General features: G+C 36.0%; 14 protein-coding genes across 26 annotated transcripts; 6 read left to right on the top strand and 8 right to left on the bottom strand.

The window, feature by feature from the left end:
* The first annotated feature begins 12645 nt into the window (after positions 1-12645).
* On the top strand, positions 12646-16762 carry LOC131936013 (transcription factor 15). The gene is made up of 2 exons (XM_059292804.1): positions 12646-13223; positions 15036-16762. The coding sequence occupies exon 2, from the start codon at positions 15154-15156 to the stop codon at positions 15970-15972; it is 819 nt and encodes a 272-aa protein (XP_059148787.1). The 5' UTR covers positions 12646-13223; positions 15036-15153; the 3' UTR covers positions 15973-16762.
* A 33971-nt stretch (positions 16763-50733) lies between these two features.
* Positions 50734-52427, top strand: LOC131935976 (neurogenic differentiation factor 6-A-like). Its single transcript, XM_059292755.1, has one exon. The coding sequence runs from the start codon at positions 51339-51341 to the stop codon at positions 52128-52130; it is 792 nt and encodes a 263-aa protein (XP_059148738.1). The 5' UTR covers positions 50734-51338; the 3' UTR covers positions 52131-52427.
* Positions 52428-74559: 22132 nt separating this feature from the next.
* Positions 74560-81408, bottom strand: LOC131935974 (EP300-interacting inhibitor of differentiation 3). The gene is made up of 11 exons (XM_059292753.1): positions 81172-81408; positions 79207-79293; positions 78801-78931; positions 78519-78631; positions 78122-78227; positions 77713-77809; positions 77534-77622; positions 76670-76718; positions 76322-76410; positions 76063-76189; positions 74560-74656 (listed from the first exon to the last, which is right to left on the bottom strand). The coding sequence occupies exons 1-11, from the start codon at positions 81329-81331 to the stop codon at positions 74622-74624; spliced, it is 1083 nt and encodes a 360-aa protein (XP_059148736.1). The 5' UTR covers positions 81332-81408; the 3' UTR covers positions 74560-74621.
* Positions 81409-86401: 4993 nt separating this feature from the next.
* LOC131935975 (uncharacterized) lies at positions 86402-117799 on the bottom strand. The gene is made up of 3 exons (XM_059292754.1): positions 117570-117799; positions 98186-98286; positions 86402-86917 (listed from the first exon to the last, which is right to left on the bottom strand). Exons 1-3 carry the CDS (start codon positions 117591-117593, stop codon positions 86545-86547), a joined length of 498 nt encoding a protein of 165 aa, XP_059148737.1. The 5' UTR covers positions 117594-117799; the 3' UTR covers positions 86402-86544.
* Positions 117800-123473: 5674 nt separating this feature from the next.
* LOC131935981 (uncharacterized) lies at positions 123474-128985 on the top strand. The gene is made up of 5 exons (XM_059292761.1): positions 123474-123551; positions 125334-125362; positions 125664-125741; positions 126139-126268; positions 126768-128985. The coding sequence occupies exons 1-5, from the start codon at positions 123486-123488 to the stop codon at positions 126936-126938; spliced, it is 474 nt and encodes a 157-aa protein (XP_059148744.1). The 5' UTR covers positions 123474-123485; the 3' UTR covers positions 126939-128985.
* A 2673-nt stretch (positions 128986-131658) lies between these two features.
* On the bottom strand, positions 131659-134111 carry LOC131935970 (uncharacterized). The gene is made up of 5 exons (XM_059292742.1): positions 133851-134111; positions 133471-133573; positions 132684-132800; positions 132260-132338; positions 131659-131906 (listed from the first exon to the last, which is right to left on the bottom strand). The coding sequence occupies exons 1-5, from the start codon at positions 133961-133963 to the stop codon at positions 131815-131817; spliced, it is 504 nt and encodes a 167-aa protein (XP_059148725.1). The 5' UTR covers positions 133964-134111; the 3' UTR covers positions 131659-131814.
* A 76-nt stretch (positions 134112-134187) lies between these two features.
* LOC131935969 (solute carrier family 2, facilitated glucose transporter member 8-like) lies at positions 134188-138381 on the top strand. Its single transcript, XM_059292741.1, has one exon. The coding sequence runs from the start codon at positions 134235-134237 to the stop codon at positions 135636-135638; it is 1404 nt and encodes a 467-aa protein (XP_059148724.1). The 5' UTR covers positions 134188-134234; the 3' UTR covers positions 135639-138381.
* A 421-nt stretch (positions 138382-138802) lies between these two features.
* LOC131935996 (cilia- and flagella-associated protein 206) lies at positions 138803-146918 on the bottom strand. Its single transcript, XM_059292779.1, has 16 exons — positions 146810-146918; positions 145615-145759; positions 145259-145342; positions 144913-145003; positions 144573-144761; positions 144277-144435; positions 143537-143742; positions 143091-143210; positions 142682-142786; positions 142372-142458; positions 141683-141787; positions 141449-141591; positions 141244-141343; positions 140814-140957; positions 139601-139689; positions 138803-139409 (listed from the first exon to the last, which is right to left on the bottom strand). Exons 2-16 carry the CDS (start codon positions 145720-145722, stop codon positions 139229-139231), a joined length of 1911 nt encoding a protein of 636 aa, XP_059148762.1. The 5' UTR covers positions 145723-145759; positions 146810-146918; the 3' UTR covers positions 138803-139228.
* Positions 146919-146966: 48 nt separating this feature from the next.
* Positions 146967-184408, top strand: LOC131935936 (dedicator of cytokinesis protein 1). Of its 7 annotated transcripts, none has more exons than XM_059292690.1 (56): positions 146967-147124; positions 152554-152637; positions 152874-152970; positions 153078-153174; positions 153353-153442; positions 153714-153857; positions 154002-154037; positions 154173-154324; positions 154729-154810; positions 154995-155058; positions 155202-155273; positions 155380-155455; positions 155607-155724; positions 156093-156174; positions 156545-156556; positions 157833-157960; positions 158129-158227; positions 158366-158441; positions 158716-158819; positions 159039-159216; positions 159826-159932; positions 160244-160333; positions 160852-160952; positions 161050-161187; positions 161339-161447; positions 161656-161726; positions 161994-162100; positions 162715-162839; positions 162943-163038; positions 163487-163519; positions 166805-166861; positions 167872-168065; positions 168410-168482; positions 168653-168753; positions 168922-168980; positions 169112-169183; positions 169287-169387; positions 169604-169689; positions 170297-170453; positions 170610-170741; positions 171073-171195; positions 171315-171404; positions 171911-172015; positions 172159-172245; positions 172383-172437; positions 172687-172841; positions 173224-173310; positions 173440-173613; positions 174376-174444; positions 174697-174828; positions 175364-175476; positions 176375-176398; positions 178159-178279; positions 180829-180976; positions 181278-181429; positions 181716-184408. In XM_059292690.1, exons 1-56 carry the CDS (start codon positions 147079-147081, stop codon positions 181785-181787), a joined length of 5553 nt encoding a protein of 1850 aa, XP_059148673.1. In that variant the 5' UTR covers positions 146967-147078; the 3' UTR covers positions 181788-184408. The 7 variants fall into 7 exon arrangements, with proteins under 7 accessions (XP_059148673.1, XP_059148668.1, XP_059148666.1 ...); XM_059292685.1 differs by having other exon boundaries at positions 178159-178387; positions 181293-181429; XM_059292683.1 differs by having other exon boundaries at positions 178159-178387.
* Positions 184409-187114: 2706 nt separating this feature from the next.
* Positions 187115-230879, bottom strand: LOC131935965 (dematin). Of its 6 annotated transcripts, none has more exons than XM_059292732.1 (17): positions 230765-230879; positions 209911-210327; positions 198162-198220; positions 197083-197148; positions 194511-194570; positions 192835-192988; positions 192599-192646; positions 192317-192337; positions 191201-191386; positions 190614-190877; positions 190355-190447; positions 189391-189479; positions 189242-189287; positions 188869-188909; positions 188158-188250; positions 187921-187992; positions 187115-187716 (listed from the first exon to the last, which is right to left on the bottom strand). In XM_059292732.1, the coding sequence occupies exons 2-17, from the start codon at positions 210134-210136 to the stop codon at positions 187603-187605; spliced, it is 1632 nt and encodes a 543-aa protein (XP_059148715.1). In that variant the 5' UTR covers positions 210137-210327; positions 230765-230879; the 3' UTR covers positions 187115-187602. The 6 variants fall into 6 exon arrangements, with proteins under 6 accessions (XP_059148715.1, XP_059148711.1, XP_059148713.1 ...); XM_059292728.1 differs by lacking the exon at positions 230765-230879 and adding an exon at positions 214490-214566; XM_059292730.1 differs by lacking the exons at positions 194511-194570; positions 230765-230879 and adding an exon at positions 214490-214566.
* On the bottom strand, positions 216509-218621 carry LOC131935966 (uncharacterized). The gene is made up of 2 exons (XM_059292735.1): positions 218169-218621; positions 216509-217043 (listed from the first exon to the last, which is right to left on the bottom strand). The coding sequence occupies exons 1-2, from the start codon at positions 218442-218444 to the stop codon at positions 216609-216611; spliced, it is 711 nt and encodes a 236-aa protein (XP_059148718.1). The 5' UTR covers positions 218445-218621; the 3' UTR covers positions 216509-216608.
* On the top strand, positions 218686-244303 carry LOC131935925 (uncharacterized). Its single transcript, XM_059292668.1, has 19 exons — positions 218686-218765; positions 219926-220113; positions 223000-223132; positions 223789-223985; positions 224316-224524; positions 225762-225878; positions 226819-226988; positions 228729-228805; positions 228963-229106; positions 232618-232750; positions 233363-233559; positions 233885-234096; positions 234671-234787; positions 235384-235558; positions 240948-241080; positions 241848-242044; positions 242644-242816; positions 243751-243867; positions 244134-244303. Exons 2-19 carry the CDS (start codon positions 220028-220030, stop codon positions 244301-244303), a joined length of 2757 nt encoding a protein of 918 aa, XP_059148651.1. The 5' UTR covers positions 218686-218765; positions 219926-220027.
* A 10697-nt stretch (positions 244304-255000) lies between these two features.
* On the bottom strand, positions 255001-257078 carry LOC131936008 (uncharacterized). Of its 2 annotated transcripts, XM_059292800.1 has the most exons (5): positions 256991-257078; positions 256719-256798; positions 256444-256614; positions 255414-255829; positions 255001-255077 (listed from the first exon to the last, which is right to left on the bottom strand). In XM_059292800.1, exons 1-5 carry the CDS (start codon positions 257013-257015, stop codon positions 255071-255073), a joined length of 699 nt encoding a protein of 232 aa, XP_059148783.1. In that variant the 5' UTR covers positions 257016-257078; the 3' UTR covers positions 255001-255070. The 2 variants fall into 2 exon arrangements, with proteins under 2 accessions (XP_059148783.1, XP_059148782.1); XM_059292799.1 differs by lacking the exon at positions 255001-255077 and having other exon boundaries at positions 255318-255829.
* Positions 257079-257415: 337 nt separating this feature from the next.
* LOC131935923 (sodium- and chloride-dependent neutral and basic amino acid transporter B(0+)-like) lies at positions 257416-271986 on the bottom strand. Its single transcript, XM_059292667.1, has 8 exons — positions 271983-271986; positions 269394-269781; positions 265963-266095; positions 260184-260375; positions 259643-259749; positions 258766-258890; positions 258135-258247; positions 257416-257604 (listed from the first exon to the last, which is right to left on the bottom strand). Exons 1-8 carry the CDS (start codon positions 271984-271986, stop codon positions 257416-257418), a joined length of 1251 nt encoding a protein of 416 aa, XP_059148650.1.
* Between the last annotated feature and the right edge of the window lie 3363 nt (positions 271987-275349).

The raw sequence follows: 275349 nt of genomic DNA, 5'->3' as shown, positions 1-275349 counted from the left end.
TGCCACCCCTCCTATACCCCAGTATAACACCATGACACCCCTCCTATACCCCAATATAACACCATGCAACCCCTCCTATACCCTGATATAACACCATGCAATCCCTCCTATACCCCAGTATAATACTATTCCACCCCTTCTATACACCGAAAAAACACCATGACACCCCTCCTATACCCCAGTATAACACTATTCCACCCCTCCTATACCCTGATATAACACCATGCCACCCCTCATATACCCCAGTATAATACTATTCCACCCCTTCTATACACCGAAAAAACACCATGACACCCCTCCTATACCCCAGTATAACACTATTCCACCCCTCCTATACCCTGATATAACACCACGCCACCCCTCCTATAACCCCCTATAACACCTGGCCACCCCTCCTATACCCCACTATAACACCATGGCACCCCTCCTATACCCTGATATAACACCATGACACCCCTCCTATACCCCAGTATTACACCACGACACCCCTCCTATACCCCAGTATAACACCATTCCACCCCTCCTATACCCCAGTATAACACCATGGCACCCCTCCTATACCCTGATATAACACTACGCCACCCCTGCTATACCCCAGTATAACACCATTCCACCCCTCCTATAGCCCAGTATAACACCATGACACCCTCCTATACACCGATACAACACAATGCCACCCCTCCTATACCCCAGTATAACACTATTCCACCCCTTCTATACACCGATAACTATGCCACCCCTCCTATACCCTGATATAACACAATTCCATCCCCCCTGTACCCCAGTATGACACAATGACACCCCTCCTATACCCCAGTATAATACTACGCCACCCCTCCTATACCCCAGTATAACACCACGCCACCCTTACACCACACGTATCTGTAACACCTAAACTCACACCAGCCGTAATTAACTTTTTGCAGAGATCATTACAAAATTCTTCCCACATCTGCCTATGTTTATTCTTAAACAGATTAATATCGACATAGTCACGTGATAGGGTAGATGGATAGACATAGTCACGTGATACGATTGATTGCTATCTGGCATAAAAACGTACCAGGCAAAGAGCCTCATTACAACAGAACGAAGGTCTGTCGAATTGGTTGCCGTTCATTTGGAGCTCCAATCTCGAAGGATTTGAGCCAGATTAGGCGGAATTTAGGTATTACATGGAGTAGTTCAACAAGCTAACGAGGACTTAACATTAGAAACGTAGCCTGCTTTCATAAAGCCAATCAATAATTTAATCAAATTTTTTAGATTCATTATTTTTTTGCTTAAAATAAAACAAAGCTCTTTATGGTTGAAATTAGAAATGGGTGAACATTTTAAATAAAATAATTGTAGGATATACTGCTGATAACATTGATTTAAAGAATAACGGCTATGTAATTAAGGTACAATTGTAACACCTGACGGACTGTTGAAATTAGTGGCGTCACTAGGTCGGGTGTCACCCGGTGCGGTTAGTGAGAGTGTCACCCCCACCCCTACTAAAATTTTGCATTTTCGGTTCGGTATCACCCAACTTCTATTATTTTGTTATATGAACTGGGTAAAGCATTGTTTTGAAAATTAATTTAAATATTTTAACTATAATGTGACTCGGGGCGTACCCCCCTCCTCAATCACCCCCTTGTGACGCCCTGAGTAAAATGGAGTTTGTTTATTTAAAAAGATAGGATGGCTGACGTATCTAACTTCTTCACATTTCCTGAACTCAGGTCCGGCTTTAATCAGAGCTGAATGGACACAAACATCCTACTGGGTCTAACCCTGGAACTGGAAATCAAGCCATTTGGTTTAGTTTTCATTAGCACCATCAATATACCACACATTCACTCTATAATGTTAAGAATCGGTTATTTAATAGGAGTCGCAGGAAGTAATTGAACCAGACGTGTTTACTTGTAGTAATACAACCCCCCCCCCCCCCCCCAGCCGTGGTAGTTATCTCAACGAGGCGACATCATTTTAGGGAGAGAATAAAAAAGGTGAAGTTAAAAAAAATCTGCGAATTTCGCGCCAAAAATACAAAACGCTAACCCTCTCACGTCTGTAAGTTAATTGTACTTCAACACAAAAGGAAAAAAGACTCTTGACGGAGAGAAACGTATATTTTAGTAATTGCTTTCAACAGCGTTTAGGAGGGGGAGGGGGAACAACACCAGTGCTCAATGTCTATTGTGTATTCAATATCACACGGTGACAGAAAAAAGCGCAGGATAAAGTGCGCAATAGGGTAGATCGACTTACTGGTGCAAGAACACAAGGCGTCCTTCTTGAACTAATTGTTCCGTGCACTCCAATAAATTACATCAGTCAGCTTGTCCTTGTCGTATTAGACAATCTATTGCTATCGAAGTACAAAGGGCATTGAACATAGAAAGACTGGGGGCAAACAGACCCGAGTTCAATTTCACGTTAGGAAATGCAGGCCGAACCCGCGACTTATCACAGCCGTGTCGTGCGGTGTACGACCTTAACAATCGCTGGCGTTTAGGGATTACGTGGATTTCAGGCGAGGTGGGAGTGGGGGCGGTGTGCCAATAGTTGTAATTAATCCCGGCGCTTTGTCGATGGTGTGATAGCCGGCGTACAGCGACACCCATGCCCTGTGTAAATTTACCTGCCGACTTATTGCATTCACTGCACCCTCCTCCCCTATACACTACACCCACCTCACCGTATTGTTTTTACTAAACACCTCAAACTTTTAAAGAAGTTTACCAGGTGAGAGAAGAACCATTTTACTTTTAATGGGGGATCGGGGCAGGGGGACAATGAAGTTCAAATGGCAGTGACTTCACTGGGGGATATGTAAATCTTCGAGAAATTTTATCCCCCCATAATGTGGAAAGCGTCGTAATGTTATCCCTCATAACGTTTAAAGCGTCGTATAAAGGGCTCACTGTGAATGTGAGAGAAAGCAATGCGTTTCTTTTCAGCTCATTGTTGATTTTATTTTATTTCATTCGTTTTGAATATCGCGATGTTTGTCAATTAAATCTCTAGGCCCACGGCACTTGGACTAGTCTATTCGAATATTTTTATATTCAATATCGCGATGTTTGACAATTAAACCAGCATTTCCGGGGCATTTGAAATAGCCTATTCGATTACTTTCATACCCGTTATTAAGACATGACTCCCTTTTAATGATCTATGAAGTTATCGAAGTCTGCTCCATTCAAATGATAATTTCCTTTTTTAAATAAAGCGGGAGTGATCTCCCCTAAACTTTCTCGAATATTCTTATATAAAACAACAGGGGATGGGAACTCGGGCTATAGACATGATTTTTAATCCATTTTAAATACTTAAAGTTTTAAAAATAGAATAAAATCTCGTAGACAAAAGAATTGCACACCAAGTGAACGCCAAATAAACATGTTAATAAAAAGTCTAGTGACAATTTAAGCGCAATTTCCTTAATTAATTTTTTGTGACCGAACGAAAGGATATTTTTGAAAACTTTCTTCGGCAATATTGTTCTAAATTATGGCAGGAATCGATTGGTAAATGTTTCAAGTCGCTAAGTGGTCTGGTTGCCGAGATATTTGCCAAAAACTGCATTTTTTTTTCGAGTTTTTTTTGGCTTTTCCGGGAAATCCAGGAAGGAATTCCGGGAATTGTTTTGGCCCACAATCATCCTCGGAACTTGCTTAACATATTTGCTTTGGAACTAGTCCTCGATATTGCTTCGTTGAGGAGGAGATACGACTTAAAGCTGTGGACACACATCCATCCAGAAATAACGAATTAATAATCGCAATTGTCAGTATGGAAATTGCGCTAAAAAGTGCATAATAGTGCGCAATATTATTAGTACTTTAAAAATTTACATTAGTTTTTTGAGAAATCGGAAGTAGCGTAAATTACTACTTCCGGTCAACGGAAATTACTCAAAATGTAACAGAAGGTAGAAAATTAGATCTTTTACTCACATGTGAAATTTCATTTATCTATCTGAAATAGTACTCAAGTTATAGGCTTTTGAAAAATTCAAAGTAGAAAAAGTACCACTTCCGGTTATTGGAAATCGCTCAAAAGTTGATACGGATCTACGATTTTGATAAAATACTTATATATGAAATTTCATCAACCTAGCTGTAACGGTACTCAAGTAATCGTGTTTACACACACAGACAGACACACAGACATACGGACAGGATTGCAAAGCCCAGTTTTTCAGAATGGATTACGCATAAAACCTCTTAATTTTGATAAATCTGGATTGATAATTTTTGCCGGATTAAAATAAGTCCTCTATACTTCGGATGTGATGAAGGACTGAGGTGTAATACGGTGAAAATTGTTAAAATTTCAAGAGATTTTTTTGCACGATTACAATACTTTCTCTATACTTCGTATATACGAGAAAGTAAAAAGATCTAACAAAAAGAGGATTACATATACTTTTACTTTCTCGTATACGCAGTACAGAGGAAGTATTGTAATCGTGCAAAAAATCTTTTTACAAGTCCCTGAGTAGGAAAAACACAATTTGCACTTTTATCCGTATGTCTGTGTGTATGAATGTATGTATGTGTATGTGTTTGTCTGTCAACACGATAACTTGAGTACCGGTACAGCTAGGTAGACGAAATTTCAAATATATTATATCAAATTTGTAGTTCTGTATAATTTTTTTTTAGATATTAAGTGGAATTCAATCTACTTTCAGTTTTTCAAAAGCCTATAACTTAAGTACTGTTTCAAATAAATAAAATAAATTTCACAAATTAGTAAAAGATCTAGTTTTCTGCCTTCTGTCAAATTTTGAGTAATTTCTGTTCACCGGAAGTAGTAATATGAATTTATAAAGTACTAATTATATTCCGCACTATTATACACGTATTGTTTGGCACTCACTTGGTTAATTAAATAACGTATTTTTAAACATTAAGGTAAATAAAAGTAAAAGCTATCGAATTAGGAGAAAATATAAATTTACTTTGAACATGTAACATCATTGATGGAATTGATTTAGATTCCACCCCTCACATTTCACATGGACTGAACTAATGGCGCCCCCCCCCCATTCCACGCCCCTATTTAACATCCACGGACACTAAAGAGGACTCCTCCCTTCCTCAAAGCTATTGAATGTCTCAGTCATCTCGGGTTCCTGTCTAGGATTATACTATCTCTAGCACTCGCCCAGACTCGTGCGCACAGCTAAATTTCATTACGGCGTTAAACTGCTACACACCACCCCCCTACTTTTCAATTAGTGAAACCGCTTTCCTCCAGAATTACCATATTAAACCGGTAGATAAAGCCCAGTTTAGTTAATCTAGATCCGATCATCCGGCGCTCTATGAGTTCATAACCTAGAGGAGCCTGCAGACCAACCTTACCAGTTCAACTTTTTACGCTTTCGCACATAACCACAAAATGTCAGCGTCGCGACCTATTCTTTTCACCTTATCTCCAAATATTATTTTAAAACATACAATACGGATCGTCGCGAAGGTCAGCCGCGCGACCTGGACCATCTAATCTTCCAATTTAATTAAACCGGACTGCGAGGCGTGATATGATCACAGGTAGGGTATTAGCTTACCCGGGGTTAATACCCCTCGAATACGTGCAAACTCTCTGGGTTAACCAAACTGTTGGGCAGGCTATCTGGCTAACCGGTAAGCTGAACCGGACCGGTGAAACGTCGGGCTAGTCGTATGATAATCTGGTAGTTGACTGGGATTTTTTATTTCCAAGTTTTTATCCCATTTAGTGTTGATGGTATAAGCCATGGGTAGGCCGGAGTTGCTTGGTTGCGATTTTAAATAAAAAAAACATTTTAGACACAAAAGCACTTTAAATGTGGTTTACGGGTAGGTTAAGATGTATGCTTTAAAGCATGGTGGAGATAGTGGCGTCATAAGGTCGGATGTCACTCGTTGCAGGAACTCTGGTGGTTAATTATAATTAGTATTATTTACATTTTCCTCGATGTTGTCATCTTTCCCTCGCCAGATTGTTTACTGGTGTAATTAACTCTAACTAATTATCAATTTAACTTGATACATCACATTTTTAAAGTACACTTTACGATTTTTCTACATAGTGTCTATCCCCCCCCCCCCCCCCCCCGCCCACATCCTTAGTGTCACATGATGCGGTCCGTACCCTCCGCCTTCATTTTGTGATGCTTCTGCGAGGATGTTGTGTGTGTGCGTGTATGTGTGAGTGTATGTGTGCGTATATTTATGTTGGTCTGTGTAGTATTCTTTGATGTGCGTGTGTGTGTGTTTGTTTGCGCGTGTGTAACTGCCCGAAAATCTAAAGAAATTTAAAAAAAATGACATTATTCTAATGTTTACATGTTCCAAAGTTATGCTGCAGCTACTGTTTTTTTTTTAAACTGGTACACGACCTACCAGCATCTACTTTCTCTCCCATAACGTCGAATGGCAGAAAACGTGTCTATTGCCATACAAAAAATTGATCCATTGCCGAAAAATAAAAGAAGCGCCAATCGTCGAAAAAGAATTTTAAAAAAGGCGTTAATCGCCGAAATAGAATTTTTAAAAAAAAAGCATCAATCGCTGAAACAGAAGTTAAAAAAAAAAAGGCGTCGATCGCCGAAACGAAATCCTCTTACCCCGGGTCAGCAGTGAGTAACATTAGACCCCCCCACCCCTCACCCCCTCCCTCCCCTAGGTCTGTCCGAGACCATAAACATAATCTAGCTTGTTCCCTCTATTGTAGCGGGCCCACCCCAGCCCCTATCGCTGCCGACTGCTCACCTTACACGTAGCATACGACAACCGTATTAGCATAACAAGCACCTGTCTCCCGTCCTGGCTGATCTTCTGGGACTAGAGATGGTCCGGGCACTGATACCACCCGTAATTAAATGTATTTTGTCTCCGGGTTGATGGAGGCCAGATTGTTTTTTCTGTTCAAGATGAATCGGGGTGGATCTCCTTTTGTTGATTCAGCTCATTAAGACGGTGACAGTCGCGAAGGTAATCCGTGGAAGACATTTTTTTTCTCGGGGTACCTGGGCTGCTCAGCTTGAGGAAACTACCCGACTGTCGTTGTGTAATAGGGAGCTCCCGTGTAGGATGAGTCTGAAATACGAATCGAATGCGATGGTAAAGTACAGGATTACGTGACAAGGGGAGTTGTTTCACACTTTGATTGCTTTGTACGGGTTTAATGTTTGTTAGAAGGTCGGACTCATTTTGGTTGCCGGTCTGTTATATCGGACACATTTTGGTTGCCGGTCTGTTATACCGAAGTCATTTTGGTTGCCGGTCTGTTATACCGGACACATTTTGGTTGCCGGTCTGTTATACCGAAGACATTTTGGTTGCCGGTCCTTTATACCGGACACATTTTGGTTGCCGGTCTGTTATACCGAAGACATTTTGGTTGCCGGTCTGTTATATGGAGACATTTTGGTTGTCGACCTGTTATACCGGACACATTTTGGTTGCCGGTCTGTTATACCGGACACATTTTGGTTGCCGGTCTGTTATACCGGACACATTTTGGTTGCCGGTCTGTTATACCGGACAGATTTTGGTTGCCGGTCTGTTATACCGGACACATTTTGGTTGCCGGTCTGTTATACCGGACACATTTTGGTTGCCGGTCTGTTATACCGGACACATTTTGGTTGCCGGTCTGTTATATCGGACAGATTTTGGTTGCCGGCCTGTTATACCGGACACATTTTGGTTGCCGGTCTGTTATACCGGACACATTTTGGTTGCCGGTCTGTTATATCGGACAGATTTTGGTTGCCGGTCTGTTATACCGGACAGATTTTGGTTGCCGGTCTGTTATACCGGACACATTTTGGTTGCCGATCTGTTATACCGGACACATTTTGGTTGCCGGTCTGTTATATCGGACAGATTTTGGTTGCCGGCCTGTTATACCGGACACATTTTGGTTGCCGGTCTGTTATACCGGACACATTTTGGTTGCCGGTCTGTTATACCGGACACATTTTGGTTGCCGGTCTGTTATACCGGACAGATTTTGGTTGCCTGCCTGTTATACCGGACACATTTTGGTTGCCGGCCTGTTATACCGGACACATTTTGGTTGCCGGTCTGTTATATCGGACAGATTTTGGTTGCCGGTCTGTTATACCGGACACATTTTGGTTGCCGACCTGTTATACCGGACACATTTTGGTTGCCGGCCTGTTATACCTGACACATTTTGGTTGCCGGCCTGTTATACCGGACACATTTTGGTTGCCGGCCTGTTATACCGGACACCTTTTCGTTGCCGGCCTGTTATATGGAGACATTTTGGTTGTCGACCTGTTATACCGGACAGATTTTGGTTGCCGGTCTGTTATACCGGACACATTTTGGTTGCCGGTCTGTTATACCGGACACATTTTCGTTGCCGGTCTGTTATACCGGACACATTTTGGTTGCCGGTCTGTTATATCGGACAGATTTTGGTTGCCGGCCTGTTATACCGGACACATTTTGGTTGCCGGTCTGTTATATCGGACAGATTTTGGTTGCCGACCTGTTATACCGGACACATTTTGGTTGCCGGCCTGTTATACCGGACACATTTTGGTTGCCGGCCTGTTATACCTGACACATTTTGGTTGCCGGCCTGTTATACCGGACACATTTTGGTTGCCGGCCTGTTATACCGGACACCTTTTCGTTGCCGGCCTGTTATATGGAGACATTTTCGTTGCCGGCCTGTTATATGGAGACATTTTCGTTGCCGACCTGTTATGAACCGGAAGTGGTACGTACTGTACTTCAGGTCTCTTAAAAGCGGTGCCCTGTCAAAACGGCCCGGGACAAATCGGCCCCGTCAAAACGGCCCCGTTAATACGACCCCGTCAAATCGACTCCCGACAAACCGACCCCGTAAAAATAGCCCCGTCAAAAGGGCCCCGACTTATTGGCTCCCGTCAAATGGGCTCCCGTCATATTGACTTGCGACATATAGGCTCCCGGCAAATGGGCTCACGACATTTTGGCTACTGACAAATGGGCTCCCGACATATTGGCTCCCGACATAAGGGCTCAAGACAAATGGGCTCCCGGCAAATGGGCTCACGACATTTTGGCTACTGACAAATGGGCTCCCGACATATTGGCTCCCGGCAATTGGGCTCCCGACATATTGGCTTTTGACAAAATGACTCCCGACATATTGGCTCCAGAAAAATGAATGATATGACCACTATTGGCATAAAAGTAACCATTGTGTCCTACCTCCAATACCACCATAACCTCTTTTTAATGCCCGAATGAAATTATTTTTTCATGAACCAACATTAATTCACAAAAAATCGAGCCCTTAACAGCTAAATTCCACCAATTCTAAAGTTTTGATAATGTTTAATTTACAACAGAAAAGATCTGTTGCTAAAAAGCGAGCACAGAAGTGTAAATGTATGATATACATGATGTTAACATGATAACAGCATTTTGTTTTGATAACCTACAAGCACAGTGGCGTCGCTAGGTCGGGTCTCACCCGGTGCGCTCTTCGTATTGTCACCCCCTCCCAGGAAACAAAGCATATATATATATATATATATATATATATATATATATATATATATATATATATATATATATATGTGTGTGTGTGTGTGTGTGTTTCGGCCTACATAGGCCTAAAATTTATATATATGCCACATACTGGTACACGTACGTGTTTAAGCTTTAATCACTGCTGACTTAATAATAACGACGTTTATCTACAGTCTGTTTATAATACAGTTGGAGGTAGCATTGTTTTCTTTATAGTTTACGTTTACGTCGTGGTGTCACACCCCCCCCCCTCTTGATATAATTTTCGATTTGTACTTAGAAGACTATTTAACTTTAACTAATGGATCTGGAAAACGGCATTTCATTCTATAAATTTTACAATTTTTTGCCTTTGGTGTCACCCCCCCCCCCCCCCTAAATGGTGTCACCCGTTGCGGTCCGCACCCCTCGCCTCGCCTTCGCTACGCCTCTGCGTTAGGCTACAGAGGAGTTAAACGAAGAGATCAACTTCTACTTACGATGGATGTTTTTTAATATATAAATATTCTGAAGGCAACATTTTGTATTTTATATGTCCTGATTATGTATTTATACTATATTATTATGCTTGCCTACTACTGCTAAAAAGTTTATTTATAGGCTGATTCTCTCAATGTCTTGCACGACAAAGTGATATAGCCTGTAGTGTTATTATAACGATTGGGCTCTGTTTGACCCACAAACACTGAATCCCACTGCCGAAACGGTGGGGGGGGGGGGGCTTTTTGGAACTTTTAACCTTTTTCTTTTTTTAAATTATTTATATGTAACAAATATTAAAATTCCATTGTAAAAGTTTTAATTTTTTATGAGGGAAAAGGGCCCCCATGCCTTGCTTACGCTAGCTTTACGGTAGCTACGCCACTGTGTCAGTGGTCCTTTTGTCTGGAGCCAAATTGACAGGAGCCTTTTTGTCGGGAGCCAAAATGACGCTAGCCTATTTGTCGGGAGTCGTAATGACGGGGGCCGTTTTGTGGAGAAACTAAATGGCAGGAGCCTATTTGTCGGGAGTCGTAATGACGGGGGCTGTTTTGTGGAAAAAACTAAACGACGGGAGACTATATGTCGGGAGCCAAAATGACGGGAGCCTATTTGTCAGGAGCCTTATTGACTGGAGCCCTTTTGTCGGGAGCCTATATAACGGGAGCCTATTTGTCGGTAGCCTAAATGACGGGAGCCTATTTGTCGGGAGCCTATATGACGGGGTCCATATGTCGCTGGCCCTTTTGACGGGGCCGATTTGACGGGGTCGTTTTGACGGGGTCGTTTTGTCGGGGTCGTTTTGACGGGGCCGTTTCGTCATTGGCCGAATTGACGCCGCACGCTTAAAAGCCGATAGCTTAAGTGCCATTAAAGTTAGGTAGACAAAATTTCACACACAAGTATTAATTAGATTGTATGCGCAGGTTTCTTTCAACTTGTGAACGAATTCCGGTAATCGGAAGTGGTACTGTTCTATATTTCCGCAGTGAAACGATACATTGAGAACTGTATCAGTTACGTAGATGAAATTTCATTAAAAAATCTTTTACTTTGATCATTTCAATTTTTGAGTGACTTCCGATATCCGGAAGTGTTACTTTATTTCTATAAATACTGAAAAATGCCAAATAATTTGAGTACTGATTCAGGTAGGTAGACGAAATGTCACACATGGGTATATAATCTTATTCAGTCATTTTTCTGTCAAATTTTGATTGGAATCACTCCCGCTTTTTTTTTTCGCTCATGAGTAATACCAATGACTTGTTTGTGAAATTTCTTTATCCTACCACACCCAAAAGTTGCATTCTCAAAAGTCGTCCCCTCCCCCACTCTGGGTCCCCTGTCGAAACATATTGTACAATAAAGTAGAATAATCAATACACGTATCAGAAAGGTAGGCTTATATATCAGTAATACAATACGAGTTGGTGACAATCACCCATGTATAACGCCCGCACGGAGGAAGGGGGGAGGGAAGGACCAAATTTATGGACGCACGTGGGTGGGTGGTGTCTGGATCACGTTACTGTAAGTCCAAACGGTAACTGTAGCAACAGATACTGAAGAGTTGCAGCAAAGAAACAGATAATCAACCTACGAACAAACAAACAAACAAACAAACAAACAAACAAACAAACAAACAAACAAACAAACAAACAAACAAACAAACAAACAAACAAACAAACAAACAAACAAACAAACAAACAAACAAACAAACAAACAAACAAATAAGCTCTTTTTTAATTTCTATGCCCGTGTTAAAAAAACAACAACAAACAAACACAATCTCAAATGACAATAAAAATTAGTACCTTTGCTTCAAGCGAGTGATCAATAACACAGAAATATTGACCTCGGTGTAATTCTAGGTTATGAACTCAGTGTGAACGTCCGCTTTCTAGTAATGCTGCGTACGACAGGAGAAAATAGATTTAGTGCTTTACACGTTTTTCTGTATGCATAAACATACATTGGATGCGTGTAGGGGAGAGTTGGGGAAGGGGGTGGTTTGAAATTATAAATGTGTGTGTACTTTATTCTTGGATGAGGTGAGTTTTAAAGATTTGAGGGTAGGGGAGAAAGGGGGTAGCAGGGTTGCCCGTTACTAACATGTCCAATAACTACATGCACTCGGTGATACTAACAACTAATAAACACCCAGTACCATCATAAACTACCAATATCATGTTGCCAACAACAACTACCACCCAGCACCAACAACAACTACCACCCAGCACCACCAACAACTACCACCCACCACCACCAACTGTCACCACCCTGCACCACCACCAACTACCACCCAGTACCACCACCAACAACCACCAACTCCTAACAGTTACCAGCCAGCACCCCCCCCCCCACCCCGCCCCCCAACAACCGCTGTCAACAGCACAAGCTGACCCCCGTACCCCCCGCCGTACCCAGACACCCCCGACCATCCCCACCTAACTGGCTCGCTGTCCCAGTCGCAAGTCTCACCTCAAAAAACGTGTGCCACGTGACGTCGCCAAGCCCCGCCTACCCACGTGGTCGGCAGCCGCCCGTGACGTTTGATCTCTCCCCGCTCGTGGCCAATGACAGGGCGCGTGCCTGTTGCATTTCAAACATCGATTTTTCCCGTCCTCAGCTCGCGACCATTTTTACCTGCCTGGCGACGAAAGGTATAAAAGTCCCCTGGGCGGGGACCTGAATGTTTACCTGTGAGCGGCTCGAAGTGACCTCTACGAAACCAGAGTTGCAGAAGTCAATTGAAGCAGTTCCAGACTTTCGCATTTGACCGATATTAAAACTTGCTGTAAGAATCGTCAGGCTTAGGGCTCGAACCATCTGCATCCAAGTCGTCACCACAAGCTGGGACAGGCACCAGGTGTCACTGTGACATCACCCTGTGCTATTAGTTATCCCTGCAACATCCTGTGCTATTAGTTATCGTTGTAACATCCTGTGCTAGTAGTTATCGGTGTAACACCCGCGGTAACATTCGCGAGTACTAAGCAACAGCTTGGCCGGTGATATATCAAATTGACCAGCTGTAACATTGAACAGCCAGCCATCAAAGTTTGAAGTGACCAGCTGTAACATTGAACATCCAGCTATCAAATTTTGTATTGACAGCTTGACCAAACATCGAACAGCTATTTTTAAAGTGACTAACTTTAATCTGAACGAGTTCACAATAAACATTTCAAGGTAAGAATTTTTCTCCAATCTTCGATTTTAATTATAAATTTTAATTATAAATTACACTAAAAGCTTCATACTCTATTTCTTAATGTCAATTTTAATTTAATTAATTAAATTTAAACCCCACTAAGCTATATAGACATGTATTTTCTATTTTACTGTGTACCATTCTCTGATTTTTCAAAGTAAAGAAAACTTTTAAAAATAAATCAAGGTAATTAAAAATATGGATTAAAAAATAAAAAATATCCAGCCTTAATGAGCTCTAAATGTCAACAATTAGACCTTCAGCTCCGTGATCTTTAGTCAGGTGCCTTGGTGTTTAATGACAGCAGTAATGACAACATTAATGACAGCACTAAAACGTCGAGGGGAGTTGAACGAGCGTTCATTTAAAATCCAGCCAAATTAAATTTTACACTAATGATTCGAGGACAGATAAGATTTTGTGAACTGATTATATGAGGGAGTAGGGCAGAGGGGTGGTGTGAGGAGTGACTTGATTTGTTATATATATAACAGTGATGGTCTATGGAAATGTTATATAACGTTATATGGGTAATGGGTGCGTACAATTATAAATTTTCGCATTATACATGTACAGATTATTTTATAGTAAGATTTAAATATCGGTTACAATATAGTGTATCTTATATATTATCTGCATGGTATTTTATAATTAGATTTAAATATATATGTGCATTTTATTTTATAATTAGACTTAAATATCATTACAAAATAGCGGATTTTTCTTCTTGTATTTTGTTTACAAATAAGAGAAAAAAATACCTAAAGACCTACTGCTATATTTTTGACCTGATTTTAGCTGAACACACTGTTTTGACAATATATGTTAATACAACAATATGTTGTTTAAACCATATTAAAGGTTTGTATATTTAAAACCCGAAAAAAAGTTGAATCATTTCACATATTTAAGAACCCCAAATAAACACGAACTCGTGAAATGACTTAGGACGTCTTGTCGACAGTTACTTTCAAAAGCTGTTTTTTTTTTTTTACCTCACCTGGTTAGCTTCGCTACTTTCGCTATGAAAACATTTCCTTTAGTAGTCTTGAACTAAAGTCAAACGTGAGAAACAGATCTGATTGGTACTAGATGCTGACAAAATTGTAATTAGGTGTATAGCCATATAGCCGCAACAATAAACACGTTCAACGACTTTGTCGACACTTAGACCTATAGACTGAATAATATTTTAATTAAGTGTTTAAGCTAATTTTTGTGCAAGAATATAATTTGATATGACTAGAGACTCAATAAAATTATAATTATATATTTTGACCTAAAATAAAATTGTAATTAGACTCAATAAAATTATAATTATATATTTTGACCTAAAATAAAATTGTAATTAAAGACTCGATAAAATTTTAATTAGCGACTTTGGCTAAGAGACACGATAATATTATACTTAAGGCAGTAGCGTAGCGAGGGGGGGGGGGGGGCGGGGGGGGGGGGACATATGTCCCCGGGCGCCGACCTTAGGGGGGGCGCCAAATTGAAAGTTTGAGGGGGGGGGGTGCAAATGAAAAGTTCGACGGGGGGTGCAAATCGAAAGTTTGAGGGGGGGGGGTGCAAATGAAAAGTTCGAGGGGGGGGGGGTGCAAATCGAAAATTTGCTCTCGAGGGGGCGCCAAATTGGAAGTATGTCCCCGGGCGCCGGGAAGGGTCGCTACGCCTCTGACTTAAGGACATTGGCGTATAGACTTAACACGATTGTAATTAAAGACTTAGTCTCACGACGGGGTTTATTGACTGCCCGTAACATTATCAATTTTTTCATTGTTCCACAGCACCCCGAGAATACAAAATATTTGTTATGCGTTTGCACTAAATAAAAGTCATCAGTCCATTTTGGATCTGGGCCTGAACTAACACTAGTTAGAGAATCTGAGACTGCAAGTAGCAAGCATGGCGCTAGAAGACAGGGGCATCACCTCTGCCGACCAGTACGTGGACATGAAGTGCGGTATTGAGAACCTCTCGCCCTACTCCAGCCCCAGCGGGTACGCCGACCCCCCGACCTACTACCAGGCAGAGTACGAGTGGCACCAGCAGCACGCGACCCAGCTCCCACAGCTCCCCCACCACCCGCAGCAGGTCCTGGAGCCGGAGAGACACTACTACCCAGCTTACCCCGAAACCATAGACGCCAGCGGTTACCCTGACTACGGTCATCAACCCGTAGCGCACGCAGACTTCTATTCCCAGTCCCACGCTTTATGGTCAGCCTCGACCTTAGCTGACCCTTCATCAGCGGGGTCAATCAACCACAGGTACTTCTCTGGAATCGACCTGAGCCAGCAGGCAGGAAGTCAACAATCCAGCCCATCCAGCAGCTCTAGCGGAAAACCCAAGAGAAAGCGCGTCCAGTCCCACTCGCAAAGAAAAGCCGCCAACGTCCGCGAAAGGAAAAGAATGTTTCACCTCAACGAGGCCTTCGACGAGCTACGAAAAAGACTCCCAGCTTTCAACTACGAGAAACGTCTATCTCGCATCGAAACCTTGCGACTGGCTATGACCTACATTTCATTTATGAAAGAAGTCAGCGTTGGCCATGACCCCAAGTGTATAAAACTGAAACCCCACGGGTCAGAGCTTTCGCCGCTGGGTCGTGGCAGCAGTTCCCACGCCTCATTCAGCGGCAGCGAGCATAACGAAGATAGCAACGTACACGATGTTAGTGACTGTAGCAATGATGAACTGAGTAACCACAGTGGGGGAAATTGAGCCCCTTTCTTATCTTACGATGAACATTTAACCACAACATGGGCATCTAGCATTGGCCCTGACAATAATGTCATGAGATGAATAAACATTTTAAAGTAAACATTGATTCAGGTCAGTACAGGTGACGTGTTTTAATGTTCATGCTGACGTAATTAATGAAATGTGTTCTTTTTACATTCTGAACATTTTAATTTATGCAATTATTTCACTTCAAATTTGCAATTGTAGAGGTTATGATCTAGTCAACTGCAGCATTTAACATTTTTTGTTGTTGTACTTTTTGTTATTTTTTTATGGTCTCAGCCAAAGTCTCTGGTCAAGTTTTATAATTATGCCTTCCCTCGGCTGATTGGTCAATTTAAAAAAAAAAATCCTATGTCTTCCCTTCACTGATTGGTCCATTTGTTAAAAATCCCCTGTCTTCCCTCCACTGATTGGTCAATTTTTTAAAAATCCTCTGTCTTCCCTTCACTGATTGGTCAACATTTATAAGCCTCGGTCTTCCCTTGGATGCTATTTGAAATAGACCTGCTCTTAAATTTTGCTTTTAGAGTTCAAATTTATCAAATTTCGTATCATGCATATTAGAACGCAATACTAGCAAATATTTCAGTTTAAGTACACAGTCTAGTTTTATCTTTGATTTATTTGTAATGAATTAGTTACTATTAATCAATAGTAATCACCAGTAATATCAAGAAATATATTTCTAGTCTGTATTTCTTCTGCCAGTTTTTTAAAAAAAATATTTGAATTGACTTAAATACTAAAATTTTACTAATTATAAATTTATCAGAAAAAAAACAATATATATATATATATATATATATATATATATATATATATATATATATATATATATATATATATATATATATATATATATATATATATATATATATATATATATATGGGTCAAAGGTTTAAGTGGAAAATGAAATTTGATTCTGTTGGTCTTTTACTGTAAATACACGCCTATAACAGATCTGAACAATAAAATCCAAGGTGTTAGTTGACCTTTGGTTGTTATCACGTTTTCCCCACAAGAAGGAGGAGGGTTAGTCTGACCTATGTAAAGGGGCTAACAATACCTAGGGCTAGGCCGACGCCTTGCCGGGACGGCTGAAAAAAACCTACGAGTGTCAATAAGATCAGCTTTATTTGGAGCAGTGAAGTTGGGGGCTAATATTTCAAAGATCTGAAACGCTATCTCACTTGGTAATCTAATCAGATACCCCTGCCTCTTCTATGCCCGGACAAACTCACAACCTCGCCTGTAAATGAGCGAAATGATTCGGCTGTCTCAAATACGTAAAATGAAGACAATTTAATACGATTTAAAGCGAGGTTTGAACGCGTCTAGTTTCTCGCTACACGGATAATCAGCAGTTTTCTTTCAGTTCTAATACCAACGTCTCCCCTCCACCCCTTCCCCCCTGCGTGTTCACCGTCTATGCGGATTGTTTTTTTTATGCGATATTTAAAATTCGCATATTCACAAGGTGCAGGGGCAGGTGCTTTTACACGTCGGGCGGACAGGTGAAATGGACGCACACGGCGGGCACACACCCGGGGTAGGCAGATTTATTGAGCTCGTTAGATCTCGAGTTACCGTCCCTAGCAGGAGTAGCCTTGGCTTTTGTCGCATGGTGGCGCGGCGCCTTTAGCTAGCGCAAGACGACGCACAGCCCGCTTCCCTCCCCTTGCCGGCTCGGTTCATTTCTTAATTCTTCACAAATTCACCTCGTATGCGACACTATTTTATGATTGATCACCACAGCCTACATTCTTGCAGTCTTATTATGTGTACAGTTATACTTTTTGTGTAAATAATATATATATATATATATATATATATATATATATATATATATATAATTATACATATATATATATATATATAATTATATATAATTATATATATATATATATATATATATATATAATTATATATATTTAATTTTATATATATATATATATATATATATATATATATATATATATATATATAATTATATATATTTAATTTTATATATATATATATATATATATATATATATATATATATATATATATATATATATATATATATGCATACATATTGTAAAAAAAAATCTGTTCTCTTCAGCCTCATTGTTCTACAACTTTCTAGTGCCTAAAAAATTCTGACATGTGTTGAATATACATTCGTATTGTACATTCTACAAAACCTTACGCTCAAAATATATTTATACGTTCCAATATTTGCTTTACCGCTTTAATGTGCATCAAGTCTATGATGTGTTACTACGGGATAGATTTTTAACTTTTTGTGAAATCCATTCTGTCTGTGTAAACTTGCTTTTCTTTATGATATCTGTAGAGTTTTGTTTTAAACTTATTAATTAGTGTTTATTATTAATTATATGTAATGAATTTTTTTCTATCTAATAAGGAACTACAGCATATATTTAAAAAATTACGACTTAGAAAATTGTTCTTTGAAAATATTTTTGATATTTTTTCGAATATATGTTTATACATTTTCTCTACATAAAACATAATTGAGTGAAATGGCAAGCTTTTGTTTACTAACTAACTTTACAATTGTTTAAACAAACCTTTTATCTCCCTTGTTCTACCGTGACCCTCTTTATCTCTGCTTGTTACCGCTGGAAGAGTTCCTGTTTGTGTCATTTACACTTGATGTCATTTGTGTCATTTACACTTGATGTCATTTGTGTCATTTACACTCGATGTCAGCAAGCAGACTTGTCATTTTGCTGTTTACTGGGTCAGAATGATCTTGTATATTTGTTTGGAAACTGGGTCAGAATGATCTTGTATATTTGTTTTGAAACTGGGTTAGAATGATCTTGTATATTTGATTGGAAACTGGGTCAGAATGATCTTTTATATTTGTTTTGAAACTGGGTCAGAATGATCTTGTATATTTGGTTGGAAACTGGGTCAGAATGATCTTGCATATTTGATTGGAAACTGGGTCAGAATGATCTTGTATATTTGTTTTGAAACTGGATCAGAATGATCTTGTATATTTGTTTTGAAACTGGACCAGAATGATCTTATATATTTGTTTTGAAACTGGATCAGAATGATCTTGTATATTTGTTTTGAAACTGGACCAGAATGATCTTGTATATTTGTTTTGAAACTGGATCAGAATGATCTTATATATTTGTTTTGAAACTGGATCAGCATGATCTTGTATATTTGTTTTGAAACTGGGCCAGAATGATCTTGTATATTTGTTTTGAAACTGGGTCAGAATGATCTTGTATATTTGATTGGAAACTGGGTCAGAATGATCTTGTATATTTGTTTTGAAACTGGGTCAGAATGATCTTGTATATTTGATTGGAAACTGGGTCAGAATGATCTTGTATATTTGTTTTGAAACTGGATCAGAATGATCTTGTATATTTGGTTGGAAACTGGGTCAGAATGATCTTGTATATTTGTTTTGAAACTGGGTCAGAATGATCTTGTATATTTGGTTGGAAACTGGGTCTGAAGGATCAATGTGTATTTGCTGTTTGGAACTGTTAGAATGGTCGTGTACATTGTATGTCTTCAACTGTTTCATAACGAACTTGTAAATTCGATGTTTTGTAACTGTATCAGAACGATCTTGTACATTTGATATTTGCATAAGTGTCAGAAAAATCCTGAAAGGACAAAATGACCCGATATTTCTGTGGACACGCGCCTGTTTACAAATCAACTGTGTCTTTGTTTACAACTCGATTGTGTCTTTGTTGTTGATAAAAAAAATTCTTCCATTATGTTCACGTTCATGTGTTGATCTAGGCATGCCTTATTATACAAGTGAACGTTGGCATTACATTGTGCCTTATGCTAATCATCCGATTTTGATATCTATTTTTATACATGTGTTTGTGCGTGTGGGCAGGTGCAGCAGAGGTGAAGGTTTAGCATGTTAATTAATTGTGACGTTAAATAATGTGAGAGAAATGTGAATGGAGGAGATTGAGGAGGAGGGGGGAGAAGGAAGAATGGAGGAGATTGTGTTGATGATGTTACTTATGTGTTCTGATATGAAAAGTGCAATTAAATTTTCCTATGATTTAGGTAAATTATTTGATAAATGCCAGATTTATATTTCATTTCTTCTGTTTTTACTTGATGAGAAATGCAATAAAATTAAAATTATTGTTAGATCTTGTTTTTGAAGTTTTTAGTTTGTTTTGTTTGTTATAAAATTGTAAGAACTGCTGTCAATTACGGCGTGGTCGTATGGTAGGGCGTTTGAGTTCGGATCCAGGGCTCGAGTCTATAAGACGTCACTGAGTCCACCCAGCTCTAATGGGTACCTGACATACATTCGGGGCAGTAAAAGCGGCTGGGCATAGCTCAGACCACACTGTCCCTTTATATGCCGAGGTCACTGAAACAGGTGAGCTCTACTTCACCTGCCACAATACCGAGGTCACTGAAACAGGTGAACTCTACTTCACCTGCCACAAGGGCCGTAAGGTTCGAAAGATTCCTTTCAGTACCCACCTACATTTTCCCTTGACCAGAAAATAGAGTGCCGAAGACTTGTCTTCATAAACCAATGTCTAGAACAGATTTCTCCGTGTTTTATTTACTAGCCTAAGCCAGACACGTTGTCAAGTCGGTCTATAGCTATCACATCACAGTAGAAGCAGCTTAAATCTGAACTTAATTAGTGGATCACTGTTGTACAAAGGTCATGGACAGGCTATACAACCTGATTCTGGTTAAACAGTCAGTCACTGATTTCTTCTGGTTTAACATCAAATGAATGTTGTACTTATCAGCTATACTATAAGTTGATTGGAAGGGGGGGGGGCGAAATGCATCGTGTTAGTGATGTATAAAAAAATGAGTACAGAAAACGTAAGTCAAGATTAGAAGTATTTTAACGCTTTTGGTTTACAAGGAGGGGATTTAATGTTCCAGACTTTGATTAAATACAGAAGTGACATTGATGTGATTGTGAGTGTGTACTAAACACACACTCACACACACTTACACACACTCACACACAAACCTGGATTGGTTCAACGTCTGATGACCTTGATATTGCCTGATGACCTCGATATTGTCTAATAGGCGCAAACAAGAGCAACGCTCAAATTTCAACCATTTGATTATATCGCCCGGCCATTATGGGAACAAGGGTACCGGGGAAGGATTTCAACAGCAAGTTCTCGATTAACAAGAATGCATAGTTAGCAAAACAAGTGGACACATTGACAAGCGCACAATACGATTTAGGAAGCATGTGAAATTTACGTACAATAGTTTTAACAAACGTATGTTTGTTTTTTTTTTTTTTTTGTTTTTTTTTAAAGATAGATCCAGGACGCAAAGGGGAGATCCGCGGTTAAGCAGGTACCCGGGTTAAAAGATTACCTGAGTCTAGCTTGTGGGGTAGGCTAGTGCGGGTATAGAATTGCCCCCCCCCCCTCTACCCCCACGGGTACATATGGTGGGGTGAGACAAATCAGCTGGAACTCGCTGGGCGACAGTTCTTGCTCGTGTAATACGAACTTAATAGAGTAAGCTCCTTATGTTTTACTTAAGCTCTTGATTCTGTACGATAATTCTTCACGCTGTACCTTAAGCTCCTTATGGTCTACTTAAGCTCTTTAAGCTGAATAGATTCAGATTTTGTGTCGCCACTTGACTTGTTGAGAGCTACGTCACTGCTTTTGTCACACCTCGACGTGGCGCCAGGGGTCAAAGGCCATGGGTCAGGGGCCATGGATCAGGGGCCATAAGTCAAGCGCCGATGGTTCAATGCAAACGCGAATACAAGTTCAAATAGACTAAGTGTATTCGCGCAATAGCCCTTTGTTGCAGTAGCGTAGCGAGGGGGGGGGGGGGGACATATGTCCCCGGGCGCCGACTTTAGGGGGCGCCAAAATGGGTTGGAAAAATTAATTGAAAGGTTGAGGGGGGTGCAAATCGAAAGTTTGAGGGGGGGGGTGCAAATCGAAAGTTTGAGGGGGGTGCAAATCGAAATCTCGAGGGGGGGGGGGTGCAAATCGAAATCTCGAGGGGGGGGGGGGTGCAATTCGAAAAGTTTGTCCCCGGGCGCCGGGAAGGGTCGCTACGCCTCTGCTTTGTTATAATGATTTGCAGTGAGTTCTATCGCACTGTGAAATGAAAAGAATCTTTTAGAATAGATCTATCTACAGTGCCTACTAAATGTGAATAATATAAGGATGGGTTTTTTAAATTGAGAACCACATAAACAAAATAAATAAATACAAATAAATGAATGAATGAATGAATGAATGAATGAATGAATGAATGAATGAATGAATGAATGAATGAATGAATGAATGAATGAATGAATGAATGAATGAATGAATGAATGAATGAATGAATGAATGAATGAATGAATGAATGAATGAATGAATGAATGAATGAATGAATGAATGAATGAATGAATGAATGAATGAATGAATGAATGAATGAATGAATGAATGAATGAATGAATGAATGAATGAATGAATGAATGAATGAATGAATGAATGAATGAATGAATGAATGAATGAATGAATGAATGAATGAATGAATGAATGAATGAATGAATGAATGAATGAATGAATGAATGAATGAATGAATGAATGAATGAATGAATGAAATGAATGAATACTTATGAATAAATAATAAATAAATAAATAAAATAAATAAATTGTATATATATATATATATATATATATTTATTTATTTATTTATTTATTTATTTAAATATATATATATTTATTTAAATATATATATATATATATATATATATATATATATATATATATATATATATATATATATATATATATATATTTAAATATATATATATATATATATATATATATATATATATATATATATATATATATATATATATATATATATATATATATATATATATTTATTTATTTAAATATATATATATTTATTTAAATATATATATATATAAATATATATATATATATTTATTTAAATATATATATAGGCCTATATATATATATATATATATATATATATATATATATATATATATATATATATATATATATATATACCTATATATTTTAAAAAAAGATGAAAAAACACAAAATGGTTGAATACAAAGTTGTCGTATCATTAACAGTGCTATAGTTAAACTCTACTAAACTGAATATTGAGTCTCTGCAGCTAAACATGAAATCACGGTATCATCAGACCAACATACAAACAAAATTCTACAACTGACAATTGTTCTTTTTTAGGTTAAAGTACACTTTATCAAGGTAATTGAATACAAACAGATCCGTACACAAAGTCTCGTCTTATTGGATAAAAAAACAGACTGAAGATTCGGTACACTTAGATGACTACAACCAAACGGATTAAACACAATATGCTATCCATGTCTGCTTGACGTCTGAAGATTTTTTATGAAGACGTAGCTAACGATAAGAGAGATAATAGCTTAAATACCCAGATATAGGAGGCAACCCAGATGTTGAATAAGAATGAAAGAGATAACAATTGAGTCAACAAAGCTGCTTCCTATTTTTTCTGGTTAGGCAACATGTTTCTCTAGGTTAAACAATCGTAAGACACCGGGTTAAACAATCGTAAGACACCAGGTTAAACAATCGTAAGACACCAGGTTAAACAATCGTAAGACACCAGGTCCCTTCAGGTTAAACAATCATAAGACAACAGGTTAAACAATCGTAAGACAACAGGTTAAACAAACGTGAGACACCAAGTTAAACAATCGTAAGACACCAGGTTAAACAATCATAAGACACCAGTTTAAACAATCGTAAGACACCATGTCCCTTCAGGTTAAACAATCATAAGACACAAGGTTAAACAATCGTAAGACACCAGGGACAACAATCATAAGACACCTGGTTAAACAATCGTAAGACACCAGGCTAAACAATCGTAAGACACCAGGTTAAACAATCATAAGACACCAGTTTAAACAATCGTAAGACACCTGGTTAAACAATCGTAAGACACCAGGTTAAACAATCATAAGACACCAGTTTAAACAATCGCAAGACAACAGGTTAAACAAACGTGAGACACCAAGTTAAACAATCATAAGACACCTGGTTAAACAATCGTAAGACACCAGGCTAAACAATCGTAAGACACCAGGTTAAACAATCATAAGACACCAGTTTAAACAATCGTAAGACACCTGGTTAAACACTCGTAAGACACCTGGTTAAACAATCGTAAGACACCACGTTAAACAATCGTAAGACACCAGTTTAAACAATCGTAAGACAACAGGTTAAACAAACGTGAGACACCAAGTTAAACAATCATAAGACACCTGGTTAAACAATCGTAAGACACCAGGCTAAACAATCATAAGACACCAGTTTAAACAATCGTAAGACACCTGGTTAAACACTCGTAAGACACCAGGCTAAACAATCGTAAGACACCAGGCTAAACAATCGTAAGACACCATGTGAAACAATCGTAAGACACTTTTTGTATTTAGATCAGGTTTTAAACGGTACATCTATTGTTGTATAATACTGACCACCCTGACACTCATTATTGTACATTAATTGTTGTGTTGTAAAATATTGACCACTCGGACACTCATTATGGTACATATGTTGTAAAATACTGACTCATCAGCAATTTTGTTAAACATCTATGTTGTCTACTGTCATATAAAACCTCCACATATATCTGTAAGCAACAAGTAAACAACACTAGATGAACCCAACTATTTGCCAAGAAAAAAGCTACAGTGACGCTAGTAAATAAAAACTCTATAGAGTCCTTTCATATGACGTCACGTCCGTTCGTGATACCTACGCCCGCCGCCACAGTGGTGTACATCAGACGTAAACACAATCAGCTGTTCGCCAGCGCTGGACATGTTCACCAACGCTGGACGCGTTCACTGTATGTAAAGAACCGCACCCGCGGAAAAGGAAAAATACGTTAAAAAACTTGAACTCTTAGGAATTGAAGATCCTTATACTGTTATTGACAGTTTCGTATAAATAAATATGTGGACAAAATTTCTAAATAAAAATACTGTTAGTAATACTGTTTGCGTTTAGAGTTAAAGTAGCCGAATCTGATCAAATGCAGTTCTCGATACTTTGTTTCAGGTAAGGACAGTAAAATAATAAACTTCATTTTAATTATAAAAGATAACTATTAATAATTAATAAAACAAATATGCTCGACCTTCACAAATACTAATATATAGTAAAAGACAGTCAAAAGTAATAGGCTAATAAGAATAATAAGATCTAATAGTAGGCCTAATACCTGGCTCCGCTGGGTAGACATAGAATCTAGAATCTACTTCTTTACTTAAATTTAATTACTTTAGATCTACATTCGATTCAAAATACACCCATAATAAATCAAAAGTAGTCATAATAGGCCTAATAAAGCATTTAATTGTCTCTAAGATCTAAAATCTCGCTCTATTAGTATTATCTAATCATTTTTTTAGCAAACGAAATTTTCTGAAATTGAAATAGATTATATGACTAGACTTAGATCTAGAATCTGCTACTTAAATTAAATTGTAAAAACTTTATACAAGCATGTAGTTGATATTATTGTAGTAGAAGGCTTTAATAAATTACTAAGGCCTAACTACTTTGTTGTCTTTTTACAGCAATATGTATCTGATACTGGACTGAGTTTAATTAAATTCAAATTCATATCTAGTAATTGGTCTACTAAGTTTTTGTAGCCTAGTAGTACAATCTAGATCATACCAGCCAACAACAAATAACCACATTATTATTATTTGGTTAATGATTAGGCTAATTTTTTTTTTTAAATCCACTGTTTATAAAAGAAACAAATCAAGCTAGAAACATTATAAGTGAGATGGTTTAGAATAATAACAATGGACCCAGTCTACAATTGATACAATTGCAGGTCTACATAGGGCCTACAGTCTAGTAGTTTACAGTAGGCACCTAGTGTGTAGCTAGTATACTAGTGTGTAGCTGTCCAGAGTTAAGATTCTTAATGCCTTAATGCTTTCCCCTGATAAGCCGTGTGTGCTATAAATGACATAACATGACACCGAGGTGAGAAGCGTTGAGGGGAGAGCAGTGGGACTTTCCCTTTTGTTCTCCCTGCTGGGCCCTGAGGGTCAAAATTATATAAGAAATACTATCTCTGTGGGGCTGGGTATCACGGAGGTGAGACATTTTCAGGGGAGGGCAGGGCAGACTCCTCTTTGGTTTTATTGTGGGCTAGATACAGGTGGGGGCAGCCATCGTGAGGGTTGAACGTCAGTATTAATGTGTCTGATCACTTCCCTGCTGGATTATAAGGGTCTTAAATTGTATAACATGCTACCCAGATTGGTTATTCCATGGATTATATTAGCCGTTGTAGTGTGGGTTTTGTAGGAGTTAAGTGGTCTCACGTTTGCTACAGTAGATAACCTCTAATATATTACTGCATTTGATCAGCTTCGTCTACTTAAACTCTAAACGCAAACGGTATTACTAACAGTATTTTTATTTAGAAATTTCGGCCACATATTTATATTATCCACGAAACTGTCAATAACTGTATAAGGATCTTCAATTCCTAAGAGTTCAAGTTTTTTAACATATTTTTCCTTTTCCGCGGGCGCGATTCTTTACATACGGTGAACACGTCCAGCGCTAGCGAACAGCTGATTGTGTTTACGTCTGATGTACACCACTGTGGCGGCGGGCGTAGGTATCACGTGATTTAGGTCACGTGTTTGCAAGGACTCTATTCGTATTGATTGCTACAGGCATGGATGAACAGGATGTATTGAGTCGGACATATCCAAGCCTTATTTGTGTGTCTACACGTCATATTTTATGTTAAGATGGCCGCAAGAAAAGGTTATCTGTTCACCCTATCAGAGTAAGCACAATCTTTGATGACGTGGATGTATTCTAATAATACCTAAGACAAAATGGTGTATGCGAGCTTATCATAGATTTTCAATAACTCATCAACATAGAGGCATTCTTTCATATAAACTAAACCTCATTTCATCATCTTTTCCAGTTCGTGTCCAAGACACATGCACATAGGGGCAGATGAAGTGGAGTTCAGCTGTTTCAATGACCTCGGCACATCAAGGGATAGGGTGGTCAGATCTGTACTTTCCCTAACGTGAGTCAGGAACCCATTAGAGCTGGATGAGCTCAAGGACGTCCTGCAATCACAAGTCCGAACCGATTTCCGAACTCTAGACCTTCGTGCTAGCAGTCAAACGCTTTACAATTCGACCACACCGTCCCCGAACCTAACTTATCACCGTAATATTCAGCTTTTTCCAAAGTCATTTCGAAATGTGCACAGAACGTTGTTAAAAGATGTGTACTCTCTACTCTTACACAAGTAAGTAGTTACATATTCATAAGAATTATATCGGTATCTTAATATACGAGAAGCAGGCATATAGATGGATAATGTGCACATAAGTATGCAGGGATGGGAGCCTGTTATTTACAATGCGTTGGAAAGGAGTGAGGACGTCCTAGGAAGACACTATTCAAGATGGTGTCACCAATCAAGATGGTGTCACCAATCGAAAAAAAAAATATAGCAAATTCTACAAAACATACAAATCTGATCGAAGTTAAATACGTAATCTGGCTCAGATAACACCCCACACCCTGGCGGGGAGGGGAGCGGGGGGGGGGGGGGGGGTGTCCCGCACCGGGTGTCACCCTACCTGGTGACGCCAGCAGACACGAACGACGTAACACGAACGCTTTTAACAGATTAGAGCTGAGGCCGAAAGCTGTCGCATCTGAAAGTAAACACAGTCGTGAGTTCAAATGGAAGCTGGTGGAAGTTGAGGCGTGAAATCGTGAAAACTTCAGCCTCGCTGATTGGCTGAAGGGCGAGATCGATCATAGGCGAGGAATGAAAGCATGGGGGGATTCAATTAAACAACCAGGTTTGGACACTGATGTATTTACGTCATAAGCTCACAGTTGGTGTCATGAACATGATAAGCTCAGCGAGATTAACACTATGAGCCCACATACATTAACATCATTAGCGCACAGACTTAACATCAGAAGCTCACAAGCACTGACTTCATGAGCTCCGAGAGCTTAACATTATGAGTGCACTTACATCAACAACAGTAGCTCACACACAGACCTATTAAAATAATGAAATCACAGACATTAACATCATAAGCTCAAAGACGTGTTAGTACCTTAAGCCCAAATACGTGTTTGTACCATAAGCTCAAAGACGTGTTATTACAATAAGCTCATAGACGTATTTGTACCATAAGCTCAAAGACGTGTAAGTACCATAAGCTCAAATACGTGTTTGTACCATAAGCTCAAAGACGTGTTTGTACCATAAGCTCAAAGACGTGTTTGTACCATAAGCTCAAAGACGTATTTGTACCATAAGCTCAAAGACGTTTTGTTACCATAAGCTCAAAGACGTATTTGTACCATAAGCTCAAAGACGTGTTATTACCATAAGCTCAAACACGTGTTTGTACCATAAGCTCGAAGAAGTGTTTGTACCATAAGCTCAAAGACGTATTTGTACCATAAGCTCAAAGACGTATTTGTACCATAAGCTCAAAGACGTGTTTGTACCATAAGCTCAAAGACGTGTTTGTACCATAAGCTCAAAGACGTTTTGCTACCATAAGCTTCCATATATGAACATTCATAATCTCACAGCCATAAACACCTAAGCTCACATATGGCCACGTCATGAGCTTAGAAGATGAGCTCACGCTGGGTGCTCATCTGACCCTCCGTGTTGTGTTAGCAAACAAGAGCCCCATCTCGTGTTGTCATAAGCCAACTCTGTATCACAGTATCATCCCGGGCAGGGGCTTAAATCCACACCCTAGGGCTCGCTCGTAATGAGATTCAAAAATATTGAAAGCACGGCCGGGGTGAAATATCACCCTAGCAATGCGGGGCGTCTAGAGTTAGCAGTGGGAAATTTGTATTGATCAGAAACAACAGCAATATGTAGGGATGTGTTCAAGTTACTTGAAATCATGATACACACGACTACATAAACATACGCCAAGCTGGGTCGCTGCCTAGCCAGGATTATGATCAACTCAATAACATAACGATAGCAACTACCAAAAAATATAATGTTAAAACGACATTTTAAAACAAATAAACGACTATCTAAAATATAAGAAGGGATAAAAATGCGAAATCTAATTTAAATTCGCATTTTAAATCGTTTTAAATCGTTTGAAATATGATTTGTTTATTAAAGAAACCGAGTTACGTTTTAATGTAGGCCCTATATTATAAATATTCAGTTTTTATTAGCATTATTGTATTCGGCATATTTTTCAGGTCAAATGGGAGATAAAGCTTGTCCAGATCCTTATATATACATATATACATATATATATATATATATATATATATATATATATATATATATATATATATATATATATATATATACGTATATATATATGTATATACATATATATATATATATACATACATATATATATATATATATATATATATATATATATATATATATATATGTATATATATATATATATATATATATATATATATATATATATATATATGTATATATATATATATATATATGTATATATATATATATATATGTATATATATATATATATATATATATATATATATATATATATATATATATATATATATATATATGAATTTTTACCGCACTTACTAGTTTAGTTTTCAGATACTCGAGGTATTTATTATTTCAAGGAATTCGAGATATCACTGTACTGGTTTAAAGATACTGTATCTCCACCCAATAGTGTGCAATGCCTATAAGAGTAAGAAAATCGCTAGATGCATGTGGATATTTTGTTGTTGGCACACGCTGGAATTAAAAATTATTTATGTCCTAGGGCCAATTACCAAGTACTAAACAAATGAGCACTTTGGTCAAATAAATTGTGAGCTGGTCTATTAAAGCCTAGAGAGTAAATCTGAGTTAGCGATTTGATCCAGAGCTTTTAAAATAAATTTAAATAAACAACTTTGCCCAACGACATCCCGCAGCTTTTGAAATAGGTCGTTTAATTAAGCAGCTCAATATGTTTATGGTTTAACAACTTGGCATAATGCACGGGTGACACATCCTATGCGGGATTGGGAGGATTTAACACTGTTTGTATCGTGACACAGCTGATGCCAAGTTGTGTAGGTAACGCCTCTCATTCGGACCAATCAGCTGTGTGGAGAGATGGGGGGGGGGGGGGGGGCTGATACATGGGCAACATCTGGCTCTTAATTTGCTGCCCAGGCTTTGATTTCCAAGGTGCGATCATCCAATCAACCATCAGGACTATTGAACCGTATTTTTAAACTTATTTTTTGCAATACTATAGGGGTTAGATATAGAATAGAACAATGTTATATAACATTGCCTTTGATTTTTGTTTTTAGCGAAATATTTCCCAATAGTTGACACATCTGATTGACTCAGAGTAATTTCAACACAAGGCCTAAGCTTTGTTCTAAATAAAGATTTAAACGGTTTTTTTCTACAGTGTAATTACAATCTTGGTACTTTTAAATCCCATCATTTTGTAGTACTCAATAGTATCGTGGCTTATGTGTGTGTAGTGGCCTAAAATCTTATATCATATATAGGCTGTGGTCTATGGGAATGTGATATAACATTTTTGTAGGGGGGGGGGGGTCAATGGACATTTTTTTGTGCTACGTGATTTATTTAAGAAATAGTTGAATAATAAAAGACATACATATTTTAAAAAAGTAGTTTCTGTAGTTTTAAAGTATAAAAACTAAACTCTAATTTCCCATGCAGTAATTTAAGTTTTTTGTCTATTGCAATTTAGTAATTATTTCTTTCAAATATAGTGGTGAGCCAAGCTCTGCTTACAATATATACAGGTTGCGTCTTTTAAACTCGTGATGTTTCAGTTTTTATTTCCAAAAGGTGTGATGATTGAAATACATTAACATTAGAAACACAAAAAAATAATTTTAACAAATCTGTTAGGATAATGTGCAACATCCATTAAAGTGAGTCTTTGTATAAAAAAGTAGCCATAAAGTACTTGCAAGTCATTTAGAGTATCTTGAGCGTGACTAGTTTTTACAAGCTTTTATTTAACTCACTTCCTCTGTCTGTCGTAAGTCTGTCTTGACGGAAACGCAGGAGTGAAAATTCGGACAGTTCTACTTGACCGACACGATTCACAGTTGGCACGTGGGTCAAGACATGAAGACAATGCAATCTGAAACTAAATTTGACTTAATTGGATGCCTAATTGATTTTTTATGAATTAATAAAAATTTGGACCGAATTAGTAGGCATGTCTAGCCAACCACACCACACGCGTCATCAATAGCTGCGCCATCACGACCACGTAATGGCTGCGTTCAAAAACCATTGCGCGCCTACTGAACGTGATATTCAGTAGGCGCGCAATGGTTTTTAGTCATGTAACTCTATTGTAGATAAAACATGTAAAGTACTGAAAAAAAAATTCATAAAAAACGTTTTAATAACAAGCTTTTATGTAATGATGCACTAAAAAGTAGAAAATAAATTATAGACTACTATTTAAATAACTATAAAGAAAAGCGTGGGTGTCTTCCTTAACATTAGTAAAGGTATCCAATAGATACTAAAGTGACCCACGCTTTTCTTTATAGTTATTTAAATAGTAGTCTATAATTTATTTTCTACTTTTTAGTGCATCATTACATAAAAGCTTGTTATTAAAACGTTTTTTATGAATTTTTTTTACAAGCTTTTATTTAACTCACTTCCTCTGTCGACAGTCTGTCGACAGTCTGTCTAGATGGAAACGCAGGAGTGAAAATTCGGAAACTTCTACTTGACCGATACGATTCACACTTGGCACGTGGGTCAAGACATGAAGACAATGCAATCTGAAACTAAATTTGACTTAATTGGATGCCTAATTAATTTTTTATTAATTAATTAAAATTTGGACCGAATTAGTAGGCATGTCTAGCCAACCACACCACACGCGTCATCACCTTCAATAGCAGCGCCATCACGTAATGGCTGCGTTCAAAAACCATTGCGCGCCTACTGAACGTGATGTTCAGTGGGCGCGCAATGGTTTTTAGTCATGTAACTCTATTGTAAATAAAACATGTAAAGTACTGAAAAAAAATTCATAAAAAACGTTTTAATAACAAGCTTTTATGTAATGATGCACTAAAAAGTAGAAAATAAATTATAGACTACTATTTAAATAACTATAAAGAAAAGCGTGGGTGTCTTCCTTAACATTAGTAAAGGTATCCAATAGATACTAAAGTAACCCACGCTTTTCTTTATAGTTATTTAAATAGTAGTCTATAATTTATTTTCTACTTTTTAGTGCATCATTACATAAAAGCTTGTTATTAAAACGTTTTTTATGAATTTTTTTACAAGCTTTTATTTAACTCACTTCCTCTGTCTGTCTGTCTAGACGGAAACGCAGGAGTGAAAATTCGGACAGTTCTACTTGACCGATACGATTCACAGTTGGCACGTGGGTCAAGACATGAAGACAATGCAATCTGAAACTAAATTTGACTTAATTGGATGACTAATTAATTTTTTATGAATTAATAAAAATTTGGACCGAATTAGTAGGCATGTCTAGCCAACCACACCACACGCGTCATCACCTTCAATAGCTGCGCCATCACGTAATGGCTGCGTTCAAAAACCATTGCGCGCCTACTGAACGTGATGTTCAGTAGGCGCGCAATGGTTTTTAGTCATGTAACTCTATTGTAAATAAAACATGTAAAGTACTGAAAAAAAAATTCATAAAAAAACGTTTTAATAACAAGCTTTTATGTAATGATGCACTAAAAAGTAGAAAATAAATTATAGACTACTATTTAAATAACTATAAAGAAAAGCGTGGGTGTCTTCCTTAACATTAGTAAAGGTATCCAATAGATACTAAAGTGACCCACGCTTTTCTTTATAGTTATTTAAATAGTAGTCTATAATTTATTTTCTACTTTTTTAGTGCATCATTACATAAAAGCTTGTTATTAAAACGTTTTTTATGAATTTTTTTTTACATATTAATTGGCTACTTTAAAAATGACTAATGGAAATTTAGCTTTTAGTTTATTTTAAATTCAACTCTACTTACCATTCATAGTTGACTAAAATCAACTCTCCAAACCATTCATAGTTGCCTAAAATCAACTCTCCATACCATGCAATGTTGCCTAGTTTGTATTGCGGTGTAGACGGTTGGTTCTCGAATTGTTTTCTACCATTTTACTTTTATTAGTATGGCGCTGCTTTTTTAATGCTGTACATTGTAACCCCTGAAAATTTGAGTTATCTTTTAGCTAGTCACTCTTTCAAAGCATATGTTTAATCGAACTGCCTATCATCCACGGTTATGTCTTGGCACTGACACCATGTTGATTTTTTTTTCTTTAAATAGTCACCAGGCAAAAGATTTATTTTAAAGTCAGAAATAAACGTATAATTATTTTAGGGAGTGCTGGCCTTTAAGTAATCAATGTAAGTAGAAAGCAATGACAGATGATGTTCAACAAGGCCTGATACATATAATTTCATGGGCCACTACTAGTATTGATACGACTTGTATTTGGTAATTTAAAGACAAAACATACGTCTAGATAAAATAAAAATGTTGATTAATGTTTTGAAAAACAAGTAAGATATCTGTAAGGAAGTTAAACATTCGAGATTTAAAAATTTTGGGGCCCTGGGTTGCTGCCCTATCAGCTCTCCTCCATTGATTTGCCATTAATTGCCGTCTGTCTCGTATAGGCAAATGCGGATAGGTTTCTGTTTATAGCTTGTGTTGGGGTTTTACGGTTGTGTCGTTATCTGTCCTTATCAAATTATTTTCCTGATAACTGTGCTGATTTTTTTCTTGCCTCCTATTGTAGATCATTGAGTGGTTTGAACTCAATCAACGCTAAATCAAATGAGGTTTTATTGCTCGAACAAATACTGTATAATGTCGATAACCTCATCTCGTCGCTTTCTTGGTTGTTTACTAACAACCTGTCTTTTCATGTTCCCCACTGTTTGCTAACAGCCTAACTTTTTATGTTCTCTACTGTTTACTAACAGCCTAACTTTTCATGTTCCCCACTGTTTGTTTGCTAACAACCTGACTTTTCATGTTCCCTACAGTTTGTTTGCTAACAGCCTGACATTTCATGTTCTCTACTGTTTACTAACAGCCTAAATTTCCATGTTCTCTACTGTTTGCTAACAACCTAACTTTTCATGTTCCCCACACATAATTTGCTAACAAACTGACTTCTCGTGTTCCCTACAGTTTGTTTGCTAACAACCTGACTTTTCATGTTCCCCACTGTTTGCTAACAGAATAACTTTTCATGTTCCTCACTGTTTGTTTGCTAACAGCTTGACTTTTCATGTTCCCCACACATAATTTGCTAACAACCTGACTTTTCATGTTCCCTACTGTTTACTAACAGCCTAATTTTTCATGTTCCCCACTGTTTGTTTGCTAACAACCTGACTTTTCATGTTCCCCACTGTTTGTTAACAACCTGTCTTTTCATGTTCCCCACACATAATTGGCTAACAACCTGACTTTTCATGTTCCCTACTGTTTGAGTGAACTGTTGACTCAATGTGCGGACTGCACTAAAAACTTATGACTGAAATGATGACTCAATGTGCGGACTGCACTAAAAACTTATGACTGAACTGATGACTCAATGCGCGGACTGCACTAAAAACTTATGACGCCCCAACCTTGACGCCCCATCTGTCTCATCTCCACGTCATGTCATGATACTTCACACCCCTACCCCACCGCCCCCCTTGACCCTGACCGCGAAGAACAATTCGACGCCGCGTCAACCGCGGTCTATTAAGATGGCAAATGACGCCGTGGGCACCCAAAGACAGCCTTTGAGTCAGTCTGTCAGCCACTAGGCATTGTACCTGTGCTCACTTTTAGCAGGCGGTGGCTCCACCGGTATTGTACCTGTGCTCACCTTTAACAGGCGGCGGTTCCACCGGTATTGTACCAAGTTCACGTCCTCCCACTGAATGCCAGAGGCGGCTCCACGCACTGATGCCTGTGTCTAAACGAGTGTCTCTTCTCCTCAGTGCCACCAAATGCCGAGTAAATAAACTGCCGTACGCCTCTTTTACTCTAGGAGGAGAATAAAAAATTCCAGGCGTATGCTGTTCAATAGATGGATGGGAATACCCTGAGCAAATACTGCGGGAGTTAAACAGTGCGCTTAAGTTCTTTTTTTTAAATTTTCTTTCATTTTGTCTAGACATACATTTGTTATAATCAATTTACCTTTTCTATTTTTAGCCACAATATACGAAGCCGAATACAAAAATATTAATTATTAGCAAAGCTATGTTTTATATGTGGGCAATAATATATTATAATATAGGCCAACTTGTAATCTGTTTAGTAATGTTTACATTTTTCGGCAAAAAAAAAATCTAAACTTAAACAAAACGATTTTAAAGTAACAAATTCCTAAGTACAGGGGAGATAATTCCGCCAACCTCTTCTCCATTTTAAACCACTCGTCTGGAACATTCAGCACAGAGCGAGGCTAAGTGTGGAGTGAATGCCACGCGCCGTATGATTCGAGAAGTTTCTGAGCTTTGAGGTATCAACCAGGTTAGTAGCATACAATACAAACACCTGACGTCGATTGTACTGAGGCTGGAGGTGGTAAAACACAGGTACAAGAACATTTCACCTTTAAACCTATGATGGTGGTTTTTATTTTTTTTGGTTTTTATATACAAAATGGGATAGAAAATTTTTCAAGACTTAAGACGGGCTATATTTATTTTTTTAAAAGGAAAAATTGGCTAGATTACTTTAAACACGAAAAAAATGCGCTTTATTTATTTTCTTGAAACCAAGTCTCGGTGTATATTGTATTGCATAAAATATTGATGAAACTGAGGCAATTTAAATAAAAGCCAGTGTTAATACCATTTTTTAATGATAGGGAAAAATATTTCCCAAATTCAAAACGTTAGCCCGAAGTTAATTGAAAGCTTCTTTAAACTTTTCACGTGAAGTTAAGTTAAATGTCCTTCAAATACATCTTGTAAGTTATGTTAACTTAAATGTTTTGTGTACTAAAGTTTTAAATAAATTTAACATAAAGCTGCTTTAAAAAAAACTTTACCATAAGTTTACTTAAAGCTGCTTCAAAGAACTTTATGGGAAGTTACCTTAAATGTAACGTACTGTGCAGTATGTATAGATTTTATAAAACACATCTAGTTATTAAATAAGTAAAAACTTATAGCTCCAAATAATAAATCAGAATATATACATCTCCTGACTATAGTTTTTACAGTTCTTTTTTCTTAAGCCCTGAGGGTTCAAATACTATGGAGGGGAGGGGGTATGGGGGAAAAAATGTCATTCAGCAAATTAAAAAAATGGGTTGAAATATTTTCAAGTAGTCAGCAATACTTAAAAAATAATTGCTATTCTTAAGCAAGTAATGGGATTTATTTTCTTTAGTTCACAAAGAACAGCAATCTTTGTGTCGTCATTAGACTAAGCCAATCACCTATATATGAGGAAGAAATTGGCCCCTGCAAAAGTTGTGCAATCCGAACCCTACAATTAATCCCATTTTCCCCGCACGTTGTGTTTTGTAACCTCAGCGTGAGCCGGGTCCCGCTAGAATGGAGTCACCGTCGACATGGCTTAACGCACGTGCGTCTAAACGGACATGCCGCACTGCTCATGATCTGCCGGCAGGTCTGACACGTGACTCGGTAATATCGCACTTCCAGATGTCGAGGCTTCTGGGACTGCCGGTGAGCAGTTCATGGATACCCTTACCTGATAGAAGAACACTCTCACCGGAAACAGGCATCAAAATGGAAGCGCGGACGTACGAGAAGAGCGTGCGCTATTGTTCAAACCCTGTGGTCTCCCTCGTCTCTCGTCAGCGGTAAATCTGCAAGCACCAACGCCATCTCACGTCTATACATCCCGGTGCATTGTCATCCGGGTCTTTTGGAGAGAAGTCCCTCCCCACGGCCGGGACAATGTCTTTGATTACCGTCCACACGTCGAGCCCCGTAGGGTCCTATAGGAAACGTATTGATCTCCTGGATAAAATAAACCATTTTGTTGCCTGTTTTTGTTCCGATTGTGCTTAGGCCGTCATCCGTATTATAGTCCACGTTCTTTCGTTCGTTGACATTACCCAGTAACAAAATAGCCGATCACGTGACGTATTTAGACCACGCTGACAGGTAACCAGTATCAAAATAGTCCAGAAAATGTCACATTGAGCTAATATTAAAATATACCAGTATCAAAATAGTCCAGAAAATGTCACATTTAGCTAATATTAAAATATACCAGTATCAAAATAGTTCAGAAAATGTCACATTTAGCTAATATTAAAATATACCAGTATCAAAATAGTCCAGAAAATGTCACATTTAGCTAATATTAAAATATACCAGTATCAAAATAGTCCAGAAAATGTCACATTGAGCTAATATTAAAATATACCAGTATCAAAATAGTCCAGAAAATGTCACATAGAGCTAATATTAAAATATACCAGTATCAAAATAGTCTAGAAAATGACACATTTAGCTAATATTAAAATATACCAGTATCAAAATAGTCCAAAAAATGACACATTTAGCTAATATTAAAATATACCAGTATCAAAAAAGTCCAGAAAATGTCACATTTAGCTAATATTAAAATATACCAGTATCAAAATAGTCCAGAAAATGTCACATTGAGCTAATATTAAATTTTACCAGAATCAAAATATTCTAGCACATGGCATTTATAGATCACGTTATCATTTAGCAATAACAAATAAGAAATAGTCTAACAAATGAAACATTTTCCTAGTGTTAAAATTAATCAGAAGTGAACTTATAAAGTGCGGGAAATTTTTAAATTTTTTTTGCATTTCTTTTTTTTTAACTTAACGGCTAATAGGAAATATGAGTAAAGTGCAACTGTTTTATAACCTCGGCGTTTGAATGAATACTGTGGTCAGTACAATGACCTTTACTTTCACGTTCAGTGTGAATTTTTTTTTTTATTAGTGCTAGTAACTCTGCTAATCAATTTAAAAAAAAATAATTTATTGTGGTTATCTCAATAAAAATTTTGCGTTGTCAAAAGTGGTACCCCTTTAAACGGTATCAACCGCTTGTTTCTTTTTCTCAAATCGATCTTGCTGTTTCAGACAGTGTTAAAAGAAATATTACAAATCATGTTTAACTTCTTTCAAGGTGTTGAGTTCGAATCTCGGTTCGGACTCGAGTCCACCCAGCACTAATGGGTACCTGACTTACATTATGGGAAGTAAATACGGCTGAGCATAGTGCTAACTACACGATCCCGTTATATGCTGAGGTCACAGAAACAGGTGAACTCTACTTCACTTGCCCCATGGACATGGACCCTCACGTTCGAAGGGTACTTTTTAAAATAAGTCAATAGGCTTTTGGCTATATATATATATATATATATATATATATATATATATATATATATATATATATATATATATATATATATATATATATATATATATATAATATATAATTTTTTTTTAAATTTTTTATTTTTAACCGCGTTGCTGCGATCTAATAAGGAAAACATTCTTAAGTGTTGTTTGAATTGAGTGTTCAACTACAAAACAATGTATCCCCCCACGTTTACTAGTAATTCAATAAGACCGGCGTTGCTGCACGCCACTTCTGTGTGAGGTGCGTCCAAATATCGGGTATATCGTTTTGCGTTATCAGTTATTTCCAGACGCCAACTGTATAATTTTATGTCAATTAGAACTCTAAAACGGAAACAAAGTCGACACTTCATTTTTAGGATCTTGGTTGCTGTGGGGCCGGGTTGTCCTTGTATGAAAACCATAAATGTATCTCGCTTCGTCCTTTTGACTGTAGGTCGTCTCTGAGTCCACTCAGCTCTGATGGGTACCTAAGGAATCTAAATGCGGTTTGGCATTACGCTGATCATACCATCCCTTCATATGCAGAGGTCAAAAAAACATAAACTCTACTTTATCTGCTCTGCACAATGAATCGCTAGGTCTAAAGAGTAATCTTTTACTATATATATATATATATATATATATATATATATATATATATATATATATATATATATATATATATATATATATATATATATATATAGTGTGTGTGTGTGTGTGTGTGTGCGGTGACGTGGGGTGACTCCATGTGTTACTCTACCGGGTGACACCCGACCTAGTATCTCCACTGCATCTTCGTGACATCACCAGCGCATGCGCAGAACACAAGCTCTCAGCGGGTCTGCTCAACCAGAAGCAACAAACTGGCCAAATGTATGAATGGAGAAAAGTTGTTTAAAAAACAGGAATTAATAACCAGTCGGAACAAAAAATTGGGTGCGAGGGCTGTCGTCAACAGTGAGTTGGCTATTGTTTACGGACAACAAAAGAGAGGGTTCGAAGATAAATTGGGATCACGTGAAGAAAGACCTGTAAAAAAGACAGAATTTGAAAGTAAAAAAAGGTAACCTGAATGCGAATAGTTGCATATAGGGTAAAGGTGTCAGTTGGGTGGATTAAATTTCCTATATAAGTGTAGATATGTAGATTTCTTTTAACTGTTGAGGGATTTACGGTATCCGGAAGTGGTGCTTTACTGTATTTCCAATTTCTCAAAAACCATACAATTTCGATAGTTTTATATTCGATTCTCACAAATGCAATATATTTCACGAACTTTTCTCCTCTATGTCTGTTTTTAGTTGTTTTTTTTCACAAACGTGTCGTCATTTCTTAAGCCCATTTCCACATCCCAACTCTTACTGTTATTATATACAAATATACGAGAAAGTTTAAGTAAGCTCATGTTTTAATAAGTTAGAAGTTATTAACTTTGAATGTCACGATAAGTAACCTGTTAGACCTTAAATTGGTGAGGTCCCGGGATGAGGTAGAATAGACGTCATACGTTATACTGGGGTCACTGAGGGGGGGGGGGGTGTAAGAGTTTAAAAAAAGAAATATTTTTATTAGAAATAAATAAAAAAAAAAACTCCTGAAATAGAATCGATTATTCTTTAGTTTACGGGAAAAAAAAGAAATAGAAAAAAAAATTGTGAATGCTATAAAATAAACTAAAATGTCAACATTTTATTCAACTTAGTTTTGTATCAGTTGTAATGCCGTTCGCGTGTCCCTTATTGTCAAACTTCTAAACAATACATTTTGTTTTCTGGTAAAAAAAACAAACGAGTCAGAATTTATAATTAGGATGATAATATTCTGACACAAGATGACATGCGACCGACATGGAATTGGGTCAGAGATGATCCCCGCCTCGACAAAAGATGAGCGCTATTTCGCGAGGCGATGAATGGCCGTGCTAAATGGACCGTGACTCCCAACACTCGTCGGCAATGGGCCGGCAATTATGACGTTTGTTGTTTACTGCAAACACAGTCCTGGTACGGGTCAGCGCCTGACGCGGCTCAGCCACTTGAGAAATGGCTCCCTCCACGGCCCATTGAGAAAGTTGAATAGTCCGTCGTTCTTGAGGACGCGGGCCGTGCGCGGGGGTCACACTCGCATTGAGCCATCAGGTCATCGTTGTCCGGATATTTCCAGCAGGACACACACGGACCACCCATTGGCCAGGTGATTTGTTACCTTTGTGCGGCGCGGCGTCGTGGACGCTTGTCACTTTAGTCATTTAACATTTTCGGTTTCTGCCCCGTCGTCGACCTCGGGTGTCAAGCGATAGCTGGACTCCACACAAAGGGCACGCCGGGACGGAAATAAAAGCAACATTTGAAACAATAGACAACAGCAAATAAACCATGTTCTAGACAGCCTAGATTTGTCACCTCTACCCCCACCCCTCCCCCCACACCCAGGGATAGCTGGTGCAACAGCGGGGTTGCACCAGACGACCAGCAATCACCAGGGACACGTGTGGGGGTGAATTAGAACCCACACGGAATTAGAACCGACCAGATAAAGTTAATTAGATGCGCGCGGACTAATGCGTGTAATAGAATCTATTATCACCTGATAATAGAAATTCAATTAATCTTTAATTTATAGTTACCACTCCCCTCCCCCCTTATTGTCCTGTTCTCTTTATCCCCCCCCCCCTCCTCCCCAACACCTCTTTCCTTAATATTTTTGTAATGTAATTATTTTTCTATAGATTACACAAAACACAAAGTAGTTAACAGATACCGTGTAACTGAAAGCTGTAAACAGTTATTTTTCCCCGTATATAATATGTTTTTCTGTCCTGTATTTAGTCAAACTATGCTTGTCTGTCCGGTAAACTACACTTGACCGTCATTTAACTGTACAATATAAATAATGGTGAACTATGATACATTCAGACAGTTTTTGTTACATATATCTACTAACATCGTGTTTTCAAAATCCTGCTCGAGACACATTGACAGATGAAGTAGAGTTCATCTGTTTCAAAGATCTCAGCACTATATCCAGCCGCCTTGGTTTCCCTAACGTGAGTCAGGTACTCATTAGAGCTGTGTGGACTCAGAGAAGTTCTACATATTTCTGAAACAACAACAACAGTATTTGCCGGATACCTTCGTATAATTTGTGTTTGTAGAAATACAACATTGACATATATAATATAAACCTTCATTGACCAGTACAGCTATCTAATTCTAAACAATGCACAAAGGATATTTTAAACTAAACGCTTGAAGATCGTATGAGAATAGTCGCGGAGAGTTACAGAACACACACACACAATGTAAATAAACGCAAATCACCTACTGAAGACTTAGTATATTTGAACTAAGCCGAGAAATCTCCTATTATACGCAGACAATTTAAGTCAAATTTTATGAATATTGAAGTCCTAATAAGATGAAGTACTTCTACATTGACACACCCTGTTTGTCTTGATTCTAGAACTGAGCCTGGGTGTAGTTCTAGCAAAGATTTGTATAGTACGTGCCGTAGAGAGTATTTATAGCCACGACGGTTCTCGTATTACTTTGTCAGATTCTATAAGTCAGTCAAACCAAACTGTGTTAGGATTACCCCTGCCTGTCTAGTTTACATGCGCTTGTCAATTTTCTTAACCAAACTTGTTAACAGATAAATTAGTCCAAAGTCTGTGCCCACACCTGAAAAGAATAATTATTAAAATGTAAAAATGACAAATTACAAGCTCAAGTCCTACGCCAACGTTGAGTGAGTAATGACACAAGGTATAAATTGTTATCCAACAAAATATCCTCTTCAAACAGCGTCAAGGAAAAACAAATTTATCTGGGCAATGTGAAGTACACCACTTACGACATGGAACAAGGGGCGACCACGCTGTTAAAACACCCCTCTAAAGGGGAGTTAGAAAAAAAAAAGTCATTTTATTTTTTAATCTTTCATGTGTTAGCTTTAAAAGCATGTATTGATTGGAGTCTGCTTTTAACGTTGTAGGGCAAGAAAACTTCTCTCCCTGCCTTTTGTGGAAATTGTTTTCGTTTTACAAAAAATTAAATAATATGAAACTCTTCATATTAAAAACTCACAGCAGTTGTATCAGCAGTTTCTATCGGAGGTTCTATCTTGTTAAAAATAGTTTTAACTGGATGAAAACGCACATTTTTACTAGCTACGCCTTTAGGGGTTATAAAAAAAAACGTACAATAGCAGGCAATTTTCAATTGAAAGAATAACATTGCCCCCCGTCATCAGCTTCTCATATGTCAGTGCTGGATATCAAATTCAGAATTGAGAATCAAGAAACTTGGCTCACTGCTAACTCTTCCCTCAAATACACGGCATTTGTTCAATCGTGGTTTTCAGTACTCAACTTGAATTTTATTTACAAAATTGGTTTTCAACATTCACATTTTACAAAAAAGGTTTTCAACATTCCCCTTTTACAAAGGTGATTTTCAACATTCATATTTTACAAAAGTGGTTTTGAATATTCACATTTTCGATAGTTTTTTTCTTTTCGAAATTTCTATTTACAAAAGTGGTTTTCAACTTTCTGCTGTCTACAAAAGTTGCTTTCAACATTCATGTGTCTAGAACATAAACTCGCATGTGTCACTGCGGCTGGTAAAGACATTAAGAGATTGGGAATATAGTCTTGGGCCAAACTTTGTGGGTTTCTTGCGTTCAATTCATTCCCACTGGCGTTATACTCTACCAGCAACCAGCACACCCAGACTTACACCATACAAAAGTAGGTTTAGCCACTATACACCAATCACTCCCAGTGGTGTTGTACTGTGCCAGCAACCTTCACTAAAACATTAAGATATACACCATACAAAAGTAGATATAGCCACTATACACCAATCACCCTCAGGTAATACTGTACCAGCAACCTTCAATAAAACGTTCAGATATACATCTTAGGTTTGGCCACAGTTTGTCTCATGCTTACTTTAATTTAAAATATTGTCCAAAATTTTGAAAATTAATTTTGTAAATTTCAGTAACAGAGGGTGGGAATCATAGTTCAAGATCTAAATTAAATGAGTTTAAGCCTCTCCACCTGTTGTCCAACATTAGCTATTACATTTGCTAATTAACTTTATAATTAAAAATAAATAAAATTCAAGACTTTATAGCAGACCAGTTGATGTTTACTTGAGGATAGCTTTTTTTTAAAAATTTTGTTTGTTTATCCATTGGACATGCGGGTCGGGGGTTTCGGGGCGCAATATATATATATACATATATATATATATATATATATATATATATATCTTCTATAATATAAGCGGGCTGAGCGTGTGTCAGTCCTTCCTTCCTTCCTTCTGTCATCGCTATAGCTTTTGGAACCATAAAAGTAAACATTCGCACCATGCTGTGCTTTTCAGTGCACCGCAGTGTCTTATTATAATTATTAGAGTAGGGTTTATTTATATAGCGGCATAGAGCTATTTTATAATTGCCACGGTTTTTACTCTTTCGCATAACGTCAAGAAAATATTAAATACACGCAAACTGCTAAAACGTATTAAAAAGATTAATGTCAAATATCATTTTCGTTTAGGTTCCCAGAAAAAATGGATACATTTCCATAAAAGTAGGTCGAAAAAACTAATTAATTCAACTTTTTTTGTGTGGTAATTTTTTCAAGGGAGGTAATTTGAAAATATATTTAACTCAACAATAATTTAAGTTAATCTTTTTTTTATTACTACCGCATTGATTAGTCTATGTTAAGGTTCATAATTAAAAGAGAAAAATGTTAAGATTATTTATATTATTTTCTAATTAGTCTATGATTTCTCAAAATCACTATTTTTTGTTTTTGTTTTTTGGTGTTAACAGATGGTGAAATTTTATAATTATAGTATAGAGAATGCTGGAAAGACTCTCTAGGCGCGGACGCCTGGGAAAAGCGTGTTTTTCGGTGGTAATTCTAATTACATTGCCAATGTGTTTTCTTAGAACCATAAAAGTAAACACCACTTGCCGTACATTCATTTGCATCGCATTGTTTTATTATAAGTTATTGAGTAGGATCTATTTATGTGACTTAAATTTTTAATGTCGGAAAGGCTCTCTTTGGGCGCGGACGCCTAAAAAAGCGTGTTGTTTGGTGGTGATTCTAATGTTGTGGTTGTGTTGTTTTTTTTTTTTGGTTGTGTTGTGGTTGTTTTTTGGTTGTGTTGTGGTTGTTTTTTGGTTGTGTTGTGGTTGATTTTTGGTTGATTTTTGGTTGTGTTGTGGTTGTGTTGTGGTTGTGTTTTTGTTGTGGTTGTGTTGTGGTTGTGGTTGTGTTGTAGTTGTGGTTGTGTTGTGGTTGTGTTTTGTTTGTGGTTGTGGTTGTGTTGTGGTTATGTTGTGGTTTTGTTGTGGTTGTGTTGTGGTTGTTTTTTGGTTGTGTTGTGGTTGTGTTGTGGTTGTGTTGTGGCTGTGTTAAAGTTGTGGTTGTGTTGTGGTTGTGTTGTGGTTGTGGTTGTGTTTTTTGTGTTTGTGTTGTTTTTGTTTGTTTTGTTCTGTTCCAAAGTTGGTACATTTAAAAAAGATTTACCGTGGCGGAGCACGGGATGCAGCTAGTATATATATATATATATATATATATATATATATATATATATATATATATAATATGTATATAATATATGTATAAGTTTTATACACAAAAAAATGTCTATGAAATTGAGAATTTGAAGGCTAAAATTATTTCACTTATAAAATGTTTGAAATCAAGAAAATACATTATTTGAGTTGGAGATATCAAAACATATGTGGCTATTGTGAAATATGAGCGGGGAAAAAGTCAGTTTGAAAAATGGGGCTGCCAAGGAACGAATTAGCACGGTAATGGAACCAGCGGGCACCCTGCCTGGGGGTGGGGAGAGGGGTTGGATGGCAGCGGAAGTAGAGGTGATACCAACACAGTCGAGCGAAACTTGATCGCATTTAATTAAACACCCACGCGAACGTTTTGTGTGTGTTCCATTACTACGATGTTATTTATCCCCCTCACATCTGAAGGCTGAATGTATTTAATGACTTGTATGATTAGGTTTCAATATTAGTATAAGTTCAGATTCGTTGCAAGTAAAAAAAAAATATATCAAAAAGATAATTAATTATAGATTTTTATCACCAAAAAAATTGTGTAATTTTTTTTTCTGAAAAATCAAACAAGGATACAATTAATACTTTATCCCGACATTCAAATATTTTAAAAAAATGTAGTTACTATTTTCATATTTATTAATGGTTTGTCCTACTTTTAAGTGTTTTCATATCACACTGCTCCTAGGATTTAAAAAAAAAAAACTAAAAAAATCTGTGATAAAAATCTTGACAACACACTGACAACAAGTTTTTCATCTTGTTTCACACAGCCCTGTCGCATCTGAACGAGAGCAGGAACCTTTGCCTGGACGACCTAATGAGACAGGGCGTCAACAAGAAAACCCTCTACCCCTCCTGTTTCACACCCTAGTGCCGCATCTTCAAGCGCCATTTTTGCCGTGCCGTGTAATGAGACTAGGTATCAAACATCACTGGAACAACCACCAAGCTGAAACCTGACGTCCAGAGGTGTCGCCCAGCAAGAGATTCCGGAACAGAATCCAATTTTTTAAACGTCAGATTGGAATCAAAGATATTGCAGCGTCTTTTAACTCCCTCCCCGAATTAAATCTTCCCATTGTTTGTTTCGTTGCCCTGCTGTTCAACATAAGCATTTCTAATAGCCAACTTTTTGTTCCCGAGAACGTCACTTCCGTGATGTGACACTTTCTTTTCATACCGGATGTCAACAACGGATGAGGTAGACAAAAAGAAGCGACCCGGGAGGAACTCTGGGGTTGGTTTCTCAGACAAAGGGTCAGACCTTCAGGAGGAAGCACCCGATGACGTCACCCACACCTTTATTGAGACCGCACGCGACCTCGCGCGCAGCTTGGGATCAGAAACGTGGAGCCGATAACCCGGCCCGCTGGGCCCACAGCTGAGGGATGCTTGCGTGGGGTGGGCGTAGGGACGGGGGGTGGTGACATGGGGTGGGCGGAGGGTGCAGACACGTGATCGACGGACGGATTAACTTTCAGAAAGAACCGCTGACCGGATGGAGAAATGATAAAAAATGTTACGAGATGTTATCGTTAACGGAGGTCGGCGCCGCCAATCATTCGTTTCAATGTAGACAGCCGTGGTCCGCAGATACACAATACTTTTCAAATGTAAGAAAATCTTGTACGAAAACATTACACCAGTGTGTCGAACAAAAACAGAGTTTAAAAAATGTTTATCTCAACGTATGGACGCTGCGCTTAAAATGGTATTTGATATACGCGTTTTTGCATCCCATGTTTGATGTTTTTAATTAAAATTGAAATCACTGGCGCGGCGGTTTGAGGGCGAAGTGTGACGTTTGATAACACATTCCTACTATAAATTAAAATTTCGCATTTTAATTGAAATAAACTGGACAAAGCAATAAGCACGCTTACTCTTCTACCCCATCCCCCACCCCATTGCCAGTGTGAATACGTGCACAATTTCAACTGTGTATTAAGCAGTTGGAAATAAAAAAAAAATTTTTTTTCAATTCAAGCAATTGATTTTTCTAAAAGATTATCGTATTTTAGAAATAAATTGATGATACAAGACAGTACGTCTTGAAGACATAACGTAAGGGTGGGGAAAAAAACGTAAAGTTGGCTATTTAATAAAGTAGTTAGGTTAGGTTAGCCTGTCTGGAATATTAGGCCGCTGACAAGAGGTTTTTCTAGAATAGTCTCTCAAACTGTCTCTAGGTGTATCAAATCATCTGGATGTCTGCACGGATAGGGATCAGACGAGAAATGGCACCCTGGCCATCTAGATTGTGGGTTGAGCGTACGGCCAGCAACCTTACATAATGAAAAAGTAACCCGCTACAGGAACGCAGATAGAAAGTAAATTGTTAGCAAACTTTTTAATTGTGTGTTATCATCTCTTTCAAAGAGCGAGAAACCGTTTTACACATTAACACAATTATGCGAGCATTATAACGTACTGTCGCGTTATAATGGATGAAATTCACATAAAACTTGTGAATTTCTAAATTCACATAAAAATGTGTGATTATTTCAATTATAACTCGAATGTCTAGTCATTCTTTAATCGACTTTTCATCCTCAATGATTCATTATTGTTGTATCTGTATATTAAAGACAGTTTAACATTTTTTGTTTTTATATCTCCTTATATATTTACCGTTTTCTTTAAGTATTGTTAGTCTTTAGTCTTTAATTTTCTCCATAAATGAGATATCTCACGATGTATTAACACACGTATACACACACACGCATATATATATATATATATATATATATATATATATATATATATATATATATATATATATATATATATATATACTCTCATTAGCAAACGCAGTGAGGTCACGTGCTTTAATTGAATGACATCACGACAAGACCATTAAAAAAAATCTAACAAACAAAAAGCTAGGTCGTATAGACTGCGCACGATAAAAAGGCGAATCGGCTAGCACACGTCGGTGGAAATCTATAAATTAACATTAAATTAGAATTTCGGCTTTATATTTCTAAGTGATTCAATACAGGTAACGGCTGGCCCGGGAGATCGTTAGTGAGTGGCTCAGGGGTAGCGGGCTCACACATGTTGCACGAAAATCGATGCCCGAACCAGAGTCTAAACGGCTGGAGCAACAACGTCCTATCTGAAAGGAAATTCCTAACAAATATTCTACTATTAAAAAAAAAAAAAAAAAAAAAATTAACCCATATAATCCGTTAAAAGCTAACGAAGCAGGGATAATCATTTTTTTAAAAAATATAATAGAGGAATTAAAATACTACGTAAATTAAAGCTATCACTTTGCATTTGCGTTTATTTTTCTTGAGCAAGCCATTGAAATCTATTGTTTGTAGTCGTTTTTTTTTCCACCCACGTGAAATAACATGGCGTGGAGTTAGACGGGTTTGGCAGGCAAGAACCGAGCAGTGAATAGATTTGGTCCGGCTGTTCCCCAGGATCACATCCCTGCTTATAATTCATGCTGATAGGGGCGACATCTGGGAGCCTATTCAAAGGGCATTAAAATAAGGGTCGATGGGGATGTGTAGTTCGGGCGTTTTGTTTTAGTACGCTGGTTATATATATATGTATATATATATATATATATATATATATATATATATATATATATATATATATATATATATATATATATATATATATATATATATATATATATATATGCATCTTTATTTATGTTCTGTTCTATTTTCTTTTGTATTGTTTTATTCGCTGTCGTGTTTTGTTCGTACTAAGTATTTCTTTTTAGTTTTAATCTGTTTTCTTGTAACTTTTCCTTCTGTTCTGTACATTTTTTTACAGTTTTGCTCTGTTCTATTCTGTTTTTCTGGTCTAATCCGCCCTGCTCTTTTCTCTAACCAACAAAATTTTACCAATGAGATTCACGTGCCAATCTGTGGACTTCATCTCTTACTTTCTTTACAGTTCATGCACAAAATTTAGCTTTGTTCTGTTATTTCCTCAAACATGTCCTGGCTATATGTTTTGTTATGCACTATTTTGTTGTTTTTGTTCTGTTTTCGAAAAAAATACTTTTTAAATCAGTACACAATAGCGAAGCACATGTATTATGCTAGTTTTTATAATTTGGCCCTAATATTTGTAGGAAGTTAAATTTGATGAATAAATGGGTCTGTAATAGTTCCTGTAACTTATAATGGACTGTCGATAAAATAAAATAAAAACGATATTTTTAAACTGATCTGGGTAAAAGAAGCTTGTTTTACTAACATAACTACAAATAGGAAAGATGAGCTGTTTTATAACCTCGGCATATGAAAGAATACTGGGGTCAGTACAATGTCCAGACCACTTTACTTTCTCTCACCAAAGTCCGGCAATCATCAAAGATGGGTGGACTCAGAGACCAACTACAGACGCCAATCCAGAAACCGAACCTGAGACTTTCAGTATAGCACTCGTGCGCTCTACTACCCCAACACATTCTCCATTACCAAACAAAGCAACTATGAATTTTACAATTATATTTTCATTGAATGTTGGACAATTGAAGTACAATACGTTTCTTAAGTAATGAACTAAGCGACCATGTTGAGTTGAAGTTGATGGGTTTGTCCATATCGACGTATTGGCTTTGTGTGTAAGTCTACTAGATTAAAACACACCAGCTGTTCAAAGATTAAAGCCCAGATAAAGCGATTTCCACAATTGAAGTTGGTTAGCAAGTACCTATCGATTTGAGATAATCTTTTGGTAGTGTAGTAGATGTGTAGAGACTTGGTCAATGTGTACGGCACGCAAAGATAATGGCGTTGAAATACAATTATAATGTTAGTTTTTTATAACTTAAAACATCCAACCCACTGGCGGCCAACCAGCTGGCGTCCAACCCCAACCCCATTAGAGCGCTACAAGTTTTTATAATTGTGTGGCCTTAATTTGGCCATGTACAACACAGCAACTTTAAGTGGGAGGAGTGACTGGTAGCATTGTGCTGTAATATATGTAAGGACACATGGCCATGTAAATATGTAATCTATGTAAGGACATATGGCCATGTAATATATGTAAGGATTGTAGAGTCAGTAAAGTCAAACCATAATATTAGAATCAGTAAAGTCAACCCATAATATTAGAATCAGTAAAGTCAACCCATAATATTAGATTCAGTAAAGTCAACCCATAATATTAGAATCGGTAAAGTCAACTCATAATATTAGAATCAGTAGAGTCAACCCATAATATTAGAATCAGTAAAAATCCATAATATTAGAATCAGTAAAGTCAACCAATAATATTAGATTCAGTAAAGTCAACCCATAATATTAGAATCAGTAAAGTCAACTCATACTATTAGAATCAGTAAAGTCAACCCATAATATAAGAATCAGTAAAGTCAATCAATGATTGTGCAGTCAATAAAGCCAATTAATGATTGTAGAGACAGTAAATGCAATCAATGACTGTAGCAAAGTATCATGTTTGTCGTGTCGATCTAAGTGCGACCAACCCACAAAGAAAATAAAATAGCCAATGTTTATTAAATAGAGGCTGGGTAGGGCATCAAGTATTGGACCAGTAACAGCTTCAGCTGGTAATGGGATGGCCTTTGTCTCATCTGACCACTGGTTGTCCTGTGGTAGATAGAAACTAGACATTTCTCTGTCACAGCACAAAGCAGCCTCGGCGTGCAACAGCAAGCACGCACACAGCTGGCGTCAACATTGGGCACAGGGCAACAGCTTTCTGTAGCTACCATCTAGCGCTGGTAAATATAAGTGGCAAAAAAACAACTGGTTCGTCACTTTAATTTGAGTTTTGTCATACCCACCTTTGTTTAATAAGAAGAACAGTGCGCGGACGTCCGAGGAGAATTCTGGCGTGCAGTGCGAGTGAACGGAATTAGATGTAGTTTTAATTAAGTCTGTTCCCGTCAACCATGTCTGGGGCTTTGAGTGAAGGCACGGAGACAAAAACATAGCAGGATTTAATTATCTCCGGGTCCGTATTGAAAAAAATCGACCCCGAGTCATTTTCCTCGAGAAAAGTCAATTTTGATGAAACTCATTTGCATAAAGAGGGCGCCCATATCGACCAGTTGTCAATACTACGACGGCAAGTTTCGAATATCTTAACGACAAATAAGGAAGGAAGAAAAAAAAGACATTTAGACTAAATAAGGGAGTGTTTCTTTAAATAGTTCAATTTAAAGTGTCCAGAGTTCCAGACCGGATGTGGTGCTGTGTGTGATGTGACATGGTCCTGGACAACATTTACTCAATGCCTTCACTACAGATCTTGGATGTCTACTCGCTTGCGTCTCGAGACCCCCCGCCTAACAACAGTTATAATCTTCAACCAAATCTACAGCCACCGGAAATATCCATCGCTCCGGCATTTCCGTACTTGCAGCCGCCTTCTGATAATGTGAACTGCTACCAACACGGTAGCACGGGTAGCTACTACCATCAAGGCTACCACGAAAACCCGTATGTTTGGGTCGGTGGTAGCGCCGGATACGCCGCCTACGACCAAAGACCGACGAACTACGTCACCCAACGTCCTTGCCAGCGTAGACTTGCCGGAGAAAAGACCGACAGATCTAGTCGCAAACGTCGGGCCCCGACTACAGCTCAGCGTCGGGCAGCCAACATCAGAGAAAGACGTCGGATGTACAACTTGAATGAAGCCTTCGACTCTCTGCGCCAACGGATACCAACGTTCGCCTATGAGAAACGCCTTTCTCGTATAGAAACGCTTCGACTGGCTATCTCGTATATTTCTTTCATGGCGAGTATTCTCAACGGCGAAGATCCAAGCGCTATCCGTGTCAGTAACTACGATACGAACATTTGCAAGCAGACTTCTCTGAGAGGAGTTCAAAACTTGCAGGACGGCGATTCAATGACGTCGTTACAAGGCTATGAACCGGATATGGACGACGGCAAGATCGACCAGGATTCGGAGAGTCCGGCTGACGATGCTAGTGATGATGATGAGGAAGAATCTCTGGAAGGACAGTGTGACCGTAGTGTGGACAGTGCCTAGAGATGATGTCGTCTGCTGAACTCGTCGTTTCTACTGTGGGGTGGTTGTTTCTTTGTGGTGTAGCGTGGTGCGAGAGGGATTGTTTTCACATTTTAATATCAAAATTTCTCATAAAGATTTTTCCCGTACACCAGATAAGTATTTTATAATTGTATATATTATGTCCGCATATTTCTTCACACACATACAAGTAAGCAGAACATATTAGCACTGGAAAATATTTCCTACAAGGAAGTTTTGTTCTTTTGAAATTCATTAAATTGACAACAAAAAAAATGCATCTCAGCAAAAATGTTATTTAATCAAAATATAAACATGCATATTGTTTGACTTGCTTGCTATCATAAGACAGATTTAAAAAAAAAAAACAATTTACTCGCAAAGCATGGCATAACCTGGAATTAATAGGAGGGACGACTTAACTATTTCAAACTTCATTTTAAAAATATTCCATAATCTTAATATGGCTAACCTTCTTCTTCTCTGTGTTAAAATTTTTTTTAACATACAATGTATCAACTGTTACTGTAAATGTTTATTGTATAACTATATATATATATATATATATATATATATATATATATATATATATATATATATATATATATATATATATATATATATATATATATATATATATATATATATATATATATATATATATATATATACATACTGTTATTTTGTTTGACAATCTTGTCTAGTCTTCCATAGTTGAGAAGTTGATATCAATAAGCAGTATTAAAAAACATGACCAATTTGGATTTTTAAATTGTTTATTATCAAAGAACAGTTTCTAAATATAACCCTTTTATTTTTATAAATACCCATCTCGAGTTATCTTAGAACCAACGGCTTCAAAGAAATTCAACTTTTCAACTTCAAGAAATTTGGGGAGAAAAAAAAAACCGAGTTAAAGAAATTTATTTTAACAAAACTTTCAGGCAGATGTAAAAAAAAATTATATAATTAAAATTTAATTTATAATGAATGCTAGCATAAGAAATTATTTTAAAAAAAATAATGTATACAAAGAGCTAGTCCATGACGTCGTGCAACCATGCCTTATACTGCACAGTCGGTGACAACCCATTTGAAAGCGTGTAATCGGGTAGTCATTTTTCTCGTTCAAACTTCTTTACCCCCCAAACTAAGGTCCATTTACCGAAAAAAAAAAGAAAAAAAAACACGTCGACAGTTCTAGATTTAATTAACGTTACGGCTGAGGGCCTTCTACCGAAGGTGAATGCCAAATGGAGGCAAAACAAGTTAGCTGTTACAGGGGCATTTTTTTTTTTGTGTTGGGGGAGGTTGCTAAACAAACAGCGGGACCCGAGAGAAGAGAGAAAAGAAACAAATAATCTTCTGCTCCGAGGTCTTGTTTATCGAAAATCTGGAATAATGGTGCGCAATTCGACAATTTAGTTGCGCACCGGGTTGGTTATCTTTCAATTAAGTTTTGTATTGTAGATGTTAGGGGAAGCCGCGTATTGAAAGCTGAACTTGGATTTTGTCAGGGTGACATTCTCACAATGGGAAACAGAAATACACCGGGATTTTTTTTTTGGCTTTCTGTCTTGCATCTTGCAGCTAAAAATAAACTTGTTTTCAGAATGCTCTTTACAAGAAATGAAAGAGAACGCATCCTATTGTAGAGGTGGTGCGATTTTATTTGTACAGTTTTTAGGGGACATAAAAAGGTGTACATTTTATTTTCACTTAGACCCTGAATATTGTTTTTTAAAGAGTTTGTTAATTTATAAATAATTTTGGTTTATAAAATAAAACAATATTTAAAACTGAAGGTTTTTGTGTATTAGCTATTTCAATTTCATATTGCAATTCGTATTTAAAACTTTGGAATTTTAAAGTATTTACTTCTTTAAAACGTACGACATTTTAAGCATGTACACATTACGATATTTATTTAAAACAAGACATTTTAAGCGTTCACACATATCAATACTAATTTAAAACGAACGACATATTAACCATGTATATATTAAAATACGTATTTAAAGCGAACAACATTTGAAATATCTACACATAATACTTATGTAAAACGAACGACAATTGGATCATGTTAGCATTAAAACCTTGAAGTATTGGCGACTTTTAAATAACTTTTGAATAATATTTTTTCTAGGAATAGAATACAGAAATATTTTGTTTCAATTGTGAATATGTCATTTTTTAAAATCGAAGTTTTAGTTAAATAATATGTTTAAGCGAGAAAAAAACCCACACAAATTCTACGCTAAATATATGACAATATTCTTGGGGAATTTAGTAAGTTTTGTTGAGCTGAACGCCAATAAAAAAAAAAACCAGCCCGATCAAATTAGGCGTTAAGTTGTCGTTCTTTTATAGAGCGGGGTCAAAAGTCACCGGGCATGTTCCTATTGTGTCCTGATGGGCTAGCATGTGAAGAGTTATTGCTTCTGGTGAGATGGGCATGAAAGGCAGACACAGGGCATTACCATATCGGGCATTACCATATCATAGACTCGTGGCGATAAACCAGCGGCTAGTGAACATCTCACCCATGGTCGAGCCATTATTAGGAGATAATCAATTGAATTTGGAAGCCGTTTTGACGCCTGGTTATTCTTACTACTGTAATGGAAGATGAGTATAAAAAGTCAATTTGCTTTGAAGATTTAGCAAAAAGCAATAAATGATAGTTAAAAGATAGTTTGATTCAACGGTTATTTTAACATGTCGCTTTTTCTATTATACTGGGGGGAAGAAAAGAAAAAAAAATAATTCAGCGACGTGGCAAAATGCTAATTAAAATCGTATACACTGGAGAGGTCTCGGTGTGGAAATAGAGCAAAAATTTTACTACTTTGGAGGCTGGCGGCGTCTATACGTAGATCTCCTGGTGCTGGTCACATTTGCAGGAAGTCTTTTGTCGGGGGCACGTGCACTTCCCCGCCCGTCCCCGTGGCTAGTCAGCGGGACCCATGCCCTATTGTTCCCGCGCTGGGTACCGGAATCAACAGCTTACAAAACGACACACGCCTCTCCCCCCGCGTGTGTTGCGTTACCCTCAAAGGCAGGGGCAGCAGAAGACGGCTCTTGTTTGTGGTTAACTGGCCCTACCTTTGTCTATTGGTACCTACAAAAAAAAGGTGCTCTCGCGAGCTCGCCGATCGCACGCACGCATGTTTCACAATTCATTGGCCAGGCGATTCTTCTGACTCGTCTACAGTTAGACAGGTAGCCGGGCGGTGAGAGTGTCGCGCGACCAGCAGAGGCATGACACCCGCGCTCCGCACACATTCATGCCTCCTCCACCCCCTGCCCCATTGTTATGGAAATTAAAGAAATTATTTTCTAATACCGATAACCTAGCTACGGAGACTTAATAGGGATTTTATAAGGCGCTACGCCAGGTGAATGCTTGCTTTCTGCTCGTGGACTCCAGAAAAAAAAATTATTCCATGTTAAATTCTATTCCGGCTCCAACTTAAAAAAAGATCTCAATGCCCGAATACAATCGTTATTCTGTCACAGAAAGAATATGCAAATAAGCTACTGTTAGACGCTAATAACGACTTCATAAAAGAGTTTTGTCTGGGGGCGGGTTTTTTCTGTAGAGACTAAGTTAAAACATGACTCAAGAGACAAGGAACACCCCGTCTTGCTCCTTCAGATCATTATTTTAATGCAGCTCCCCATGCAGGCTGTGTCATCATTCAATGCACGGACTACCAAGAGGACAGTTCAAAGCGTACAGTCTATTGTTTATAGGAGAGATAGAAGGACGGAAGCTGCAGTGCAAAGAGGAAACAGAAATAACAAAAGAAAGTAGTCCATAGAGGAAATAGAAGGAGGAAGAGAAAACAGAAGGAAGTAGAGGAAACAGAAGGAAGTAGTTAATAGAGGAAATAGAAGGAAGAAGAGGAAATAGCAGGGCGGAAGAAAGTAGTCCATAGAACATTTAGAAGAAAGTAGTAGTAGAGGAAACAGTAGGGTGGAAGAAAGTAGTCCATAGAACATTTAGAAGAAAGTAGTAGTAGAGGAAACAGTAGGGTGGAAGAAAGTAGTCCATAGAACATTTAGAAGAAAGTAGTAGTAGAGGAAACAGTAGGGTGGAAGAAAGTAGTCTATAGAACATTTAGAAGAAAGTAGTAGTAGAAGAAACAGTAGGGTGGAAGAAAGTAGTCCATAGAACATTTAGAAGAAAGTAGTAGTAGAGGAAACAGTAGGGTGGAAGAAAGTAGTCCATAGAACATTTAGAAGAAAGTAGTAGTAGAGGAAGCAGTAGGGTGGAGAAAGTAGTCCATAGAGAAAAAAGAACTGTAAGTTTAAGAGAAGTACAATTTTAACTGAAGTAAAATATTAAGAGAAGCACAGTTTTAAGGTAAGTACAATTTTAATATAGTTTCAAATTTAACATAAATACAATTGTTAACAGAAGTTCAATTTTTATAGAAGTACAATTTAAAATAAAAATGTATTTAACAACAACCGAACTCAACTGACACCGATTTTCAAATATTTTTTAAGCAACGAAGTAAATGTTTTACAATTTAAAAAAAATAACAGTCCATAATAAAAAAAAAGAAAGGACATTTATTTCTAATTGACCATACGCCACACAGTCCCCTAAACTATCTGATAATGGACGAGATACGCATGTGTAGACACGCATGTGTAGACACGCATGTGTAGACATGCGTATCCCGTCCACAAATGGTACGACTCGGACCCAGTCACCGGCGACATTATTGCTACATCATTAGGCCGGCGTCCAGCATGCGGCCCTAATGGACGGACGCGCGGCAACAGGACGTAAAGCGTCCACGGCCAGATGAACAGCAGGTTTACAATGCCACCAGTGGGTGTGGCGGGGGGGGGGGGATGCTCCAGGATTAGATCGCCGGAGTCAAGTGGATGGTCATAGTACTGTGTCGTGTTTTAATGGGCCATTAATTGTTGAACACGGGGGGAGGGTGTGAGGTGGTCACAGGTAGACATCAAGCAGTAGGGAGGAGGGGGCGGGTATAGGGCTGTCAGACCTGGGGTTTTTGTACACTAAATCATATTTAAATATGTTAAATCGTTCAGTTCACTAAATCATGTTCATTTATGTGTAAAACATTTTGAATAGTAAATAATATTCAAATATGTGTACATCATGTGTACAATAAATCATATTCAAATATGTTAAATCGTTCAGTTCAGTAAATCATGTTAAAAAATCTGTACAATGTTTTAAACAATAAATCATATTCAAATATGTTAAATCGTTTTGAACAATAAATCATATTGAAATATGTTAAATCGTTTTGCACAGTAAATCATATTCAAATATGTTAATAAAATAATTTAGTGGGCCCCTACACTAAATAATATTCAAATATATGTGCATCGTTTTGTACACTAAATCATATTCATTTTGTGTAAAACGTTTTGAGCAGTAAATCATATTCATATATGTGTACATCATTTTGTACAATAAATCATATTCAGACATGTTTTTATAGTTGTTTTTTTACAAAATCGTTTTCAAATATTATGTTTAAATCGGTTGTTTTTTTTTTTAATTTTTTTTTTACACTTAATCATATTCATATGTTTTTATCGCACTCCTACACGATTGAGTGAAATAAAATAACAATTTATGTATGTTCAAAATGTTCTATTTTACAAGGTAGGAACATAAAATACAAATCTCTCCCAAAAATCTCGATTTTTTTTTTTTGCACGATTACAAGACTTTCTCTATACTTCGTATATACGAGAAAGTAAAAAAAAAATCGAGATTTTTACAAATCTCGACGTTTTACACCTCACTGATACGGAAAAACATAATTTTGCAATCTTGTCCGTATGTCTGTCTGTGTGTCTGTCTGTCTGTCTGTGTGTCCGTGTGTAAACACGATAACTTGAGTACCGTTACAGCTAGGTTGATGAAATTTCATATATAAGTATTTTATCAAAATCGTAGATACGTATCAACTTTTAAGCGATTTCCGATAACCGGAAGTGGTACTTTTCCTACTTTGAGTTTTTCAAAAGCCTATAACTTGAGTACTATTTCAGATAGATAAATGAAATTTCACATGTAAGTAAAAGATCTAATTTTCTACCTTCTGTTAAATTTTGAGTAATTTCCGTTGACTGGAAGTAGTAATTTACGCTACTTCCGATTTCTCAAAAAACTAATGTAAATTTTTAAAGTACTAATAATATTGCGCACTATTATACGCGTTTTTATTTGGCGTTCACTCGGTGTGCAATTAATCTGTCTGCGAGATTTTATTCTATTTTTAAAACTTTAAGTATTTAAAATGAATTAAAAATCATGTCTATAGCCCGAGTTCCCATCCCCTGTTATTTTATATAAGAATATTCGAGAAAGTTTAGGGGAGATCACTCCCGGTTTATTTACGAAAATAATTGTAAAAAGTATTACTTTAATTAAATACTTAAATTGTCAATAAAAGAACAAAAGTTAAGCAAAAATTAAATTTAATCTTGTTTTTTTAATTTGTTGACCGTTCAATGTTTGAAGTGAGTAAATTATAGTTTAGGTGCGCTGAGGTTTAATCCCCACCCCACCCCATACAACCTGTGATGAGCGTACATAACTCAGTAATGGATATAATCAAGATAAACTACTGTCCCCATCTTCTAAATAGAAAATTTAAAATTATTTCAATTAGAGGCACGTCAAATATTTAAACTTAGAATTTCAAAGATTTAATTAGTGAGTGTAAAACAGGTATGTCGGTAAAGAGAGAGAAATATTTTTATTTTAAGTTAAATATATGGGCACGGTAATTTTTATTGTGCGAACGCTGCATCCACATATGATGGTCAAACTAACTCAAATCCTAACCAAACTTTTAAGTATATATGGTATTGATTAGCTTCATGTATAATAATACTAATTCAGCGTATAACTTACATTTACTAAACTTATGAAATAAAGTAAAATATAATTAGTAATAGTGCGTTTGTTTTAACGCCTAATCTTTATGGGCTTTTGTAATTTATAAAATATTAAAATATGATTTGTGTGTGTGTGTGGACAGCACGTCCATATTTCCACGTCTCTCCCTTCCCCTGCGTGACCATATATCCACATATAACCTTACACCAATACAAACATTATATCCACATATAACCTTACACCAACACAAACATATATCCACATAACACCATATTTCTGTATCCACCCCTACTCTAACACGACGGTATATCCACATATAACCCTACCTCCAACTCGACCATATACCCACATACACCCATACACCAAGACAGCCATATACCCACATACACCCCTACTCTAACACGACCACATGTCCCCCAACCCCACCCCGCCCGACCCCTTCCCCCCCCCCCAGCTAACCCTACCCCTACCACTATTAAACTAGAATATAAAACAGGCAACAGCTTGACATTGATTACCCATGATTCACTGCTTATAGCGACCTGTTGACCGATCGATCATAAGCACGTGTAGACGACTGCTCACCTAGACAAAGTTCTACACACCTAAACCACGCCCACAACACACATTCTATTTTTAGAAACTTTATACTGACGAATGATTATGACAACAGCTTGGACTCTAGAGCGGTCACATAGTTCTTTACACATGATATCATTGATTGTATTTTACCTAGCTAACGTGTGCTCACATTCACAAAGAACGTATCACATAAATTTAACCTAAATACGCCCGTCTAGTTTTATAAGCTTTCAAATAACTTTGTGATTATCATGAAGCACATTTAGAGTATAATGAGGTCCCAAAATACATCTTCTCGCCAAAAACTGGTTTTGCAAATTACAAAAAATAAGATTTAACTATTTTGTGTGTAAAGAATAAAACCTTTTTTTATGTCTAAAACCTAACCATGTGTAAGTAAAGAGTCTAAAGCCTAACAATATGTGCGTAGAGTCTATAATTTAACCTTGTATAGCATGTCTAAAAGCTAACTAACTCAATGTGCGTTTTTAATGGCAAAACATAACAAATTGTGTGGGTGTGTGCAATGTATAAAACATAAAAATGTGTAATGTCTATAACGGAACGGCGTGGCATAGCAGTAGGGGCCGAAAGTCTCGAGTTCGAATCCCGGTTCAAGTCAGTAGAACGTCCCTGAGTCCACCCAGCTATGATGTTAACTTACGCTAGGGAAAGCAAAGGCGGCTGGGCATAGTGATGACTACACTATCCCATCACGTGCCGAGGTCACAGAAACAGATGAACTCTACTTCATCTGCCCCATTCGTCTTGGCACGAGCGGGAAAAGATGATGAAAAAATAAAAATTATCAAACAGTATTGTAAGGTCGAAACTTATCAAACAGTATAGTAAGGTATATACTTATCAATGTGTAAGGTCTAAACTTATCAATCTGTATTGTAAGGTCTAAACTTATCAAACAGTATTATAAGGTCTAAACTTATCAGTCTGTATTGTAAGGTCTAAACTTATCAAACAGTATTGTAAGGTCTAAACTTATCAATGTGTAAGGTCTAAAACTTATCAATGTGTGTGTAAGGTCTAAAACGTATCAATGTGTGTGTAAGTTCTAAAACTTATCAATGTGTGTGTAAGTTCTAAAATGTATCGATGTGTGTATAAGGTCTAAAACGTAACACTATTGTGTGAAACATAAAACGTAACAAAGTATGTAAAGTTTGTAACGTATCACAGTGTGTGTAACGTTTTTAATGTAACAATGTATGTGTAACATCTAAAGGCATGGCCTACTCGACCGCTCCTGGTCCCACAAAACAGAACTCACCAGCTCTGTGCAACAGCTGGTCTCAGACGATGTGTGACTATACTGGTAACAGTGGCGTCACTAGGTCGGGTATCACCAGGTGGTGAAACTAAGGGTGTTACCCCCCCCCCCCATCCAATAAAATGAATTTTCGGTTAGGTGTTACCCCCCTCCCCCAACTATTTTGTTATAGAATATTCTAGATAAAACATTGTTTTGATCGTAAATTTTCAGATTTTTTTGCGTGGTGTCACCCCGTAAATGGTGTCACACGGTGCATCCCCCCCCCCCCCCCCTTAGCGCTTGTTATGTCATTGGCAGACAAGTAGAGTAGTCTGTTTAGAATTCAATTCTATAGTTTGAGGATAACGACAAAAAAATAAGAAAAATAAAGTGTATCATATTTAAATTAGCAGATAATGTCTGGAAATAAAATTAACTTTGCCATAGCTAATTATATAATAGTTTTGAACACTATAAAATGGGTTCAAGAGAAAGCGCTATTTAAAAAAAAAAATTGTAAATAAAATTGTAACCTTTTGATCCTGGAGATTAACGAGGCAGACCCAGTATAGTTTACCTGTTTCTTTGATCTTGGCATATAAAGACATAGTGTAGTCATCACTACGCTAACCACCTTTACTTTCCCTAACGTGAATCAGGTATCCATTAGAGCTGGGTGGATTCAGAAACGCCCTATAAACCCGGTGTTCGAACTCGAGACTTTCGGGTTAGTAATCGTACGCTCTACTATCCAACCATGACATCGCTTTATTTTTTCAACATAATTCACATAGTAATTAATTTTCAATTTTATTTTTAAAATCAAATCGAACCCTGATATGCGTTTATCAACTATGATTTCCGGTACTATTTATAAAAGTTGCTGAAAAGAAAGACGAAGCCATAACTTTAACTGATTGATAAAGTTAAAGATAATCTAAGAAACCGGTTGCCGGCGAGTTAATGTTGTATGAATGAGTGTAAACTAAACCCCGGCTGGCTATCGGAGGATGCCCCTGACAACGGTGTTTGTTGACACAGCGTGCTTCTTGATAGCGGGTTACCAAGGGGCATAACCGAGGGTTAATCTAAGTCAATAATTTTATCTCACTGAAGGAACTTAAAGTTGAAGAAAATAGTCAGCGAGGGCTGGTTTGACTAGCAACCTCTGAATAGCACTATTGGGTTGTAAATAGCACAGTCAACCTGTGACTAGAACAATTAACCTCTGGCTAGAACAATTAACCTGTGACTAGAGCCTGTGACTAGAACAATTAACCTTTGAATAGAACAATTAACCTCTGATCAGAACAATTAACCTGTAAATAGCAGGGTTAAACTGTGACTAGAAGAATTAACCTCTGACTAGTGGCCTGTAAATAGCACAATTAAACCGTGCCTAGCACTATATTAACCGCTGACTAACGCTATTAATACGTGACTGCCTAGCTAGCACCATTGGCGTGTAAGTAGCACAATTAAGATGTTATCTTTAGCAGAAAATCACAAAAATCCTGATTTCTTCGCCATATTGGTTCATGAACTTTTGAATACTTTGTCCATTTTTATTAAGAAAATAATAACTTTATTGAGAACAGAAAAATATGTAATGTGTTTAAAATATAATTTGTATGACCATGTTAATTAAAAAAAAATGTTTTCAAATCATACACGCTGTTAATACTACAGTTCCTTGTAAATTTTCACTATTTGTTCTTCATAAAATAAGCAAATTTGTTAAATTTTGCAATCTAAGAATAGAGCAATTTTTTGCAATTTGTAGAATTCTGACCAGTAATTCTATCAAGAAGTTCCCAAGAAAAAAGTTTTACTATAATATTGAAATATAAGCAGAGTAAATATGATTGCTATAAGTGCTTAAATTTAAAACAAAAAAGCCTTAGCGTTTTTAAATGTTCGGAAAAATTCAAAATATAGGAGGTTTTTTCTGGTTTCCATAACAAACGATATAGTTTTCAAAGCCCTTTTTACTGTTTAATACTTACTTATATGGTAATAGTACTTAAAGGGCTTCAGAGCATATCCCATTAACCTACTATTGTATAACTGACCAGCTAGCACCATTATTTGGCCTGTAAAAACACAATTAACTGTGACTAGCAGATGCGACTGACTAGCACTTAGCACCATTCACCTGTGACTAGCATTCTAAACCCCTGACCTCCAGTACTGTGACTAGCACTGTTAACCTATGACTAACTCCATTATCCTGTTACTAGCACCGTATCATTTCACCGTTCTCTTCAGAAAAAAAAACCATTTTGTCCCCTAAATCCCAAGCTGGTACCACCAATCCAACATAAAAAGACTGCCCTCGCTAAAACTATTGTCATATCTAATACGACGTTAAGGCCCCTGGAAAAAAAAATGTCCGTAACACATTCAGGACCTGTTCTATTAGGACGCTAGCAACGGGGGGATGGCCCATAATGGACCCGCTTGCCCGTATGAAATTATGTAAGACATGATAAAAATCGCCCATTTTCACGAACTGGCCCTTTTCCCGGTAGTCGGTGCGAGAAAAAAGAGCAGCGAAGCGAGGGGGTTGATATCATATTGCATCACGACCCCCGGGTTTTTATTCTTTTGTAGGCCAAACAAAGGAACCCCCGCCCAGGTTATATTTGATACTTTACGTTAGTCGTATCACCGTTACATGAAGTTCTACAACAGAAGATATACGTAGACGTTTTAACCGTGAAATTACCTAGTTAAACTTATGAGATTAGGTATTTGATCGTTCGGAGTGAGAATGTGAACAGGTTATATTACTAATTGGTACATACAAAGATTATATGAACACGTTAGTACAAAGGTGATACGCACTATAAAGGTGATACGCATTATAAAAGTGATATGCACAATAAAGGTGATACGCACTATAAAGGTAATATGCACTATAAAGGTGATACGCACATGTTAGTACAAAGATGATACGCACACGTTAGTACAAAGGTGATACGCACTACAAGGGTGATACGCGCTATAAAGGGGATACGCACTATAAAGGTGATACGCACTATAAAGGTCATACGCACTACAAAGATGATACGAACTATAAGGTGATAGGCACTATAAAGGTAGTACGCACACGTTAGTACAAAGGTGATACGCACTATAAGGGTGATACGCGCTATAAAGGTGATACGCACTATAAAGGTGATACGCACTATAAAGGTGATACGCACTATAAAGGTCATACGCACTATAAAGATGATACGAACTATAAGGTGATAGGCACTATAAAGGTAGTACGCACTCGTTAGTACAAAGGTGATACGCACAAAAAAAGGCGTCTCACAAAGTGTAATGTGGAACTGTCGGTTCTTACAAAGGATGTAAAAGTCACCAAATACCAAGACGACGACATTGACGCCCCTTGCGATAGTGACTTGTCAGTGTTTGAATAAGTTCATTTATGGTACGGCTAATCAGACTGACATTGCACACGATGCGTTAACTGGAACCCGGCCTAGTCGACCAACTACCACAATGTCGAGTGTTTCCACGATTTATTTTCAAATACCTCAACAAATAAAAGCCAGGGTTAAGTACGTAAAATGTGTGTCATATCCGTTAAGGGGGCCTGTCAATTAGTGTCGGGGAACCAGGTCAGGTAGGATCAGACCCGGTGGTGCCGTGTGCCTTCAGGTGTGGAGGACGTATCGTGACCCGTGATGCGTTCACCACCATGTCTTGCAGACGACTAAAACACATGCACTTCAGAGTCAAACACAACAAAGACGACTGGTATTACGTCCGCTTACGTTGCATCCACACATGTCCCAGCTAATTCAAAGTCGAGCATCAGCAACTAAAAACAGTGGTACAAGCAACCGATGCATGGGTGGGTTGAAACACTGGGTCAGAACACGGGGAGCCCCATGCTTGGCCAGTCCCCGGGACGGGGAGACCCGCATTGAATCCATCAAAACCCTAAACCCGAGTCTTAACTCACACCCAACTGGGTTTTAACGCCAGCTGGGTCTAAATCTATTGCTTGATTCCTGGTCCCCATAGCAGGTTGTATAAAAAGCGCAACGTAAAATTTGTTCATCTTTTGACCACCGCCCCCTGCGAGAAGTAGGCCAGGGCTTGTTTAAATAATAGAGGCGAGCATTCCTAACAATATTTTCTTAAAATTTTATGGATGAATAGGTTTTAACCTGAGGGCACATTAATTTAAACCAAAAAAAAAAGTCCATTATCTCTTTTTTTTTGTATTCGGCATATTTTTTCTACAAGGTTGACATCCGTAATCGAGGCTATCGTACAATTTCGTTGTAGTAGAATGCTGATTTAATGTTCATAATATTTACCAGTAATGTAGGTTCCTTTTATATATATACCTATATATATATGTATGTATGTATATATATATATATATATATATATATATATATATATATATATATATATATATATATATATATATACACTTTTTGTCCATCATTCGTATTAAAATGTAGGCCTATGTAAACAATATAGCCTTCTGTATGAATGGATTTGCTATAAGCAGAAAAAAAAGGAAAAATGCTATTTTTATATAAAGTATAGATTTCATTGTTGGTGAGCACTTTTTTCAAATTATTGTTTCTCACGAAGCACGGAACAAAAGGCCAGCGGAGCGAGGAGAAATAGAAATAGTTTCCACCACGTGTAGGCTGCCCACGTGGCCAACAATGCTATATGTGGTGTCGGCGTGGCTGTACCTGGCCCCGCTTAAGACAAACACCGTTTGAAACGGGGAAGAAAGTTAAAGTCAATCAACGATAAAGGACCAGGCTGCTCGCATCTAGAATGCACCCGCGGCTTCTTAAGACGGTTTAGCGAGCAGTCACGTGGCAAGCTGGCAAGTCACCAATAAAAATATAGTTTACGAGGATTAACTTGAAATGTACGTCTTTTGATGACGAGGTACGCACGTACCCCGCGCATGCGCGGCCTCGTGTCGTGGAATGGCGGCCCTAGACACAGCTGGCCAATACTGTAAATAAACGCTGGACTTAAGTACAATAACACAACTTCTCAACAAGTCAGATTTCCTCTTCAGCTTTCCTAAACAACGGGTGAACTGCCTTTGGTCGGACGACCAAGCAAAAGAGCAGTCCTCTTAAGAAGCAGATGTAAACATATAAAGCACCGACAATCTCTAAACTCTTATGCCCGGTAAAAAAAATAACAACAACCCTTTCGAGTCCCCCCTGACGTTGGTCCTTTCTGACACAGCTTGGTTGTTGTAGGGTAGATAGAACAGAATAGCGGGTGCCTAGCGTACCGTGTTTATGGCGAGAAGCGCGCGAGATAGCCCCAATCTTAGCGTGGCCGTGTGTCGCCGCCACTTCGTACTGACAGCCATGCACATCAGGCAACGACAACTTTGTTTTTATACGGCGGGCATCGGCGAGATTTGAGACGAGATTTCAAGTACCGAGGCGCGCACGTTCCGTCTTAAGAGAGATTTAGGTCAACAGTAGATTGATCCATCGTCACGTGATGGGCCGCGGTGAAGGAGAAGCAGACGATAGGCATCTGCCTGAGATTTGCAACAGGAGCCATTCACAAGGAGGTACTCCGTGTTGAGAAGTGATAAATTAGTTCCGTGTCATTCAAGGGGGTAAAAAAATTGTGCACTGAAGCCCACGCCGACAACAAAAGCCCATTACGTAGACACGATTTGTGTAGAGATTAACCGCAAACACGGAGGGGCTTAACCTATGTTGTTGAACTGCATGCGCGAGCTAAAGTTAAATATGTTCGTGACATGAACTCGCTAGAACCACACACAAAACCACACATAGACCATACACCACACATAGAAGCGCACATAAAACACGAATAGACCACACATAGAACCAAACATAGACCACATATAGAACCACATATAAACAACGTATAGAATCACACATAGAACATACGCATACAACCACAAATAAAACCACACATACACCACAAATGCAATTACACATAGAACAACACATTACAATCACACACAGAACCACACAGAACAATTACACATAGTACAACACATTGAACTATACACAAGACTATACATAGACCTACACTTAGAACTACACATAGACCAATTACACATAGGTCATACATAAAACACACGCCCACAACCACACATACAATCACAAATAGAACAAAACAGAACCATCACACATAGAACTACATATAGAACCTCACACAGAACTGCACATAAAGAAATTACACATATAACAACACATTGACCTACACACAGAACTACACATACAACTACATATAGAACTATACGTAGAACAACACATAGTGTATACACAAAACCCACACATGTAACACAAATAGAAAGTGTATTTTTAACTTAGCACGTCTACTCTACAGCACTAGTGCAAGCTCTCGAGATATCTTATTTTATGGATACACGTCTACAACCCTGGTGGAAGTTGTCTATAACACTGTGCAGGTTCTCGAGATAACTTATTTTAACCGGACACGTCTATAGTACGGGTGTTGGATAAGCGCACGATCATAACAACATCTCAAAACACTCAAGAGCAACTATGATGACTATTGTCAAATAAACATTGGGTACCTCTCCTTACACTGAAACGCTGCTTACCACATTAACTATATGACCTATGTTGGCTAACAATAACATATCAAACTACTCCATGAACTATGAGCGTTTCTTTAGAGAACACTATTGTTTAGTTGACCTTATCGGGTCAAGAGCTTTAGACAGGCGGAAAAGAGAAAATAAACTTAGATGAGGTAAATTTATGGGCAATTCGGTAACACCGAACATTTTATTCTTACAAAAAACTATCCATCTAAATACTACAAAAATATATAATATAGATGATTCAAAAACAATAAAATCAATAATGCTGTTTGTAAAATTTAATGAACGCGGAATATATTTTCGCATTAGTCCTTTAATCCATAAAATTTAGTTACGTCAAACTTGTCCAAGTTGGGATTTTGTAGCCAATTACTCATGTTTTGTCGTATGGCATACAACACGTTTTTTTAGGAGAATTTTATGAACGGAAGTAAGTCAACTTCCGTTGACCTTTTATAGAAAACATACATCCGCTTCCCTTTACATGTCTACTGGAGCAAGTCATGCGTTGTTACGTTCATTGAGTTGTGGTGGAGTGGTGATGCGGATGGGGTGGGTAGGAGGGTGATGTGTGACGAAGCGTGACTTTAAAAGCCCGCTGAATGGTACGATAGATCAACAGCTGAAGAGTCGACTTACACAAATACTTGTGCGTAGGAGTGAACGACAGGCACCCAAATGATGAAGTGTGCCGTATGTCATGCTACACTGCTCGCACACCCCCACAGACAGTCTTCGCTGTAACGCGTTTCGTAGATAAGGGAAAAGTCTCAATTAGGGCTCGAGTTCGACAATAGATCACAGCACCTAACCGCCAACACATATCCTGGTGTTATTAGTGCCCAGTGTAATGAAACCTTTTACTCGACTTTGTTTCAAATTGTATTATTTTAAACTTCAATTAGCTAATTTAATTAAAAATAGCTTTTGTGTTGCAAATCATATTTAAACGATGACTTAACCGATTATTTTTAATGGATTGCTAAATAAATTGAGAAGATGGGTCTTAAATTAACCTTTATTCGAGTGATAGACACAATATAATTCAACCAAGCATTACAGTAACAGCAGTACTTTAACGTAAGACACGTTTTATTTTGTCGGTTAAACTCCCCCCCCCCCTTTTTTTTCCCCTTCCAACACCCTTTGCCTATGCCAGTGAGGTAGATTTCTATACCGGAAGTAAACAGAAAAACTTCAATGGCCCAGAAAGGTAACTAAGCAGTTTATTGCACCCCCCCCCCACTCCAAAAAAATCCAACCGAGTGTTCTAGGCCTATATTTGAATGTCAATATTTTTATTCGTAACTGCTAAATCTATTTCACCTCCAATTTTTCAAGTAGTTTGGTAGCTAGCGAGGTGAGGAAAACCTGGGTGAGGGTAGGCTATCTTTTTTAACATGGGTAATAAAAGTTACGAGCGAGTAATGTCCCCATAGAGACTAAAGAAAGTTGGACTAGAAAAGAAAGAAAGGGGTGACTAGATGCTTGAGCAGACCTGTAGGAAAATGCTGCACGCGTCACGAAGCCCGGCTAGTTGAGTGTGCTAAATCGAATCAACATTTCTTCTGGCCAGATTTTCATAACTTGAAAGGGATAAAAAAAATAATATCAAGCCGTTCTGATAGAAAACTGCAGCCATTTTAGGTTGGTTCATTGCATCTATAACTAGGTCAAGTTTAATCTCTAAAAGGCTGAACTTTTTTAACTTGAGAAAAACAATTGGGATTTGAAGACAGTGGAGCCGATTCTAGAGTCAACATAGGGTACGGGAGAGGCTACAGACAACTAGTATTGAAAGTGGAGCCAATCTAGGAGTCACTATGGGGTACAGAGGAGGCTATAGATAGTGTTGAAAGTGGAGCCAATCTAGGAGTCAACATGGGGTACAGAAGAGGCTACAGATAGCTAGTGTTGAAAGTGGAGCCAATCTAGGAGTCACTATGGTGTAAGAGAGAGGCTACAGATAGTGTTGAAAGTGGAGCCAATCTAGGAGTCACTATGGTGTAAGAGAGAGGCTACAGATAGTGTTGAAAGTGGAGCCAATCTAGGAGTCACTATGGTGTAAGAGAGAGGCTACAGATAGTGTTGAAAGTGGAGTCAATCTAGGAGTCACCATGGTGTAAGAGAGAGGCTACAGATAGTGTTGAAAGTGGAGTCAATCTAGGAGTCACCATGGTGTAAGAGAGAGGCTACAGATAGTGTTGAAAGTGGAGTCAATCTAGGAGTCACCATGGGGTACGGGAGAGGCTATAGATAGTGTTGAAAGTGGAGTCAATCTAGGAGTCAACATAGGGTAAGGGAGAGACAGGGAGAGACCGCAGATAGCTAGTGCTGAAAGTGGAGCCCTCAGATAAATCTAATTCAAAGTTTTGGTACAGTCTAGCCACTGGTGATGAGAATAGTGAGCAATACCATACTTATAAGAACAGAAAATTTATAACTGTATGACGATTACAAAAGCTGAATTGTGAAAAAGTTTAGTTTTACCAACCTATGATTGACAGGTTTATGAAGACTACAGAAGTAGCTAAAGTTAGTTCTATCATTTGTGGAAAAGTTTCGAGAACTGATAAAAGGACGGGGTAGTTACAAAACAGTTTATCAGAGTACATTGGCTAAATATTTGATACGTTTAGCCTATATCTATAGAAGAATGTATCCTAGTAAGTAGCAAACAATCTAATATACCCTCTGTTAACACGGAGCCAATGTTAAAATTTGAACAGTAGTTACGATAAGGATGTTGTAGAGCTATTACAAAAACGATAGATTATAACGTCATACATAAATTGTTCAGTTTTAGATAAGAAAGAACGTGTTTCTTGCATAGGTTACTACACAGTATAGTTTATGATATAAAACAACAAACACGTTCATAGTAATGGTTTGACTATGGAAACAGCTGACGGTCCTATACTATTTGGTTAGGTAGAAAGGAAAAGTCACTTAAAAACGGTTTACTACACAGTATAGTTTATGATATAAAACAACAAACACGTTCATAGTAATGGTTTGACTAAGGAAACAGCTGACGGTCCTATACTAATTATTTGGTTAGGTAGAAAGGAAAAGTAACTTTAAAAAACGGTTTACTAAGACAATGGACTTAGGAGCTCATAAAAAAATGGGAAGCAAAGAGAAACAAAGAACAATACGGTTTTTTTGGGGGCCGTTAGATCCTGCCTAAGACGTATAGGGCAGGGCAGCCCCTGAGTCAATATACACACAGGCAAATGAGAAACTGATCAAAGAGTTCTCCCATGTATTTTATCAGCTCTTGCCCTGGCGCACACGCTTTCAGTGGAGGCGAGCCCGTGTTCTCTACCCTCAATTACACAATGACAATTTTTAATATTGAAACCTTTTGATTCGTATTGTTTATCTTTTCGTCAAATGAACAACAGCTGAGACGGACGAGGTTACGGCGACTATTAGGAGAAAAGGGAAGCCAGGCCAGGCTGCCCCGCCCACCAGAAATCACAGAGGTAATGGTTAAATGCATCAGTCGGCTTTTAATAAAGTTTTAATCAATGAATGGGAACAGCTGTAAATCTCAGATTAAAAAGAAATAATTATTTAACAATGAAACTTTACCGGCAGGGTCATGTAGCTTTTTAAGTCCCTTGTCTGCGGCGTGGAAGAGAGCAATGGAGCAAGAAAAGCGTTTCTCTTCAACTTGAAAGTTTACAAACATCTGAAACACATAGAGCAAAACATCTGAAACACATAGAGCAAGAAAAGCGTTTCTCTTCAACTTGAAAGTTTACAAACATCTGAAACACATAGAGCAAGAAAAGAGTTTCTCTTCAACTTGGAAGTTTACAAACATCTGAAACACATAGAGCAAGAAAAGCGTTTCTCTTCAACTTGAAAGTTTACAAACATCTGAAACACATAGAGCAAGAAAAGCGTTTCTCTTCAACTTGAAAGTTTACAAACATCTGAAACACATAGAGCAAGAAAAGAGTTTCTCCTCAACTTGAAAGTTTACAAACATCTGAAACACATAGAGAAAGAAAATAGTTTCTCTTCAACTTGAAAGTTTACAAACATCTGAAACACATAGAGAAAGAAAATAGTTTCTCTTCAACTTGAAATTTTACAAACATCTGAACCACATAGAGCATGGAAAGCGTTTCTCTTCAACTTGAAAGTTTACAAACATCTGAAACACATAGAGAAAGAAAATAGTTTCTCTTCAACTTGGAAGTTTACAAACATCTGAAACACATAGAGCAAGAAAAGCGTTTCTCTTCAACTTGAACGTTTACAAACATCTGAAACACATAGAGCAAGAAAATAGTTTCTCTTCAACTTGAAAGTTTACAAACATCTGAAACACATAGAGCAAGAAAAGCGTTTCTCTTCAACTTGAAAGTTTACAAACAACTGAAACACATAGAGCAAGAAAAGCGTTTCTCTTCAACTTGAAAATCTACAAACATCTGAAACACATAGAGCAAGAAAAGCTTTTCTCTTCAACTTGGAAGTTTACAAACAACTGAAACACACAGAGCAAGAAAAAAGATTCTCTGCAACTTGAAAGTTTACAAACATCTGAAACACATAGAGCAAGAAAAGAGTTTCTCCTCAACTTGAAAGTTTACAAACATCTGAAACACATAGAGAAAGAAAATAGTTTCTCTTCAACTTGGAAGTTTACAAACATCTGAAACACATAGAGAAAGAAAATAGTTTCTCTTCAACTTGAAATTTTACAAACATCTGAAACACATAGAGCAAGGAAAGCGTTTCTCTTCAACTTGAAAGTTTACAAACATCTGAAACACATAGAGAAAGAAAATAGTTTCTCTTCAACTTGGAAGTTTACAAACATCTGAAACACATAGAGAAAGAAAATAGTTTCTCTTCAACTTGAAAGTTTACAAACATCTAAAACATAGAGAAAGAAAATAGTTTCTCTTCAACTTGGAAGTTTACAAACATCTGAAACACATAGAGAAAGAAAATAGTTTCTCTTCGACTTGAAAGTTTACAAATATCTGAAACACATAGAGCAAGAAAAGAGTTTCTCTTCAACTTGAACGTTTACAAACATCTGAAACACATAGAGCATTGGCGTCGATAGGTCGGGTGTTACTCGGTGCGGCACCTAAAAAAAAAATTAAATTAAATAATTGTAGGCTATATATTAGTGCGCACTTTAATTGACTCCGCCTATTAATTTGCAGTTGGAGTCACCCCCCCCCCCCCCCCTGGTAATAGCTTTAAAGTGATCACAGTTTATACCAACGATGCTTATCTATAGTCGATTGTTAAAACAGCTAGATGCAGCATTGTTTTCTGTATAATTTGCATGTTTACGTCAACTCTCCCCCCCCCCCCCCTGTTGGGATCGTCAATGTGTACTTAAATTCTAATTAGCCATTCATTAAACTGGCAAAAAGTATAATTATTCTATATATTTCTATAGGTTTTGTTTTGGAGTCACCCCCTTAAATGGTGTCACCCGGTGTGGTCAGCACCCCCCGCCCCTGCTTCACGACGCCTCTGAGATAGAGCAAGAATAGAGTTAACTTAAAAGTATAAAAACATCTGTTTACAAACATCTGAAACAGACAGAGCAAGAAAAAATGTTTCTCTTCAACTTGAATGTTTGCAAATATTCGAAACTACGACTAGCAACTTAAGCTGGATGTATTGTAGACAAATTGGGCTAGAGAAATCACACATGTAGACCAAATAGAAAAGCAATAAAATGGAACCATAAAAGGCTGCTGAAGACTAGACAAGATTTAGTATGTGGAGAGTAGCCTACCCTTGGCAGGCAACATTTTTGTTTTGGTTATGTATTTTTTAGTCTAAGCCCTTCTAGTAATTTCTTGGGTATGCAGCTGAAAAATGTACATCCATTAATGTATAGAAGAATATCTGGTACAATCCAAGACACTCAAGAAAGATACCAAAAGAAATAAAGTCTTAATTTATACAGCCCAGGTACGACGTGGCCTAGCTGTAGAGAGCCTGATTGCAAACCTAATAGCCTCGAGTTTGAGTCAAGGTTCAAGTCAGTCAAACTTCCATGAGTTCACCCAATTCTGATGGGTACCTTAATCATGTTAGGGAAAGTAAAGGCGGCTGGGTATAGTGTTAACCACACTATTCCTTTCATAATCCGAGATCACAGAGACTGGTGAATAATTTACTTGCCCCATAGACCATCACGTTTGAAAAGGGAACTTTACTTTTTACTTTAATACAGGCTGATTCAATGATCTGAATCTTTCACTTGATTATCAAGAGATTATGAAGCAGTCAGTACCTCTTGAAGATCCACCATATATAACTGTCTTTAGTGTGTACACAAAACACATATACGTAACATATTTCATGAATTTTAATAAGAACTTCAACATATAAAACATCATATTGTAACATTTTTACCGCCTACTTAATTATTTACATGTTAGGTAAAGCCAACAATAAAAACATTAATCAACATTCCATAACAAAGTGGATTTCAACACTGCTGTTTTGTTTCTGCATGAAAACATCAGCACTTGTTTTATGCGGCATAAAAATGACTTCAGAACAATGTCATTTAGTTAAGGAAGGAAATTTTATGCCTTATAGAAAAAATTATCAAATAGAACAGTGTGAAACAAACAGCAGCATAAAATGTAAGAATTTAAATTGTTATGGTTATTAGGAAGAGATTAAGTAATAAAAAAGATTTATTATGTATGTATATATATACACATATATATATAAACACACACACACAAATTATTTGTATGCAAATCATACAAAAGTAAAAATTAATTTCAAATTAATGGATATTTGTTACTAAGAATTCAAATACTAGTAAAAAAACACGTTAACTTGGGCCTACAAAGAAATGTATTGGGGTTTGTGTATATTAGGCAAGTTGTTGGAATAAAGAGAGATAATCATTAGAACATGCAGACCAAAATTTTTACGTGGTAGTCGTTCTTAATTAAATTGATAGAAATAGAATAACCCCGTGAGTTTGACACTTTAGAGAAAATAGAATGTGGAATAATTAGAAAATTTTTTAAAAACTTCCCAAACTGTTAAATTATTTTAAAAAAAAGTAAACGATTAATTAAAAGTGACTTGCATACACTAAAAATGATTTTCATCTTTTACTTCTATTTTACCTGAAATATATAAAGTTTCCAGAGTTACTTAAAAAAAGAATCAAACTGTTCAACAGTTCTGCCTAATTTTTAAAAAAATTTAAAAACATTTGAATAATAAGATTGTACAAAGATTGACTAAGATTTTGTTAAAACATGGTTTATAACACAGTACAAAAATATAAATTCATGGTTCCGTTCATAATATAAACACACAAGGCACTTATGACATTGACTTTTGAACATGATAATAAAAAGAACCAATTTTAAAAGCATAAGAACTTTTTGGTCATATAAAATGGAATTTTGTGTTTTAGTTTACTTATGATATTGACAAGTATTTTGGGACATTACTGAACACTAAAATAAATTTTTAAAATATTTGTTTTTAAAAAAAGACAAAAATATATCCCGTACAGTGATCCTCAAAAAAGTCTATGTGTATTTTTTGTTATTTCTCTAGAAAGCATACCTTAAACATTGGATGAATATAGCCATCGCTGAATAGTTTTTTTTTAGTTATGAATAATTTAAAAAAAAAAAACAGAATCAATACAGTTAAGTGTTTTTTTAAACAGAAGAAACATAATTTGTTCAAACAGTAAACGATTCTTTAAAAATTATAACAAGTAGAAATTATATTTATAAAATATTAATACAGACAAATTTTTCTCTTTTTTAAATCTTTACATATACTATGACAACTAATGACAAACTCAAAAGTCTGAATAACTGTTCTGAAAGACTAACTATATTGCATACATATATTTTTGCATATAACTGATACACATTGTAAAAATCATGGATTTTTACAAAATACCCATGTTAAAAATTGAACTTGAGATGGGTCAAGCTCAATAATGAAAACAAATAAATAATGTTACGATGTTTAGAAAATGCTCATTTCTCAGAAGGTAAAACAACAGCATGTAATAGAATAAACCGGTATATTAATTTACAGCATTGAAATAATGTGATTTTAATACAACATTTGGAAAATGAATGAACTGATAAAACAATCATCATATTAAGATATTTTTAAAAAAGTATTAGCAACTAGTTATCAAAATTTATATAAATTTAAGTCATAAGTTAACAGCATACCTCTGACTTAAGTATGAGATTCATGGTCAGAACTTGTACTTTTTTTGTGTACAAATATTATTTACACACTTTAAAAATTATAATTATCAATATCAGAGTTTACTTGATAATAAATTATCACACTTTACAAGGTGACAATATCCCTGATGTGTTATTAAGTCTATTAAAATAAAGATTTAAAAACAGTATTTTGTATAGTATTGAAAAACAATGTACACATATATTTCAATGTCAGAATGTTGCATTAAAACTAATTAGTATTTTTAAAAGTTATATGCAAATTATAGTACATGAGTATTATGTATTATTTTTTTTCCCCTTACCCTTGCCTTTCCCGTGATAAACTGGAATTTCAGGAGAGTTAGTTACTGTACTTGGTCTTGATGATGCTTCAGTTCTCTTTAAACTCTCAATCATGGGAGTATGAATCTCAAAAGTTTTCACAATTTCCTAAAAAATAAAACATTACTTCCTGAAAACCATAAACTTAAAAATTCTAATTTATTGAATAGCTGTTATTAATGAAAAGATATATGAAAGATAAATGTGAAAAAGCTAACTGAGTTGAACAAAATATACAACCTCCCACTCAGAAGGTGTGATCGATATTATAATCTGCTGCTTGTGAGTTTGCTCTTGATTAGCTCCCCCATCAGCTTTCTGAATTGGCTCTGAAAGTATAAGCAATCATTCACTATTAATATACAGCATAATAATGCAATCCCCTCCCTTTAATTTGGAGAACCATCCTATTCTTAAAAGGCTGTTCAAATAACTAATCCTGCATTAACAATATATTTCACTACATTATAACAACTCAACACATGATAATTTTTCTTAGTTTGAATCACCCACTAATAACTAATTAGAATTTTAGGATAACAGCTTCATATGTTAATGTTTCATAATAAAATAATGTATTCAGCCTACCTATAACAGGTAAATCATCTGTATCAAGTGTAACACTAGCATGTCCATCCTTAAAATAAATATATGTATATTCAGTGAAGAAGTATTATGATAAAAGCTTTTGTTTACATCAATTGATTTTATCCTGCAAACTTTAACTTAGGTCACAACGTCTGCCAATCTGGTTAAATCTTATAACCTTATTTTGACAATTGTATTGCTTCAGTTTCATTCACACTTTCCAGATAAATTCATTTCTGATGTTGACACAAGAATATCAAATTTTCAAATCTGATTAAATATCAAATTAGACATAAAATGTATTTTAAAATATTTTTTAATAACAAAAGTGGAAATAAAAACTATACTAACAATCACTGGATTAATAAGCTGACACTCATTTTTGCTATAAAGAGTTGATCAATTGCAAATTTTGGATTAAGATTGTAAATTTAATAAGTGAATCTGTGTTTTTTTGGACCATTTTTAGTAATTTGGTGGATTGAATAAATTAAAAATGATCAGGAAGATTTTACAATTTTTAAAAATTTCCAAATCAACATATATCAGAAAATTAAACAAAAAATCTTTACAATAGCATTCTTTTAAATGCACTAAAAAGTAACAGTAAAACAAACATTTTTCTTTAATAAAAGTGTTGATTACACATATAATCTCTGACCATCAATTTCACTATTTAAAAAAACAATTGTTTTAATTCTTTTAATTGCAAATGCCTATTTTTAGTGCATTTAAAAACCTGGTAAAATAAATAAAACAAATCTTTTCATTATTAATTGATAAAACAACAATTAAATATTTTGTTTTATAAAGACTGACATTTTTTAGCAGCAGACCCATAAGCCTTAATTAGCTCAAACTTACCCTGACTAAAAATGAAGTATAAAATATATTTTCAACAGTCTGGCCAAACGAGTGGGGATTGGTCACAAACTCAAAATAGCATAAGGGAGCTGTGAAGGATAAATATGTATAAGTTATTTCTTTTTCAATCAAAATTAAACATAAAAAGACATTCAATTAGAAGCCAACATGTCACTTACCCTTAATTTCATCATAATACCTCCATAATGTGCTGAGAATATGCTCAACATGGGCTGTGGTTAATTCTCCTCGATCTGTGTCTTCAAATGATGACAGCTAAAAATAATGTATAACAGAACTTTATAAAGCATGCTTTATGACCGGTTCTATCAGCTTTATAGGACAGTGTTGTCGCATTCTAGAGAATGAAAGTTTAGAGTTTGGATCATGTCCCAAGTCTACTAGTTATCACTGACTCATGCTAGGAAAAGTAAAGGTGGTTGGCATAATGCAGACCACACTAACCCTTTCTATGCTGAGGTCACGGAAACAAGTGAACTCTACCTAATACTGAACAAATTTATATTAAAAAGCTAATTTCACGAAGAAAAGTAAACACTTTAGAAAATTACTATTTAAAATTCTCACTTGAGTTGGTTTGGAAGCCTTTTGACTTAAAACATTTTCTTTTTCCTTTTCCCGTGTTGGCTTAGCTCTCTTTAAATTCACATCCCCTCGCTCAAAAGTACCGCACCTGAAAACACCTTTGAAATTAATACACGTTACACATACAATAAAGACTGAATTGACAATTTATATACATGATTGAAATTTGCTTATTACTTATATTTTTATATTTGATTTATAATGCTTGCTGAAGTTACAGATAACATTTCAATTTTTTGTAGCAGCTTTATAATGAAAAAGTACAGCCTAACAGAAATGAATAGTTAAACAAGGTCATAAGAAACAGAGCACAGCAGGGGTATATTAACAATACAAATTATATTACTTAAGTACATAAGAGGTTATTTACTGAATTTACATGTATTTTAGAACTGGTGTCCTTTTGAAAAATGGAAAAACAGCTTTTCCAAGTGTTTTCCAATTTTCATATGATAGTCCTTGTTGGTCAACATCTCCAGCAATGATTACTTTCTAAAATACAAGAATTTTGCTATTATTCAATTTAAAAAAACTTTATTTAAATACAGAAGATAATATATGCTGAACAGATAATATCTACAATAAAAATAATGCTAAATAAACTATAAGCCTATTTAATATTAAGCTATTACTTTCTATATTGAAAAAAAAACTAACTTACAACTTTTTCACAAAAATCTACTGGATTAAACTGAATAAAATCTGTTTTCAAAGCTTGAGCTTTAGCCTTTCCTAATTCAGATATGTTTGCAAGACTTGCTGAATCTAAAGCTCCCTCTCTGGTCATCTGAACTGAAAAATTATGTAATACCAGTGTAATGTCAAAATTACAATGACATGAATCAAGTAAACTATTTTATCAATGAATGTAACATAATTGGTAATTCTATAATGTTACCAATTTCACTTTGATTACAGATGTCTTGACAGAATTGGAATAAATGTTTATTAAATGGGTGATATACAATCTTTATCTATCACTTATATTAAAATTCTGCTTCATTTTCTAACTTTCAAATAAAGTTACACATTCTTCCATCAAAATGAAATAACTAACAATATTTTACCTTCTTTAAACATTTGGTCAACTTTAAAGACATTCTCTTTTAACAGGTTCTGCTCATCAGATGGATCTATCATTTCCCGTCTGCGTTCTGAAAGAAAGTTTAAATGCATTACTATTTTTAAATATCGCTAAAGGCTTAAGCCTAAAGGCTACATACAACTTTTTTCTGATTTATTATGTGACAGCCACTTTTGTTAAATGTTTTTATGATTTGAAAGTAGCCCTTTGCTACCTTACCCAAACAGGCCCTTGCCTGAATAGTATTCACTTACCAAGACCATACCTTAATCCTCTGAATGTAATCCATCACAGCTCAATAGTAAAGTTAAGTAAACTAAAACACTAATTTATTGCAAACCCAAGATCTCATGCTCAGTTCCTGAGTTTAAAGCTATATAGGGGAAACAGATGTGATGTCTACTTCAAACAGAAGACGATATCATCTTCTCAAAATGTGGACTACTGGGAAAGCGCTACTTTCAAAATTATTTTTTTCATCGTAGGCCTATGTCTATGTGTATGTAGAAGATTCTAGGTACTAGATATAGTAGTATTGCATTACCAACTTCAGAAACTCATAGATCTAAGCCTTAAAATTAAATAAATGGATCTTGGTTTTTAGATACTTATGCCTATAGGCTTTTTTTTTTACTTTTACTTATAGACATAGTTTACTACTATTACCTAATACTTGGTAGGTCTAGTGCTACTAGATCAACAAAAACAATTGCAAACAATCCTTGGTCCTAACACCCCCCATCCCCCCCCCCAAGTAGGCAATTACTTATGATTATGTATTACTTAGGGGTGTTGGTAAATTGTGAGACATGAAACGCAAAATGGCGAGGGGTGAATTTCAAGACAAAAATGCGAGATATAACTGCAGAATCAAGGGTAAATAGTGAGACACAATTTGCGTAACTTTATTTTTGTTTCATGCTTTTGTTGGTTTGTTTTTCCACCAGATGTAACAGAAAAAAAGATATAAACTCTACAAGTAAGAATATCATGAGTGTTGCATGCCTTTTTAAAAAAAAATTCTTGATCTAGATTAGATTTTTTTTTAATAATAAAAAATCTTTACATTGTTGCTCCTATGATCATCAGTTTGTTTTCTTGTCAGCGGAAGAAAAATTCTGTCTCAGTCGATGGGTCAATGTGAGTTCATGAAGAGAATATTAATTAATCTAGGGCCTATATCTAGATCTATATTTAAAATTCTTGACATTGTTGCCTGCTTCTACTTTCTTGTCTGCACCAAAAAAAATACCTCTGTTTGAGGGGTCACATTCAGTGCATATAAAAACGTAAGTCTTAGCCTGACTAACAGCAATATGATACACGTGCTTGGGGTCATTTTGAGTTCATACAATAATATAGTGTTAAAGCTCGGAAGGCCAATATCTTCCGGTCTTCTTTAACACTGAACTGCTATACTTGTAGAAAACATAGAATTATAAATAAATTATAGGCCTAAAGCCTTATTTAAAGCGTTATTTATTTTTTATACGATGAATAAATAAATTGTAGGCAGCGGCAATAACACAAACTTTCTTTGAAACAATACAGAACATGTTTGTTGTGTTAGGGGCTTCGAGATTAAAGGCGCTTTATTGGGCAGCTTCAATGTTCCACATAAAAGAAAGAAAAATCGGAAGTTATAACAATATTATAAATAAAAAAAACATCTTTGAAGTCTGCATCAAAGTTGTCAATTGGGTGCTGTATAATTTTTGCAGACATCTTCTATTTTAACCACACCCAGCATAAGTATCAGGTAGGGGAAAGATGCAAGACAAAATGTCCTGTGACCGCCGGTTCCTTCCCCCCCCCCCCTCCCCCCATTCTCGCAATATACTATTACTGCCATTACTGCATTCTGGCATCTCACAATTTGATTTACCAAGCAAGACCCATCAGTGGAAAATTCAGTGTCAGTCAGTTGTAATTAATTAAAATAAACTACCTAACAAATCATCTTGGAGCTTTCTATAATTTTCCCTTATTCTTCTTCTATCGTCTTCGTCTTGTGGGTTGCGAATGGAACTTATAACTTCTGTTGCTTCTTCCTTCGAATCGAAAAATCCTTGCGGAATATTAACGATTTGATTTCCGTTTGCAGCCATTTTTATATGAAAGAATAGTGTTGATCTAAAATTTAGTCTTCACTTAACTATACAGACTAGAATCTTGCTGTTAGAATCTAGAATTTATAGATCTAGATCTAGAATCTAGAAGTCTAGTTCTTGTCTGGAGCGAGCCGATTATCAATCGTTTATCCAACAGCAGACCATTTTAAATTTCAGAACAAAATAATCGATTAGGAAGTAGTTTAGAACTGGCAACTAATTCGATACTGTTAAAAGGCCAAACAGATCTTTGGACGATATTTCGAGCCAACCCTTTGTATCCCTAGAAGAACGAATACTCGGCTTCAGCCAAAATTTGTAAGGTTGTCTCCAACAACCAAAAACTGGATTGTTTTGTCAAAAACTAAAATTCAGATTATCTACGTGTTAAGGCGGACAAAAAAAGTCATCGTGGCACACAGACCAGTTGTATTTAATTCTTGATCGCTTACTATTCCTTATAGATATATGGATATTTTGCAGTTAATTATAATGTTAGACAATAAACATAACGTCTAACACATTAATAAATTAGCCCCTGATTCGTTTACTGTCTTAACGTACTGTAAGTCAAACGTTTGATATGAATAAAAAAAGCATATCAAATCAGATCAAATTTATATTATTGTCTTACTAGTGGCAATCCTCCCCTGCCCCCTCCCATACACACACAAACACACACACACAGAGAGACTTACACACAGGAATTTAGCATTGTTACGTTACTTAGCAGTGACGCGCAAGCATCGAATGAGTTGTTGATTTGCAATTTCCTAATGTGGTGTCATCCCAATCCGCTCCGGTAGACGGTGTATTTTTTGCGTCAATCACCCCACCTGGTCGTTGCTTGACGCATTAGTTATTGAAAAAATTCAACAAGGTTTTTTTTCCCTCTGTAAATTTTGTAGTTGGTGTCACTCCACCCCCTCCCCCGGGGAGATGATTATCTATAGTCGGTTATTAATACAGCTGGATATAGCATTGTTTTCTCTATAGTTGGCAAGTTTGTCCCCAATCCCCGTCTTTTTCTACTAGATGAAACTTTAATTAATCGTTAATTCAACAGACCAAAAGCATTTCTTTTTTCCTGTGTGTCACCCCTAAATGGTGTATTCCGCTACCCCCCCCCCCCCCCCCCCCCATCTCCGTTCGACGCCTCTGCCCGCACAACGTGTTATTTCCCTCTCACAACAGCATTTCCGCCCACCATCTTGAAGAACAGGGATGGTAGAGAGCTAGACTGTTAACCTGTAAGTCTCAAGTTCAAATCAGTAGACCGTCCCTGAGACCACCCAGCTCTGATGGGTATCTAACTCACGTTAGGGAAAGTAAGGGCGGCGTTGCATAGTGCTGACCACAATATCCTTTCATATGCCAAGGTAGCAGAAACGGGTGAACTCTACCGTCAAGTTTGGAAGGGGAACTTTACTTTTACTTTTAGCTTGAAGGACACAAAGCACATAACCCCTAAGACACGACTCTAAAAAAAAATCCAACCCCCCCCCCCCCCCCCTATAAAATTAAGTCACGCTTTAACCTACTCCCACCACCGAGCGTCAATTTCTTTTAAACCAGCTATTTATTTGTACATTATTAATTAATCATGTCACAATTAGAGCTGTTGACAAAATAATAATGTAAAAATTGCTAAAATTAAGCAGGCCCACATTTTTAAATCAAATTATTTTCCACGCATAATCAGTTACAGACAAAATAGTGTGTAGTATAGTTATTGTACACGTTTTGAGAAGCTGGGTAGGTTGGGTTTGAAAGTGGGTGGCTGCTGGTCAGAAGGGGGTGGGGGAGGATCATATAGAACCGATGGCGAATAAAGCTGGTGGGGGACGAAATGCCTGCGTGGGTAATGAGAGATGGAATTGGAACTGGTCAAGACGCGGGGTGGAGAGACAGACAAAAGAGGTGGGAGGGAGATGATGTACATGACATATTTGACAGCTGGGCGCACATGGGCACAGATTAAGGGAGCAGCCCAAAACCGAGTCCGCTGGAAATGTGTAGTTGCAGCCCTTTGCTCCCAAGGGGCCACAAAGGAATGATGATGATGATTTCATGAGACAACTGTACGTAAAACAATTGTAGTTGTGTAATAATATACGAAATATTCGTGTTATTTGACACGTGGATGGATAAATCAGTGAAGCCAACAAACGATCTCTGTAAATGTGTTACCGTAGCATGTTCCAATCTACGTTATTTTGACAAGCTGTCCGTCCTTGATTTCAGCCTAGCTACATGTTTCGCGATAAGAAAATCTCTCCGTTCCACCATTCTTTCAGCTTCTACAGCTTTTAGAAGATGCGGGTATTATCTGGTATTTCACAAGGCAAGAACTCAAGGCCACGATTTACACATTGTTTTAGTGACCGGATCGACAAGTAAGCGGCCTGGATCTTGCGCTTAATATTCCATGAAAATCTATTTAAAAGTGGAAATCTGAACTGAAACGAAAGAATACTTATTTTTAAATGTGGCCATAAACTCACTACATTTACGAAATACAGACCGTGTTTACATGTCTTTCTAGCCTAAATTTAGCTATTCATTAGATCTGCATCTTATTTCAACCTCGCCGCGAACATTAATTTCTCACCATACAATTATCTTACAGCTGCATTCAGTTTCCAAAGAAATTTGTTATTCCCATAAAATTTATGTTGTTTCTGTTATTTAACTTTGAATTCCCGTCACATACTAAGCTTTACCCGCACATTTAACTATTGCAGTGCATTAAACCCCAGCTAATGTTGCACACGTATGCACTTGTATTACGAGATATAATTTTTTATGAACTATATTGTCGGAAAAAGGGATGGCGTGGTCGGATGGTAGAGTTTAAGACTGTTAATGCATATGTCCCAAGTACGAATCAAGGACTCGAGTCCGAAGAATGTCCCTGAGTCCACCCAGCTCTAATGGGTACCCTACTCAGGTAAGGTAACCAAAGTCGGCTGGGCATAATGCTAACCACGATATTCCTTTATGACAAGGTCATCAAAACAGATTAGCTCTACTTCATCTGCTATGTGTATCTTGGACATTAATGGGAAAATATGAGGATGCTTTTGCCGGAAGCCAATACGTATTGGTCAAATGTATGTGCCCTGTTGTTGTAGCTATGTTAGATTTGACCGTTTACCTGGCAACAAACATGGTAAAATGTCTCCCGGCTGTTGGGTGGATAACTCATCTCATAGTAAATTGTTTCCCTTTTATTAATTTGTAGGGGTGGGTATTTTAGGGTAACATCACTGTCACAGTTTACGGTATTCAGGGCATAGTGGCCATGAGAAATCCCATCAATGTTATTGTCAATGGGAAATCTGTAATATAATACTACAGGTTAATGGGATGTACAAGCAAGAGTCAACTTGTCGGAGGACAAATGTAGTGATTAATACTCTTTTTCTGGAGCTCTGACTTGCAGTTACTGACTGTAGTTTAGAGTTACCATAGGTCAATGAAATGTAGGCGTAAGATAGAAGAGTAATCATTAGAGTAGGATTACAACTGTGCCTCAAAACAATAGTCTCTTTCTAAAGTTTCGAAAGCAAAACAAAATGTACGCGCAATGTTTGTAGAAACTAGAGCAGGGGTCTCCAAACTTTTCAGTCCGAGGGCCGCATTAACTATCAAATTTCAGTTCAGGGGCCAGTTTCTTCCAGGTATGTCTTTGATTTTTCTGGGCAAAGTTCCTCAGCCATCACCAACAAACGTTTTTTCCGTGGACAAAAAGATCGCCGCGGGCCGGATGAGAGGACATCGCGGGCCTCGTCCGGCCCGCGGGCCGTAGTTTGGAGACCCCTGAACTAGAGGAAAGTGCCATGCTTCAAAGTATAAGTAAAATTAGACTGTTGTTTACCATACTGTATCGTGTTTATTAGTCATATAGAAACAACAATGCATAGATAGTCTTTGTTACTGTTTGAAGTATACGAGTAATAAATATTTTCTCCATTGTTGTGAACTATAACATCCACGACGGTCCAAATACCGGCACTCACAATTAATATTTTGGTTGACATTTTTGTCGTTTTTTAAAATTTCGAGTTCCCACAAATCGTTAGCATTTTAAATTATTTTATCGGGGCTTTTTTTCTCGATGCTGCTTGTTAAGGATCCGTTTTCTAAAGTCTAGGCTAAGTCTGTTATGCACTCAGCGGCGTCTTTAGGTCGTGTGTCACCGGGTAAGGAAATATTGGGTATTATCCCCCCCCCCCTTTTTCAATAATTCTACATTTCTTGTTTTGTGTCACCCCTTTCTCCCCATCTATTTTGTTATGTAAATGAATACAACATTGTTTTGGCAGTAAATTCGTTGGTTTTTCGTTGTGTTGACACCCCCTAAATGCTGTTGCCCCCGCCCCACGCCTTGTGACGTCACTGAACCCATTTCAAAGCTTAGACTGCAGTCTTTGTTCAATTCCTGTTGGAAAAAGAACCGATGCTTCTAACAATTAAAAAATAATTCATTGTTAGTAATAACCACAGAGGCGTAGCGACCCCTCCCGGCGCCCGGGAACAAACTTTCAATTTAGCGCGCCCTCCCATATGAGCTTTTAATATTTTTTCAACCCATTTTGGCGCCCCTAGGGTCGGTGCCCGGGGACATATGTTCCCACTTCGCTGCGCCTCTGAATAACCATCTAAAAATTATGAATTTAAAAAAAACGATTTACTGTTACTAATAGGTTAAATCTATTGTACAGAACAATATATATTCGACTAATTATTTGAATTATTTTTCAAACAGTTTTGGGTCATAATATTCGGCTTTAATTAAGCTCATCAGTGGCTTTTTACCCACAAAAAAAATGACAATCAAGGCAAATAGTACGAAATTGGAACCTAATTCTATATTTCGGTCGAATTCTGAATCTCATAAGCAGCCCCGGTATTTTCATTGCTCTAAATATTTCACGATATTAAATTTTTATGTCTGCCTTTTCAAAAGCTAGTCAACATCACGAAATTATCGCATCAACGACAAGTACAACAGCCAAATAAACAGACCCCAAACCAAAACCCGTTTTTGTTCAGTGGCTTTATTTACAGCCATTGAGTAATGGCAAAGTTTAACTCTTGTTTCATGTATTCAAGGAAAATAACAACACGCTCAGCAACACAAAATTAATTATTTGGTAACAAACAAACAAACAAATAATAGTATCTGCTAGTCCAATAGACATGGCTCATTCTTCTAGAACCGTGACCTCTAGCTCGCACGAGCAGCCAGACTTGACCCGGATGTAGTCCAACCGGAAACTCTCCGACACGTTGAAGTCTCTGACCATAGCGTAGACGTAGCTATACCTCTGTACGCACCGTGAAGCATCGTGGTAACTGCGTTTGATGAAGCGGCATGGTTGGTTTAGAGTTTCCTGTTTGCAGGAGGTTTGGTAGAATTTCTGCACGGTACGGTGGTCGCGGTAAAGTTCCAGAAGCCTCCCGTCACGCGCGATACCGCCGCGCGGGTGGATGAGGTGGGTCTCAGATGGACAGCAGTCTATGCGGTAAGGAACACCCACAACGGTCTCAGATCTTTTGGAGGTTTTTCGAGATTCTCTGGAAAAAATAAATAAATTTAAAGCAGTTTTTATTACAGTTGTCACTTTCATAAGAATTTAAAAAAGAAATAAATTTAAATGTAAGAACAAACTTTAAAAATAAATAGCAAGTTAAGACCAAACAGTTTAATATAGGGCATAGGCCAATATTAATTATTTTTTTAATAGGTAGATTCAAAGCTTCAGTAACAATGGAACTGTGTAGCTTTGCAAAAAACGGTAACTCTCGGTTACAAAAGAATTTTGATTATATTAGCCTCCCTTTAGTTTCAAGATGTATTTTTAGTTGTGGTTTTTTTTTTTCGTGTACCAAGCAGTGACGTAACTAGAGGGAGTACTTAGATTGTCGAAGAAAGATAACCCACTAAGCCAAGAATAGACCCATTTTGTGTGTGTGTGTGTGTGTGTGTGTGTGTGGAAGCATGGAGTGTGTTGTATGGAGTGCAACACTACCGAACTTTCTCGAGCCTCTTTTTCATTCACGAAATAATCATTACTCAACTCACCAAAAATTGATTTCATTAAGTGCTCAATATGTAATGTTTTATAAAAAAAAATGTGTGAATGGTGAATTATTTTGTCATCTTCAGCGGCAATTTTTTTTTCGTCATCTGATATACAACACTGACAGCAGGCCTTGTCAGTGAGACAAGAGGCATAGCAGCGAATAAAAGGTGTCGATGTTGCTGTCTCCATTACCAGGCGGTCGCTGACACGAGAAGAACAAAGAGACTGACGTGTTTTAGCTATAGCTGTCTACCCAGTTGTTACCACAGTCAGGAGGCTTGTATTACGGTTAACTTTCATTCTTTTAATGACAGATTGTCTATTGTGTATTACTGTCAGAAATCACACACTGGCAAACACACTCTGCAAGCAGAATATTGGCGCACACATATATTGTATGTGTACGTGTTCGTGTACGTGTATGTATTCACGTGCGTGTATGTATGTGTATGTGAGAGCTGCTTCAGAAGGTTCACTTGAATGGTGTATGATCAAATGCTTTATCACCGGGTCATGTGATTACATTATTGGAGAAGTGGATCTCAAGCTGTTTTCTAGCACACATCTCTTGTTTTAAGGACAGTAACCCTGCTGTCTGCTGTCATCGATTGCCGATGCTGTTTACCGTATTTAGATCCGCTCGATCGTCTCCAGATTTGTTTCGTTGCCTGCAGGTCATGTTTTTTTAAAATCTTATTAATATTTGTCTCAACTCAATAAACTTGAATAAACCATCTTCTTTTTTATTTAAAAATATTGCTATAAATATTTTAGTCTAACTGCTGCAGCTTATAAAATGACTATATTCTTATAGACAGTTTACAGGCAAACTGCTTTGAAAACGTTTGCTTTATCGATAGTCATTATGACCAGGTCTTCCAAGCCCATATAATCCAGTGTTAAGATATATGCCAGATAAACTGATACACTAGTTGCTAGAATTAGATTTGTTTTTCCCCAGGTATGGAATGAGAGACCCCATTAATGACTGGATACTTTCCGGCTGCGTGAGGTAGATTCGATCAAGTATTTACGAGAGAGAGAGAGAGAGAGAGAGACTGGACCAATTATCTGCGTGAGACATTGGACAAAATATCTGCGTGAGACAGATTGGACCAAATATCTGCGTGAGACCGATTGGACCAAATATTTACGTGAAACAGATTGGACCAAATATCTGCGTGAGACAGATTTGACCAAATATTTGTGTGAGACAGATTGGACTAAATATCTGCGTGAGACAGATTGGACTAAATATCTGCGTGAGACAGATTGGACCAAATATCTGCATGAGACAGATTGGACCAAATATCTGCGTGAGACCGATTGGACCAAATATTTACGTGAAACAGATTGGACCAAATATCTGCGTGAGACAGATTTGACCAAATATTTGTGTGAGACAGATTGGACCAATTATCTGCGTGAGACATTGGACAAAATATCTGCGTGAGACAGATTGGACCAAATATCTGCGTGAGACAGATTGGACCAAATATCTGCGTGAGACAGATTGGACCAAATATTTACGTGAAACAGATTGGACCAAATATCTGCATGAGACAGATTGGACCAAATATCTGCGTGAGACAGATTTGACCAAATATTTGTGTGAGACAGATTGGACTAAATATCTGCGTGAGACAGATTGGACCAAATATCTGCATGAGACAGATTGGACCAAATATCTGCGTGAGACAGATTTGACCAAATATTTGTGTGAGACAGATTGGACTAAATATCTGCGTGAGACAGATTTGACCAAATATCTGCATGAGACAGATTGGACCAAATATCTGCGTGAGACAGATTGGACTAAATATCTGCGTGAGACAGATTGGACCAAATATCTGCATGAGACAGATTGGACCATATATCTGCGTGAGACAGTCTGGACCAAATAGCTGCTGGACACCACGTTTTTATACACGTACGTTGTAGCCTGCTTTGTATTAATTAGCTAAACTAAGCATAAGTAATATTTAAAATGGTATGTTTTTTAATTCAATAAATAATGTAATATTCAGATACATTTGAATAATCAATAGCGGTACGATATTTCCGGGGGGGGGGGGGGGATCATTTTGGGGTGACACCAAATAGAAAAATCTTAAGATTCAACTCCAATAGCTTATCTAGTAGAAACATGAAGTACATGTAGTAGTAGTAGAGAGGTGTGAAACCAATAAAATAAAATGCAAACTTACACGAGGAGTGGGGGGGGGGAGGTGACACCCTGAGTCACCGTATCGGGTGACACCCAACCCTGTGACACCAAAGCTAATATCTGGCTAAAGGCTTCAACTCTTCAAGTGATGTAATAGTCTCAGGGCCATTGAAAATGTTACGCCACGGACCCCACCCTAGCTTAATCCGCCTATGCATACCACCACACCATCATATAAACATATTTCTCTTTATTTCTCGATTAAGTGACCACCGATGTTTTGGAGTTCACGTTTGTTTCGGTTAGCTAGAGAGACCTAGTCAAACGCTAGCTTAGTGGTAATAGGATTGTGTTTGTTGACTTCCGTTTTTAGACCACAGTGTCATTGTTAGGACCATAAATCAAAACAAATATCGTCGTCACGTGACCAGCGTCTTCGATTATCAATTAACTTCTTATTTTATTCCCTATGTGTTAGGCTTATATGGAAACCATAGTACATGTACACTTGATGGTGAAGAAGAGTACTGGGGTACATACATTAGTAGCATATGTGTACATTGCCATACAGTAGCACTTATAGGCTATACTTTATAATTAAATAGCGTTTGTACACATACTTAAACGGTAGCATAGGTATGCGACACACTCATTTATAGTAGAAATTGTACATTGTATCAGACAATAGCGCTTGTACACAGTAGCACATGTAAATTGTTATACAGTAGCACAGGTAAATTGTCATACAGTAGCAGATGTAAATTGTTATACAGTAGCATAGGTAAATTGTCATACAGTAGCACAGGTAAATTGTCATACAGTAGCACAGGTAAATTGTTATACAGTAGCACAGGTAAATTGTCATACAGTAGCACAGGTAAATTGCCATAAGTAGCACAGGTAAATTGTCATATAGTAGCACAGGTAAATTGTCATACAGTCGCACAGGTAAATTGTTATACAGTAGCACAGGTAAATTGTTATATAGTAGCACATGTAAATTGTTATACAGTCGCACAGGTAAATTACAGTAGCACAGGTAAATTGTTATACAGTGGCACAGGTAAATTGTTATACAGTAGCACAGGTAAATTGTCATACAGTAGCACAGGTAAATTACAGTAGCACAGGTAAATTGTCATACAGTAGCACAGGTAAATTGTCATACAGTAGCACAGGTAAATTGTCATACAGTCGCACAGGTAAATTACAGTAGCACAGGTAAATTGTCATACAGTCGCACAGGTAAATTGTCATACAGTCGCACAGGTAAATTACAGTAGCACAGGTAAATTGTTATACAGTCGCACAGGTACTGTCACGTGCTTCTTCGAATCTTACTTAAACCAAACCATGTAGGTTAGGTTAGGTTTGCCTGTCGCCCCTCCTGGGACATAGGCCACTGACAAGAGCTTTACAGACGTCTCTGTCCTGGGCTAGTCTCTCCAACTGTCCCCAGGTGTATCCAATCTTCTTGAAGACACCAGGTAGAAGAAACCATATACCTCAATCCTTTATGGATTAAAAGTTTTAAATATGAAATTGGCACTGCTTGTACTATCCCATCCAAACTTTCCTGTTTTGTGTTTTACTTACTACACTGAACGAGTGGTAGAACAAACGAATGCTACACACACACCCAGGGAGTTTCATGTTTAGTCCCCTAGCTGGGTCCCTGCATCCACCACGCTAAAGGTACCTAACCCATGTTAGGGGAGGTAAAGGCATAGATCTGACCACACTACCCGTTTATATCCCGAGGTCACAGAAACTCATATTGCCAATATCCGAAATGGGCAACTTTTAATTTTTTTTTTTTTACACAAACCTGAAAAAGATACACGTATAAAAATGTAGTGTCACTGGTCTAATATAGACCGGCGTCCTATCATGTGACAGATATTGGCAACCTAAACAGCAGATCTCGCTCTACACGAAACTGCCCGACCCACTCGGAATGATGGTTCCGAGGGCCGGGTTACACCAAGCGGATCTTAAGTGTTTGTTCTTTCCTTCAAACTGCCCTCGTCCATCGTTTAAGAAAAACGCCTACTACATGAGACTAAATTTGGCAACATCTATTTCAGATAAAAACGCTTCTTTTGTTCCGTTGATTTTTTAGCATTAAGAAAAACTAAACATGTTTCTTTTAATATTTCTGTCGGAATAAATACGAGTAGGCCTACCTTACATATCGTCATTGTTAAAATTCTACTTAAAATGTAATAAAAAGTCATTTAAGAAAAACGCCTACTACATTCGAAAAAAATCTGGCAACATCTATTTCAGATAAAACGCTTCTTTTGTTCCGTTGATTTTTTAGCATTAAGAAAAACGGAACATGTTTGTTTTAATATTTCTGTCGGAATCAATACGAGTACCTTACAAATGGAGATTGTTAAAATGTAATAAAAAGTCATGTGTAAAAACGCAACTTGTTTTGATTGAGATACGCGTGAAGCGAAGCCGAAATGAAATTGAAAGCCATCGCTAAGCTGATTGAAGTATTACGTTTTCACACTTCCATTTTGTATAGTGAATTCTTGCATTCTGTATCGAACGCTACTATAGGTAATGTACAAACGATGATTAAATTTAAAGATTGGTATTGATTTCAAATAGAAAAACTCTACCAATACTGATATTATTATTATTCACACTAGTCTAACCTCAATGAAAATAATGGTGGTAATTGAAAACTGCACTATTCTGCAGGATACGTAAGAAGGGGTTGCTATTTTTAAACATCGAGAAAGAAGTCAATTGGGTAGCCGGACTGGTCCAATGTGATTTCGTTTTAGGGGTGGTCAGGACGTCTCCCGTGTTGTGATATCGGCCATTTCGGTAAGGGGATTAGTAGAGGCTGTCGGTTGACCTTTTCCTCTGGAGGTCTGAGCCTAGGCTAGGGCTGTGAGTGGGCATAACCAGGCGTGATTACTAGTAACTGCTGCTATCACTACTTCCGTCGACCGCCGGCAAGATGACCCTAAAAATAGCCGCGGAGAAGGAAATTTGGTGGGGATGTTTATAGTAGCTAGATCTACTACAGCAGAGGTTCTAAGACTGTATTTGTTTGTTTGCATCACTTACTGCAACAGAGGTTCTAAGAATTTGTTTGTTTGAATGTTTGCATCAGCTACTGAAACAGAGGTTTTAAGAATTCATTGGCGTGGATATACAACAACAACCGCAGAGCCCCAAAAGGTTTCGATGTTTACAAGTTTTAAGACAAAATAAACGTAGCTCTTAAGCTACACACTAAGCATATTTAATATGAGCCAATACTATAATATGGTAAGTCGGATACATTTTGTTATGTTAGAGGTAGGGTTTATTTCAAGCATTCCTGTGGGGGGGGGGGGGGAGCGCACGATGACCGTCCCCCAGACAAAATAGAAAACTATATTTTACCCAGTGACCGTCCATCTAAACCGTAACTTTCAATAGCCCCCTCCCCCGCCTCCCTTCTGAAAGAAACCTTGTTTAGAGATAAGCTATAAACGAATCCAGTTCAAGTCAGCAGAACATCACTGAGTCCACCCAGCTCTGATGGGTACCTAACTAACCTTAAGGGAAAAAACGCGGCTGGGCATAGTGATGACAATATTATCCCATTGTATGCCGAGCTAATTTGAAACAGATGAGCTCTACTTCACCTGCCCCGTGGGTCTTGGGCACAAACGGAAAAATAGATGATGATAATATAAATTCTATCACCATACTTTGACCATAGCCAAATGATATAATCTAACAAATGATTTTTATATGGTATTTAAAAACATATTTCGGTACCCAATTTTTAATCGGTTTTTTATTTTACAGAAAAAAATATTTATATATATTTGATTCAAATAAAAAGGATTCAATTTGTGTAACGAAAAACAAGTGTAAATTTAGCATGGTGGAAATCTCCGTTCTCGTCAGCTGATCTTGATATTCCCGAATGTTTGGTGGTGGAAAATTATCATCCTCTAGTATTAAGTCGTATACACTGGTTTAGAAATAATTAATTTCATCGTGCGGCTGGAGGGGTCTTCAACGATACTTGATTTACGTGATGTTGTTTTTAAGGTAGTGCTTAATTAATGATTTGTGATTGTGTCAGTATGAAGGTGTTTCACGATTTGAATGTAAGCTTGTGGAATGGTTGATGTGATTGAGTCAGTACGGTGTGCTTTGTGATTAATGTTGGATGATTTATTCTACATGATAGTTTTGCTCTTTCTGTCAGTCTGTTCGTCGTAGTGGAACGCTTTGTAAATAAAGCGAGAGTGTTCTCCCCTAAACTTTCTCGAATTTTCTTATATAACACTGCGGGGGATGGCAACTCGGGATATAGACATGTATTTTAATCAATTTTTAAACACTTTAAACTATTTAAAATAGAATAGAATTTAGACGAAAATATTGCACATCAAGTGAACAGCAAACAATGTGTGTGTAATAGTGTGGAACATATGTACATGTAATGCATATGCGGTTGTGTATTATCGTTCTTAACCACCTACTGATAGTGTTTTAAAGCAAATATTTTCAGTGGCAGCATTGGTACTGTCAAATTCACAAATTATGAATTACTGAAAAGTAGAAAATAAAACAACTAAATAGCGGCGTATGATATGCCGCGGGTCGGTTCGTATATCTATCTATCTATCTATCTATATATATATATATATATATATATATATATATATATATATATATATATATATATATATATATATATATATATATATATATATATATATAGCTTACTCTAAAAACTTCTTTCGTCCCCAAAATATGTTGTTTTATTTTAAAAAATTATAAAAATTTGTTTCTGAGACTTTGGCGTCAAAGTGTGTTTAACTTTATCAAAAAAAAAGGGAAAAAAAAAAAACAAACAAACAAACAACAATAACAACATTAAAAAAAATAAAACAACATCCAATGGTGTGACTATCGACCATTCTATCGCCCCGTACCAACAAAAACTGTGTGAGAAATAACAGGCACTACTTGGTCCCAGAGTTCAGTGCTGGTTGCGCATTGTGGGTAATTTATTCATAGAAGTCGGGACAGACCGTCCACTTGTTCGCTGATTTTATTTCGATCATGTTTAGAGATTGTCTGTACCGAAATAGTTGCTTCAGAAATAAAAAATTTAGTCCATAAACATGGCGGTATAATAGTAATTCTACCGTTATAAATCGGTTGCTTAAAAAATAAAAAATAAAAATACAAAAAGTGAAAACAATTTTTTTAATTACATTATATATATATATATATATATATATATATATATATATATATATATATATATATATATATGTGTGTGTATGTATATATAAATATATATATAGGCCTATATGTATACATATAAAGCCTATGTATATATATATATATATATATATATATATATATATATATATATATATATATATATATATATATATATATATATATTTCGAAAAAAAAAGGAATTGAACCCTCCCCCTCTCTCGCACATGACTAATTCATGTCTATGCCATTGTGTGTATGTGCAGTGTGTGTATGTTGTCTTTTCACGACATACATTTTCTATATGATTTTCGCTTATTATAAATTATTATTTTAAATCATTATAGAAAAAGAAATTATGAAGTTACTGTTAGTTAAGGGGTCATCCATAAATGACTTCACGCTTTTTGGATGGTTTTTACCTCCCCCCTCCCCTCCGTCACACATCGTCACAAAAAGCCAGACCCCCCCCCTTAAATGATGTCACACCTCAGCCTACAACCCACCTCAAAATTGAAAATTGCAGTTGAATTTTTCTTAAAACCGATATTTTTCCAAAATCTTGTCTGAACATAGTGTATTTTAATCAATTCCTATTACAATTTATTAAAACCGTTTTCAAAAACGCGAAATAACGGGTAAAACTCATTTTTTAACATAGCTTTCATATAATGCCAAAGTGTGACGTCACACCATCTGACCCCCCCCCCCCCCTTCCCCCTCATCACACACCTTCACAAAATTACAGACCTCCCTCCCCCTATGAGTGTGACGTCATTTATGGACAACCCCTAAAATCTTCGTTAAAAAAAACAACACGTTGCGAAACTTTTAATTAGTACTAGTTAATTAACACGAAGACTTGTGACGCGAACGGAAGTAGATAAAATCCGTTTTCCGTCACGTTGCTTATGTGCTAATCTTCTCCACCACCGCGTCTTTATCCGGGCCGGACTTTTCACTTTTCCGATGGCGGACCTCACGTGACCGCCAAACCCCCCTTCAATTGGCCAGATAAACTTCAATACCGAGGTATTTCCTGGTTGTCGCCCACGCTGCCAAACGGATGCACTTTTTTTTTCTTCAGTCGATGACGTCACGGTTTACATTTCCGTTAGAGAATCGGGGATTACCTATGTCCAAGAGGTCACCCAAGTATTTGCCAATCGCAACCTTTGCCATTCTCATCAATCGCACGTTATTGTCTGACACTTGAGTTAGTTCAGATTTTAGTTCATCAAAAAGCTGACTTGCTTTAAACTGGAGATGTTTCTGTGGTACCCTTTGAAATCAGAGTTTCTTCCAGGCATCTCTTAGGGGGGGGGGGGGGGGGGCCCGAAAAATTTTTACCGCCCCCCCCCCCCCCCCCCCCCGAACGAAATGAAATTTATATAATTTATATAGAAAATATATACTTTTAACAGTGTCCGCCCCCGCCCACCCCCCCAAGAAAGTTTACCGCCCCCCCCGAAAATTTCAAGTGCCCCCCCCCCGGAGAAAAATGTCTGGAAGAAACACTGTTTGAAATACTGTTTCTACACATGGCGTGGTTTAAATTGTGAAATAGTACACCACTTTAACAAAGTAACCCATGGCACGGTAATGTAAATATGTAGATGTAGTGTCACAATCACAAACATCAATCTAATGTCAATACAGTGACATCTCAGCTAAAAAAATCGTTTTCCAGCTCTACTCCATTTTTTTTATCAATGAACAAAAAGTTAGAGAAGTTATCTTGCACTAGGTTGATATCGCACAAAGAAACTCTAATAATAAGTGTGGAGTCTTGCATAGTTGATATCACATGCATGACCTCTAATTATAAGTGTTGAGTCTCGCATTAAGTTGATATCAAATGCATAATCTCTAATTATAAGTGTTGAGTCTCGCATTAAGTTGATATCAAATACATAATCTCTAATTATAAGTGTTGAGTCTCGCATTAAGTTGATATCAAATGCATAATCTCTAATTATAAGTGTTGAGTCTCGCATTAAGTTGATATCACATGCATAATCTCTAATTATAAATGTGGAGTACTCAGACGCTATACGGTTCCGTTAGGGTTAAGCTAAAACTTCACCTCAAAACTAGCAGTTAAGAGCTACAAATAATATCACAACCGGAATTTTCTAGAGCAATATTTCAAGCAACCGAGTGGTGACTGCTCAGCAACCAGCACCAGTGTACGTTGTGTGCAGTAGAAGCGATAGACTCTATGTTTAAAAAAACCCTCACATTCTCATCAAATTACGGACTGATTCAAAAAGTTTACACCAGATAACTGATAGAGTTCAAGTTACCAGAGCTGTGAACAATTATCTGGATCTGGTTGTTTGACTTTACAATAAAATGTAAACAATTCACCGCTTCAAACTCAATGTTAAAATTATATGGAGGGTCAGTACTACACGGTCAAGGTAACATTACATGAAAAGTCAACATTACATGGAAGTAAAGTTAACATGAAAAATCAATATTACATGGAAGTCAAGTTAACATTACACAAACAGTGTAACATTTAATGGGGTTTTTGTTAACATAAGAGTCAAAATGACACGTAAGTTAAGTTACTGCTAGTCGAAAGTCAACATTACATGAAAGTGAAGTTAACATAACACGGAAGTCAAGTTAACATTGGTCGAACAGTCCCCCCAATGTATCTCAGCATTAGCCCCCGTTTACCACTGTCAGGACGCCATTTAAGCAGGACAAGAAAATTGATCTCTCAAACAACACACAGAGTTATTTTTAAAGTCACACAAGTTGTCTGCTCTTTTAGGATTACCTCCCTCGTGTACTTCTTATTGAATCAACTGTGTTGGTCTTAAATATAAAACTAGTCTTAAATTTTGTCTTAGACTATGCAGTGCTTGCCTTTTATATTTAGGTCTTAAAAGTGAGTTTGCCCAAAATTATATTTTGCTTATAATGTAGCGTTTTGAATATTTTATTGTACTTGTATAAAACATGAAAATAAGTTGAGGGTGCTGAATCATGAGAATGTGCGTAGTATGAGAGATATATTACGGTACATAGACGATACATATAACGGTACTAAAACGGAAGAAATCAGACATAATCCTTCAACCAACAAATGCTGAAAAAACGAAGCGGGATGACCGCAAGAACAAAAGGTCAACAGTTCTAGATTAAAGGAAAGAACTCATGGACATTAAGCATAGGGTAGAGGTCAGAAATACATGGACAACAAGCATAGGGTAGAGGTCAGAACTCCCGAGTACTTAACAATGAATGACAAGAGACATAGGTTTGTGCAGTAGCGGAGGTAGGATGACAGAACTCGCGAATGTCGAAAAACCCACTCACCGACGGTCTCGAAGTATCGCTTTGAATATCTGTGACCTGTAGGACTCAGACTGTGCTGTCACTGAGAGACTTGTGAAGGTGGGTAACGAGGCGATCATTATCTGAAAGTAGAGAAAACAGTTGGGGAGGTGGGTAACTTGGGGAGGTGGGTAACTTGGGGAGGTGGGTAACTTGGGGAGGTGGGTAACTTGGGGAGGTGGGTAACGAGGCGATCATTATCTGAAAGTAAAGAGAACATTAGTGATTTGGGGAGGTGGGAAGGTGGGTAACTTGGGGAGGTGGGTAACTTGGGGAGGTGGGTAACTTGGGGAGGTGGGTAACGAGGCGATCATTATCTGAAAGTAGAGAGAACGTTTGAGATTTGGGGAGGTGGGTAACTTGGGGAGGTGGGTAACTTGGGGAGGTGGGTAACTTGGGGAGGTGGGTAACTTGGGGAGGTGGGTAACGAGGCGATCATTATCTGAAAGTAGAGAGAGCAGTTGAGATTTGGTGAGGAGGGTAACTTGGGGAGGTGGGTAACTTGGGGAGGTGGGTAACTTAGGGAGGTGGGTCACTTGGGGAGGTGGGTCACTTGGGGAGGTGGGTAACTTGGGGAGGTGGGTAACTTGGGGAGGTGGGTAAGTTGGGGAGGTGGGTAACTTGGGGAGGTGGGTCACTTGGGGAGGTGGGTCACTTGGAGAGGTGGGTAACTTAGGGAGGTGGGGAGGTGGGTAACTTGGGGAGGTGGGTAACTTGGGGAGGTGGGTAACTTAGGGAGGTGGGTAACTTGGGAGGTGGGTCACTTGGGGAGGTGGGTCACTTGGGGAGGTGCGTAACTTGGGGAGGTGGGTAACTTGGGGAGGTGGGTAAGTTGGGGTGTGTAACTTGGGGAGGTGGGTAACTTGGGGAGGTGGGGAGGTGGGTAACTTGGGGAGGTGGGGAGGTGGGTAACTTGGGGAGGTGGTTAACTTGGGGAGGTGGGTAACTTGGGGAGGTGGGGAGGTGGGTAACTTGGGGAGGTGGGTAACTTGGGAAGGTGGGTAACTTGGGGAGGTGGGTAACTTTGGGAGTGTGGGTAAGTTTGGGAGGTGGGTAATTTGGGGACGTGGGTAACTTGGGGAAGGTGGGGAGGTGGGTAACTTGGGGAGGTGGGTAACTTGGGGAGGTGGGAAACTTGGGAAGGTGGGTAATTTGGGGAGGTGGGTAACTTGGGGAAGGTGGGTAACTTGGGGAGGTGGGTAACTTGGGGAGGTGGGTAACTTGGGAAGGTGGGTAACTTGGGGAGGTGGGTAAGTTGGGGAACTGGGGAGGTGGGTAACTTGGGGAGGTGGGTAACTTGGGGAGGTGGGTAACTCGGGAAGGTGGGTAACTTGGGGAGAAGGGGAGGTTGGTAACTTTGGGAGGTGGGCTAGTTGGGGAGGTAGGTAACTTGAGGAGTAAATAGGGGGTTGTAGCTGGGTAGATCTACCGATTTAAAGTTACGCAACAAAAAATATTTTTTTTACAACATTCCCTGTCATACAATGAATGCATGTACTACAAAATTCCCCTCCCTCACATAAAACAGATACACAGCACAATCCAGGTAGCGGTCAGCAATGAAGAGACGAGTCAATCACCTTGAGAGAAGAAATACCCCAGAGATGAAAGAAATCACACCCTAGCACGCAAGTGTCAGTCCCGGTGTCAATTAAATGAACCTTGATGTAAGTAAATGTACACAAATAGCCTCGTTACAGTGATCCGTTGCTGCTGAATTAAACACCAGAACATTGATTGTTTATTTTTGTTTAGATTATAATTATGCTAAATAGTAGGATTATACTGGAAGATAATCCGACAAAAACATGGTTTAATCCATATAAATTGCGTTTAGTATAAACGATAGTTGATGTACTTCCCGTGTTTCTTCCAGACTTTTTTCTCCGGGGGGGGGGGGGGGGGAACAACGACACTTGATAATTTCGCGGGGGGGGGGGGGGGGGGGAGGGGCGGTCAACATTTTCCTGGGGAGGGGGGGCAACACATGTAAAAGTATATGATTTCTATATAAATTCCATTTCGTTCGGGGGGGGGGGGTGGGGTGGGGGTGGGGGGTGGGTGGTGGGGGGGGGGGCGGTAGATTTGTGCGGATTTCTTACAATGCCATTTTATAACAGTCGTGTTGGAGAGTTGCGTGAGTACAAACATATGAAGACAGTCATGGGCACAGTCACATTGTGATAGTCATATTGTCACATTTATATGGTACTGGTCATATGGTGACAGTCATAAGGTGACAGTCATATGGTCACAGTCATGTCGTCACAGGCATATGGTCACAGGCATATGGTGACAATAGTATGTTGACAGCCACACGGTGAATAATAATATAGTGACACTAATTAGGATTTAATTGCGTGTACATAATATTGTAAAGAAAATCAAGAAGTTTACAGTGACCAGCCGTGCATACTAGGCACCACAAAAAACACTAGAACCCTCTAAATGTGATTTAGGATGTTTATTTCCCCATTCTAGTGCATTCTAATGGGAAAATTATAAACTCGACAGTGTAAAAACAAATAGAACTTTCAGATATTTAATACATTCTTGGAGTGATAAAACAATTCTGTTTTCAGACTTGAAGATAAAGATAGATATGTATCGAATACAATGTTCGGTTTTTTACGTTTATTTGTGTTCCCATGTCAATCATTTCAATTTTTCGAGCCTAATTTGTACGTTAACTAGATTGTTATTCTTTTTTTCACGTGTGAATTCTTGTTTTATTCTAAAGAGTGTAAATAAATTCTATTCGTTTGTTTACCGGCTAACACGATGCAACGTGGCAAGAATTACAAGAAGCGCCTCTGGCGGTGCTTGAAATAGGTCTAAGATGACAGAGCGCTTCCCACGGTTTGGGCGCCTACATGTATGTGTGGCCCGATCATTCAACAAATAGAACACACAACAGAGAGAACACACAACAAATAGAACACACAACAAAGAGAACACAACAAAGGAGAGCACACAACAGAGAGAACACACAACAAAGTGAACACACAACAAAGTGAACACACAACAAAGAGACAACAAAGGGAACACACAACAAAGGGAACAGACAACAAAGAGAACAGAAACAAAAAACAACATACTACAAAGAGAACACACAACAAAGGGAACAGACAACAAAGACAACAAAGAGAAAAAAAGAAAGAGAGCACGCACAACAAAGAGAACACACAACAAAAAGAAACACAACAAAGATAACACACAACACAGAGAAAGCATATAACAAAGAGAGAACACACAACATAGATATAACACACGAGAGAAAAGATAACAAAGAGAGAAAACTAAACAAAGAAACAACAATAATTTGATTCAATCATCATTAATCAAGCATATTGAAATAAACATGTTTAGACAACCCTAATATGAATTCATTAATGTATTTCGCCTATTTTAACTAATTATTTGACCCCAATGGCGTATTAAAATAATTGATTAATTTGGTTTGAATAGATCATTCAACTCAAGGCTTTTCCGGGACTGATGTATGGACGTAAAAAAATATTTTCTAATGATTATCACTGTGTCAAGGCCACGGAAGACAGACTAGACAGAAAGAAAAAGTTCGAGGTTACAAATACTCTGTCACAGTAAAAAGTATCAGTTTTCATCTTGAGTCAGTAATTTCTTGTCATGTAATGTGTGGATGGTCTAAATAACGAAAGATGGTTCAATTTGTGAATCGTCTTAATATCGAAAGATGGTTTTTATTTGTGAATCGTCTTAATATAGAAAGTTAGTTAAATATGTGAGGATAGTCTAATTATCGAAAGATGGTCTTAGATTCAGATTTAGGGTCAGCGTAGTTGAAATGTATCCACAGGCACATTAATTTGAAGCTGAAAGATAAGCTCTAGAGTTAGTTAATAATACTGGTTATCTTTAAGAATTTTGTTTTTTAAATAATAAATTTAAAGACACCAATCGTGTATACGTTGAAAGTGTTAACAAAATCGGCATTGGAAGAATCTTACTACATTCCCGAATGTCTGTTTTTGTATCTTAACACTTTGATGAAGCACACGTAAGATCAGTGTTTCTTCCAGACTTTTTTCTCCGGGGGGGGGGGGGGCACTTGAAATTTGGGGGGGGGGGGGGGTAGACTTTCTTCGGGGGGGGGGGGGAGGGGGCGGACACTGTTAAAAGTATATATATTAAACCCTCAGTGACTTAAACTTTAACACCCTAACCCTAACAAACAACGGCTTTGCTTTGTTGAACAACCCCCGTTTCTTCCCACTGGGTAGAATTAATCAGATCCTCGTTACACTAATCCTTGTGGCATTTCCTGTCAAGGGCTGCCATTTTACTTTAAAATTAAACTTATTAGAGTTATCTATCCTTGCTTATAATTAGTTTTGTTAATCGCAACTGTCAACAATCTAGGCCTGTATTTCTGATTTTTCTAACTACCGGAAGATCTACTCCTAGTTCAAAACAACAAACAGACTCACGCACAAATCACATTGTCTCCAGACGCTTGACTTTCAATTTATAGCTGAAGAAATAGGGGGTGGGGGAGGTGTTTGGCTTAGGTGCAAGTGTCTACTCGCATAATTCAAAAACAATGTTTACTGTCAATTTGATCTTCTCTTTCTTTTTAATTAGATGCTTTCTGACAGTTCAGGTATTTCAAAATGCGAATTTTGAAAAATAATTTCTCCATGACGCGAAATATGTACAATTATTTAATTATCAAAACACAATACTAGACTACATGTTTTTTTATATGTTAGTTTAATGAAAGAACGTAACAAGAAAATAAAAACATAATAGCTAAAAATCAATTTTAAAACAGATTAAAATCGGAGAAATTCGTTACAGCTGTATAAAAATTTAACATAGGCGTAATTTGGCGACTATGATCTAAACTAATGAGGAAACTATGAAATAATAAATGGTTATGTAAGAGGATGCTAGGTCACGATAACCTCCACATGACTTGAAACAATCTATCAAATACGAAAGGGAAAATAATTACCGACTATCACAATTTAAACAACAGTATCCGAGAGGCATGATTAAAGAAAAAAATTTTTTTTTTTACATTTTTTTAAGGCATGGAAGGTGTAGCACTGGTTACCAGGTGCAGACTGTCGTGTCCCCCCCCCCCCCACCCCATACCTCCCTACACCCACGTGTTGCCAGACGAATAGAATACCAGCCTCGACAGCCTGAAATCCAGATAGGCTGATCCCGTCTGTCAATGACAATATCTTAACCCTTGTAAGACGGCCATCTTTAGAATTATAACATTTACATTTACAGAACCAGATTAGCGGATTTTTTATTCGTATTTACGAAAAGTAATTTATAATATTTCTAATGTGATTTAATCCACTTCGCGACTAAGCGTGTCGTTAATATTTATGGAGCGATAATAATTAAATCCTTTTAAAAGAATGGCATATGACCTGAGTCTATATTTAGTCAATAATGTACGACATTGGCAATCAATCGTCTAAACTTGGCTTGGATCATCGAAAAAACCTGACCATCAAAAAGATGGCAGCCATGTTGCCACTTTGGACAGCTTTTCTTGCAGCCGACAGAAGCGGAGATCAAGGAAGACAAAAAGTCAAACGGGAAGTTATAATCACCAGGAGATGAGTATATTAGGTCCACATGACGTCATGTGATTGGCCTTGCATGAGAGAACTCATTAATGGCGGGGGCTTTCATTAATTACCCGCAAGCGTGGGCAGGTGAGGCCGCTGCACTAACAACCAGAATAACGGCGATATTTCAAAATAACCAAAATACGACACATAATTTTTTTAAATGCATTCTTAATTGTCTTTTTTTTTTTATTCCGAGGAATTTAGGTCTGGAAGTATTCAATATTTAGCACACAAAATCTCTCTATCACTACTAAATCGGTATTGAGCTAAAAATAACTAATCTCGGGGTAACCGCGTTTTCAAAAAGTATGCTTGATTTTTAAAATTATTGTGTTATGGGTGCAGGGTATTTAGAAATTTCAAAATACCATTTTCATCAGAATGATTTCACAATTATAGTGGTAATCGAATGGTAGTAGATCTATACGAAAAATAATAATTAAAGAATGACATTACTGTATGCAGAGGGTGGTTCTATAAAGTGAAGCTATTAAAATAGAGTGCACTATTTGATGGAAGTTTGCATAGGTCAAGCTGAACGTAAGTTCGATTCTATGCTTAACTTAATAGACGCAAATACTCTAGATTTTGGTGGGATAGTATTGCACTCAAGAATAAAACAGTTTTGCGAGTTATAAAGTTTTAAAACCTATTAAAAGTACGCTTGATAGAACAGCATTAGAACAGAAATGTATTTTTTAAAAAGTCTATTTAAATTTTTTAAAAATACTTTAAAAGTATAAACGATATAATTTAAGTTGTTAAAGGTCTGAAGTATGGTACGTATGCATTGTTTTATATCAGGAAGTTTCTAAATAATTTTGTCAAAGGTTTGAAGTATGGTACGTATGTATTGCTTTATATCTGGAAGATTCTAAATAATTTTGTTAAAGGTCCAAGGTATGGTACGTATGTATTGCTTTATATCTGGAAGATTCTAAATAATTTTGTTAAAGGTCCAAGGTATGGTACGTATGTATTGCTTTATATCTGGAAGATTCTAAATAATTTTGTCAAAGGTTTGAAGTATGGTACGTATGTATTGCTTTACATCAGGAAGTTTCTAAATAATTTTGTTAAAGGTTTGAAGTATGGTACGTATGTATTGCTTTACATCAGGAAGTTTCTAAATAATTTTGTTAAAGGTTTGAAGTATGGTACGTATGTATTGCTTTACATCAGGAAGTTTCTAAATAATTTTGTTAAAGGTTTGAAGTATGGTACGTATGTATTGCTTTATATCTGGAAGTTTCTAAATAATTTTGTTAAAGGTTTGAAGTATGGTACGTATGCATTGTTTTATATCAGGAAGTTTCTAAATAATTTTGTTAAAGGTTTGAAGTATGGTACGTATGTATTGCTTTATATCTGGAAGTTTCTAAATAATTTTAGATCCTGATGTATGACGTGACTAGGTGCCGTCGTTCGATCGCATGCTATTTCCATCCGCTAAACGATTTTTGAACATCAAGTCGTTGTCCCCCACCGCTGTGGGAAAAAAAAACACCAAGGAAAAAATGGCGACTAGCTACCCTTGTTACATGACAAAATAAAATCATCACACTTCGTGTTTACACCACCCCCGCCGCTAACCAATCAGATTACAGCGGTTTCCCCCGAGTGCGAATTGTAATGCTATTTTTATCTTGATCCAGTGATGCCCATTTCTCATTGGTCTTGTACTAAAACCTAGCTATATTTAACACACATAGCTAAAAGTGAACATTGAAAAAGTGTATTAATTTACTCAAATAAAATATGTAATCTTATCTTGTGACCGGATTTCGGCCTGTTCCAAAATTATTAAAGCTAGTTAACCTCTAAAGGCTGAAAAAAAAATGAGCAGCTCTATTTCCTAATCATGCCGTTGGACTGGAAAAATTAACCGGCGCATTAATTAATATTTAATTTTCCGTATTCAATTATTACTTAAACCACTCCACGTCATTTTTATAAGATTTCATGGTTTACATTATGATACAATCGTGTGCATTTACTGTTCAAAATTGTTTTTGTTGTAGTTGTGGTATTTGGACCGACCATTTTAGTAGCTTTTCTTTTTCCCTCGCATCACATACAAACGTTTTTATAATAGCATGTTTTTTTTTTTCTAAATTATTTCTATAAACTAGTTAATGTTGTTCCCTTAATAATTTTCAGAAAGCAAAAGCTTTGATTGAAAAATGGGGCTTAATCTAACGGATACTCAATTCATTTACTTACACAATACACAGCCAAATGATGCCGTACATTATTACTTTAAACATATGACAACTAAAATGCCTGATACCGAAAGAGAACTAAGAACAAATCAGTATTGCATTAAATTAGCTTAGCTTTGACTTAGCGTTATCCGAAATCATTGGTTAAAAACTGCTTTAGTAATTTATCAAATAATGCGTTTCTTAATATTTCACACACTGCAGAAAATCAATATAGATAAATTAGCTTGATTTAATTACAAGCCGTCACCTTTTTTAGCACAATATTTTGCATAATATATTATTAGGCAAGCGTTTCATCTGTTATACTGCGTCTTTCTCTACCACCCACATATCTGCCCTACCGCCCACCTATCTGCCTCACCGACCACCTTTCTGCCCTACCCCCACCTATCTGCCCTACCCCCCACCTATCTGCCCTACCCCCACCTATCTGCCCTACCCCCCACCTATCTGCCCTACCCCCCACATATCTGCCCTACCCCCACCTATCTGCCCTACCCCCACCTATCTGCCCTACCCCCACCTATCTGCCCTACCCCCACCTATCTGCCCTACCCCCCAACTATCTGCCCTACCCCCCACCTATCTGCCCTACCCCCCACCTATCTGCCCTACCCCCACCTATCTGCCCTACCCCCCACCTATCTGCCCTACCGTCTACCTAACTATCCTACCCCCACCTATCTTTCCTACCGCCCACCTAACTATCCTACCCCCCACCTATTTGCCCTACCGCCCACCTATCTGCCCTACCCCCCAGCTATCTTCCCTACAGCCCACCTAACTATCCTACCCCCACCTATCTGCCCTACCGCTAACCTAACTATCCTACCCCCACCTATTTGCCCTACCACCCACCTAACTATCCTACCCCCCCACCTATCTTCCCTACCCCCCACCTATCTGCCCTACCGCCCACCTAACTATCCTACCCCCCCCACCTATCTTCCCTACCGCCCACCTAACTATCCTACCCCGCCCACCTATATGCCCTACCGCCCACCTATCTGCCCTACCCCCCCCCCCCCCAACTCACCTATCTACCCTACCCTTCTCTTTGCGCTACCGCCCACCAAGGTCCTCTACCCCCCACCTATCTACCCTACCCCCCACCTATCTACCCTACCCCCACCTATCTACTCTACCGCCCACCTATCTATCCTACCGCCCTCTATGTGCCCTACACCCACCTATCTACCCTACCACCCACCTCTGTGCCACCCCCCTGCCTTTTTGTGTTTACTTACTCTCCCTAAGATAAACCCAGATATTTCCAGCATCAGTCTAGTACCTGTTGTTTTAGTGACTGTACAGTTCAGCATCCCAGCGCTTAATTTTACGGAGCAACCCTTGAAAATTCCATTAAATCTCTTGCGACACTTCATTTGCTTCACAGATTTCCAAGAAAAAGTAATAAAGGGACATTCATTTGTCACCCAGGGGGTGAGCGTGGGAGGGGATTCAAGAAATCTACCCGTCAACTTCACCCCCCCCCCTTCTCTGTCGTTTTGTTTTCAAGCCAGCAATTTTTAACTATTTATCGTTACTGATAGAAGACGCTACGACTATGACTATGTGAAAACAATTTTCATGACGTAATAACTATGATCACGAAAAAAAGCAGTTTTTATGACGTAATACGATGATCAGCCGTGAAAACAGTTTTTAGCGCAATTTCTATTCGGGAGAATTGCGTTTATTAACCCGTCATTTCTGGATGTATGAATGTATGAATGTATGAATGTGTGTCCGCAGCTTTAAGTCGTATCTCCTCCTCAACGAAGCAATATCGAGGACTAGTTCCAAAGCAATTATGTTAAGCAAGTTACCAGGATGATAGTGGGCCAAAAAAATTCCGGGTTTCTTTCATGGATTTCAATGGCTGCGTCATCACGTTCAGTAGCTAGGCGCGCAATGGTTTTTAGTCATGTAACTCTATTGTAAATAAAACATGTATTTTAACCAATGGTTTTACTAACCCTGCTCTTGATTTACGCTACGACACAGCTATTTTTAGATAACATAAGGAAATTGCGCTAAAATTGTCACTAGACTTTTTAATTATCTTGTTTATTCACAAAAACTATGACCACGGGTGAAAACAGATTTTTTAAACTAACACATAAACATGACCAGTAGTGAAAACAGTTGTATGGTGTCATAGCTCTAACCAGCCTTAAAAATTGTTTTCTGGTTTAAGCTCTATAATGTACAGCCAAGACATTTGTTTACAAAATTAAATACACATATTCATATTATGTAGTATTTAAAACTAGAATCTAGAACTAATTGAATCTAATAAATAGGCTAAATAATGGACACCTATGTTGATGTTTAGATAGGTTTAAATCAGAATTAAGAATTTGTCTTTACCTATACGTATTAGTTAAGCAAAAATCGTAAGCCTCAAAAATTAAAATAGTAAAAAAATGGGCTACTAATGAAGTAAATTTACGGGGGAGTTAACATTTTGTAAACATTTTGTAAACATTTTGTTAAAATTTTGTAAACATTTTGTAAACATTTTGTAAACATTTTGTAAACATTTTGTAAACATTTTGTAAACATTTTGTAAACATTTTGTAAACATTTTGTACACATTTTGTACACATTTTGTACACATTTTGTACACATTTTGTACACATTTTGTAAACATTTTGATGTAACAGTATAGTTTCATGGAAAGTGCTATTTTGCTAATACTATTTATTGTATTTGGAGTAAACAATTCTGAAAGCAATGTCAAAACTTCAAAATCGATGATTCGTACCTGTTGTAACAGCTTCAAATCTAATTTTATCTCTTACATGTTCCGGTAAATAATTTTAATAACATCAATTAGATCCAATAATTTTAATGACATCAATTAAATCCAATAATTTTAAGGACATCAATTAAATCCAAAAATTTTTAGGACATCAATTAAATCCAATAATTTTAAGGACATCAATTAAATCCAATAATTTTAAGGACATCAATTAAATCCAATAATTTTAAGGACATCAATTAAATCCAATAATTTTAAGGACATCAATTAAATCCAATAATTTTAAGGACATCAATTAAATCCAATAATTTTAAGGACATCAATTAAATCTAATAATTTTGAGGACATCAATTAAATCCAATAACTCTAAGGACATCAATTAAATCCAATAATTTTAAGAACATCAATTAAATCCAATAATTTTAAGAACATCAATTAAATCCAATAATTTTAAGGACATCGATTAAATCCAATAATTTTAACGACATCGATTAAATCCAATAATTTTAAGGACATCAATTAAATCTAATAGTTTTAAGAACATCAATAAAATCCAATGATTTTAAGGACATCAATTAAATCCAATAATTTTAGGGACATCGATTAAATCCAATAATTTTAACGACATCAATAAAATCCAATAATTTTAACGACATCAATAAAATCCAATAATTTTTAGGACATCAATTAAATCCAATAATTTTAGGGACATCAATTAAATCCATTAATTTAAAGGACTTCAATTAAATCCAATAATTTTAAGGACATCAATTAAAATTAGAAACTATTTTTCAGGCTCCGTACTCTTGTTTGAACAAATTTTACGCGCCATCATTATGTGGGGGAAAAATCGACTTCTTGTTTGGGTGTAATCTCTGAGTCAACATAAACAACCGCAGAGGATATTTCTACTGAAAATCGTTAAATAAGTGCCGAGAGATTCATAAGTTAAACGCCGGTCTCTCGTTCCGATTAGGCTATAGTTAGCAGGCCAAACGGGAGTGATGAAAATTGAAATATAGTCCGTAATGTCGAAATAGTATTAATGTTAGGATGTTTTGTTGTTTACACAAGTTTCTTTCAGGTATCTCTTGGGGGTGGGCGGAGCGTTCACTGCCCCACCCTACAGAACGAACTAGAAAAACCACAGTAAGTGTGGACGTTATAAATGGACATGATTAGTAACCTAATCAAGCTGCTTGAAGCCGCTATTTCTATTGAGTGAGGGATCTTCATCAGAGTGTTGAAATTATAGTGTGTGTAATGCAAAGATTAAAATTAATATGAGAGTAAAATAAAATTAGAACTAAATCAAAGCAAAATTTTTAACAAAATATTTGTCATGATTTGTTTTGTTTACATTCTCTAATAATAATCATTAAAAAAGTTAAAAAAAACCCACGTTTTCTGATTGAACTAAAAAGTAGAAAATAAATGCTATACATCACAATAATGCAAGCGATCACTCTACTATAAGCGATCAAAAACGTGGGGCGCCGTGATTTTCTTACAGTTTCTAATACTGTTGACTCTCTACAAGCTCCCTAAAAAAAGTCAATAGTATTATCTAATCAATAGTAATATAACTTTTACTTCGGCGCCCCACGTTTTTGATCGCTTATAGTAGAGTGATCGCTTGCATTATTGTGATGTATAGCATTTATTTTCTACTTTTTAGTTCAATCAGAAAACGTGGGTTTTTTAAAACTTTTTTAATGATTATTATTTTCTACTTTTTAGTCTTTGTCTGTTTGTTTGCATTAAAATCTTTCTATCGATTTTATCTTTTCACTTTTTTTTGTGGGTAAACGAAGACAACTCGTAAAAAACACGTTGTGTGAATACGTTACTGACTAGAACACATAGATTTGAACCCGTGTCGAGTGGGATAGCAATCGTGTGCCCAACCACTCAACCATATCGTCTCCCCCATACTGGCCACCAGTTGTTACGGTTGTTTGTACACAAACACCGCGTGAACACTACTCAGTAAGCAAAGAGGGAGAGTACCGAACCTTGTTTTCATCAAATTACAGTTACTGGGTTATGTCCCTTTTTCCCCACGTTTTTACTACAATTATATAGCGCTCTAAAATGCTCAATAAAATGTTTCCATGGATCAATTTAGTAATAATAACAATTGAATATTCTATTGTCATCCAAAACAAAGCTTCCCTGAAAATTTCAGCGCGCTAGCTAACTGGGAAGTGCCAGAAATTTCGATCGCAAGATTTGATTGGAAAGACAGAGACGAAAGCAAGTTAAAGAAAACGTGGGAAAAATACAGCATCCTTGCACAGCATATTGACACGTCATACATGACAAATCATATAACCAAGCGAAAAAAAAAGCAAACGTAAAAAAAAGTACAGTTTCCGATCTTTCCATAAGAGCTGAATGAACAAACCGAGAATGGACCAAGATCCTTCAAGCTAGTAGTCGAGTGTTATATTACCCAACCACGCCGTCCCACAAATAAAACATGATCATACAGATACACAAACTGACTTCAGAACACACATCAGACTGGCGTCATGGGATTACTGACCAGACCGAAACATCACACTGACGTCATGGGATTACTGACCAGACCAACACATCAGACTGACGTCATAGGACTACTGACACCAGACCAACACATCACACTGACGTCGTGGGATTACTGACCAGACCAACACATCACACTGACGTCATAGGATTACTGATCAGACCAACACATCAGACTGACGTCATGGGATTACTGACACCAGATTAACACATCAGACTGACGTCATGGGATTACTGACACCAGATTAACACATCAGACTGACGTCATGGGATTACTGACCAGACAAACACATCACACTGACGGCATGGGACTACTGACCGGACCAACACACTGACGTCATGGGATTACTGACCAGACCAACATACTAGACTGACGTCATGGGACTACTGACCGGACCAACACACTGACGTCATGGGATTACTGACCAGACCAACTTACTAGACTGACGTCATGGGACTACTGACCGGACCAACACACTGACGTCATGGGATTACTGACCAGACCAACATATCACCTTGCACTAGAAACACAGAGCACGTACACATGTACAATTTCTAGCACTAGCAACACAGAGAATGTACACATGTATAGTTTCTAGTACCTTGCGCTAGAAACACAGAACATGTACACATATACAGTTTCTAGCACCTTGCACCAGAAACACAGAACATGTACACATGTACAGTTTCTAGCACCTTGCACTAGAAACACAGCATGTACACATGTACAGTTTCTAGCACCTTGCACTAGAAACACAGAGCACGTACGATTGTACAGTTTCTAGCACCTTGCACTAGAAACACAGAGCATGTACACATGTACAGTTTCTATGACCTTGCGCTAGAAACACAGCATGTACACATGTACAGTCTCTAGCACCAACACGACAAGTACCATACGACTTACTAGACATCCGAACTGGTACTTTTTATATTACTCAATCGTAAGACCAACTTCTGTCACCATATTGGGTCACTACATATTGTTGCCAAAAATATTTCACCAAATTGTGAAACCAAATGTGGAAACCAAGATGAGTCACCATATTGTGTCATCACATTGTATTCCCACATATTGTGTTACCATGTTTTGTCACCAAATTGTGTCAACAACATATGTCACCAATTAGCGCATCACCAATTTCTAACAAAACTGACTGAAAATTTTTAGTGTTTGAAAAAATTAAAAAGGATAATTGTGTACCTATCTTAAATGTAGCATATAGGCATTTTATAGCGTTTTAGCATTTTTAGCGTTGGTTTTATTTTTCGGCGTTTTTGTTTTAAAATCTAAAACTTGTGTTAAAATATTGATAAAACAGTATTAAAAATGTTGTTTACTCATCCTAACTGTTGAAGAAATTGAAGTAAATACCAAGTAAACACAATAATACTTGGGTGCAATTCTGTATATTATGGCCAATCCGTAGCTTAAAATGTAGCTATTCGCCAAGAAATTCTAGATTCTAGCTATGTTTATTCTCCAAAAAAACTTCTCTCCTTTATACCATTATTATATAATTTTCACAAGAAAGTTATGTTCTTCAATTTATGTTTCATTATTAGTCTAAAATATAGTAGATATATTGTATGTACGGTTGTGAATTTATAAAACTATTGAAACTAGACTTTGCATATCTCAGTATCATACCTAAGATTAAGAATTTGGAAAGCTGCTAAAACCATGGAGTATATTTCAGTACTATAAACAATCCTAATCTATAAAAGGCCCTGTGCGCTCTTCTCTCTCTCTCTCTCTTTCTCTGTCCGCAAAAAATTTTCGCCGGACATCACGTCAGAATCGGCAGCGATATATCGAGAACTTTTTACGGACTTTTGTTGAAAATAATATGATAGATGTTTTAAATGTATAACCACAATTTTATTTAAAGAAGAAAAATAAAAATTAAAGGCGTATTCGAATGTAGAGAAACAGTATTATTTATGCAACCGGAAAAGCATTAATACATGTGAAAAAGAACGCATAAAACTGTGACGTCACTATTGCTTATACATTAACTAATGACGTCATCTGCTGTGTTTAGAATAAAAAGAAACGTGCGGCGTCAATTCGGCCAATGACGAAACGGCCCCGTCAAAACGACCACGACAAAACGACCCCGTCAAAACGACCCCGTCAAATCGGCCCCGTCAAAAGGGCCAGCGACATATGGACCCCGTCAAATAGGCTCCCGACAAATAGGCTCCCGTCATTTAGGCTACCGACAAATAGGCTCCCGTTATATAGGCTCCCGACAAAAGGGCTCCAGTCAATAAGGCTCCTGACAAATAGGCTCCCGTCATTTTGGCTCCCGACATATAGTCTCCCGTCATTTAGTTTTTTCCACAAAACGGCCCCTGTCATTACGACTCTCGACAAATAGGCTCCCGCCATTTAGTTTCTCCACAAAACGGCCCCCGTCATTACGCCTCCCGACAAATAGGCTAGCGTCATTTTGGCTCCCGACAAAAAGGCTCCTGCCAATTTGGCTCCAGACAAAAGGACCCCTGACACAGTGGTGTAGCTACCGTAAAGCTAGCGTAAGCAAGGCATGGGGCCCAAGGCACATAGGGGCCCTTTTCCCTCATAAAAAAATTAAAACTTTTATAATGGAATTTTAATATTTGTTACATATAAATAATTTTAAAAAAGAAAAAGGTTAAAAGTTCCAAAAAGCCCCCCCCCCCCCACCGTTTCGGCAGTGGGATTCAGTGTTTGTGGGTCAAACAGAGCCCAATCGTTATAATAACACTACAGGCTATATCACTTTGTCGTGCAAGACATTGAGAGATTCAGCCTATAAATAAACTTTTTAGCAGTAGTAGGCAAACATAATAATATAGTATAAATACAAAATCAGGACATATAAAATACAAAATGTTGCCTTCAGAATATTTATATATTAAAAAATATCCATCGTAAGTACAAGTTGATCTCTTCGTTTAACTCCTCTGTAGCCTAACGCAGAGGCGTAGCGAAGGCGAGGCGGGGGGTGCGGACCGCAACGGGTGACACCATTTAGGGGGGGGGGGGGGTGACACCAAAGGCAAAAAATTGTAAAATTTATAGAATGAAATGCCATTTTCCAGATCCATTAGTTAAAGTTAAATAGTCTTCTAAGTACAAATCAAAAATTATATCAAGAGGGGGGGGGGTGTGACACCACGACGTAAACGTAAACTATAAAGAAAACAATGTATTATAAACAGACTGTAGATAAACATCGTTACTATTAAGTCAGCAGTGATTAAAGCTTAAACACGTACGTGTACCAGTATGTGGCATATATATAAATTTTAGGCTTATGTAGGCCGACACACACACACACACACACACATATATATATATATATATATATATATATATATATATATATATATATATATATATATATATATATATATACTTTGTTTCCTGGGAGGGGGTGACAATACGAAGTGCCGCACCGGGTGAGACCCGACCTAGCGACGCCACTGGCCTAACGGCTGACGAAGGGGCCCACTGATAATTTTTGCATAGGGGCCCAAAAATCCTAGCTACGCCACTGCACTGACAATACCGTTTCTGTAGAGACTAAGTCTCCCGGCAAAGCGGTCTCATTGAATATGACATCTGCCAGTGGGACCCCTTCATCAATATTCTTTAGAGTTAGCTTATCCAACACTCTTATGTAATACAACGTATGCATCTCTTGTTCGGCAGGCCTTATTTTTATACTAGTTTATCTATTATAAAATATAGTATGTTTTAATTTAAGGGTCATCTATCTATGACATCCATAATTGAGTCGGATATAGGCTGTTCCAACTCATTGTGTGGGGAGAAGGGTCCACGCTGTACCTTCCTAACTGCAATATGCCTGTACAGGGGCGTAGCGAGGGGGGGGGGGGTGCGGACCGCACCGGGTGACACCAAGGCAAAAAATAGCAAAATATATAGAGAAAAAGTTGAGGGGGTGGGGGTGCAAATCGAAAGTTTGGGGGGGGGGTGCAAATCGAAAACTTGAAAGTTTGTCCCCGGGAAGGGTCGCAACGCCTCTGGGGGGGGGGGGGGGGGTGACACCATTAAGTGCCGCACCGGGTGACACCCAACCTCGCTACGCCACTGTGCTTGTAGGTTATCAAAACAAAATGCTGTTATCATGTTAACATCATGTATATCATACATTTACACTTCTGTGCTCGCTTTTAAGCAACAGATCTTTTCTGTTGTAAATTAAACATTATCAAAACTTTAGAATTGGTGGAATTTAGCTGTTAAGGGCTCGATTTGTTTGTGAATAAATGTTGGTTCATGAAAAAATAATTTCATTTGGGCATTAAAAAGAGGTTATGGTGGTATTGGAGGTAGGACACAATGGTTACTTTTATGCCAATAGTGGTCATATCATTCATTTTTCTGGAGCCAATATGTCGGGAGTCATTTTGTCGGGAGCCCAATTGCCGGGAGCCAATATGTCGGGAGCCCATTTGTCGGTAGCCAAAATGTCGTGAGCCCATTTGCCGGGAGCCCATTTGTCTTGAGCCCTTATGTCGGGAGCCAATATGTCGGGAGCCGCTTTGTCGGGAGCCAATATGTCCTGAGCCTATTTGTCAGGGGTTAATATGTCGGGAGTCCATTTGTCGGGAGCCTAAATATCGGGAGCCCATATGTCGGGAGCCTATATGTCGCAAGTCAATATGACGGGAGCCCATTTGACGGGAGCCAATAAGTCGGGGCCCTTTTGACGGGGCTATTTTGACGGGGTCGGTTTGTCGGGAGTCGATTTGACGGGGTCGTATTAACGGGGCCGTTTTGACGGGGCCGATTTGTCCCGGGCCGTTTTGACAGGGCACCAAAAGAAATGAACTATTTCATTCAAATTTGATTTAGATCTACGTACACTAAATCTACAAATCTACGCAATAACTAGATCTAGATCGAGACGTAGACGCTAAGATCTAGATTTAGACTCTAACTTCTCCAGAATCTATTCCAAAAATAAATGTCTATATTAGGACTAAACTATTTCAAGACATAATTATTTTATACAAAGTCTTTGTTTGGAACTGGCTAATTTGGGATGAAAAAATTAATTTGAAAAAATAGGCATATTCGCGTAAGTTAAGATTTTAAAATACGTCTTTTATTCTCCGTGTTTTATAAGGTGCTTATATAGCGGAGATGATAGTGTACTTAAACCCACGCAGGTGGTGCGGGTTCGAGACGCACCAAGTCTACTTGGTAAATTTTTTTTTTTATTATTTTGCTCGGGGTAAACTTAAAAAAAAAATTCTATTAGGATTCTAGATCTAGATGATCTAGATCTACGGAGAAACTAGACTTACACAGATGTAGACCCTACCTAGATCTAGAATCTATTCAAACAATACATTTCTATACTAAAGTATTTCAGGCCTTAATTACTTTATTGAAATCTTTGTTTATCTATGCAATTTGCTAATCTCTATAATATATAAAGCAAAGTTGTCGGGTGTTCGATAGGGTACTTCCCGGCGCCGCAGGCGCTTCAAATTTGGCACGATCTTGCCTTGGGACGACAGAACACGAGGGCCGGTTGGCCGAAAAGTCTACGATGAGGGGGTCAACACTGACCTCGACTGACCGGCGCCTTATATGAGCTATAAATCGAAAAAAATGTCCACGGAGGAACCTCTTCATAACTCCTGAGGTCGTAGACCGACCCTCTGGCGAATTAATTAAGCATTCAAATTCTCAATGTTTTCGAAAGCCTAAGCGAAGCTGGGCAGCATGCCTAGTCAATTTAGAAAACTCCTAAAAGCCCGGTGTATATTTCAGTACTATTATCAATAAATTTAGAAAACTCCTAAAACCCCGGTGTATATTTCAGTACTGTTATCAATGAATTTAGAAAAATCCTAAAACCCCGGTGTATATTTCAGTACTGTTATCAACGAATTTAGAAAAATCCTAAAACTGCGGTGTATATTTCAGTACTATAATCAATGAATTTAGAAAAATCCTAAAACTGCGGTGTATATTTCAGTACTATAATCAATGAATTTAGAAAAATCCTAAAACTGCGGTGTATATTTCAGTACTATAATCAATGAATTTAGAAAAATCCTAAAACCACGGTGTATATTTCAGTACTAAGCGCAATGTTAAGAATGTCGAAAGATACTCAAACTATGTTGTATATTTCAGGCAAACTATGTAACGTACTCACCCCAAGCATCAATATCATGCGCATACTTCAAGCATGGGCAGCTAGGCCGCGGGTCCCGGGCTACAGTCGAGAAGAGATGGGGCGCCAAGAGTTGTTGGAGAAATGTCTGCTTGCCGTGAACATCAAATCTGCCTTATACGACCAGACCGCCCACACCAGGAACTGCTTCCTCCAGCCCCAGACTCCGTTAGACGAGAATATGCTTTCTTTAGCCACAGACTCCGGTTAGACGAGAATATGCTTTCTTTAGCCCAGACTCCGTTAGACGAGAATCTGCTTTCTTTAGCCACAGACTCCGTTAGACGAGAATATGCTTTCTTTAGCCCCAGACTCCGTTAGACGAGAATATGCTTTCTTTAGCCCAGACTCCGGTTAGATGGAGGTTTGCTTTGTTCTAGTCGCAGACTTTGGGTAGATGGATATCTTCTTGTCTAGTTCGAAGACTCGGTGTAGACGAAAATATTTTTTGTCTAGTCCTCAGACTCACGTAGACGGATATCTTCTTGTCTTGTTCCTAGACTCTGTATATCTTCTTGTCTAGTTTCCAGACTCTAGTAGAGCTCCTTCCTCTTGTCCTAAGACTCCTGGTAGGTGGACGTCTTCGTTTAGTTCCTAGACTCTGTGTAGACGGAAATCTTCGTACGGACTCCAGGTAATATAGAGAACTGCTTCAGGTTGTCGAAAGTCTTCAGTATTATAAACCGATTAACCAGGTTAGGACATCAACAGCGTATCCCCCATGCCAACATCAAACGTAGATCAGATTTTTAAAAACCCAGTCGCTAGTAACTGCATATGATAAAACGTTCAATCATAACTGTCTTCAAAATATTTTTACTTTATTTTTCAATAATAGTATTTTTTTTGTTGAGATTTTCTAATTTAAAAAAAAAAATTCTATATAAAGATAAAAAAATTGTTTTTATAAAATAAATAGATCTAAATACTTAAATAATATAACTTTAAAATCTTTGAACAAAAGAAAACCGAAACTACAAAAGAGTTCCTCAGATGTGAGGAACTGTGTGCTGAATGTTGCGAGGTCTCTGCTGAAAAAGATCAGTTTTGTTGAGCGGGGCAGCTAGCAGCGCGTGCGACAACTTGGAGAATCAAACTCCGTGTTCCTATCGATTGGCCCCCACAGCTTGTTTTAGTTACACCCCCGCACGCGGCCAAATATTGATAATGGCGTTGTTTTACTTTGGTCTTTGGGTCGTGGCGGGATGGTGGAGCTACTGCCTTGGAAGAAATTTTTCCAGCATACACATTTTTATGAAAATGAAAAATTCGGGTACACGATTAATGATTTGATCGATAAAATGCCAAAATTTTTCAAATTTTTCAAATTTTTTGAAGTGTATTTTTAACACGAAAGTATTATTATTTTCCAAAATTCAATTTATAATGCAAAATAAAGTGTTGTGTTAACGCTTAAAAATTTGGTCCCTATAAAGTGCGAATATTTTAAAGATTGTGGCCTATATTTTATAAATTAATTTAATTAGAAAGATTGGGTAAAAGGTTAGGGAATTCATCCCGTCGCAATTTGAACTTTTAGCTAAATTAAATCCATGCTGCAAATTAATATGGCGTATAATTTAAAGAAAAACACACAAAAAAATCGCAAAACAACTTCTGCACAAAATCACAGTTCTACATTAGCTGAACGAATCGTCAATAAATAATTTCACGCATTTTTTGGTCGATTTTTACTCTTCGTTTCTTTCGTCGTAAAAATTCAGACACCCCCCCCCCCCCCCCAACTCCACGCCCTCCTAAAATTAATAACATTTCAACCTAAAAAAGCGATTTCGTTCTAAAAATGTTATCTAGTTTCTTACTTTAAAATATTTATTTACCTTGGTAGAGATTAATTGTGTTGAATTAGGTTTAATTAAAATTTACAAAAAGCCATAAATTGCCAAATAACTGCTAATACCTAGTTTAAAAAAATACTTTTTATAATGCAAAATTGTGGTGTCACACTCCCCCCCCCCCCCCCTCCCCTCGTCAACATTTCACTTAAGTCCGACCCCGCCTTCACCAGAAGTATAACATATCTATATCATTCTATAGACGTTTACTTGTTGTTGTGTAAATCTTTCGTATGCGAAAATTTTTTACCGCCCCCCCCCCCCCCCCCCGAACGAAATGAAATTTATATAATTTATATAGAAAATATATACTTTTAACAGTGTCCGCCCCCCCCCCCCCCCGAAGAAAGTCTACCGCCCCCCCCCCCCCCCGAAAATTTCAAGTGCCCCCCCCCCCCCCCGGAGAAAAAAGTCTGGAAGAAACACTGGCCTATAGCCAGCAGAATCTATAATCATCGCAAACTGATGAAATATTGTGAAACAGCATTAGGGGCGTTTTGAAATTGCTTAAGTCTTGATATGACTGTTATAGAATACCGAATACATAGTATTCCTGCTATCCCTACGTGCTATTTTGATAGACACTTCAATTTATTGATTGAAATCTCACATCATGATCATTTTTTATTTTCGTTCCTTTCGGAGCATAGGGTCTCTGTCAAAACTTTCCATTCTCCACTCTCTTCTGCCAGTCCTTTCAGCTCTTCCCCAGTTCCTTCCTATCCGTTCATCCTCCGCCAGCAAGCTACATTGCCATGTCTTCCTGTGTCGACCCCTGCGTCGCCATGTCTGTCGACCCCTGTGTCGCCATGTCTTTCTGGATCGACCCCTGCGTCGTCATGTCTTTCCGTGTCGACTCCTGCGTCGCCATGTCTTTCCGTGTCGACCCCTGCGTCGCAATGTCTTTCCGTGTCGACCTCTGCGTCGCCATGTCTTCCTGGGGCGTTCCACTCCAAAGCTCTATCGCCATCGTCCTCCCTTAGCGTGTGCCCGATTCATCGCCATTTCCTCTTTGTGTTAGTATGTGTGTGTATGTCTGTGGACACGATAACTTGAGAACGGTTACAGATAGGTTGATGAAATTTCATATAAGAGTATTATATCAGAATGTGCATATCTGTATCAACTTTTTAGCGATTTTCGGTAACCGGAAGTGGAATTTATTTTACTTTTGGTTTTTCAAAAGCCTATAACTTGAGTACTGTTTCACATAAATAAACGAAATTTCACATATAAGTAAAAGATCTGTCAAATTTTGAGTAATTGTCGTCGACCGGAAGTAGTACTTTACGATATTTCCGATCAAAAAACGCATATGAATTAATGAAGTACTAATACTACGCACTATTAGAAACATATTGTTTGCCGTTCACTTGGTGCGCAATTCTTTTTCACCCGAGATTCTATTCTATTTTTAAAAAAGCTTAAGTATGTAAAAACTTATCTAAAATCATGTCTATATCCCGAGTTGCCATCCCCCTAGCGTTATATAAGAATATTCGAGAAAGTTTAGGGGAGATCACTCCCGCTTTATTTAACTAGGGGCTAAAGGAATAGGTAAGTAAAATGCTCGTACATCGGTGTGTGTAGAATTTAAAATGTGTTCTTATTTATTAAAAAAAATAATTCCGTTTTCCGCATTTGGTTGGAGTCGTTGAATGATTTTTTTTTCAATAATGGCAGTTAGTTATGTACTTAGACCAGATGCATGCCTTAGAAAGCATGAAAAATAACGATAGGTGCACTGTACACTTAAAACCTGACAGTGCATGGTGCACGTGGAATAGAGTTAACCTTTTTCAGTGACCTAGACATATGACGAGGTAGTGTGGTCAGCACTAAGACCAACCGCCTTTACTTTCCCTAACGAGAGTCAGGTACACTTCAGAGCTGAGAGTACACTGAGTACACGCTTTTGTCATCATCAGGATGTAAGTACGTAAAGGTGAGATCGATTCAAATATTCGTCTATGATAATCACGAGATTACTGGTTCACATAAGGCTTCATTACATCAGATGGGTGACACAGTAGCTGAGTTCAAAGTACGGTTACATTATGGTTTTCAATGGCTTACTTGTTTACGTAATGCTAATCGTTTAATAACTAATGCAGTATGACATTTGTAAATTTAAAAGAAAAACGATTAAAGTGCACCAGATTTAAAAAAATTTTTTTTTTGGACAACGACAATGTTGACGGGCAAAGAGTTCGTGTGTAACAGGTGGCTGTGAATAACGGGCAGTGTGGTGTAGATGTGGATGTGCATGATGCTGATGCCGCGCAGTGTGGTGTTGATATGAGTATCGTGTTCTGTGTGTGTGGATGGTCAGTAGTGTGGTGTGGATGTTGATGATATATAAAGCGGTGTAGACTCGTGAGAGTAGATTGTGTTGTGAGTGTGTGCTAAAAGGAAAATTATTAAACACTAGATACATGCAGAGTTTCTTCCAGGCATCTCTTCGGGGGGGGGGGGGGGGGGCGAAGCCCCCCACGAAATTTTTTTACCGCCCCCCGAACGAAATGAAATTTATATAATTTATATAGAAAATATATACTTTTAACAGTGTCCGCCCCCCCCCCCCCGAAGAAAGTCTACCGCCCCCCCCCCCGAAAATTTTAAGTGCCCCCCCCCCCCCGGAGAAAAAGTCTGGAAGAAACACTGGATACATGGCCTGTTGAGGGAGACATACAACGGGCGCTATGTTGGTGTTGTCTTTTTCTCTAAACCGAAACCAAAACTAAAAGCACTACCTAAACTTCAAATTTAACTGGAAACGGAAAATATAACTGAAAACGGATTTTTATCCAGAATCGGCACTTTAACCGGATCCGGATATTTAACTTGAAATAAAACGCCTAATAATCCCAACCGTAATACTGATACAAACGCATTTTTTTTTTACTTTTCTGGCATTTGTTTTCTGTATTTAACATTCACTTCTAAAGTTAGACAATTAAATTAGGCGTTTATTTATTTTTTGTCTCTATTATCAATGACGTTATTATTATTGAGTATCGTTTTCGGAATTCGATTCTTAATTCTATATTTTATGCAACCATCAATGACGCCATCCTATTCTATTGTATAGACGCTAAATGTAGACATTACCACAATACTTTATCTGGCAACCTTGATCTATGAAATCTATACGTAATTAATGCACATGGATAGTAAATATAGTAACCTTGTAAACTTGACAAAAGTCGAATTCTGAGTTTCTTTCAGCAACTCTTCAGGGGAGGGGGAGGGGGGGGGGGGATGAGCACCCTGTAGAATGTCTACCGTCCCATCGAACAAAATAGAATTTCTATAGAAAATATTTACTTTTACCAGTTTCCGCCCCCCTCCCATCCCCGTAAAATTTAGTCCGCCCCCATCACCCCCGAAAATTTCAGCGCCCCCATCCCCGGGAGAGAAAAAAGTTTGAAAGAAACACAGGTCGCAAAGGCTAAACGCAGACCCGATATCTATAATTTAGACCCGTTTTCTACTTTTGGCCGCTAATCCTCAATCATTCAGACTGTTTCTTTCTGACTTTTTTTCTCCAGGGGGGGGGGGGGGGGGGGTATGGGCTTGATCACTTGACATTTTCGCAGCCTGATTGAATTCTCAGGGGGGGGGGGGGGGGAGGGCTGAAACTGGTAAAAGTAGATATTTTCTATTTAAATTCTGTTTTGTTCGGGGGGGGGGGGGCGGCGTGGTTAATCTATTTCAAATACAAAAGCAGATGTGTTCAACGTATTCTAATTCAATCAGGTCAGAGAACAATGTTTGGCATTGTATTTCCCTTATTTTATTATTAGAGAAAAGATAAACTTAACAATTGGAATGTTTTCTATTATTGCTATTGTGAAAAAAAGGCTAAGTTAAAAGGTTTAATTAAAAGATTAGATATATAACGTTTACATTTGCTTTAAAATCTGACAGAGGGCATACAGTAAAACAGTGAAGTTAATTATTAAAGAGAGGTAACTCATAATTTTTTATAATGATCGAGGACAGCACTATCGCTCCAGCTGATAGTTCAAAGGTCGTAAAGATGGCTCCCAAAACAGAAAGAACGGTGCAACTTTCTTTCTTCGTGTTTTTAACGTTTATCGAAGCAGTGAGTAATTTACGCGATTTTAAATTTGTGTTTTTAAAATTAAAACCCTTTAACCTACATAGTTAATAATTAGTAGGGCCTATTTGACATGAATATTGAATATAATAATAATATATTTAGGCCTACTCGTTTGAGTGTAAGAAAGAAAAAAATCACAACTGACCTCTTCCTCTTTCTTTGGTTGGGTTGAATCAGTTTGACTGAGTTTTTCTTTGTGCTCTTTGTTATACTTTTAGATCTAGTAATTAATTGTAGGTAAATGACCCAAATCTAGCAGTGTGGCTTAGTTTTATCCTACCACCACGGCATGCCTAACTAACTAACTAAACTAATGATTAGGCTACTAAGTAAACTTACTAAATACTAAACTACTATTACTAAGCTTACTAAACTAAAATACTAATGATAACTAATGACTCAATGAACTCAATGACTAATAATAATTGTAATTAATGACTGATCAGTGTTCACTGTTCCTTCTGTCTTCTGTGTTAATAAGTATTAGTAATTATAAGTTGATGACTTGTTGACTAATGTTGCCTTTTCTGAGATCTATACTGGTGGATACTTGATCTGAACAATAGTTCGCTAGGAGAATGAACTCCGGGCTTGTCCTCAACTAACCACCTTGCTTTTTGTATGAATTAAATATTATAAACTCAAAACAATAGGGGCCTTATATAAACAATCTCATCAAAAACAAAAATGTATTCAATACAGACATTTTGAGTGATTTTATCTTTTATATAGGCCCTAGTTAAAGTAAAGAATTAGCTTCCATTTGACATTAACAAATACTGAAATCGACAGTATCTAAACTGAAACCAAAACTAAAATTACCTCAAATTCAAATTTATCCGGAAACGTAAAATCTCCTTAAAGAAATGCCTGAAAGAAACTGTATGCAGATCACTTTTTAGATTAGACAAATAAATTAGGTGGTAATGTTAGTGTCTTTATAATCAAGTATAGATGATGTCATTATTATTGTGGATTTTTTTAAGGCAATTACTTTTTAATTATATGTTTACTCTAGAATCAATTACATCATTTAATTGAGTGTACTTTTTTGGCTCTAGAACTGTATATATTTCGTTTTGTTTTGAAAACTTCCTATATGTTCTATGTGACGTCATGGTCTTTGAAATTTCCTTATGTTTTCTCTAGAGCTTTCCCAACAGTATAGCAAAACTATTATAGTTAATTAACTTAAATTATATGATCATTTCAGTTAATTTCAAAATAAAATTGAAAATGGATTAATAAGCCTATCAAATATTAGACCTAATGTTTTAAATTAATTTTTTTGGCCCATATATTATCGATCTTTAGCCTACTCTATAGGTTTAGTAGGCCTTTAATTATTAGTAATATAATAATATATAATACTTACTTGGTGACCAAATCTAGACTCATTTAATTTACTAAGAAGGCCTATCAAATTAACTATAGGGCTAATTCTTAATGTACGTCTCTTAAGCTTAAAAGAATAAAATTATATGGTAGCATACATATTGTCTTGGCTACTGCCTAAATAAGTTTAGTAAGTAAAAAAGAAATATACTGAATTAAGGCAAGAAGAGTATTCGTTTAGAATTATTAATTATAATTATTCATAATACTTTAAAGCACAAAAATAGCATTTGGAAATTAGTCTTCAATAGTCAATACATAATGGTGTCACATCTCTTAATTGTTAATTACACTTTCGCTGTACACTGTTCTATACTTTTTCATTTGACAATTATTAATAAGCCTATAAAATATTTTTATCTTTTTCAGGTCGATTGCTATTATTGTGACAATGATAAGTAAGTAACTGTATGTGTGTGTATATATATATATATATATATATATATATATATATATATATATATATAATAGCCGTCCTGGCCAGGCCCTGCGCTGGCCTAACTATAAATCTTAACTTAACCCTAACCACAACCAACTAAACCCCAAATGTAAGGCATTTAGGCAAACATAACCGCAGACACAAAACATACACAAGCATAAACTACAAACATAAGTTAAATCTTGAAACAGGCAAGTTTAATGTTTAAATTTAACACCCTAATGTTTTGAAAAAAATGTTAAAATTGCCCTTATATTCAGATGCACTGAAGAAGAATATTGCTGTGGAGACAATACATGCTGTCCATCCTACAAAGTTTGGGATCTTTGGTATTTCTGGTAAAGAATGTTCTAAACTTCAACTACTTCTATACAATCTTTAAAAAAACTATGTAGGCCTACTTATTTTAAAAATTACTGCATATTATTTTTGTAATGTAGGTTTATTTTAGTTTAATTCAATTAACTATTAAACATTATATTGTGGATATAAATTATTGCATTGGCTTTAAATTAATTACTGTGTGTACGGTCTTGTATAATTTCAGTTTGAGACTTACTCTTTTCAAAAAATTTTATCACTTTAGAATGTTTTTATAAAATCAAGATTAAGATTGTAGGCACTACTATATAGCCTATCATATTTTCTTGTGTATTCAACTTCCATTTTCTTTAAAATAATAAATTTGTATTGATTATAACTTATAAATTGTTATAAATTAATAAACTCTTGCAGGTGTGGAGTTCTCTTCTTCATGTTTCTTTTATCACTGTGTGCATGTCTGTGGAGGTACAGACTTCTTTCAAATGGAACTATAATAATAAGTGGCTACAGTTATTCACCCCTGCAGGAAGTGGACTCAATGGTTAGGAAAACTAAGCAATTAATTTGTATTTTAATATTGTTCTGTTCTATTTGTATGTGTTACTTTAAATGATTGGCTACAGGACATTACCCCCCCCCCCCCGTATTTACCCCCCCCCCCCTCCCAGAGCAAATACACCCCTGTCAATTACCCCACACAAAACCAATGCTAGACACAACCCTAACACTAGCTCTAGCCCTAACCCTAATCTTAGCCCTAACCCTAGCCCTAAACCTAGCCCTAACTCTAACCCTGTCCCTGGGGGGTAATGTCCTACTGGGCAGGGGGTAATTGACAGGGGGGAAATGTCAGGGGGGTAATTGACAGGGGGGAAATGCCCTGTTCCCAAATGATTAACATGTAGTTTAAAACTTGTAATTATAATTACTTCAAATTTACGCTAGCCTACATGTTTAATAACATCAAATTTACGCTACCTGTTTGATAACTTAAAATCTACACCCTGTGTTTAATAATTTTTCGTGTTTGTTTATTCAAGGCTGCGCATCAAGACTTTACGACTATACGATTTACACGTAATGGTAATGAAATGTATGAGCCCCACTTAGGCACCCCACCACCCTACAACCAGGCATCAACTGGAAATGTCAAAGTTGCAGGACTACCACCATCATATGCACAAGTAGTTGGTATGAGGGAGACTCATTAATTACAAACAGTTGGGATATGTAAAGACACATAACTTAAATTTGCTTAATATCCTGACCAAGTGAACAGAAAGGAACGTTAATGTTTTTTACCTAGACTGTTGAAAACTAAGAACTAAATTAGATTTTAAAGCTTTAAGTGTGAATTAAATCATATTAATTTTAAAGAATAATGATTAATCAAATTAATTTTATGAAACTACATACATTTTGATTTATAAGTGAAATACATTTGTGTTTATTTATTACCAAATATGAAGAATTAAACCGATAGCAAAGGGAAATACACGTATAATTTATTTAGCTAATTCGGTAGAAATGAGATACTGCTTTTATTCTTTATTTTTAAAAAGGGAACTTTTTTTTCAACTATGCTGTTGTGATTAAAGCTTGTATGAATATATTAGAAAAATTACTATAAAGAATTTTCTTAGATGTTTTTTATAAACAGTGTTTTGAATGTTATTTTTTTCCAGTTAGTTTTTGTACTTTGATAAAGTGGTATGCATTTTAATGTCAGGGATTTTGAACTCATATTTTTATTTTAAAGTCACATCATAAAATGATTTTGCAATTAAAGTGTTAGCATTCACTTTAGTTTTGAGAAAGATATATTCAGCCATTTATGTTATTAAAAGTCTTAATGATTGATATCAGGTACAGTTCTTTACTTTGATGTCAAAACCTTTAGGTTTGTCATTGTGTAAAATTTGATGAACCATGATGTATGCATGACAGTTATAAAAAAAATTTCTTTTAGTAACTTGATTGCATGAAGCGTCTCATAATAAGGTGTTCAGAAATTTTTTTAGCTGCACGTATCAAATGCACAAGAGCACACACTTATTTTTTCTGTGATTACTTTTAATTTAAAGCAATTGTTTGTCTTTCTGTTGTATTGCAGACTGTTTGCAATGTTTTTAAACCCTAATCTGGGTAGCAGAAAGCAGTTAAAATTTCTTTTAATAGAGTATGTTGTAACTTATATTGTAACCATGACGACGTTTTGAGTTTTAAAAATAGAAAAAATTCTCTTACGATTTTAAAAACAAAATAGACATACAAAAATGATCTGATATAAGCATATTGTGTATAAAATTATCCTAAACTTTAAACTATAGTGAGAAAATGTTTGTTATATATAATTTATGTTAAGTGCTTGCTTTAAACATGTACTAGAAGTGTGATTTACTGTCACTAGAGCTGATTGCTGAACTCACCCACTGCATATCATTTTGTTTGTTAGTTACAGTTCTCAGCTTCAGTTACTTCACATTTCAAAAGCTGTTCATTTTTAATTTAATGTTTTCAAAAAGCCAAATGGATTTTATATTTGGCCAAAATATTGTGGTACTAGTTTGGAATTTACTATTTTTAAAAAAAAATATATGTGAATATTGTAACTATATCTCAGCAATGAGAATTTCTGAAGCGTTCCATGATTTTTTTCTCCATGTTATCAAGTAAGAAAATGTAAACATGAGAATTACATGTTACTGTTATTACATTTTTTTTTGCTAAATGTTTATAAAAAGTTGTTTAAAAAAGAATTCATATAAATTCAGATAAAAATATATATTGGATTAATGCATGTGTTTGTTGAATTTTAGCTTATGAAGTTAATTTTCTCTAAATATTCTAGAACACTTTTACCAAACTAAATTTTAGCCTCTGAAGTGTATTTACTCTAAATATTCTAGGATACCAAATGCATTTTTTCCCATCAGTAATAGAAAAAAATTGAAATTTCTTTGGTTCACAAGTTAAATTAAATGCCTAAAATTCTAATTTAAAAATCCACAAATAATTAACACATTGCCAGCTTCAATACTATGTTGATTTAAGAAATTTGTTTGAAATTAAATTAAAATTTTGTGTGTGTGTATATTCTAGATTGTATACTTTGTAACCTAGGTGAAAATACAATGTTAGCATTAAAATATATTTGCAAGTCCGTCCTGAATATGTTTTGCCTCTTTTCCCTAGATGGATTCTTATATACAATGTGGGGGAATCACTTGGTTTAGAAAGTGTGAATATATTTTTTTTCTTAGTAACTTTTTATTTTGATATAAAATATAAGAAACTGAACACGTCTTTAAGCATTCTAAACACACTATCTTAGACACATTTTTTGGCATATATACTTAAGCTACTACTTCTGGGCATATTCTTACAAAATTTTCAATTTATTTATGATTTTTAGTTAAAATTAGTTGGTCTTCTTTATTATAGTATATTTCAATTTTTTTTTCTCTTAAGACTAATTAGCTTGTAGCTAATATGCTAACCATTTTTTGGAAATTCATATTGTTAGCATCAATTTGAATATTGAAGAATTTCTGGTTAATTATGCTAAAAATGTTTGTTGAACACTTAAATATAGCAAATTAACTAGGGAGCATGAAAAAGAAAGATGTTTTTATTACTTTGCTAATCTTGATGTTAAATGCATTCCATAAAAACAAATTTAGTTTTTTTTTAAAATATAACACTGCATTTATTTTTTTGGTCTCATTTTCTTAGCAATGTTTATTGTTAACACTATCAGTGAAGTACACCATCACATAAATGTAAATAGTGCTGTACAATGTGCTTTCATATTTTAAATGTGTGTGTTGGTTACCAGCTATATACTTTATATACTTGTAGTAAGGCTTTATCAAAATGTTTGAATTAGTTAAATATACAATAGATTCTAGCTCTAGAAGATTATATTGGTTTCCAGATATTTATATAAGATTTTTAAAGACCATCTTTGGATTAATTTATGTGCTGTGATGTTTTAAAATGTTGAAATAATTTATAATGTAAAAGAAAATTGTGAAGGAAATTTCTGTAAAGATTTAAAAGATGCTGTTTTTAGTTATGTGTTAAGAAAATATTTTGACAAGTTTGTTAAACTTTAAGAAAATTGTTAATGTATTCAAAGGATATTAAATAATCTTTCTTAATTTTGCAGTTTGTTGTCCTAAAATGTGTTAAGAAAAAAAAAATATGGTAGATAGATAGATGTTGAATTCTTTTACTTGTCCTAGTAATTCTTCTTTTCTTCTTCTTTTTTAATTTTTTGTGTTGAAAGAGATTCCCTCCAACACAATTAAGTATACGTGTCAACTTGTTATGCGCCATTTAGGCCATGGACTCAGATTTCAGACGGCTTTTCTTTTTGGATTTGCTTCCATAGCCTTTGTCCAACCAAGAACAAACTACAAGGCAGCAGTTGTTTGATTTTGGAGTTGTCTCTCCTAGAAAAATTGCTGTCCCCAGCTATTGAGCCTCATTTGCCCGGGTTTTGGATAGAACTCTGGACTTATTGGTTTAGCAACCATGAGCTTAACCGACCCGACCACGCCGACCTCCTGTCCTAGTAATTAATAGTGGATGCATTTTTTCACCAATAGTTTTGGTTTGATCCAATCCAGCAATGTAGCTTAGGAAATAACATCTGATGCCATCAGTAACTTAAAAAAACTTTACTCACAAAGGTATATACAAGTATTTTGTGAGATACCTAATTTCACCATATCATATCAGCATACATATATTGATCATTGTGGAACAGGAAGGTCAACAAGACTGCCTGACCAGACAATTGAAATCTGTCAGCCATTCTGGGCTGGATTTACATGTTAAGTGTCCTTATAGTAGAAGAAATGGGCAGTGTATTGGTCACACAGTCCTTACATGTGGTTCCACACATAGTTTCCACTTCAGTTGTAAAAATTGATTATTGGTCATTATTTTGTCTCATGACCCAATATAGAACATTTTTTTTAAAGTTAGCTTTATTTTGTTTGAACAGCTAGCACATTACATTAAGGGGAGACTGCTCTTACTTAGAGTTCTTAGACGTATTTCTTTCTGTAAAAATAAATTATTGAATAAATCTTGAATAGCAATTTGAAAAATTCTTAAATGTATTAGCATTGATAAAATAGTTTGTGCCACATTAGCTAGCTTTTTAACATTATTTTTAAAATTACTGACTAAAATAATGTTAGCTTCAAACAAAAGCTAAACTTTTATTCTCTTAATCTATTCTTTAGCCATGTGTAAAACTATACAATTGGACCTGCACACCAGAGGCGTAGTGAGGGGGGGGGGCCGACGACATATGTCCCCGGGCGCCGACCTTATGGGGGGCGCCAAATTGAAAGTTTGATGGGGGGTGCAAATGAAAAGTTCGTGGGGGTGGGTGCAAATGAAAAGTTCAAGGAAGGGGGGGGGGTGCAAATCGAAAGTTTGTACCCGGGTGCCGGGAAGGGTTGCTACGCCTCTGCTGCACGCTATTATAAGTTTCATCATGTTAGGAGTTTTAAAAAAAACCAATGTAAATATAATTTCTACTTCTAGAGCCCTACTTATTTTTAATTATTAGGCTTTAATATATATATTATTTTAAACACAAGTCTTGCTGGATAAACCAAATTTTTTGTAAGCCTAGAGACAATGTTAGAACAATATGCAGTAGAAGTAAAAGCATCCCTGTTGAAGTTAGTATCAAACAGAAATTGGGGTCTATCGTTAAGCTTACATTTGGAATTGTGTTCTTGAGTGATTGGTTAACTATTTTTTTCCAGCTGGAGTTTTTAATTTTAATAGTGGTCAATACAGCTGCTATGTTGATTCGTTTAAAAGAGATAATAGAAGTGGATCTTCCGCTTTGATGAAAACCAAACAACATATTTGTAAAAAAAAAAAAAAATCAGGCAAAAGAAATCTTTTAAAGTTTTATTGAACTGAAAAAATTCTCTAAACAGTATATTAAAGTGCAAAAAAAGTCAGAATAAAAAAAGGAAATATTTAAAAAAAAAATTCTCAGTGTCTGAGCAGATCAGCATAATTATAGCAATGCAAAATGTTTTGCAGCAAAACTTAATATTTGTCACAATTGGCAGAGGAATACTGAGTACATCTCCCATTGTCTGTTGCTTCCTTATAATTTGCTGTCAGATCTAGTCCAGAGCCTGAATTGACAATTTGGAAAAAAAAAAAGTTTAATTCAATTGTATTTACCGATTAATTCATTCAATTATGTTCTTATTTTAAGAAAATATGCTTTCAAGGCGATACAAATAGTCAGAGTATCTTACTCACTTCAGGCATAATTATAGCTTACAACAACAAAAGATGTTAGCACATTTTTTGAAAACATGATTTAACTTATGTGTGCATTGATGAAATAGTTTCTTCTCATTTTTCAGTTTTAATAATGTCACTATTTGACTGACCAATGTTCTTGACTATAGAATTCAGTACACAAGACTCATCATGGAACTATACAGTACAAACTCACTAATTATCTGACCATTAAACTTACCAGTAATCAAGTTGTGTAGATTGCAGTAGTTGGTACCATAATCTAGAACTGCATACCAAGTCTCTGAGGTGCTGAAGCCCTATCATTATCAAATATTAAGGTAGTTTAAAATATTTATATTTATGTGTGCATATATGCACATAAACATATATATAAATATATGTATATATATAAATAAGTATATTATTAGTGGACATATTTTATTTTGTAAGTAACGTTATTTAATACACTATTTTACTGGAAAATTTTCAATGATCTAACAATAACAGGGAAACAAAAGGAAAAATGTACTATGTATTTGGACGCTCTAATTTAAAATTTAAATAAAACACACAATTGCTTACCAACAATAGTAGAAATTATAACTGTTGACCTTTTAACTTAAAAGCTGGACAATAAACATGTGTGCCATTTTAATACTTACATTAACAACACAGCTTGTTGTACTATTGGAGTTGAAAACAAATGTTAGGTCATCAACATAGTTCTTCACTGGAGTTGTGTGTGTAGCTTTTAACACTGAATTATCAAAGCTGATAAACTAAAAAAGAAATTATTTAATTATAAATACACAAATCAATTAGATTTGAAAGATGGTATTATAGGTTTGCATTTAGACATTTATGGTATTCGCACTTATTGTGAAAATTTGTTTAGAGATTTAGAGACACTGGAAACTGATACTGTTGCATTTTCAGAGTGATTGGCCTACTTAAAATGGTTAAGTACCCAAAATCTGTTTTCAATCAATAAATTACAAGCCTTTGCTATAAATTATTTTGTTAGATGTTTATATTCGTAGCTTAACGAAAGTTAAGTAGAGTTCCATTTTCGACCCTGAAGGTCCATGTGGCAAGTGAACTAGAGTTCATCAGTTTCTGCGACCTCGACATATGAAGGGATAATGTAGTCAGCACTATGACCAACTGCCTTTACTTTCCCTAACATGAGTTAGTTACCCATTGTTGAATCAGGGACATTTTACTTGAAATCAGGTTTCAACTAGAGATTTTTGTGTTTGCAGACTAGCATATGGCTTAAAGAGATACTTTCTATTCTTCTGATAGGTGAGATAAATATCTGATAAGTCCCAAATCCCAAATGTTTAAAATTACTACTGAAATTTCAATTTCAAGTTGCATTTTATACAAACATGCAAGACAAAGAAACCTGGTAATAATAACATTCACTGTAGGGGGAAAACAACTTACTTTGTATTTGCACTTTTCACCTGTGCCGCAGTCATTACCTTTCCATAAATCTATCTGATCAATAATTTTTTTGCTTGTCTCTGGACAACCCAGGCCAAAGTACCTAGGAAAAAAACAGATCTAGATCTAGATTAGTACATATGAGCTAGAGATCTAGACCTAGTATCAATTAATTATTAAAGCAAAGTAAATTGTAATTTTGAGACTAATTAATTTACTAATTACTAATTATAGTAATTACATTAGTCATTACCTATATGACATATGAGCCTATTCTAGGTCTATAAATTTGCATTTGGCGTAATTAATAGTTAGATCTAGATCTAGTATTAATTAGATCTAGCCTAAAGTAAAATTTTAAAAACAATTTTTGTTTTTACCAATCAATTTTGCATGAAGCATGCAACGGCATCCCAAAAGCGCCTCTGCTTAGCTCCACAATAGCAATGAGAACAATAAATAAATCAGTCAGCGCCATCATAGACATAGTCATAGTAGATCTAACTTGACTAGAATCTACTAGTGTTGTATAAATTTTAGTCTGTCGGACTCACAGTCAAGCAGTATTTTCGTGGCTTGACTTTCTCAATGTGAACAGTTTGTGTAGTTATATAACGTCTTTAGTACTCTTTAGCTTTATGGGAGAAATGATATCACATGACAGTCACGTGCTGAGTATTCTACGCTGTTCCAAAACAAAATTTCACGGCAAAACAAAGTTGACCCGGCCTTGACATCAGAGTAACAACGTAGAGCTTCAGAAAATGGCTGACAAACAAAACGCAGTCGTGGCTGGGCGAATTATTCAGTCGAAATATGAAGGTTCGCACAAGAAACTGGTATTTCGGTGCTTATGTGCATTGATTGGAGCCTTTAATTTTGGAATCGCTATTGGCTACAGTTCACCATCTATTCCTAGTATGATAAAAAGAGGAGTATTAACTCAAGAAGAAAGCAGTTGGTTCGGGTCATTACTGACGATTGGTGCATTGTTGGGTGCTCCGCTTGGAGGATGGCTTATTGAAAAAGTTGGTCGCAAACTATCCATGACATTTCTATCGATACCTTTCACAACAGGATTCTTAATTATAGCGCTTGCAACTGAAAGTTATCAATGCTATTTTGGTCGTTTATTAACAGGATTAGGCAGTGGAATGGTTACAGTTTGTGTCCCAATTTATGTTGCTGAAATTTCCACCACATCAATGCGAGGTGTTCTTGGATCTTGTGTTCAGCTTTTTATTACTATTGGTATTGCCACTGCATACATCCTTGGTGTATTTTTTGAATGGCGCTGGCTGGCTCATCTGTGCATAATTCCATGTTTCCTTGCAGGGGTTCTTACATTTTTCATTCCTGAAACTCCTCGATGGCTATTGAAGAAAAACCGCAAGACAGATGCCATTCTTGCATTGCAGGCATTAAGAGATCCTCATACTAATGTTCATGAAGAGTGTCGTGAGATGGAGGATGGATCTGACCCTGAGGAAAATGTGTCAATTATGGAGATACTTCAGAAAAAAGAGTTCTCATATCCATTATCTTTGGTTGTGTTTATCATGATCTTTCAACAACTATCAGGCATTAATGCTGTAATGTTCTTCACTGTTTCTATTTTTGAATCTGCTGTTGGGGATTTTGCCTACACTGCTACAGTTATCATTGGCATAGTTCAGATATTAGCAACTCTTGCTGCTGTGTATCTGATGGATAAGGCAGGAAGAAGAAAACTTCTCCATGTTGGTGGACTCATAATGGCTACTACACTGTTTCTCTTTGGACTGTATTACAAGATCTCCGCCAAAGGATGGCTGAATCCATTTTTGAATACTTGGATTCCAGTATTTTGCCTGACCTTCTACATTATTGGATTTTCTCTTGGATGGGGACCCATACCAATGCTTATTATGTCAGAAATAATTCCTACTAGATGCAAAGGAGCAGCTGGCTCTGTTGCTATAATAGCATCATGGGGCTCTGCGTTTATAGTAACAAGCCAGTTTTCTGCCTTACAGGCAGTTCTGGGAAGCTCTGGTATTTTCTATATCTTTAGCGCTTGCTGTGTGTGTGGGATTTGGTTTGTTGCTAAGTATATTCCTGAAACCAAAGGAAAATCATTAGAAGATATTGAAATGTACTTTGCTGGGAATTCAACACATCCTATTTAATTTTTCTTGCAATTAAAAAAAAAGAGCTACAATGTTTACTTCATTCTAAATAAATATGCTTTAATAATTTTAAATTAATAGAAAAAAAAAAGAAAAAAATGGAAGAACATGCTAATTAGATAACTTGCTAAATGAGCCCTTGTTTAAGACTGAGGTTCTAATTTTTATAATACATTAAAAAAAAAACATTTGCTGTCATGGAAAGATGACTATGGGAAATTTGGAAAAAAATTGATGTTCCAAATCTTATATTATACTTATATTGTTTAAGATGAACCAAACCAATCATGAAATAAGATAGGCCTACTTTGTTATAAACAAAAACTGAGTTTTGTACTTATTGTTTACATATTTTTCCTTCAACACTGACTAGACTTATTTTCTTATATAGTTAAGAAAAAACCAAACACACTTTTTATTTTATTTATCTTCAGAAATTTTCTCTCTCCTACTTCTCTTTTAGATGAAAGCTTTGAGGAATTTTTTTAGGCTTAGTTTGGGTCATTCATTTTTATTTTTCCATTTATAAATTCTTGAATTGATATTTTTTTATACTGGGAAATTATTAAATTGTATTTGCAAGTAGTCTATTTATTCAATATGTAATAGCCATGGGTTGTTTTTTTATTGACAGACAGATCTAAATACTTGTGCAAGTTTGCACAGATTATTTTAAAATGAACTCACTCCCACTTTTTTACTTAAGCCTTTGCATACACAAAAGTTAGGTCATAGCAAAACTTACATTTGGATCAAAGTTTCAGACATTTTTCTTCCGGCTATGGCACAAGTTAAAGTTTATATATTCTATATATATAGTTTATTTTGTTCGGGAGGTGGGGGGAGGGAAGTGGAAGTGGTGGATATTTACTGGGGGAGGGGGAGCCTCTCCCCTCCCTCCTTCATAGAGAGGAGTCTAAAAGAAACTCTGATTTAGATCCCCTTGAACTTTAATCAGATATAAACATAGATTACAGACCTACAGTTTTCCACACTTTTAAAAAAAAATGTTTATCTGTAAAAAAAAATAAAGACATATTTTTGCTTGGTGATTGATTATAATGGTATTATGCATTGTGTGATAAACCTAACTCCACTCTAATTTTTCACTTGAATGAAATTTTGGTAATTCAGGAACTTAAAATTTCATGTCTTTGTTGAGATTTACTGCTCACTTGCAGGTGAAATATATATTCAATGAACTGAATAATCCTTTAGAAATATGGTAGAAGTTTTGGTTCTGGTGGATACTGAACTCTAAAGAACTTTCTCACTACATATAGGTATTTTTGCCTTTATCAGATGTTGCCGTGTGATTTGTATTATAATTTTACCTTACAGTGTTTGTGGGATCAGCAGCTAATAATACATTTTCAGTTTATTAGAGTATGCAGAATATTCTCAATTATCTCATGTCTTTTGTTACATTCTTATATATAATTTTTATGTACTAGTAATTCATAACATTTCCATAAATGTTAATGCTTTAAGGTCTGTTCTAGAAATTTGAAGTAACTTTGAATTGAGAATGTTTCTTTTAAAATGGCATTTAAAATTAAGTATAATGATTAGACCCTATTCAGTCCAAGTTTGTCACAATAAATATAATGATATATTTTATCCTATAATGTTAAACTGTATATGGTATTTATAACTGTATTTTAGAGCTTTTGATAAAAATAAACCATCCTTACATAATGTTCAGTCTAACACTGAGCGTTAAGCTGATAACACTTTTAGACCAGATGTTGTTATTGATTAAATGTTATATAGTTTTAAAAGTTGTTTGAAATATTGATATACCTGGTGTAGTATAGAATTTAGTTTACTCATATAATTTATAATTAAAATTTAAAGGAAATTTAAAAACAAAAATCTGGTTGTTGTTTTTGGAAGTATTATTTCCCTTTTTCTTCAAAGCAATTCAAAGATGAGGATGATTGGGTACATAATTTTTAATGGTTAATCTTAATGATTTTAGAAATCTCCATTATATTTACTACACTTGAGATGGTTGTACATTTTGTAAAAATATATGTTTAAAATCTCATTGAAAATAAACACAAAAACTTGTATTCGGATTTGTTTTTCTAAAACAGATTAAGACGAATTAAAAAGTCAAGACAGATTTTATTAGAATTTTTAAAATCAGTGATTTCAATTCCAAAGATTGATCTATACAATTTGTTTTTTGCATTTGAATGAGTACACTCTGTTGAAATTGAATTTTTGTTAATGTAATTTCTAAAAGAATTTCAAAAACATCTATTTTTAATAAATAATAATTTATTTAATACAGAACGTAATGTTTGTTTTTGTTTGTGTATAAATGTGTAGTCAGACAGTTATCATAAAAGAAACATGACCGTTACCATTTCATTTTTTTTTGCTGTGATTAAGTTTATATTTTATTAACACAACTAGAAATTTTTAATTTAAGAATAAATTGTTTACACTGGTGATACTAGACAGTTGAACTAGACATTTTATTCAAATAATTTTGGTGCTTTTTATTATGTATCTTGTACAAATGTAACTTATTAAAATCATTTATGGGGCAAAACAATATAAAATGCTTATTTTTTTAAACAAATTATGAAACAAGATGTATACTAAGTAAATTGCATTTTTTTGTTTGATATTATATTACAATTACTGATGGTAATTCATGTTGAACTCTTGCATAAAATAAATGTATTGGGTTATTGCACAATTTTTGGTTACTTTGTAATAAAGAATTTTATTGAGGGTTAAATATTGTTTTTTTTTTTATCACTGATAAAAATAACATTTCTTGTGTGCATGTTTTGTACTGTTCTATAATTATCAACTTCACAGCTATTTGGTTTCTCAAACATTTATCTATGAAACTGGCTCATAGAAAGTATTGATTACAGTAGTAAATCAAAAGACTTATGAAGCAACAACTTTTTTATATTAATTTATTCATTGACACAACCAACACCCAAAGTATGAGGTGATATTTTGGTTGAAAACAGTTTAGTGTACACAAACTTAAATTATACAAAAAGTTAAATTTTAACATTAAAAACAGCTGCTGTACAAAAAAAATTAATATCCTGGATGCAACATTGAACTGTTCTCCAATAATAAGGTCCTATTTTTGAAATCAAACAGGAACAGCATAAAAACTAGTAACACTGACACAAGCCTAGAGTAATCTCCAGTTACACCATAATTTTATTAAAACTCATATTATGCAACTGAATTCTAATCAGTCTAATGGAATCAATTAGAACACTGTTTAAAAAGTAGTAATTTATAAAGAAATTTTACAATATTTCTTTTCATTAGTGAATGTCATTATGTGTCCTTTAGTCTGTGATCCTTACTTCAGTATAAACAGCAAGTTAATGTATAGTTTAATGTTAAACAAAATTCTGTAATTAGTACTATTAAAATGGGCCTACCATTGATGTGAAAGTACAAGTATTTATAAAATTTTATAAATCTAAATTTTGTGCATAAAAAGTATATTATATTCTTTTACATATATAAAAAAAAATATCCATTTGTAAATATAATTGCTTATTTTTTGTTTTGAAGTTTTGATAAATAAAAGTAAGAAATTATTTTTTTCCTGGAACCATAAACTCTCGCACTATTTTTGGCTCTGAGACATCAACAGTAAGATCAACTTTAAGCATGTTAGTTGGTAGACCAGTGCCACCACCTCTCAAACCATGCAGGAAGGTCTGGGGTTTGGAGACATTGCTATAGTTGTCTTGCTTAGTCTGTGTATCTTGTTCCCTTTGGTAAAATAAAATCAATGCATTTTTAATTCCATATCAATTTCATATACATAAACTTATTGATTAATTTCAAGACTAGTTTTAATCTGCTAAAGTTTGATCTAAGCAGTTTATAACAAAAGTTGAAGCTAGTAATTAGAGTGAGGAAACTTTAAGGAAATAATTAAAAACAAAAAAACAGCAACTCACTTGGGTAAATAGACTTGAGTTTCATTGTCTCTCCTCATGTTGCTTCCATTGGTCTGCATGGCATGTGTCACCTTAGTTCTTAAATTTGCCTAAATATTTCAATTAAAAATTGAGTTCTTATTTCCTATTGGTTTATAATATGTTAAAATAATAATATATTAAAAAAAAATAATATATTAAAATGTATGTAGGTGTTTTAAAATTTAAGCCATTCAAATCTGAGTATAGGGGATGGTAAAGTCAGAGCAAGTTTTAGAGAATTTGATAATATCCACACCAGACCAATATAATTTAAACATTGACACCAAAGAAACTTTGCAATATACTAAATATTGACAGTTTTATCTATACCAAAAAGTACCAGGTAATACCATCCCCAACAAGATTATCAGTTGGCAGGCTAAATAAGACCTTTATATTCTTTCTCACCATTATCAGAGTAATGGAGGCGAGCGAGTTGACGAGATTCCTTCTATAATGTTGTTGACATGGAGTAAAAACATGCTTTTTAGATTTAGACCGTAAAAAAAAATAAAAAATAAAAACTTAAGCCTAAAATTAATTTAGAAATTTTATATTTTTAGAATAAATGCTATAAAAGTTGCAAATCCAGAGAACTTGAAAATAATTTGTTGAGTTTAAGGCTACATCTCTATTTATTTTCATCAAGCCTAAGTTTAAACCGGATGTTTCACTTTCGTAAGACAAATATTGATTGGCTGTACAGTAACTTAGTGATCGATAACTATTTGTTTACAAAACTTTGCAGATCAAGTTTTTAAATAACAATGCAAATTTAAAACCCCATGACCGAGTTTTCTATTTTTAGCTTACAATGTGTACAATAAAATCTATGCCGGCCTATCCAATAGCAGGATGCCATTGTTTATGTCGCCATTACACGTGAAAACCAAATTGTTTTTGCTTTTTTTTTTAAATTTTATTTAGTTACCGAAAATATTAAAAACATCAAATACGTCCAATCTTTAGTAAAGTCCAAAAATAACCAGAAAGACAGGATTTTATAACCATATTAATTGTAACTACGCCGTGCAAGATTTTTAAATTAATTTATGCACCTCTCAAATACCTTTGAGACTTTTCTCGCTCGTGTCCATTAATAAAACTAAGATATTTGGCTGAAAACTAGACCATGAAACATATTTAGTGTTTAAAATTATAGTCAAAGGTATTTTTATTAAAAAACCATTACCAATTTGATTGCTTTCCTTCTCAATTCCCATTCATTCCATGCATATGTCTTGACAATGTTTGATTCTAAAATATGTGTGTCTGTTTGAGATCCACTGTCACATTTAGTAATAGGCTTTTCAATCATTTTACCTGCATCTCGACTCTAAAAGTATAAGAAATAGTTAAATTAATTGCTATTAATGAAAACAATCTAAATCAACCACATTTTAAATTGATTGTTAGGTTCTTCTATGATTATATAGTATAAAGTATCAGTCACTCATGAAATCTCTTTTACACATTTTAGCAACCAACCCTTTTACTAAATCAATAGAAAGAAAAATGTGCTTTATTTTCTTATTGATTAGTACATTAAAAAACCAGTAAATTTTAAAAGCTTTTTATTCTTACCTAACATTGAAATTATTGAAATAAAATTGGATGCCAACCTGTGAGTAGGGGGTTATTGTAGAAAACTGAGTATGAAGTTCAAGAAGCTGAATTAATTCAGGACTTTTTTTTGCAGCTTCTGCCACAAGAGCTATGTACCTAAGAGAAACAGGAACACTTTGATACCACTTTTAAATACAGTGAACAATTTATGGGTTTAAGTTTTTAAATAATTAGAGCAATAAAAGTTTGAAACATGCTTACTCTTGGGGGTTTTCAGCAAATTTATATGCTGCTTCTTTAGAAGAGAAAGCATAGTAATGTTCTCGGAATCGAAGAACTCCAATTTCAGGATTTCCGGGCACTAGAAGTCTGTCACATTTACCAAGAGTGTATGCACAGTAGCCCTGTGCAAATTGTATAACTTTTAACAACAAATTATTATTTAAAAATAAATGGAAAAAAAAATGTAATGGAATGGTTGAGTGTTCAACTTACCCTGTATTGAAGCAGCAGTCGAGAGAAATTTTTGGTGGTGTCAGAAAATAGCCAGTCTCTATTCTCAGCCCTGTAGTCTTTAGGATTTATCCTCTCACTGCTGGTCTGAAATATTGTATTGCTTAAGCTTGAAAATTAGGTATAAAGGCCTGCTCAATAAAAAAGGTTTTACCAGATAATGTACTTTGATAGAAATTTTTTTGACCTATTTCAACCTTATAAAAACCTAGCAAAATGTAAAAAACTACATGGTTCTTATTATTGCATCTGACAAGACAAATTTTTGCTGACATTTTTTGTGTGTATAGAGCTATTTAGGAAAAGGTTGGAGCCTTTGCCAGGGTAGTTATTTAGCAACAGCTCAGATTCAATATAATCAGCAAAGTATTTTTAAAAAAAGTTTCCCTTTCAAACCTAACGGTCTATGGGGCAAGTGAAGTAGAGTTCACTTGTTTCTGTGACCTCGGCATATGAAGAGATAGAGTGGTCAGCACTATGCCCAGCCACCTTTACTTTCCCTAATGTGAGTTAGGTATCCATCAGAGTTGGGTGGACTCAGGGACGACTTACTGACTTGAACCCGGATTCGAACTCGAGACTTACGGGTTAGTAGTCCAGCTCTCTACCGCTAGACCACTCCGTCCCATAAAGTATTTATACTAATGTTAAAATTTTCAAAGTGTATTTACCCTCTCAATCCGCTCTTCATCAGTTAAAACCTCTACACCTTCCAAGTATAAATTTATGATCTCATCACTGAGCTGCTCTTTGTGGTTCTGAATTTAATGAAAAATAGAAAATAAGTGTCAAAATTGTGTATAAAACTATAGTAGACTGATATAACTGACTTTTCTTCTGATAAACACTAAACACAATATTGATTAGAAGAAATAATTTGTGTTGATAAATTATCTCCCCTTTACAAAGTAAAAAAACATGACAACATTACTATTTCAAAAAGTATTGAAGTTGTATTGTATGTGGAAAGTTGTTTCTTACTCTTGTGAATGGCTCAAGACTTGCTAAAATGTTACTAAGCACACTCAGTAAAACCATTTCATCTTGAAAGCTGCTCCAGAGCTGAGCAAGGTGAATAAACTGAGGCTGTGAAAGATTCAAAACAGGTTAGACTAGGCAAACATTTCAAAATAAAACAGAATCTAAATAAATGAAAAGCATATTATAGAGTTGGCTGTTAGCTTTAAAATACACTGTTTACTGCTTTTGAAAGACCAACAAATTCAGTGATTTATTAGGTTTTTTTTTTGCTATATAATTACCCCACATTAAAACTTAATGATAATATTTTTATTTTTATGTTAAAAAACACCAATATGAATCAGTAGTTATAAAAACTTTAAGTTACAAAAAATGAAAAAATCAAATGGTTCAGAAGAATTGAACTTACATAGACTTGTGCAGTAGGCACAGCTGTTTTAGATTGAACTGTAGCTTGCAATTGCTCCATTCTTGTACCCAGCTGATTTTCCAACTGTTCAACTTGATGAGCACAACTGATAACATCACTCTGTAGGAAATGTTTTAAAAGTATTACTTGGCAACAATGTTCTCTCTGATCTGCATGATCGCATTGTAGTTGTTAACCTGTCTTATTTAATATAATAGGTAGTTCTGTACTAGATTTATAACCTTTAGATGCATTGCTACAATTGTTAATCATGATTATGCTAATTACTTTATGTGTACTTATCAAATAATCCTTAGAAATACTTATCTTATAAGTATCAAAAGTGTTTATAAAGTGGACAGAAAAAGGTGATGATCTAGATCAGTAGTTTTTAAATACATGTATAATTATACCTCTATATTATGCTAAATGCTCTAATTAATTACCAGTATTATCCGTAAAAATGTTTCATGTTGACGAGTGTTTATTAAGGCTTCTTTCAGCAACTGGATGGACAGGCCCTCTTTTGAGGGTTTTTTCAACATATCCTCTATAAGAGCTGTGTACTTGTAAGTACTTTGCAACGTGCTTTGAATCTCTTCATCAACACTTTGGGTTGTAGCTGGAACAGCTTCATTTAGAATAGCTGGCACTAAAATATATAAATAAATTTCAAATTAAATGTGCAAGCTATGAAAGTTGTATAGATCATTAAATTGATTACAAAATTTGCTTTAAATATCCGTATCATATAAATGTAAAATATTGAAAAATTGTACACTTTTAAAATAAAATAAGACAACTGAGTATTTGTCTGAAAGCTCTTGTTCATGAAACATGTGGTTACCTGCAAGATTATAAATAAATGATATAGATGCTGGGGCATCTATTACTTTTTTAAAAAGCATACAAATGGTAAGAGTCATACATGATTTACTATTATTCATTAGAAAAAAAGATTTAACTACTGCTTCTTAAAAAGCTTATTCAGCTGGTGTTCATTTTAATTTATAAAAATGTTGGATTAAGAAAATATTAAACTGGCATTGTGAATATTACCTTAAGAACAATGTATAAACATTTTTCTTTTTTCCTCTATTGTAAATATGCATTTAAATTTGTGACAGCAGATGTTATAGACATGTATTAAATGTCCTACAGAATTTGTAAAAATAATCTCACTCACAGTCATCAATGCCTTCTCCCCCTTTTCCACATTCTTTATTAAAAAGTCTGATGCCTGTTACTATCATAGTGAGCTCAGTCAGTTGTCTTTCTTTTTCCCTTTTGGTTAGAGTCATAAATGTGCCAAGTTCAGTTTGTGGAAAAACTGACTGAAGAGCAGCTGAAATAGTTTTATGTGGAGTTGATGAGAATAAATTACATACAATGATATTTAATATGGAACACTAATATTGAATATTGAGGTTTGTTTTTTACATTATATTTCTTTTTACAATCAGCTTTGCAACAACAGCTTACCAGTAGCTTCTCTAACAACTGCAATGTCTGTTGGACTTCCTAATCCTGATCTCAGAAGAACTGCAGACACTATTTTTCTATACAGACTTTCTAGTTCTTCACGTGTTCTTGCTCTACTGTCAGTAATCTCCCTTATTACAGGCAGCAACCGAGACTCAAGAACTCTTCTATGTTCATCCAAGAAATCAGCTAAATGATAAAATAAATGCTCTGTATTAATTAAACAAAGCTGTGCAGTTTGTTTTGCAAAGAAATTTGAAATTATTAGACTGGGATAAAAGTTTTTTTTTTGTTGATCTTAAAAAATTTAAGTGCAGAAAACAAAAACTGTAGGCTTTACCTCTTGTGGTGTAGTTCATGTCAAAATAAACTTGCATTTTGACTGTATCCAAGGCAGGTGACCGAGCATCCATGAGACGATCAACACATAACTGTGTTTATAATTTTCAGTAACAAAATAATATACAAAGAAAACTTAAGCAAAATTAGTTATAATAAAATAAACTACAACACAATAATAGATATTTAAATAACAAGAAAAAAAAACAATCATAAAACTGATAAGCAGGTAAGTAGATGATTAGAAATAATTTTAAAAGTACTAAAATACAGACTACATACTTAGTACACGACAAAACTATTACAGTAAGTATTTCTGATAGAAAAAATATTTCTCAAAAACTTACACGTATGAGTTTCTGAACATCATCTTTAGTTAGTGTGCGGTCAACATTAAATTCATTAGCTGGATCTAAAACAACAGCTTTCACCTAAAGTTTAAGTAAAAGGATAATTGAAATTTATTTAGAGTGTCAGGACTTCACTCTGTAATTTATCTTAAGTCTTAGGTCCATAAACATCACACTTTTAAAAAGATTTTGTCCTTTAACATCATCATAAAAAGTCAACCCTCACCCCAAAAATGACAAATCTTAACCTTCCCTCCCCCTCGCCCTAGGAGGTTGATGTTATTTAAGAATGGATGACCCCTCAGAAACACAGCAAACCATCTTTAGTCTACCACTAAAAGATTAAAACCTACCATAAATGCAACTAATGTTTCAGACACAGCTTGACCTTTACAAGCACATTCTTGCGCGATTTCTCGTATAATATTTTTAATTACACTTTCTGCTTGAGCTCGTGACATTTTTATTTGTTTATGAAATTACAGAAAACTCTCGAACCTAAAATCAAGAACACAAGTTAGTACAATTTAGAATATGCAAATTTTTATATACAAATATTTTTCTTTATGTTCACGACCAAGTACTGTTTGTTTACATGAAATTTAAAAACAGAATAGAGAGTAGACTCTAGTAGTCTATTGTAATTGCTGCATTGCAGTCTGAAACTAAGATCTACTTTTACTAGATCGTAGAGATGTTAATATTCAATTTTTTTAATTTATATAGACTCTAAGCCTAGTTGAAAGTCAAGTGCAATGCATCATGAGTAGTAAATAGGCCTAATAGTAATATATTAAATTATAGACATTTGTCTCTCAAATACTATAAAAGTAGTCAAATATTGGCCCTAAATAGTAAACTAAATACTAAATTAAAAAATAGGCCTACAGTAAATACTAAATAGATGTCTATATTTATAGGCCTATTACTAAGCTGTTATAATTATTATTTTTTAAACATTTGATTAGTTTACTCTGATTGATTGTGAAGAACATCTTTTACTACTAAACATAATTAATAATACTACCCTATTACTTATAAGTTATAAGCCATGATAGACATTGTTATAAAAGAGTTATAAAAGAGTAACTCTGGACTGGACTTTTACTTTAGCTAGATACAGATAGTAGATACTGGTTAGAGTAGGCCTACAGAACTGGACTGGATAGAGATAAAGTTGACATAAACTTAAATAAATATATTTAATTAATTTTAATTTAATAGGCCTAGGGCCTATAAAATTCATAATTTAATAGGCCTAATCAATAATTTAATAAGTTAGTAAGTTGAACAAGAAGGCCTAAGTATAAATATAACGTAGTAGGCCTACTGTTAACTGTACAAAAGTACAATCCTTTTTGTTTTTTTTAGTCTCTGCTCTTTTTGCGGCACTAGCTGTGACTAGCTAAACTACGCTCATGTCATAATTCATAATTTCATAGCCCCTGACCTAGCTAGATAAAAGATGTTATATTTAAATTAGGTCCGCCTTTAAAAGACAGACATGTACGATTTCTAAATAATCATTTTCATAAGTATGATAAGTACCTGTAAAACTTTATCCGAGATACACTTATTGCTTGCAGCTTAGCCACATTAGTTAGTAGTAGACAATTTGTATACATGGATCGCCATATTTATTATCCTTAACAACGACATGCGCACTCATTCGAATCATTTAAAATACAAAAATAAAAACGGTCACGTGACAATAATGGCACCTTGCATTATTATTTCCAAAACATCGATGTTATAAAAATGGTTAAATGACTGTTTGTGTATTGAATAAGTCTTTGCAGAAAGGATAATTTTAAAAAATGAAAATTTGGAAGCAAACAGATAGTCGTAGAAAACTTGGTGTGGGTAAGTTATTTGTAATAATTTGTTTTTATTTTAAAAATGACACGAAAACAAGGAAGTGCTAAACGAAAAAAACACTTCTGTACTGACTGTCACTGCTGCCGCAGTTAAAATTAAATCAGCCGTAGTTGATATGTATTCGGTCGATTAATCTAATAATAGTACGTTGTAGATCTAGATTAGATCTGCTTTATTTCTATTAAGCGTTTGCCTTTAGACTTAAGACCTCTGATGTAACATTGAAATATCTAGCCCAACAATACTTCAATTACTTCAAATCAAATAGAATAGATCAACAGTAACACTCAATTGACTCAACAACAGGGGGGGGGGGGGGGGGGAGGGCTAGCTAAGCTAACTGCATAGTAGGCCTACATACATTACATATACTATAGGCCCTACTACATAAATTAAAATCTGCATAAAATTAATATATTAGGCTGTTAAATAAAATTTTTAAATTAGGCCTGGGGGTAACTTAAATTTATTTGACTATTTGGCTAATTAGTAATTACTAGGCCTACTAATTAATCTTAACATATTAAATATTAAATAAGCAGTGTTTCTTCCAGACTTTTTTCTCGGGGGGGGGGGCACTTGATATTTTTTTTGGGGGGGGGGGGGGTCAACATTTTTCGGGGGCGCGGACACTAGTAAAAGTGTATGTTTACTATGTTTACTATATTAAATCCATCTCGTTGGGGGGAGGGGAGTGGTAGACTTTCTTCGGGGGGGGGGGACGGGGGGGGGACAGAGCCCCCCCCCGAAGAGATGCCTGGAAGAAGCTCTGTAAATAAGGTATAGGCAGCAGGCAGGCCTACTTAACTAATAAGTTATTAAACTATGTAGGCCTATATAAGTATATTGTATAGGCCTAGATCGTAGGTGATTTCTTATGCTAACCCAAACTCAAGTCTTATCATATATGCCTAAAAATTAGCCTAATGGTTACTATCCCACTTACCATAAAACTAGACAAAATTACAATACTACTCAAATATGCTATATAGTAATAACGAATACAGCCTCAACACACCTATTATCAATAGAGTCCATTAATGGACATTGACACCCTCTATCACCCTTTGGTCAATTTTTCTAATGGACCCTTTGAGTCCCTAGCAGAACAAGACTCTATTACATATTTAATTCCGACCCCCCCCCCCCCCCCCCCCCCCTCCCCGTCCTCCATCACTGCACATCACAAAAAAACGAGCCCCCTCCCTAACATGATGTTACACCTCAGCCTACCACTCCCCTCAAAATGGCAGAAACTTCGGTTTCTACCTTAAATATTTACTATGCTCATTGCTCTGTCAATATTGAGTAGATGATCTTTATTAATTATTGACATTGTTTATTGAAGACTGATGACTTACAATGACTAAGACTTTGTGACTTCTGGGCCTACAGACAAGCTAGTTAATAATTTAATAATCACTAATAGTAACATCAAGGGTGTGACAATGTTGGGCTTATAAACTTATAAAAAGTATAATATAGGAGGCATTAAATGTGATTTGACATTTTAAAACATCATTTATAAACCACCCTTAAATTAGTATGAATTAATAAGTAGATTTAAAAAGTAGGTAATTTTTTTTTAAAAATTATCTTTACCATTAATTAAACTTTGTAACTTTAACATGCTGGCTTTTCATTCAATGATTCAGTAAGATTTATGACCAAGAAAATGACTTTTGAAAAAAAAAAGTTTGTAAACAATTGCCCTCATCCCATACCAAACATCAAGTGGCCTCAAGTTTGTGGTTAATAGTTTGTGTTACTCTCCATGTCTCAGAATCTTAGAGGAGAACAGATTTCACATCGTATCATGGAAAGCATGTTTCAACATCTTCTGCAGGAGTGCTTGCACCATTTCTGCTGTTGCAGATGGCTCTATCTTAAGTCTCTCTGTTGGAATTCCATATCATCTATCTGAATTAACACTCTTAATTTTCTTGATAGCTTTAACGACTTCAGCCTTGATGTATTTATTATTTTAGCCCTATAAGTGACCATATCCAAGTGTCCAACAATAACTATTGTTGCAAAGTGAGTTTAAGGACAGGGTCGACACTTGAATGATAACATGACTTTGTAAACAATGATTGACGATACTAAAGGAATCACTTAACAGGACCACAATGAATTCCTTCCATAGTTTATTGCACTGTTACACAAAATGACTATATCTACGATGACAAACAAATACATCTGCCCATTAACACAACAGGACAAAGACAGTTCTAAACTATTTTCCCTTAACAACAATATCCTACTCCCACATGTCACATCCTTGTGTGCTTTGTCACATTCAGAATCTTTTATTCATACAAAACATTCCACTACACACATACTCTCATACCCCTGCAGTACACTGAAATACCAATTATAACAACAAGTAAGTAATAAGTAGTAAAGTTCCCTTTCAAACCTGACTGTCTATGGGGCAAGTGAAGTAGAGTTCACTTGTCTCTGTGACCTTGGCATATGAGGAGATAGTGTGGGCAGCACTATGCCCAGCCGCCTTTACTTTCCCTAACGTGAGTTAGGTACCCATCAGAGATAACAACAAAGTCTCTGACCATAACTCCTTCAGTATCCTAACCTTTACCTAACTATCCTTTACCTATCCCAATCTGTATCTATATCTCTTAACTTAATGTCCAGGGGTATTTGAAAAGGATTTAATGCCTGGCTGCATTTTTGTTGGGTGGAAGCTATTGTTTATGGGGGGAATGATTGGGGTGTGGGAATGACCAAAGGGGGGGGGGGGGGGTAATTGACAGATAATGTATTGCTCCTTTAATACATTAAAAAACAGTTTTTTGGTAAAATATTCTTTGAAGTGAGTAAAAATGAAAAAAAAAATTGTTAAAGATTCTTAAAGTTAAAGAATCAATTATTTATAGTAATTTTATTGTTGTGTACAACATTTTTCAATATAAATATGTTGTATTGAATTTTTGCGCTGAAGTTCACTATACTTTTAACACTTTTGTGTTAGTCTGTCAGGTCAAATATTAATTGATTTTCATTTTACTTCCTAACAACTCAGGAGTTTAAAAACAGAAATTCTTAATTTGAGACCTTAATTAATGAAGTATTTGCAGTGAAAAATTAAACATTAACACACAACTGTTCCGTTTTGTTTGATGTATTAATAAACACCAGCCCTTTTATGGTTTTTTTTTAAAGGGCATACAAAGTTGAACTATTGAAAAATTTTATTTATAAATGTTGAACAATTAAAATGCAAAATATTTAATCATCAATAATAAAATTTTCACTTTCTAAATGAAATTGAATTAGTAAAATTTTCACCTGATTTGACAGATCATATTGTGAAATAGGGGATTAACCACAGACATTGAGAACTAAATTGAGGGGTGATGTTCTATGAAAATGTTCAGTGTACAAGTAGATACAAAATACCACATTCATGGGTTAAAAAATGTAAATATGCACTTAGTAGGTTGTTATGCAATCATTGTCTCAACAGTATCAGCATGCATTCAATATTTTCCTGTTTCTGGCCCAGCAAAAATATAAATTAAAATATTTTGTATAGGCTACTAATGTTTTATTTTTTCTTCTAATAAACTGCTAATTGATTTGCTTTGCCTATACAAATGTAGTTTATGAAACCTGTAATTTACTTGCTATTTTAGATATTTTTTTCTGAGTGAGGCTAAGTACACAGCTAATTGTCCTTCTCACTTAAGTGTTGAGTTCAAATAGCTTTAATTATCTTTCAAAATCCTGGTCGAAATTTAATTCTTATGGTGAGACAAAGCCACTTAATGTTTCTATTGGATACAGCAAACGCTAAGTAGAGGAACACATATACTGTTACAAGCTCAAATCTAGTTCAGTTGGGCGCAAGACAAATCTAGTTCAGTTGGGCACAAGACTGAGAGGCAAAGATAAGTTGCCAACCAATTGTGATAGATAGGCACTTGATGTTTTTTGCTATTTTTAGACACATTTAACCATGATGTCTATTTTAGCCCCACTGCATGTAAGTGGATTAATACTGTAAAATTATAAAAAGCCAAGCCGCTCACAAAAGTAGCAGCTTTTTTTCCCTTCAGGTTTTTTTTAGTTAATACTACATATTTTCATTTATGAATGTGGTATATCAATAGTTTTCAATGTATAGAATGATTCATTCACTTTTGGTTAATCTTTCAAGCAATTTATTACTTTTAAGATGACTAAAGACATCCATTTATACCTTAGCTACAGCAAGTGCTTTTACTTTGGGTATTAATAGTTTTAAATTTCAACATATGCTTTTTGAAGGAAATTTTATAAACACATGAATGTAATCAAATCCAAGTAGAAGAACACATGCTAATTATATAATTCTAAATCTCATTCCATTGGTTGGAAAAAGTGCCACACTTCATTTTATAAATTTGAGAACTTAAACAAACATTAAGTAATGAGGAAGTTTTAGTAGTTTGATGCCAGGGTAATCTTGAAATGTCAATGGACTTGTGGCTGCGTGTCTGTTCATAGCTTGACTATTTTAATAGCTGTTAGGTCAGGCTCTAGTAAGTTAAAGTAACACGATCACACTAAGCCACACCCAGTCATTTATTATTTGTTGATATAGGTGTCCACTTTGTTTTACATCCTGAATAAAGTTCTCATTAATTTTTTTATTGGTAACACAAAAATTGTTGACTTTTCACATGTAAACAGAAAGGGGTTTACTTAGCTACCTACTAAGACCATTTCAGTTGTAGAGTTTATTTTCATGAAACAACTTTACAGCCATTTAAATTAAAATCAAATGTGCTTCAAAATATTCCAATGTCATACTTTTCTAGTACATTGTATTGTCTATTTTGTTGTTGCAAATTGTGTTGGAGATTGACAATAAAGAATAAGAATTTTGACTATAACTTGTGACTTCTAATTGACACTGGATTTTGAAATAACAATGTAAACAGACAGTAATTTCAAAACCAAAGGTATACATAGGTACATAATCTAGTTCGAGTAAAGACATACCCCTTTGTGTTGTAATATCCCTCTGCTATTTCATTAACAATGCCTTCTTCCAATGGAGTTTAGAATGTCATTCTAAATTTTAAATTCTTTTGATGAACACATTTTAAGAAAAGTAGTAGGCCTACTTGTAATGTTTTTAATTTAATATCCTAATTAATAACCTGTGATTGACTATAGGAAGGCAGGAGATGTCATAGACACATAGTTTTGATTCATTTTCTACTGTTTAACAATTCATTTTCCTTTAATAACTTTTTTGATATATAGATCTATACTAAAATAGTCTGAACTTTTTATAGTAAAATTTTCCACACAATCAGAAAGTTGGCATTTGATTTATTTTCTTTAGAGTTATTATTGTAAGTGATAAAAGGATGATTCTATTTCCTTTACTTTTGATCTTTCAGCCATTTACAACTACAAGGAAGATGGTGAACACAGACTTGCCCTTGACATTGGTGACACTGTCCACATTCTGGAAGAAACAGATGGTACGAGGATTCCTTATCTTCTTTAATTTAACAGCAAAAGTTCAATTTAAAAAGGCTGGATACATCTAATTTCTTCCTGTCTCCATTTACATAAGTTTAAATTATAATGTTAAAAATAGCTTGTCATTGTAAACATTAATTATTCATTTCATCATGTCATTATCTACATTTATCATTGCCACCTATCTGTGTCTTCATCACTCATATGTTAAAACAAAATTCAAATCTATTTCCAGATTGGTATAGAGGTTTTGTGGTTAAAAATAAATCCAAGAAAGGAATTTTTCCAAAAAATTACATATTTTTAAAAGAGGCATCAGTGCATGTCAGTGGGTAAGTTAACTCCTGCATTACACCATGGGGATGTTTATGTTGTGAGGCATCAATCTTTAAACTCTTCAGATTCTAATTTATTAAAGCCTTTTTTTTTTGTAACCCAGGCCCAATGAAACTATAACTAGCAAAGAGCCCCCTCTGGTGATTGAGTTGACAAATGTCCTTAGGGAATGGCATGCAATCTGGAAACAAATGTTTGTGGTGAGAATTTATTTTAAAAAAAAGGTTATGTGTTTGATTTTTAGAGAACAGTTGTATGCTTGATTATGTTTTTGACCTTTATTTATTTTTGTTCAATGTTTTTTAATAATATAGATTTACCTAGCTTTTCATAACTTTTAAAATTAATGTTCGCTTTAAAAACAAACTATATCTTCAGGAACGCAGTGAACAGCTAGATGAGGTTCAAGAAATGATAGGTGACTTAATAGACTGGAGAAATAAGATCCTGGCAAGAATTTTCACAGTGGTCAGTAGTTTTATTAGTTTATGTCATAGATTAACTGTTGTGATTTTTTCACTAGTTCAATCCATAAAATTGTTGGTATGTATTGTTAATACTTTTTTCAGTAATTTATGCTATATGTTAATTAAAGTTGGAATTAACTGTGGAGTAGAGAGTGGATTAATACTATTAAATAAATGTGATGATACTGGAATAATGTTCAACAAACACAATTTAAAATAATAAAATTGCTTTAAACGTTTAATCCCTTTATTGTCTGACCAACTGGTTTCAGGATGAGTTAAAAGAAGTCCAGCAAAAAGTGACTTCTCGTATTGACCAGGGCAATGCTTTACTCAAACTGGACCTTGTAGTTAGAGATGACCAAGGCAACATACTCAACCCAGATCAAAGTAGCATTATAGAGTTGTATAAAAGAGTACGGAACAAATTTTTACTTACTTTGTATTACTAATGAGTCTTCTGTTGAATTTTATAAAACAAAAGATTATTCAGTATGTTGAAATAATTGATTACATCTAGTTAATGATGATTAAACTTTTTTTCCCTTTCATCTGCACAGCATGTAGAGGCAGCAGATAGAATACAGAAAGAAACAGTAAGTTATTGTTGATAATTTCATTTTTTACCTGATAATTAGTATTATGTTGTTACCAGGAATTAGCAGCTATTTGTTTTATAGTGTTTAAAGTTAAAAGCAACTGTTTTCAAATATGGCTGATTTTTTTCCCAGTGTAATAAAAGATACAGTGATTTAGAAACTCGTCCAAACTGGCCATCATCGTTCAATGTTTATGTTATGTTAAGAAATTTTGTGTGTAAGATAGGAGAGGATTCCGACATTATGATAAATCTGTTTGATGCTAAAGAAGAAAAGTTTATAAGGTATGTCTCCTTTATTTAAGAAAAGCTTGTGGCATAATTTACTAAGCTGTTTGATATTTTATTATGATTTTTATATCTACCTTTATTGCTATAATACATCTTTTTAGAAATAATATTATTATTTGAGTATTTATTCTGAAGCTTTTTTTTTATTATGAATTTCTATTGTCTTGAATTTTGTTCACAACCTATTGTTGGTATTAGATCTAGATATGCATGAAGATAGTCCCGCTACTAAAATTCACAGGGTTCTGATCCCTATTCAGGCAAAACCAATATACATATGTAAAGATAAAAATGCATCTCAATGTTGAGACACAATAATCCTATCTTTTTATAAATATAGCTCTTATAAAAAAAGAAAATACTTTCATTGGATCTAAATTCAAGGATTTTCTTCACAGTGAGAATTATTTGGTTAAGTGGAGTAAGCAAGGTGTACCCAAAGATATTGATATGATAAATAATTTCAGAGTTGTTTTTACTGTAAGTACCCTAAAATTAGATTGTAATAGTTTTAGTTATTTTTTTTTTACTCATGCATGAAAGAGTTTTTTTCCATTTATCCTATTTTTAAAAAAATAAAGAAATGTGTTCAAGAAATAAATTTACTTAATCTGAGATTTATTTTCTTGTAAAATATGATGGAATAAATTAATATTTACATTAGGATCTTGGAAACAAAGACAAAGTAAGAGACAAGGTGTACTTAGTCTTCCAAATCGTTAGAATAGGTAAACATTTTTCTGTTATTTTTTTTTTAAGAAACTCAGTATCAGTTCTTTTTAATCTAAACCCTCTATTTTACTGGGTGTTTTTAATAATGGCCCTGGGTTATATTATTGAACAGAAATTTTTATGTATTTTTTATCTGCAGGTGTTATGGACCCTAAATATGTGGACAACAAGAAACAAACACAGGGAATCAGAAGACCATTTGGTGCTGGAGGTTAGTTTAGTTCTATTAATTATTTACTGTATGTTAAAGTAACTCATTGCAGCCAAATCAATTATATAAAAATAAACTGTTACCCTTATTTTTTAATTTTAACTAGTGATGGACATAACAGATTTTATGCAAGGAACTAAAACAAGCGTAGAGGATAATCAGTATTTTATACCCTTTCAGCAGTAAGTTTCATGCTTGTTCAATTTCTACACAGTATAACATTCGTGATTATAAATTTACAATCTGATAAATTCTTTCACTTCCTTTATATTACCATTCAAAATTGTATGCAGTCCATTTTAATAAATATACAACACTAAAAATGTATTTCAGTTGTAATGAGGATTTCATGTACAATGTAATTAAAAAAGTAATATCAGCAAAAGACATAAACCATAGAGGTCAAGGTCTCTGGGTATCTTTAAAAGTATTACCAGGAGATATAAAGCAAGTAAGTCACTTTGTACTTCTCATGTCTAACTCAGTTTTTTTTCTATGTTAATTGTTCATGCTTTTAGTATTATTGCACTGTGCATTAGCTTAAAAAATTAATTTTGGTTGATATTTTGTTAAAACAATTCCCTGGCAGTCCATGAATGATGAATTAGAGTTTACTAGTTTGTGAGACCTTAGCATAAGTCAGGTACTTACTAGAGCAGGATGGACTCAGGGATGTCCTGCGGACTCAAGCCCAGGATTCAAACTCAAGACTTTGGAATTAAGAGTCGATCCGCTCTACCGTCTGACCACGCTGCCCCATCTGATATTTTGTTAATTGAGGTATATATTTTTAAACATGTTAAACTTTTTTTTTTATAGGTGAGAGAATCTTATCCTCACCTTGTACTTCCTGGAACAGCAATTGCTAGAAAAATGGGATTCCCCGATGTCATTATGCCAGGTCTGTAGGCTTATTTATAGGTTTAACCAAATATAATATTTAAAAAAATCATCTTTTGATTATTTTTATTCAAATAGAGTAATGTAGTAAAAACTTTACTACTCTTGCATGAAATAACAGTTAAGAACCTATGTACCAGTTAGTATTCTACATAACAATGTATTGAGTTTAGAAATACTAAAAAAAAATGGGAAAAAATCAAGCTTTATGCAATAGTTAGTTTTGGTTTATTATATATAAAAGTTTGATAGCCTCAGTTTATTTTTGTATTAACCATAATTGGTCTAAAAATGGAGGAACTTTGATTTTTTAAATTAAACTTCAATTTATAATTAATATAGATTTTGTTTCTTCCTAATTAATATCATAGGCATAGAAGAGGGTAAGGTTAAAAAAAAAGAAAATTTGGGCAGTTAACATTTGTTTTACATTGCTTTAAATATTGCTTTTCATGTTGAATTTTTTTACAACCAAATTTGTTCTGGTTTCAAACTTAGGAAATTGATTTTTAAAAATATTGTTTTTAGAACAAAAGATCATCACATAGAGTTTTGGTTTTACTGCACATCATGAGATTGTTTGATGTTTAATATTTTTAAAATATAGAATTTATGCTTGGATGTTGCATTTAATCATTCTACACATTTATTTTATGCATATTTTTTTTTTCTTTTTTAAATGTCTATGTTCTGCAGATTTATCTTTTTCCAAGATTGATGACTTACATCACTGTACTCACACTGAAAATATAACTGTTTTATTAAGCTTTACATGTGATTTCTTTATGTTAATGTAGAGAAAAAACCAACATGTATGCCATAAACTTGTTTTACCAGCTTTAAAAAAAACAACAGTTTTTTGTGTGTGCCTGATTGCTTTATCAAAAATTGATTTGCAATCTTTATGAATTGCTTTTTTAAAAAAAGTATTTTTTGTCGCTATTTAAAATAAAACAGGTTTTATACATTGCATCATGTTTAACTTTTGAGAACACAAGTGAACTATACAAACACCCTCAAATGTTATATTGATTGCTAGTATGACTGTAAGCTTTTCCATTTCACATCTTATTACTGAACTCATACAAACATACTGAATTTTGAATAAGGGGTGTTTTAGTTATGTTTTTATTTCTTGAAAACTATGTCTAAAGCAGGATTAAATGTAAGAAAAATATGCTCAATTATTATGCAACTTTCAATATGTACAGAAAGTATTAGGCCCTTAAAATTTTAGCTCATTAGACAAATTGCTATGCTCTGTGAACAAAGAAATCAAAGCTAGATTTAGTACAGTTCCGATTTCCAGCTTTATATGGCAATATTAAAAATATTTAATAGGATATTAACTGTACCCTACATTGTTAATTAAATAATACTTAGTACCAATTTGAAATCAGATAGTGGAAAGGTTTATTACCTTTATTTATTGTATCATGCTTTATTCCTCACTTTGTTTCTCATAATTAGATTAAATGATAAAAACATCATATTCAAACCAAGAATGTTAAGAGCTTGCAGTGTGAATACTAAATGAGATTTTAACTTGAATGAATGTGGAAGATTAATTTCTATTGATTGACTAAATATTTAGTTTTGACATTTATTGCACTTGTGATTTTAATGCCTATTTTCTCAGTGTTGTTTTCTATTTTAAAGGTGATGTTCGCAATGATATATACTTAACTGTGCAGCAGGGAGAGTTTACAAAGGGACCCACCAAGTCAACAGACAAAAATGTTGAGGTTTCAATGGTTGTATGTGATGGCAAAGGAGAAGTCATGCAGGTGAGAGATCTATGTGTAGCCATTTTTTTTTTACTTAGTCTGGTATGATGTAATCTTGCTTAGAAAATTGGTGTTTAATCTTTCTTAAAATGTTGATAAAGATAGGTTTATAGATTCATTAGTGTAACTGTTATTAGGATTTTAATGTTGTAATTTTATCTTTCTTAGAATGTGATTAGCTATGGATGTATAGATTCCTCAATGTCAGAATTCAAATCTATGGTTTATTATCATCAAGATAAGCCCAAATGGTTTGAAACTGTTAAGGTAAGGTAGACATTTTATATGCTGCAAAATTAATTATAATAGAAATGAATTATTAATTTTTTTCACATTGCAGAAGTAAAGTATATATTTTGTATTTTGCAGTCTTACATTCAATAAGTTAATTTTTTTTAAAAATAGGTGGCCATTTCAACAGAGGTTGAGTTCAAAGGACTACATTTAAAATTTCTGTTTCGGCATAAATCTTCAACTGAAGGTATTATGTAAAATACACTGAAAAATTATGTTAGGATTAATAAAATTCATCACAATATAGTGGAATAATTTTTAAAGCACAACTGCAGGATGTAACATTTTTAGTAGAGTTTTAGGCTGAGCTGAAAGTTAAAAGGTGCATGTGTCTAAATGTTATTAATGGGAAAAAGTGGGGTTAGGATAATCTTTTAAGAGACACAGTAAGGTTAGCTTAAGTACAACTGTAATGCTTCTGTCGGATGGTGATAAACTATACTTATTATCTCTTATAATAGCCAAAGATCGATCAGAGAGACCCTTTGCAATGTCTTTTGTGCGCCTCCTAAATGATAATGGAACAACCATAGAAGATCAAATACATGAACTTCTAGTTTACAAGGTTTGTTACATTTATATTACTTATTTTACAACTCATTTTATTATATTTCACATCAAGTTATTTACTTATTGTATGAAATTTCAAGTTTTGTTCAATATTTAAAAAGAAAAGAATGACTCACCAAAACATTAAAGATCTAGTATTGGAACTAACAATTACATTCATACCAATCACATAATATATATTTAAAAAAAGATTCTCCTGTAAATGTGTTGACAGATTGAGAACAAAAAACATGAAGATGCAGCGATTTACTTGAAGTTACCATGTAGCAAGAGGGAACTTGAAGCCTCAAACTATGCTTCCAATCACAAGCAATCTGCAGGATTAGTTCTCAGTCACAGAGACTCCTTCTTTGTCTATTCTTATGTCTGCTCAACTAAACTCACACATAATGGTAAGGTTCATCATCATTTTTCTATGCCGATTCTGCATAGTTAAATTGTTTAAACAGTTAGTTTTAAAAATAAAATATAGCAATATACTTTAAAAAGTTAAATTAGTGTGTAGAAGGGTTGGAAGCAGGCTTTTTTACTGAAACAGCAATATTGACACAATGTGTTATTACAATGGCTAGAACAGTTCTGTCTTAACAAAAGGCTATATTGTGTACATGTGTCTATCTTTGGGGTTGGAATAACACCTTATGTCAGTGTTGCTATTTTAAATAAATGCAGACTGTAAGCACATTGGTAAATGTATGTTTTAGGGGTCTCCTTTAATGATTGTATTCACTATTTCACTAATGTTGCATTGTTGTGTTATAGCTGATATACTTATAATGATTGTATTTACTATTTCATTGATGTTGAGTTCATTGTATTACATATGATCTACATTTATAAATGTATTTCCCATTTCATTAATATAGAGTTCATTGTGTTACAGTTGATACACTTATAATGATTTTATTTACCATTTCACTAATATTGAGTACATTGTTTTACAGTTGATCTACTTTTATTGTATTTCCGATTTCACTAATATTGAGTTCATTGTGTTACAGTTGATCTTCTTGGTTTGTTGAAGTGGCATGAAGTACTCAGTGATACTAAAGCTTTGAAAACCTACCTGGAACATCTCATGAATGAAGAGGGAGAAGAAATTGTGAAAGTATGTACAATGTTTATCAATAAGAAATACTTGGTGCTGTGTTTAACTGCTTGTGTTGTGTTCTTTTTACTGCTTGCAGTTTAATTGTGAAATTAGCCATGCTATTCTAGAATACATGGCTGGCACCTCTTGTTGAGCATGACATTTTTTGCTTCTTGATAGTAAATTGAGCATTTACAGCTGTGTAATATACAACCATCCACCTGTTAGTGCAAACATTGGGAGTGATCTCCCCTATCCTTGAACTTTTATTTTTTTCATTTCTGTCTATCATGTTCAAACTGTTGAGAGAATTCTTTAAAAAATTTCAGTTTTTACAAGATTTGCTGGACTCACTTTTCAACATTTTGATGCAGCACACAAACAGTGAGTTGTGTGACAACCTGGTGTTTGATGCCCTGGTCAGTTCTGTTCTATTGAGTTTACTAAGTAATCTGTATTGATCAAATTATAATATGATTATAAAGAAAATATATGCACACAAATATGGCTTAAAATCTACCTGAAACTATCAAAGATAACTAAACATAAATTTAGGTCTAGTAATTGTTTGTATTTATTTTTTGTAAAACTATCTCCAGTTGTAAGTGAAAAAAATATTTACCAACTCAATTTTATTTAAATGTCTTTTACAAAAAATGTATATACAAAAAATGGGATGAGATTCAAAATTTATTCTTTGGAATTACATTTGTTTCATAGCAGGTGAAATATATTTTTAATACATTTGATATTAGTATCAGAAAATTAAACTCTTTAACATCTTTCAACTGCAGGTTTTATTTTCAGGAAAATTTTAAAATAAGTTAAAAAATGAACTATTTCCTCAATGAATGTATTTCAATTACTTAATAATATTTTAATAATACAATGAACATTTTTGCTTAAAATGAATATTTATTATCTCATTTTTTTCCAGGTGTACATCATTGTGTTAATATCAGACAGGAAATATCACCAGTTCCGCCCTGTACTGGATGCTTATATTGATTCAGCTTTCAGCTTTGCTATGGCATACAAGTATGTAATAAACAATGTTCTTGGGTAAGGGAGGGTTGCAGTCCTAACTGCATTTTTAATAATTTTTAAAAACTGTCGTCATTTATTCACTTTCTAGTAAACTGATGGTGATCTTAAAAGATTATGTGGACAAGGCCAATGAAAAAAGTTCTAGTGAAAACTCTTTGTTGCCTGCTATCAAATCTTTAGAATATATCTTCAAGTTTATAATCAAGTCCAGACATTTGTTTTCTATGTAAGTTATTTAATATATCTTTTTTAAATTCATAAATCTTCTGATAACTTTCCAAAAAAAGTTGTTAACACTTTAAAATAGATATTTTTAGATCTTCAGTCAAACAAAATGATTAATCTAACCTCTATGAATTACTTGTTTATAAACACAGGCTCAATGAAGGTCGAGGTAAGCAGCAGTTTGAAATCTCCTTGAAGCAGCTTATTACAGCAATCAACAATATGATGGTGTACAAGTCAGACAACACCCTCTTAGTTCAGGTATTGTTGAGTGATTTACTGGTCACTCTCTGTGAATCTTTTTTTAGGTAACTCTTTGTTTACAGGTTACTTTTTGGTCACTTAGAGGTAACTAGATTAATTTACATTGTTTTTTGTTACTTTCCATGAAATATTTTTTTGTTATAAAGAAATTGTAAAATAATTTTTGAGAAAATGTTTAAATTTGTTTTTATTCAATGTTATTTAGGGAGCAGCTTTAAAATACATCAGCTCTATTATTGGGGATGTCATGACCATCTTTGACCCAATTGAACTTAGGTATGTCAAGAAGTAGAACAACCTTGGTTATGGTACTCAAACATTGAAAACTTTGATTTTTAATATATTAACTATATTAATTATTATAATTTTAAATATTTGCAAGTACATTTCTAAATTTGTTTTATCATAACGAAAATACTTACTGGTCATAGAATAGCAACTAATGTTTATTTTTATAACTGTATTTAAACGATAGTACCAAATTTCTATGGATATTAAATTGTGGTTATATTTTGTTATAATGTAAACCTTCATTCTGTTTAGCCTTCTTCTAGTCCAGTTTATTGACAATGTACCCCCTGAAAGGCTGACAAAACAAAAGATGAAATGCATTGATCAGATCATACAAACAGATCTGTTCAACTTACCTGGTAGGTTCCTTAGCCCTAACTTCATAAACAATAAAACCTTTCATTAGCAATAAACTTATAGTTTGTAGGGCACATGAATAGAGTTAATCTGTTGAAGTGATCACAGTATAGATAAGAATCATGAGGCAAGATCAATGGCTGGCTGCCTACCTTGAGAACTGTTTGGATCTGAGGCTAATGATTAGTTTAGGACCAGGAGCTGGGACTAGTGAAATAGACTTGACCCCCTAGGTTAAAAGGTCAAGTGCTTGATTGCTGTCATGAGAATCACAGGTTTATTTCTGCATGTGTGTCATTGAGCTCACCCAGCTCCGTTTGGTACCTGACAAAAGTTGGAGAATTAAAAGTTAACAAAACTTAATTAATTTGCCTCTATAAATTACCTGGTTTGGAAAAAAAAAATTTATATTTAAAAAAACTTTGTAATTCACTCTACTGCAGCATTACTTTTATTATATAAAAACCTTATCAAATTGTTTAACTACCACAATTACTTGAAAACTTTATTCTTTTCAATTTTTAAAAAGTTTGTCTTCTATATTTATTGTTGTATCAATTATTTCCAAAAATCTGTTTATATGAACTGTTATAGTGCAATGTTTCTATCATCCTAGCCTGCAGACAGGTGCTGCTGCCCCCATTTTTGCAACACACCCATTTCCTGATGGAACACAATGAGGAGATGGAAGAATGCATATCTATACTCAGCCACATCATGGACAGACTTTGGACCTATGAGGTCAAAATTCATTACATAGTTGACTACTAGTTGTTTTGTGTAGTGTAAAGCATGAGTTTCTTACAATTTGTGTAAATTGTCTTTTGGGTGAAATTTTGTACAGGCTTCAAGAGATCAGGACACCACAATACTCATTGACAAGATTCTCCGCACTGTTATACAGTCTGTTATAGGAATGGATCAATCTTCCAAACAAACAGTGAGTGGATTGTTTTTTTTAATTTCTTGTTGCTAGAAAAAAACTTTTTAAATTATTATTTTTAACAGAGAAAATATTGCAGCCAATGACTGTATTATTTCCTTGCTTTTTTTTTAAATTTCATTTTTAATACTCCCACCTTTAAATAGTTTTTTTTTCTTGTGTAAGGTTATTCTCTTTGTAGTCAACTCTTATTGTAGACCTTAATAGTATTTTTAAAATTTTTACATCTATATTTTATGTGAAAAAAATGTTAAAACCATTTTGTCATATAATTTGTAAGCAGAGTTTGATGGTGATTTATGTGTGAAGAAATTATCAGATATGTTTGTAATATATCAGGTCTCAACTATGCTATTTTCTAGCCAAACAATTTTTAACGTTTTTTCAAAATTCGGTTTGAGGTATACCATTTTTTCTGACCAATGTCCTGATTTACCATTGACAGCAAACCATCAAAACCAAAAGCCGTAGATTGGAGGTAAAACAAAGGCCATGCAGCACTGGCATTATACATTTAAATTTACATGCATTATTTCAACTTTTGTTGCATTGTCAGAGTTGCTTTCTTAGGGGAAATAACTCTCAATATTCACTTTTTGTTTCATGGTAGTTATTGGTTTCACCCATGTATAATCTATCTAATAAACTGTAACAATATTTACTATTTATAATGCAAGCAGTTAGCTGTAAGATTAGGGACCTGATAATTTTCTTAGTCAAAATATTTTTATCTTGGCATAATTTATACCCAAAAGCTTTCAAAACTAAAAGTTTTGAGGACTTCAAACAGAAATAAAACTGAAATTTAAAAGTTGTAATAGTGTTTTAAAGAAACAATTCTTAATCTGTGAATTTATCAAAACTGAATGTCAAGTTGTGTTGTCAATGCTTCCAGCTGAACTTCTTGGCTTTCCACAGTTGACTTGTTTGTTGAATGTTTTACCTCATTTCATGGGTTCTTGTGTAACAATGAAGCATGTGTTTCCGAATGTTTTTTTTAACACCTATCTTCAAAAATCTAATGTTGACTTCAATTTCCGCAAAACAATTTGAAGACTGCATGCAAGAGTTCAAGGCATCTTGATATATTTTTTGTAATGTAATGCTGTTGAATTTTGAGCATGCAGGTGTTGCTGTAAGCTACATTTTATTTGGGTCATAGCTCTTAAAATAACTGTTTAAGGAAACATTTGTGGTCATTCTATGTGCGCATTACCCCTGTGCTGCTTATATAAATGGAGAAAGTCCACTCCCATTTAAAACTAATCAACAGGAGAAAGTCCACTCCCATGTAAAATTAATTGACAGGAGAAAGTCACTCACATGTAAATTTAACAGGAGAAAGTCACTCTCTTGTGAACATTAATTACAGAAAAATTCATTTTTAAGTAAAAGTTCCTTAATAGGATCAAGTCTTCTTTCTTCTTAATTGCTTTATAGTCCACCCACTAAAATAACTAAAAAATTAAAAACATGATATTTAAAAAATGTTTTTATATTTCTCAAGCTTGTGCAGTCTTTATTTTAAATGAATTTTTTTTTTTTTTTACAAGTTAGAAAACATAATTAAGTTCAAGTCAACAGCTTAGAAAAAAAATCTTTGATATTTTGTTCTCAGTTTTTACATTTGCTGCTTTAAATATAGCTTTCCACACTCGATTACAAGTTGTTCACAATACTTATAGATATTCACTGCAGAGCTTTAGAGCACATTGATAGATCAGATCATGATGTTAAATGGATGTTTTCTCTAATAGCTTTGATTTTGCATGATTTCTTGTTTAACTTTTAAATTAACCTCTTATTCATTTTTTTTTGTTGTAAATCATTTGTTGTCTCAAAATTTACATTTTAGAAGAATAGAGACTTGTTAATATATTTAACTGACTATTGAACTTTTAATTTTTTAAATTATTATTTTTAAATCTACTTCTTTTAAATACTACCATTCTTTTTAAAAAAATACCATTTAAAGGCAATTATTCTCCTTAAATTAAAGCCCATAAAATGCAATAAAACATGTCTTATACATTTTCAGTTACTTGATGATTCTAATTGTTAAGATTATTGCTTTAGATGTATTTTGCTTCTGCACACCCAGTAGTTTATTCGATTGTAAGGAGCAATTTACATAAACGGTTTCTGCTGATTACATAATGAATCCCCATAATAATGTTAGTTGTACCATAACTATTAGATTAGTTGCAATTTGAAAATGTAAATCAAATAGTACTAAATTTTGCTTTTGGAAATCCAAGCTTAATTTCTAAGTTCACCCATCCACAGAACTTAAGTTACATATACTAATGTCTAGACAATATCAATTAATAATTTAGAAACATTTCTAGAAAATAACCAATGTAATATTTTATCAACAAAATATTTTTTATTAGCAGGTTAAATTAGACATTTCTTTATTTCTTTTCATAACACTAAAAGCTAGTCATTTGAAAATCCATCACCATATTTAATACTACAAACACCCTTTGATGTGTTAAATATAATAATTTTTGTTAAAACAAAGTATCTTTAACTCTTTAAAAGTTAAAAAATATATTTCCTATGCCTTTACCGGTTATCTGTTTCTACACTTAAGGGGATATGCTATGTTTTTTTCTATTTTTTACAGTTTAAGATCTAAAGCCTTTTGAACACTTTTATCATATTTGGCATATAAAAGTAAGTATTACATAGCAAAAAATAGGGTCGAAAACAATTTTGGTTGTCATGGAAACCCAAAAAACCTCCGCCATTTTGAATTTTTTGGTACTTTTAAAAATACTAAGGCTTTTTTATTTATGCACCTATAGCAATCAAATTTAAACTGCTTATATTTCAGTATATATTAAAACTTTTGTCACGACAACTTTTTAAAATAATTACTAGTGAGAATTTTACAAGGTCTAAAAAATCGTACCCTTTTTAGTATTCAAAAGTTTCAAAATGTGCATATTAATTACCAAAATCTTTTTTTCTATGACAGCAATCACAATGCCCTCGTGACAAAAGTTGTATTTTTGCATCAAGAACATTTACTGAAAATATGGTGGCGATTGTTTGATAAATAAAAAAGTAGTAGGCTTTTTAGTGTTAAAAACCTGCGAACTGAGAAAAACAGCCAAAAGTAACGAAAACTAGGTCAGGAAAGTACCATATCTGTGTAAACTGCAAAGCCGATTGTAAGCTTTGTGTGTTTTCGAGATGTAGAAAATTAAGTTTATTAGATACATGAGAAATCCAGCTTTCCAATGATATCGAATACAATATAATGATGGATATAAAACTTTTCATAGAGAGCTTGTAAGATTGGGAAAAAATTATTATTTTTTAATTAATAGGGTCATAAAAATCGTAATTCAAACACTTAAAATATTTTTTTCTCTTTAAAGTTATTATTTTCTTTATACAAAAATGGACAAAGTATCCAAAAGCGCAAGAAACCCATCATGATGAAAAACAAGAAATTTTGTGATTTTTTTCCGCGCATATCCCCTTAATTAGACCCCTTTTTAATCACAATTTTTGTGTATGTAGATAATTCATATAAGATAATGAACCATACAATACAAGTACTATACCACAACTTAAAATAATATGTAGAAAGTCTTTGTTAAAAAAACAAGTATCTGATATTTAAGTTAGGATGGGTGAACATGAAACAAATAAGCCTAGTTCAAACCAAAAGTGATACATGTAAAAGCTGCATGCAACATTGTTTGTAACATATGTGGCATTGGTGCTATATTGTGCCTTGGTCTTGCAGCAATTCTTTGGCCATGAACCCCCACCAAGTGTTTCTGTTTCATTTGAAACATTAAATGTAAGTATGGATATTCAGACAATTTTCAACCCATAGTAAACACTTTAGGAATAAATTTAAAAAAAATAATTCTCACTATTACACTGACTACATGCTCCTACACTGTTAAAGATTTTAAGAAAAGCAAGTTAAAATTGTCATTTTTAATGGCAGACATAGTCATTATTTGCATGAGTTATCTTCTCCTTGCCCTGTTATTTTTGATGTGTGGAAATATTCTCCGTTTTAAAAAAATTAACGTGATTGAGATTTGCATGATTTACGTGTCTTAATTCCCCATGCCATTAGATGTTACATAGTTCTCCTGTAAATCTCAGTTCTGCATGCTTTTTGTTGGTGATGTGTGGGTCTTAGCTCAGTATTTTATCTTGGAGTTGTGTGCCTTTTTATTCTCATTGGGTGCAGGCATTTGTATGGTTTCATGCATCATTTTTTAAAACATCCTGCATAACACAAATGTATTTGGGGATTGTGTGCTTTGAAAAATGCCTTCAATAAACTGTAGAGTAACAAGTATTAGAACAATAACAAAGTGAATCTTGTATCGTGTGATTCTCAGACATAATGCTTGTGGTTTTTCTAACATCAGGATGAATTATATTTTTTATTGCTAGATGCAATGTAAGAAGAAATTAAAATGTGGTGAATATTTCAGAAATATTTTCTCCATTATCAGTAACAAGAGTGAAGAATTAGAAATGTGTATTGTAATGTGAGTGATGAATTAGAAATGTGTATTGTAATGTGAGTGATGAATTAGAAATGTGTATTGTAATGTGAGTGATGAATTAGAAATGTGTATTGTAATGTGAGTGATGAATTAGAAATGTGTATTGTAATGTGAGTGATGAATTAGAAATGTGTATTGTAATGTGAGTGATGAATTAGAAATGTGTATTGTAATGTGAGTGATGAATTAGAAATGTGTATTGTAATGTGAGTGATGAATTAGAGATGCTGTATTAAGTTATATAGATAAATACCTTGACACTGTGAACTCTGACCTTAAGGGCAACTGTGTGTGCGTGATGATCAGCCTGCTGCGGCAGATGTCAGACAATCACTACAAAACTTACATCAAAAGTTTCCCTACACACTTCGACCTGATGGACTTCCTCATGGAGATTCTCTGCGTCTTCCAAGACCTGGTGCACAGGAATGTCTACCCTACAGACTGGCTGGAGATGATCATGGTCCAAAACTGGTAGGCACACACTTTACTTACATTCTTGGTCCAAATCTGGTAGACACACTTTACTTACATTCTTGGTCCAAATCTGGTAGACACACTTTACTTACATTCTTGGTCCAAATCTGGTAGACACACTTTACTTACATTCTAGGTCCAAAACTGGTAGACACACACTTTTTACTTTCATTCTAGGTCCAAAACTGTTGGCCACACTTTTTATTTACTTTAATCTTTGGTGTGAAAGTAGATGAAACTTGTCGCTTATTCTGTTCTATACACTTCTTGATGTATTCAAGTTTTAAAAAGTTCTTTTTATAAGTGCTGTTTACAATGTATTTTGTTGCGACATATTTCAGTGTTATCCTGAGAGCCTTGAGGTTTTTTGCTGCCACTATTCATGAATTTTTTTCTGCACCTTTTGAACAGCAGGTAAATAAGACGCTGATGTTATAATCTTAATTTCTAAACGCAAATTTTTTTTTTTTCTGGAAATTTTTGGGCTGTTATTTAGTTTGCCCATCATTTCAAATCAATCAATATATAGATAACGAAAATATTTCTGATGTTAACTGAGAAATTATGAAAACTTAATTCCTCAGCTGTGGAATAACTTTTTCCATTGTGCCATTGCATTCCTCACACAAGACAGCCTACAGTTGGAAAATTTTTCTATGTCCAAAAGAAATAAAATCATCACCAGGTAAGTCTTTTTGGTTGCTACTCATTCATATTGGTAGCAATTGTAGGATGCGGTGGTTGCAACTCATTCATATTTACTTCTTGTCAGCTTAGCTGTTCTCATGTATGCATACTGGTATGTATGATGCTTCTTATTTTTGTAAGCTAATCCAATGGAATTTTTTTTTAGATACAAAGATATGAGAAGAGAAACTGGATTTGAAATAAGAGCCATGTGGTTCAAATTGGGTAATTACCTTTTCATAATCTTTATAATTTAATTTACTAATACATTTTGGAACAAAAAAATAAATACTTTAAATTGCTAGTGTTACCAAAATATTTTGAGTTAGGATAATTGATATTTAACATACTTCCAGGACCAAATAAAATCAAGTTTATACCTCAATTGGTTGGCCCCATTCTTGAGATGACCCTCATCCCAGAGCAAGGTAAGAATCTCCAATGAACCTAATTAGTTTTAATTGAGTTTTTTTTAATCAAACCAATTTGATTAGGTGTAGATACATGATCTTAAATGATTTTTGTTCACAGAGTTGAGAAAAGCAACAATTCCAATCTTTTATGATATGATGCATCATGAATTTGTTCAACCAATTCCCAATTCAAAAAACATGCAAAGCAATTTTCATGAGGTGAGTGAAATTTTATTATTATGTAGGCAATTTTCATGAAGTAAATGGAATTTAATGACTTCATAGACAATTTTCCATGTTTTAACTTACTGACTACAATATTTTAGAATTTTATTTTTATCTAAATCCTTTTCTTAGTTAAAAAAATATTTTTGGTAGTTTAAAAAAAAGCAATGTGTGCCGTCAGTTGTTAAAACCAAATGTTTATGTTGTCAGTTTGAAAATGAGATGATCACCAAACTTGATACTCTGATCGAAGGGGGAAGGGGAGATGAGCAGTACATGACACTGTTCACTGAGACGTAAGTCTTGCTTTATTTACTTTGTGTGAAGTGGTAGACTGCTTTAGTATTGGCACAGTAAACTTTCTTACCACATGTCTGTATTCTTTCTAGTAGAATGTTCAAACACCTGTCTTGCACTGATTGCATTGTCTCCAGTTCCATGTTATATTAACTGTACTATCTTAATTAGAAGATTGTGGTTTTTATTTTCTCCAAATAGAATTTTGAATTGTCTTAAATCTTTGATATTTAAGTTGTCTAGAAAAAATGTTAAAATATTTGATTGTCTAGTAAAGAATGTAGTATTGACTAGATGAAGTAATGTTATTTTGCGATTGTCTAGACGAAAAATTGTAATCTTTGAGTGTTTAATGAATGTTGTAGTGCTAAATTAGGCTGATGTAATATTATAATAGAATAAGTGGTGTTGTATTGGGATTGTCTCAAAACAAATTTGTAATGTTTGATTGTTTAGTAAAGAATTTTGTATTGATGTAATATAACAATTCTCTAGAAAGCAATGTTGTAAAATTTTATTGTTTTGCAAACGATGTTGTGTTGTCTAGACTAGCAAGATGTGACATTTTTCTTATACCTGGATCAGATTTCTAACCAACTGTTTCAGCATAAGCCACCTGTGTGAGGGCGATGACGTCATGCGTGAGTCTGGCCTCCAGTTTGTTGATGTGATCCATAACCTGCTGGAGAAGCTGCTGGTGTACCGCACCATCATACAAGATGAGATCAAGGAGCACAGAATGAGTTGTATAGTCAATTTGTTGGTGGGTTGTCTACCTTGGCTCATATACTACACAGTGTTGTTCTCTTGAATAAATAATCACTTCCCTTAAAATAATCACTTCCCTTAAAATAATCACTTCCCTCTCAACATTTACCTCCCCTAAATAGGCATTGATTAATTATGTTGTTTTCTTCAGGATTTCTACCATGAAATCAATCGTCAAGAAATGTACATCCGCTATCTACACAAACTCTGTGACCTTCATTTAGGCTGTGATAACTTTACTGAGGCTGCACATACACTTATACTGTATACAAAGCTACTGCAGGTAAATAGTGGACCATAATTATAGTTGTCAACTTTACACAAACTACACATACCTTTATACTGTATACAAAAAGCCACTACAGGTAAATAGTGGACCATAATTACAGTTGACAAACACTATTACAAAAATACATTCCCCCTTTATTATTGTATTAGTGTAATAAGCAAACAAAGTAGGTCTTTCATAAAATTAACAGCTAAGTTGCCTTGTTATAATTATCTTTAATCACATCTAATTAACTGGTATTTTTAATAAACTTTTTGGAACAACTTCTTCATGTTTTTACATGGTGTTATTTCTTTTGAATAAAAAATTGTGTTTACACTTTTAGTGGTCTGATGAGCCTTTGGTGCCAATGCTACAAAATAACAGCAAATATCCTGATGCAAAAACTAACAGGGAATTGAAAGAAAAACTTTACTATGACATCATTTCCTACTTTGATCAGGGGAAGGTAATTCTTGTTTAAAAGTTAGGGCTATTGTACCAGAAATCATTAATAAAAAAAAACCTGATAAGTCTTACAAGTGTGCTTAAAGTTAACTTAAAATCTGAATTTTCTTCCCATGCTAGATGTGGGAGAAGGGGATTGAACTGTGTGATGAGTTGTGCACCCTCTATAGGTTTGAGCTGTTTGATTACAACAGTCTGAAAAATATTTTGGTCAGTACTATTTTCTTTTGTTTCTTTGTCTAAGTAGTGATGTTTTTCAGTATTCTTTTCATTTGTTTTTCTTTCCTGATTTTATAAGTAACTTGTTTGTTGATTCACATAACATCATTCTGTCCTGCACCCCACTCCCTACCTTAAAGATACAGGATCTAATACAGGGAGGGGTGTCAAGTAACATCCCAACCCATGGAGAATGCCAAGTGTTGAAATATCATTTTCTGTTTATATTGCTAAGCTTTCAACTCGTGTTAACTGGTGTTATTAACCAGATGCTTTAAAGTTGAAACAGCTTTTTTTGTGTACAGAAACATTTGTATACCAACATAACTAAAAAAAAAAATGGTTTTAAAACTGGACCACAAGATCACAGTCTGCATTGATTAAACAATACAAACCTTTGCTTCTGTTATTCCAGTGCTTTTTGTACCTTTTTTAGTTTAGAAAAGACTGTATCCATCATTTTGTGTTTTATTGACATGTGTTGGTTGTTTCTTCAGGAGAGACAATCCAAACTGTTTAGCTGCATCATGAAACAGATGCGGCCAGAACCAGAATATTTTCGTGTTGGATATTTTGGTCTGGGATTTCCTATCTTTCTTCAGGTAATATTTACCTCTGTCATATCCAACATAGCCAAGCATTGTTTTGTTATTTGATTACAGCTAGAATAAAACTGCAACAATTTTAGGACAAAATCTGACATAGATCTTACTCATATTAAAATGATTTTATTGAACTATTTCAGAATAAAATGTTTATCTATCGAGGCAAAGAATATGAAAGACTTGCTGATTTCAATGCTAGAATGCAGACCTTGTTTCCTAATGCCGAGGTAATGTGACTTTCCCTAGTCAGACTCAATTTTATGACTTTTGTTTAATAAAAAAAACTAATTTTTTCCTTTCTTTATCTTTACATTTAGCTGCTTCGTTACTCGCTCTTTAATAAGCATTTATTCTTAACATTTAGCTGATGAAAACATTGGACACTCCAGATGAACAGATCATGACTTCTGCTAAACAATGTATCCTTTATTTAATTATATGCGTAACTACAATATTTTTCAATATATATTTTAAAGCACAGTTTGTGATGTTGTTATGCATTTCTTTTTTTATAAAATTAAATTGGTTAATCAATATTGAAATCTTTGCATCTTCATTTTTAATTTAACTTGTTTTTCAATAAACTACAAGATATCTTCTGATTCGTGTGTATTTATCAATATTAAAATAAGTTCCCGCATTACTTGACTTCCCTAACCTGACTGTAGACCTACAAATTAATGCAGTCACCCCAGTCATGAATTTAAAGGAATGTTTTCAAGGGAGAGAAATTAGTGAACAAATCCTCAAGTATTACAGGGTCAATGAGGTGCAGCATTTTACCTACTCCAGGAGGAAAGACGAGGGTTCAAGTGATGTCACGGTATGCGTTGTTTGATCCTAACTTTTACATTTTAGCCATGACATGGTACCTTTGATGCTAACTTTAACATTTTAGTCATGTCATGGTACACATTGTTTGCTCATAACCTTCTGCACATTCTGTTTTATTTAGAAATATTTTTGTTCGTGTTAAAAATGATTGGCAAGAAAGCCTATGCAGTTGTCCATTTTCTTAAATACTATTTTATATCACTTAAATGCATATATATCTCTGCATTTTATATAATAATAAATTTAATGCAGTAGTTAATAATTAGTTTTACATTAGGAAAAAAAAGTGTCTTAATACTTTTACATAGTTACACATGTTAAAAAAAATGTAAATAGTTCTCCGAATAAGATTTTCATTAATTTATCTGTAGAACATGTGGCTGGAGAGGACAACTCTAAAAACTTCATATTCTCTCCCTGGAATTGTTGGCTGGTATCCAGTCACAGAAATAGAAGTTGTAAGTACTGCTTCAACAGTCATATATTAATTTTAGTGAAGGAAATTCTTGACTTAATCTAACACAAGAGCATTTATATTCTTTTAGTGTATATGAAAATTGCACTCATAGATTTTTTTCCCCCAACAGATGGATGTGAGTCCTATAGAGAATGCCATTGAAACAATGGAAGAGAAAAACAAGAAGTTGACGGAACTGATAGAGCAGCACAAAAATGATTCCAGTCTTAGAGTCGACACACTGGGCATGCAGCTCAATGGCGTTGTTGACCCAGCTGTTAGTGGGGGCATTGCCAACTACAAGGTAGGAATTTGTATTGTTGGGGCATTGCCAACTATAAGGTAGGAATTTGTTTTGTTGGGGCATTGCCAACTACAAGGTAGGAATTATTGGGCATTGATAACTGCAAGGTAGGAATTTGTTTTGATGGGGCATTGCCAACTACAAGGTAGGAATTTGTTTTGTTGGGCATTGCTAACTACAAGGTAGGAATTTGTTTTGTTGGGGCATTGCTAACTACAAGGTAGGAATGATTGGGGCATTTCCAACTACAAGGTAGGAATTTGTTTTGTTGGGGCATTGCTAACTACAAGGTCAAAATTATTGGGGCATTGCCAACTACAAGGTAGGAATTTGTTTTGTTGGGGCATTGCTAACTACAAGTTAGGAATTTGTTTTGTTGGGGCATTGCTAACTACAAGTTAGGAATTTGTTTTGTTGGGGCATTGCTAACTACAAGGTAGGAATTATTGGGGCATTGCTAACTACAAGGTAGGAATTTGTTTTGTTGGGGCATTGCTAACTACAAGGTAGGAATTTGTTTTGTTGGGGCATTGCTAACTACAAGGTAGGAATTATTGGGGCATTGCTAACTACAAGGTAGGAATTATTGGGGCATTGTTAACTACAAGGTAGGAATTATTTGGGCATTTTAACTACAAGGTAGGAATTTCTTACACAACTACACATTTTCTGTTGGTATTGACCCATAGTACTAAATATTGTTAGGGTTAAGGAATAGCTTGTCCTTGTAAATAATAAACATATTTTTTTAATATCTTTCAGGATTTCTATATCAGCATGGATTATGACAGTTTGTTTCAAGAAAGATTAAAAGAAGTCACAATAGAACAAGTAAGTTCAACCGTGTCCACATTTTAAAAGACCTTGCTTATAATAATGCTTAAAATTACTTATCTAGTTTAATTATAAAATAATATTTGATACTTTTTCCCGATTAAAAAAAAAATTGTTACAAATTTCAAGATTTAGAAAGCTATAAAATTTTTCATTTTATAGAACGTAATAAGTCACCTAAAAATTTGAGTGTAAGTTTTAGACAACAATTTCACTAAATCGCAGATGAAAGCTGTTCCTTATTTTCAGATCACCATCTTGCGCGACGGTCTGATAGTTCATAAAAATAAAGCCCCAGAATCATTGCAGCCCTTCCACACCCATATGGAGCATCGCTTCTCACAAATGTGCAATATGATAGAGAAAGAATATGGCATCAAGGTAGGACATTTATATTGTAATATACTTACCAATTTTTTTTAACTTCAAATGTATGAAAAGCCACCATTGTGCGTCAGCACTAACATATGGTGACAATAATAATTGTATAAATTTTTAAAAAATCTTGTAAACTTTAAGTTTTTCATCTTCCAGTATGAATGTTTTCAGTTTTGTTCAAATTGGCACAGTTGATTTAAAATGAATTATTTGGTTTGTTAAATAAGTGCTTGTTGATCAAGCTTAGAAATGTTTGTACTTTTGGATAATGTATAACTATGTTTTTAGTGGCAAGACAATCAATAATCATAAAAATATTAAAATTAATTTAAAAAAAAAAATCTGTTTTTATTAGCTGCAAACATGAACAAAATTTCTAGTGTTTTATTGTTGCCACAATGTTTAACTTTCATACATTTTTGTTTCATTTATTTATTCTTTACTTTGTATTATTCATTGAAGTTAAGATAATTTTAAAGTAGAATCTTCTCAGAAATGTTTGAAAGTTTCACAAAAAAAAACCCTTTCCTTTGTACAGGTGGCAGATAAAGGATTCCTGAATGGCACACTGCGGAGGAACCAATCTCTCCCTAGTTCGTCCTCCAATCGGATGAGTGATTTGTCTCTCAACAGTCTCAACATCTCCAACGAGTGAGTTCTCAATCATGATTTCTAGTTACGCTTTACTTTTCATTATATAAAAGGTTTCTGTAACAGTGAAGTTTAATATTTCAACTTTTTGTAACTATCTTTGTATTATAGAAATAAATCACTATAAAATTTTTTTTTAAAATAACTATTTGCCAAATTAAAAATGTAAGCAAAACAGTTTTTTTTTACTATTTTATTACTAAAATGTAGAACACATTAATTGTGGCTCTGTGGCTCTTATCATGACCAACACAAAAGAAACAATGGAAAAATGAGAAAAGTCTTTTTAAAGTTAAACATTGTAGAGGGCAGTAACAAGATAAAGCTTTTTCCTTCACCTAAAGTTTCCTATGTTTGTCATGTGACTTCTATTCAAAACTGTTTGCAATTTTAATTATCAATTTTTAAATCTTAACTTTACCAGACTGCTGTACTTAATTTTCTGTAATTTAATAATCTCTGGCTACACAGTTGTACTTAATGTTCATTACTTTGGCTAGTGGGTAAAAACAAACAGAAACAAAATCAATCAATCCTGGGTAAATTTCATTTTTTTTTCTTTTAATTTATTAAAATAAATAAATAATAGCAGCGCAGGTATAGGGAACAGTTAGGTTCAGGGCCCAGGTATGGGGGACAGGTCCAGGGCCCAGGTGTGGGGGACAGTTAGGTTTAGGGCCCCAAGTGTGGTAGGGTTAACAGGTAAATCCTTTCTTGTTATCACTTGGAGTTATCATTAATTAAGGAAATGAGAATGTTTGTCCCTGTTGATTGAAAATATCCATGTTAGAAATAGCCCTGACAACTCACTCACCAGGTTTTTAACTAATCACACCAAGTTCATGATTATTAATTAATTAAGGTTCAGATAATGAATTTGATTGATGCTAATCTGCAGCCGGATAAAATATAAAACAATGAGGTAATTCTTTAATTGCTTTTTGGACTGGGCTTTTTCTAATGCCATTGGGCAGTGTTGTTTATCTACTCAAGTCCATGTAGTTTACATGTTGTCTGTGTGTCCTAGGGTTGTCATTGTTGTCTCGATCTCATAAGGTTGTCATTAGTGGTGTAGACTGCTTTAGTTTTCTTATAAAACTAAGCACATGTCGTGGAAAGACATTTTTCATGAAAATTCGGTATGAGAAAAAATTATGTCTTTGCATATTCAGGCATACATGTCCTGAAGTCCTACTGCCCTTGTTGCCAATAGCTACTGATGTATTTATTTAAGACTTGCAATCATTTGATATAAGCTATTTGGTAAATACAGCTTTCATATTCTGGCAAATCTTGAACCATGTTTTTATTACACACTTGTCAGGCTCCATCTCTTTCTCCAGCTCCATTTGTAGGAACTCTTCTGATACTGCGTTTACAAATGGATGGTGCTTTATTAAAAACTGAACAAATAATAAAAGGGAAGAAAGAATAACTCTACTATCACTACAAGTCTATTATTATATCATCTAAACAGTTCTATGAACTGACTATTACATTTCTTCATTATTTTATGAATTTGTTCTCTTCTCAAAACAGCCATCCCTCCTTTCTAAATGTTTTTTTAATGTTGTTTTGTAAGATATTGTAAGGCACATTTAAAAATTATTATTATAGCAAGTTGAACATGCCTCTACCATTGACATTTAACATATTATGAATTTTAACAACCAATGTTTTAGTTCCCTTTTTAAAAACACAATATAACATTTTGCCAAGTAATTTATGAAAACAATTTTACCCAAAGTTTCATTTTATGTTTGTGTTGTATATTCTTGTATATTTATTTATCATATTACTCCAGAGCTGTTTAACATTTATATTTACTGAAAAACTATTTCTGGTACTGTTAAATTTTGACATTTTTTTTGTATTAAATTTGTTTTGATTTCTTTCTTTCTTTTTTTTTTTTTTTACATATCTTTCATTAATCTATTCTTTATTTAATGAGAATTGAACTCTAAAAAAAATTCTTTTTCATTTAATTTTATGGATTAAAAAAAATAATCAGTTATTGGATGTATTAAAAGTAAGAGAAACGGAATACTTTTAAAATCTTAACCTATTGTGTAATGTCTTGAATTATTTCTGTGCTTTAGCCATCTAAATTTCACATCTCCAACTTCCCCATTTTTATCTCCCTTTATTTTGCTATTTAATATTGTTTAAATATATATTGCCCTTTAATCACTAGTCCTGACATTCTTAGTCTATATGCCTTAGAACAAAGACATTTATTTACCATAAGACTTGTTATTCACCTTAAGTTTTCACCTTAGGTTACAGAAAACAAAAAAACATAAACTCAATAGCTGAAAAAATCCTATGCTGAAACTTCATTTCTAGTAGTTCTTCCTTTTTATTTAAAGTTTGAGATTTCTAATTTTTTTCCACACCTAAGAACTAAAAATATTTATATTTTAAATTATTTAAAATTGTTTGTAATTTAAAAAAAAAAATTCTTTCTTTATTAAAATAATAAAAATATGTTTTTCTTTTTGTATATACAATGTGTACCTTTTGTTGTTCTATCAATACTTTCTGTGTTTTTTCTTTATAACTAGTACACTCAATTTTTTCCTAGCTCTTAAATCTGGATCCTTGTATTACAGGTAATCAAAGCTTTATTTATAGAAATATGTGATTCGCCGTGTATTTCATCCAATATTTTCCCTTTTTTAGACCTCCTCCCAGCACAACGGCCACACCTCGCTCCACCACTGCCTCGCGTTCGCAGTCCGTGTTTGTCAAGGACAAGTTCAACACAACACCCAGCTCTGCCAAGTCCAGCGCGTCCACAAAGGTCAGCCTGAGCACGCTAAAAAAGCGTGTCTCTCAAGTCACTGAGCAGTTGTCTGATGTTTCACATCGTAACTCACTTGAATCACCAGCCATTGAGCTTAGTGAACAGGCATGTCTATTGTTTTTCTGTGCTGGCATCAAGGCCTTTAGTTTAATAGCCACCAATTATCACACAATCATTAGTGAAAATGGGAGTTTTCTTTTTAAAAGTTTAAAATAGTACATAGAATTTTTTTTTTAAAGTTTAAAAAAATGTAAAATAGGAGTTTTCTTTTGAAAAAGAAATGAAAAATTATTCATTTTTTAAAAATAGAGCTGAATTCCTAACAATAAAAATGTACAGTTGTACAATAAATTTAAATTTCCAACAAGTTTTTCTTTCTAGGTGAATGATAATTTAGCAAAGATTAAAAATAAACTTGAATGATCCATAATTAAAAATGAGTTAAACACAGCATGAAACCACGGGTAATCCCAACCTGTTTCTTGACCCTGGGTTTGTTATACAGGTAGTTTTTAGTTTGAAAAGTAGAAGAGGCTTGGTCTTACATGAAGTACATAGCTCAATAGATCAATGTAAATTTTTCAATTCTCCTATTGTAAATATAATAAAGGTCTGCCACCACAGTGTTACTCCATGCACGGTACTGTATAAGCTTTAAACCATCGGCCTTTGTGTTGTCATCTGGCTGAACTATGTCATCACCACCCACCTTTTGGCTCTTAAACCTTGGCTTGGTTGTATAATGGGAGAGGGGGGTAAAAGTGTGTGGGATAAGAATTTTATCACCACCCACTTTTAGCCCTAAAATCTTGCGTTTGTTGTATAATGGGAGAGAGGGGTAAATGTGTGTGGGATATGAAGAATTTTACCACCACCCACTTTTAGCCCTAAAGCCTTGCGTTGGTTGTATGATGGTTGTCTTAAAGGTGGAGTTAAAAGTGTGTGGGATGTCATTGTTCAGCTATCAGATATATATTTACTAGTTAGCAGCATGAATCATTACATTTTTTTTTCAGTGGATCATTTCATGGCGACAAATTCATTTAAATTTATTTGAAAAAAAAAAAAATCTTCGAAAGAAATTTTAAAAATAAAAAAATTAATATGGGTGGACAAAAAATTATGAAATACCATCAAGTAATTTATTTTTCTCTAATCTGGTAGTAGAGTTTCAACATAAATAAAAATTTCTGTTTTTTTTTTTTTTCACAATTTTTTTTTACACATAAACATACAGTATTTAATTATTTGCATAAGTTTTCTAGTTGTTTTTTTTTTGAAAATTAGTCAAAAAACAAACAAACCCTGCAACATGGCAAGAAATATTTGTCATATGCTAGCACTAACTGTTGCATGTAGAAACACACCACAAAACTAGTCAGCATTTTGTAATTATATCAGACACAAGCATCCGTCTTTTTAGTTCCATTTTTGGTCATTTTAATTTTGGTCAACCAGTCTTCATATTTTTAAATACACTTCAGCTTTATCACCTAATATTGTCAGATGCTTCCTTCCCATCATTTAATGTGTATACCTTTCACACTCGCATTTTTTCAAAGTGAAGTATTTAGATGTGCATTATTATGTTAATATCAGTTTCTATTTATGCCAATAACCAAATAACATTAGTATCTTCCTTGTGTACATCTAATGAATGCATTAACTGAAGTATCAATATGTTTGTGAGAAATAATCAGCTATAATTAGCTAGATTAGTTTTAACATGTTTTATCTGTACTGCAGTCTTCCCCATCATCAAGAATGCCAACTGTCCAATCATTAAGTCTACTTGGGAAAAAACGGTTTAGTTCAGTTCAGTGAATTTATATTTGGATTGGATATGGTTTTTGTTTTTAAAATCGGAATGAAGTGTTTTTATAATTTTATAAATATTAATTTTTTTCCCAAATGTTTATTTTCTTTCACTAGGGATTAACTAGTTATGGTTAAGGTATACAGTTGACATTAATTTTCTTTGTGTAAAGAAGCTTTTTTTTTCCTAGGGTCATGAAGAATTTAATTTTGTGTTCATTTACTCCTTAGAAAATAAATTAACATATATAAACATGCACATATCTTTTTCCCAAAATTATAACATTTAACACTTTTTTTTGTACGCATTTATTTTTTGCATATATTTTCCACTTATCTATATTATGTATAAATGTCTATATTGAAAGTTACATAAAATTATGTTTATGTCACATGTACTTAAATTAATGTTATGACTTCTCAGCATATTTAATTTTCAGTATTTAAATCTGAAAATCAGATTTTGAAAAAAACTTGTTTCACCTTACTTATGGTTAGGTTTATGTAAATAATTGCAGAAAATGTTTTTAGATTGGTGTTAGCATGTTAGTTTATACAGACCCTTAGTGAAAAAAGTTGTCAGTCGTCAATTTTAAAATTAATTTTTTAGTTTAGTTGACCCCCAAGTTTACAATAGTTTGTCAGGAATGAATTAAATTTTATTGTTTAGTTAACTTCCAAATGCCCACTACCCAAGTCATCATTTGTTAATATGATATTCTATTGTTTAGTTGACCCCCAAACGTCCACTACGACCAGAACCAGAGAGACGACCCAGCCGGCCACCCAGTGCCCAGCTCTCCAACACCTACTCGGGCAGTACAAACAGCTTGACCTCTTCACACTCAGGAGACACGTTGCTCAAAAGATTGTCAGGAGGTGATAGTTTTATGCTTTTGTTCACCTTTTTTAAAATTTTAAATATATTTTATGCAGATAGGATCTTCTATGGGAGGCAATGCAAAAATATGTTCAGTTTATCACTAGCTTTTCAGTTGTTATGTGGAATGTTAAGAGTTGTCATGTCAGTATTATTGTGACATGTGAACATTTATGTGACATCAATTTATAACATTTCAGCCATTATATGACATCTTATATGTTGCTTAGAGACATGACATTATATGTCTGACATGTCATCCTGTATGACTTGTCCCAAATTCTTGTTTCTCATGTGTAGCTGGTGCATCCTCAGACACCTTTGATGAGGTAGGAAATGGTGAGGCGGCGCCACCCCTGCCCCAGAAGCTCGGCTACTCTGACCACTTCAGCCAGTCCGGAGATATCGTGCGCAGAGCCTCGTCAGTCAGCCAGGCAGGCAACAGGCAGAAGGTGAGCATCTTCAGCAAAATCTTCAACAAAAACAAAATTGAGGAATTCTAACTTTAACTCCATGATGGGTGTCAAAACTTTATACAAAAATTTTAATAAATAAAAAACTGAGGAATTCTAATTTTCAGTCTTTAAGTCAACAATGACTGAAGTTTTTATGTTTCATATACTCTGATTCAATTCATATTATTTTCAAATGTATTTTTGTATTTTTTTAACATCATTTCTTTTATTTTCTTTGCCTCCTCTGTATAAAATATACAATGAGTAAATCTTGTATTGGCAGCCCCCACCACCACCACCCCCAGCACTAGATGATGACAAACCACCACCTGTGCCCCCCAAACCACAGCATTGAACAAGTTAAAGCACAGCTTGATCTACAGAAAATAGCATGTCGCACTCGGCTGTATAATGCAAGCATTCTCACATCAATTTTCATGGGCACATGCATGTCTCTCAATGTACTTTCTAGCTATTTTTAAGTGTTGTGTATAAATAGATCAGGGTGTTATTTTAAATTGAACTGGATGGATTACACATTCTAGTGTATATAATTTTAAATTGATATTTTGGCTTTTTTTAAACCATCCATTTTATTTATATTATATATCAGTGTCAACTTTGAATCAGAGAGAGAGAGAGTTTATAATGGCCTTAGCTCATATACAACATAATTCTGGATATTTTTCTATCTATCATTTACAAATCATATGATCATCTATTCTATAGTAAATATTTCTGGGAATTAGAAAAATTGTTATACAATGTTCCATTGTTTATCAGCTTATTGCATCATGGGATAATTATTTGCATGAATTTTGGACCATAATTAATTGGTCATCATTGCCTGTTTAGGTTTGCCATGTTTGAAGAAAGCAGTCTTTAGCTGGCCAATATAGCTTGCTAAAGTTGGTAAAATAATTATTTATAATATGGCAGCTGGTTATTAATTATTTTACATCCACTGAGGCCTTATACAATTTCACGAGTCGGTCAGCCATTTTGAATAAATTATTTTTTTGCAATCTATAATTTTGTATGTAACATGCATGATCTTACTATATATATTTTAGTGTTTCTATTTATTTAACACTAGTTGTTAACATTAATCCATTCAAATTATTGGAGGATAAATAACATTCTGTAAGCAGTAATGTACAGTTCTTCTGCAGAAAGATTTTTTTGTTTCACTTTTTTCAATATAATCTATAAATAAATTGTATCATCTTAGAGCCTATATTTTGTTTCATCAAGTCACCCAAATGCCAAAATTAATATTGTCCTAATTTATTCTTCTATAGAAGGTTACATTTTTAAAATATTTAATTTAAACAAAATTAGCTATGTAATTATTAAGTATGCGTATAGCTTGTGGTTTTAAATTTTTCATTTAAGTCCTATTACATTTTTTGCTGCACAAAAATATTAAATCAAATGGGTTTTTAGCAACAATTTAAAAATAATTTATCTCATCTCTATTGAAAATACATTATGGATTGGATAGAACATTTACACCTGATTCATGCCTTTCTACCTATAATTATACTATAACTGCTTTTGGAAATGTTTGCTGTATATTTTATACTAATTCTACCCCCTCCACTATACCTCCTTTCAATATAAATGTGGATATAAAAGTTAATGTTTTTTTTTTTTTAAGTGTATCATGTGAATGTTTATTCTATTACAAAAGTTATGTAAAATAAGCAATGCATTTAATTGTATAACCTTCACAGCGGACCAAGTTTGAATTTAGTTTTTCCTGTAGTTAGATTAAAAAGTTGTATCTCTGGAGAATATTTCATTTACTTGTCTTTAAGGATTAAGGTTGAATCAGAGTGGGTAGAAGCCATAGACACCACAGGTTTATTGTAGGCCCCAAGTGAAGGAAGACTCCTCAGCGACCAGCCGTTCAGACAACATAAGTTTTACACGTAGCCTTGTATGTCTTGAGGGTTGAAATAAGCCTTGACTTTATAGACATGTAAGCCTTAAGGTGTGAAATAAGCCTTGACTTTATCGATGTGTATAAATATTCCTTGTATGACTGGAGGTGTAAACAATTTTTATATATAGATTTGCACTTATTTGTAATGCCTTGTGTTAGGGACTTATAAGCAACCAAAGAAACCAGCTCTAACAGCTGTTGAAGTTTTATTTTGTCAGTCACATACATTCATAGCCACCTAATGTGATCCTGTTTGTGTTCATTATTTTTTAACCTACATAAAATATTTTTATCTGGTCACTTTCATTTTGTTAAGTTTTCTCAGTACAGTGAGGCCCTCTGAGGTGGTATACTACACACAGGGTAATGTTGAAATCCTGGTTGAGAGGTTGGGTTTCATTGAACTATAGTTTTAAATCAAAGATAGCTCGCTTTATGTGAAATATCGCATTCAAATAGGTTTTAATGCTTGTATTGATGTTTTAACTTTTTGAATATATTTTTGTCAGTTCTTAATCTTATGTGCTGGAACTCAAAATGAAATTTTTATTTTAAAGTTAATCACTGGTTTATTAATAAAACATTTAAATGCCAAGTAGACTAGTGCTAAATAAGTACTGCATAGGAAATGTGTTTAATTTGTATTTGACATATGTAATTGTAACTGTCAAAATGTTGGCAAAAATCTTTAAAATAATTTCTTTTGTTAAGATTGGACTTAAGAAGATATTTTGTTTTTAGATGTTTTTTTATAATTTATAATTCAACCCTTTCATTGTGAGATTTCAAGTTTTTTTTTTTCCCATCTAAAATATATAGCAATATTTCATCTCTAGGAATTAAGCTTTCTTCTGATTTAATTAAGTCACAAAAATGTTCTTCAATTATTCCTGTTAATCAATGAAGTCAGAAAATTAAACATCTTCAAGTTTTCTTTATACTTGTATATTGTATCTATTTCTCTTTGTATATTTTATTTTCAATTGTGCCTCTATAAATATAGTATATAAATATTCAATAAATAAACTAGTTTGACTCAATTTTTTTTTTAGTGTAATTACTTGATATCATAAATTTAAATATTCTTCAAACATTTTCATTCATATTGCAGCTTGATTAAAATTTAAAAATGCAGGCAGCACAGTCACAAGCAAAAGAATTTTTAATCAGCAATTTAAAAAAAAATAATGTAATTTCTAGTAAGTTCCGAGATATCAATTTATGACTGCACTAGTGTGAGGTAGTTGAGCATAATATCAGTAGTTTGACAGGATCTGAATTTCCTGAGTTTATGGGGTTTTTAAAATTAACAGGGTCCTGAGGGTGAATTCCTTCAGCTATTAGAATCAACTCCAAAAAAAATCTGCTTTATTTTAATGAGAAAAAAAATGACAGGGGCCAATTAAGTCACATTTCTATCATTATTTTTGTAAAATGAAAGAAAATAACCAACACATCAATTGAATTTATCTATCTTTATTTCTTGGCATACACCTAACACATAAATGAGTAAAGCAGGTTGAATGAAAACCAAGGCATATACATCAGAAGGAGAAGCTTGGATAGGGGAGATAAGGAACAGCTTACACTAAGGGATGTCACCTAAAACCTTTCTCTTAGACTTGCTAGTCTTAGATAACAACTAATATTATCAAACTCTGCCAGGGTTTATCAAAAGCTGCTCCACCAAAATTCTTGTCTCTAGAACCTAAATGTTTGCCTGATGAGATACTTGTGGGTGAACAGATCTTGTCAAGAGTATAACATTCAACTATGTACAATTGTCCAACAATTTGTTCAATATAAACTTACAGAAAAAAATAATTTTGAGTTGATAATAGCCCCTTATCTCTATGCCTGACTTGGATGTAGACATTGTAAATTAAACAAAGTGGCAGCTGGTTAAAGTATTGCACTTGAAATTTTCATTGCTCAAATATTTGTTGACAAATTGATTCACATCTGTTGTATTATTTCACATCCTGTCCAAAAAATATTTCAGCTTTCAATCATTAGTTCTTATTCTTTAGTTTGTGCTTTGTTCCCATAGGTAATTATGCAAATATTAATAATATATCTATGATAATATGATGGAAAATGTGAGAGCTCAAACCGAACATCTGTTTGGCTAAACTTCATGAAAGCTTGGTGACTTAATGAAATATATTTTTTACACAAATAATTTTAGCAATAGAAACATAATTACAAGAACTTTGTACATAAATAATTTAGAAGAACAAAAACTGGATCTAGCTACACCTCATAAGACAACAAAAAGGGTGGTTTATGTACACATTTCTACAAGTTGCCCATGGCACTAGAGGTACTACATTAAATAAAATTAATACAAACTTCCCAAACATTTTTCCAGGGTAAATAATAAAAAAATAGCCTAACTACTCTTCAACCTTGCCTTACGGTTAAGGTTGATGAAAATAAGCATAAATAGAGCCAATTTTCTTATATTAAAAAAATATTCACTTTTGTATAATTTAATGCAGTGGTACATCAGCATTGACTGACTGCATCATGTGGTGAAAGGCAAATGAATCTGGCTCTGTAAATCATCTAAAACTACTAAAAGGCAACTTAACAAACCCACTATTTACATATTTTTAAGAAACTTGAGTACATTTAAATAAATATACAAAGCACTAACTAAAATATTTTACCAATAAAAAAAATCTTAATAAAACACAACATGGTGTAAAATGTTAAAAAATAAGTTCTAAAACTGATCTAGAATAAGATTGCAGCCAAGTAACATAATAAAAAATGGACCAGTAGCAAAAATAGCTTGGTAAAAAAGTGGTGTATGCAAATGCAAAAACTGGCACAAGGTCACAACTTCTACAGTTCAAAGGTCAAATACATGAGACAAAACCAGTGAGTTATCACATTCACCTGCCTCAGCTAGACAAAGTCAGGTTTTACCTTTCAGGTACAGGTAACTTCACTTTTAATCAGATTAAATACGCATTTCTTGTTTGTATTTCAAGCAAATCTAAGTGGTAAAAATTTTCCAAGTTAACAGCATATTAACTATTACTGAACAATGGTGATTTCAAGTAAAATATTTTGTACAATGTTTAGTTGTTTTTTCCCGAGCAAGTTTGGGGTAGTTATAATTATTAACAGTACGGTCACAAATAAAAGGTTAAAAAAATTGTTGCAAATATATTTATAATATCCAGTGCTGAAGTCTCTGTAATGCAAACATATGATCACAATTTTTGTCCTGTGCCATATAAATTAAACCCCAAACATTTTGTTTTAAATTCTCACTCTACAGTTACCAAAAGTAGCATACATACCCTTCCTAACATTGTAGCTTTACAATAACCAAAAGTAGTATACATACCCTTTCTAACATTGTAACTTTACAATAACCAAAGTATAACATGCACCCTCATAAGAAAAATCCTAATTGATATTTCAAGCAATATGTGTGTATTCTATCTAGCCTACATATTGTGAGTAAAAACTTGAAAGATGTTTCTAAAAACGTCTTTGATGGAACCAGATAGCAACACTCAGCATGATATTAAAGGAAGGCAAAGATGTCAAAATGTAAAGCACCAGAGACAATAACAAATGCTAGATGCATCAAAGTTATCAACACACAGACTAGTTCTGTTGTAACAGATGGGCTGTTTCACTTACTGTAACAGATGCACTGTTTCAGTAACTGTAACAGATGGGCTGTTTCACTTACTGTTACAGATGGGCTGTTTCAGTAACTGTAACAGATGCACTGTTTCAGTAACTGTAACAGGTGCACTATTTCAGTAACTGTAACAGATGCACTGTTTTAGTAACTGTAACAGATGCGCTGTTTCAGTAACTGTAACAGATGCACTGTTTTAGTAACTGTAACAGATGCGCTGTTTCAGTAACTGTAACAGATGCGCTATTTCAGTAACTGTAACAGATGCGCTATTTCAGTAACTGTAACAGATGCACTGTTTCAGTAAGTCAAACAAAAAGTGAATCTACAAGTTCTAAGTTCAGTTTCTCCTCAAAAAACAGGTCAAAAAAATATTATACAACATGACTGTGTACAAAATGTGTTCAAATTATATCAGCAATCAACCCTGTTTATGCAATTTTCTAGTTTAAATTCTGTGATTTATAGTACATGTATTTATTTTTAGAAAGATTCTTTTCTTTGTACAAGAAATCATCTTGAATGAGAATAATTAAAAACCTAAAGACTACAGAATTAATATAAGTGTAGCTTTCTCTTTATATCATTCCTCTTCCACTCTGCCATTTTGTAGAACTTTTCCCTGGGAACTTCAAACAAATTCTCAAACTCTTGATTGGACAAATGGATCTGAGGAAGGTGATCAAGTAAAGTTTTAAGTCTAACTCCATGGGTCTCTTGGTATCTTACAAATAATGTGCTACATGTCTGTTGGTATCTTACAAATGTGTTACATGTCTTATGGTATCTTACAAATGTGCTACATGTCTGATGGTATCTTACATTGTAGGGAGATGGTTAGTTCCTATAAGACCACAGATAAAAACAACTTACTTCTAAGTGATTTGTGTCCACATCTTTAGGCAGATCAAAATTTGTTATTTTTAGCTTTTCATAAGGGTAAATCTGGAGAGAAGAAAATATCAAAGTCTGACATTGAAAGGAAAAACAAACAAGACATCTAATTAACACAATAACCACTGCCTACACACTATTTGGGTAATTAAACATTAATGTTGGCCACAATAACCACTGTCAACACACTATTTGGCAATCAAACAAAACACTTACTGTTGGCTCTATCTCTGTGTGCCAGGTATTTTTCTGGAGTTGGAGTAAAGATATTGTTGGTCCATCATGAGCACTAGATGACCAGTCATGCCTCTGGTGAATACAATTATCAAGACATTAGTTACATTTTCATAGGGAAAATAGTCCAAATCACTGACCAAATTAAAGTAATTAATTCAAGTAGGTTTTGGTCAGTGCCGACTTATACTAGAGCAAACTAATAAAATGACCAACCAACTAAAATATCAAGCAGATTTTGTTCAGTGTGGATGACTGACCAACTAAAATATCAAGCAGATTTTGGTCAGTATGGATGACTGACCAACTAAAATATCAAGCAGATTTTGGTCAGTATGGATGACCAACTAAAATATCAAGTAGATTTTGGTCAGTGTGGATGACTGACCAACTAAAATATCAAGCAGATTTTGGTCAGTATGGATGACTGACCAACTAAAATATCAAGTAGATTTTGGTCAGTGTGTATGACTGACCAACTAAAATATCAAGTAGATTTTGGTCAGTGTGTATGACTGACCAACTAAAATATCAAGTAGATTTTGGTCAGTGTGTATGACTGACCAACTAAAATATCAAGCAGATTTTGGTCAGTGTGTATGACTGACCAACTAAAATATCAAGTAGATTTTGGTCAGTGTGTATGACTGACCAACTAAAATATCAAGCAGATTTTGGTCAGTGTGGACTTACCCTAGAGCTAGTGTCCCCTGTGAGAGTGGAGGATGAAGTATCTGAAACAAACACAAATATTTTGTTGGAGTACAGAACCTGATTTTGCTCTTTTGAAAGACTACACAAGCAACTTTTTAAAACTAATAAACCCTAGTTCCCATTGTTGGGATCCATGGAGAAATAGCTGAAAGGCAAGAGTTTAAATTCTAACCCTATATATAAACATATGACTGGTTAAACTATAAGATTGTCTGAAAATACTACACTTATATTACAACCCAGAGATTCTGCAATGACATGTCTAAAACCAATTTTCCCCATGATTATGATTGATAACAGGATCCTGTGCCATTGATTAATCATTGATATGATACAAAAGTGATTGACTTACGAGTAGATCTCTCTCTTCCATCTGATTCACCAAAGTCAAAATATCGCTGAAATCAAAACAGATCATTCAAATATGTGTTGACAAGTAAATAAACAATTTGCAGTAGCTAGCTAGTTATAACCTACAAAAATGATGCAGTGTGTACTTACAAAGTCAACTCTAGCTCCATAAGCTCCAGCTAAAGGCAGGGTAGCAGCTCTTGGTGCCAGATATGATGGGCCATAACCAGGTTTGGGTGCTGCACATGACAATTTTATACATCTTACATATAGGCATACCTGTATGTGCATTCTACGTCTAAATTTTAGTATTTTAATATATATTTATCATACAGCCTTTAGGGTGACTTGAACCCAAACAGCTAGCTCAGTGTTATTTAATGAAAATTAAACTAAAAATCTCTTTAGCTAACACAACATTCTTAAGTATGGCTTGTTTATGACTTAGTTTTTTTTTTAAAGTAAGTTAAAAATAAGTTAACAGTTACTGGTAAAAACATAAATATCAACAAGGAAACGTCAACTTTTGAACAATTGCCAAAAACCTAAACAAAAATAAATGCCAACATAATAAAAGTTTTGAAATCCAAAAGAAATGAACTCTGGAACCAATGAGAATGGTTACCATAGTCACAGTGCTGCCACCTAGTCTCATGGCAACTGAGAGGCAAGTGTCAATGGTACGAATGGCTTTTAACTGAAAGATACATCATCTATCAATGACTCACACTTACAACCAAAAATATCTTGCATTATACATGCTAGTTATTGTTACTATAAAAAATTTCTATAGTAAAATAAAACTTTGTGAAATTCCCCCTCAATATAACAGCTACAGCAGAGCAAAAAAAATATTTTTCCGATGTTTTAAGAAGTTCTAATTAAAAAGTAGTCAATTAATCGTTTACATTAAATAAAATGTAAAATTATATACAGGCTTTTGTATAGCAAGATAAGAAACTAAAAAGCATTGACACCAATGATATACATGAGTTTAAAGTATGGTCCTTTAAGCTCAACATTAAAACCTAACTGCCATGCAGATCAGATAAATAAAGTTAGTTTAAAATGAAACAATATCAACACCACAAGAGGATTTGAACACACAACTTACTGGGTAGGTTGGCCAATGTTGAAGCAGATCTGTAGGTTCTAATGTCACTGTCATCCCAGGCATATCGTGGTCTGTCCAGGAAACGAGATGGCGCTGTTGGTAAGACAAAAATATGAACGTTAATATACACTTCGAACTCCACAGTGAGTTGATAAAAGTTAATTAACAGGTTTGAAAAACATATTAACAATAAAATTTGCAAACATGGGAGACTAGCAAAACTTACTAACATAGGAGACTAAAAAAAGGCAAAACTTACAGGCAAACATGGGTGACTGGTACCTGGTCCGGTACCTCGGCTCAAACTTGGCACTGGGAGCTCGCGATGCCTTCCATGGATCTAGAGGCATGTGAGGTTTGGCTTTAAGCTTATCCAACTCCTTGTAGATCACCTGACCGATGCCGCTCTCATTTTTTATCTTAGATATCTCCTCCAGCTCACGCTTGATTCTTGGATCTTCCTGGACCTCGTCATCATCATCATCTTCATCTTTCTCACCTCTACTTCGTCTACGTTGTCTTACTATGGGGAGAAAAATCAACAAAGTCAGTTCTCGTAAAACTTATGTTAATGGAGTGGAATGTGAAGTAAAGACAAGTATTTTAATACTACATATTTCAGTAAAAGTAAAAAAAGTTAATATAAAGAGAATCAAATATGAGTGTAAATAAAAAGACAGCAAGATTTATAAATTTCATATTGAATAAATGTGGACAAAAACTGCATAGTTACAAATTTCATACCAATGTGAAATGTGAATGAAAACACACTGAAGACATGTGAAATGTGAATGAAAACACATTGAAGACATGTGAAATGTGAATGAAAACATGCTGAAGACTCACAAATTTCAGGTAAGATAGCTGCAGGTGAAGCAGGTGCTGGCCAGTCGTCCCTCTCAATTTTATCTGGCTCATTTGGCAGCTTTGGTTTGGCACTAGGAAACATACTCATGCGGATGGGCTCTTGGGCTCGGAGGTCAGCTGGGGATGAGCTGCGCCTCACCTTGACAACACGACGCTGACCTGACGCTATGAGACAAATGATTCAAACATAAGCTGGGAACTAACTTCTACAACTGTGTCTCAAATCTTAAGTCTGTATCAAGCCTTTGTTAGACTAGAGAAGTTAACTTTACCTGCAGTATTTTAAATTGATATTTATAATGTAATCATTAAAAAAATGACATGTTTTTAAAATATGTTCATTTTTACTTTCTCGTATATACGAAGTATAGAGAAAGTCTTGTAATCGTGCAAAAAAAAAAAAAAAATCGAGATTTTTACAAATCTTGACGTTTTACACCTCACTGATACGGAAAAACATAATTTTGCAATCTTGTCCGTATGTCTGTGTGTCTGTCTGTGTGTCTGTCTGTCTGTGTGTCCGTGTGTAAACACGATAACTTGAGTACCGTTACAGCTAGGTTGATGAAATTTCATATATAAGTATTTTATCAAAATCGTAGATCCGTATCAACTTTTGAGCGATTTCCGATAACCGGAAGTGGTACTTTTTCTACTTTGAATTTTTCAAAAGCCTATAACTTGAGTACTATTTCAGATAGATAAATGAAATTTGATATGTAAGTAAAAGATCTAATTCTCTACCTTCTGTCAAATTTTGAGTAATTTCCGTTGACCGGAAGTACTTATTTACGCTATTTCCGATTTCTCAAAAAACGCATGTAAATTTATAAAGTATTAATAAGATTGCGCACTATTATGCACATCTTTATTTAGCGTTCACTTGGTGTGCATTTCTTTTTTCTACGAGATTATATTCTATTTTTAAAAATTTGAGTAATTAAAATGGATTAAAAATTATGTCTAGAAGTCTATATCCCGAGTTGCCATCCCCCATAGTGTTATATTAGAATATTCGAGAAAGTTTAGGGGAGATCACTCCCGGTTTATTTAGTATTAGATACCAAAGGTTACAAAACTCCACACAATTCTTACCAAGTGCAGCCATCCCAGAAGCTGCGAGAAAATAAAATAATAAAAATAATAAATGTGTATAAATAAATATAAACTTTAAAACAAAATAATTGAAGTTCTACAACCTTATCTAAAAAAGCAATAAAAAACATGTGTCCTTCAAAAAAATCGACTAATTGGACGAGAGTGGTTACAGAATTGTTAAGATATTTTTAATAAGACTCATTCAAATAATGTATTTTTTTTATATTTAAAAAACCTGGCAATAGTTGAAACAATTGTACAAGTGTTTAGCAACAGTACCTTTCTTCCTAAGAAAATCTGGAGGCTCTTTTGAATATGTGAAGTTTGCTGGAAAAAAAAATCAGGAGTCATGAAAACTATTCAAATCATCATAGAAATATATTAGCATATGAAAATATTTTTTACAATGCAAAAATTAAATATTCAAGACAAAGACACACATTTTTTTTTACAAGTTTTAAAAGTCAGGCGTGAAGTATAAGTTTAAAACCTAAAATGAGTTATAAAACACTGACCAGGGCGATGGAAATGAGATCCACTAACTGCCTTTTGTTTCTCTTTAGGGTTCAGGGCAGCACCCTTGACATAGGCTGGCCGTCCCATGCCTAGATAACTTGTGTTGTAGAAACGTCCAAAGTTGGGCTCGGATTTTCTTGAGTCAAGGGAATCCTTTAGTGCCGAAGATGCAAGAAATATTAGTTTACAGAAAGTTTGGTAAAACTATCAACATAACAGGTCCAATTTAATTTAGTTAGAAGAAAATTAACTATCGATAATTTGATTCCCTATAGAGCCAAATTAAACCCTATGTATGTTATTTTTTTTTGTTAACTAAAACTAAAATTGCATGCTACTCAAAATTGACATATATTTAAAATTAATTTAAAATACATTTTTTTAGATTTTAGATGTTAATTAAATTTATAACATTGGTGAAAGTAGTTGTAGTGCATTAATTAATTAATACACCAGTATAATATGCTTTAAAATGTTGATTAGAAGAACTCACACTTATAAAAGATAGGTAAACAATGTGTCAAAAAGAATACAAGCAAAAAACAAGAAACAAATGTAAGAAAAAAAGATCATTGTTTATAATTCTAATCTTCTTTTAACATTAGTTGTTTTTCCTCTCAAATCCAATCATGCAAACATTGGAACACAGATAAAAATAGCTAACAGCATCTTGTCACAAGTCTGGATATTTTATACTACAGCAGTCACATTGTGAGCTGATTATGTTGTGTTATATCTATAAGCCAATGGGATTGGGCATTACATTTACAGATGTCGAAAACCACACAATGAGGAAAAATTAAATTAGGCCATTAGAATGATTAAAGTTAATTAGTAATAATATAATGTGGTTAGATCTTGAAATAGTTTTAAAAATGTCTATAAAATTAAGTACACTACATTACATGCTGATGATAAAATAAATGTTTACAACACACAACTATATAATCTTAAAGAACAAAAGTAAAGTAAAATATAAGTTAAATTACTTAATTAATATAAAAGTACAACTGCATCAACAAACAAATCTACAAGAATAAAAAAAGAAAATACAACACAATCTTGCTAGAAGAAATTCATTAAGTTAACAAAAAGTTCTTTAATTATTCTTGACATTGGGCCAAAAAGATAAGGCAAGTTGGAATCAATTATGCAATGGCACACAGTAGCCTCACAGCTATTTGTATTGTATCTTAGATACCTTCACATGAGGATAAGACACCTTCCTACTCTAGCTTGATCTAATTTAATACTTGGAAAAGCTATTTGTATTGTCTTAGATACCTTCACACAAGGATGAAGACACCTTCCTACTCTAGATTTATCTAATTTAATAGTTGGAAAATCTGTTTGTATTGTATCTAAGATACCTTCACACAAGGATGAAGACACCTTCCTACTCTGGATTTATCTAATTTAATAGTTGGAAAATCTGTTTGTAATGTATCTTAGATACCTTCACACAAGGATGTAGACACCTTCCTATTCTAGATTTATCTAATTTAATGGTTGGAAAACCAAACAAAGTGAACAGAATTTTCTTGACAACTTTGACAAATGTGAGCTGGTAGTCTAGAAACAAAAGATACACAAATCTGAGGGTAAATAAAGATAGTGTTGAACTAGACTAGGGCAGGTCTACACTGTGACAGCTGGGCTACACCAGGACACCAACCTGTTTACTGCTGCTGGTAGACCAGGGGAAACACATCCCAGTCAGTGAGTGCATTAAGCACTGACAGAGAGAGGAGTACGTTAGTCAAGTACAAACATTACATCTTACACATATCATTAGATATCTACTTCAATGGTTAAATTTATACTAAAGTTAATCAACCAACACTTTGTTATTTAAATTATTAAACTGAGGTAATCTCTGAATAGAAGTTATTTTAAACAAATTGAACTAAAAATACAAGTAAAGTGAAGGCAGTGGTCAAGTGACGAGAGGCTAGGTTTATTGGTCCATATTAGGAACAGTAACATTTGCTGCATCAGATGATATCAGGACTAGTAACATTTGCTGCATCAAATGATATCAGGACCATTAACATTTGCTTCATCAAATGATATCAGGACCAGTAACATTTGCTTCATCAAATGATATCAGGACCAGTAACATTTGCTTCATCAAATGATATCAGGACCAGTAACATTTGCTTCATCAAATGATATCAGGACTAGTAACATTTGCTTCATCAATTGTGACATACAGTTGGTCAATCATTCAGTAATAACCAATATATGGTTTCTACTTACAGTTGATCATTTATAACCAATATATGGTTTCTAGTTACAGTTGGTCAATCATTCAGTTATAACCAATATATGGTTTCTACTTACAGTTGATCATTTATAACCAATATATGGTTTCTAGTTACAGTTGGTCAATCATTAAGTTAAAAATGTAAAAAATAAAGCTCTAAGACTAATTGAGAAAAAAAGAAATTGTTAATCTATTCTAGCTTCTGTAAATAATTGTAATCCATTTTCTTCATGTAGCTATATCACATACCCATCCGTATAACTTTATCCTACTCCACTGCATGTAGCCCTATCTTACTTATTCATCAGCATATAGCTCTATCCCATTCCCCTGCATTATCTCTCCACTATTCACATAAAACTCCACCCCCCCCCCCCCCCCATATCAATAATATCAATTTTTTAAAGCACATTATTCTACAAAGGTAAAAAATGAAAAATAATTCTGATGGAATAATTGCTTAGAAAAAAACTCATCATCACATTTCATTCCAAAGCATTGCTTGGGGGAGCAAATATGTATTATGCAACAATTCTCCCATAACTACAACATATCCTGTGACAATTCTCCCATAACTACAACATATCCTGTGACAATTCTCCCATAACTACAACATATCCTGTGACAATTCTCCCATAACTACAACATATCCTGTGACAATTCTCCCATAACTACAGTATATCCTGTGACAATTCTCCCATAACTACAGTATATCCTGTGACAATTCTCCCATAACTACAACATATCCTGTGACAATTCTCCCATAACTACAACATATCCTGTGACAATTCTCACATAACTACAATATATCTTGTGATGATTCTCCCAAAATTACAGTATATCCTGTGACAATTCTCCCATAACTACAACATATCCTGTGACAATTCTCCCATAACTACAACATATCCTGTGACAATTCTCCCATAATTACAACATATCCTGTGACAATTCTCCCATAACTACAGTATATCCTGTGACAATTCTCCCATAACTACAACATATCCTGTGACAATTCTCCCATAATTACAACATATCCTGTGACAATTCTCCCATAACTACAGTATATCCTGTGACAATTCTCCCATAACTACAACATATCATGTGACAATTCTCCCATAGCTACAGCATATCCTTTGACAATTCTCACATAACTACAATATATCTTGTGATGATTCTCCCAAAGTTACAGTATATCCTGTGACAATTCTCCCAAAATTACAGTATATCCTGTGACAATTCTCCCATAACTACAGTATATCCTGTGACAATTCTCCCATAACTACAACATATCCTGTGACAATTCTCCCATAACTACAACATATCCTGTGACAATTCTCCCATAACTACAGTATATCCTGTGACAATTCTCACATAACTACACTATATCCTGTGACAATTCTCCCATAACTACAGTATATCCTGTGACAATTCTCACATAACTACACTATATCCTGTGACAATTCTCCCATAACTACAGTATATCCTGTGACAATTCTCCCATAACTACAGTATATCCTGTGACAATTCTCCCATAACTACAACATATCCTGTGACAATTCTCCCATAACTACAAATTCACCCCCCCCCCCCCCCACCATAACACGCAGACAATTATTTATAAAAGCCATCCTTATGTTGTAATATTAACTTGTTATTGAACAGGAAAATCTTAAATAAAAATAAATCCTTACTTAGTTTACACTGCACCTTCAACATACATATATTAAAAAAGTAATTTAAATTTGACATGAGCCTTTTAACTTACTTCAGCTGAGGTTAAAAATATTTAAGTATGTAAGATGACAACCAACATGAATACAATAAAACATTACTACAATTAAGTAAGAACAGCTTCGTAGCTGTGACTGTTCTGTTAACATCAGCGTGACTGTCAAGGCTTAGATGAAAGTTGCTCTGTAAACCAAACACCCTGTGCAAACATACAACCCAATGCTAGCACTAATGGTATGGGGCTACGTACCGAGTGGTTCCGCTTGAAGCTACTGGTGGTGGAGGTGGAGTTGAGAGAAGCTGAGGGACTTGGGAGCTACAGCAAAGCACAGCCCATCATGCACACACAGAGAGGTGGTGGAGAAACAGGCAATCAGCAAATAAGGGAGGCAACAAAAGATCAAAAACTAAGTGAGCACTAGTCGTCAAATTATTGGCTTTGGCATGATTAAAAAATTAACTGTGAGTGAATTTTCACAAACGAGAATATTAATGGTGTTTTTTATTTTAAAATCATAACTACACACAAATTAATATAAATAAGTCAGTGAGTTATTTATAAAAAAAAATTCATTAAAAAAAAAACAAACATTTTTCATGTTCTCAGTAACCAGGTAGCAATAAAAGAAAATTAAAAAAGAAAATTTCAAACTCATGCCATTAGATTTAATTTAAATTGAATGAACAATTTATAAAACTAACAGAAAACATTAAGCAAAAAATAATATTCTACGAGCTTCCTTCCCCTACCATTCAATCATAAATCTTCTGTATCATTGAGATTTAAAATAGAACCAAACTTCTTTTAGAAAGAAGTTTATAAGATCTTATTAGGTTGAATCAACAACTTCAATGTACTAAAAATGTTAAAACTGATCTTTGAACCTTTAACAAGCTGCTATTGAAGGCAAACTACATTTTTGTTTCCCTCACATCTAAGCTGCATTGTTGACAGTGTTGTCCAAAACATTTCAATACAACAATGCAAAACATTGATACAAAATTCTAGCTTCATAAGTTTGTATTAATGAGATTAAAGGAAAAATAATATTGTTTAGATTTAGGCTCTAGCTGTATGACATTTTTAATAATTTTACTGACGAACTTTAGTAGACCTTATAGTGCCATACTTATTATCCATAGCTTCGATTGACTGATTAATATTAATTCAAATTTATATCTAATATTTGTTTTTTTTTAATAATAAGGCCTAATTATAGTTGATATATTTTTTTATTTAACAAGAATCTGATTGTTTTAAAAAGTTTTCAATCAAGCCATGCTGTTAAAGAGAGAGAGAGAGAGAGAGAGATGTAAGATAAAATGTACCTGCTGGTCAGTGGGGGACAGAGCCTCATCATCACTCTGATCTGTGCCTGAGTCTGGACCTGAGGAGGAGAAGAGCATTCATGGTGTTTACATTGTTTCACTACTTCAAACATCATAGCACCAATCATTCAGGAGCAGAAGAACATTCATGGTGTTTACATTGTTTCACTACTTCAAACTACATAGCACCAATCATTCAGGAGCAGAAGAACATTCATGGTGTTTACATTGTTTCACTACTTCAAACATCATAGCACCAATCATTCAGGAGCAGAAGAACATTCATGGTGTTTACATTGTTTCACTACTTCAAACATCATAGCACCAATCATTCAGGAGCAGAAGAACATTCATGGTGTTTACATTGTTTCACTACTTCAAACATCATAGCACCAATCATTCAGGAGCAGAAGAACATTCATGGTGTTTACATTGTTTCACTACTTCAAACATCATAGCACCAATCATTCAGGAGCAGAAGAACATTCATGGTGTTTACATTGTTTCACTACTTCAAACATCATAGCACCAATCATTCAGGAGCAGAAGAACATTCATGGTGTTTACATTGTTTCACTACTTCAAACATCATAGCACCAATCATTCAGGAGCAGAAGAACATTCATGGTGTTTACATTGTTTCACTACTTCAAACATCATAGCACCAATCATTCAGGAGCATTCATGGTGTTTACATTGTTTCACTACTTCAAACATCATAGCACCAATCATTCAGGAGCATTCATGGTGTTTACATTGTTTCACTACTTCAAACATCATAGCACCAATCATTCAGGAGCATTCATGGTGTTTACATTGTTTCACTACTTCAAACACCTGAGCAACAACCATTCAACTGTAATCAGAATGTTCATACAAAGTTTCTTTCATGTGTCTCTTAGGAAAGAAGTGGGGGGGGGGGGGGGAAGGGTGACACAAGCATGTCACTCCACCCCCCCCCCCCCCCCCCACAGAACACAATATAATTTATACACAAAATATATTACTGAAACCAGTGCCCCCCCCTCCCCAATATTTCAAGTCTCCCCCCCCCCCTAAGAAAAGGTGTCTGAAAGAAACATGGTTCATGTTATTTCACTACTTCATACACCTTTATTAAAAAAAATAAAAATAAACAACATCTCAAAATATTATCACCATTACTCATGATGTTCATATAGTTTCATTACTTCATAAACCATAACTTACTACTTCATTAAACGGATACCCTGTCGAACTGGATAACATTTTTAGCTCATTTATAATCTACTAATCAAAATATGGGGGGGGGGGGGGGGGGGGGAAATTATTAGCTAAAATTAATTACTTTAAAAATTGAAAAAATAATATAAGAGATCTAGATTAAAATCTAGTAATCATGAGCTAACAGTTTATAGATAAAGAGAGACAAAAAAAACGAACCATGATGTACTTTGTGTTTGTTTACAACCATCTCACTAACGAATCCGTTCCACTAATTAGTGACAGATTCCGTCAGTCCAGCTAACTGGCTCAGTAGGAATGCGATGTTTACCAACTTAAAAACTACACGTGAAGGTGCGGTTTTTAGTCTATCCTATGTTACTATATCGGTAGTCACTACGTCATCAGCACCCTAAACGGATATATGCGCGGCGATAACAATAGCTTTATATCCAGACGCTTGTTCATGCGAAGCCAAAAAGGGGAATCCCCGAGCAATCCCCCTTGTGCTATAAAAGGTGACCTATACACAACAGAAATGTTGACGGTGTTGTTCATTGCGCCCTTGAGATAGAGCCTATCTAAAGATCAAGAAGAAATTTGACAGAAAATGTGTATAGTTTGTTTTTATCAGTGAAGTTTGGTTTATCGGCTACTTCAGACTGCTAGTGGACAGCTGTAACAAGCCAAGATGGCCGCCAGTCAATGTGATTGGTTATCTGTATTGTAGCTTGAAGGACAGAAGATGCCCCATATAGGCTGCTCACAATGTCGACAGGTTGTATAGTGGACCAAAGGATGTAAACTAGGGGCAAGCTAAGGGAGAACACGCACAGCGACATATAAACAATAAATATCATGGGGAGGGGCGGCGAGAAATCTAGAATCTGCCCGGGTAATATAATGCGCAGTCAACCAGTCGTTTGGGGATATAATATAACACGAAATGTCCACCACTCCCCCTCAAGTCTGAAAAGAAATATAATCTTCATCCCTAAAGAGGATACGTGAAATATCCCCCCCCCCCCCCCTCCCTTCTCTTCCCCAAGGCAAGGCACACGAAATGTCCTAGTCCCCAAAAGACATAACAGGACATAAACTATTGCAACTCGCCATCTACCTGTCTTCACCTGACAAGCATGAAAGCAAACAAGCCAGGTATCCCAGCTGTGGTGCTACCTGTCGTACACCCCTTTCTGCAAGTGGTCGTGATTAAAGAGGACGGGTAGCGGCACCCACAGTAGATCAGAAGAAAGGGGCAGTAACACAATGCTTCTCTCTGTCTAAACGGGAGCAACTCAGTGTGAAAACACTCTTCAAGCTCTCCAGGTAATGCCTGCATAAATTCTATTAACCAAGATTATGTTTACACCTCTTTGTTGCGGATATACCTACACATAGTTTTCATTATACAAAAGTACAACGGATATTTTGACACACTGTTTTGATGGTACAAAACATATCGTTTGGTTTGTACAACGACACATATGTATACATATACTTTTTTTCTATGACAGATATATCACACATCGTTCTGTTAATAGTCAAGTATAGCGGACAATTTAAAAAAAAAACTGACGTTAACATTGTGTGTAAGCGGCAGTACTACATCATACGATCATAAAACCCTCCTGACAAATATTTTATTACCAATGTAGTAGAGTGTCACAACAATGACTATATTCACGCAGCTATCCTTAAAAGTACAATCTTTAGCTCATAATAAAATCTCTTCAAGTTAAAATTTTAGTGGCTTATTTAGGATACACAGTTTACAGACGAACCCTCCTTTATACAATGCCAACACTTTTAAACCTATTTTATAAAGTTTTTTTTTAAAGTAAAAAAAAAATATTCCCCAGGAGAAGGCCCGATTACAGGTAACAAGTCACTAAAATATAAGACCCACTGTTACAAATGGGGCGAGAAAATGAGTGCACTACCCGTGGTGTTAAGCCACATTGTGTTAAATTACACGTTATTATACATGTGACTAGAGAGGAAACCTTTGTACAAAAAAAAAAACGATGGCTCTGCATGTTTAGGCGTAATTTAAAGATAAATACGCAACACACTAGGTACAGTAAGGACATAATCTGCCTCACTAATTTATCTAGCACTAAACCAGCACACCAACTTTATTGCAACAAGAGTCGTACCCCCCCCCCCCCCCCGACACAATTCCTCAGCTTCTGATAAACTTGAGCAGGTTTTTGTTCTACCACACAGCATTGGCTGGTTGTAATCTTGTAAAGGTCAGGGTACATCCTGCTGTCTCTGTGACCGTCTCCCCCTCCCTCCCGTCCTGCTATCTACACGCCATGAAACATCTTATTACATGCAATAAAACATGGCACGGGCTTGACATTTAGAGAGCTGGACGACACATTATTTTAGCTGAATGCATGGATGGGACAGACACTGTAGCCTGGCAGTTTATCGGCATGTAGCAGGGGTCATTCAACAACCTGTAACGTAGTCGTACAACAACCTACAACAAAGGACCATACAACATACAACAGCCTGTAGTAATGACCATACACATACAACAGCCTACAGTAATGACCATACACATACAACAGCCAGTAGCAAAGACCATACACATACAAAAGCCAGTAGCAAAGACCATACACATACAACAGCCAGTAGCAAAGACCATACACATACAACAGCCAGTAGCAAAGACCATACACATACAACAGCCAGTAGCAAAGACCATACACATACAACAGCCAGTAGCAAAGACCATACACATACAACAGCCAGTAGCAAAGACCATACACATACAACAGCTTGATGTAAGGGCCTGTAATAATGACCATTCACATAAAACAGCCTGTAATATTGACCATTCACATAAAACAGCCTGCAGCAAGGACAACTGCCTCTAACAGTGACCATAAAATAGCCAGCAACAATGCAAAGACTAAGAGAAAAAACAGTTTCAACATGAAAGTTGTTGATCAACAGCGGGGAGCAATTTTAATTATCTCGTGGTATAAGCCTTACAATAGCCTACACAATGTCGTGCTTGTGAAGCGTTTTTTTTTCAATAGCGCATTGTGTCATGAATAACTTAGACAACATCAATTTTACCCACTGTAAAATACAACCAGATAAAAGAACGGGGAACCCTCACAAACACAGGGGAATGGGGAGAGGGGAGGTAACTCCGAACCCTCACAAACACAGGGGAATGGGGAGAGGGGAGGTAACTCCGAACCCTCACAAACACAGGGGAATGGGGAGAGGGGAGGTAACTCCGAACCCTCACAAACACAGGGGAATGGGGAGAAGGGAAGTAACTCCGAACCCCACAAACACTGGGTTGATTGTTACACTGTACCCCCTCCCTACCTGAGAGACGAGACCAGAACAAACAAATCACAACCAACATGTTCAACCCCAGATGACACAACGATGAGATCAGCTGATAGCCCCGATACAGCTGCAGCTATCAATAGCGCCATTATCGGGGGCCAGACACCCAGTAAACACTTACCAGATATTCAACAGTTTGTATACAATTTTTTGGCTTCACAGAACCATGTCGGTCCCTACATTTCCTTACCCAATTATTACTATACGTGCCAAGTTTTGAAAATAGCCCGGTATCACTTGGAGCCGCTAATGCCGGTGTAACGTGGGTAGCTAATGCTGGCCTAACGACGGTACAGGAACTGCAGATAAGATAAGAGCAGCACCAAGGTAATATTGATGAGTTCCAGCAGTTGCACCAGGTATTTGCCACATCCGGAGATAATAACTCGAGAAATATGTGCTAGCGGGGCCTAAAAGGACTCCTTTACATTGTATATGTATATGTATTTGTATATGTTTATGTATGTTTTTGGATACGTATGTGTATGTTTTTGGATATGTATATGCATATATACATATATATATATATATATATATGTATATGCATATATACATATATATATATATATATATATATATATATATATATATATATATATATATATATATATATATATATATATATATATATATAAGTCGTTACAATGTAACAGGGGTCAAGATATATATTGATTTTATATATATATGTATATATATATATATATATATATATATATATATATATATATATATATGTATATGTGTATATATATATATATATATATATATATATATATATATATATATATATATGTATATGTGTATATATATATATATATATATATATATGTATATGTGTATATATATATATATATATATATATGTATATGTATATATATATATATATATATATATATATATATATATATATATAAGTCGTTACAATGTAACAGGGGTCAAGATTTTGACTGTTACACTACCCATATTTGTAACTATACTTGACTACTGACTCCAATTCCTACTCGGACTAACAGCGATACCGGAAAACAAACAACAACACACATGCAATATTGTATCGTCCTGCCGGCGTTTTTATAAGAACCAAAGAGTAGACTACACGGCAAATGGGTTAGGTGCAGTTTGCGGTGATCGATGATATAAGCTATTAAAAAAATAAACCTACAACCACAAACATTACAAACCAGGTGTTTGGAGAGGCCTAATGCCACCATAAAGCAGAGATAACAGTACAATAGGCCTAAATAAGGAGGTTAACCAACAGTGGTAAGGGCTAAAACGCACTGAGTCATAAGAAAGGGCGGTGACCTAGTTCAGATATGTGGAACAAACAAAACACCACAAGTCCTACTGTATTGGACATGAATTTCTGCACCTCACATACAGGCGCATAATCAGCTGGATCTATTCAAACACTTTCAACCATTGTGGGACGAATACTTTTGTTGCCTTGCAGGTAGACTGCAGGGTATGCGGTGAAAAAAAAATACCGGATGTTTATTTTCAGAACACCAACCTTCATTGTACCTAACTCATTATCGATTTTAATTGATTGCTGTCATGTTCTGATGGGTGGGTGGGGGTAGGGGCATTAACTATTTAAAAATAAAAAATTAAGAGAAGAAACACGCAGAACTGTCAATAACTGACGTCATCGGCGTGAACTTTGGCCTACTTATTTATTTGATTTCATCAACATTCCCTGAATGATTGAAAAGGGAGGTAACACAGGCGGAAGTCCAAGAGTAAAAACAAGAGGTTTTAAAGTACACTATGTGGCAACACTTCTACCAGCCCAGCGACTGATGTGTTTAACCCTTCAACGGCCGGTGGTGTTAACACGGCCTCATCAGACGGTTCAATAACCAATCAGCATTCGATCAGCTGTCGCCGGTCGCAGAGTTTCACTAACTAGGCACCCAATTATCGATGTGCAGTAATAAAAAAGAACGTAATTTTTTTTTAAAAATAAAAAGTGCCATCCTACACTGACCGCTAGAACCAACGGGCGCTAGAATGGCTAGACAGTAAACAACCCCAGTGGCAGCGAATAGACGGCAAGATTACAATCAGCAGTTCACTCGTTCATTACATTTGGACAAACAAGGGGCAGCACTCGTCACTAACGTCACTAACTTAGTTTTTATAATGAAAAAAAAACTTGCTAACACTAACAGACAATTTTAAAAAAAATCATAAAACAGTATTAGGTTTTTTTTTTCTTCTAACAGACAATTTTTTTTCGGGGTAGGGACGCATTTAAAATCCCCTCCTCCTAAAAGAAATTCTGGACAGTATATATCGTGTAATGTTAAAATAAAAAAAAAACACTAATAGCTAGCAAAAAACAGCATTAAAAATAGCTTTACATTTTAATGGCCTATTGAGACTTGATTACGTTAAAGGTCGATGTGACTTAGCGAGCAGATGTTTGATATGAGGTTAAGAGACGCTAGCAACAGTTATTGACCAGAAGGATGGCAAATGTCCTATAATAGATGGCATATGTCCTACAAGAGACGACCAATGTCATACATCAATTAACCAATGTCCTTTAACAAATACTCAATGTCCTACAAGAGATGCCTGATGTCTTACTTTAGATACCCAACGTCACACAAAAGTTGCCCAATGTCCTACATAAGATGACCAATGTCCTATGACAAAGTACAATGTCCTAAATAAGATGCCCAATGACCTACAACAAATACCCAACGCCCTACAAGAGATGACCAACTTACATGTTATCCTCACCGTCAGAGCTGGATTCGATGGTCCTTTCTTCATCTTCCTAAGCTTACAACGTTCTCCATTCTACTCCAAAAAGAAACAAACACTGCACCAACAATGGAATCCTTTCCTCACAAACCACAAATCAACACGCTTTGTTTTCACCTACAACAGTACCTAAATTTTCCATAGCGTTGATTGCAAACAAGGCCAGTAGAATGTGTCACCATATCCTGAATACCTGGCCAGGGATTATGAATACCTGGATGGGGGAAACACTGAAATGGATACCCGCAATGTCGGATCACTGACACAACAAGAGAGAACACATGGACGTGGTTGGACCACTGACACAGCTGCTGTATTGGTACACGGCGGACAGTTTAAATACTAGTTCGGTCCCGTTCAGGTGCTGCGCCCTTGTTGAACTTCAACAAAGATTGTCGTCCCATGGCCAACAAAACCAGGGTTTGAGCATTTCAGCAACGACAACAACCTAAGTACTGTCTAGTTGTGGTCATACCGGCTCTCTTCGTAAAAAAAAGACAACGACATACTTTAAACAAGGAGAATAATTATGGTATTTGAAACTAAAATTTGCACAATTTAGGTAATGAAGAAATTCTATTCCAATACACATCAGATAACAGTTTGACTACCGCACAAATACCAGAAGAGAAACAACTTGTACATGTAGATCAACATACACGTCTACTATGCAGAATGTTCACTTGGGAGCTGTAAGCTTAAAGCAACTGTAAAAATTGGGTGACAAAACTAAGACCATGGGCACACATACAGAGCGTTAAAACCTTGAGAAGCAGCCCATTATTGGGTGAAAATGCTAAGTTGTGAGTAAGATCGCAACAGCTGCTTTCATGCAAGTTCAATCAAAAAATTAATCAATCGAAAATAAAAAGGAAAAACCCAAAACCTTTTACCGATCGATGTTATCACTGTGGCAAATATTTAGTGCCTTGGGCAGTCACGTGATACGGTCGCCTTCCAGCATAGCCTTTAGTGGCGGGGGGCGTGGTCAAATGTCCGGAGCTTCGTGGTCAAATCACCGGAGCTTTGTGGTCAAATCACCGGAGCTTCGTGGTCAAATGACCGGAGCTTCGTGATCAAATCACCGGAGCTTTGGGGTCAAATGTCCGGATCTTCTGGATCAAATGACCGGAGCTTCGTGGTCAAATGACCGGAGCTTCGTGGTCAAATGACCGGAGCTTCGTGATCAAATGACCGGAGCTTCGTGGTCAAATGACCGGAGCTTCGTGATCAAATGACCGGAGCTTCGTGGTCAAATGACCGGAGCTTCGTGGTCAAATCACCGGAGCTTTGGGGTCAAATGTCCGGATCTTCTGGATCAAATGCCTAGCTTCGTGGTCAAATGACCGGAGCTTCGTGGTCAAATCACCGGAGCTTTGGGGTCAAATGTCCGGATCTTCTGGATCAAATGCCTAGCTTCGTGGTCAAATGACCGGAGCTTCGTGGTCAAATGACCGGAGCTTCGTGGTCAAATGTCCGGATCTTCTGGATCAAATGCCTAGCTTCGTGGTCAAATGACCGGAGCTTCGTGGTCAAATGACCGGAGCTTCGTGATCAAATGACCGGAGCTTCGTAGTCAAATGACCGGAGCTTCGTGATCAAATGACCGGAGCTTCGTGGTCAAATGACCGGAGCTTCGTGGTCAAATCACCGGAGCTTTGGGGTCAAATGTCCGGATCTTCTGGATCAAATGCCTAGCTTCGTGGTCAAATGACCGGAGCTTCGTGGTCAAATCACCGGAGCTTTGGGGTCAAATGTCCGGATCTTCTGGATCAAATGCCTAGCTTCGTGGTCAAATGACCGGAGCTTCGTGGTCAAATGACCGGAGCTTCGTGGTCAAATGTCCGGATCTTCTGGATCAAATGCCTAGCTTCGTGGTCAAATGACCGGAGCTTCGTGGTCAAATGACCGGAGCTTCGTGATCAAATGACCGGAGCTTCGTGGTCAAATGACCGGAGCTTCGTGATCAAATGACCGGAGCTTCGTGGTCAAATGACCGGAGCTTCGTGGTCAAATCACCGGAGCTTTGGGGTCAAATGTCCGGATCTTCTGGATCAAATGCCTAGCTTCGTGGTCAAATGACCGGAGCTTCGTGGTCAAATGACCGGAGCTTCGTGGTCAAATGTCCGGATCTTCTGGATCAAATGCCTAGCTTCGTGGTCAAATGACCGGAGCTTCGTGATCAAATGACCGGAGCTTCGTGGTCAAATGACCGGAGCTTCGTGGTCAAATGACCGGAGCTTTGGGGTCAAATGTCCAGATCTTCTGGGTCAAATACCCAGCTTCGTGGTCAAACAATCATAATAATAACTTATTTCTTATACGTTGGCGCTGATTGTGTACACACAAATCATTTAGACAAGATAATGTAGAGAGAATCTATTAAGGCCACTGTCAGGGAATGAAGTATGAGGCCGAAGATAGGGCCTACATGGTCACAACGTTAAACATAGAGCGAGTGATAAATGATTAAACGACCGTCCAATTGTTTTTTTCTTGTTAAACTTATCTAACTACTGTATGGCATTCCATGTGTGCACAAACATGACCTCTTCTGGGCTTAAACTAAACGCAATGAGTGGGGCTGGGCTGGGTAGGAGGGGGGATAAATACCAAATAAGAACTAATCTAACTAAAATCCCGATCAAATATTCATTAATCTGGCGCACACCTGCGAACCTCAGCGTCATGTTACACATCATAAAACTCACGACCATTCCCCAGATGTGTTCTAGCAAAACACATGCAATGGCCAGCAGTTTTAAGCACATTAAAAACAGATAGCTGTTTACTGAAACAGGCTGCACATCACAAACAGATTGCTGTTTACTGAAACAGTCTGAACATCACTAACAGGCCGCTGTTTAATGAAACAGGCTGCTGTTTAATGAAACAGTCTGCACAACATAAACAGATCGCTGTTTACTGAAACTGGCTGCACATCACAAACATATTGCCCTTTAGTGAAACAGGCTGCACAACATAAACAGATCGCTCTTTAGTGAAACAGTCTGAACATCAGAAACAGATCGCTGTTTACTGAATCTAGGCTGTACATGGTGGGTAATGTGGTGTTTTGTTAGCTTTGTTGGGACTTAAGCACATCTCAGGGAACCACAAGATGGTAAATGATTTAAATATCTGTAGTCCTAATATTTAATCACAGGTCAGCAGTAAAGAACAAATGACTGTTGACCCAAAAGTCTCGAGTTCGGATCTGGGTGAGTAATATTATGGTATAATTAATTCGTTCACAATGTTTATCTGTCTCGGATGACAACATACAAATATCTAAATAGTTTTAATAAGGGGCAGATGATCGGCATACTAAAATCTCAAGCTACTGTTTTATATAAAGCAAATATTTTGAGTTGCATGTGTTGTTCATTATGAACAAACAGAATGTAAAAATTTAAATACAAATTGTAGAAAACAAGTAGAAAAAAAAACAAAATAATAAGTGCACTAAAAATAAATGAAACGATCTTGCATTCTTTATCAAAAGCTACCCCTTGAGACCAGAAGGTCAACAGAAGAGATGAAGTGGAGTCAACCTGTTTCTGTGACCTCTGCATAAGAAGGGGGTGTAGTTAGTTCTATGACCAGCTGACTTTACTTTCCCTAATGTCAGGTACCCATTAAAGCTGGGTGGACTCTGGAACATCATAACCCATACATTGATATTAACTATAAATAGTAGATGGTCAAAGATCCAGATGGAAGTTCTTATTTCCACTAACAATAGAGGAAATAAATACCGTGTTTATTGCCTCTCATTCATGAGAGGATATAAGTACCGTGTTTATTTCCTTGACAACGTGTGAGAGGAAATAAGCACCTTATGTATTTCCTCTATCATTGGCCAAAATAAGCACTACAGCTCCAGGTAAACCAGCACAGAAAAACTAAATAATTTCCCTTATTCTAATCCGAAAGTCTTAAGTTTGTATCCCCGGTTCCAGTTTGTAGCTCATCCCTGAGTCCACCCAGCTCTCATGGGTACCTAACTCACATTAGGGAAACAAAGGCACCTGAGCATGGTGTTGAACACATTATCCAGTTTATATATGGGTCAAGGTCATTGAAACAGATGAACTCTACTTCTTCATCTGTGCCATGTATCTTGTGCATAAAATGGCAAATGATGATGATAATCCCCTTATGCAATCAATGCTTCCCACAAAGAAACTTAATGTTTTTCTTGTAGAAGTAAAATAATAAATAATGGATGTTTCACTTTTAGGTAAGTTTCTACACAATCTTAGACATGGATAAAGAAAATTTGTACAAAGTATTTGAGTAGCTCAGGTGAAAACACTTCACACACCTCCCTCCCCCACCCCCACTGCTCTTTTATGTTAGTGAGAATCTAATTAAGTCTAGTACTCACTGAGAGGTGGACTCCGAAGCTGCCCATTAGCTGCAGGTGTGGATGTGGCTTGTGGTTTGTGCTGGCTGATGGAGAGATCATGGTTCTCACTGATAACTAATGGAGTCAGGGGTTCTAACTTCCTTTGATCCATAGACACAGGAGACTGCTGGCTTGATGTCATTAAAGCCTCCGCTGGTTGGTTCTCTTCAGATTTTTTAGACTTCACCTTAGCTTTGCCAGACATTTGAGAAATATTTTCCTTTTCACTAGTTGAACTATCCTGTGGATCTGAACCTCTGCCCTCTAGTGCAGTCTCTGCTGCCTCATCAGCTCTTTTGGAAGTTGAACTTTTAGGTGACCTCTTTGGTAACGGGGAATCCTGACTCCCATCACCTCCCCCGGAGGTGTCTCTGGCGTGTTTACCTGGCTTAGTACCTGATTAATTAAAATAATTCATTTTTAATTAATCAAGAAACACTGCACATCTTAACTAAGTTTAAATGAGTATCATCAAAACCTAAACATAACTGAATTCCATGTTTTTAAAAACCTACTATCAGGTACACAAATGATATAAACTAGATATCTGTGCAAATAACTTTCAGCAAGTAAGCTCTCAATATATAAGCCTGTGAATGTAAAGCCCCACACAGGGAGGATTAATAACATAAAATTAATCAATAATTGTGGAGATATTTTATTGGTTTATTTTACTATCCATAATAACATGCTTTAGTTTTCTAATAGTAGATGCTCACATTAGCATTGTGTCATAGCCATAGAAATATGCAACAATGAATTATGTATGTGTATAAATAACTTAATAGTTACAAGCTCAACAAATTGCTAGTGTGTACCTACATTTTACATATATATGTATACACACATTTTTATATATACATATCAATAGGAACTGTATACATATATAATTTTTAAAATAAGTGAGTATGTGTATTTAAATTAATTTATTTTCATTGTCTAGTTAGGAGTATTTTATCAAAATCTTATAAGGCTATTTAAATTCCTCTAGTGATGACAAAAGCTATGATCAGCATTGTAGATAATAAAAAAAAAAACACCACTCCTGGCAAACACACTGGTCAACTAAATTATTCAGTTCTTTGGTACTGGAAATAAAAATACTTTCCTGGTCTATTTTTCAGTAGGTTCCTCAAACCAAATCTTCTCTAGTAATGTAAATACTGAAGTACACAAACTTGGAGTAGAGAAAGACAAGATCCACAAAGCAACAAGAAGCTGAGACAGCAGTGAGATGAGTAACCACCTCCACCACAGCCGGTGTGTTGAGCCGACTCTCACATAAAGCAATCTCACAATGTCTGGAGCACTGGGCTCACCAGTAAAATCAATACTCCCAGGGATCAATAATCTTGGCTGGCACATACCGGCATCAGGCTGACACACTAGCAGCCAGCAACAGCACGTCTAACAGGCAGTTTCTATTGATTGCATTTATAATTGTAATATAACATTTCTCCTGGGATGTCTATTCATGCAGTGTCAATCAGTGATGTATTTTTTTTAATAGCATCATTTAAAATAAGGTGTTCAGTTATGATTTTTTTTTAAATTGTTATTGACTTCATGAGTTCAAATAAAGTTGATATGATGAGCTGCTCTGAATGTAAGCCTCCATTCTTTATGACCATGCTAGACTTGTTTTAAAAGCTCATTAAAAGACAGCTGAGCTGTGGTAGCTCTACACTCAAAAGAGGCTATACAGCTTTGGCTAGCTATATAACATATTATATATCCAGCAGTAAACTAGCGTTTTGAAGCATATTATACTGTAAAACTTTTTAAAAATGTGGCTAAAATAGCAAGAAGCAATTGAAGTTTATATAAAAGGTGCATGTAAAAATGTAAGTATTTAAAACTTATAGGCCTACATTTTGTTTTAAACATTCTGATTGCATAACTATCTCTTTAATTCAACAGCATGGACTTCAAAGAGAAAAATTGTGTCTGCATCAACAAAATTTTTAGGATGCCCAAGTCAACTTCTGGTGGGAATTCAAGGCAATACAGAACATCAAACACATTTTTTGTTAAACACTGGAGATGCAAGTAAATAGTTTTCTTCACTTTTTACACTGATGACCATCTTTATATTTGTAATCTTTTGCCCATGTTTAGTTTTACATCCTCATTTAGATTTAAAGTAGACCTTTTTGGTGTCATAGAATAAAGCTTGGGCTTGGCCACTATTTGTAGGTAATTCTCAAACATTAACATCATTTGTTGTTGGACTCAATAAACATAAAATCTACTCTAGAAGGGGTGTATGAATCAAATAAGGAATCTGGCTACTGGCTCGTTAACTTAAGATTCGGCAGGGTAGAGATTTAATGCAACTACTACCTAGTATTTTATTATCTGATAAACAAAAAAAACAAACATTTATAATCAACTAGTTAGAAAGCATTGCTTTGGAACAAAAAGACATAATGCAACAACATTTTCTTGAGGCGGAACTACCATTGCAAATGGTGGCATAGCGAGTAGATGAGAATTTAGAAATTTTATTTTTTTCTGAGTCGATGAGAGTCTTGAAATTTTAATTTTTTTCCAAGACAATGGCATAGCATTTTAGTCATATCTATAAAATGTTAATCTATAGTTTTGTCTACCAGGAAGAGTTTCAACAGTGGTTCAGGTTAGTGCCAGTTCCGAGTGAATGACTGCAAGACTGAGCATCATATTATTATTTAGCTAATCTTTCTAGCAGTATACTATAACCCTCAAATCAAATCTTCAAACAACCAGGAATAAAAATAAATTTTTAACTGTATCATATTTTAAGGAGATTGCTCAACTTGGAAACTAAAACTAAAGGTCAAGTAATAATTCTAAATTGTAAGTTAAAAAAAGCTGATGTGAATCATAAAAAAAAGAAAAAAAAACAATGCTGACTGATGAGTGGTAAGTTTGGACTTGATTCTTGACAAGTAAAATTTTAATATTAGCAAGCAATAAATTACATATAACAGCTTAAACTTAACCAACGGAAAAAAGCTGACTAGGATACATTAGGATACATTAATAATTATAAAATGAGCTACAATATTTGTCTATTTACTTGACTGTTTTAGAAAATTGTAGCAGAACAATAAAACAAGTTGAAGTTGATTGGCCAATAAGTAAGCTATACACGCAATTTCTTTTACTTAATACTAACATAATAACTGGTTTTTATATAAATCTTCAGAAGGGCAGCACAGTATTTTAAAATATTTCCGACAGTTAGTAGATCCATCTAGATCTAGTTGCAACCTGTCAAGGAAAGCAATACTTACACTATGAAAACATAGCTTGGCCATACCCACATTTTTACCAGTATTAGTATCTGCCCCTTAAGTATCCTAAGTATCAAATTATATCTAGTTAATTTCAATGCTTTAGCAATACCAGTACCAGCTGTATAAGTTATTTAACTTAAAAAAAAATAGAATTTTAAAAAAGATTTTTCTCAAAGTTAGATCTAGATTTTTATAAATTAATTTAATCATTAATCAGAGTCCTTATTTCTACAACAGACAAGCTGACAGCTAATTTATCCTTGTATATGGGTGTTGTTAAGGGTAAGAAATGTAATAAAAACCAACAGAGGCGTAGCGACCCTTCCCGGCGCCTGGGGACAAACTTTCAATTTGGCGCCCCCCTCGGGAGCAAATTTTCGATTTGCACCCCCCCCCCCTCAAATTGCAAAAAATGCAGCTAAAATGACATTTTAATTTGTTTTTACAACCCATTTTGGCACCCCCTAGTCTGTGTAAAATAGTGACATCAGACATTTAAGTAGGCTAACAGACTAACAGTTGAAGTACTACAATCTAGGTCTAAATAAAATTGAAATAGGTTAGGCACTAGGTCTATCCATCTATGGTCTATAGGGCCTAATACTAGTATAATGACTACTATTACTACTAATACTAAAGTAAAGTGTAGCCTAGTACTAGATCTAGTAGTAGATCTAGATGGTCTAGAGTCTAGCTTGATTACTTACTTAGTCCTTAGGCCTAATTAGTAATTAGTAGCTAGATCTAGATCTAGATCTAGATGTAGTCTAGAGTCAGAGATCTTGAAATTTAGACTCCAGAATCTAGATTAGAATCCTAGATCTAGAATCTAATTAATTTGGCCTATAGTCTATAGGCTAATTATTAATCACTAATCTAGAATTCTAGATCTACTTCTAGATTAAAATGTAGGCCTAAGAAATAATTAATAATAAATTCACTAAAAATAGGCCTAGGCCTACATTTTAAAATTTTAATTATCTAGGTCTCTCGACTAGATTTATGATCTAGATCTAGGCTAGTACTAGATCTAGATCTAATAGTAGAGCAGAAAGGTCTAGATCTAGATCTAATCTTACTCTTAGTCTAGCTAGATCTAGATCTAGATCTAGAAGAGTTAAGCCGATTATCACGATTAGTCAGTCACAAGTTCTTAGTGAAGTACTGTAGTGAAGTGTATTTTTAGTAGTCTAACTACTAACTAACTAAACTCTAAACTTATTTAAAACGTAATCCATTTCATTAGCTGTAATTAGTGACGTTATTAAACTACTCACCCATTTTAAGCACTAGATCTACTATTATGAATAATCCAGCAAAGATGAGCGCAGGATAAACAGGTCACTTCTAAGTCTTCTAAGTAGACTAGCTGGCTACTCCTGTTGCAGATGCTTTGGATTATCGTCCCGTTTACCGACCTTTACCACCGAAAATAGCTGAAGAGCACAACCACCTTTACAGATAATTTTACAGATCCGTTTCTCTAGAAATTATTTCATTACATGATGTCAATACTTGAGCAAACAACGTCCACTGATTTATAATGATAATTTCTTGATTTTACACTTATCAAGCTCGGTGCAGTGTTGTCAGTCAAGTTAAGCGCACACTAGACAGATATCCATTGTTACACCTGGGCCAGGGCGAAGTCAATAAGCAAATTCAAGTGCTCCAACTCTAGATAAATTTAGCAAGCTAGTAATGTTACAGCTTATTTCCCTTGGGTCGTTTTGAAAATATTACAAACAAACCAGACCGACATTGAAGACTTACCTTTTGGTTTTTGTGAAAAGAAAATCAACTTTGAAAATCTGATGTTTTCTTTGGCCAAACTTCATATAAAATCAAACACACAACTTCCATATGCTGTTAATAATATTATTCTCTTAGTAAAATGAGATCTAGAAGGCTACTTTAAAATTCTCCACTGGAATTTTCAATTTGGTTTAGGGCCTTACTAATTTTTCATTTAATTGGATAGCTGGATCGGCTATTGTTTAAAGAAAATAAATATTATGCGCTTTTTACTATAAAATTACATTATTATGCACGAATAAACTCTCAAGCGCTATATTGAACGAACTGTTCTTAAAGCATGTCCCACAACTTCACAAAGCCTATCCATGTTATATGTTTATGAACCTAAATTCATTTTAAAAAGCACCCGCTATGATCTATGATTGTCAATTTAGGTTATTCAAATGCACGTTATGAAAGGAAAATTTAAAAAAAAATTAAATTATATATATATATATATATATATATATATATATATATATATATATATATATATATATATATATATATAATTTGTATAGTTACAGTGACACTACCGGGCAGCGTGAATAGGTTAATCAATCAGATTTGGATAAATCGGTGTACTATTTTAGAGTCTACACTTTATTTAAATGTAAGAAGTAAAAGTAAAGAATCCGTTTTAGACTAGCGATACCTTGGCATATGAAGTAGAGTTCATATGTTTCTTGATCTCGGAGTATGAAGGGAAAGTGTGGTCTGCACTTTACCCTTAAGAAAGTTTGACTCAGGGACGTCTTATTGACTTGGACCCGATTCGAACTCAGGACTTTCGGTTTAGCAGCCTAGCGCTCTACCGCTTAGGCTGGTTTAGCAGCCTAGCGCTCTACCGCTTAGGCTAAGCCGTCCCATAATTTGATTGTAGCTCCAAGATTACTTGGAGAAGATGCTTAAGTACAAAAAGGCATGAGTGTGTTGGGGGCATTAGCAACCTCCCCTCCCAAGGACTTCCAAAAAACGACAAATGTCTGACGCTAAGCAAATGGCTACATAGCGTTCGTGTCGATTTCGTAAAAAAACATACATTTACGTTATCAAAAAACATTATCCTCTGTGGAATAAGCGTAGGTCTATGTGCACTAAGGGGGGTCTGTAATTTTGTGACGGTGTGTGATGTAATAACAATTGATTAAAACTCTATTTTGACAGAGTTCAGACAAGATTTTGAAAAAATATAGCTGTTTAAAAAAATTCAACAGCAATTTTGAGGGGGGGTTGTAGGCTGAGGTGTGACGTCATTTTAGGGGGGGGGGTCTGGCTTTTTGTGGCGACGAGTGACGGAGGGGAGGGGGGGAGGTAAAAATCGTCAAAAAAGCGTGACGTCATTTATGGATGACCCCTAACACACACACACACCACATACACACACCACACCACTCAACACACACACACACCCATGACAAAATCCTTCATACGCCTCGTCTATTGCAACGTCATATAATATATCGCTAGTTGAAAGTAAACAACGCAAAATACTGAAGGAAAAAATCTAAAGATGGTTTCTTTTATTGCCTAGTTTATAATTTTACTCATTAAACATTTGAAAAAAAAATATACTGTTTTTAATTTTGTTTAGTTACTTTACACCATATTCGGGGCTGACGAATGCCGAGTCACACTGTCTTTTTTTCCTTTCGAGCTTTTGGGAACTAGATTGTCCATGTGATGGATCTTCACGATCTGATCTCTAGGAAAGAAGATGTCGATATGAGCCTGAATCCCCAGGGCGTCCCCTGCCGTTCTATCCTGCATGATCTTATGCTGGTCCAGCAAGACACGTGACTTCCGCCAACCTCGGAGTTTCTTGGCCGGGATGGAGCTGCAAATAGCCACCAGCCATTTGTTCAGGGTGTCCCTAGCGCCGAAGTCGAGCCAGTTGATCTCACTGTTACAGTTGGGCTCGTCGGGTACGGCTAGAACCCCGTCCCACGCACGGTTTGATGGGTCGGGGACACGGGACAGACCCTTGACGTTCGTCAGGTCATCGCCGAAAGAGATATCCTTGTAGAGGTCATCCTGTCGGGGTCAACAAAGGACAAGCATGAAGTTTGGCTCAATAACTTGTCGTTTAATTTACGGGGTTGTACGCAATCAGGTCAAATATACGACAACTAAACAAGTCAGAGAGGCGACGGATGTTTAGGTTTCAAGTTAGTTCTAAGTCTTAGTTATTTGTTAGAAGAACTCATATAATCATAAAGCTAAAATAGTTGATACCTCTACTTGAAGGTCAAAGATTAATATACAATACGTCAAACCCACATGGAATAGCCTCTAAACTATTATAGACTGTTAGCTAGTAGGTCTCGAGTTCGGATCCCCGGCTGGAGTCTGTATAACGTCACAGAGTCCACACAGCTCTGAGAGGTACCTGACTTAACAATAGGGAAAGTAAAGGCGGCTGGACATAGTGCCGAGGTAATCGGAACAGGCGGACTCTACTGTATGTGCTCTTGAACATGAACGGGTAAAGATGATGAAACTATTATAGGTATAAACCTAGAACCCCCTGTGGTGATGTAATGTGTATGAAAGGTGAATACGTGGAACGGGTCACTGCGTGTGTGTATGTATCATGTAGTGAGACGCGAGGCCGGGTGTGTTGACGTGTATGTTGTTGTACGGAGTGAACGAGGGTACAAGGGAAGCGACTGGTCGGGTGACAGTGGCTGTGTTGTGAGAGAGAGAAAGGTGGTGTGTAGGGATGAACAGTGTTTCTTCCAGACTTTTTTCTCCGGGGGGGCACTTGAAATTTTCGGGGGGGCGGTAAACTTTCTTCGGGGGGGCGAACACTGTTAAAAGTATATATTTTCTATATAAATTATATAAATTTCATTTCGTTCGGGTGGGCGGTAAAAATTTTTCGGGGGGGGGGGGGGGCTTCGCCTCCCCGAAGAGATGCCTGGAAGAAACTCTGGGGATGAATGCGGAGGACAGTTGAAGGTTGAGTGTCAAAGCAAGGAGGTGGATTTTGGGACTGGAGGCACGGGAGATAGAGAAATAAAGAATACTGTAATAGCCTCAATCGTGTTGTGCTTTCTTTGAGATTCAGACGCCCTCACCCCCCCCCCCCCCCACACACACACAGGTTCGCGTACGGTACTCACTAAAAAGACCATACAGTCTACTTTAAGTACTCACCAAGAAGACCACAGTAATTAAGTTGGCGTTTTCTTTACTCGACTCATACAGTCTTAGAGAGGAGTCAGAGTGCAGGCGCAGGTAGATGTCCCGCCATTTTCGCCCCTTCTGCCGGTGGATGCCACAAGAACAGAACCGCCCACACGAGGCAGGGGCCACATCGGCAGACCAGCGATAGAATTTACAAGGACCGACGGCGATGGGGAAGGAGCGCCCCGGTCCTGTCAGATGTGTACCCGGCTCAGCGGCGCCGTGCACAGGGTAGGCGTCAGCCATTTGCTTGCTTCTGAGAGCACATGCCTCACATGCGACGTAGGTCAGATCTCGATGATGTGCTTTAACGTGATGTTATCTAAAATGGTATGTTTGTGTTTAAAAACACTGTGTCTGTATCATGATCCATGATGCGCTTCAATCAAGCTACTTCCGCACCGAAATACACATTTGTGAACTTCCTGTTAGACGTGCAATAATTTAGCATTCTGCATGTATAAAAATTTCCAATGGACTCGATCTAGATCTAGAATCTACTTCCTTTCGGTACTTTTGAATAAGGAATATATCTACAGCTGGACTTATCGAAGTAGACTTAGAGAAGTATTTCAGAATTAAAAAATGGGATGAATGAATCTAGAGTTCGTTATGTGCCTACATTGTAGACTAGTTTGAAAAGTTGGATGAACGAATGTAGAGTTCGATATGTCCCTAAATTGTCGCCAGGCAAGCATGATAATTTAAAATTCAACACAATTTTAACATGAGTGGCTTATTTAAAACTGTAGGTTCGTATCTAAACTCTGCATCCTTGCCTCATAAACACATTAAGGCAGCATTGTTGGCTTATTCTTAACTTGCATTCCTTTTTGTAAATAAACAATTATGTATTAAAAATTAAAGTAAATGTTAAAACGGATTTGACTGTCAGTTATATGCCTTTGGCTTGAATGCTCATCTAAGAAAACACAAATCAATGACCAACCACAACTTTTTATAATATTTACTTATCAATTCTTTTACTTTGAAGGTAACAAAAATGAAGCTTATATTATAAACTAGACTACCCGTTATCTAGTTAGATAACTGTGGGTTTCGGGGGCCATCCATAAATGACATCACGTCTGTCACTAATCCTCACAAAATAACCAGACAGCACATTTAAAAAGGCGTCACATCTCAGACGTTTTAGTCTTTTAAAAACACTGACTTCGTCTGACAACATAATCTTTTCAAATGCTGAGGTCACAAAAACAGGTCAACTCTACTTCACCTGCCCAGTGTCCTACCAACCCAGACATGTTTTTGTCTGTGAAAACACAGATTTTGGCTGAGCGTGGGTCTGACCACACAATCTCTTCTTATGCTGTCGTCACAGGTGAACTTTACACCTACCCAAAACTACGTCACCTGCCCAGTGTTCCGCCAAGTCTCAGACAACATGTTTTATCTTTAAAAAAAAAAGATTCCGGCCGAGCATGGCTCTGACGACACTATCCACGTTATATACTGAGGGCAAAGAAACAGGGGAACTCTACTGCACCTGCCATGTATCCCGCTAAGTTCCAATAGGCAAAGGCAACATTATCATTCATAACTAAAAAAAAAAAATAATAAAAAAAAAAAACAAATAAAAAAAAAAAACAACAACACTGGCATGTCTAGAATCCATGCCACCCGCATGGTAACCTAATGTGCTAACCTCTTAGCTATCTAGGCTCGTATTCTAGAGACGTTAATAACTTATATATTTTACTTCTAAGCGGCGTAACAATCTTTGAGGTCACCGAATGTTTAGGAGTTGAGGGACTGAGTTTTACTACCCACTGTTTAACCATAGCACAGCACAGGATACACAAGGAAAGATGGACGATACAAGTATTGGTCTTAGCATAGGATTCACGTCCATTCTACTTCTCCTGCTTCATCTGATCTTCAAACTATGGACAGGGTAAGGTTTCAATTTCTAGGTTGATGAAATTTCATATATCAGTATTTTATCAAAATCGTAGATCCTGATAAACTTTTGGGCGATTTCCAGCAACCGGAAGTGGTACTTTTTCTATTTTGAATTTTTCAAAAGCCTTTAACTTGAGTACTATTTCAGATAGATATATGAAATTTAACATGTAAGTAAAAGATCTAATTCTTGGGGTTGTCATTGTTTGGGGTTGTCATTGTTTGGGGTTGTCATTGTTTGTGACTGTCATTGTTTGGGGCTGTCATTGTTGGTGACTGTCATTGTTTGGGGCTGTCATTGTTTGGGACTGTCATTGTTTGGGGCTGTCATTGTTTGGGACTGTCATTGTTTGGGACTGTCATTGTTTGGGGCTGTCATTGTTTGGGACTGTCATTGTTTGGGGCTGTCATTGTTTGGGACTGTCATTGTTTGGGGCTGTCATTGTTTGGGGCTGTCATTGTCTGTGACTGTCATTGTTTGGGGCTGTCATTGTTTGGGACTGTCATTGTTTGGGTTTGTCATTGTTTGGGACTGTCATTGTTTGGGGCTGTCATTGTTGGTGACTGTCATTGTTTGGGGCTGTCATTGTTTGGGGCTGTCATTGTTTAAGGCTGTCATTGTTTGGGACTGTCATTGTTTGGGACTGTCATTGTTTGGGACTGTCATTGTTTGGGGCTGTCATTGTTGGTGACTGTCATTGTTTGGGGCTGTCATTGTTTGGGGCTGTCATTGTTTGGGGCTGTCATTGTCTGTGACTGTCATTGTTTGGGACTGTCATTGTTTGGGACTGTCATTGTTTGGGGTTGTCATTGTTTGGGACTGTCATTGTTTGGGGCTGTCATTGTTGGTGACTGTCATTGTTTGGGGCTGTCATTGTTTGGGACTGTCATTGTTTGGGGCTGTCATTGTTTGGGACTGTCATTGTTTGGGGTTGTCATTGTTTGGGACTGTCATTGTTTGGGGCTGTCATTGTTGGTGACTGTCATTGTTTGGGGCTGTCATTGTTTGGGGCTGTCATTGTTGGTGACTGTCATTGTTTGGGGCTGTCATTGTTTGGGGCTGTCATTGTTGGTGACTGTCATTGTTTGGGGCTGTCATTGTTTAAGGCTGTCATTGTTTGGGGTTGTCATTGTTTAGGGCTGTCATTGTTTGGGACTGTCATTGTTTGGGGATGTCATTGTTTGGGACTGTTGTTGTTTGGGGCTGTCATTGTTTAAGGCTGTCATTGTTTGGGGTTGTCATTGTTTGGGGTTGTCATTTTTTGGGGCTGTCATTGTTTGGGGCTGTCATTGTTTGGGGCTGTCATTGTTTGGGGTTGTCATTGTTTGGGGCTGTCATTGTTTGGGGCTGTCATTGTTTGGGGCTGTCATTGTTTGGGGTTGTCATTGTTTGGAGCTGTCATTGTTTGGGGCTGTCATTGTTTGGGGTTGTCATTGTTTGGGGCTGTCATTGTTTGGGGTTGTCATTGTTTGGGGCTGTCATTGTTTGGGGCTGTCATTGTTGGTGACTATCATTGTTTGGGGCTGTCATTATTTGGGACTGTCATTGATAGGGGCTGTCATTGTTTGGGGCTGTCATTGTTGGTGACTGTCATTGTTTGGGGCTGTCATTGTTTGGGACTGTCATTGTTTGGGGATGTCATTGTTTGGGACTGTTGTTGTTTGGGGCTGTCATTGTTTAAGGCTGTCATTGTTAGGGGTTGTCATTGTTTGGGGTTGTCATTTTTTTGGGCTGTCATTGTTTGGGGCTGTCATTGTTTGGGGCTGTCATTGTTTGGGGTTGTCATTGTTTGGGGCTGTCATAGTTTGGGACTGTCATTGTTTGGGGCTGTCATTGTTTGGGGTTGTCATTGTTTGGGGCTGTCATTGTTTGGGACTGTCATTGTTTGGGGCTGTCATTGTTGGTGACTGTCATTGTTTGGGGCTGTCATTGTTTGGAGCTGTCATTGTTGGTGACTGTCATTGTTTGGGGTTGTCATTGTTTGGGGCTGTCATTGTTTGGGGTTGTCATTGTTTGGGGTTGTCATTGTTTGGGGTTGTCATTGTTTGGGGTTGTCATTGTTTGGGACTGTCATTGTTTGGGGCTGTCATTGTTGGTGACTGTCATTGTTTGGGGCTGTCATTGTTTGTGACTGTCATTGTTTGGGGCTGTCATTGTTTGGGACTGTCATTGTTTGGGGTTGTCATTGTTTGGGACTGTCATTGTTTGGGGCTGTCATTGTTGGGGTTGTCATTGTTTGGGACTGTCATTGTTTGGGACTGTCATTGTTTGGGGATGTCATTGTTTGGGACTGTTGTTGTTTGGGGCTGTCATTGTTTAAGGCTGTCATTGTTTGGGGTTGTCATTGTTTGGGGCTGTCATTGTTTGGGGCTGTCATTGTTTGGGGCTGTCATTGTTTGGGGTTGTCATTGTTTGGGGCTGTCATTGTTTGGGGTTGTCATTGTTTGGGGCTGTCATTGTTTGGGGCTGTCATTGTTTGGGGTTGTCATTGTTTGGGGTTGTCATTATTTTGGGTTGTCATTGTTTGGGACTGTCATTGTTTGGGGCTGTCATTGTTTGGGACTGTCATTGTTTGGGGCTGTCATTGTTTGGGGTTGTCGTTGTCACGGGTTGTCGTTGTCGGGGGTGGTCGTTTTCGGGTGTGGTCGTTGTCGGGTGTGGTTGTTGTCGGGGTGGTCGATGTTGGGGGGTTTGGGGGGAGTCTTAAAACAACTTACCTAAACAACCAGAATATGATTGTGTAATAATAACTTTGTAAGTCAAGTCTTGCAGGTGGTGTCGTTTTACAACTGCTACGTCTTTGTGCAATCTCAGTCATAAATATTTCATCATCGTGTACATTGACATGTATAACGATACTCACTTATTTGTCCTCAGATGCCCTGTCAAAAGGGCCCCTCCTAATGTCGTCTGTCTGTATCAGGTTGGACGTGGGCCCTGGGCCCCCAGTATGTCGCCCTTTCCTTTAAAACTGGAGACTTTCCTCAGGATGGCTAAGATCCCGTACATGGTAAATGTTGGCGTCAAATTATCTCTGTCACCTTCATGTTAGGAGCACTAAGCCCGAGCCTGTAGCTCTGTAGTTGTGGTCCTGTAGCATATAGCCCTGCCTATCCAACACCCTTTGTTGTCGTCTCAAGCTCCCTCGTTTACCACTTAGTCTGGCATTAATGCTTATGAAACCCTCGCCCTACCATTTTAGTAATAACCGTCAAGTTAACCGTTAATATCCATTTCATGCATTGATATCTTTACTAGGAATGTGTTGCATTTGTATATAGCTATTTTTTATTTTAATTTTAATAGAAGATTAAATAAGCCACATATTACGTCTATGTGACGGCGTGGCCTAGCAGTAGAGCGCTAGACTGCTTATCTGAAAGTCTCAAGTTCGAATCTGGGTTCAGGTCAGTATTTCCCCACTTGAGTTCAGCTCTGATGGGTCCCTAACTCATGCCAGGGAAGTGAAAGCGGCTGGGCATAGTCCTGACCACACTTCTTATGCCAAAGTCATAGAAACAGTTGAGCTCTACTTCACTTGCCCTATGGACCTTCAGGTTCAATTCAGAACTTCCCTAAATTACGTCTGGAATTAAACGAAATGTTGTAAATAACAAGCGTCACGGGGCTGGAACAATCGCTAACACGGTGTCTATTTATTTACAGAACGACCACACAGGACAAATGTCAACAAAGGGCAAGACTCCGTGGATGACGTACAACGAATTAACCATCGCAGACTCTCAGTTCTGTATCGAATTCCTCAAACAAGAACGTGGACTAGATTTTGACGCGCATTTAACTAAAGAAGAAAAGGCAGTGGCGAGGGCATTTCGGGAACTTACAGAAGAAAATTTGTATTGGTAATCTTCTGTCGTAAACGTTTGTTTTGATAATGAACTCATTAGTCAACGAATACTACGGAATTAGTTTTAGCATTTTACATAAGACCGTTGTCTAGTTTAGCAGAAGTAATTTTATCTGGCATTCAAAATCTATCTCTACACATTTGCAGGGTTTTGTTTTAAAAAAAAAACACCCTTTATGGTCTTTAAGTAAATAGAAAATATTGAACAAGACGTACAGGCTAAGTTAACAAAATGAATAATACAAATGTCTAGTGGCCAATGATTTTTCTGTACTCCGTAAATAAGAAAATCCGAAGCTAACGTTATTCTATCTCGCGCTAACAGGACCATGTGCTATGAAACATTCATCAAAAACCCCCAGAGAATGGATATTCTACTCCGAGACAACTTCCCACGATACATGACACGTGCATTCAAGCGTCTGATGGGTAGAATAAAACGGGAGCTTCGCGGTCAGGGCATAGGACGTCACACGGACAGCGAGATCTGGGATATTGGCAGGAGGGACCTCACGGCGCTGTCTGAGTTTTTGGGTTGGACAACTTTTTATTTCTGTACACATCTCATTTTGGCTTTCATAAAATGATCTATTTGTTATTACGACGCGGCGCTGGATTCTTGTACCCCCCACGGGTTGCCTGGAGATTAGGGATGATTGGTCACGTGATCTATGACCCGCGATCGCTGTTTTGAGTTGAATAATCTGTCAGGGTGGCGTTACATGGGGGATTATGGTCAGATGACGTCATAATCTGATGATTAGTTGCGGGAATAATCGAATTAATCATCGTTTGAATGATTTTGGCCTGCATTTTGTATTGGAAATAACATAGTTCCGCAATTCATTTAATGTGTGTGGTTTTATTGATGTGCGAAACAGGGCTAGTATGGGTGACTATGGGTGACATTTGCTATGTGTAGGCTAGTGATTACAGTTTATACTTGTCTAATCTCTTCCTCGCATGTGTTTCTAGCTATATGTAATGGATTATTGGTTAAATCTTTTAGCTATAGTTTATAAACTTAGTATGCATTTATCAGTTCAAATGAACATTTTATTTTAATAAACCGGGAGTGATCTCCCCGAAACTTTCTCGAATATTGTTATATAAAATAACAGGGGATGGGAACTCGGGCTATAGACATGATTTTTAATCCATTTTAAATACCTAAAGTTTTAAAAATAGAATAAAATCTCGTAGACAAATTAATTGCACACCAAGTGAACGCCAAATAAAAAGGGCATAATAGTGCGCAATATTATTAGTACTTTTAAAATTTACATTAGTTTTTGAGAAATCGGAAATTATTACTTCCGGACAACGGAAATTACTCAAAATTTAACAGAAGGTAGAGAATTATATCTTTTACTTACATGTGAAATTTCATTTATCTATGTGAAATAGTACTCAAGTTATAGGCTTTTGAAAAATTCAAAGTAGGAAAAGTACCACTTCCGGTTATCGGAAATCGCTCAAAAGTTGATACGGATCTACGATTTTGATAAAATACTTATATATGAAATGTCATCAAACTAGCTGTAACGGTACTCAAGTAATCGTGTTTACACACGGACAGACAGACAGACAGACACACAGACATACGGACAAGATTGCAAAATAATGTTTTTCCGTATCAGTGAGGTGTAAAACGTCGAGATTTGTAAAAATCTCGATTTTTTTTTGCACGATTACAATACTTTCTCTATACTTCGTATAAACGAGAAAGTAAAAATGAATTATTTAAACGTTTTATATCTGTTTGTTGCAGGAAGCAAACAGTTCTTCTTTGGAGATTCACCTTGTGAAGCTGATTGTGCCATCTTCGGTATGCTGGCTATGGCTGTCTGGCAGATGAAGGGCTCTAGACACGAAAGTTTGATCTATGGTAAGATAGAAGTCTAGTCTATATATCAAGGATCTAGACACTAAAGTTTGATCTATGGTAAGATAAAAGTCTAGTCTATATATCAAGGATCTAGACACTAAAGTTTGATCTATGGTAAGATAAAAGTCGAGTTTTTATATCAAGTATCTGGACAATGAACACTTAATTTTGCTGAATTTTGGGGAATTTTGGGGCATTAACACTAGTGTTTTTAACGGACCCACAATTTGAAAATCCATAACAAATTATTTTGAAGATATGCACTTAAAATTTTTAGCTGAATACCCCAAAATATAGTAGAAGATTATGAATTCATTGTTTATTGGGCTTAAAATATAATAGTTTATGAATGGTGGAAAACCTATAAGGGTTTATTTTTCAAGATGGCCACCGTTGTCATAGTTATGACGATTTTTCCACATTTTTTTTAATGGAAACGCATATGCGGATGTACCTTAAAAAAGCTGTAAAGAAATAATTATTTTCTAAAGATTATTAAAGAAGTTTTTTTTTACCGGCGCCTACCCCCTTTCAACACACTAGACGTGTCTTGGTTGTTTACACATGAGTCTTGTCTATTTTAAAAACGTATGGAGTATAGAGAAATATTGTAATTGTGAAAAAAAAATGTGTTTTACACCTTCAGAAGTCAGAGAAACCCATTAATAACTGCCTGCTTGCTTGTCTATTGATATGGCGGCGCCGTTCTGTCTTCTCTCTCTCTTTTGGTCTGTCGTTTTTTTTTTAAAATCTTTCTCTCTTGCTTTGTCTATTTTTCTATCTCTCCCTCTTTTCTCTCTTTGTCTGTCTCTGTCCATGTCTCTCTTTTTCCCTCTCTTTTCTCTGTCTCTTCCTGTCTGTCTTCCTCTCTCTCTCTCTCCCTCTCCATATCTCGATCTCTGCCATTTGCTAATGGTTACTAACTAAAATCCCATTTTAGAGAAACTGCCGAACTTGGTGTCATACTGTGAGAGAATGAAAGAGAAGTTCTGGCCAGACTGGGCCCAGAGGTGTAGAGGCAGGGACTATGTGCGTGATGACGATTTGGTTTACACTTTGAACCAACCTGAACACTTGGATGAAAGAATCAGTCCAGAGTTAGCTAAACAAGTTTCATGAATGCCTATCTTTATATAAGGAAGATTGCCATTATCATTAACAAATTTAATTAATACATGTTAATAGTTTGATCTACTAAATTTAATACAAAAGTATGTGAAATTACATTCTTTCATCAATATACATGTTTCTACCTTGAGTGAACGCAAGCTGTTATCTGCCGCAACTTGTCCAAAGCAGTATCATGTTGCACCTTGAGTGTAGCTGTAATTGTCGCGGTTTTCCGGAATAAGGATCTGTAAGTGCAACAGTTACATATACACTCTAGTGCGACAGGGTATTGTTTCGGGTTTTCAGAAAAATGCGCATTCGGAACACAGAAAAATTCGCAATACAAAAATATAATCTAATATACTTTAATTTTATAATATTTCAGGGAAATATATTTAAAATCTTCTGCAATGTACATATAGTCACTCTAGACTAGACTAACCTTTATCTAGTTAGATAACTGTGGGTTTCCGGGGTCATCCATAAATGACATCACATCTGTCACTAATCCTCACATTCAAAAAGGCGTCACATCTCAGACGTTTTAGTCTTTTAAAAACACTGACTTCGTCTGACAACATAATCTTTTCATATGCTGAGGTCACAAAATCAGGTCAACTCTACTTCACCTGCCCAGTGTCCTCCCAACTCAGACATATTTTTGTGTGTGAAAACACAGATTTTGGCTGAGCGTGGGTCTGAGCATACTATCTCTTCATATGCTGTCGTCACAGGTGAACTTTACACCTACCCAACACTACGTCACCTGCCCAGTGTTCCGCCAAGTCTCAGACAACATGTTTTATCTTTAAAAAAAAGATTCCGGCCGAGCATGGCTCTGACGACACTATCCACGTTATATACTGAGGACAAAGAAACAGGTGAACTCTACTTCACCTGCCCTGTATCCCGTTAAGTTCCAATAGGCAAAGGCAACATTATCATTCACAACTAAAAAAAAATAAAATAAATAAAAACAAAAAAACAAACTCTGGCATGTCTAGAACCCATGCCACCCGCATGGTAACCTAATGTGCTAACCTCTAAGCTATCTAAGCTCGTACTCGAGAGACGTTAATAACTTATATATTTTACTTCTAAGCGGCGTAACAATCTACTCGAATCTGAAACATCTAAATCGGCAACTAAATCTTGGATTGAATTCGCCATTTATTGTACTAAAAAGTAAACACATCATGTGACGTCACTATTTCCACATAAAGTCAATGTTTTAAAATTTTAAAATTAATGTGGTTAATCTACCTATGAATAAATCAATAAATTATTTAACGTCTTTAAAACGTCTGAAAACAAAAATTGTTCTCTACCTACATACTATTTTATAGTTTTCCATATAGCGTGGATCCTCTACAGTAGTCAATCAGACAAACAAATAAATATTCAAACATGTAAACAAACTTGAGTTTTAGTAGTATAGAGATAGATAGAATGTTGCACCCCCTTCTCCCACTCCCCACCCACCCCTTTACGCCGACTTCTCATTTGACCAAGAAAATTTTATTCCTGGCTAGGTACGTCTGCGACTTGAGTACCCTAACTGTGTGTGGGGGTGGGGGGGGGGGTGGGGTGGGGGGGTGGGGGTAAGGGAAAGAAGAGGACATTTTATTGTTGCCTGTGGCTATTCATGCAGGCGGAGTAACCCGTGAATACGGTGAGAAAGAGTGATCGTCCCTGGGTGATAAAAATAGCCCACCGCCAATTATTGTAAACTTCACTCAGACTGCACAACAAGCAAATTTTTTTTTCAAGGGCCGTCACACACTAGTTGGTGACTACAACTCTAGGGGGAGAGGATGGTTGGTAGATTCGGGGAGGGGGGGGGGGTCGCATTTATTGTCCGTGAGACAGGGACAACCACCTGCACCCCTGCTCACAATTATACTTTAAGCAAACTAGGTTAACTTTGGCTGGGTAGTTTTTTTTTTGAGGTCACCGAATGTTTAGAAGTTGAAGGTCTGAGTTTTACTACCCACTGTTTAACCATAGCACAGCACAGAATACACAAGGAAAGATGGACAATACTAGCCTTGGTCTTAGCATAGGATTCACGTCCATTCTACTTCTCCTGCTTTATCTGATCTTCAAACAATGGACCACGTAAGGTTTCAATTTCTTTTATAAAGCATGTTTCTTAATGCATGTTGCGGATAAGCTATGTAGGTCTATAATGATTGAAATATTATGTGAATATGGTGTTAAATATGTTTCAGCTTTCACAATTATAATAGACAACTTGGGGATAGTTTTTTTTTAATACTTACAATCAAAATTAGATCGATAAAAATAAATGATTGAAAAAAAAATCGAAATGAACAATATCGCAGAGGCTAGTTACTAGCTCTTTTGTGTGTGTATTACTCGTATCATACATACATTAGTTGCTATCGCACATGTTGCACAATGGGGTGCTATCGGACATCGGGTGCTAAGCTGTGATATTTTTTAATGTTATTTGAATCCTATGATTCATCTGTAACTTAAGTTAATATGCGTAATAAAGAGAATTCTACATATGACATGACTTTCTCTCTTACAAACTTCATCCAGTTCTGTTGTCAGTCACTCTCTTATATATAACAACACTTGACCTTTGAACTCACACTATTACCAGTTGCTTACTGGTTTTCTCTAATGACCCAGCTTTCTAGGTAAAAAGGTCACCAAACTTGTGTGACCTGACCTCGTAACAGACCAGCAGTAGCTTCCCCATATCCTCACAGCAATAGAACAAACGTTATGCAAGTATTGTGCATGTGTGACTCAAACATGAATAGTTGAATACAATAAACGTTGATGTTCTTGACTACAAGATTTCTAGAGAGTCCTCTTTGGTCTATTTGATTATGTAAACATCAGTCATCTGGGGACAAGTCTGTCTTGTGCCCCGTCCCCGGGGAGAAGTTATTTAAATTTTCTGCCACCCACCCCAGTCACCAAGCCGTTGTCGTAGTGGTGAGTCATAGAGGGACAGACAAGTATGCAAATAGAATAGACAGAAAAATGGGTGCTCACTCTGATGGAAGGATCGTAAGAATACAACTCGTTATCCATTTTATACAACATACCAGACTATGTATTATTGCAAACAGTATACAACCATATATATTACTGAACAACCTACTACACTTTATTACTTTATATACAACATCTGACACTATATCGACTATTATTTTGCAACATCCGACAGTATGTATTCGACACTAGATCTATATATTTCTGTGCAACTTACAATATTATACATTTCTGTGCAACTTACAACACTATGTACTACTGTGCAACATACGACACTATATATTACTTAACTTTATAACCTACAACACTAAATATTACTTTGGAACATTCGACACTATATGGAACATATGACTATGTATTGCTGTACAGCATACGACATTAGAAACAGTTTCTTTCAGGCATCTCTTCGGGAGGCTACCCGAACGAAATATAATTTATATAGAAAATGTATGAAAGAAACACTGCATTAGAAAAGCTGTAGACACAACAAGTTATTAATTATATATGATGTCATCGATAAATATTTCCCGACATCGTACGATATTTTTATCTTTAACACAGACGTGTATTTACTATTTAGCGCTCTATCGTTGAAAGTGTACATGGTGTGTCATGTAATGGTTGAACATTTACAACAGTTTGGGATAAGGGGAGTTAAGATTAAAATAAAGGCTAATAAATCAGGGGAGAATAATTTTCATTTCCCTTTTCAATGTATTAACTTGAAAACTAGAATTACCTACCTTTTTATATTAAGTATGGTGGCTACATAATCCAGTAAGTTTGAATTAATTTCCGAAGATTATAATTATCCAATAATCCTTTTCAAACTTTACGTTCGTTTGTATCAAAACGTCACCATGTTTTCACGACCTTGTGGATACCTTGTTGTGACTCTTATCAGACCATACACACAACACACAAACACACAACGTCATAAACTTGTCACTTACGATAGGTTTCAACCTTCTAACTGTATCTATGCTGGGGCGAGAGATTTACGCTCAAATCCCCCCCCCCCACCACCAACCTCCACAAATGGTTATCAAAAAAGGTGTCTTATTTTAAAAGACATTCTCTTTACGATTGCAAGTTACTGTCACTGATGGTCTAGGTCAGGGGTCTCCAAACTACGGCCCGCGGGCCGAATGCGGCCCACGAGGTCGTATCATCCGGCCCGCGGAGATCTCTTTGTCCACGGAAATAAACGTTTGTTGTTGATGGCTGAGGAACTTTACTCAGAAAAATCACGACATGCCTGGAAGAAACTGGCCCCCGAACTGAAATTTGATGGTTAATGCGGCCCTTGAACTGAAAAGTTTGGAGACCCCTGGTCTAGGTCATGTGTTGAGTAATAAGGGGTTATCCATAAAGACGTCACGCTTTTTCGACGATTTTTACATTACCCTCCTCCCCTCCGTCACACGTCGTCACAAAAAGCCAGACCCCCGCCTAAAATAACGTCACACCTCAACATTGCTGTTGAATGTTTCTTAAAACATCGATATTTTTCCAAAACCTTGTCAGAAATCTGTCAACATAGAGTATTTTGATCAATTCCCGTTACAATTTATTAAAATCGTTTCCTTTAACCCGAAATAACGGCTAAAACTCCTTTTCTAACATTGCTTTTTTTATAATGCAAAAAAGTGACGTCACACAATCTGACCCCCCCACATCCCCCTCATCAAACACCGTTACATCACATAGTTACCGACCCCCCTACGAGTGTGACGTCATTTATGGACGACCCCATAGAACAAAGCAAGCGATCGTTGTTTTAAGATTAGTTTGTCTGGGCACGGTGTTGTCTCCCTTATCTGTAGTTGAACCACGTGACCAATATTAATTGCACGTGATATCGATTTACATGCCGGGCATATTGCAGTGTGTGACTGAGTAGATTGTGATTGTCTTTCTTTTGAGAAGTGTAATAAATCGTTTGTGTAGTAACAGGCTGGGGCTGTCATTGTCGGGGTTGTCGTTGTCGGGGGTGGTCGTTGTAGGGGGTTGTCGTTGTCGAGGGGTGGTCGTTGTTCGGGGCGGTCGGGGTTGGTCGTTGTCGGGGGTGGTCGTTGTTCAGGGCGGTCGTTGTTGGGGTTGGTCGTTGTCGGGGTTGGTCGTTGTCGGGGTTGGTCGTTGTCGGGGTTGGTCGTTGTCGGGGTTGGTCGTTGTCGGGGTTGGTCGTTGTCGGGGTTTTGTCGTTGTCGGGGTTTTGTCGTTGTCGGGGTTTTGTCGTTGTCGGGGTTTTGTCGTTGTCGGGGTTTTGTCGTTGTCGGGGTTGGTCGTTGTCGGGGTTGGTCGTTGTCGGGGGTGGTCAATGTTGAAGGGAGTGGTCGTTGTCGGGACGCACAAAACCCCACATTGTTTTTAGATATCTATTATTTATATATGTGAGGATGTGCCCGAAACTGTTTTTTTTTTAGTTTTTTTGTAAACTACAACTAGAATATGATTGTGCAATAATAACTTAGTAAGTCATGTCTTACAGATGGTATAATTTTACAACTGCTAAGTCTTTGTGTAATCTTAGTCATTGATATATCATCGTCATGTACAGTGGCATGTATAACTATACTCACTTATTTGTCCTCAGATGCCCTGTCAAAAGGGCCCCTCCAAATGTTGTCTGTCTGTATCAAGTTGGACGTGGGCCCTGGGCCCCCAGTATATCGCCCTTTCCCTTAAAGCTCGAGACGTTTCTCAGGATGGCTAAGATCCCGTACATGGTAAATGTTGGCGTCAAATAATCTCTTTCACCGTTATGTTAGCAGTGCTAAGCCAGTCTCAGCAATTTGCCCTACTTGCTTCACTGTTTGTTGTGTCAAGCTCCCTCGTTTACCACTCACGCTTATGTGAGCCTCACCCTAACATTTTAGTTGTAACTGTAAAGTAACGATAACAATTGCTTGTATTTATATCTTTACTATGAAGGTGTTGAATTTGTATATAGAAATTTAAAAAATTGTAATAGAAGATAAAACAGGGGACATATTTACGTCTATGGGAAGGCGTGGCCTAGCGGTAGAGCGCTAGGCGGCTAATCCGAAATCCCGAGTTCGAATCAGCGTTCAAGTTTGAACGTCTCGAGTCCACCCAGCTCTGAAGGGTACCTAACTATCGTTATTGAACGTAAAGGCGGCTGGGCATAGTGCTGACCACACTATCACTTCATATGCCGAGGTCACAGAGGCAGGTAAACTCTACTTCACTTGCCCTATGAGCCGTCAGGTTCGAAAAAGGAACTATACTGAATTTCGTCTGGAATTAAACGAAATGTTTTAAATACCACCCTTCATGGGGCTGGAACAATAGCTAACTCTGTATCTATTTATTTACAGAACGACCACACAGGACAAATGTCAACAAAGGGCAAGACTCCGTGGATGACGTACAACGAATTAACCATCGCAGACTCTCAGTTCTGTATCGAATTCCTCAAACAAGAACGTGGACTAGATTTTGACGCGCATTTAACTAAAGAAGAAAAGGCGTTGGCGAGGGCATTTCGGGAACTTACAGAAGAGAATTTGTATTGGTAAGCTTCTGACGCAAACGGTTGTTTTGATAGTGAACTCATTAATCAACGAATACTGCTGTATTTTTTTGGTATTTTACATACGACTGTTGTCTAGTAAAGCAGAAATAAATGTATCTGGCATTTAAAATATATCTCTCCACATTTGCAGTGTTTTGTTTAAAAAATACAACCCTTATATTTTTATGTAAATAAAATATATTAAACAAGACGTAAAGGCTAAATTAACAAAATGAATAATACAACTGTCTAGAGGCAAATGATTTTTCTGTCCCCTTTAAATAAGAAAAGCCGAAGCTAACGTTATTCTATCTCGCGCTAACAGGACCATGTGCTATGAAACATTCATCAAAAACCCCCAGAGCCTGGATATTTTACTCCAAGACATTTTCCCACGATACAAGACAATTTTATTCAAGCGTCTGATGGGCAGAATAATAAAGCAGGAGCTGCGCGGCCAGGGCATAGGACGTCACACGGACAGCGAGATCTGGGATATTGGCAGGAGGGACCTCACGGCGCTGTCTGAGTTTTTGGGTTGGGCAACTTTTTATTTCTGTACACATCTCATTTTGGCTTTCATAAAATGATCTATCTGTTATTACGACGCGGCGCTGGATTCTTGTACCCCCCCACCCCCTATAAGTTGTCTGAAGATTAGGGATGATGGGTCACGTGATCTATGACCCGAGATCGCTGTTTTGAGTTGAATAATCTGTCAGGGTGGCGTTACATGGGGGATTGTGGTCAGATGACGTCATAATCTGATGATTGGTTGCGGGAACAATCGAATTAATCATTGTTCGAATTATTTTTGGCCCGCATTTTGTATTGGAAATAACATAGTTCCGCATATTATTGAATCCGTGTGGTTTTATTGATGTGCGAAAAAGTGCTAGTATGGGTGACATTGGATTCGTGTAGGCTAGTGTTTACAGTATATAGGCCCTTCTTTTCTAATCTCTACCTCGCATGTGTTTCTAGCTACATGTAATGAATTATTGTTTAAATCTTTTAGCTATAGTTTATAAACTAGAATGCAGTTATTACCTCATATGTAAATTTTACAGTATAATGAAATATTTAAATGTTTTTTATCTGTTTGTTGCAGGAAGCAAACAGTTCTTCTTTGGAGATTCACCTTGTGAAGCTGATTGTGCCATCTTCGGTATGCTGGCTATGGCTGTCTGGCAGATGAAAGGATCTAGACACGAAAGTTTGATCTATGGTAAGATAAAAGACTAGTCTTTATATCAAGGATCTAGACATGAAAGTTTGATCTATGGTAAAAGCCGTCTTTCTTTCAAGGCTCTATACACTAAAGTTTGATCTATGGTAAGATAAAATCTAGTCTTTATATCAAGGATCCAGACAAGGAACACACGATTAACACACTAGTCTTGTCTAGATTGTTTACACACGAGTCTTGTCTATTTTAAAAACGCTTTTTTTCCTTCATCGTGTATAAAGAAATATTATAATCGTGAAAAAAAATCAGTTTTATACCTTCAGAAGTCAGAAAAACCCACTAATAACTGCCTGCTTGCTTGTCTTTCTCTATGGCTGCCCTGTCCGTCTTCTCTCTCTCTCTCTCTCTCTTTTGGTCTGACGTTTTTTTTAAAAATCTTTTTCTCTTGCTCTTTCTATTTTTCTGTCTCTCCCTCTTTTCTCTGTCTTTCTCTGTCTCTGTCCATGTCTCTCTTTTTTCCCTCTCTTTTTCTCTATCTCTTCCTGTCTGTCTTCCCCTCTCTCTCTCTCTCTCTCCCTCTCCATATCTCGATCTCTGACATTTGCAAAAGGTTATTAACTACAATCTTATTACAGAGAAACTGCCGAACTTGGTGTCATACTGTGAGAGAATGAAAGAGAAGTTTTGGCCTGATTGGGCCCAGAGGTGTAGAGGCAGGGACTATGTGCCTGACGACAATCTGGTTTACACGTTGAACCAACCTGGGCACTTGGATCAAAGAATCAGTCCAGAGTTAGCCAAACAAGCAACATGAATTTTGATATATGTAGCATTGTCTTTGTCATTAACAAATTTAATTAATACATGTAAACAGTTTGATCTACTAAATTTAATAAAACAGATTTTAAGTTAAATTACTTTATCAATAATTAATATTTTTATGGGTGCATGATACACTAAAGATAACATTTCTATTTGTGCTCTTTTGTCTATATTTATATTAATTGTATTTGCAGAACACTAAAAGTAAAATAAAAACAAGCAGCTTCCCGTATGAAGCTGTGCGTTTATCCAATGTTCTTATATTCACTGTTACAGTAACAAATTGTCCCTGCAACAGTTGTTCTCACGTGAAGCTGTTCTCACGTGAAGCTGTTCTCACGTGAAGCTGTTCTCACGTGAAGCTGTTCTCACGTGAAGCTGTTCTCACGTGAAGCTGTTCTCACGTGAAGCTGTTCTCACGTGAAGCTGTTCTCACGTGAAGCTGTTCTCACGTGAAGCTGTTCTCACGTGAAGCTGTTCTCTCGTGAAGCTGTTCTCTCGTGAAGCTGTTCTCTCGTGAAGCTGTTCTCTCGTGAAGCTGTTCTCTCGTGAAGCTGTTCTCTCGTGAAGCTGTTCTCTCGTGAAGCTGTTCTCACGTGAAGCTGTTTTCACGTGAAGCTGTTTTCACGTGAAGCTGTTTTCACGTGAAGCTGTTTTCACGTGAAGCTGTTTTCACGTGAAGCTGTTCTCACGTGAAGCTGTTCTCACGTGAAGCTGTTCTCACGTGAAGCTGTTCATGTAAACATAGTTCCAGTTGCAAGATGTTCCTGCGGCACATGTTCCTGTAAATATAGTTACAGTTGCAAGCAGTAGCGGATTAAGGAGTGGGGTAGAGAGGGCTGCAGTTAGGGGCCCCGATTATTTGAGGCCACCAAGTTTACCGCTTAATTGTTGGTTTTCACTACAAAACAGTTTTATTGTTTGCATCACAAGCTTCAATTTTTTTTTTCAATATCTAGCACGCGCACACATAAGTATAAACACCAGATGTCATCACCTCCTATACAGAAATTGTATAAAGCCAACGCTCCCTGAAAACAACATAGTCCGGATCAACGATTGCTTATGACAATAAAATTAGTGTTTTTTAGCATTAAAAACACAAACAGCAGCTAAATTGTGACAAATGATTGGCCTATCTTTTTAATAAGCCAGAATTAAAATTTATTTCGTCAGATCGCGTTACGCGGCGATAACAACAAATATATAATAATACTTTATGGGGTTTGTGTTTGTATTTGTGTTATGTTTGCGTTGTTTTTTTGTGTGTATGTTTTGGTTTTGTTTGGTTGTGGTTGGGTTTGTGTTTACGTTTGGATTTGTTTTCGTTTGCTTTTTTGTTTGCGTTAGTGTTTTCTTTGTGTTTGTGGTTGGGTTTGTCTTTGCGTTTGTTTTTGTGTTTTCGTTTGTGTTTGTTTTGTATTAGTGTTATGTTTGCGTTTTTTGTGTGTTTTTGTTGGTTGTGGTTAGGGTGGGCAATGCCGGGTAAATGCTGATTACTAAACACACAAGTTATGGTCCTTTACAGATACGTTTTTCAGAGATGCCAGTGCAGGGCCTGGCCGGGACGGCTAGTTATTATATATTTAAACAAAATCATTTTTTTTTTCTCCTTTTTAGTGTACACAGATATACAAGCTTGCTATTAAAACGTTTTTTTTTTATTTTGCATTTTAAAAACACGTGAGAAAGTTTAGAAGAGATCACAAAATACAAATTGGTACGCAAAACACCAACATGACAGCTGTCTCGCATTAAGTTACGGCATTTATCGACAGCAGTGGCATAACCAGGCTCGTTTCATGAGTGGGGTTTACACGGCTTACAAAACTTTGAACTCACTTTACGATTTCTGAATGAATCAGGTGAAAACAAACGCACTTTCGTCATTCAGGAGTAATGTAGTACTCTCGTTGTAACACACCTACTACATTGTGTAACGTTTCCTAAATATCTATACGCCACAACACCGCTGTATAATTGTTTGACGTGCAATTTCCCACCCCCCCCCACACACACACTCACAAACACATGCTCACCACCACTAAATTTACTACTAAATTGGTATTTTTACAAAATGTAGACTGATGTTACAATTTAAGAAACTTACCTAATTTAACGTGCTTGTTATTAATATTCTATATAGAAGAAGTTTAGTAACTGTTTCTTTTCAGGCATCTCTTTGGGGGGGGGGGGGGCATTCCCTTCTCCTCCCAAGCACGTCTCTTGCCCCCCCCCCCCCCGCCTAAATGAAATAGAATTTATATAGAGAATATATTCTTTTACCAGTGTCCGACCCCCCAGATAAATTTAGTCCGCCCCCAACCGGGGAAAATTTAAATTGTGCCCCAAACAAGGTAAAAATATGTATATCAAGCTGTAAACTTTTTCTTCCGCTGACTTTATTTTTAGAGGCATTGCAACTCAAACGTGGGGAGAAAATCTTGGTACACCACCATAAACTTTTATTCCTTGTCATGACGGGATTGAAAGTCGATCACATCCATTTGGCAGCGCGAATTGAAATAAGAAAATATAAAAGGTGGTTTCTTCTAAGTAGTCATTTAACCATTTTCACTTCATTCACTACTTTTTCGTACGTGGATTCTATTAGGAATACAAAAAGTTGAGCAGCATTGGTTCGCATTTGAGCTAGTTATTTGCTGAACCGTTGTCACATTTCAGAAGATCTTGATTGATACTCGTACGCAGCACAGTCTACTTCGATTTTTACACAACACAACCTGGGACAGTTTTGTAGTGACCGTTCACCCACACACAATACATGGAAGTCTGCTACGGTACAGTTAGTAAAATCCAAGAGAAACAAAGATGGCCAAATATTCTGGCTTGGAAAGCGTATTGTAAAATTTTTTTTTGTTACTTGGTATTCTATAAAATGACCAGGAATTATATGGAATATGATAGAAATGATGGGACCAGCCGGGGAGTGAACAATTCTAACCCATAATAATTTTCTAAAGCCAAGTTTAATGCGTGAAAAATTGATGCCGTTTGTATTAATAAAAAAAATACACACACAGAAAGTAAAAACAGGTTTTTAAATCGAAACTTTTACTTGATAGCCTCGAGCGCTTGAAACAATATGTAACAGATAACAAGATATTAAATAAAACAGGCATCCTCTTAAAATTCTAAAAATATACACTTAAAAAATAAATTTAAAAATGTGTATTGTTGGATGTAAGCACTATTAGCCAAATGCATTCCAGATATTATAATCGTAATAAAGAACTACAGACGATTCTCTTCACAATGGTATACATTGTTCTAGAGGCTGCCACAGCCAGTATATATATATATATATATATATATATATATATATATATATATATATATATATATATATATATATATATATATATATATATATATATATATATGTGTGTGTGTGTGTGTGTGTGTGTGTGTGTGTGTGTGTGTTTACATGAAACTTGGCTTGAAACAACATCCACTCACCAACAACAGATTCCCGCCTACGCCACTGCCCGCTCACTACACCACTTGACTTAAACCAGGTTACTTAAGCTGGGTGTTTTTTTTTTTAATGCCGCCGAAGTTTAAACGGCGATGGTCTCGGTTTGTGAATCCACTCACTGCACTCACTCACCACAGGGTACGCAATTACAGATGGACACCACTAGCATCGTTCTTAGCACGGGATTCACCAGCCTTTTGCTTCTTGTGCTTCGTCTATTCTTCAAACACTGGATTAAGTAAGATGGGATTTTCGACAGTACACTAGACCGATTGCCAAGTTTCACGTAGGGTTTTGATAAATATACTTAAATTTGTAGCCTTGTTCTACGCATATATATATATATATATATATATATATATATATATATATATATATATATATATATATATATATATATATATATATATATGTACATATTTAAATTTACTGTCAAAACTATTTTTTATTCAATTAAAAAATAAAATATTAAGGAGAGGAGGGGGGGGGGGGGTAACACTCCATCGGAAATGCAAAATTGTTAGAAGGGGTGGGGTGACACTCACTAAACGCACCGGGTTATACCGAACCTAGTGACGTAACTGACTAAATACATATTTTAAAAAGTTGCTCATGATTTATTTAGATTTTTTTTCTTTATTATAAGAAGAAATGATTAATATGTTCCTTGAAGTCCATTCTAGCTGCTTCTGTATGTTCGATACTTAAGATGGCCAAGTCACTGACCCAAAGGGCATATCTACAGCTTTTTTCATGACATCATAATAATGGAAAGACCCGGGGCACCTAATCATATACTGCTGCCGATGATTATAGTAGCCATCCGTATCCCGAGGGCATGGCGCTCATTAAAACAAGTGTATACGCCGTAGTGCTCACGGGCTGAGCCCGGGACGCCGGCTGATGCACCTGAGCAGTTTGACCGTTGAATTAAGCTGTAAACCTGAGCCCTCGTACAGGACACCCAATTAACCCCGGTGCTAAGAAAGACGCTAGGTGGCAAACCGAACCGCGTTACTGCAAAGGAGCCGCTCTCCAAACGAAATAAAAAACAATATTTAAGGGCAGAAAACTTTACAGGAGTAAGAGTTTCTTTCTTACTTCTCTTCGAGGGGGGGGGGTGGCACTGCTCCTCATGTGTGGGGTTGTGGTAGGAAATTTCACGGTCAGTCGAGGTTTGTCTGAATTATTCTAAACGATTTCCCAATGTTTCTTGGTGATTGGATCATTTTTGTATTAATGCTTAAAGGACAAAGAGACTAACAGAAATCTTTAAGTAGCGGCATATTGATAAGAGATAAATTAGATAAAAACTTCAAATTGTGATTGAGGTTAAAACTAGAAAAACATTGACACATTTTCAACGTAGCTTGTTGTGAAAATGGCTCAATTGTAATCATGAATGGATGGAATTTCGGTGAGGACAGAGAGTTGAGAGGGGAGGGGGTGCAGGTTTGTGGCGGTAAGTAAAAAGTTTTTAGCGATGCGTATACATTTGCGGGTGCCGGATGCCAACATCATAAAAGAGTCAATGTTCAATTTTATTTATAGGCTAATTCTCTCAACAATGCCTATAGTGTTATTACTACCGATTGGCCCTGTACAACCCCCCCGCCTCCCCAGAAAGAAAGGTCTGGGGGCCATTTTTGGAACTTTTGATTACAGTAAAAAACAAACTGGATTTCCGTTTTCTTTTTAAAAATTATTTTTAGAATACAAATATTAAAATTCCAATATAAACGTTTTTTATTTAAATAGGAAAAAGGGCCCCTATTTGCCTTGGGCCCCTATACCTTGCTTACTCTAGCTTTACGGTAGCTACGCGACTGAGGTCAGATTGTGTAATGTCAAAATTGAGCATTATGTGTTTATTCTCAGGAGTCCCTCTATGAAGATACCTCCAAATGTTGTATGTCTTCATCAGTTAGGACGCGGACCTCTTGCTCCCACCATATCACCTTTTGTTTTAAAGCTGGAGACTTTCCTCAGGATGGCTAAAATACCGTACATGGTAAATTTTGGTGTACAAAACCTATTGACACTTTCATACTAGCAGCATTTTGGTAGATTTAGCTCTCTCTTTCTCTCTCTCTCTTTCTCTTTCTCTCTCTCCCTCTCTTTCTTCTCTATCTCTTTCTCTCTAGTTCGCTCAATCTTGCAAAACACTGACTCTTACTAACGACTTCCTCTTACAAAGCATACACACATATTAAATAAAAAACTCAACACTTCTATTGAAGCTATTCTTCAAAGCCTTTTAATGTTTCTGTAGGTTTGGTATTTTTTTTTAGAGTCATACAATAGGCTACTAATCTATATATATATAATACTCTCCTTGGAGACGATAGAAAACACCAAGCTGTAAGCGCGCTCCCTACCACCCCCACCTCTACATGGTCTGGTGAACTGTGGTTCACGCTAAATGTTTACAATCGTAGAGCCGGGTTTAGTGACGGCTATTAGGGGCAGACAATGTAGTTTGAACCGATTTTAAACTTAAGGGAGGTAACTAAGAGGAGTTTGCTTTCAGGGGTGGGTGGGTGGAGGGGGGTAGTGGTTGGTGAAAGGATGGGGGGTATCGTCCTTAACGACCATCTGATAGTGTTTTAAAGCAAATATTTTCAGTGGCAGCATTGGTACTGTCGAATTCACAAATTATGAATTACTGAAAAGTAGAAAATAAAACAACTAAATAGCGGCGTATGATACGCCGCGGGTCGGCTCGTACTAATATATATCGGGAACAAAAGACAAAAAGCAATTTTAAATTGTTCACAGAACGATCACTCGAGAAAAATGTCAACAAAAGGCAAGACTCCGTGGATCACGTACAATGGATTAGATGTCGCAGACTCTCAGTTCTGTATCGAATTCCTCAAACAAGAACTTGGACTAGATTTTGACGCGCATTTAACTAAAGAAGAAAAGGCAACAGCGAGAGCCTTTCGGGAACTTACAGAAGAGAATTTGTTTTGGTGAGTTTTCTTTGCTTAACGACAAATTACATACCATCACACACACACACACACACACACACACACACACACACACACACACACACACACATACAAACGCACGCACGCAAGCACGCATGCACGCACGCACACACACACACACACACATTAGCACTGTCTTTTATGCATTACTACAGCATTCGCTCATGAAATCTCAACCACATTTCGATGCCCAATAATTGCATTGAAAAACAAATTAGTTTTAATTGCATGTAAAAGCTTTTTTAAAAAAAAAGGTTTTTATATTTGTTTTTTTTTTTACTTTTTAGTCATTCGTTCTAAATGAAGTTGAAACCTAATCAGTAGCTAGCATTCTCTAAAAGAAATTGCCTGATATTCTTGCATTGTCTTTGAAGACGAATGTATCATTAGAGTGTGCATTAGAAGTGGGTCGAAATTGAGTTACAAGATTTGTCATCAAGTATCAAAAAGCAAACAAATAAACAGGCAGACATTTTGAACTAAATACAAGCAGATTTAAAAGCCTTCAAATTAACATGAATCTATCGTCACTTTAACAGGAACATGTGCTATGATGTATTCATCAAAAACTCAAATAGGTGGGATACAGTTTTCAAAGACACTCTTGCTCGTTATCAGATAATTTTATTCAAGTGGCGCATGCGCAGAATCATAAAACAGGAGCTGCACGGCCAGGGCATAGGACGTCACACGGACAGCGAGATCTGGGATATTGGCAGGAGGGACATCACGGCGCTGTCTGAGTTTTTGGGTTGGGCAACTTTTTATTTCTGTACACATCTCATTTTGGCTTTCATAAAAGTAGCTACACCTGAGAACTGTTACATATTTTAGCGACCATTGCTTTAATTTCAATTTATCGGCCAAAAATAGGAAGCGGTTCTATATCATAGAAGTAGGCTCTAACTTTAGTCTATATGATCTACAAATGCGACCAGTGTTTCTTTCAGACTATTCCTCCCCGGAGTGGGGGGGGGGGGTACTTGAAATTTTCGGGGGTGGGGGTGGAATAAATTTTCTGGGAGGGGTCGCACCGGTAAAAGTATATATTTTCTATATAAATTGTATTTCGTTAAAGGGGACTTGCTTCGAGGTGGGTGGTGGGGGGAGGGGTCCCCGCCCCTTAGAGTCGCCTGAAAGAAACGCTAAATGCGACTTTTGTCAGATTTGATTTTAGGTGCAAGGTTTTGGGGTATGACTATGATTATATTTAATATCAAAGTGCAGTAACGACTTGTAGATCAAGCTTAAATTCGATTAAAATGCCTATTCTTGATAAAAATCCGTTTTCAGTGACATTTTTCGTTTCCGGTTAAATTTAAAAGTTGAGACTGATTTTGTTTTTGGTTTCGATTTAGAGAAAAAGACAACACTTTCAAACTAACGCTAGTTGTATCTCTCCCTCAACGGACCATTTATCTCGTTAATAATAACGGTGTATTGTTTTGGCTTTTTTAATTAGTGTACATTTCTGCAACATTATTCGCGCCAGTTTGGTGAAACCGCCAAGCTACATTATGAATAATCCTTATATCGTAAGACTTTAAACAAAAAAATGTAATTAACTTCTTTTATGGTAATTTTACATTCATACATTCATGATTTAAATGCATTTGTTAAGGCAAGACATTAAAACCACTCTAGGTTAGCTAATTTTTAAAAAACTACACATGTATCTGCTGCAGGAAGCAAACAGTTTTTCTTTGGAGATAGACCTTGTGAAGCTGATTGTTCTTTCTTTGCCATGCTGGCTATGGTTCTTCATCAGATGAAAGGATCTAGACATGAACGTTTGATTTGTGGTAAGCCACGTATCTATTTGTGAGTGTTTAATATGTGACAAGTCAAGTCTAGAAATAGACATTTCATTATAGTTACGAATGTTTAAACTTAATTTTTGAGAAGGCACCTTATTTTTTAAACTTTCCTGTTAGATTTTAAAAATCTGTAATAACTTCTCTCTTTGTCTTTCTCCGTCTATGTCTGTCTCTCGCTCTTTTTCTCCTGTCTCTTTCTGTCTGTCTTCCTCTGTCTCTCTCTCCCCCCCCCCCCCCCCCCACGTATCTAGATCTCTGCCATTTGCGCATGGTTATTAACTACACTCTTATTTCAGAGAAACTTCCGAACTTGGTTTCATACTGTGAGAGAATGAAAGAGAAGTTTTGGCCAGACTGGGCCCAGAGGTGTAGAGGCAAGGACTATGTGCCTGATGACAATGTAGTTTACAAACCAAAATAGTAGTCTCCAGTCAGCCAAACTGGCCACACAGATTATAGTCTTCAGCTTGGTTTAACAAAAAAAATTGTATGCTCTGAATTTTATATTAAAAAAAAACTTTGAACTAAGGAATATGCTCAGTTTTTCCCCATTCCCCCCCCCCCCCCCAATCTGAAGCCTTTACTTTTTAGTCACACCAGCTTTAGTAAGGTTACTCGAAACTCTGTTTAATTTTTACATTTTATTGCATTTTTTTTCATTTGTGATTGTTTGTGTGATTTGTGGATATAATAAAAGTCTTTTTCCTAAAAAAAAATATTTTTATGTGAGATTTATTTAGTTTTTTTAAACGAAGAATAGATAAAACTTAGGTCTTGCACAGATATGAAATCAACTGAACTAAAACTTGAAAGACAAGTATTATCATTCTTTGGTTTGAATTTTATCTACACAACATGAGGATGGGTTAGATAATTTTTCCTCTCGTTATATATCAAGATAGTTGGCAATTTCAACGAACGCAGAGAATAGATTTCAGGTCAAGTTGTCCAGTTATTACAAAAATGGCATTCTAACCCTTTACCACTTTCCCTGAAGCTTTAGGTTAAGCCTGTGTACCTGTATGAATATATCTGCGAAATGTGATACGGTTATCATCCATGCATTGTTGTTACAGTAAAATAAAACAACGTGTTGCCATGGCAAGTCCATGAAAAACTTTTCCATCTCTTCCAGGCAGTCCCCCCCCCAGAAGAAAGTCTACCCCCCCCACCCCCGGAAAATGTAGTACCCCCGAAAATATCAAGTGCCCCCCCCCCCTTCCGGAGAAAAATGTATGTAAGCAACAGTGGAATCTCGTCATCAGAATACATGTTTTTTTCGCAGTGTTATTTAAAAAAAAATAATTGTGATGGCGTGGTAGGATGATAGCGTTTACGATGTGGCAATACGAAAATCGTGAGTTCGAATCTCCGACGTTTCTGAATCTATTTCAGTTGTGAAATTAAAAGCAGCTGGGCATAGTGTGCACCACACTATCCTTTCTTTTGTCAGGGTCGTGTCATCTGCTCCTTGAACGTCTATGAGGACCAATGCTATGCTATCTTGCTAAAAACATCCTGTTAGATCACGCCTCTGTTTTAAAAAGTCAAAATAATTTTCCGTGTACTCTAAATCATTCGTCTCTAAGCGACATTTGAGTTAAATATTATAATAATAAACGACTATTTAAATAACTATAAAGAAAAGCGTGGGCCTCTTCATAAACATTAGTAAAGGTATCCAATAGCTATTATAATGACCCACGCTTTTTTAAATAGTTATTTAAATTATTATTTATTATTTTATATTTTAAAAAAAAAACTAAATTAATTTTCTTCTTTTTAGTACATTATTACATAAAAGATTTTTATTTAAAACATTTGTGTGCATTTATTTACATGATTTTTGACCGCGGACATGAAGTGTAGATAATTTATTTTAGAGATCGCAAGCTACTGATCGGGTTTTAATGCAAATGATTTTAGTCATGAGTGGTTTTGAGTGCATTAAGAACGAATTACTAAAAAGTAGAAACTTTTAATACCGCACTTATGTAAATCATAATTACCCATGCAAATAACAATAATGGAACGAAACCCTAAGATGACATCCGTTTCGCGTTACAGATATTGGAGTTGTATGATATTCACAGCTATCATATTTACAAGTCTATAATAAAACTACAGCTTAAATAGCGTATACCAAATAGCTATACCATTATGACATCAAAAGTGTATATCATATGACCAGAAAATTACAATATATAATTGCTATGAAACAAGCAATACTCTGCTGTACCATAAGCAGATCAATTCTTTATGTACTGTCGACATTTTTTCTAAGTTATTTTGTGGGTGTAAATGTTGACCTAGGATATTTCACAACCGTTTAGGGTTCCTGGTGGTATGATATAGATACAATTATATTTATGTATTTAGCCTACGCCCTTTATTTTATTTATAAAATTTATAAACACACCCATCTCTGGTAACACTATGCTAACTGCGTCACAACCCACTAACCTATTTTAGCTTTGGTTGGCTGGTTATTTGGGTCACTGAATATTTGACAGCTGCTGGTCGACGCCCAGACGTCACTCAACACGATGAATGGAATCAGAGTTCAAACCCTCTGGCAGATAAGGCTCGATCCCTCCCAACACTAAAAATTAGGAAAGAAGAAGAAGAAGAAGAAGCTTATGCCTTAGAGGGTCGTCCATAAATGACGTCACACTCTTAGGTGAGAGGGGGGGTCTGTAATGTTGTGACGGTGTGTGATGAGGGGGAGGGGATGGATGTTCAGATGGCGTGACGTCACACTTTTACATTATCAAAAAGCAATGCTAGAAAACGAATTTTAGCCGTTAGTTTGCGTTTTAGAACACTGTTTTAATGAATTTTAATAGAAATTGATTAAAACACTCTATGTTGACAAAGTTCAGACAAGATTTGGGGAAATATTGCTGTTTTATAAAAAATTCAACTGCAATTTTTTAGTGGGATTGTAGGCTGAGGTGTGACGTCTTTATAGGGGGGGGGAGGTCTGGCTTTTTTTGACGATGTGTGACGGAGGGGAGGGGGGGGGGGGGTGGAGGTAAAAATCGTCCAAAAACGGCGTGTCGTCATTTATGGATGATCCCTTAGCATAGGATTTACGTGCCTTCAAATTCTCCTGCTTTATCTACTTTTCGAACACTGTGCCAAGCAATACTTGAGTTAGTTTTGTAGTTTATTTTATTTTTTACAATACATGGGCCTATAGTTTATAAGGATTAACGTTTTTTAAAAGATTTGTTTAAAATACCAGAAAGCCACACAAAAAATATGTTCCAGCAAAAGTAAATGGGTAAAATAAATCCACATTTCTAATTATTCAACCAGTAAACAAATATATATATATATATATATATATATATATATATATATATATATATATATATATATATATATATATATATATATATATCTTAAGTATTGATTTGAAGTGAATATAAACACCAAAATCATTGAAACCCCCAAAAGTGCAAAGACTTATTAAAAAAATGGGAAACAAACTATATGTACCAACAAGTTATAACGCAGCTGGTACTAGATACAATTGGCCTAGTCATTTAGGGTGGGTGTTGGAGGGCGGTTAAGGGATCGAAATTCATGCAAAGGAAAGAGCATGATGCATACTAAAATTAATTTACAAAATTCTTAAATACTTACATTTTTGCGTTTAATTCGACAACCACTAACACACTCAGTGTAAGAAAGAAAAAAGATTGTACACGGAAAGTCTAGCATGGCGTGTCGTTTCTTTTTATTAAAAATCGGATTATTAAATTACAAGCTTTTATTTATTTCGCAACGTTTGTTTGTTTGTTTGTTTGTTTGTTTGTTTGTTTGTTTGTTTGTGTGTTTGAGGAAAATCTAGTAACTCAATTTTTACCCGGCAGTGATTTCGTTCAAGCTTTCCAGATACTTTCGACTTGGATGACAATGCAAGTATATCTATTTTTTAAAATTTAATTAGATGTTCGATTATTCATTAAAAATAAGTAACCGGTTTTGAAACTAAGGGGAGATAACACATTTAAATCACAGGATAGATTACTATATTCTAACTAACTAGAAATAATCGCCCTAATCGTGGTTCACGAAAATGTTTACAATTGAAAAGCTTGTCTATCTAGTGAAAGGAATAACTAAAGAGTTGAAAATAAAACAAATGCAAAATAATCTTTATAGCAACTAGCTTGTGAAAGTACTAAAAACTTACTACCGTAAGTCAGGTATGAATGTTTCTATCATGGTAGGTCGTGGGTCAGATATGAATGTTAGTATCATGGTAAGTCGTGGGTCAGATATGAATGTTTCTATCATGGTAGGTCGTGGGTCAGATATGAATGTTTGTATAGGTAAGTCGTGGGTCAGATATGAATGTTTGTATCATGGTAAGACGTGGGTCAGATATGAATGTTTGTATCATGGTAAGTCGTGGGTCAGATATGAATGTTAGTATCATGGTAAGTCGTGGGTCGGATATGAATGTTTGTATCATGGTAAGTCGTGGGTCAGATATGAATGTTTGTATAGGTAAGTCGTGGGTCAGATATGAATGTTAGTATCATGGTAAGTCGTGGGTCAGATATGAATGTTTGTATCATGGTAAGACGTGGGTCAGATATGAATGTTTGTATAGGTAAGTCGTGGGTCAGATATGAATGTTTGTATCATGGTAAGTCGTGGGTCGGATATGAATGTTTGTATCATGGTAAGTCGTGGGTCAGATATGAATGTTTGTATAGGTAAGTCGTGGGTCAGATATGAATGTTTGTATCATGGTAAGTCGTGGGTCAGATATGAATGTTTGTATAGGTAAGTCGTGGGTCAGATATGAATGTTTGTATCATGGTAAATCGTGGGTCAGATATGAATGTTTGTATCATGGTAAATCGTGGGTCAGATATGAATGTTTGTATCATGGTAAGACGTGGGTCAGATATGAATGTTTCTATCAAGGTAAGTCGTGGGTCAGATATGAATGTTTGTATAGGTAAGTCGTGGGTCAGATATGAATGTTAGTATCATGGTAAGTCGTGGGTCAGATATGAATGTTTGTATCATGGTAAGTCGTGGGTCAGATATGAATGTTTGTATAGGTAAGTCGTGGGTCAGATATGAATGTTTGTATCATGGTAAGTCGTGGGTCAGATATGAATGTTTGTATCATAGTAAGTCGTGGGTCAGATATGAATGTTTGTATCATGGTAAGTCGTGGGTCAGATATGAATGTTAGTATAGGTAAGTCGTGGGTCAGATATGAATGTTTGTATCATGGTAAGTCGTGGGTCAGATATGAATGTTTGTATAGGTAAGTCGTGGGTCAGATATGAATGTTTGTATCATGGTAAGTCGTGGGTCAGATATGAATGTTTCTATCAAGGTAAGTCGTGGGTCAGATATGAATGTTTGCATAGGTAAGTCGTGGGTCAGATATGAATGTTTGTATCATGGTAAGACGTGGGTCAGATATGAATGTTTGTATCATGGTAAGACGTGGGTCAGATATGAATGTTTGTATCATGGTAAGTCGTGGGTCGGATATGAATGTTTGTATCATGGTAAGACGTGGGTCAGATATGAATGTTTGTATCATGGTAAGTCGTGGGTCAGATATGAATGTTAGTATCATGGTAAGTCGTGGGTCGGATATGAATGTTTGTATCATGGTAAGTCGTGGGTCAGATATGAATGTTTGTATAGGTAAGTCGTGGGTCAGATATGAATGTTTGTATAGGTAAGTCGTGGGTCAGATATGAATGTTTGTATCAAGGTAAGTCGTGGGTCAGATATGAATGTTAGTATCATGGTAAGTCGTGGGTCAGATATGAATGTTTGTATCATGGTAAGACGTGGGTCGGATATGAATGTTTGTATCATGGTAAGTCGTGGGTCAGATATGAATGTTTGTATAGGTAAGTCGTGGGTCAGATATGAATGTTAGTATAGGTAAGTCGTGGGTCAGATATGAATGTTTGTATCATGGTAAGTCGTGGGTCAGATATGAATGTTTGTATCATGGTAAGTCGTGGGTCAGATATGAATGTTAGTATCATGGTAAGTCGTGGGTCGGATATGAATGTTTGTATAGGTAAGTCGTGGGTCGGATATGAATGTTTGTATCATGGTAAGACGTGGGTCGGATATGAATGTTTGTATCATGGTAAGTCGTGGGTCGGATATGAATGTTTGTATCATGGTAAGTCGTGGGTCAGATATGAATGTTTCTATCATGGTAAGTCGTGGGTCAGATATGAATGTTTGTATAGGTAAGTCGTGGGTCAGATATGAATGTTTGTATCATGGTAAGTCGTGGGTCAGATATGAATGTTTGTATCATGGTAAGTCGTGGGTCAGATATGAATGTTTGTATCATAGTAAGTCGTGGGTCAGATATGAATGTTTCTATCAAGGTAAGTCGTGGGTCAGATATGAATGTTTGTATCATGGTAAGTCGTGGGTCAGATATGAATGTTTCTATCAAGGTAAGTCGTGGGTCAGATATGAATGTTTGTATAGGTAAGTCGTGGGTCAGATATGAATGTTCGTATCATGGTAAATCGTTGGTCAGATATGAATGTTTGTATCATGGTAAATCGTGGGTCAGATATGAATGTTTGTATCATGGTAAGTCGTGGGTCGGATATGAATGTTTGTATCATGGTAAGTCGTGGGTCAGATATGAATGTTTGTATCAAGGTAAGTCGTGGGTCAGATATGAATGTTTGTATCATGGTAAGTCGTGGGTCAGATATGAATGTTTGTATCATGGTAAGACGTGGGTCAGATATGAATGTTTGTATCATGGTAAGACGTGGGTCAGATATGAATGTTTGTATCATGGTAAGTTGTGGGTCAGATATGAATGTTTGTATCATGGTAAGTCGTGGGTCAGATATGAATGTTTGTATCATGGTAAGTCGTGGGTCAGATATGAATGTTTGTATCATGGTAAGACGTGGGTCAGATATGAATGTTTGTATCATGGTAAGACGTGGGTCAGATATGAATGTTTGTATCATGGTAAGTCGTGGGTCAGATATGAATGTTTGTATAGGTAAGTCGTGGGTCAGATATGAATGTTTGTATCATGGTAAGTTGTGAATCATGGTAAGTCATGGGAATAGATATGAAGGTTTGTTTTATGGTAAAAATTTTAAAAATCACCCACATCTCCTCAGCAAATAGTCAAAGTTCACTTCTACACACTTTCATATTTTGTTGCTTATCGTGAGAGAATGTAAGATGATATTTTGATCAGATTGGTATCAGGGGTGCAGAGGCAAGGACTATGTTACCGGTGATAGTTTGCAATGAAACTAAATGGCTCAAATTAGTCAACCTGATTATATAGACCACATCTTTAAACTCTAGTGGCTTATATAAGCAAGGCAAACAAGTGGTGTACACAATGTTATGAATGAAGATCCGTAGTTTTATTATTTCTTTACTTACTTAAATTGTATTTATCAACAATAAGAATAGTTAAAGATTTAGCAAACATGTTTTTTGTATGTATGTTCATGGGTCTGGGTTTATATGTATTATGTAGAACTGAGAAAAAACTAACTGCATTTGAAATACTTTATCAACATAAATATTTAGCTATAAGTTTAGCATTACTGTTTTCTTTGTATGCTTATGGGAATGTATTTTATATATTATACTAAATCAGAAAAAAAACGGCATTAGATACGTGTTATTTGAAGCATATTTATTTCATGACAATGACCTAAGAAGATAAAAGTAACATGAAAATAAAATGGATGAGATGGCTCTCTTTCACAGAGCAACAAAAAATTCCAAACGTCACAAGCTGAGATAATCCCTCTTGTTAGTTTAAACTGATATAACACAAAAATACAGAACCTTTATAAAACATGACATGAAATTATTCAATAACTGAAACTGAATACTCTCACAAAATATTACATCAATATTTACATACTCAAATAGCAATGGATATAATGGTGTTTAGCGACTATTCAAAGCTCTTTGGAATTGATAGAAGCGAATCTAATTTGTTAAACGAGATTCGAGATATGTGGTTAGAAATATTAGGAAAGAAATATTAGGAAAGAAATGTTAGGATGGTATAAATATATTTGGTTGTCATGAATCACATGGTACACAGATGTATAAAAGATATGATCTAAACCTGGTCACTTGTTATTTGCTGTCGGTACTGCTTCAGTATGGGACATTCCATAAACACATAATGTATGCTGACATCGACACATAATTATGTAAAAGCACATTGAGTAATATTTGAATCGTCTTTTAGAATCACACATGCAAGTGGAATGAAATTTATGAGAAAACTCATAATAAAAAAAAAACATCACGAAATACTCTGATAAATAGATGCACAGTTAAAAAGATGGCGAGAATCCTATCCCAGTCGAGGATACAACCTCTACAGTGTTTTAATTAGCTCTGCTATTTGTAAGTCTATTTGTGGTTGGCTACAGTATTCAAATGTTACAGTTCAATAATGTCTAAAGATTTTAGTTGTTTTTATACACGTCAATTCCCTAAACATGTCTGAATCTTTTATTTAGTTTCATCGTTCATACCACCATTTTGGTAGATGTTTAGTCTGTTGATTCACAACGTGTTATTTTAATAGTCATTCAGGTATGCAATCCATCTTGTTTGATTGTAATCAGATCCATCTCTATATATTAAAAATAATTAGTTTTTAAGTTATTGTTGATGTTTTAAATATCTCCGGTCACTTAGTTATTTTTGCCAAAGTACGGCCTTGCCGAAAGGAATCGCAAGTTAAACGTTGTTTGTAGGTTGGGTTTGGCACAAGTTGGAGTGGAACAAATCAAAAGTTTTTGTTTGATCAGCAACCACATCATTAATTCGACATCCACTTTGGTCAACTACGATATTTTTTTAGACCAGCGACATCATTATTTCGACAATGATTTTGTAATTTTAAAACCACATAATTTGAACAAATTATTGAAAATGAAAAAAAAAAGAATTTATACAATCACATTTTCTCTGATAATCTCATGAATTATCGGTTGACCCGCACAATCTTTCAACACCCACACAATCTTTGAATACACACACTATTTTTAGACAACCATACAACTATTGGACAACCACACAATTTTAGGACAACCATACAATTTTAGGACAACCATACAATTTTTTGACAGCCACACAATCTTTGAACGACCGCACAATTTTAGGATAATCACACAATCTTTGAGACAACAACACAATTATTTGAAAAAAAAAAACAACAAATGTTTTGACAAAAACAATATGTTTAGACAAACACACACGTATTAAACAAAAAACCATATGTTTGGACAAGCCCACTATTTTTTGAACAACCGTATGCATTGCTGGGACTACGAAAAAATTGGTTTGACAACCACTTCATTTTTGGACAACTGATCATTATTGCACAACCGACATATCGACAATCATGTTAGAGCAGCTTCATGCATTAATTAAAAATATATCATCCTTTGAGTTTGAAAAAAAATACCCAAAAAAATGAGCATGAGATATTTTTGTTGAAGTGGTTTTTGTTTAACTTGAGCTGGAACTTGAGTAGAACTTATTCACAACCCAGAAACGTACCAAATGTTGAAGATTGTATCTACAGCATGTTGCAAACATTTGTTGCTGAACATGTTTAGAAATACTAACAATGTTCAAACAACTGGATAAACTGACAACATTTCCTTTACATGTTACACTGTTTTCAATTATCCAACTGTTGAACTATGGCAATTTTCCAATTGTTGAACTATGGCAATTTTCCAATTGTCGAACTATGGCAATTTTCCAATTGTTGAGCTATGGCAATTTTCCAGTTGTCAAACTATGGCAATTTTCCAATTGTTGAACTATGGCAATTTTCCAATTGTTGAACTATGGCAATTTTCCAGTTGTCAAACTATGGCAATTTTCCAATTGCTGAACTATTTCAATTTTCCAATTGTTGAACTATGGCAATTTTCCAATTGTTGAACTATGGCAATTTTCCAATTAATGAACTATGGCAATTTTCCAGTTGTCAAACTATGGCAATTTTCCAATTGCTGAACTATGTCAATTTTCCACTTGTTGAACTATGGCAATTTTCCAATTGTTGAACTATGGCGATTATCCAATTGTTGAACTATGGCAATTTTCCAATTGTTGAACTATGGCAATTTTCCAACTGTTGAACTATGGCAATTTTCCAACTGTTGAACTATGTCAATTTTCCAACTGTTGAACTATGGCAATTTTCCAGCTGTTGAACAATGATGATATTCCCATTCATGTTGCAGATAATGTTAATAGCGTATAGTTTCCTCTCTAAATCGCTTTAAAACTTGACAACGTTCCCACCTCTGGTATCACAATCTAGTTACTCGCCATGTCCATATGCAGACGATCTGTATAACATGTCTGTGCACTTAACTACAGTTGGCCAGCATGTTTCTTTCACTTACACTAGAACACGTTTAAAGTCTGACAATATTACAGATTATGTTCCATATGTAGGCCTATGTTATGTTTCGTCTTTCAACCTAGAAATGTTCACGTTACTTGTTGCAGAACATGTTTCACAACCTCTCCATGTACCAGGTTTACAACCTCCCCAAATTCCAGGTTTACAACCTCCCCATATTCCAGGTTTACAACCTCCCAATGTTCCAGGTTTACAACCTCCCAATGTTGCAGGTTTACAACCTCCCAATGTTCCAGGTTTACAACCTCCCAATGTTCCAGGTTTACAACCTCGCAATGTTGCAGGTTTACAACCTCGCAATGTTGCAGGTTTACAACCTCGCAATAGTGCCATCACTCGTTGATCTAATCACAACCTCCCAATGTTCCAGGTTTACAACCTCCCAATGTTCCCGGTTTACAACCTCCCAATGTTGCAGGATTACAACCTCCCAATGTTACAGGTTTACAACCTCCCAATGTTGCAGGTTTACAACCTCCCAATGTTCCAGGTTTACAACCTCCCAATGTTGCAGGTTTACAACCTCCCAATGTTCCAGGTTTACAACCTCCCAATGTTCCAGGTTTACAACCTACCCTTTTTCCAGGTTTACAACCTCCCCAAATTCCAGGTTTACAACCTCCCCATGTTCCAGGTTTACAACCTCGCAATGTTGCAGGTTTACAACCTCCCCATGTTCCAGGTTTACAACCTCCCAATGTTGCAGGTTTACAACCTCGCAATGTTGCAGGTTTACAACCTCCAAATGTTCCAGGTTTACAACCTCCCCATGTTCCAGGTTTACAACCTCGCAATGTTGCAGGTTTACAACCTCGCAATGTTGCAGGTTTACAACCTCCAAATGTTCCAGGTTTACAACCTCCCCATGTTCCAGGTTTACAACCTCGCAATGTTGCAGGTTTACAACCTCGCAATGTTGCAGGTTTACAACCTCCAAATGTTCCAGGTTTACAACCTCCCCATGTTCCAGGTTTACAACCTCGCAATGTTGCAGGTTTACAACCTCGCAATGTTGCAGGTTTACAACCTCGCAATGTTGCAGGTTTACAACCTCGCAATATTGCCATCACTCGTTGATCTAATCACAACCTCCACATTGGCTTTAGCTTTCGGCATCTGCAAAGTCCCGTAACCGAGCGCGGTATTTTCTGGCACAAAGGGTTCCCTCCCCGCTGTGGGGCTGTTGATACAGTTCCTGACCACCACGTCGTTCTGACTGCCGACAGGGCTGATGGGAAGGTTGGCCAGATTTTGTGGGAACAGCGTGTGGTTGGAGCCAGATTGGCTGTTCTTCTCCAGCAGGGTGGCGTGGTGTTTGAGGAGGGGGGCGCGGGCTTGAGTCAGGGGGGTGGTGTGGCGGGATGGGCACGGCGACTTGAGGTCAGTGTCACCTGTGTCCACGGATAGTCCGTCATCTGAGGCCTCGATCGATGAAGATGACCCGGTTTTAAAGGAATTGACCAGACGCTGAAAAAAAAAGGAAAGCTTTGTTGATTTATTCTATAAAAACAAACGGTAAACATAGCATTGTTTAAGTCTGTTTTGATCAATGAATCTCGAAGATTTTGCTGTATTTGAAGTGGATATCACAACCCATTTTAATAAAAAATACAGTTTAGAACACACTGCTGTTTTTCGTTTTTTTCCAATTTAAATACAAACAAATATTGTCTTGAAAAAATCTTATTCCGAATACCATTCCAAAATTTTAATTATACAGTTGTAGTTTCAGTGCTCGATAATTTCACTATTTTATGTGAAATTTAACCTTTACGATCTCATTCTCGTGATTATGTTCATAAGCTAAAAATCACTAAATGATAGCTTAGACAACTAGTAGACTGGACATTCTTTAAATAAGATGTAAACAAGTAAATAATAAGTAAAATAATCGTGACGTCTGTTTCTTTAACCGAGCCTTTCAATGCCACATTGTAAATAAAAGAATACATTTTCAAGTGAGCCTTTAATACACACAGTAAAAAATGTATACCTTTTTATTTGAGCCTTTTAGTGGCATTGAGTAAATAGTTGTATACTTTTCTAAGTGAGCCTTTCAATGACAGAGTTCAAACGTTTACCTCTTTGACCGAGCCTTTGAGCGAGAGCAGGGTGTGCAGTGCTCCGAGTAGAACCCCCAACAACAGAGGCGACACACTGACGCACCAGCCGATGTTCTCAGCCCACTGCTGCTCGTAGCTCACCACAGACTCCGGGTAGACAAACACGATAAAGTTGTAGATCAGGAAACACTGTAGAGAAATAAATAAATAAATAACCGTCCGTTAGTTCATGACCTTTGACCTACTGCTATAGTATAGTTGAGGCTAATAATAGAAAATCGCTCCAAACTTACAGCAGCTATGACGGAAGCGACGGCGTACCACACGCCCATGAATATTCGATCAATCGGCATCCGCAGGGATTCTTGGCGGACTACAAATAAATACCAATCGTTAATGTTTTAGGAACCTTTTTTATAAATTCTGCTCAATAAATCAAACATTAAGCCTATTGGAAAATGTTTTTAACGGAGTTTGAAATAAATATTACTAAATTAGATATTATGTCTTTATGGCAAATATTTTGAATTTAAAAAAAAATTAAAAAGTTAAAATTCATACTCACCAAACCCAATGACAAAGGGCACCATGCTAAAGATGATTAAAGCAAAAAGTAGTCGATCAACGTAAAACCTTATAATCTGATATAAGTAGATACCGCACTGCAAAAAGAAAAAAAACATTCTCCAGCGTATTTTAAGCGGGAAAAAAGGAGATGCTAAATTGTACATAAAGGCAGCTACCAATTTATTTGTTAGTGCATGTTGTATGTTGCGCATGTTGCATGTTGTAGGTTTATGTTGTAGATGTTGTATATTGTTCATGTTGTACGTTGTATATGTTTGCACATGTTGTATGTGTATACGTTAGTTTATTGCACATCTTGTATCTTGTACATGTATGCTGTACAACTTGAATGTAGAACATCTTGTATCTTATCATGTATGCTGTACATCTTATGTTTTGTGTGTTGTACATGTTGTATGTTGTTCATGTTGTATGTTCTAAATGTTGTATGTTGTAATTGCTGTATGTTACCTGAGATAGGTAGGGAGCTGTAAGCAGGAATGAAATAAAACAAAATGCCGCAAGCAGAAATGGCGTCCTCTTGAAAAAAGCCATGGCTACTTTTGGAATACTTGGCCAGACATTTTCCCAGATCATCAGGACATGGAAACACTGAAAATGGGAGATAGAATTGTTGGGGGAACAAATTCATGATACACCGGGTAAATTATTAGGACATGGAAACACTGAAACATGTATACAAAGTTGTTAGGGGAACAAATTCATGATACACCGGGTAAATCTTTCGGACATGAAAACACTGAAATAAGGGTATAAAGTTGTTAGGGGAAACAGATTCCTGCTACACCGGGTAAATCTTTAGGACATGGAAACACTGAAACATGTAAACAAAGTTGTTGGAGGAACAAATTCATGATATACCGGTTAAATTATTAGGGTATGGAAACACTGAAATAAGGGGATAAAGTTGTTATGGGAAACAAATTCCTGCTACACCGGGTAAATCTTTAGGACATGAAAACACCGAAACTGTGAACCAAATCTGGAAACAGTATTAACAGAAAACGTCTGCATGATTCAGTTCTAAATTTAGACAACCGGAAAACCACAAAATATTGAAAAGACCAACAGTTGGATGTTGAATGTTGATTAAAAGACAACAAATATCAAGTATAACTTACCAAATGTTGTATGTTGACTAAAATAAATGTGGCGTAGATTAGAAAGAGGATAAATGGCGACAAGCCGTACTTGTGGAACTTGTGGGGGATGGATACAAACAGGTAGGACAAACCTGAAATAAGATACGATATATAAGTTCATACAGGTTTATTAGGTGTTATAAGATACAATATATAAACTTATACAGGTTTATTTAGTGGAATAAGATACAAGGTAGGGATTCGTACAGGTTTATAAGATAATATATGATACATATATACAGAATTTTAGAGATTTTAAGATGCACAATGTAGTTTAATACACAATATTAAGTACTCTTTAATTCATGTTAGCAAAATAAATCATTCTAAAGAAAATAAGGGAAAAGACTATAGCAAAGTTTTTTTTAATTTTATTTTCATTTTTGCAGATGTTATTTTGATTTGGGAGGACCTGGCTAAATCAAGCAAACAAGCTTCATAGCAAATATAAATAGTCTTAGTATCATTTTAGCAGATGAAGTAGAGTTTACGAATAACTATCACAAGTATGTGTGTACTATGTGACTATAATAAAATATAAGATGCCTTGTGTTCAGTGAATGAAGTTATGAAGGGCATGGAGAAGCAACGGGAGACATGTGACCCTCACCTGGCTTGATCCCCACTTCCACTTGCAGAGTCCCCCCGGGGTAGGTCGGGTCAATGAACGGCACCAGCATGACCAACAGGAGATGTGGCACCAGGCTGTATAGTGCCAGCAACATTATAGTGGTGCTGTAAGATACACAACAATAGTAGGCTATAGTGCCAGCAACATTATAGTGGTGCTGTAAGAAATACGCAACAATAGTAGGCTATAGTGCCAGCAACATTATAGTAGTGCTGTAAGAAATACAACAATAGTAGACTATAGTGCCAGCAACATTATAGTGGTGCTGTAAGATATACAACAATAGTAGACTATAGTGCCAGCAACATTATAGTAGTGCTGTAAGATATACAACAATAGTAGACTATAGTGCCAGCAACATTATAGTGGTGCTGTAAGATATACAACAATAGTAGACTATAGTGCCAGCAACATTATAGTAGTGCTGTAAGATATACAACAATAGTAGACTATAGTGCCAGCAACATTATAGTGGTGCTGCAAGAAACACGCAACAATAGTAGGCTATAGTGCCAGCAACATTATAGTGGTGCTGCAAGAAACACGCAACAATATCAATATAAATCATGTTATCAAACTCTTTCATCAAATCTGAATCCATATATCTGTCATTAGATTTTCTTGAATCAGTTCCGCTCCCCTGAGATTATGACGTCATTTATGGACAAATCCTTGGTACGTAGACAAAAACCTTAAATACTTCTCTTTGCATTTTAAAAATGTTTCTTTTGCACTTAACGAAACTTTTTTTGCGCTAAAAGCAAAACATGTATGTAAGTATTTCAAGTTGCAAATCAGGGGACTGTGCTGAACATTTAACAAACTGAACGAATTATTACACAAATCAACGACTCACACTTTGATAACTTTTTTCTTGAACGCCAGGTGTGTCCCCAGAAATGGCAGGGTACCTGCCCACAGTCCCAGACCATAGGTGTGGAGGTCAAGGGCATCTATCCAGATCTGTGTCAATGCATACAGACAGACGCATGAACGTTGTGTTATTTTTTATTTCATTATTTTATTACAAAAGATTACATGAACTTTTAACCTTTACCCTACATGAATCAATTATGTTTAATAAAAACAGATGATTGTAAAGCATACAATTCTTGCTCCTAATGAAGGTTTTCTATGAATAAAATTATGTAATTCGAATGCGTTTTAAAATCAACAAAGCTTTTATATTGAATAGACATTTTTTAAAAATATTGCTTTACTCAAAATTTATAGCTAAAGAAAAGTTATCTTCATTTTCTTATTTGGTATATTTAAAAGGCCATGTTAACTGTTTTATTAAATGATTGAGTTTTACTTTACTAAAGTAAGGTACCCAACTCTCCGCACCCATCCCCCTCCACACACACCCAGCTATAAGTCAGGAAGATCCAACTTACCGCCGGCCGACTCAAGAAGTGACCCATGGTGCCATCTTGTGAGCTGTCAAAGCCTTTCTTCCGGTGCATGACGTCACTGGCGTGGGTGAGGAACGTGTACAGGGACCCGCTAGAGCCGGGCACGGCCGAGTAGCCGTAGATGAGTACAATCAGGATGCAGACAGCTGTAGCCGGGGCCAGAGCTGAGATGACCTGTCAGAGGTCAATCTATTTTTAGAATCACATGTATTTTAACACACACACACATATACACACACACGCACACAAATCAACAACACAAGGAGTTGGTTGTACACGCCACTAAATATTTATGTGGATGTTGTGGGTGGTTTTGTGACGAGTTGTAGCATAAGTTTGTGACGTTTCGTGTGACATGGATGATGCGTGAGAATTGCTGTGTGACGATCCGTGTGACGTGTCAAGTGACGTGTTCTTTGGCGTGTCATTTCACGTGTGGTGTGACATATTACGTTTAGTGTCGTATGATATATCTTTTTAAGTGTGGTTTGACAGGAATGTATTGTGACGTCACGTAAATTAGTACGTGTCGTATGAGATGTTGTGTGAGTATCTTGCTGCTATATTTCATCTGGATGTGTCATAATTTATAATACGCATATCGTTTGTATGTCCGCTTATTTTTATTGCAATTCATGCCATATGTATCGACATGCGTCTTATAACATATCGATTACTGCGATATCTCATTGCATACGTTATATAACGTATCGAATACTGTGATATCTCATACTAAAAGTTTTACGGCGTATCGAGCATTGTGACGTATATGATGTATCGAATACCGTGATTTCTCATGTCAAAATGTATATTACGTATCCAGTATTGTGATATCTCATGCTAAAATGTATATTACGTATCGAGTACTGTGGTATCTCATGCCAAAAGTTATACGAAGTATCGAGTACTACGATGTACCAACTATTTACCCAGTTACATAACACCAGACTTAACCATTGCCTCGAGTACTTTGTTCAACGCCACCAATCTAGCTCTACAAGTTGCTAAAATTAACTTTGTTCAGCGACCCACACATTTACCTCCCCTGTACACATGGCACTTGATTGCCTGCCCTTGACTGTCTACTACGTCACATCACGTGCCGGCACCCACACAACTGTCCCGGGGACGGGGTTTATGTCTATTGATCACCGTGCCAACCCGGACAACCATAAAGCCAATGAAACAACCCTTGTAACTCGTACCGTTACGTCTATATTGATCCTACTTCGTATTCTTCAATTTGTCAAACGCTGTCAAAATGACCCAAAACTTCGCCAATTGTAGCTACTTTTATGACGCAGGGAACGTTCATTGTTGTTCTGCAAAGGGAAACGTTTAATTAGAGAGGGTTCGTCTAAAAATGACGCCATGATTTTTTGTTGATGCCCATGTATATGATTCCCTCTTCCACACCCTTTTATTACAGTTCTTTAATATAGCCAGATTATTTAAAATGAGAAGATAAAGTCGTGTCTACTTCCCTTTAAATAAAGTTTTCTGTAGATGGATGTGTAAACCGTTATCCAACGATATTACGGGTACTCTAGGTAACTACAAAGGTCAAGTTTAATTGAATGGATTCAGCACGTTTACATACCCCATGATTATATTAAATTAACAAGTCTATGTAAAAAATAAAAATACGATGCTGTTGCTTAATGTATGCGTTTTAAATCAATGGATCAAAGACAGACAGCTGCAGAGTTTCTTCCAGGCATCTCTTCGGGGGGGGGGGGGGGGGGGGGGGGGGGGGGGGGTCGGGGGTACCGCCACCCCCACCCCGAAGAAAGTCTACCCCCCCCCCCCCGAACGAAATGGAATTTATATAGAAAATATATACTTTTGACAGTGTCCCCCGTCCCCCGTCCCCCCCCCCCGAAAATTGTTGTCCGCCCCCCCCCCCCCGAAAATTTCAAGTGCACCCCCGGAGAAAAAAGTTTGGAAGAAACACTGGACAGCTGGGGTCGTGTTTTGTATTTAAGTGTGAGATCCACTCAAAGACAGACATCTGTTGTGGTGTTGTGTATGACAGTTTAGTGTGAGATCCACTGCTGTAGACCATGAAGCAGAAAAAGTTCGCGCCAGTAGAAAATCGTGTGGATCGCTCGTGTCTAATATGGTTTTATTGCTCGTTGGTTGTGTATTCAGGCCGGTAGAATAGGATCTGATTGCAGCTAAGGTAGTCTAGCTCGGGGTAGGGATGGGGAGGGGGGGTGTGCTGATGATGGTTTTACAAGATTACATAATGAGGGGCTTGTTATGAGTTAGTCACTCAATCAGTCAAACGGTCCATCCGTCAGCCCCAGGTCAGTCAGCAAGTTCTTTAGTCAGCCCCAGGCAGTTAGTCAGTCAACCAGTCAGTCAGATAGCTGCATCCATATTTTCCGGCACGCCCTCCCGTTTGTGTGTATGTGTACTCACATAAGCACGTATGTACAGATAATATGAATAGATACACAGAATACTTTTGAACAGTAGCCGATTGTTCTGATGCTGTGAAATGTTAGCTAACATCATAAACCACAATTTTTGACAATACACTTACATACATCACAAACTTATTTTGAAAGTTGATTCATGTTTTTTTAACTGTTATAGAGAAATTAAATATTTTTTAATGATGGTATTTTTTTTAAAGAAAATTTTAAAATCGAGTGAAACTGGTAAATGCCAGTGCATAAATTTAGATGTAATGAGTCTAAGAGTATAATTTAGAAGTCAATTGTTAGCAAGCCTCGAGGCAAATCCAAAGGTTAATTGAGTGTAACGGAGCGATCATGGCGACCTCGTCAATCAGAGGGCATTAGCGGGCGGTTGGAACATTTTGGCATCGATCGCATGTGTTAATAATACTGCACGGAGCCGGGCCTGTTAGTCTCTGGTGAGCAAGGCTGTTACTATACAGAGTCTGTTGGTCTCTGGTGAGCCGGGCTTTTACTATACAGAGCCTGTTGGTATCTGGTGAGCCAGGCTGTTGCTATACAGAGACTTTTGGTCTCTGATGAGCAAGGCTGTTACTATACAGAGCTGAGCCTGTTGGTCTCTGGTGAGCAAGGAGGCTACTACACGGAGCTGAGCTTGTTGGTCTCTGGTGAGCCAGGCTGTTACTATACAGAGTCTGTTGGTCTCTGGTGAGCCAGGCTGTTACTATACAGAGCCTGTTGGTCTCTGGTGAGCCAGGCTGTTACTATACAGAGACTGTTGGTCTCTGGTGAGCCAGGCTGTTACTATACAGAGCTAAGTCTATTGGTCTTTGGCAAGCGGTGGTGTTACTATACGGAGCTGAGACTATTGGTCTCTGGTTAGTCAGGCTGTTACTACACGGAGACATTTAGCCTCTGACAAGTCAGGCTGTTACTACGCGGAGCTGAGTGTTCACAACACAGCCGGCTGTAATAGCAAAAATCTAAGCCCTTTAAGGTACACCTGTAAGTCTCTAGATTTCCTTACTATGAATAGGCCACAACCTTCTCACAGCAAAAACTCCCCCCCCCCCCCATCCTACTTGCTCTCAAGATCATGTCACGCCACGACAGGGTGTCAGAAAATCGTTAACGCGCCCCTTGGAGGGGACAGGGGCTCCCATACGAGAACTCAGCCTTGAGTCATGGCGCTGTCACTTGTTTTGCTTGCGAAACGGGAATCCCCAAAAAACGAGTGAGTTGATTGCTATCACTAGGCCCATTTTTTTTGTTGGTTAACGGGACGCCCCGGTACTTGAAAAACGAGTTCCCAAATGGGCGGTTGGAGGGCGCGGGGGCGCTTCCACTTGAGAGGTGATCAGAAAGAAAGGGGCGCTATTGATCCCATCGCAGATCGCGAACATACGAGCCCAAGCCTGATAAACGAACTTCTGATGAACCAAAATTGAACAAGGAGCCATTTTCTTTTTGTACGCGAGGCAGGGAATTGATTGAATAAGACGGAATGAAGCGAGGGGTGAGACCAAAAATTAGCATCTGACAAGTGGTTTTTATATGCTAAGGGCATGCTCTTTCCATTTCCATTTAAATCCAGTGGGAATTATCGCTCAGGGACGGTTCAGAAGGAACGGAAAATTTGATGCATTTCTACTGCTTTCGGCCATCTCTATGGGTCTTCCATACGCCTTTCCCTTATTTAACTACCAGCTGTTTCGACGAATTATGTTTTTTTTTTTAAATAAAAAAAAACGATAAACATTTTTTTCCCCTTTCATAATTATATACGGGCGTTGTTGAAATGAGATTTAACAGCATTAAGACATTTTCTCTGCAGATTTTCCCACGCTGATGAGATCCAACTACCTTGTAGTTATGTGCGTCTGTCTACAAGTAAATCTATACGTTATATTTACTCACGGCGGCGGTCTTATGTAGGAGCAAAAAATAGAAAATTTAATGTAAAGTTTGTGCGTAAAAGAAATTAGATTTGCAGTCAGTACATTGGCATGCTAGACAAAGAATGTTCAGGCGATGCTAAGCTTACCCTGCAATCAAAACTCGATACAGCTATATTTAATCTTTTCTAACATTTAAGCAATTTGTCATCAATTATACAATCTATTTTGTGGGAAGACGTTGTCGAATGGTTTGGCTGTTAGCGCGAGTGTCTCGAGTTCGGATCTCGGTTCGGAGTTGTGACTGTGTGAGTCAACGTGAGTCCTGAGTCAACCCAGCTCTATTGGGTACCTGACATACGTTGGGGAAAGTAAAGGCGGATGGGCATAGTGCTGACAACACCATACCTTCATTCACTGAGGTCAAGAAACATATGAACTCTACTTCATGTGCCCAATGGATCGCTAGGTCCAGAAAGGAATCTTTACTTTTTTTATATAGTCTATCCATCTGTTATTCCGTCAACACTATAATTCCTTCATTAGGCCAACATAAGACACGCAGTTAAGTCTATTCCCCCTGCTCTACCGTTAACGAATAATTATATTGTAATTTTTTAATAGTGTTTTAATCGTGTTTGTTAGTTATTATTTCATTACCCGCAATTTGTGTAAAAAATGTTTGAAATATTTTTTTTTTTATCCACGTTACAACATAAAAATTTACATTCAGAATTTTAGAAAGGGTCGGTTCGATTAGTGCTTTTCTTTGAAACATTTTAGATCTTAGCTTACAATTGTAATTAGTTTGTTATTGATAGAATTTATAGAGATTTAATTAGGAAGTGATTAATTAATGAAGAAAAAACGTGTATAAAGACGTGACATTATGAATTAATGTTAAATTTTTAAATAGTGATTTAGAATTACGTTTAATGCAGTCGTTGAATTGGTTATTCTAAAACTTAATAACTTAAAGCCCACCAAAATATATTCTGGATAAGAGAGTTCGTTTAAGTTCGAAAAAATAGCGTTAGTTAAATCTTTACTTCAAAACAAAATAAAAAATCGCACCAACATAAAGGGTGCAACGTCAATACATCAACATGAAATGAAAATGGTACCAGAATGAAGTCTGTAACAACAGTTTATCAACATAAAATAAAATGGTGCCACAATGGAGTCTAAAACATAAAATAAAATGGTGCCACAATGGAGTCTTTAACATAAAATGAAGTGGTACAACAGTGGAGTCTAAAACATAAAATGAAATGGTACCACAATGGAGTCTGTAACATAAAATGAAATGGTGCCACAATGGAGTCTAAAACATAAAATGAAATGGTGCCACAATGGAGTCTAAAACATAAAATGAAATGGTGCCACAATGGCGTCTGTAACATAAAACGAAGTGGTACCACAATGGCGTCTAGCACTGACCTTGATGAACCCTGCAGAGCCCCGCAGGATGATAAGATAGACGAGCACCCAGACGAAGAGTGCACATAGCACCAGGTACCACAAGACTGGACCCCAGCTGCCGATGTGTGGGGACCGCTGCAGGAAATCATTGCTGAGGAGCAGAACAATTCTTTCCGTTAGCTTTTGGACATTTTTATAAGTGCAACATACTATTTCATTACCATTTGGAAATATTTCACAACACAAAATTTGTTCGGTTACTCTTGTTTGACTTGTTTTACAATACATCTTTTCATTTAATTCCGTAGAGGGCCTGTTTTATAATACAACTATCCATTCAATTCCATACAAGGTCTGTTTCATAATACAACAATTCATTCAATTCTGTTCTAGACCTCTGTCATTTACGAATCATTCCATTACTCTATAAACATGTCCAAATATAGCAACTATAATTGGAATCCATCAATGTTAAATCGCTGTTTTTCACGCAACAGCAATGGATGTCACTACGTTATAAAAATATCTATTATCTCATCGGGAAAATAGAGTGCAACGCCATCGTTATCAATGGCTGTAAAATAAGATAAAAACAAAATCTCAACAAAAAAAATAATACGATCTATGAAGGAATGATTGCAACATCGTCACACCGTTGTTTTTTGGGTTTTTTTGGCAAATGATCTTTAATTTGTTCAACAAATGTATAATTACCATATATAATATAATTATTTGTATATATATATATATATATATATATATATATATATATATATATATATATATATATATATATAAAGTTTGGTGTTTTTGTTCCACCGTGCACTATCTAACCAGTTTAAGACATACCCCACCCTCCTTAAATTACCGTCCCTGATCTTTAACTTAAGCCCTAGTCCTACCGAGAACCCTAATCCAACACACATCTCTAATCCTAACGCTACCCGAGTCCTTAACTAGATGTCTCTGTTCCAAACCATAACTTTATTAGATTTAGGGTAAATTAGATATATACAGGGTAAGTGTTATATCCTATGTAGACTTTCTTCGGACAAGGCGGAGGGGGGGGGGGGGGGGAAGATTTCACAGGATTGTAATTAATTGGTGTGGTGATGCCATGGGGGAACGACCGGGATTAATGTGTTTCTCACACACCTAATATGGTGCATATCTCTAGCATTTCTATGTGAATCTGTATGCACTGAGGTCACGTTATGAGGTTCCAAAGCTGCATATTATGTTGAGGTCACATATTATCCAGTCCCAGCATCTCTGTGTAAAGCTGCATGTGTTGAGGTCATATGTTGAGGTCACGTGTGAAGGTCACAGAATATCCCGCCCCATCAGTTGGACTTGACTGAACCAGATTTCCTCCAATGAGCTATTAACGTTCCTATCACCAGCATTGACTTTTCACCCCCCCCCCCCCCCCACGTTAGGGAATTAAGAGCTGATAACACTACAGCATTGGCCATTTTCCTGTCTGATATGATCAACGCAGGCGGAGTTTATTGGTATTCCACCATGGAACTAAATTCCTGGGATTCTGGAAACTGGGGAAAATATTTCATTTTCACCAATTTTTTTTCTTCTTTTCTTTTTTTATGATCCGATTCTATATACTATATCTTAAGTCTGAATGGTCGGTGGAATTCGATTTTTTTTATTCCTTGCATTATTTGAGCTTATGATGTGCGTCCCGAGGGTGTATGAGTTATAAGTCAAGTAGATCCAAGTAGACAGGATACTTGATAAGTATCCCGCGGCGTGTCATACAGATCAAGATATTGTTTATTTAGTTTAATCTCCAGGGATTAATTGACTAAGTGGGTACTCGGTTGTCTCTGTAAGTCTTGTCAGCTTAAAAAGGAAACACATTTTAATGCATTTTGTGTAACATGTTTTATGGAAATAAATAACGACATGTATAAACATGACATTGGATAAACTAAGAAAATACCGAAAGTATAAACACACACATCAGATTAAGTGTCTCTGATAGACTATTTCTATCAAATAACATCAGACAAAATATCTTAGAAAATAATATCTCAGACAAAATATTAATGGTACTGTTTTTGAAACTAAAGAACATGAATTATCCGTTGCGAAAATAATTCAATATTTTTATAACGTTGCTTTTATACCAAGTTCTAGAGTCGAAGCACTCAGCTCTTAAAAATGATAATAGTCCATTCAGATATCACCTTGATGTTAATGAGATTTTATCCAAGATGACGTTTTAAACGTGAGAAGTAAAAAGTGATAAACGAAATCTTGAACAAATTATTTAAAATTCTAACCACTTGTTTGTTTTCTATTATGGCGATGTGTCGTCAAAATAAAAATCCCATCTTATCAATAAAAATAAAAGGTTCGAATTTTGTCATTTTTGGGAGCAGTTTTTTTAGAAAACAATTTGTGAACGTATGCTTTTAAAAAATAAAATTCAGCATCCCTTGTCGTAAAAATCTGGAATGTTGTGGTGTACATCTTTGTACAAATCTCGCGCCTGAGCTTTCAATCTCACGTGATCATCTCGGCATAAGTCAGGGATCTCGCGTTGTCAGGCGTCCTGGTTCTTTTAGTCGTGGCATGACAGTGTCATTTCATTGATATTCCCATATGTCATTTCCTTTATATTCCCATATGTCATTTCCTTTATATTCCCATATGTCATTTCCTTTATATTCCCACATGTCATTTCCTTTATATTCTCATATGTCATTTCCTTTATATTCTCATATGTCATTTCCTTTATATCCCCATACCATCGTTTCCTTTATATTCCCTTAGTGTCATTTCTTTTATATTCCTATAACTTTATTTCCTTTATTCCCTTTATGGTCCCATGGTGTTTTTATTTGATATTCCCATAGTGTCATTTCCTTTATATTCCTATAACGTCATCTCCTATATATGCCCATAGTGTTATTTCCTTTATATTCCCATAGCGCCCTTTCCTTTATATTCTCAAATTCTCCGGTTAAACTTAGAATCACTGTTGTCGGTTCATAAATATAGTTGAAGAATTTACATTTTAGATTGCAGAAACGTTGTTCTCTTAAATTTTAAAATGTGAATATGAAATAGTATCAAAATAGCTGTTACATTGTGAAATTCTCGTTTTAAAATTACATACCAGCGCGTCGTATATTTTAATTTTTTATTTTTACAGTTTATACACAGGTCCAGCATTTCAAAAATTTAGTTTTTAAATCAGCCACATACCCCCCCCCCCCCCCCATCCCCATCGACGCGCTGTATCAAACGCCCAGAAACCCCTGGCAAGTGTTTGTCATGGGAGTCCACTGGATCCCTCTGTCAACTGGGGACAGAGCCTGTATCGATCTCAAGCAGACCCAATATCTGGCGGTTTAGCGAATCAACACGTGAGCTCATCAATAATCCAGTCTGTCAGCCCGTCGTCAACTTTAGGTCAAACTGACAACCCGTCATCAACTTTAGGACAAACTGGCAACCCATCATCAACTTTAGAACAAACTGACAACCCGTCGTCAACTTCAGGACAACCTGGCAACCCGTCATCAACTTTAGGACAACCTGGCAACCCGTCATCAACTTTAGAACAACCTAGCAACCCGTCATCAACTTTAGGACAACCTGGCATCACGCCATCAACTTTAGAACAAACTGGCAACCCGTCATCAACTTTAGGACAACCTGGCAACCCGTCATCAACTTTAGGACAAACTGGCAACCCGTCATCAACTTTAGAACAAACTGGCAACCCGTCATCAACTTTAGGACAAACTGGCAGCGTACGCTCTGACAACCCCTCTTCAACTTTAGGACAAACTGACAACCCGTCATCAACTTTAGAACAACCCGGTAACCCGTTATCAACTTTAGGACAACTGGCAACCCGTCATCAACTTTACAACAATCCGGCAACCCTTCATCAACAATCGACCTTCAAATGTTTACTGACTATCAAACATCAACATTCAAACGTTTACTACTATCAAAAATCAACCTTCAAATGTTTTACTGGCTACCCAAAATCAACATCGAGTCAACGTTCCACTCCCAACACGCCATAAATACAAGAAAAACTCTCATTACCCAGCTAGATATTTCCGCTGACAATTTTTTCCCTCTGACATTTAAAAAATAATTGTCAGCTCAAGTATTTAATATCAGAAATATATCAATATTTAATATCAGAAAAATATCGCAGGCGGAAAGATGATAACAAAGTAAAAAAAACGAAAGTTACACGGATGAAATAAAACCCAGAAAATCTCAGTGGCTTTAAATAGGCATGGGAATTCAGATATATTGAGAAAAATATAACATTTTTTTCTAACCGATGATTTTCGTAAACAATCTGCCGTTGTTGTAGTAGTTTACGGTATAAAATGTAGACTGTAAGGGAGATGATCAATTCCTAAAATAACCGTTGTCATCCTAACAGTTATTTTTGGTGTCAGCGGTGATTTATGATAGGTCAGTGTGACTTTGTGAGCTGAAATTCTAGGTGTTCGTTTCTGTATCGATTTGGTTGTTAAAAGTACTTTGTGTCGGCTGATTAAATTGTTTCTCTTGTGTGGGTTATAGTTTCTATGTGTTTTGTGTGGGTTATAGTTTCTTTGTGTTTTGTGTGGGTTATAGTTTCTGTGTTTTGTGTGGGTTATAGTTTCTTTGTGTTTTGTGTGGGTTATAGTTTCTGTGTTTTGTGTGGGTTATAGTTTCTGTGTTTTGTGGGGGTTATAGTTTCTATGTGTTTTGTGTGGGTTATAGTTGCTATGTGTTTTGTGTGGGTTATAGTTTCTGTGTTTTGTGGGGGTTATAGTTTCTATGTGTTGTGTGTGGGTTATAGTTGCTATGTGTTGTGTGTGGGTTATAGTTGCTATGTGTTTTGTGTGGGTTATAGTTTCTATGTGTGTTGTGTGGGTTATAGTTTCTATGTGTTTTGTGTGGGTTATAGTTTCTATGTGTTTTGTGTGGGTTATAGTTTCTATGTGTTTTGTGTGGGTTATAGTTTCTATGTGTTTTGTGTGGGTTATAGTTTCTATGTGTTTTGTGTGGGTTATAGTTTCTATGTGTTTTGTGTGGGTTATAGTTTCTATGTGTTTTGTGTGGGTTATAGTTTCTATGTGTTTTGTGTGGGTTATAGTTTCTATGTGTTTTGTGTGGGTTATAGTTTCTATGTGTTTTGTGTGGGTTATAGTTTCTATGTGTTATGTGTGGGTTATAGTTTCCATGTGTAATCTCGACGTACCCATTGGAGGGATAAGTAAACATGTCTTGCCTTTAAGACACTGGGATAAGTCAATGTGTCTTGTCAAAGATTGAGACTCTGGGATAAGTCTATGTGTCTCGTTTTAGACTGAGTAAATTGGGATAAGTAAACGTGTCTTGCCTTTAAGACACTGGGATAAGTCAATGCGTCTTTTATTTGACCGACAGTATTACTAACTGGGATAATACCAGAAATTTTTATAAAGCACTTAAGCTCACCGTTAATTTATTCAAAAGAACTTTTCATTAACATCCCATAACGTGTCCATATGATCATGTGAAACCAATTTCCCCCACCCCTTTAGACATACACTCACAGCACCAGTTAGCTGTATGTGATTGTTCATGAGGCGAAACTAGTATGGCAGAATATATTGACGTTATTTTGGGGGTTATATCACAATAAACACATCAGCTTTATATGCTCATAGCAGCTTATAATATCAAAATATCCTGTGTTAAATTTACTGGTCTAAGTTTTCGGCAAGCTAAAGTTTTGGAAAAATATCTGTTTGCTCTCCCCCCCCCCCTTCTTTATCGCTAAAGAAGAAAAAGGTTGATTGGCATACAAAAACAACACACGATGACGTCACAGCCCCAAGACTTAATAAAATGTTGGATTAAGGGATGGGCTTCAGGGCTTGGGTCTGGGACAAACAAGCAAAGCCGGTTTTTTAATCACGTGTCCCCTAATGTCTCTCAATTTCCCATCTCCTCACTCCAGAAGTCAACCTTTCTTGAATATCATTCAAATCCTCCATAACATCACTTACCCATGTACTTATTGATAACTAGCGTATGTTAATGCAAACCGCATGACCAACAAGTATAGTAAGTAAAGTACTAAATGTGTATAAGAATGGACGATTGTATTATTAATATTGTGTCAGTAACGTCCTTTCAAGATGATGAATCGAGAAATGAATGTTTATAAACTGGGGGTCGGCGTGGTCGGGTCGGTAAAGCTCATGGTAAACAAAAGTCCCCAGTTCGAATCCCCAAGCAGATGAGGCTCGGTAGCCGGGGACAGCAACCGATCTAGGAGAGACAACTCTCTGTGAGGGTCTAAATGTGTTAAAAGCGCTAAATTTCTGTCAAATACCTGGGTCTAAACGCCTGAAAACCCATACCCCATTATACACTTTGTCAGAGATTTGATCATAACGTTCACAGATATTGTACAAGACTAGACCATTGTATTCATAATAGTGTATCCATTTGGACCACCAATCAAGTTCATCTATACTATACTAAACAAACGGTAAACTTGACCATCAAGTTCATGTATTCTTCATTAAACAAACGACATCCTTGAACATCAAGTTCATGTATACTTTATTAAACAAACGGCGAACTTGACCATCAAGTTCATGTATACTATATTAAACAAACGGCAACCTTGCCCATCAAGTTCATGTACACTGTGTTAAGCAGAAGGCACACTTGGCCATCAAGTTTACCCCTAACAATGAGCTGACCCTCTCGATGGCTCCCTAATTTCATCATGTCACTTACCCTCCCACCCCCCTGACCCCCACTCCCCCCCCCCCCCCCCCCCCACATTTCTCTGATTAAATTTACTTTCACGCGCTCACCGCATAGCCGGACTCGATTATTGTCCAGCGGACGTTTGGCCCTTTGTGTATTTTGTTTCAGAAGAGCTCTCCATTTCGTTCACTTGTTTTATTATTATCTTTAGAATACATGTGGGGTCGGCGTGGTCGAATCGGTAAAGCTGCTAAACCGAAAAATCTCGAGTTCGAACCCTTGTAGTTTGTTCTTGGTTGGACAAAGGCTATAGAAGCAAATCCAAAAAGAAAAGCAGGCTGAAATCCGTGTCAATGAATGGGCATAACCAGTTGACACGTATCCTTAATTGTGATGGAAGCTCATGGTTGATAAATTCGAAAAGTCTCGAGTTCAAACCCTCTGGCAGATAAGGCTCGATCACTCCCAACACTAAAAATATTAAGAACGAAGAAGAAGAAGTATACATGAACACAATGTACCATCCTTACGAGATTATATTACAGCAATATATGCCTTGTTTTTTTGCGTATTTATTGATAATAAATACTTTGATGTTTGTTTTTATTTTGGTTTGCAAATACCTTCACATTTTTTGAATTACTTAAATGAATAAAAATTTGTTGGCGTTTTTTTTATAAAATACCGAAGTATTATACTAAACACGCTAATTATATGGAATAGAATTGGGAGATTACTAAAGAAAATGGAAATAGTCACATTATTGGGGGGAGGGGGTAGAATTACTTATACTATACATTCTTCTTAATATTTTTGACGTTGAAGGAATCAAACAAAAAGACCATACAATTTTTCTCTGGGTGGGGCGTTTTTGAGACCAGATCCTAAATTAGGTCTTTCTTTATAAGCTGCAGTCTGTGTTTGTTTTCTGGTGCCTGTTGTGTTTAGGGCTAGTTTTGCCAGCTTTGTGAAACAAAACCAATGTATGGACCATTAACTGACCCCTATAGTCTAGACCTCTAGTGTGAAACAAAAAGCCACCTCTGCTTGCGTGATAAACGTCCACAGCTCTAGGTTTTTCCACTTTTAAAACACTGGGCGTTTCATGACCTGACATTGTATGTCTGTTGTTTCAGTCACGTGATGGCCGTAAACAACCCCAGCTTATTTATGAGTCTTTGGTTAATATACTGGACAATACATAATGTATCGATGCCTTTAGCTGGGTATCGATACTCGCACAGTGAGGGTTCAGAAAAACATGAATTATGTAGACGTAAAACGAAACAAGTAATATGTGGATATATCCATTTAAAATTCATCACGTGATGCATCTAGATTAGAAGAACTGAGCGGAGTTTTGTACTGGGAAGATGGGCAGAGCTAGTTATAGGGAACTAGGGCAGAGTGTGTTATTGGCAAATGGGCAGGCTGAGTCATATGGAAGATGGGCATAGCAAGGCATAGTGAATATGGGCAGAGTAAGACATAGGGAATATGGGCAGAGTAAGTCATTTGGGAGATGGGCAGAGTAAGTCATTGGGAATATGGGCAGAGTAAGTCATTTGGAAGATGGGCAGAGTAAGTCATTGGGAATATGGGCAGAGTAAGGCATAGGGAATATGGGCAGAGTAAGTCATTTGGGAGATGGGCAGAGTAAGGCATAGGGAATATGGGCAGAGTAAGGCATAGGGAATATGGGCAGAGTAAGTCATTTGGAAGATGGGCAGAGCAAGTCATAGGTGACATGGTTATTGCAGGTCATAGGGTTATGGGCAGAACGAAACCCTGAGTGCACGATCAGGGCGATCCCCAGGGTTCGATCAATCTTCACATGGTTTCGATCCAGCGACCAAGGGCCATCGTTGAGCCGTCCATGTAGCTGACGAGAGGTACACACAAGTGTCGAGCAATCGACGAGCTAATCAATCAAGTTAGCCCAGTTGTGTGTGGCGGGGTGGACACGGACAAGATTCAATTGTTGGCCTGTGGTCAATGTATACCCTCATAGACAGACACGTTAGGAGTGGTCAATGTTTTCCCTTATAGACAGACACGTTAGGAGTGGTCAATGTTTTCCCTTATAGACAGACACGTTAGGAGTGGTCAATGTTTTCCCTTATAGACAGACACGTTAGGAGTGGTCAATGTTTTCTCTCATAGACAGACACGTTAGGAGTGGTCAATGTTTTCCCTTATAGACAGACACGTTAGGAGTGGTCAATGTTTTCTCTAGTCCCTCATAGACAGACACGTTAGGAGTGGTCAATGTTTTCCCTTATAGACAGACACGTTAGGAGTGGTCAATGTTTTCCCTTACAGACAGACACGTTAGGAGTGGTCAATGTTTTCCCTTATAGACAGACACGTTAGGAGTGGTCAATGTTTTCCCTTATAGACAGACACGTTAGGAGTGGTCAATGTTTTCTCTCATAGACAGACACGTTAGGAGTGGTCAATGTTTTCCCTTATAGACAGACACGTTAGGAGTGGTCAATGTTTTCTCTAGTCCCTCATAGACAGACACGTTAGGAGTGGTCAATGTTTTCCCTCATAGACACGTTAGGAGTGGTCAATGTTTTCTCTAGTCCCTCATAGACAGACACGTTAGGAGTGGTCAATGTTTTCCCTTATAGACAGACACGTTAGGAG

This window comes from Physella acuta, unplaced genomic scaffold (genome assembly GCF_028476545.2).
Source record: "Physella acuta isolate Inbredline_101_S28 unplaced genomic scaffold, ASM2847654v3 ptg000164l, whole genome shotgun sequence".
NCBI classification, from domain to species: Eukaryota; Metazoa; Mollusca; class Gastropoda; family Physidae; genus Physella; species Physella acuta.
This window is presented reverse-complemented; position numbering and strand designations above follow the sequence as displayed.

Coding starts and splice junctions, on each gene's coding strand:
- LOC131936013 (XM_059292804.1), top strand. CDS start 15,154: ATGGCGCTAGAAGACAGGGGCATCACCTCTGCCGACCAGTACGTGGAC.
- LOC131935976 (XM_059292755.1), top strand. CDS start 51,339: ATGGTCCTGGACAACATTTACTCAATGCCTTCACTACAGATCTTGGAT.
- LOC131935974 (XM_059292753.1), bottom strand. CDS start 81,331: ATGGCTGCAAACGGAAATCAAATCGTTAATATTCCGCAAGGATTTTTC. Junction 78,632..78,800: donor TAGATTTTTGTGAAAAAGTT/GTAAGTTAGTTT, acceptor CTTGTATTTTAG/AAAGTAATCATTGCTGGAGA. Junction 76,411..76,669: donor AGATGATTTACCTGTTATAG/GTAGGCTGAATA, acceptor TTATACTTTCAG/AGCCAATTCAGAAAGCTGAT.
- LOC131935975 (XM_059292754.1), bottom strand. CDS start 117,593: ATGCGCATGATATTGATGCTTGGG. Junction 98,287..117,569: donor GCATGATATTGATGCTTGGG/GTGAGTACGTTA, acceptor CTCTACTTTCAG/ATAATGATCGCCTCGTTACC. Junction 86,918..98,185: donor GCGATACTTCGAGACCGTCG/GTGAGTGGGTTT, acceptor TATTTTTTCCAG/AGAATCTCGAAAAACCTCCA.
- LOC131935981 (XM_059292761.1), top strand. CDS start 123,486: ATGGCTCCCAAAACAGAAAGAACGGTGCAACTTTCTTTCTTCGTGTTT. Junction 125,742..126,138: donor TGGGATCTTTGGTATTTCTG/GTAAAGAATGTT, acceptor AAACTCTTGCAG/GTGTGGAGTTCTCTTCTTCA. Junction 126,269..126,767: donor TGCAGGAAGTGGACTCAATG/GTTAGGAAAACT, acceptor TGTTTATTCAAG/GCTGCGCATCAAGACTTTAC.
- LOC131935970 (XM_059292742.1), bottom strand. CDS start 133,963: ATGACTATGTCTATGATGGCGCTGACTGATTTATTTATTGTTCTCATT. Junction 132,801..133,470: donor GTGAAAAGTGCAAATACAAA/GTAAGTTGTTTT, acceptor TTTCTTTTTTAG/TTTATCAGCTTTGATAATTC. Junction 132,339..132,683: donor CAACAAGCTGTGTTGTTAAT/GTAAGTATTAAA, acceptor TGATAATGATAG/GGCTTCAGCACCTCAGAGAC.
- LOC131935969 (XM_059292741.1), top strand. CDS start 134,235: ATGGCTGACAAACAAAACGCAGTCGTGGCTGGGCGAATTATTCAGTCG.
- LOC131935996 (XM_059292779.1), bottom strand. CDS start 145,722: ATGTCACGAGCTCAAGCAGAAAGTGTAATTAAAAATATTATACGAGAA. Junction 143,743..144,276: donor GGGAGAAGGCATTGATGACT/GTGAGTGAGATT, acceptor TATATATTTTAG/TGCCAGCTATTCTAAATGAA. Junction 141,592..141,682: donor GACTGCTGCTTCAATACAGG/GTAAGTTGAACA, acceptor CAATTTGCACAG/GGCTACTGTGCATACACTCT.
- LOC131935936 (XM_059292683.1), top strand. CDS start 147,079: ATGAAAATTTGGAAGCAAACAGATAGTCGTAGAAAACTTGGTGTGG. Junction 147,125..152,553: donor TCGTAGAAAACTTGGTGTGG/GTAAGTTATTTG, acceptor TTGATCTTTCAG/CCATTTACAACTACAAGGAA. Junction 152,971..153,077: donor GCATCAGTGCATGTCAGTGG/GTAAGTTAACTC, acceptor TTTGTAACCCAG/GCCCAATGAAACTATAACTA.
- LOC131935965 (XM_059292728.1), bottom strand. Junction 192,338..192,598: donor AGATTTTCTTAGGAAGAAAG/GTACTGTTGCTA, acceptor ATTTTCTCGCAG/CTTCTGGGATGGCTGCACTT. Junction 189,288..189,390: donor ATGGAGCTAGAGTTGACTTT/GTAAGTACACAC, acceptor TTTTGATTTCAG/CGATATTTTGACTTTGGTGA.
- LOC131935966 (XM_059292735.1), bottom strand. CDS start 218,444: ATGGCTGACGCCTACCCTGTGCACGGCGCCGCTGAGCCGGGTACACAT. Junction 217,044..218,168: donor TAATTACTGTGGTCTTCTTG/GTGAGTACTTAA, acceptor TGACCCCGACAG/GATGACCTCTACAAGGATAT.
- LOC131935925 (XM_059292668.1), top strand. CDS start 220,028: ATGGACGATACAAGTATTGGTCTTAGCATAGGATTCACGTCCATTCTA. Junction 228,806..228,962: donor AACTCTAGGGGGAGAGGATG/GTTGGTAGATTC, acceptor TAGAAGTTGAAG/GTCTGAGTTTTACTACCCAC. Junction 233,560..233,884: donor ACAGAAGAGAATTTGTATTG/GTAAGCTTCTGA, acceptor TCGCGCTAACAG/GACCATGTGCTATGAAACAT.
- LOC131936008 (XM_059292800.1), bottom strand. CDS start 257,015: ATGGTGCCCTTTGTCATTGGGTTTG. Junction 256,799..256,990: donor GCCCTTTGTCATTGGGTTTG/GTGAGTATGAAT, acceptor ATTTATTTGTAG/TCCGCCAAGAATCCCTGCGG. Junction 255,830..256,443: donor TCAAAGGCTCGGTCAAAGAG/GTAAACGTTTGA, acceptor TTTTTTTTTCAG/CGTCTGGTCAATTCCTTTAA.
- LOC131935923 (XM_059292667.1), bottom strand. Junction 266,096..269,393: donor CCTAAAGTTGATGACGGGTT/GTCAGTTTGACC, acceptor TCTGCTCCTCAG/CAATGATTTCCTGCAGCGGT. Junction 260,376..265,962: donor GCTCTGCAGGGTTCATCAAG/GTCAGTGCTAGA, acceptor GACCTCTGACAG/GTCATCTCAGCTCTGGCCCC.